The 264,895-nt window shown below is 37.8% G+C and overlaps 1 protein-coding gene, 1 non-coding gene and 2 pseudogenes across 5 annotated transcripts; 3 read left to right on the top strand and 1 right to left on the bottom strand.

The window, feature by feature from the left end:
- The first annotated feature begins 26,425 nt into the window (after window positions 1–26,425).
- On the top strand, window positions 26,426–28,043 carry LOC103224667 (transcription factor BTF3 pseudogene; annotated as a pseudogene).
- An 8,504-nt stretch (window positions 28,044–36,547) lies between these two features.
- Window positions 36,548–156,574, top strand: LEPR (leptin receptor). 4 transcript variants are annotated; one of them, XM_038001071.2, is made up of 23 exons: window positions 36,548–39,033; window positions 40,767–40,928; window positions 43,296–43,417; window positions 45,346–45,446; window positions 82,245–82,304; window positions 87,265–87,588; window positions 89,426–89,549; window positions 109,929–110,137; window positions 113,738–113,883; window positions 115,949–116,093; window positions 118,841–119,131; window positions 119,290–119,407; window positions 122,508–122,707; window positions 126,023–126,171; window positions 127,203–127,362; window positions 127,470–127,552; window positions 133,301–133,517; window positions 135,260–135,442; window positions 137,210–137,305; window positions 138,635–138,740; window positions 140,156–140,231; window positions 144,028–144,120; window positions 151,257–156,574. In XM_038001071.2, exons 5-23 carry the CDS (start codon window positions 82,265–82,267, stop codon window positions 152,079–152,081), a joined length of 3,585 nt encoding a protein of 1,194 aa, XP_037856999.1. In that variant the 5' UTR covers window positions 36,548–39,033; window positions 40,767–40,928; window positions 43,296–43,417; window positions 45,346–45,446; window positions 82,245–82,264; the 3' UTR covers window positions 152,082–156,574. The 4 variants fall into 4 exon arrangements, with proteins under 4 accessions (XP_037856999.1, XP_072863331.1, XP_007976622.2 ...); XM_073007230.1 differs by lacking the exon at window positions 151,257–156,574 and adding an exon at window positions 147,889–150,498 and having other exon boundaries at window positions 36,558–39,033; XM_007978431.3 differs by lacking the exons at window positions 144,028–144,120; window positions 151,257–156,574 and adding an exon at window positions 147,889–150,498 and having other exon boundaries at window positions 36,559–39,033.
- Window positions 88,643–88,746, top strand: LOC119626495 (small nucleolar RNA U13). Its single transcript, XR_005242665.1, has one exon. It is a non-coding gene; the product is annotated as a small nucleolar RNA U13 (small nucleolar RNA).
- Window positions 92,640–95,375, bottom strand: LOC103224668 (polypeptide N-acetylgalactosaminyltransferase 11-like; annotated as a pseudogene).
- Window positions 156,575–264,895: the final 108,321 nt, after the last annotated feature.

The raw sequence follows: 264,895 nt of genomic DNA, 5'->3' as shown, positions 1-264,895 counted from the left end.
TTCACATGCTCAGCATTCATTCTGCTCTCTTCTAGAGGCAGCACTATGATTCTTCTTCAGAAAATTACCCTTCCCAATTTGTATTCTGTTCCAAAGGAACCATCATGTAAGAAGCTCTCCCATGTCCTGGACAAGGCTGAGCTTATGGTCCAAGACAAGTCAGTCACCTCCTTGCAGGAATTTGAATGTTGAGCAGAGGAACACAAAGCAATTGGGCTGACTCATCCTTATGGTGGTACCCTGAATTCTTCCCTTCTACGTAGAACCCTGGAGCTGCATGGTCCCTGACCTTTTCAAGACTAATTGTCCAATTTTCTTTTCATTTGGAAGACTACTTTAAAACATTTTAATAAAATATGTTAGTCAAAGGTGGTTTTTGGTTGCTCATAACTTGTGTTCATTACACAGATTCATTAAAGGCTCAGTTTTGTTCTATATGCAGTGTTCAAAAGCCATAGATATTTGTAATAAAAATTAAAAAATAGGCCAGGCATGGTGGCTCACACCTGTAATCCCAACACTTTGGGAGGCAGAGGCAGGAGGATCACTTGAGCCCAGGAGTACGAAACCAGCCTAGGCAACACGGTGAAACCCCATCTATACAAAAATACAAACATTTAGCTGGGCATGGTGGCGCGTGCCTATAGTCCTGCTGCTCGGGAGGCTTGAGGTGGGAGGATTGCCTGAGCCCAGGAGGTTGAGTCTGCAGTGAGCCATGATCACTCCACTGCACTCCAGCCTGGGTGATGGAATGAGACCCTGTGTCAAAACAAACAAACAAACAAAACAACCCCCCCCCCATTAAAAATATTTCCATCCAACTTGGTTAAAATAGAATTGAAAACCTTTAGCATTAAATGGATATTTCCATTCTAAATAAGTTACTAATTTCCTAACCATACTAGATGAATGAGTTGTTATTGCATACAAATCCAAAAACTATTACATTTTATTTTTGTAGCTTGATTATATCTTGGTGAAATCATTTTCTTAGGGTGGCTCTGGTTAGCTCTTTATTAAAATGACAACTGATGTCACACAAGCTGCCTGAGGACACATCTAAAATAAACATGCTTTTAATGGTGGTTAAAATACTTTGAACAGTCAACAAATATTTACAACTCTTTTTGTGTAAAGTACTGTACTAAGTGCTGGGATAAAGCAGTGAATGGGGTGGACATAGCCTCAGAACTCCTGGAGCTTGTGGTCCAATAGCTCAGTAAATGTCTACTGAATGAAAGGGAGACTTGCCTTTGCTCATGATGAGCTCATTCCTCATGTTTTGCCAATGTGTTTCTCCTGCCTAGATAATCCACCATCTGACCTTTATCCACATCCTTTACCTGTTTCATTTTCAAGGTCCAGATCAAACAGCAAGTTCTCCACTAAGCCTCTCACAATAATAACATTGATGGCAACTAAACATTTATTGAGCATGATGCTAACCTCTTTACATGGATTACATCACTCATTTCTCACAATGCCCTATGAGGTATTTACATATAACTCTCTAGTAACCCAATTGAGGGGAATTTCAGGACAATTAAAAAATACGTATAACTTAAAATATTGAACTCAGCATGCCCAGAGCTCTAGAATCTTTTTGAGTGTAGAACTTAAAATGTAAGGCGCGAAGAAAACAATTTTATATTTTATTGTGCCTCAGAATTGCTTGGTGGGGTCTTTTAAGAAATAAAGATGCCAGAGTACATTGTCAAAATTTCCAACTAATTAAACACACACAAGCACACGTATGCAGAACACGGTCCACAGAAAATTACCGCAAATATCTTCTAAAGATAACCACAAATTGCACTTTATGTGTTTCCATTCAGTTTTTCTTCTTTTTTTGTAGCTATAATCTTTTAAGCATAATTTTAGGATAAATATCACCTTATCAATGAGATTTTTCCTTACCACCTTATTTAAAATTATAACCCACCTCCATTCCCCGTCCCCATTACTGCTTAAGTTTTATCCATAGAATTTCTCACGTTCTATTTATTAATTACCTTTTAATTTATTTTGCTTCCTCAGAGTAACTTATCTCCCCACCTCCCCATGGCCCCACTCCCGCATACACACTAGAATGTCAGCTCCATAAGGGCAGAGCTTTTTGTCTCCTTTGCTCACTTCCGTATCTACAGTCCTTAACAGAGTGCCTGGCATGGAGAGGTAGCTTAGTACCTCTTTGTCCAATGATGGATACTTGAATGAATACAACTGTCAAAGTGCCCTTCAGAAATGCTGTACTAGTTCCACTTCTACAAGAAGGGTAAGGCAGTGCCATGTGAGTGGTATTTTTTTTTTTTTTTTGAGACGGAGTCTAGCTCTGTCCCCTAGGCTGGAGTGCAGTGGTGCAATCTCGGCTCACTGCAAGCTCTGCCTCCCGGGTTCACGCCATTCTCCTGCCTCAGCCTCCCGAGTAGCTGGGACTACAGGCGCCTGCCATTGCGCCCGGCTAATTTTTTGTATTTTAGTAGAGACAGGGTTTCACCGTGGTCTAGAACTCCTGGCCTTGTGATCCGCTCGTCTCGGCCTCCTAAAGTGCTGGGATTACAGGCGTGAGCCACCGCGCCTGGTGAGAGGCATATTTTTAATGGGTGGAACCTCGAGTCATCACTTGAATGCTGCCTGGGATCTCTGTGGCAGACACTGGGAGTCAGATCCTTGCAACACGAAAGGAGTGTACACTGTGCCTTGGGCCAAGGGCAGGTGCCACACACAAGTGCAAGGCCATACTGAGGAGGCCACCTGCCCTCAAATGGGTTCAACAGGAATGCTTTTTAAAGCAATGCCCCAAAATTGGTTTTAGCACTTGATTGCATAACTTGACCACATTACAAGTTCTGGAATTTGTTCAGGGCTGTGTTCTGGTTCCTTTAGATCACATCTTTCTCTCACCCAGGTTGCCTAATTTTTGAACTTTTAAAGAGCAGAGTACTGCTTTCAGTGCCATTTAGTCATTTCCCACAGCTCTCCATCCCTTTAGAGTAGCTTTTAAAGTTACTTGGGTCATTTTGGGTAGTGGACATTGGATTACTATTTTTGTTCAACCAAATAAATGGAAGGCTTCTTGGTATTATTAATACTCAAAACAAGCAACCCACACTCCTATTATTCAATTGAATGTTGTTTTGAAGTCATCCTGTAATTACAAGATTTCATTCCAAATCAGACAATAGGTCTTAAAGTAGTAATTTTGACCTAAATATGTGCAAGAGCTTGAAGGGCTTCTTAGAAAAACTAAGAGGAAGACCAAGTTTAGTGGAAAAGCACCCCGGTTAGGATTTGGGAGACCTAGGTCCCACTGACATTGCTACCAATTATGGGCTCTCCAAGTCCCCCTTTGGTTGGGGAATGGGGCCGTCCATCCTAACTAACTCTATTGTGTGGAATATAAATATGAGAATCACAATAAAAACTGTAAAATTATATTAAATCTAAAAGGCTGCCATGTTTTCTTTAACACTGGGGAATTATGGTAGGTTGGTAGAAAGAGGTCTTTTGAAGGCTTTTAGAGCTCATTTTCCCAAATTGTTTTGTGTGGACCTTTGCTTCAGGGAGATGTATTTAGTTAGCTTTTGCTGCATGCCAACTTCAGTATCTAAGTGGCTCATATTCCATACACATTCCCATGCTTGCTCGTCTGCAGTTCAGTTAGAGTTGAGTCTTGAAGTTTAAGTTGGAAGGAAGAAACTTGATCTTAGTGGGTGCTTAATCTGTTCAGCTCACTAAAAACATAAACAAAAACAGCTCAGTTGTATGGAAGGAGCATGTTAACCACAAAAAGTAGGGGTAGACCAGAAAGAAGTAGACTAGAAGATGGGTTTTGGAATGAGGTCAGCGCCAGTGAATCTGCCCTTCAGTTCTAGATTTGAGAAAAGTAGTCAACCACCATACCAATGGACAACAAGGAGGACCAGTGGAAACTGTACTCACCCCACCTATTGAAAACCTGGAGTTTGAGTAGGTTTTGCCTTGTGTAAGAAGAAAAAAATCACACCCTACATTTGGTCAGGGCCAAACCGGGTTGAGGACAAATGGAACTTAAAGTGTTAAAGTACTTGTCCCAGGTCCAGTTTTGTTTTGCAGGATTCAGAAAGAGTTGTGTTTGTTTAATACAGTCTTATAAAGAATTTCCAATCCCAGAGGATTCATGAAGCAAAATGATGCTACAGCTTCCACGGCGTGTATGTCAGAACAGGCAGGATTTTGGAGATTATATATCCCAACACTATAATTTTACAAATGGAAAAAGGCACAGGGAGGAAAATAAAGCTTAGAATTATTCAGTTGGAGGAGACAGAAATGCACCTAAGTCTCATAGCTCTTAGTACAGGACTTTTTTTTTTTTTTTACAATAGCAGCAGCATCATTATTAAATAATGATAATGGAACATGTATGATATCCAGGCATAGTTCAAAGTATTCTATATGGATTATGCCTTTTATGCCTCATAATAGCCCATAGAGGTACATTTCCCCTTTGTACAGGTGAGGAAACCGAGAGAGGCAGAGAGGTTAATAAACTTGTCCCCAGAGTTATGTGTAAGAACTAAGAACTCTATAGAGATAGGACATATCATGAAGCAATTTCCAAAGTGTATCTGGCATATACCAGCTTTTACTTCCAGAGGCATCTACCTGACCAGAGGTAGAGCAGTAGTTTACACTTCTTCACTTGTTCAGACAAATAAAGAAAATGGGTTTTGAGGAAGCCCTCTATGCCTTTTGAAAGGTGTTTTCTAAGACAGAGTACATATTTCCTGATCTTCTGTATATCCATCATCAAACTCAACTGTCATCTTCTTAATGTCAGGTAGATACTAAACAACAAATCCCCCAAAACACCTGGGCAGAAAGTAGAAGACAATCAGCAGCATTCACTGCTTTCTAAGAAGGCAATTCCCAGCAATACAGTCCTGAAGGTTTAAGTTGAAAAAGAAACCTGATCTCAGTAGGTATTTAATCAGTTTAGCTCACTTAAAAAAAAAAAAAAAGCTCCATTAGGTGGAAGGAACATGTTAACCCATGAAAAATAGAAGCAGGCCAGAAGGAAGCCAGCTAGAATCTAGGGTTTAGAATGATAGCAGTGCCTTTCAATCTACCCTTCAGTTCTAGATTTGAGAAAAGTAGTCAACCACCATACCAATAGACAATGAGCAGGACCAACAGAAACTCCATCCACCCTACCTATTGAAAACCTGGAACTTTAATAGGTCTTGCCTTGTTCAAGAAATAGAGAAGAAAAATAAAATAGTTCCTATGGTAGAAAATAAAAGATACTGTGCAACAAAGAAAAGAAACCATATCGAGATGGCTTTCGAGGAAGAATACACATGTGAAAACCAGCTAGTCTGGGATCCAGAAAAATATTTAAGAAATACCTTGGCATCCTCAGAAAAGTACAAGAAGATATGGTGTCTATGAACCAGGAACTGCATGGAGACAGATGTATCCAGGAAGGACTAGAGTGAAGCTAAAATATATGGAAGGGAGACAAAACACTCCCTATCTCTGGAAACGGAATAAAATGGAATACGGGTGCCATTATTATCATTTACTGCAAATGATAATTTACCCTTGCGGTAAATGATAATTTAAAAGGAAATACAAAATATGTACAGGTGAATGATAACAAAAGCCTCTCATATCAAGATTTACTGGAAGTCGCTAAGGCAGAGGAAAGTTATAGATTTGAGTAGATTTTCTTTCTTCCTATTTATTTATTTATTTATTTGTTAAAGATATATACATGAGGATATTTATCCCCATTTTACAAAAGAGGAAAAAGAAGCTAAGAGAAGTTGAGTAGCTTGTCAAAGTTCACACTACTAATAACAGCAGAGCCAGGATCTGAACCAGGAGGTCTGGTTCACTCTTAACAAGACAGAAAAGTCTCCAGCAAGGCTAAGAAAAAAATAAACGATATGAATAAGCAAAATACAGGATAAAAAGAGAAAGAAAAATGTTTTGAACAACTAGCTTACACTCCAATAGATATGTATATATTAGTTTGCTAGAGTTATTATAACAAAATACCATAGACTGAGTAGCTTAAGCAACAGAAATTCATTTTCTCACAGCTTTGGAGGCTGGAAGTCTAAGAGCAAGGTGTTGGCAGGTTTGGTTTCCCCTGAGGCCTCTCTACTTAGCTTGCAGATGACTGACTGCCTTCTCACTGTATCCTCACGTGGTCTTTCTTCTGTGTGCAAGCATGCCTGCTGTCACATGTATCTCCTTATAACAACAATAGGCAGGTTAGATTTGGGCCCACCCTAACAGCCTCATTTTAACATAATCACCTCTCTGAAGGCCCTATCTCTAAATACACGCACAGTTGGAGGAATCGAGGATTAAGACTTTTTACGAATTTTCTAGGAACGTGATTCAGCCCGTAACAGTCTAGAAAAGTGGGTTTCGGGGAAAAAAACCCCCACAACCTCCCAGCAAAAATGTGAAATAGAAAATTAAATACATCAATAATATAATATGATTATCAATCCTTTCCTTTTACTACCACATTCCTTACTAGATAGAGACTCTGTTGGTTTTGCAGGTGAGTCCAAACACACTTTCCAAGGAACAGAAAATCCCTATATTACTTTAGTTGTATCTGAAAATAAAAGATAAGAAAAAGTTGCCCAACTCATTTCATTCTAAAAGTGAATTGAATAGGTATAATAAGTAAAAGTAAATTATAGACCAATGTTTAAGACATAGGTACAAAAATCCCATACTTTATATTATTTAAAAGTAATTCCAGCAATGTATAGGAATTAATACATCATTATCAAGTTCAGTTTATTTCAGATATGTAAATATACTTCAACTTTGGTACAAGTTTGGTACAACTTCAGGCACATTATCTTTCAGGTAATTTGCTAATGTTACTACAAAAAAAACCACCCCAGAAGAAAAGTTAAATAAAACCCTAAACAAAAACAAGAAAAAGAAGAGTGTAAGAATTAGAAGAAAAAAGAGAAAATTAGCATTATTAAAAATTTTATATGATGATTTAATATGGAATGCCTACAACAAGCTACGGATACATTACTAAAATTGATTAAAAAGTTTAGATAAGTTGTTGGATAAAAATCAATATACAAATACATTATATTTCTATACAACAGCAACAAAGCTCAAAAAGAGCTGAAATTAAAACTTACAATTTAATTTGCAATAGCAATTTTACACACACACACACACACACACAAGGGAATGATCTGAAAAAATAAAGACCTTAATGGAGACAATTATTAAATTTATTAAAAGATATTAAAAATACCAGAATAGAAAATATACCATATATATGAATTTGTAGACAAAATATCTTGAGATGCTGTATCTATTCAGATGTAACAATAAATTCAATGGGATTAAAATATGTATCTGAAGGCAATCTGTGTTGTACTTAGAAGCTTGAAATGACAAAGCTTTAGAGCTGGTTCTAAAATTTAGATAGATGACTTGAGGGTCCAAGAATGACCCAAATTGTCCTGAAAAAGATGAAGCAAATTTTATTATCAAGCTTATTAAATAAGAAGTGAGTGACTGGTATGAGAACTAAGGGACCAAGGGAGGAATGGAATATAACAAATTTGGTACGTGACAGAGATGGCATTGCTGAAAACCAGTGAAATGAGGGAATTGGTCAACATATGGGGTTGAAATAGTTGATTACTTACGTGGAAAAAGTGAAACTGGATGTTCACTTTACCATGAACACAGATATCAATTCCATGTCTATTAAAAATGTAAATGTGAGGCCAGGCACGATGGCTCAAGCCTGTAATCCCAGCACTTTGGGAGGCCAAGGTGGGTGGATCACAAGGTCAGGAGTGCGAGACCAGCTCGGCCAATATGGTGAAACCCTGTCTCTACTAAAGATACAAAAAAATTAGCCAGGTGTGGTGGTGCACACCTGTAATCCCAGCTACTTGGGAGGCTGAGGCATGAGCATTACTTGAACCTGGGAGGTAGAGGTTGCAGTGAGCCGAGATTTTGCCACTGCACTCCAGCCTGGGTGACAGAGTGAGACTCTCTCTCAAAAAAAAAAAAAAAAAAAAAAAAAAAGTAAATGTGGAAAGTAAAAGTCTACAAAAGGAGTATCTGTGACTTGGGGGAGGGAATGTTGCTTAAACAAAACACAAACAGCACAAACCATAAAGAAAAAGATTGGTAAATTTGAGTACATTAAGAACTTCTGTTCATCAGGAGACACTGTAAGGACAGCAGAAAGCAGACTTGGAGAATGTTGTGTGTGTGTGTGTGTGCACGTGTGTATCTAGCAAATAATTAGTATTCAGAATCTACAAATCAATATTGATTTTTCTACAAATCAATAAGAAAAAGACAAATAATACCATGGAAATCTTCTCAAACTCATTAGTAATGTTGGAAATGAAAATTAAAATCACAATGTACCACCATTTCCTACCTATCAGATTGGAAAAATACAACCTGATATTACAAAAAACTGGTGATGTTGTAGGACAATGAGAACCCTTATACAATGATAGATTCAACATGGAATTACCTAAAGGAATAAGGCCTGTCTCCTAAGTTTTTGAGGGAGTTATGATATCACAACAACCTTACGCTTGTGTGACATCAGCCTGTGAATATTAACTTCTATCAAGGCCGCTTGCTATAAAATCAAAGTCCTTAAAATGCCCTACCAGGACCTGGTATGTATGATCTGGGTCTCCCTTGCCTTTCTAACCTCACCTCTTACTAATTTCCCGTCACTCTTGCCATCCTCAGTCCTTTGAAGTATTTCTCAATTATTCCTTTATATTTGCCATTCCCTCTTACTGGAATATCCATTCTCCAGATATCCACATGGCTCTGTCTCTCCATTCATTCTAGTGCCTGCTTAACTGTCAACTTTTTAAGATGATTTCTCTGATAATTTTATCGGAAAAGTGACCACCCATCCTACCTGTCTATCTTCTTCCTTGTTTTATTTTTCTTTAGAACCTTCATCACGACTTTACATTTTACATTTTAAATTTTTTCCTCTCTCTCTCTCCTTTTTTTTTTTTTTTTTTTTTTTTTGAGGTAAAGTCTTGCTCTGTCATCTAGGCTGGAGTGCAGTGGCACAGTCGTAGATCACTACAGGGTAATTTTAAATTTTTTGTAGAGGTAGGGTCTTGTTACATTGCCCAGGCTGGTCTCAAACCCCTAGCTTAAAGAGATCCTCTTGCCTCGGCCTTCCAAAGTGCTGGGATTAAAGGCACCAGTCACTGCGCCTGGCCTTTAAACTTTTTTATTGTGTGTTTTGTATCCCTCCACTAGACTACTATTGTGATACCCCTCATTCCTAGATTACTTGGCCCGTAGTAGGAGCTTAATATTTGTGTAATCAAGGGACATGAAATTCCTTAATTCTTATTTGATATAATTGACAGAATATTTTACTTCTAGATTTTAAAATCTAATTTACTAACATCATTTGGGAATTTTGTTACATATACCTGCCTCCCACACTTTTTTTTTTTTTTAAAGAATTTGCTTATCACACACTTGTTTTTTAAACTAATGATTTGCTTTCAAGTCAGTGTTGTCACACGTCCAAGGTTTTCCTACATTCTGGTCAATATTTATTCTATTGTGGACTGTACAAAGAGAGCGTCATCAGTGGTTCTTTTAACACTGAGACTTGTCAGTATGAACTAGGAAAGAACGATGATAAAGAACACCAAAGGTACAGGAGGACTCTGGATGAGGCATAGTGCCATTAGATCAGAATCTTGAGTATTCCGTGCAACAGAAAAGCCTCTGGCTTCAATAATAACTCATGGGGAAGGAAGGTTGTTCCACACCCAAACAGATCATATTTTGTAACAAACCAACGAGATCAAGATTTGTTTATGTCAATTTCAGAGCAAACATTAGGTTATCAGACGCATCCTTCAATATGGTTTACTAGAATCTGAAAATTGCATGCTTCTTTTGAAGAAAAGGATGGTCAGGATACTGCTATGATTTTTGTTCTGAAATTCATCACAATATTGTATATGTTTATAAGGAAATCTGCTATCTGGTCAGTGAGAGGAACTGTCTTTCAGACAACTAAATTCGTGTTCGTTTCATGTGACCAGAAATGCAGACAGGAGTCAGGTAGTAAAGATGCGAGGCAGAGAATACACCCTGAAGTAGTTGGAAACTACTTGGGTTTAAATTATTGGTTGAAATCTACTTGGATTCAGATTCCATCCATGCCACTCACTGTTTGACATTGATCAATTTAGCTAACTCTTCTAAGTCTCAGTCTCTTTATCCATAAAGCATTTCTTCATCTGTAAAACAGGGAAGAGTAATGAGAAAATTCAGATAAAGCAGTCAGCACACGTTCATAATTATGTTAATTTACAACTAATGTATCTTGAATGCTCACCATGGGCCAGGCACTGACTGGGCTAAGTGCCTCATGTATATTTTTTTCTTTTTTAATCGTTATGTGTAGTGGGTGTTGTGATTATATCCTTTTTACAAATGAAATAAAAGGCAGAGATGAGGGAGCCAGGACTCAAACCCTCTGCCCTGTGGTGGGTCCAAAAGTCTGCATTTGAAATTCTTGGCTTTCTTGCATCTTTCTGTTGCCATAGAGAGCATCACCATCACATTTCATATAGGAGGTGGGGTTCAGATGATCTTCAAGGTTGCTTACATAAATCCTTCCTTGTTGTCACATGCAGACACCCTCTCTCTCTCTCTGTCTCTCTCTCTCTGAGAGGTCAGCCTATTTTCCTGTCTGCTACAAGTTGTGCCATTTTCAGTTTTGTTCTAAAAACAGATTAGTCACAATAGATCCTATAGTGCTTCCATTACCAATTTGTACAGTCAGTCTACAATATTGCTTATAAAAATGTTCTTTTGGAGCCATTGTGGGTCTCTTTGAACATTTCTGCAATGTTGTCTGTACAGACAGTACATCCAAGAAGAATGAGAATGAGGCTGGGGAATGACGTAATTAAGCCTGTTGGGAAGCCCTCTCTCTAAGGTGAACTGGAGTGTCAGATGAAGTTAACTATGCTTCTGAACACCATTCCCCGAAGCTCCATTTTGGAATCTTAGCTTTAAAAGGCACTTTAGCAAATACCGTAAACCTTTTCTCTCATGCTGAATTACTTTGATAATATTCTTCATAGTTATCTCCACTTGCTGTAGTTGGAGAGAGAAGCATAGTCTTCTGGGAATTTTAATTTTATTTCTGGAATCTACTAACAGTGAGATAGTTCATTCAGCTGTTTTCCTTTATGTAACTTTCATTCTCTGATGTGACTTTTGCCTTTGAAAGCAGGACAGAATAGATATGTATCTTATACATGAAAAACTTTAAAATTTGATGGTAACAGTCAAATTTCACTCATGAGGCAGGGGTTGGGTCTCATTTTGTGCTCCATTAGAACCACAGCACCTAGCACCATGTAGGAAATATAGTTGGTACTCATTAAATTTCTTTAATGAATGACTAAATGAGTTTTCTCTTTTCTCCACTAGAGTGACTGAAACAAAGTATTATATTTCTTTGACATGTGAAGCATAAAATGTGACCATTAACTCTTCTCAAATGTGAGTTCCATGTGGTGAAGGACCACATATTATATGTAAGGAGGTAAATTCATGATTGAGTGAATAAATCCTGAATGCTGCTCTAGTAGTGGTTGTAATGTTTTACCCTGCCACACTTGGCCATGGCTTGTTGGAGAAAAGGTAAATATCTGATTTAATCTGGGCCAATCAAATTCCTCTCCTGGGTATTTGGAATTAAGACCTATCTCTGGGGAGATGAGCTGAAAGTTCCAACACTGAGGCTGAAAGTGAGTTAAAGCCTCATGGAGACTAAAGTTTCTAGGAGAACCAAGAGTAACACAGATGAGAGACACATGACCCCAGGGAGAACATGAGGTGGGCCATATGGCTGTCCAGATACCTGATGGCTTCCCAGCCCATGGCTCCAGTTTCCATGAGAGTCAGCTGTTCTTAATTTCTTTGAGATCTCTGAATCCTTACAACAGTCACTGTCCCACCCTGACAGACAAACAGAAAAACACACACATCTGCCTTTATTGAAGGTTGCCTATGTTAGTTCTGTTCCTACCACTCTCTGAAACAGTTTATTCAATCTAATATAACACTAATTCTTGACTCATTGTGCACGCAGATAACTAAAACTTTTCACACAAACTGCAGTTTAACCAATTGTATAATAGAATTTTTGGAAAGTTTACTCATTCACCCATTCATTCAACAACAATATATTAAGCAACTACTGTATATGAATGGACTTTTTTATAGTTTTACTATTTGTCTGTCAGTTGTCACTTTTTGCTGCTGCCAAGGATGTTGTCTCTAATAATCTTTTCTTTCTATTTACTTATTAGCAGTGGAATTGAGTAACGATAAGTAAAATAAAAGCTTGTAAGCTCTGAATGTGGGCACCAGAGAGGATGATGCTGTGCTCTAAGTACATGATGTTTGTCATATCTATTTTGAGTGTGGAAAGAACATTTTGCCTACTGTCTGTTTCTCTCTTAGATTCTGGGTTGTTGTAGGTATAGTAAATAAATATTGGATACTTGAATTGTTATGTGTGGTTTCATATATACATATATATGCATATATCTTATATAAATTTAAATCTAAATATATAAACATAGCTAGGAGAAAACAAAGTAAGGTTTTACCAGAGTGAAGAAAAATTGACCATATTTAAATAAATAAATGAGATTACATTTACAGACCAGCAGATGTACTTGGGACTGTCACCTCTGTATATCTTGAATAAAACTGAAGGTTAAACTTGTCCCTTCACTGGGCTTTAAATAAAAAAAACCTTAAAATGATCTTAAGTACATAATAGGTATACATATTTATGGGCACTGGTGATGTTTTGATACAGGCTACGAAGTATAATCACATCAGGGTAATTGAGGTATCCATCACTTCAAGCATTTATTATTTCTTTGTGTCAAAAATATTCCAATTCCACTCTTGTAGTTTGTCTTCCTTCCTTTCTTCTTTCCTTCCTTCCTTCCTTTCTTTCTCTCTCTTTCTTTCTTTCTTTCTTTCTTTCTTTCTTTCTTTCTTTCTTTCTTTCTTTCTTTCTTTCTTTCTTTCTCTCTCTCTCTCTCTCTCTCTCTTTCTTTCTTTCTTTCTTTCTTTCTTTCTTTCTCCCTTTTTCTTTCTTTTTCTCTCTTTCTTCTTTCTTTCTCTTTCTTCTTTCTTTCTCCTTCCTTTCTTTTTCTTTCTTTCTTTCCTTCCTTTCTTTTCTTTTTTTCCTTTCCTTTCCCTTCCCTTCCCTTTTTTCCTTCCTTCCTTCCCTTCTTCCTTTTTCCTTCCTTCCTTCCTTCCTTCCTTCCTTCCTTCCTTCCTTCCTTCCTTCCTTCCTTCCTTCCTTCCTTCCTTCCTTCTTCTCTTCCTTTATCTTTTCTTTCTTCTTCTTTTTTTTTTTGTTTTGACAGGATCTCGCTCCATCACCCAGGCTGGAGTACAGTGGCATGATTATGGCTCACTACAGCATTGAATCAACCTCCTTGGCTGGAGCAATCCTCCCATCTCAGCCTCCCAAGTAGCTGGGACTACAGGTGCACACCACTATACCAGGGTAATTTTTGTATTTTTTGAGACAGGGTTTTCTTATGTTGCCCAGGTTGGTCTCAAACTCCTGAGCTCAAGCAATCTGCTTGCTTCAGCCTCCCAAAGTGCTAGGATTACAGGTGTGAGCCACCATGCCCAGCCTAGTTATTAAAAAATATACAATTAATCATTGTTGACTATAGTCACCCTGTTGTGCTACCAAATGCTAGATCTTATTCATTCTAAGTTTATTTTTGCACCTATTACTAATTTCCCCGCCCCCCACTACTCCCACCCTGCTACCCTTCCCAGCCTCTGCTAATTATCCTTCTACTGTCTATCTCAATGGGTTCAATTGCTTTAACTTTTAGCTCCCACATATGAGTGAGAACATGAGAATTTTGTCTTTCTGTGCCTGGCTTATTTCACTGAATATAATGTCTTCCAGTTCCAATTATGTTGTTGCAAATGACAGTATTTTGTTCCTTTTTATTGCTGAATACTTCATTGTGTGTATGTACCACATTTTCCTTATTCATTAATCTGTTGATGGACACTTAGGTTGATACCAAATCTTGGCTACTATGAATAGTGCTGCAGTAAGCATGTGAGTGCAGATATCTCCTCGATACACTGATTTCCTTTCTTTTGGATATTTACCTAGCAGTAGGAATGCTAGATCATGTGGTAGTTATATAGTTTTCCAAGGAACTTTCATATTGTTTGCCATAGTAGCTGAACTAATTTACATTCCCATCAACAGTGTATAGGGACTCCTCTTTCGCCACATCCTCACCAGCATTTGTTATTGTCCGTCTTTTGGATAAAAACCTTTTTAACTACAATGGAATGGTATCTAATTGTAGCTTTGATTTGCATTACTCTGATGATCAATGTTGTTGAATATTTTTTACATACCTGTTGACCATTTGTATGTCTTCATTTGGGAAATGTCTATTACAGATATTTTGCCCATTTTTAAATTGAATTATTTGATTTTTCTCCTATAGAGTTGTTTGAGTTCCTTATATATTCGGGTATTAATCCCTTGTCAGATGGATAGTTTGCAAATATTTTCTCCCATTCTGTGGGTTGTCACTTCACTTTGCTGTTTCCCTTGCTACACAGAATTTTTTAGCTTGATGTGATCTCAAGTTTCTGTTTTTGCTTTGGTTGCCTGATCTTTTGAGGTATCACCCAAGAAACAGTTGCCAAGACCAATGTAATGGAGAATTTCCCCATATTCATTGGGCTTTTAGTTAATCTCCTCCATCCCACTCTTTACTCCAACCTAATCAACCGACATTTAAACACTCATTTTCAAGCTGCTTTTCTGTAATTCCGATTTGTTGGGATTTCCCAGGCCCCATCACTTGTGAGTTCAGTTTTACAGGTGAGAGGGGACATGATGAAGAAGGCACATTTTTTTTCATACCCCAAATGCCAGGGCAATAAGCCACGTTTATACTTAATGCATCCTCCATTTTCATTAGCAATGGAAACAGTAAAGTGCTACTAAGGTCAGGGATTTGAACCCTGGCTCTGCTACCTTTCAGGTATGCAATCTTTTGGAAATTCTCTTAATTTCTTTGAGCCTCAGTTTCTTATTTCTAAAAAATAATTAATACTACCAGATTATAGTGATTACTGTGAGGGCTAAAAGACTTAATGACTATAAAATACTCAGCACAGTCCCTGGCACCTAGTAAATACCCAACAGGTCATCGCTTCCAGTGTTGTTTTTATTACTGGGGGATGCTGCTGTCCACGTACTCAAAGAGAACTGTAAAAAACAGCTTGCAAAGTAAGAGAATGAAGGGAAGCATTCTAATGTGTAACAGCACATTACATTTTCTGATAGTCCCAATGTTAGTTTAAAAAATCTTAAAAATTTGACAGTGGTAACACAGTTTATTTAGAGCCTTGTCTTGGGGATAATATGAATTTTCCTAGGAGAATTATACATACCAGGCTTCTTTTCCTGTGACAGCAAATTCCCTTGCACTTCTTAAATTTCTGTTTTCTTGGTATAGAGTCTGTTTTCCCTAATTCACTGTGGGTTTTCTGAACTTTTCCCCTTTCAATCCTAGTGGTTTCAATCTGGGCTGTTTTAAGAATGGCTTTTAGAGGAAAGGGATATTAGAAATGGCAGGTCTTCCAGATGAAAAAGATGCCTTAAGACTCCAAATAATTCTGTTATAATTTTTCATTTCTTCTTAAGCATTTTGCGGAAAATGGCTCATCTTGAGTATTTTTATCCTTGGGCCTAAAAACAAGTTCTTGTCAGCCAGCAGCTAGGCCTTTGAAGCTGCAGTGCTTGTATTTTGGTCTCCACCCTCTTGGATGACTTGCGGAAGTATCTTCCAAGCTCCTTCCTGATTGCGTTTCCCTGGATTTCAACTGAGAAAGGAGAAAGAACTGTGACTGTATAGATGATTTCAGAAGTGTAAACAGCTTACAATGTTTGTGGAACACTGGATAACTCTCACAGGGGATGCTGAGGAATCTGGATGTCCATGGATTTTTAATAATGGGAGAGAATGCTATTTGGAAATCAGAGGATTGAATGGATCTTGGATTGGATCTTGAACACAAGACTCCAACTCTAAAATAAAAACTGTGGGCTGAACAATATTCAATTATATATGTCGTTGTATAATGTGTTTCCATTTCCTTACTACACCCTCACGAAGTCTTTGTTGCTGGCAGGGAGATCAGCCTGGCCTTAAGAATCTGCTTCTGCTAGTTCAGATGGGAAGTGATTAATGTTTGCCATATACTTAAAATCTCTTTATGATAAATGGCACAGGCAGTTATTTTCCTACGTACACAGAATGTATCATGAAGATCACAAAAACTCTAACCAGAGGCCCCATTTCCAGCTAACAGGTCTGAGTCTATTTGGGTTTAGATTGTAAAACTTCAGGAAAATCTAATGCATTTATGTTACCCTGAACAAGAAATGAGATTTCCTAGTAATACCCACTATTGTTAAGTGACTATTAAGGTAGCCAAATATCATCCTTTACCTATGCTTTAGTTTAAAATTTCAAATAGAGGTGTGGTCAGATTTATCAACGTGTTCACTATCGAAGATTTTGTCTTTTAAGGGAGAATGCTTTTTCCTCTAATTTTCTGCCTAGGGGAACCTCAAGGTATCTATGGTGTAAAAGCCAAACATCTGTTTTAGCAAATAGCCAGATATTACAGTGGGGAGTATGTAGATCATCTTGATTATTTTACCAAACATCAGGGCAGAGATGGAAACATCGTGAGCTGGGAACATTGAGTTTCATTTTTACCAGTATCCTTGCCTTTTAGAAGGTATCTGTTAGGAGTACTTAAAGTAAAATGGATTGTTTCTAAAATTGTGAGATGAGCTATAGGGCAGCTTTTCTACTTAATTAGCTTTTTTCATTTTGTGCTTCTGTTGAGAAAAGCTGAGTGGGACCTAAGCTATCCGTTCACTGCAGCATCCAAGTTGCTTAGAATCCTTTTAGAAGGTAGCTAAGAATCCTGCTTCTACCCATTCCAAAAAGTATAGCTAGATAATTTGTAAATTCAATTTCATGTTAATTATAATCAATTTCTTGTGCTCCTTTCTGTACTGTGGGTATTTACCAAGTTCAACCATAGCTTATACCTCATATGAGAAAGATCAACAATAAAAAATCTTTTCTATGCACAAGTGGGGGTAAAAGACTCATTATCTTCCCTACTTTACCCCCAATGCACCCAGGCTGCAAACTCCAAAATCATATATTCTTTCTCCACTTCCAATCTAATATGAAATCATACTGATGTTTGTCTCAACAATATTTTTTCCGTCTGTTTTTTATTTTTCATTACCATTGTCATTATCTTAGCTTAGGCTCTCTTCTTTCATTAATTAAGCTTTTCCTTATTATGCATTAAGTTATTAATTCAACAAGCCTTTATTATTCACCTCCTAGGTACTAGGTATTAATAGGTGGGAATACCAGCAATAATCAAGATAAAACCTTATGTTGGGTACAATCTTCTTACCCAAGTCACTGGAAAGCCTCTAAATTGGCCCTTTTTGTATTTTCTCTCTCTACTCCAAAACATTAAAAACGTAATTGCAAAACTATTTTTATTTAATGCTTCATTATGGCCTGAGATATCCTAATAGTGTGGTCATAGTCTTCTTTCTAGGGTTACTTCGTATTATTTTCTTAATTTTCCTACATTTTAGATAGATGCATATGCTAGGTATACATTACCATATTCCTGGCCTTTCCTATAGCGTCAGTGGTTATGTTGTTCTTGTCATATGGAAATGCTTTTGTCTCCATCTCATATGTTAAAATTCATCCATCTTTTTTTTTCAAAAGAGTGAATATGTATTTATTTATTTTAAATTTAATTTTATTTTAAGTTCTGGGATACACGTGCAGGACGTGCAGTTTTGTTATATAGGTAAATGTGTGCCATGATGGATTGATGCACCTATCAACCCATCAGCTAACTATTAATCATCCATCTTTTAAAGCTCACTTTAACTGCTACTTTTCCATGAAGCTTTTCCTGATCTCCCTCCTCCTTCCATCCTGGCAGATCCTTGCAGTTTGTTCTGCAGCATCACACCTAGTGTCTAGCTATCCCTACTTTGTCCCTACACTTTTTGAATTGCTTACCAACAACTTAGAGAGGGAGCTAGAGATTGCTGCTGGCCATTGCTCCTTGCTTTTTCTCTTATTTCGGGTACGTTTTTGTATTTTGTCAATTCTTCCTGGACCCTGCCAGTTTTTTGCCCATCTCTATTCTATTTTCTCTGCTTCTTTGGTTTCCCTACTTGTTCTCTTAGCATTTGATAATTGATTCACCACAACAGATTTTGAAATAACTTCTCATCTTTTTTCTTTTTCTTTTCTTTTTTTCTTTTTTTTTCTTGAGAGGGAGTCTCGCTCTGCCGCCCAGGCTGGAGTGCAGTGGCTGCAATCTCCATTCACTGCAAGCTCCGCCTCCCAGGTTCACGCCATTCTCCTGCCTCAGCCTCCTGAGTAGCTGGGACTACAGGCGCCCGCCACCACACCCGGCTAATTTTTTGTATTTTTAGTAGAGACGGGGTTTCACTGTATTAGCCAGGATGGTCTTGATCTCCTGACCTCGTGATCCACCGGCCTCGGTCTCCCAAAGTACTGGGATTACAGGTGTGAGCCACCGCGCCCGGCCAGCATTTTTCTAAAGTAGGTATTATAGGGTAAGGTCTTGCTTTTGCTCCATACTCCAGAATCCAATCTTGCCTGGGGCCAAACCCATGCCAGCCTTTCCCTCTTTTTTCTCCCAAGGGGATGAGGTGGTCAGTCAATTATCTTTATTGATTTTTTTCATTAAAATTAAAAACTTCTTAATTGTGGCAAAAGACTCACAACATAAAGCTTACCATCTTAACCGTATAGTTCAATAGTGTTAAGTATATTCACATTGTTGTACAACCAATCTCCAGAAATTTTTTCATCTTGCAATCTTTCTTTACATTTTTAAGCAGTCATTTATTTACTTGTTTTCTCTTGTATATCGGACCAAAAGTTTCTTGAGGACAAGGCTGTGTTACTGACTTTTGTATCTTTTAATAAAACTACCTGGCATAATCAATTAATAATTGTATCATGAATTTGAATTGACCCTGGATTCCCTGATAGTTCTAATCTAATGTGCATGCCACAGGAACCCTATTCTGTCAACAGACCTGGATTCTGATATCAATGAAATAGTGCACATCTTGAAAACATCTCCACTTATGTAAACAAGAAAGATGAAAGTCAACAGAGTAAGAAATTGGCACAGGGAGTTGATTCCATCTGCTTTGGAGGTTTTGCTTTTTGGCTTAACTGTTACATGGTGCTATTGTTTTTGTTCTGGGAGGTGGGACAGTGCTGCTTTGTTTATTTTAAGAAGGCAGCAAGCCAGGAACACATAATTGAAAGGAAATTTCTGTACTGGCATATTATTTTTTCAACGAAGATGGCAATAAATAATTTGCAACTTCCTTTTGTTTGAAGTGGTCAGTATGAACTAGAGTTTAATCTTGTACACTCATAAAATTGCACATGGCAAATATTTTCACAATTGCTATTTAAAAGTAGGCCTATATACTTACACACTACTAGTAATGTGTCCCTTTACATCATAGCCTTACAGCATTAGGGGAAAGTCATTATTTCCCCTCCTCCTATATCTCCAAATGTTCTCTGAGGGCTTATGTCTCATAGTCACCTCTTGTTCTGACTTCTGGCTTCTCAAAGTTATTTTCCTCACCTGCATTTTGCTTCTTTTGGCTGTTCTCTGTCCTCCACTAGCATGTACCCCAAAGCATCAAATTTTCCTTGGTTTCTCAAATTATCACTTAAGGCAGTTGTCTGTATGAGATATTCAGTGGAGAAAAGGCTATCACAAAGGTTTACTTTATATCATAATGCTACAGAAAAAATTAAATTGGACTTAGGCATGAGTTCTTAAAGTTGCTTAGCCACTGGAAATATTTCAGACTTCTCTCTTCAATTTCTAGGGTCTCCTGCCATATCACTGATTTCTTTCCATTCCCTTACTGCTCATCTTTGGCTCCTAATCTCCTGCTAGGTGGTTCTGGAAATATCACAATCCTTCCAAACTTAATCTTTCTCTAGTCTCTATCTATCATGACCTGGGGCTATGATTCCATAATCCTCAAGGCATTTTTTTCACTAAAAAGATAATTATCTCAAAATGATTCGAAGACTTAAATGTAAGATCTGAAACTATGAAGCTATGAGAAGAAAACATAAGGGAAATGCTTTAGGATGTTGGTCTGGGCATAGATTTTATGAATAAGACCTTAAAAACACAAGTAATAAAAGCAAAAACATACAAATTGGAGGATTATATCAAGTGAAAAAGCTTCTGTACAGCAAAGGAAATGATCAACACAGTGAAGAGACAATCTACAGAATGGGAGAAAATGTTTGCAACCTATACATCTGATAAGGGGTCAATATCCAAAATATACAAGGAGCTGAAACAACTCAATAGCAAAAAAAGCCAATAACCCAAAAGACCTAAATAGACATTTCTCAAAAGAAGATGTACAGATGGCAAACAGATGGAAGAAAAATGCTAATATCTCTAATCATCAGGGAAATGCAAATCAAAACCACAATAACTTATTACCTCACTCCTGTTAGAATGACTATTGTCAAAAAGACAAAAGGCAACAAGGTTTGGTGACTATGTGAAGAAAAGGGAACCCTTAACACACTGTTGGCAGGAATTTAAATTAGTGCAGCCATTATAGAAAACAGTATGGAGGTGTCTTAAAATATTAAAAGTGGAACTACCATATGATCCAGCAATCTCACTACTGGGTATTTAGCCAAAGGAAAGGAAATTAGTATGTTGAAAATATATCTGCACTCCCATGTTTATGGCAGTGGTATTCACAATAGACAGATATGGAATCAACATAAGTGTCCATCAACAGATGAACTGATAAAGACAATGTGGTATATGTATATATGATGGACTATTATTCAACCATAAAAAAGAAATAAATCATGTCATTTGTGGCAACATGAATGAGCTTGGAGGATATATGTTAAGTGGAATAAGCCAAGCACAGAACGACACGCACTACAAGATCTCACTCATATGTGGTAGCTAAAAAAGTTGATCTCATAGAATTAGAGAGTAGAATAGTGGTTATCAGAGCCTGGGATGGGTAGGGGAGTGGAGGATAGGGAGACATTGGTTAACAAGTACAGAATTGTGGTTAATTAGGAAGAAAAGTTCAAGTGTTCTATAGCACAGTATGAAGACTAGTTAACAACAATTTATCGTGTATTTCAAAACAGCTAGAACAGAGAATTTTGAATGTTCCAAATATAAAGAAATGATAAATGAGATGATGGATATCATAATTACCCTGATATGATCATTACATATTGTATATACATGTATCAAAATATCAGATGTATCTCATAAATATATATAATCATTATGTGTCAATCAATTTTTTTAAAAAAGCCACAATAAATACTTTCCCCCAAAGATAATTATCTGCTTAAGAGAAAATTTGTTTCAATAAAAACTTTTATTTTAGGGCCAGGTGTGGTGGCACATGCTTATAATCCGGGGACTTCGGGAGGCCAAGGCAGTGGGATGGTTTGAACTGAGGAGTTCGAGACCAGCCTGGGCAAGTTGGTGAAACCCTGTTTTTACAAAAGAAAACCAGAAACAATAGCCAGGTGTGGTGGCACGTGCCTGTAGTCCCTGCTAGTTGGGAGGCTGAGGTGGGAGGATGTCTTGAGCTCGGGAGGTTGAGGCTGCAGTGAGCTGAGATCACACCACTGCATTCTAGCCTTGGCAACAGAGTGAGACCCTCTCTCAGAAAACAAAAACAAAAACAAAAACAAAAAACACGTTTACTTTAGAATTGTTTTAGATCTAAAGAAAAATTGCAAAGATTATAAGAAAGTTCATGTGTACTGTACACTCAGTTTTCTCTATTATTCACAATCTATACCCTTTCTATCACATTCCTGAGAAATAGTAACATCTGCTTAAATATTTCCAGTGACTGGCAACCCAGTATGTCTTAATAAGCCCCATTGCCAGATAACTCTAGAGTAGTGTGACTTGAGATGTAGTCCTAGGACCAGCAGCATCATCCATACAGCCTGGGAGCTGCTTAGAAGTGAAGAGTCTCAGACCTCATTCCAGACCTGAATCAGAATCTACATTCAGCAGGATCTCCAGGTGATTCATGTGCACATCCAAATTTGCAAAGCATTGCTCTAGAGTTTATATATATATGTATATACATATACATATACATATGTATATATATATAAAATTTTCTTTTTTTCCCAAAAGTTGGCATCCGAGGCCTTGCAATCACATTGCCCCATTCATTAATTCAGCTATGTATTCACAAAACATTTATTAAAAGCATATTATGTGATTTAACTTGATTTTTTTTAAGAAAAAATTATCCCTACCCTAAAAATTTTCACATACCAATCCTGTCATGCAAAAGGTAGTTGAATGAACAGCGTAATTTTTGTTCAGAAAAGAGAGGACTAAGTTTGAAGAGCCGACCCTGCAAGAAAAGCAAATTCAGAAAAATTCAGGAAAAAGCTTATTCTTTATAATATCCATTCTTTTGTCTCAACTTGTTTTGTTTTAACTTTGTGTCCATCTAGTCTGTTTCTTATTCCACATGACAGCTGTTCAGATAATCGAAGGCAGAATCCAAGTTTTTACTTGGCTGGATTCTTCCTAGATTGTTCAAGGCTAGACACCCTTCCTGTCCTGAGCTGTCCAATAGTAACTTTGTCCTGCAGGATTGCTTTTACATGAATGTCAGGGTCTGCAACTGAAGGATTTATGAAAGGGAAGGCAGGCTACCTCATCCCTTTGCCCTAATCGTAGGTGGAATGGGAATGAGAATGAGAGAGAAAGAACATTATGAGTGGGTTGTTTATACACTCAAGCCTCAGGACATATAAACAGGATGAAAACACTTATCTCACCCTTACTGACTGTTTTCTACAGACTGTGGCATTTTCCTGCATTTGCTCTTCTCTCAGGGACAGCTTATCAAACTTAGTCTTCTCTTTTCTGAACAAAACTAACCTATTTATTCAACTGCCTTTTGCCTGACAGGACTGAAATGTGAAATTTTTGAGAGTAGGGATAAAGTCTTATTTTAAAAAATTCAAGTTAAATCAGTGCTTAGCACATCATATGTTCTTAAGAAATGTTTTGTGGTGGGCCGGGCGTGGTGGCTCAAGCCTGTAATCCCAGCACTTTGGGAGGCCGAGATGGGAGGATCACGAAGTCAGAAGATCAAGACCATCCTGGCTAACACAGTGAAACTCCGTCTCTACTAAAAAATACAAAAACCTAGCCGGGCGAGGTGGTGGGCGCCTGTAGTCCCAGCTACTCGGGAGGCTGAGGCAGGAGAATGGCGTAAACCCGGGAGGCGGAGCTTGCAGTGAGCTGAGATCTGGCCACTGCACTCCAGCCTGGGTGGCAGAGCGAGACTCCGTCTCAAAAAAAAAAAAAAAAAAAAAAAAGAAATGTTTTGTGAATACGCAGATGAACTAATGAATGGGGCAATGTGATTGCAAGACCTTGCTTGCCATCTTTTGAAAACATGTTAGTGTGTTACTGTCCCTGATAAAATGTGGCATCATGAATTGAGCAAAATACTCCATATGGTGTATGCATATTGTAGGATAGTTGTATTATTAATTTCCCTAATTGAGAATTTGCTTTTTGATGAGTTAAGCCCAATAAAGATGAAGGAGAATATGACCCCCATCATTATGGCTGTCTGTGTTTAGAAGGCCAAAATAGACCCCTATAATGTTGACTTAGCTTATCAGTAAGGTAGAATTTGCTTTAAATGGTATTTTTAGGTTTTTCTTGAGGAGCTGAAGGGCTTTACAAGATTAGGAAGGTTCCCCGCTGGCTAAATAACTGCTGAGGGCTTTCCCCCTTTTCTTTCCATCATTCTTTGCTTTCTTCTTTCTCTAACTGCATTGGAAGCCACTTCCCTTACCTGAAATCACTTTTTTTTTTTCTGTAAATACTATTATGAAAAAAACTGTAAAGGAGAGTGGTAAATGCAGAGTAGATGGATAAACATAATGACCCAAGAATGACGATGGCAAAATATGACATTTTCTGGTGTTGGATATAATAATGGGTAGAGAAAGAGGAATGGAAAAAATAGACTAGCTCTTTTGCCATGGCAACAATAAGTGCATTTATTATATAAACAGAAGAAGGAAAGGCATTTATTTGGTCCTTGTTCCTTTTCCCTCCTAATTCTCAGTTTCTCCTGTTTTTAGTTTAGTTTAAATTCTCAAAAGCTGGAAGCCAGTTACCTTGCAATGACATTGATCATTTATTTAAATACCCAGGTATATGCTTGACTCCATCATATTTTACTGTTTAAAAATAAATAAATGAATGTTTTCTTTAAAAGCTGATTGAAGAATAGCTCGATTCCTCTTTTATCAAACACAGAAGAAAGTTCTCTTTAAAAGTTTGCATCTTTATCTTGAGTCAATAATCTTACAAGCAGGAATCAAGGCACAGTTTTCTTTCCAATTCAGTATCATCAGAACATTGTCTGGTTCATTCATGTATGTCTCAAGGGTAAACGGCCATCAGCGAGTCTCTGACAGAGAAATACTAAGTGATCCTAGTCTAAAAGGAAAACCAATGTACACTTGAGTAGCAGCACTCACTTTACAGAGAGTTCAAAGGGCACTTTTCTTTACTATGTCAAAATGCCCTTTATGTTCTCTGGTGCCAGTAGGAAAAGGAAAGCTATTAAATGCTTATAATAGTGAGACACTGTATTTTAGGAAATAGGAAAGATGGGGGGAAATAGATGGCAAACTAATTGTAAGTCAAGAATACAGCAAGTTTCCCAAAGAGAATTCCTGAGTTTTCAAAATATTCTTCCTTTTTAGGGGTGTGGGGGTGGGTGGCATAAAATGGAAAAATACGTAAAGCCTCATTTAATACATTTTCTGAATAATCCAAAATTTTCAACATGAGCTATAGGTTGGGTTGGGTTAGGGCAAATTGATGAGGCAGGAGCCTAAAATTATACCAAATTTCTGGATATAAATATCAGCCCCACCGTTATTAGATATGTGAAATCAGGTAAGATACTTAATATCTTTGAGTCCCAGCCTTCACAAATATACAATTAGGAGGATAAATCCCACCATGGAAAAATGTTGTCAGGTTTAGTATAATAACATATATAATGCAATCAGTAGTGGGCCTGGCATGTGTTAGGGCCTCAAAAATAGGAACCACATTTCCATTCCCACTGTCACGTGGGATCAAATCTGCAGACATCTTCTTCAGGCATTTAATACCTCCCAGTCTTCCTTGTCTACAGCTCATCAATGTTTGTTTACCCCCAGTATTTGTATAAAATTTTACACACAACTTTCCTAACTTACATTTAAGACTGTGCCATTTCTGATTTTCTAGAAAAGAGTTCAGATTCCTTATCATAGCATTTAAGGACATCCATGATCTGACCCTGACATAGTTTGGCTCTGTGTCCCCACTCAACTCTCACGTTAAATTGTAATCCCCACACTCGGGCAAGGGAGCTTGTGGGAGGGGATTGGATCATGGGGGTGGATTTCCTGCATGCTGTTCTCATAATAGTGAGTGAGTTCTCAAGAGATCTGATGGCTTAAAAGTATGTCACTTCCCCCATTGCTCTCCCTTTCCTGCTGCCATGTGAGACACGCCTTGCTTCCCCTTCACCTTCTGCCATGATTGTAAGTTTCCTGAGGCCTCCTCAGCCATGTGGAACTGTGAGTCAATTAAACCTCTTTTCTTTATACATAACCCAGTCTCAGGTAGTTCTTTATAGCAGTGTGAAAACAGACTAATACAGACCGCCCCAAATAACATCTCCTTTATACTGTCCATTTCCTCAATATGTTCTGAAGTATTTTTCCTTCACAATTTCATTCACTTTTCCCCTCTTACTATAATACAGTTGACCCTTAAACAACATGGGTTTGAACAGTGCAGTTTCACTTATACACAGATTTTCCTCTGCTTCTGTCATCTGGAGAGGATAAGATTAACCCTACCTTTTCCTCTTCCCCCTCAGTCTACTCAACATGAAGACAACAAGGATAAGACCTTTATGATGATCCATTTCCACTTAATGAATAGTAAGTATATTTTCTCTAATTTATGATTTTCTGAATAACATTTTCTTTTCTCTGGTTTAACTTATTGTAAGAATATAGTATATAATAAATATAGCATACAAAATATGTGTTAATTGACTACGTAATTGGTAAGGCTTTTGGTTAACAGTAGGTAATTAGTAATTAAGTGCTTGGGGAGTCAAAAGTTATATACAATTTTCTACTGCATGAGGTGTCACCCCTAACCCCCATGTTGTTCAACTATACCTTCCATTTCTGCACTTTGAAATGTTATTCTTTAAATTCCAGCATCAATGTCATGCCCTTTATGAAGTCTTCCTGAATTCTTCAGACAGAAGTTATTTCTCTTCTTCTGGAATTGCCTAATAATTCTTTATAATATTAATAATAAACTTCCATACATTTGTATAATGCTCAAATCAGTGGACACTTCCTGATTTAGATATTATTTAACCCGCATAGTATAGTTGACAATACAAGCGACTTTCCATCCATTTTCCTCCTCTGACTTCTGACACATTCTGGTTTTCTTACTACCTATATGGCTTCTCTTTCTCAGTCTTCTCGGTGAATGTATTCATTTCCTAGGGCTGCCTTTAAAACATACTACAAACTGGGTGACTTAAAACAACAAGAATTTATTACCTCAGAATTCTGGAGGCTAGAAGTTCAAAATCAAGGTGTTGGGAGGGCCATACTCCCTCTGAAGCCTTTAGGGGAGAATATCCCTTGCCTCTTTTAGCTTTTGGTAGCCTCAGGCATTCCTTGTTCTGTGGCAGCATAACTCTAATTTCTGCCTCCATTTTCACGTGACTGTCTTCCCTCTGTCACTGGTGTCCTTACAAGAAGAGAAACACAGCTGCCATCTTGCGTCCCCGCGTGTGTGCGCCTAATCTCAGCTGGTCCACCCGAGACCCCTTGAGCACCAACCCTAGTCCCCCTGCGCGGCCCCTTATTCGCTCCGACAAGATGAAAGAAACAATCATGAACCAGGAAAAACTCGCCAAACTGCAGGCACAAGCGTGCTTTGGTGGGAAAGGAACTGCTCGCAGAAAGAAGGTGGTTCATAGAACAGGCACAGCAGATGATAAAAAACTTCAGTTCTCCTTAAAGAAGTTAGGGGTAAACAATATCTCCGGTATTGAAGAGGTGAGTATGTTTACAAACCAAGGAACAGTGATCCACTTTAACAACCCTAAAGTTCAGGCATCTCTGGCAGCGAACACTTTCACCACTACAGGCCATGCTGAGACGAAGCAGCTGACAGAAATGCTACCCAGCATCTTAAACCAGCTTGGCACAGATAGTCTGACTAGTTTAAGGAGACTGGCCGAAGCTCTGCCCAAACAATCTGTGGATGGAAAAGCACCACTTGCTACTGGAGAAGATGATGATGATGAAGTTCCAGATCTTGTGGAGAATTTTGATGAGGCTTCCAAGAATGAGGTAAACTGAATTGAGTCAACTTCTGAAGATAAAACTTGAAGAAGTTACTGGGAGCTGCTATTTTATATTATGACTGCTTTTAAAGAAATTTTTGTTTATGGATCTGATAAAATCTAGATCTCTAATATTTTTAAGCCCAAGCCCCTTGGACACTGCAGCTCTTTTCAGTTTTTGCTTATACACAATTCATTCTTTGCAGCTAATTAAGCCAAAGAAGCCTGGGAATCAAGTTTGAAACAAAGGTTAATAAAGTTCTTTGCCTAGTAAAAAAAAAAAAAAAAAAAAAAAAAGAAAAACAGACACAAGGAGGAAAACCTTGTGTCTGTTTCTCTTCTTATAAGGACACCGGTCATATTGGATTAGGTCTCATCCTAATCAACAGTGATCTCTCATCCTAATTTGATTACATCTGCATAAAGCCTATTTTCAAATAAGGTCACATTCACAGGTACTAGGGGTTAGGATTTGAACACGTCTTTTAGGGGGATACAATCCAACCCAAAACAGTAGCGTTCCCATTTCTTGCCTCTCCCTTAAATATTAGGTTTCTTCAGGCTCCCTTCTCTCAGCAATTATTTAAATAATGAGGAAAACTAAAATTTGGCAGTGTCAAATATATGAATCATAAAACAGGTGTAATACAAGAGTCCAAGGAGGATATTCGAGATACGGTCTTCTGATGTATTCTCGAATGTGACTATTTTCCCTTAGCTTTTCCTTTAGAACTGCATTAGAGGTGGTGGAGCTTTCAAAAATATTTAACAAATGTTACTTTTGAAGAAGAGAGTAAGAGTATTTAATAAGGAAACATTAGCAATGTGAACGTTATATGAGATAATCAGTGGTCCTCATCTTTGTTTCCTTCTTACAGAAAACAAGAGGAAATGATTGCCCACTGGAAGGGTAATTTTTGTGGGCTGAATTGTACATTCCCAAAATTTCTGTGTTGAAACCCCAACCCCTAGTACATCAGAATGTAACTGTATTTGGAGGTAGGGCCTTGAAAGAGACAATTAAATTGAAATTTGGCTATTAAGGTGAACCCTAACGTAATATGTCTTATGATATCATCATAAGACAGGGAAATTTGGACATACCAAGAGACTCCAGGTATGTGTGCACCCAGAGAAAAGACCATTTGAGAAAATGACCATCTGTAAACCAAGGGGAGAGGTTTTAGGAGGAACCAAACCTGCTGGCACCTTGATCTTGGACTTTCAGCCTCCAGAACTGTGAAAAAATACATTTCTGCTGTCTAAGCCACTCAGACTGTGGCATTTTTTTTATGGTAGTTTAGAGAACAAATACAGCAATTTTTAGTTACTGATTTAGCGAGTAGTGTGGTCCAGATGCTATTCTGGGTGCTGAGGATATAGGTTCCCTGTGGAGCTGATGTTCTAGGGGATGGAGAAAGGGAATAACAATAAATAAGTAAAATATATGTCAGATCAAACTAAGTGCTACAGAGAAGAAAAGTCAGAGAAATCATATAGAAAGTTGCAATTTTATAGTTATAAAGGCTTCATTGTGAGGCTGAAATTTTAGCAAATATCTGAATAAGATGAGGAGAGGCAGAGGATCCCAGGTTAAGGAAGTAGCAAGTTTCAAAGATTCTGATTTGGGATTGTGCCTGACATGTTCAAGAGATAACATCAAAAAGCCAATGGGGCTGAAATGTATAGAGCCTGGGGGGAGAGTAACATGTCAGAGAGAATGGGGTGGAGGCGCTATGGAGCTACTGGGGACTAACTTGTAGAGAAAGCCAGTCCCCAGAGTGAAGTTAATACAAAAAGAAGGGTAAGCAGGCAAAATGGGGGAGGGTGTAGATGAAGGAGGGAGAGAGAAAAAGAGAGAGAGACAGAGAGAAAGAAGCCAGTCTGAAAAGGCTACACACTGTATGATTTCACTATTTATAGGACATTCTGGAAAGGCAAAACTATGGAGGCAACAAATAAATCAGACATTACTGGGGTTTGGGGAGAGAGGAAGGTTGAACAGGTGAAGCACAAAGGATATTCTTTGTAAGTGATAAAACCATTCTGCATGATACCATAATGGTGGGTACTCAACGCCATGCATTTATCAAAACCCATAGAACTTTACAGTACAGAGTGAACCTTAATGTATGAAAATTGTAAAAAAAAAATTATTTCTGAGGTCAGAGCGTCACAGGGTGAAATATAGAACATGACTAAACAATTAACAATGTTACAAATGTATGATAAAACCTCACTGAAGGGACTGGCAGAAAAAGTTGCTAGCCTGAATAACTTTGGAAATGAGCAGAGATTGTAAGACTAAAGGGAAAAAGAACTGTATGTAAGCACGGTAATCTAGTTGATAAAGTCTCCCATGGGGGAACAGGTTAACAATTCTGAAACCATCATACATCTAATCTGGAACTGAAGAATTAAGTAAATGGAATGTGGCTAGCAGGAGCCAGGTTTCTCACTGTTGAAGTGGGAGCTTACAGGAAAGCATGGGGAGAAGGCAAGAATTATTCATACGGTTATGGATTAGAGTTAGAGACATCAGTATGAACTCACGCTTACATTATTATAGGTACAGACATTTACATATAGAAATATTTATAGATATGTATATATACAGGAGTTAGCTACACACACACACACACACACACACACACACACACACATTTTGCTCTGTCTGCTGAAGAGGTCAAGATACAAGGATACACCTAACAAGTCAGATCTTTGTTTCTAATACTATTTGTTCCAATAAAAGGAACCAGGAATCCTTGGAGAGATGGCTGATTCTCAGGAAACATACAATATGAGTCTGGAGCATGTTGTAGTTTCTTAAAAGAAAGAAGTACTTAATACACACAATGATGGAGCACATCAAAGGGAGACTAGAGCCAATATAAGCAGTTCCTAATGGCCTAAGCTAGAACGATTTGAGCAATAAGATAAATAAGGTAGCAATGGATTATAATTCAGGTATATATACAATAAATATTCCTGTCTACACTGACATAAATAAACAGTTGAGTAAGTAAACAAATAGGGAAAAAGATACATCTCCTGTGCGGGAGAATTTCAACTAATTTGTGAAGCTCTTCCATCCTCAAGGAGGTGGAACATAACTCCTACTCCGTAAGCATGGACTGTGCATAGTGATTTCCTTCCAAAGAGTACCGTATGGAAAGCAGAAAAGAGAGTAACTTTAAAGGGTGAAACCTGATAAACACTACCTCAGCCAAGTGATCAAGGTCAATATTAAAGTAGCAAGTCATGTTGATAGTATGTAGTCTTGTATGATGTAATGGAAATTACACTCCTGTGGTCTTCCTCTTCATGTAACAAACATCCACACTGTAATCCTGAGAAAAGCATTAAGCAAATCACAATTGAGGGGCACTGTACAAAATACCAGTACTTCTTTTTTTTTTATTTTTATTTTTTGAGACGGAGTCTCGCTCTGTCGCCCAGGCTGGAGTGCAGTGGCACAATCTCGGCTCACTGCAAGCTCCACCTCCCGGGCCCACGCCATTCTCCTGCCTCAGCCTCCGGAGTAGCTGGGACCACAGGTGCCCGCCACCACACCCGGCGAATTTTTTGTATTTTTAGTAGAGACGGGGTTTCACTGTGTTAGCCAGGATGGTCTCGATCTCCTGACTTTGTGATCCACCCACCTCAGCCTCCCAAAGTGCTGGGATTACAGGCGTGAGCCACCGCGCCCGGTCCCCAGTACTTCTTAAAACTGTCAAGGCCATCAAAAACAAGAAAAGTCTGAGAAGTTGTCATAGCCAAGAGCAGTCTAAGGCAACATGCTGACTGCAAGTAACGCAGCATCCTGGTTGGGATACTGGAACAGAAAAACAGTGTGAGGTTAATAACTAATAAAATATGAATAAAGTATGGACATCAATTAAAAATTATGTACCAATATTGGTTCACTGATTATGACCAATGCACCTTACTTACATAGGGTGGAAATAATAGGGGAGATTGGGTGTGAAGTATATGGGAATTCTACTATCTTTATCACTTTTCTGAACATCTAAATCTTTCAAAATAAATAAAAAGTTTATTTAATAAAATCCCATTCCAAGTTTTACCCCATTCCAGTTAAATCAGAATTTTTAAGGTGTGAGAAGGGATCAGTATTTTTTAAACATCTCAAGTGCTGTCAATGTGCAGCACTGGAAACTTCTGCAGTAGAAGTCCCTGACCTGTGGTGGCTGTTATATTTTGGTACTCCTTAATTCATACAAAATGTCCTGAGCTAAATGAAAGTGTTGCGTGTTGCCTCCATTTTGTACCTATGTGAAGTCAAAATTTTAATTATGAGCATGATAAAAATAAAGTACTAGAACATGTTGCCCATTTGAGCACCACTTGATGTTACAATATTGGATATTGAGCTCCTAACTGACAAATGTATCAAGCATATGATTACAAGCACTATTACATCTTAAAATGTCTCTTGTAATTTTCCTCCAATTGAAATGAAAAAAAGAAAAAAAGGATATGACACGCACACCCTTTCCTCTGACTGACCCTATGCTGTCAGATCCCACATTAACATGCTTTGGTGGATTCCACCACGATTCAATTTTTCTGCCATTTTTGACCTGGTTTGTGCTCCAGGAGGCTGACTTTATGGACTATAATCCTCAGACCTCCTTGCTCTGATTTCCAGTTAGGTTTAGGCAAGATGGAGGAGACAGGTATCATAGTTTTAACCCAAGTCTTTCCCTTCTTCATCGTGGTTCCGGCAGTGGCTGAGTTTCTTGCAACTCCAGCTCCCATCCCTTCTGGCTCATACTTGGCTCTGGAAACACAGTTGCCTTTTCTCACCCCTTCAAACTAAGAGGGAGCAATGGTTTCTTGCTGTTGCTCATATCTCTGTAAATTGTCTTTACTGAAATATTTTAACTTTTTGAGGGTGTCATCTGTTTCCTGATAGACTTTCTGACTGATGCAATTAGTCTGTTACTATCAATTCTCTGGAAATGATGACCCTTTCTCCCCCACCCCTTTTTAAGCCAAGATAACATTTTGCCTACTTTTTTTGTCCTTAAAAAGTTCTTTGTTTTGTGAAACAATGTTGATAGTAGCGAACATTATTTTCCCTAAGTCCTTATTTGGCAAAAGTAAGAGCTGGCAAACATGCTGGTTCCCCACATATTTTTGAAATTTCATTTTCAAAATCTGGAGTCCGGGAACCATTGACCTAAGTGAGAATTCAACTTTGAAACATTAAGGGAATTCAGCTATAATTCACTTCACCACAAGAATCTTACAAATCTGATGAAAGTTGCCAATGGCTGTCACAGTAGACACTCAAGTTACCAGGGTTCAGTTGTTTGCATAACATATTGTCCCACTCCTGGTGAAGAGGGAAATAGTATCTGGGGAAAATAGGAGGATCGATAAAAATTAAAGTGGTTATTTTTGTATCCACTGACACAGAAGGAGATTTTACAGCACACTATGTTTTGAGTCTCAAAAACACACATGAGTATTGCATTTCACTGGAGATCTGGTGGGGGAAGGGATGGAGAGGAGGAAAAGAGTGCATCTGAAAGTTTTAGCAAGAAGTTGAAAGGACTCTTCAATGAAGTATGGATGTAGTGTGACTGTGACTTAGAACTTCCATGTTCTCAGATCCAGAACTGTTAACATTTATACTAGTCTAAGTCTTTTTTTCTTATAAATGATTACAAAAGCTCATTAAGCAACACAGACTGGGTACGTGTGTGTGTGTGTGTGTGTGTGTGTGTGTGTGTGTTTTGCCTCCAAATTCTAGTTTATTTTTAATTGACAAATAGGAATTGTATAAATTTATGGGGTACAATATGATGTTCTGACACATATATGCTCTATGGAATGATCAAATCAGGCTAATTAGCATTATCAATCTTTTCAAATATTTATCATTTCTTTGTGGTGAGAACACTTAAAATCCTCTCTTAGAGATTTTGAAATATACAATATATTATTATTACAGTCAGTATGCTGTCCAATAGAACACCAGAACTTATTCCTAACTGACACTTCGTATCAGTTGAACATCTCTCCTTTCCCTGTCCACACTCTCACCCACTGCCAGCCTTTGGTAACCACCTTTTTACTCTCTCTTTCTATGAGTTTAACTTTTTAAGATTCCACATAAAAGTAGGGTATTTGTCAAGCCATGCCTGGCTTATTTCTTTTTTTTCTTTTTTTTTTTTTGAGACTGAGTCTTGCTCTATCGCCCAGGCTGGAGTGCAGTGGCGCAATCTCGGCTCACTGCAACCTCTGCCTCCTGGGTTCAAGCAATGCTCCTGCTTCAGCCTCCCAAATAGCTGGGATTACAGGCGCCTGCCACCACGCCTGGTTAATTTTTGTATTTTTAGTAGAGATGGGATTTCACCAGCTTGGCCAGGCTAGTCTCGATCTCCTAACGTCAAGTGATCTGTCCGCCTCAGCCTCCCAAAATGCTGGGATTACAGGTGTGAGCCACCATGCCCGACCGCTTATTTCACTTAACGTAATGCCCTCTAGGTTCATTCATATTGTCCCAAATGACAGATTTTTTTTTAACGCTGAATAGTAGTCTATTGTGTGAGTGTACATATACAAATATATATATAACATATATATATACACACACACATACATATACACAACATTGAAAAAAATCCATTCATTTGTTGATGAAACGTAAGTTGTTTCCATATCTTGGCTACTGTGAATAATGCTGCAATGAGCATGGGAGTGCAGACATCTCTTTAACATATGATTTCAATTCTTTTGCATATACCCAGAAGTAAAATTGCTAGATCACATGGTAAATCTATTTTTATTTTTTTAAAACTTCATACTGTTTTTCAAAATAGCTGCACTTAATTGTAGTACCACCAACAGTGTATAAGAGTTCCTTCTCCACATACTTGATAATACTTATCTTTCATATTTTTGATAATAGCCGATCTAACAGTCGTGAGGTGATATCCCATTGTAGTTTTAATATGCATTTCTCTGATAATTAGGAATGTTGAGCATTTTAGTAAATGTATGTGTTGGCCATTGTATGTCTTCTCCTGAGAAATGTCTATTGAAATTCTTTGCCAGTTTTTTCACTGGGTTATTTGTTTTCTTGTTATTGAGTAGTTTGAGTTTCTTGTATATTTTAGATATTAGCCTCTTATCCAATGTATGATTTACAAATACTTTTCCCCAGTTTGTGGGTTGTTTCTTTACTCTGTTGAGATTTTCTTTTGTTGTGCAGAGCTTTTCAGTTTGATGCAATCCCATCTATCTATTTTTGCTTTTATTGCCTGTGTTTTTGGGATCATAGCCAAGAAATCATTCCCCAGATCAATGTTGTGAAACTTTCCCCTAGGTTTTCTTCTAGTAGTTTTAGAGTTTCAGGTCCTATGTTTAAGTGTTTAATCCATTTTGAGTTGATTCTTCTATAAGGGATAAGGTAATGGTCCATTTTGATTCTTCTTCATGTGGATGTCCAGTTTTCACAGTATGATTTATTGAAGAGATGTCCTTTCCCCATTGTGTGTGCTCGGTATCTTTGTCAAAAATCAACTGATTGTAGATGTATAGGTTTATTCCTGAGTTCTCTGTCCCATTCTGTTGGTCTATGTGTCTGTTTGTATTCCAGTACCATGTTGTTTTGATTACTGTAATTTTGTAATATATTTTGAAATCTGGTAGTGTGATGCCTCTGGCTTTGACTTTGTTCTTTCTGGTCAAGATTGTTTTGGCTATTTGGGGTCTTTGTGACTTCATACAAATTTTAGAATTTTTAAAAATTTCTGTGAAGAATGACATTAGAATTTTTGTAGGGATTGCAATGATTCTGTAGATTGCTTCGGGTAATATGAATGTTTACAAAATATAAATTATTCCACTCCATGAACACACAATATCTTTCCATTTATTTGTATAATTTTCAATTTATTTCATCAATGTTTTATAGTTTTTGGTATACAGATCTTCCACTTCCTTGGTTAAATTACTCCTAAGTATTTTATTTTATTTTATTTTTGATACTAATGTAAATGGGATTGTTTTCCTAGTTTCTTTTTCAGTTAGTTTATGGTTTGTCTATAGGAATGCTACTGATTTTTGTAGGTTAATTTTGTATCCTGCAACTTTACTGAGTTAGTTTATGAGTTTTATTAATTTTTTTGGTGAAGTCTTTAGGATTTTCCATCTATAAGATCATGTCATCAGCAAAAAGAGATAATTTTACTTCTTTCCAATTTGGATGCCTTTTACTTCTTTCTCTTGCCTAATTGCTCCGGCTAGGACTTCCCGTACTATGTTGCATAGGAGTGGTGAGAGTGGATATCCTTGCCCTGTTTCTGATCTTAGAGAAAAGCCTTCAACTTTCACAATTGATTGTGACATTAGCTATGGGTTTGCTGTGTATGGCCTTTATTGTGTTGAGGAACATTCTTTCTACTCTGAATTTGTTGAGCGTTTTCATTGTGAAAGGATGTTTAATTCTGTCAAGCCCTTTTCTGCATCTCTTATGATGATCATACCTTTTTTGTCCTTCATTCTGTGGGCATTTTTGTTTATTGATGTTTTCAATTGAATGTGTTTTATAATGTCAAGTACATCAAATTTAGAACTGAAAGAAAATTTTTACAGTATCTTATGCTTGGACAAGGTACAAGAAACAGGGCATATGTTATCACAGTTTAGTCTCCTTGACTTTAAAATTCTTCTGTGTTAGGAATATGAGATCCTTCTTTGTTATGTTATATTTAATATTGAGTGCAAAGGCATTAACGCATGATTGTTTTTAAAATTTTTATCTGTTTAAAAACTTGCTTTGTTTTTATTCTTATTACTTTCTGTTTTCTGAATTTAGCTTAAGAAAAACACAGAGCAATATTTTCAAATTTATTTTTTCCTTTGTATACATTCAAAAGGGAGTTTTAAAAGGGCTGGATAGCTTGGTCATAAAGAGGAGATTTTCTTTACCATTACAATCCAAACACAAGCTGTTGTCCACATGGCATGGAATAATTAGAGAACTCAATAATTTTCTTTCTCTTTACATTTCTACTACTTAAACAAAATAATAGAAACTGATTTATTTCTTCCTTTATCTGGTGATGGAAACTACTCTATGGAAAACCTGGGAATGTTCAGCACTATGTTTTCCACTACGTGGAAGTAACGGGAAATGAAACTGACTTATATGAAGAAGAAGAGACAAGAGATGGAGAAGATTACTGGTGATTTTAGGGTTTCCGAAGACCATCTACATGTGTCCTATTCCTGTTGCTTGACTGTTGAAATTTTTCTGATTCCAGGAAATAAAAATTCTCCTTTTTGGCAAAGCTATTATTTTGGGTGGGATTCTGTAAGGTGCAAGTGGCAAAAATGTAGCTACAATTAGCTTAAGTAAAAAGAGGGAATTAAGGAGAGATCCTTAGGTAACTCACAGAATTAAATGAATAGTTGATCAACTGAGCTTTAACAAGGCAGAAGCAGGCACTTTAGAAGGGACTCAGAACCTAGGGCCAAGACTTAGGTGCTGCTGCAGCACACTTCCTTCATGTGGCCTTTGCTACTTTTCTTTCTGGACACTGTGCCCTCTGAAGAGGAATACTTTGATTACCTTATGTGATTCCACCAGTACTTTCTTTTATTTATCCTGTAACCCTCATCTACTCACTGGCATTTTTATGTGCATTGCCACAGAAGGAGATGTTACAGCACACTGTGTTTTGAATCTCAAAAGCACAGACTAGGATTGAATTCAGGCTCTCAAGATTAAGAGAGCTATCCCACGTTAGCAGGAAAAGGAAGGCTAAAAGGGAAAAAAAGACAGCTGAGTTGGTACTGTGTCCGGAATTGGTGGATTCTTGGTCTCGCTGACTTCAAGAATGAAGCTGCAGACCCTCATGGTGAGTGTTACAGTTCTTAAAGGTGGTGTGTCCAGAGTTTGTTCTTTCAGATGTTCAGATGTGTCTGGAGTTGCTTCCTTCTGGTGGGTTTGTGGTCTCACTGACTTCAGGAGTGAAGCTGCAGACCTTCACGGTGAGTGTTACAGCTCTTAAAGGTGGCACGTCTGGAGTTGTTCGTTCCTTCTGGTGGGTTCATGGTCTCGCTGGCCTCAGGAGTGAAGCTGCAGACCTTCGCCGTGAGTGTTACAGTTCATAAAGGTGGCACATACGGGGTTATTCATTCCTCCCAGTGGGTTCGTGGTCTTGCTGGCTTCAGGAGTGAAGCTGCACACTTTTGCGGTGTTACAGCTCATAAAGGCAGCGCAGACCCAGAGAATGAGCAGCAGCAAGATTTACTGCAAAGAGCGAACCAACAATGCATGGAAGGGGACCCCAGCGGGTTGCTGCTGCCGGCTTGGGTGGCCTGCTTTTATTCCCTTATTTGGCCCCACCCATATCCTGCTGATTGGTGCATTTTGACAGAGTGCTGATTGGTGCATTTACAAATCTTTGGCTAGACACAGAGTACTGATTGGTGCGTTTACAATCCTTTAGCTAGACACAAAAGTTCTCCAAGTCCCCTACCTGATTAGCTAAACACAGAGTGTTGATTGGTGTGTTTACAAACCTTTAGCTAGACACAGAGCACTGATTGGTGCATTTACAATCCTTTAGCTAGACAGAAAAGTTCTCCAAGTCCCCATCCAACCCAGAAGCCCAGCCAGCTTCACCTCTCAGTACCACTGGGAAAGGGGCTCTGCACCTAGTAGATGATACTATCACTAGGCAACACAGCAGGCATTTGTGTTTATTGTTTTAAATTGAATTTGCTTTATAATGTCAAGTACAGCCAATCTATAATTGAAACAAAAACTTTGAAGTACTCTGTGAAATTCATATCCAAGAACTGAACCCTCTGGGGGAGGAGCAATAGACATTCCCACTGCACCCAACCCTGGGTAACAGAGTGAGACTCTGTCTCACAAAAAACAAAACAAAACAAGACACTTATTTTAGAATTGTTTTAGATCTGAAGAAAAATGGCAAAGATAGTATAGAAAGTCCCCGTGTACTGTACACCCAGTTTCCCCTATTATTAACAATCTTACATTCTTTCTGTCACATTTCTGACAAATAGTAACATCTGCTTAAATACTTCCAGTGACTGGCAACCCAGTATGTCCTAAAGAGTCCCATTGTCAGATGATTTTAGAGCAGTGTGACTTGAGATGTGGTTCTAGGACCAGCAGCATCTGCACAACCGGGAATCCAGTTAGAAATGAAGAATCTCAGACCCCAATCCAGACTTGAATCAGAATCTACATTCAACAGGATCTCCAGGTAATTTATGTGCACATCCAAATTTGAAAAGTATTGCTCTAGTGTTCATATATATGTATACACACACACACACACACGTATTTTTCCCAAAAAATGGCAACCAAGGTCTTGCAATCACATTGCCCCATTCATTAATTCATCTGTGTATTCACAAAACATTTCTTAAGAGCATATATGCTAAGCACTGATTTAACTTGAAACGTTTTTAAAAGTAAGATTTTATTCCTACCCTAAAAAATTTCACATTCCAATTCTGCCATGTAAGAGGTAGTTGAATGAACAGGATAATTTTTGTTCAGAAAAGACAGGACTAAGTTTGAAGAGCTGTCCCTGAGATACTAGCAAATGTGGGAAAATGCCACCATCTGTAGAAAACTATCACAACAGCTGAGACAATCACAGAGTAGAAAGAGCTACTCGTCTTTATTCCAGATAGAGCTAGGGGTGGAGAGAAAAGCCCTCTGCAACTCTGGTTAGTGTATTAGTCTGCTCTCTCATTGCCGTAAAGAAATACCTGAGACTAGGTAATTTATAGAGAAAAGAGGTTAAATTGGTTCATGGTTCTGCAGACTGTACAGGAAGCATAGTGACTTCTGCTTCTGGGGAGGCCTCGGGAAGTTTCTAATCATGGCAGAAGGCAAATGAGGAACAATCTGTTTCACATGGTGGGAGCAGGAACAAGAGAGAAAAGGGGGAGATGCTACACACTTTTAAACCAGTAGGTGTTGTGAAAACTCACTCATTACACCAAGGACAGCAAAGTGCCATGAGAGATTTGCCCCCATGACCCAAACACCTCCCACACACTACCACAAGAACAGCACCAAGGGGATGGTGCCAAACCATTCAATAGAAACTGCCCCCATGATCCAATCACCTCCCTCCAGGCCCAACCTCCAACATTGGGGATTACAACTGGACGTGAGATTTGGGCGGACATACCAATCTAAACCCTATCAGGTAGCATGGGGCAGTATGTAGGAATAGCCGTTGTGATGAAGGTCCTCAGATCTGAAGCAGCTTCCTAGAGTTCCAACTTACCTCAGCACGGTGTAGGAGCAGTAGACTAATTCCTGAGCCTAGCATAGTCATGTTGCTGGGCCTTCACCAAGGTGCCCAGAGCCCAGAGTGGTGCTGGAGAACACTTTTCAATGCACTTCAGCAGGGCACTGAGGGCCAGGAAGGAGAATCATTGATCCTGAAGTGACCTTTGGCATGGATCCATGTGCATCAACCCTTGAAAAACAGACAGGATAAGGAGGGAGATGCCAAATTCAACAAATGACCAAATATCAGAATCTTTGCTTATTCTGGCCCTGCCTTCCTTCTGTCCCATGTCCCTTGCTTAAAATTAGATGTGAACTGAAGGAAAAGAAGTAGGAGCCCGAATTCATTAAGGTTGAGTTTCTATCATCTTGTAAAACAGGATATCATTGAAGAAATTAAGTTCAATTGCATGAAAAAAATTAAGCCACACTTTCTGATCATTTGCTTATGCAACCTGAAATTTAAATTTTGTCTTCTACTTCAGACTGTGTTCTTATATGTGGCAGAGAACCTGGCTCCTAGCAGCTGCAGCTTGCAACTGCATATATTCACCATCTGGAAGGAAAAAGCTCTTCACCTCCTTGACTCTTACAGCATGCTGCCCTCATCCAAGCTCCTGTTTGAAAAGCTTCAGAGAACAATCTTGACTGGCCTTTCTCTAATCTCACCCTATTTACCAATTACAGAGTTAGGAATGCGGGATACTATGATGGGTCCAGCTTGGAGCACTTGCTGTGTGGCCTCTGAAGCCAGCATGCTGTAACTGGTAGCTCCGCCTAGATCCATGTGCTTGGTGTCAGGGAAGGAACAGTTTCTCCGCCAAAAGGGAATAAATACTTTGATCAGAGGTAGGGGAGGCGGGGAGTAGTCTGGTAAGAACACTGAATTGCATTATCTACCTTGTGTGCCTATACTTATTAAGGTTTCCTTTATGTCACATTGATATGATCAAAGCAAGAAACTAAAATTATGAACAAGATACTGACTATGTATTTTATGACTCATTAGTTCAGAATTAGAAACTGGGCTCTGGAAAGAAAATAACACAGCTAGCCGGGCGCGGTGGCTCAAGCCTGTAATCCTAGCACTTTGGGAGGCCGAGACGGGCGGATCACGAGGTCAGGAGATCGAGACCATCCTGGCTAACACGGTGAAAACCCGTCTCTACTAAAAATACAAGAAAATTAGCCGGGCGAGGTGGCGGGCGCCTGTAGTCCCAGTTACTCGGGAGGCTGAGGCAGGAGAATGGCGTGAACCCGGAGGGGCGGAGCTTACAGTGAGCCGAGATCGCGCCACTGCACTCCAGCCTGGGGCACAGAGCAAGACTCCGTCTCAAAAAAAAAAAAAGAAAAAAAAAAAAAAAAAAAAAGAAAAGAAAATAACACAGCCATTTCATTATAAATGTGTAAACTTTGCAGCAGTTTAACCACGAGAGTTGGCATATAGGTCAGGGAATAGGCCTGGTGGGTTTTGCTCTCAAATCCCATTATACTCCTGCAGAGAATGAAGTGCTCTGTGCTTTGTGAAAATTGGTTTGTAGTATGTGTGTACCAATTATCAGGATTGTCAGAAATGTTGGACACTTCCTTTAGGTTCATAGGGACTTAAATCTGAAATACTTCTCTACAAAAACTTTACTTAGCTGCATAATTCTGAAATAGTTTTATTCTGGCCAACTGCTTATTTATAACAGCCTTTTCAGGTAATATTCTAGGAGTTATTTCCCAAGATTTATTCTCTTTACTTTATTTCTCATGATATTCTTTCAGGTACAAGGAAATAATAATTGATTTGGCTTATGTATACAATTTGGAGAATTTTGTAGTTTTTCTTACACTGTGTTGCTCATTTATGAGAAATAAGCAAATAGATAAAAAAATACGGATACTGCATGAAGTACTGAAAAAATGTAAAAAATTTCCTTGGGGAAGTCATATTTTAGTCCATGTTCTGTTGTTAATTTTAATCTTGGGGTTAAGTAATTTTTGCTCTTGGTATAAAATTATTAACAATCCAATTGACTTGCCTTTCAACTCTAAACAGCTTCTTGATCACGGTGTAAATAGCTGGTATGAATTTCACTGCTGTTACGTAGCTTTTCAGACAGTCAAGGAAATATGATTCTGCCATATTCATGCCAGCAGATTTCAAAGGGCAAGGAAAGGTGTTTCAACAGATTAGGAGTCTAAACGAGTTACAGGTTGAGCAAATGGCCAGTGAAGAGCCACCAACAGTAACCGGGCAGCCCCAGGCCTGCAGGAGAATCTGTAAGGTTCTAGTTCCCAGGAAGAGCTTCCAAAGAACACATGGTCTTACATAGATATTTTCAAATAACTCTTTTCCTCCCAATTATTTTAGCAAACATATGATTGTTGTAGATAAATTAGAAAAGTAAATATAAACAGGAAAATAAATGTATCCATTATCCCATAATCTGAAGATAGCCTTTAATAACATTTTGGTGTATAGCTCATCATTTTTTCTTATGCATATATATTTTAAAATCCATTGAGATTATGCTGAACATATAATTCCTATAATATATGTTCTATGGTAATTTAGAATAAAAATCCCTTTGGTATGTGAATTTAAAACAATATTATAGGCATATAATCATTGTGAAGTATCTATTCTTCAAATCACTTTTTTGTTCTTTTTAGTTATACAAATAGAAAACAGTAAAATTTGCCTTTTACACTTGAGTCCAATATATATTATTTGAGCAATTTGTACATCTAAGATACTGTCATAAATACTTTAGGAAATAATGAAACAAACAACTTTAATAAGACATAACATTTGCCCTCAGGGCATTTATATAGGGATATGCATAAGCAGTCATTAGATGAATCAGATAGTGTTTCATGATAAAATGGAAACCAAATAAATTTATAAATGATCATAGACCATAGATAGCATAGTCCCAATTTGGGAGATTACAAGGAATATTTTGTTGGATCTTGACATATTGGCTAGGATCTCAGCCAGCAGATAATGGTGGTGGGTGATGGTTGAGGGAGGGATGTTGTGGAATGAAGGAATAACATTCAGGATGACATAGCTTGAACAAAATCAGAAAGTGAAAATAAATGCAAAGATGCTTTTAAGTAAATGTGAGTTCTTTCCTGAAGTGGAAGAAAACACTGGTAAATTAAGCTGACAATATACTGAGAAAGAATTTCAGTGCCAGACTGAGTTTAAACTTTATCCTGTAGGCGGTGCAGAGACACAGATGCTGTTGAGCAAGTCCGTAAAATGGTCAAGGCTTTACCTTAAGAATATTTTATGAAACCTTAAATTCCTAGAAGGAATGACAAAGCCATTTTTGTGTGTGTAGGTAAGTGTTCATATAATTGTTCTCTAAACATCTCATATTTATTTTTTAATATAAATTATAGATACAGTTTCATTTTTACTTTTGTACCCCAAGAATACCTTCTTAGAACTTCTTAGAAAAACATAAGGCTAGCCTGAAGTATTTTAATGTCTAAGCTTTCTTGTTATTAGCATTTGTTTTTCTCAGTTTATGGCTTGACAATAGAGTGTTTATTTGTTCTGTAGGTATTTGTTCCTCTTTTCTTTCTTTCATAAAATGCCCCTTTCATTCAAAAAGCATTTATGGAGCAACTATATTAGTAAAATATTGTATTGTATAATGAGCACTATAAAAACTGTGTCTTGAAGAATTTGGGTTAAATTATCTGGCTGGGCCTGGAGATAGCACTTTAGTAAGAGATATTTTGAATATCATGAAATTTAAAGAAAAAATTGCTAGCACTTAAGATAGTCAACTTGGTTAGTTGATATTAATTATCCTGTTAATTAAGGATTTTGAAACTCAGATTTTCCTTATTTGTTCTTCAATTTCCTTTCTAAAATTTTAAGTACTTTTATTGCTTATTAACTATTTGGTTTAACTTTAAATTGCTAAAACTTTTTGAAGAATGAAATGTATTCTGTGGTTACCATTTGCATTTAATGTGTAAAATTGATTTTAGGCTTTTGTTAAGTCAACTTTTATACTCGAGGTTTAAAACTTTCCATTTCTGGCTGGGTGCAGTGGCTCACACCAGTAATCCCAGCACTTTGGGAGGCTGAGGTGGGCGGATCACGAGGTCAGAAGATTGAGACCATCCTGGCTAACATGGTGAAACCCCATCTCTACTAAAAATACAAAAAAATTAGTGGGGCGTGGTGGCACACACCTGTAATCCCACCTACCTGGGAGGCTGAGGCAGGAGAATCACTTGAACCCAGGAGGTGGAGGTTGCAGTGAGCCGAGATCGCGCCACTGCACTCAAGCCTGGGCGAAAGAGTGAGACTCCGTCTCAAAAGAAAAAACAAAAAACCACTTTCCATTGCTAAATGTGTTTCCAGCTCAGGCAGAGATACTGGTTGCCATTTACTCAAATAAGCAGGCCTACTAATTATCTGCAAATGTCATGTCAAGTGACCCCCAAAATTAAACATCTTTATGTAAAAGGTTTTCTCTTCTAATGTTTACTTTGGTCTCAGAATCCATTATTTAATTAAACAGCTATATTGTTTATCCAGCTAATGCAACTCAGTACGTAAGAAGGCATTTACTTAAATCTAAGCATATACTTGAATTTTTATTACTATTAATTGTATTGGTGAATTCTTTTGTACCATACCATAACACCTTTCAAGTTTGCAAATACAGCTCTTTTGCTGTTAGCTGTAAGTGCCTCTGTACCCATTTCATAAAGACTCATCACCTGTTCTGAGACCTTGATTTTGCCACCCCATCACCCTTTTCCCTTCCAAAGGCAAGGGCAAATCAGAGCAATTGTAGCAACACAAAATCGCAAAAGAAAGACAAAGCTTCATGGTTCTTTTTAGACCATACTAACCAAGTAGTCTCAAATCTCTCTCATGAAATTTTAATGTTTTGAGTAATCTCCCACAGTTTTTAGATGGTAATAGTAAATGTCCTTTTACCTCTACCAGTTTGTTCCAGACTTCTTTGATATTACAAATGGGATACGGTGTATAAAGCTGGTCAAAGTCAAGAAAACTTTGGTAAATACTCCTGTAACTATAGATACTAGTGGTTCCTGCAGGGCACTGGTACTCCAGACCTGAAAGATTTATACACAATCAATCTGAAAGTCAGGGCAGAGCAAATGCACCATAAGCTGTGAAGCTACTTAGTGGTTCTTTGCTTAACTGAGCTGGTGAAAGTCAGGGCATGTGTGTATATGTTTAAGTGATAATCTGCATCAGCTAATTTTCCTGCTTCAGATTTGCCAGTTCACCCTGACCATCTTGAAAATCAGTTGTCTCTGATCTCTGTCTGTATGTTACTTCTCTCCCCTCACCAATGGAGAACACATGTGGGCAAAGTAAGTAAAGCAATCACCACCTTTGGAGGGAAAAATTGGTCATGTTCTATGGAGGGTGGATCAACTCTATTGCAGATAGTCAGTAACATTTTTACTCTCTAACTCATCATTTACACCCCAAATCTTTTTATATAAATGCTCTGAAGTCGTAGCTTCGAATAATAGTCTTTGATGTGTCTTAATCACTATCATTCCAGTCTAACTCGTCTCCCATCCAATCCCATCCTATGACATCCCTGATGAACATAATTTAGCCTGTATTTAAAAATATCCATTATGAAGAGTGTAAAGGTAAACTGAGGCTGGAGCCGAACCGGGAACGAAGACACAAGGCAAATGGCAGTGAGAATAGCTTTTATTAGGGCTTGCGGGCGAGGTTCCTCGGTCCAAAGGCGTGGGCCGAGGAAGTCGCACTGAGGAAGGAGGGTAGGGTCTTCTTACAGCCTGAGAGGTAGGGAAGCTGGTTGTGCAAACAGGGCCTGGGGAGTCTTGAAACTACTAGGGCAGGAGTTGAGTAAGGGTCACGAGGAAGGGGTCTTTGGAAACTGTTAACCGAAACTGCTGTTTACAAACTTGTGGAATGCAGGTGAGCTGCAGGTCATGGGGGAGTGTGGTTGCCCAGCCGGAACTCTGACGCATGTAAGTCTGCGGGTGTGTACAAGGGTGAAGGGAGTCTTTAACAAAAGGCCTGCTATGCCGGGTAACGCCGCCATGTTGGGTCTAGATTCCTGCCTAACAAAGAGTGCATTGTCTTACCAGAAAGCCCATTCCACTTCCAGTCGTTGTGAGAGTTAGAAAGTTATTCCTCAGATTTCGTTTAAACCTGGCTCCCTATTCATTCCACGCACTGACATTAGTTCAGTTTACAGGAGCTACATAGAATAGTCTACCACATTTTCCTCATGACCATCTTTCCAATATGTGAAGTGAACTATAATTCTTGCCTTCCTCCTAAATGTAGTTTTCTCCAATTTCATTTGGTGTGCCTATTAAAATACAGAATCCTGTTTCCTCACCTGCAGAGGTTTTTGTTGATTGGGTTTCTGGTAGGCCTAGGATTTCTGTCTGTTTTGCAGTGTGATCTGTTTACATCTGAGTAGTTTTATCAGCCTGTTTCTTGTCTGTGGAATTTTGGAGGTCCAATAGCTTTCTTTTGTCTTGTACTTTATCCTTTAAATTTCAAGGTGGCAGTATTTCCACTGGTAAAAAATTCTCCAGAATCTTGTAGTTTTCCTGTGTGTATTAGAGAAATTCACCACAGAAGAAAAGAAGCTTGTTTACAGATTTTTCCTCGATAATCTTGTCTCTATCTTGGGGGTCCAAGAAGGCCGAGGGGATCCATGGGTCACCTGTTTCATCTCTTTAAAGAGTCTTTTGTGCGACTGAATACTGATTTTCATCTTTCTGAGGTAATAGCAAAAGTGTTACCAGTCACACTTTTGGCTTTTTCTCTACAATGCACTTTTCTGGCAATGAATCCTTAGTTTCTGCTGAGAACATTTTAAGTCATCAAGTCCTGGCAACTTTTGGTTTCACTGTTCTTTCCCTAATTTTTATCTTTCCTTTTACATCTTACTATAAGCAGCGAGAAACCAAAATGTGCCTTCAACACTGCTTTCAGATCTCCTCAGCTATATGCCCAGTTTCATTGTTTACAAATTCTGCTTTCCACATAACTGCAGGACACAATTCTGCCAAGCTTTCTATCACTATATAACAAGTATCACCCTTCCGCCAGTTTCCAATAACACATTTCTCATTTCCATCTGAGTCCTCAGTAGCAGCCATCTCTCTCTCTCTCTTTCTTTCTCTCTCTCTTCCTTCCTTCCTTCTCTCTCTCTCCTTTCTTCCCTCCTCTCTCTCTCCCTTCCCTCCCTCCCCCCCTTCCTTCCTTCCTTCCTTCCTTCCTTCCTTCCTTCCTTCCTTCCTTCCTTCCTTCCTTCCTTCCTTCCAGGTCTCACTTTTTCACCCAGGCTGGAGTGCAGTGGTGTGATCAGTCTACTGCAACCTCCACCTCCCAGGTTCAAGCAATTCTCCCACCTCAGTCTCCCAAGTAGCTGGGACTACAGGTGCACACCACCACACCCTGCTAAGTTTTGTATTTTCAGTAGAGACAGGGTTTTGCCATGTTCCCAGGCTGGTCTCAAACTCCTAGGTTCAAGTGATCTGCCCGCCTAGGTTTCCTAAAGTGCTGGGATCACAGGTGTGAGCCACTGCGTCTGGTCTCCAGCAGCCACTTTCATGTCCGTATTTCTACCAATAGCCTGTTAATAATGACTTAGGTATTCTCTGGGGCAATATATATTTTCTCTACCTTGCTTCTCACTTCCTTCTGAAGAAGCAGAGTTGTTAACATCCATATTTCTACTAAAAGTCTGTTTAAGATAGCCTTCTATCTTTCGATCTAAGCAGACTTTTAGTAGAAATATGGATTCTAACAACTCTACTTCCTCAGAAGGAAGTGAGAAGGTCTTGATCTGTTGCCCAGGCTGGAGTACAGTGGTGTGATCACAGCTCACTACTGTTAACCGAAACTGTTAACCGAAACTGCTATTTACAAACTTGTGGAATGTAGGTGAGCTGCAGGTCATGTGGGAGTGTGGTTGCCCAGCCGCAACTCTGACGCATGTAAGTCTGCAGGTGTGTACAAGGGTGAAGGGAGTCTTTAACAAAAGGCCTGCTATGCCGGGTAACGGAATTAAAGACACACACACACTGCAGCCTTGACTTCTGAGTCTGAGCAATCCTCCCACCTCAGCCTCCCAAATAGCTAAGATTACAGGTCTGCCCCACCGAGCTTGGCTAATTTACAAATTTTTTTTTTTTTTTTTTTTGAGATGGAGTCTTACTCTGTTGCCCAGGCTGGAGTGCAGTGGCGTGATCTTGGCTCACTGCAACCTCCACCTCCTGGGTTCACACCATTCTCCTGCCTCAGCCTCCTGAGTAGCTGGGACTACAGGGGCCCGCCACTACACCCAGCTAATTTTGTTTTTGTATTTTTAGTAGAGACGGGGTTTCATCATGTTAGCCAGAATGGTCTCAATCTCTTGACCTCGTGATCTGCCTGCCTCGGCCTCCCAAAGTGCTGAGATTACAGGCATGAGCCACAGTGCCCAGGCAAAAAAATTTTTAAATATAGGGTCTTGCTATGATGTCCAGGCTGGTCTTGAACTCCTGGCCTTAAGTGATGCTCCTGCCTTGGACTCCCAAGGTGTTGGGATTACAGGAGTGAGCCACCATGCCTGGACTTAACCAGTTTGCCCAGAGAATACCCACCAGTAGTGCCTGTAGCTGTAGCATTTACCCCAAGATAACTTTGCCAAATAATATGCTTTTATTATTATTTTCGCATCCCTCCAGTATATTGACTTCAGAAACAAAAGACATCATTCTATTTATCACATTCTGTTTTTAGTAGTGGTATTTCCATTTACAAAATACAGTCATTCTCAATCCCTGAAAATGTCAAATCCTAGAAAATGTAGCAGTCCTATGGATGATGTTAACATTATTATTGAAGAGTTGTTTGCCAAGACCACCAGCTTGGTCGGGAAGACCCTAATCCAGCGGCGCTAGAGGAATTAAAGACACACACACAGAAATATCGCATGTGGAGTGGGAAAGTGGGGGTCTCACAGCCTTCAGAGCTGAGAGCCTCGAACAGAGATTTACCCACATATTTATTGACCGTAAGCCAGTGATAAGCACTGTTTCTATAGATTACAAATTAACTAAAAGTATTTCTTATGGGAAATAAACGGATGGGCTGAAGTAAAGGGATGGGTTGGGCTAGTTATCTGCAGCATGAATATGTCCTTAAGGTACAGATCACTCATGCTATTGTTTGTGGTTTAAGAACCACCTTTAAGCGGTTTTCGGTCCTGGGTGGGCCCAGTGTTCCTTGCCCTCATTCCGGTAAACCCACAACCTTCAGCGTGGGCGTCATGGCCATCACAAACATGTCACAGTGCTGCAGAGATTTTGCTTATGGCCAGTTTTGGGGCCATTTATGGCCAGATTTGGGGGCCTGTTCCCAATAGTTGTTGGCTGAAGATTCATTTGATTAACCTGATTTTTCCATAATAGATGATTCTGATGATTCAGATGATTCTGGTGTTAGCTCTGTTTAGAAATAACTCCAAGAACAGTTTTTATATTTTATTTTCACATTGAAAATCAGTCAGATTTGCTTCAGCCTCAAAGAATGTGTCTAATGTAAAATTAAATGAGTGCTGGCAGTGAGCTGCACTTTTTTGTCCTAAATGGAAAAAGGGTTAAGGCCTTTTGTCTGATTGTAAACCCTTAAAACAGCCATCTGACTGAAAGGCTTGACAGAACCAGGTCCACCATGATTATCTAGGATAATCTGTTTTATATATAGTCAACTGATGATGGACTTTAATGACATCTAGCAACTCCTGGATTAGTGTTTGATTATGTAATTGGGGACTGCAGCCTAGCTGTATTGATACATCAAAAACTGTCACAGTGTCTTCTATCACTTATTCCATTAACCAAAGCTGCCACTTCACATAACACAATAATTTATTTTTACTTGGTCATTTAGGTTTTAAAGGGTCTTATTCTCAGAGATATGTTAGGAACCAAAATAGAAATAGTTCTATATTATTGGCTCATTGAACACAATAGTTCTTGAATTAGCAGTTGCAACTTACGAGTTGTAAATTGCTTTTCCATGAGGAGTTAAAAGTTTCATGTACATTAAATATAAATTTATTTTGGCTGGAAATGGCATTGGTACTATTTAAATAGTCTATTGCTGGCTGGGCACGGTGGCTCACACCTGTAATCCCAGCACTTTGGGAGGCTGAGGCGGGCAGATCAATTGACATCAGGAGTTTGAGACCAGCCTGGTCAACATTGTGAAACCCCGTCTCTACTAAAAATACAAAAATTACGTGGGCGTGGTGGTGGGTGCCTGTAATTCCAGCTACTTGGGAGGCTTTTATATGCATTTTTGAATGCAAATTTTTAAGATTTGTGTGGTAATTAGACATATAATCATAGTTATAATTATTATTTTATTCTGAAAAACTTTCCAAAAGACATTTAGGATATCATGGCCTAGTTGAGTCACTGTTTTATTTAAAACTACAGTCAGTTCAACCACAAGCTTTTCTGAGTGTCTACTGTAGTGGATATATGTGCTTTTCTTTGTCAACTTCCCCATCAGTAAAAGCACCCTAATTTTATTTTGGGGTTCCACTTTCTCCCTGCATTCAGTAATTTGGTTAGGTTGAAACTCACCCTCCTCATATCCCCCATTTTCCCGGTCAGGTGACATACTTGGGCAGTCATCATATTCCAACTCACTGGCCACACGACTGGTGCAGGGATGGACCTGTAACCCACCTAAGTCAATGAATGAGACCCGGTTTGGTAGTTATTAAGGTATAGGTTAATTGCTTAACATTGTAAGAGTGGAAGAATAGGAAGGAAAGTCAAAGAGAAAAGAGTTAAGCCAGGAAGAAAAGGGAGTCATTCAAATCATTATTTGTAAAGAGTTTCAAGAAGTGGCGTATCAACATTCTCAACTTAATAGTTGAGCAATGTTTATGTTTTTGAAACTAACAACTAGAATACTTGGATAAAATATTTCTCCTGATTTAAGTAACTATAATTTCAGTCATGATTCATTGTTCCCAGCAGGATCTGTATCTGTGTAAATGAGCGTAGTATTGATTTTTTTTCAAAAGAGAGGATAGGTGATCTCATTAATTTCTTTTTCACATCAAAGCTTTCCTTTTAGGGGTTTTTTTTTTTGTTTGTTTGTTTGTTTGTTTTTTTCCCCCTTCTCTCAAGAGAATACTGAATGAGTCAGGGTGTTAATCTGCTTTGCTCTAGCAAATTCTATCTTCTTATTGTAGAGATGTTTTTCACTGTAGTAATAATTTGCTTAGCTGCTTGGTATTTACTCATGTATTCATTCACAGTTCTTTATCAGGCTTCAGGTATGTACCCAATATTGTGCCAGATGAAATGAGATTCAAAGGTGTCTCCTAGACTAGAATGTAAATTCTATAAGGACCCTGTCACTCGGAGCACAGTATTGGCACATTATCAAAAATCTATAGAGATGCATTTAGGATGCATTTCTGTAACAACGGTCACTTATGAGGTGCCATGCTTGGCCTTCAAGGATTGCCTGCAACTCAAACACAAGTTGAGGGTTTGAGCCTTTGTACTTGCTTCCTACAGGACAGTTATTCTTCAAAATGCCTAGGTTTAATGATATTTATTTTTATTTTTTATTATTTATTTACTTTTTTGAGACGGAGTCTCACTGTCACCAAGGCTGGAGTGCAGTGGTGCGATCTCGGTTCACTGCAACCTCTGCCTCCCGGATTCAACTTATTCCCCTGCCTCAACCCTCCAAGTAGTTGAGATTACAGGTGTGCACCACCACACCCAGCTAATTTTTGTATTTTTAATGGAGATGGGGTTTCACCGTGTTGGTCAGGGTGGTCGTGAACTCCTGGGCTCAAGTGGTCTGCCCGCTTCAGTCTCCCAAAGTGCTAGGATTACAGGCCTGAGCCACCATGCCCAGCGATACTTATTTTTAGTAGTTCACAATGAAACAATTAATTATATTTAGTGCCAATACAATTTCAAATAATGATGCTGGAATGACACCCAATACCACAGTAGAAAATGATTTTGATCTCTATTAGTTTACTAGTTATAGTGGGTTAAATGGTGACTTCCCACCAAAAATGTCCACATCCTAATTCCTGTAACCTGTGAACATGACCTTATTTGGAAAAAGGGTCTTTGCAGATGTAACTAAGTTAAGAATCTTGAGATGAGACCATCCTGAATTATCTGGTTGGTCCCTAAATCCAATGACAAATGTCTTTTACAAGAGAAAGAAGAGAAGAAGGCACAGACACAGAGAAGGCATGTGAAGATGAAGGCAGAGACTGGAGTTATGTGGTCACAAGCCGAGGAATTCCTGAAGCCACCAGAGGCAAGGAAGGATTTTCCCCTAGAGCCTTGAGAGCCAGTACAGACCTGCTGAAACCTTGATTTTGGAATTTTAGTCTCCAGAGCAATGAGAGAATACATCTCTGTCTGAGTGTCAAGTTTGTGGTAATTTGTTACAGCAGACCTAGGAAACTAATGTGTTAGTTAGTACTGATTATTTAATTAAAGACTCTTTTTGTATTGTTTTGTTTCCTAAATAATCTGGAGAAACCCACCTCAATTCTTGTCTGCATCCAATAGAGACACCTGTCTGTTTGTTGAGGTTTGGTGGAAATCCAAGGGTTAGTGTTTCTGGGTTATTTTTTGCCTACTACAGATAGCGGTGAAAGCCCATTTAGTACACAAATATGACATTTCTGAATAAAGTGACTTCAACAACTGGTCTGGAGATCCAAGTGCTATTCAAAAAAGTGACATTGATCCTGAGATGCGATTCCTATGAAGGAGAAGTTCCATTTGCGAAGTTACAGCAAGGTTCCTTCCATAACGCACAGCAGCTGGGCCAGGGAGCCGGGAGACCTTGCTTCTGGCCTACCCATCTGTGGGCTACTTCCCGTAACTCACTTTCCCTGTGTGCCTTGAATGCTTCCTCCTATGAGGCCATTAGTCAAATTAAGTAGAGGCCTTTAAAAATTAGCCATCCATCCAATCTAGAGAATGTCCACTACGTTTCATTCTTTCTCCCTTACCCTGTTGGTTTCTTTCATATCACCCAGTCCTGATGATAATTGTATGAATACATGCTTATGTGTCTGTCCTTCCACCCCTAACTCTAAGTTCAAGGAACACTATAACTGCACCTAGCATATTGTCTGGCACATAGTACCTCCTCAATAAAGATGTATTTAATACATAGACAAATAATGAATGAACATTTTGAGTGGAGGGCCGGAAAATGTTTATTTACTTTGGAGTTGGAATCAGACTGTCCAAGGATACTTTCAAAAATAAATTGCTACGTCAAACATTTAATTTCAGGATTGAAAGAGTGGTGGACATATAGCTCAATCCCTCCAAACACCCCCACCCACCAGATGCGCAAATGCCCTCTTCAGCCTTCCTCACAAGCATGACGAAGATGCTGGTGGAAGCATCCCTGGTATCAGGAAACTCATGACCTCACTTGTTTTGATCTTTTCCATTGAGCTTTCTTTTCCCACTCCTCCCACTTATTGCAACCTTAATTGTAGCATTTTACACACCTGCTGCTGCAGAGTTCTGGAAGTCTGGGGTTGGGAGGATCAGGGGAAACCCACTGCCTATCTCAAGCCTGCAGCCACCGACGCAGGGGTGACTGCCAGGGAACTCGCGGCGCCGCGTGCTTGCTAGGTTCGCCTGGGTTCTCGGCCTCTCTGCGGGCAGGGGGTCCTCCCTCCCCAGCGCTGGGTCTCTCCTCCCGCGGGCCCGCGGCCACCGGCAGCGGCATTCCCCGCCGTTGCCCCCGGCCACCTGCGCGGCCGCCCTGACAGCTCGAGTCGGCTCCTCCCGCTCAGGGGCGGCTGTGGAGGGCGCGGGGCTCGCGCGGGCGGCCACCCGACTCTTCCCTCCCTTCTCCCCACCCCAGCCCGCTCCTGCTCAGCCCCACCTCCCCACGCACTCGGCTGCCCTCCTCTCTCCTGAGACTTGTCCCGCACCTTGGGCGAGGAGTTCGGAGCGGCCCCATCGCAGAGCCCACGGCCGGCCAAGCGCGCGCGACGCAGGTGCCCGAGCCCCGGCGCCGCCGCCATCTCTGCCTTCGGTCGAGTTGGACCCCCGGATCCGGATCGAGGTGGGACCCGCTTCCCTCTCCGGCACCTTCTATTGCCACCTCTTCCCGCTCCGGGTAGCTCGAGAATGGGGCTTTGGGACGCGCGTGGCAGACGCGGAGCTCCGCGGGCCGCTTAGGGACCAGGAGTCCGGGGCAGCTTAGCGGGACCACCAGAGGGGTCAGCGTCCGGCGGGCGGCGGGGGTGGGGTGGGGTGGGATGGGTGCGGCGCCGGGCGACTCTCGGCTCCCGCGGGGCGAGGAAGATCTGGGCGCAAGGCTGAGAGCAGCCGGCCGCGCCTGGCGCGAACCTGCCCAGGACCACCGAGAGAGCATGCCACCCCGCCAACTTCTTTTCCAGGGTTCCTGCCTACTTTGGAAACTGAAGGGACTGCCACCTAAAACAGTAAGCCCTGGGGCCCTGAAGAGGATTTGCTGGTTCTAATGACAAGAGAAAAAATAATTGTGCTGTAGGGATGGTTTAGACCTAAGCTTTTGTTTCCCACCTCCCCCCATTCCCTGCAAGCAAATTAAACAGCAGCAGCAGCAGCAGCAGCAGCAGCAAAACCCCAAATCCAATCCCAACCAAACCACTTACTGAAAGGGATTTGTAGTGGTGAGAAAGAGACCCAACTAAGGAATCATTAGGAAACCCCAGGTGCGGTGCCATTTAAAAACTGGCTATTTCTGGTGTTATTTCTAGGACTTGTGTTTGCAGACAGATTAGAATTCTGGCCTCTTGTCAGCCTAATGGAGTTCTTTATACTGAAGGGTTGCCTTGGGTGTCCTCTGTTAATATTTATTTTTGTAAGTATTAAAGTATATTGAAACAAATACCCTTTCACGGCTCTGGACTTGGAATCCGAAAATCTGAGTTTTGGTATGATTTCCTGTTTATTATTTATGACACTGTGGTTAGTTTAACCTCAGTGGGCCTCAGTTTCCTCATTTTTTCAAGTTAGAGGGTTGGATTAAGATAATTTCTGAGGGCCTTTTGAGAATATCTAAGGTATGCCCTAGAATAAAAAAGTAAAATTCCTTAACTCTTTAATTTGTTACAAACATTGTTAGTTTCATAATTTCATGAAATAAAAACAATCTGTGTTAATCTTGGCATTAGTTTATATGCATTTATGATTTAGGCTTTTAGGATTTTCCAACCAAAAGGTGCAGAGAAAAACATTTATAAAGAGCTCAGAAACATATAGATTTATATGAATATTTACACCTCTCATATTACCTTAAATAATCTTTAAGCCAGTATTTGCAACACTGCAACAAAAGTACATGGCTTTAGCATAGCACGTTTTCTCTTTAAGTATTGTCCATCTGGAGGAAATAAAAATGTATTTGGAGGAAAACAAACATTGCCCCTTTCCTATCAATTATTGTTCTTGAACAGTGCTCGCTACTTTTTAGCATAAAGTTGTGGGCAGAATGTTAAAAAATTGGTTTCAGGTCACTTCTGAGCCTCTCTGAAATTAAGCACAATAGCAGAGATGCCAATTTTAGTAATGCAGTTAGTTGCCTTGGAATGAATCCCAGAAAATAGCAGAGATTAACTAAACAGATAAACCAGAAATTTGGAATGGACACACACACACACAAGTTGTACAGTGAGTATGTACTGTGAAGGGTTGGTGTACTTTGTACTTTTCTTTTTGATTAAAAGAAAATGTCAGGTTGTTTTAGCAGACAGAGAATGTTAGAGTAGCTTTTGTTGCTACTTCTAATGTTTTATCAGTAATGTTTTCAAGATTATTTGAAACTTAGTTATCACTAGTAAGGACAGGTTTAAGAATATTTCTGCCTCTTTTAGGTGGCTTGGATTCAAAATAACAAAACAATCTTTTCTCACCCACATGTGCTTTGTGTGCAATTTGGGAGAGTGAAATGGATTTGAAGTACTCTTTTATGAGCACATTTTGACTTATTTTCAGTGCCTTTTTGCCTTTGGGCTGGAAATGTCATAAGTTATTCAGGCATTTATCTTCCCTCATATTCTCTGGCGAAGTAGGGATAGTCATCTCCGTTGAAACAGATGCTCAGAGATTTAAGTAAATTGCTTGTTGAGTGAACAGGGAATCGTAGAACTCAAATATACCCTGGTTGCTAGTCATTTGGAAAACAACTGAAACTGGATGGATCCAACAGCTCACGGTCCACAGCCAACTCATTCATGGCTTGGGAGTGTCATCAGGGTTGGCAGAGGCTCTGTTCCTCCTTTGTAATGTGGGGACTTACTCTCTCACCAATTTACTGAGAAAAAAGTAATCTCTTCACGCTTAGATCACTACTATAGGACCAAATGGTGTGTATTTGTGAAGTGCGATATTTCCGGGAGGTCTTGGAAATAAATACTAAAAGTATCCAGGAAAAAAAAAAAAAAACAAAACTCTGTCGGCAGATATTGTACTGCATTTTTCATACTGAAAGCCAAACACACCCACTTAAAGAGTATGTCCTGTGGAGTTAAAAATGAATAAAAAGGCTTATAGTCTGCTCTAAATCTTAATACTTTATGTGATTTACAAATTCCAGTTTTAATTAAATTAGAAAGTTGCAAATGTTCACCTACTGACCAGACTCAGTACATACAACCTTTTGGAGTTGCTATTCATATACGATCTGCTTATAGCTTGGAACATTCCTTCTCAAACATGTTTTTTGTTTTTTGGTAGAGATGGGGTCTTGCTGTGTTGCCCAGGCTGATTTAATACTTTCTGTGACTTAATAGTGATATTACCTGTTATCTTCACACATAATCTTATTAATATTTAAAACATTTTAAACTACAAATCTTACATAACTATAAATAAAATCTTTAAAAAATGTGAACTGTAACGAATATAGGGAGAAGCATATAAAACAAATTTAATGGTTGACAGATAATATGATAAATCATTATAACAGGTAATTATTTTTTATTTTTATTTTTTATTTTTTGAGATGGAGTTTCACTCTTGTTGCCCAGGCTGGAGTGCCATGGCGCCATCTCAGCTCACCACAACTTCTGCCTCCTGGGTTCAAGCAATTCTCCTGCCTCAGTCTTCTGAGTAGCTGAGATTACAGGCATGCGCCACCATGCCCGGCTAATTTTATATTTTTAATAGAGACTCTGTTTCTCCATGTTGGTCAGGCTGGTCTCAAACTCCCAACCTCAGGTGATTCACCTGCCTCGGCCTCCCAAGGTGCTGAGATTATAGGCGTGAGCCACTGCGCCCGGCCATATAACAGGTAATTATAAGGCAAATTTCTCACTACTCACCACCCCCCAAAAAAGAACATTGCAAACATCCCAAAACTTCTTGTTTGTTCCTTCTTCATCACAAATCTAATTTACCCTTTTTTAAAGTTATTTATTTATTTATTTATTTATTTATTTAGAGATGGAGTCTCGCTCTGTTCACCCAGGTTGGAGTGCAGTGGCACGATCCCAGGTCACTGCAACCTCTGCCTCCCAGGTTCAAGCGATCTCCTGCCTCAGCCTCCCAAGTAGCTGGGATTACAGGTGTGTGCCACCACACCTGGCTATGTTTTTTTGTTTTGTTTTGTTTTTGTATTTTTAGTAGAGATGGGGTTTCTCCATGTTAGCCAGGATGGTCTCAATCTCCTGACCTCATGGTCCGCCTGCCTTGGCCTCTCAAAGTGCTGGGATTACAGGTGTAAGCCACCATGCCTGGCCCAAAAAAAGTTTTATATGATTATAGCAGGCATTCATTCATAGATTATTTTGCTTAACATGTTTGTGAGATTAAGGGATTTCTTCTCTGTTCTTTAAAACAACATTTTTTGAAAGAGTTGTCTCGGTCTGTCATGGTGGCTCATGCCTGTAATCCTAGCACTTTCAGAGGCTGAGTCGGGTGGATCACAAGGTCAGGAGTTCAAGACCAGCCTAGCCAAGATGGTGAAATCCCGTCTCTACTAAAAATACAAAAAAATTATACGGGCCTGGTAGCAGGCACCTGTAATATCAGCTACTCAGGAGGCTGAGGCAGAGAATTGATTGAACCTGGGAGATGGAGGTTGCAGTGAGCCAAGATCGCACCACTGCACTCCAGCCTGGGAGACAAGTGAGACTCTGTCTCAAAAAAAAAAAAAAAAAAAAAAAAAGTTATCTCTATTCCCTGTCTCCAATTATTCTCTTCACACTGTTTAAAAAACTCATTCCTATTAATCTTTTGTTTTCAATATTGTGCTAAAACTACATCAAGGTCTACTACTGTCAAGTTCACCAATGATATTACCTTTGCTCATCCAATAGTCAGTTGTCAGTGTTCATTTTACTTCACTACTGGTAGCATTGTCACGGTTATTACTCTGCTCTTTGAAACAGTCCCTTACTGACTTCCAGGACAACATGCATTGTTGATTTTCTTCCTTCTTCACTGGCTACTCCTTTCTGTCTCCTGTGCTAGCCTCTCCTCTTCTCTTAGAGGTTTTAACCTTGGAGTACCTGAAGGTGTAGCTTGTTTCTCTCCATGCTTTTTGATGAGTTCATGCAATCTGTCTCTGTGTGTGTGTTGATGATTCCGAAAGTGATAGCTCAAGCCTTGACTCCTCCCTCTGGACTTCAGATTTTTATATCCAGCTGTCTACTGAGCATTTCCATTTGGATGTCCAGTAGGCATCTCCAGTTCAAATTTTCCAAATGGAATCTTCATCTTTCCCAAACCTGCACTATTTGCAGTCTCCCTCATCTCCATCTTTCAAGTTAGTGAGGCCCCAAACCTTGGGGTCATCTTTGATTCCTCCTATTCTCTCATACCTCATTTGTAATGTGTTGGGGAATTCTCTGTGCTCTATTTTCGAAACAAATCCAGAATACAATGACTTCTCATTACTTCTATGGCTCTGTTACAGGAAAGGGGTCCCGATCCAGACCTCAGGAGAGGGTTCTTGGATCTCGTGCAAGAAAGAATTCAGGGAGATTAGGTAGAGTAAAGTGAAAATAAGTTTATTTGGAAAGTAAAGGAATAAAAGAATGGCTACTCCACAGACAGAGCAGCCCCAAGGTCTGCTGGTTGCCCATTTTTATGACGATTTCTTGATGATATACTGAACAAGGGGTGGATTATTCATGCCTCCTCTTTTCAGACCATATTGGGTAATTTCCTGACGTTGCCATGGCATCTGTAAACTGTCATGGCGCTGGTGGGAGTGTAGTAGTGGGGATGACTAGAAGTCACTCTCATTGTCATCTTTGATTTTGGCCATCTTCTTTACTGCAACCTGTTTTATCAGTAAGGTCTTTATGACCTGTATCTTGTCCTGACCTCCTGTCTCATCCTGTGACCTAGAACGCCTTAACTGTTTGGGAATGCAGCCCAGTAGGTCTCAGCCTCAATTTACCCAGCCCCTACTCAAGATGGAATTGCTCTGGTTCAAACGCCAGTGACAGCTCCCACCCTAGTACAAGATTCCATCAACTCTCATGTGGGTTATTGCAAGGACCTCCAAACTGTTCTCCCTGCTTTTACCTTTTGCCCTCTTCAATACATTCTCAAAATAGCAATCAGAGCTCTCCTCTTATAATGTGTGTCAGATCATGTCACTTTTCTGCTCCAAACTCTCCATAGATTTCTGGTTCACACAGAGTAAAAACCAAAGTTCTTAGGATAACTTCCAAGGCCCTACCTGATCATTCTGCCTGCCACTTTACCTATCTAGTCTCATTTCCTACTGTTCTTCCTTTCACTTTACTCAGTCCAGCCACACTGGGCTCCTTGCTATTTCTTGACTGTGTTAGAAAGCAACTTTTCATTTTAGCTTTCCCTGCCTTGAATGCTTATCCTCCCGATTTCCACATGGTTTGCCTTGTTACTGTCACTTCTTTTAAGTTTTTGTTCAGATGTCTCCTTTTCAATGAGGCCTACTCTGATTACAGTATTTAAAATTGCATATCTTCTTACCTTGTAATATATTATTTTTCCTTTCCTTTCCTTTCCTTTCATTTTTCTCTCCTCTCCTCTGTGTCTCCCTATAGCATATTTTTATCTTATAAAATACTATATGACTTCTTAATTATCTTTTTTTTTTTCTATCCCATTTCCACTAGAATGTAAACTCCACAAGGGCAGAATTTTGTCCTGTTTTGCTCACTATTATGTCCCTAGTGTGTGAAATAGGGCCTAACAGGTAAGAGGTGCTCAATACTTTTTTTGGTAATTGAATGCTATTGTTTGTTTATTTTTATTGCTGGATATATTCAATTGTATAAATGTAACACATTAATTTAAAAAATGAATTCTGATTATGCATATTTAGTTTCCTTCCTTTCTTTTTCCCTCACCCATTACTTCTTCCTTCCTGCCTTCCTCCCTTCCTTCCTTTTTGCCACTATAAATAAAGCAGCTATGATCCATCTACAAGTGTGCTGGTATACAGGAGTTTCTTTAGAGCATAAAACCAGTAGACAAATTACGGGCTAGCAGGACTTGTAGACTTCAACTTTATTAGATAATGCCACATATTTTTAGTGTGGATTCACCAATTTTCATTCCTGTTTTTATTGCTCTACACCAGATGGACAAACTTCGTATTGCCAGAACATTTAATTTTTTGCCGTCTGATGGGTATTATCTCATTAATATTTACTACTTTAATTACTGGAGAAAGTGAGCCTGGTGTCTGTGAGAATAGGTTAGGTTATGCTGCAGTAACAAATAATCTTCAAATCCCATGGGCTTAATGCAATTCTTCATTGATGCAAAGTCTCCTATGGACTAAGACAACTCTCTGGGACAATTTCTCCATGTAATAACTTGGAGGCCTAAGTTCAGGGAAACTCCATTATTTTGTAACTGTAACAATTTGGAACATGGAACTTTCCCATTTGGTGTGGTAGGGGAAAGGAGAGCATGGACACTCCTGAGCCATCTTTAAATGCTTCCATCTGAAAGTGACATGAATTATTTTCAAATGCTAAACATAAGTGTTTAATATAGTCACATGGTAATATGACTCAGTAATTTGATTCCTAGGTATATACTTAAGACAGATGAAAATATACATCCACACAAAAAATTGCACAGAAGTTTTAGTAGCAACATTCTTCATAATAACCAAAAACTAGAAACTACCCAAATGCTCCTACACTGATGAATGGATAAACAAACTGAGGTATATCCATACAATGGAATATTACTAGGCAATGAAAAGGAATGAAGTGCTGATAAATGCTACAACATGGATGATCCTTGAAAACGTTATGCTAAGAGAAGGAAGCCAGTTACTAAAGACCCCAAGATTTTATTTATGTGAACTGTTCAGAATAGGCAAGTCCATAAACACAGAAAGTAGATCAGTGGTTGCCAGGGATGGAGGAAGCTGGTGAAAGGGGAATGACTGCTAATGAGGAAGAGGTGCATTTTGGGGTGATGATAATATTTTGAAATTAGACAGTGGTGATGATTGCATCACTCTGTTAGCATACAGTCACTCTGTTAATTTACTAAACCTAGTGAATTGTATGCTATAAAAGTGTGAACTTTATTATATATGAATAGACCTATAAAACTGTTATTTTAAAAAATACTTTAAAAATTAAGCATATTTCTATATGCCATCAAGAAACAGAAAATGAAATTTTTAAAAAATGCATCATTTAAAATAATTTCAAAAACATGAAGTTCCTGTGAAAAACATCTAACAAGATGTTCAGGGACTTTTATGGAAAAAATCAGACAAGGTTTACATCTCATGTTAGAGTAGAACTCAGTATATAGAGACAGATAGTCATACATTTTAGGACTGAATAATTAGAGGATATCCATTTCCTTTTCATCGTTATAGACTCAAAACAGTCTCAATAGGATCTCTGTTAAATTCCTAACAATTTTTTTGGAACTTGACAAGCTGATTCTAAAATATATATGGAAAGTCAAAACCCAAAGAATGCTAAAGCACTCTTGAAAAAGATGCAAAATGGGAGAATTTGTGCTATCAGATAGCAAGACTCATTTTAAATCTGTAGTAATTAAGACAATGTTTCTTTATTATTTCTTTTTCCCTTCATTTTCTTTAATTTTTTCTGTTCTAACTGCTTAAGTGAATGTTCTATTAAATGTTTTATTCTAACTGATTATAAAGGAATGATAGCATATTAATTTTCAGCCTTTCTTCTTTTTGAAAAGTATTATTTATGGCTTTGAGCTGCCTTCTACATACTTCTTTATCTGTGTGAAATAAGTTTTGAGATACTATTTTCACTAAGATCAGTTTAAAATATGTTCTGATTTTTATATTTCTTTTTGCCCAGTTATTAACTTAAAAGTATTTTTCTGGTTAATTGAAACTTTAATCAATGTGGAGTAAGCTTCTTGATTTCTAATGTTTCTTTTTGCATTAAAGCAAAAAGTATGATGTATGATATTGATATAACTCCACCAGCTTTCTTTTGTTCGGTAAGTGCATGTTAAATCTTTTTTCCATCCTTTGCTTTCAGATTTCTACATACTTATTTTAAATGTGTCTCTGAGTCCTATATCATTTTTCTGTCATTCTGCATTCAACCTTTCTATATTCTTATGTTTTAGCTGTGTCTGTAGTAAACAGCATTTATTTCTTAAGGTATTTTAAATTCAATGTCTTTCCACTGGAGAATTTTGTCAGTTTACATTTAATACAATTACTAATATATTTAGACTTGTATTTACTCTTCTGCCTTCTGTATTTGATCATAATTCTGGTTATTTTCTTTTTTATTTCCACATTTTAGGTTGATTATTTTTAATCACTTCAAATTTTCTTTCACTACTTTAAAAGTTATACACTCTATTTCTATTGTTCAGTAACTACTGTTACCATATGAATCCTTAAGTTATCAAAGTTGAAAATGAATACACTTTGAGCAGTAATGAATACAGGAAAACACAGAGGCCTTAGCTTACTTTAACTTCATTTAATGCTCTCTTGCTGTATATTACAAGCATCTTGAATTCCATTTGTTTATTCAAATATTTACTGAGAGCTTACTCGGGGCTAAGCATTATTCTAGATAGTGAACAAAATAGATGAGCATCCCTGTGCTTGTAAGACATAACGGAGTGCAAACAATAAAGTTAATAGAGTAAATTATACCATATACTAGAAGGTAATAAGTATATGGAAAAAAAAATAGAGCAAGGCAAAAGAGATTAGGAGTGCTGAGAGAGGGAGAAAGAGAATGAATGAGAGTGAGTGCACATAAGTACAAGTGAAAGTTAGTGAGTGTGCCCTACCTTTGGAACAATACTGTCTATAAAGTTCGTGGGGACATGTAATTGTTTTATCTGTTTTCACTAGAATAACAGCTAAAAGGTTTGAGCCAAATAGAGAGTCTCAGGTGCTTCTATAATGGTATCATCATAGGCTTTAAAAACGTGAAAAACTCATGTTTAAGAACAGCTGTTACCAACTATCTGTTTTGTGAGGGTGGAGGACAACTTAGTTTTTTTCAGAATTAATTATATTTTCTCGTTGTAACTTTAGCAGCTTGTATTTGGGCGTCTAAACATATACGAATTAAGAAACTGTAAAGTGAGATAATCAAATAATTAGATTTCTGTGCACACCAACAGAATTTCTAAACCAAAGTGGTTTGTGTTTAGGAGATGAAAGAGAAGATAAATCATACACACACATAGATAAACACACATATTGTATCTATGTGTGTGCGTGTGTGTGTATAAACACAGAGAGAAAACATACTGGCACACACATAAGCACCCATTAATTGTAGTTGCTGTTATATTAGTAAGATGTTATCTCTTAGAATTATGGCATACTTATCATATTAGACCTATCCAGGAGGTAGCTGGGTATTTCTCTAGTGACCTGGTGTCTTGCAACAACACTGCTAGTCATGGGACTGATTTGGGGTAGAAAATATTTTTTTAAGACAGTGTCTCGCTCTGTCACCCATTCTGAAGTGCAGTGGCACGATCAAAGCTCACTGCAGCCTCAGTCTCTGGGTTCGAGCTGCCCTCCTGCCTCAGTGTTCCCATTGCATGCTACCACACCTGGCTAATTTTGTCAAATTTTTAGTAGAGACGAAGTCTTGCTATGTTATCCAGGGTAGTCTCAAACTCCTGAACTCAAGTGATCCTCCTGCTTTGGCCTCCCAAAGCGCAGGGATTACAGGTGTGAACCATCGTGCCATGCCAGGCCGGGAGAAAAGTTTTGTTGACAGAACAAACAGGATGCAAAGAAACAATCTAAAAAACAGTAATTTAGGCAAGTGACTTCTTGGTCTTTTGACTAACTGGATTCTAAACTTGTAAATCAATTCTGATTGGATTGATAAGAACAGGAGTTCTTGTTGGCATTTACCGATAACCTTTGGCTGATGTTTGTTTCTTTTTTTTTTTTTTTAATTTATTTATTATTATTAAACTTCAAGTTGTAGGGTACATGTGCACAACGTGCAGGTTTGCTACATATGTATACTTGTGCCATGTTGGTGTGCTGCACCCGGCTGATGTTTGTTACTACTGACCATAGGTTTGGTGGGAATCTCATTTACTAATACCTACAATGTGCTTCATATTCCTCTGCATTTTTGAGGGGCAATTAAATGTCCACTCTATGGAATCTTTTATAATTTCCCAATCATAAGTAATTACTTTGATTTCTCCTAATTATCCTTCTTACTAGGTAGTTGTAATTCTTCAAGTCTAAGACAACATGGATTTTTAAGCTACACCACTGATATAGTTTGGATAATTGTCCCCTCCAAATCTCATGTTGAAATTTGATTCCCAGTGTTAGAGGTGAACCCTGAAGAGGGTGGTGTTTAGGTCATGGAGCAGATCCCCAAAGAGTGGCTTGGTGACATCATCACATTAATGAGCATATTCTTACTCTACTAGTTCCTGTGAGCACTGATTTTTAAAAAGAGCTTGGCTCCTCCCTCCTCTCTCTTGCTTCCATGCTGTCACCATGTGATCTCTGCATGCTGGCATCCTTTCCCCTCTCCTTTGCCTGCATGATGAGTGGAAGCAACTCGAGGCCCTCACCAGATGCAATACAGGTGCCAGTGCCATGCTTCTTGTATCGCCTGTGGAACCATGAGCCAAGAAACCTTTTTTCTTCATAAATTACCCAGCCTCAGGTTTTCCTTTATTGCAACATGAATGAACATAGATAAGCATCATTTTTGTATCAGTAAAAAGAAAAAGCTCTGCCTATTTAACTGTTTTACAGTATTTTTTATCATTTAAATATTATACTTAGCTAACTCACTTAGAATTATATATATAAACATTTTTATCTAAATCATATAATTGTCATAAGGTGAGTATAAATCAAAGATTTTGGTTAAGGGATTCTTATTCATATTCAAAATCTGTTTTTTGTTTTTTTTTTCCAAGTTGCTTTTGATCTCAGAACCGTTGATGTAAATATTTTCCCAAACAGTCTCATACTCTGGGCTATAAAGAATATTTGTGATACAGCAATTCAAAAAAGAATGCCTCACTATTGTTTCTGGGATTTTCTTCCAAACTGGTTCATTTTGCTAATTTCGATGCTGGTTTTTAACTGATCTTGTAAGATGTCAATATAGGGTTTTTTGGAGTTTATATTCTTTCCTCAAATGGTCTTTAAATAGTTTGTTGACCAAAATATTGATGGGTTAAAATTGTCCGGGTGGTCATTAAGAAAGTGCCCCAGTTTGGATGTATGCAATCAATAACAGCTAGATCACAGCTGCTATCAGGCCATCGGGAATTGTAAGATGCTGTAAATTTTAACAATGATCCTGATGCCAGAGGTGTTAAAATATTGTGAATCTTAAAATAGAAGACGTAAAATACTACTCTCTTCCTTTGTATTTCTTGTAGTTCAACTAAAAATCTCACCTTTTGTTGGCCCCTAGGACTTTGTTAGTAGCTATTTTCTCTGAAATCCCATAGTACTTTATTTAATGAAAGGAACGAAATAATAATTTGGGGTGAAAATAATCCATGTACATGGTTAAAAAAAACTTATTTAAATATAAAGCAGTAGCTGTCTGTCCTGCTACCTCCACTAAGGGGTACAACCTGACCCTGGGAACAACTAGTTTGAACCATTTCTGGTTTTAGTCCTTCTTCTCCTAGGGCTAAATTGTATGTTTATACTGCCTGCCTTTTTTTTTTTTTTTTTTCATTTATCATTCAAGCAGATACCATAGTAGAAGATAATTTAGCCTACTCATTTCACCTCCTTTCTTTCTTGGCTCTTCTACATATAATTATATTAATTTTATGAGTTCCTTTATTAGTTACATTTGTCATTTCCACCATGATATTTGTTCCGTTAACTACAGACAGTTTCTCTTGACCCCCTCCTTCATGAGATTGGGATATTTCACCCTTTGTCCTCTCACCATCTCTCCTTGTATATTATACCACTTAAATCTGACAACTGTATGGTGAGAGTATTGATAATATTTTAGGTTTAGTATTTGTAATTAAATTTTGTATTTTTGTCTATTCGTTGACCCTAAAAGTTGAATTAATAAATAGCATTAAAGTTATTATGACCCTGTAAATGTTGTTTACTGCAGAATCAAGAAGTAAATGTACAGTTACATTTCATTCAGTATGGCTCCTGAGCCACCAAAAGAAGAATGTTCCTAGAGTCAAGGTTAAGAGGATTCTTTCTTTCAAATGGATTATTTAATTCTAGCATTTGTTAAAAATTTGCCATATTTTCTTTTCATTCATATTTACATTGTGAATTTCTGTAAAGCTTTTTCAAATTACCTTTATTTTTTCTTACTGAGAAAGCATATGTAGGCCTTCCTGGTTTCATCCTTAATAATTTTCAACTTTTTACTTTATTTTTTTGAACGCATTTTCTTCTCTTTTTGTTTTTTTGAAGTCCACTGACTCATATTCTAGTGGCTTCAATTTTGAATTATGACTTCCTTTTTCCTTGGTGTTTATTCTGTGTTTTTATTTTATTTTCAAGTTTTTTTCTGGCCTCAGGATTATACTGTGTGTCAGGTTGCCTGCCATCTCCACCTTCTTCCTTGCCATCTCCTTTTGGGGGCCATGTATACTACAACTGCTATCTGGACTAGTCATTTGAAAGTTTGCAGAGCCAGCAAACTTGTTTGTAACCACGATTTCCTGAATGTGCTTTTGTCCTTTTTGGTTTTCTCCTCACTTTGCTGGAATACTTTATAAGGTTACTTCTGGCAAAGAAATTTGTACTATATAAATTTTGTAAGCCATTACATTACTAAAAGTGTATTTGTTTCTCTCTGATACTTCTTTGACTGGACATAAAATTCTAAACTGAAAAGACTTTTCTGTAAGTCAGTTGCTGGATTATTTTCTAGTATTCGGTGTTTTGGGATGAAACATTTGTTTCCAGTCTGTTTCTTACTCCTTTAGTGATTTTTTTTTTCTTCTCTGGAATCTTTTCTTACATTCTTTTTTTTCTTTGTTGTTTGGTAATTTCTTAATTACATGTTTGGGAATAGAATCTGTTTCCATTCTTCCTTCTTGGAACCCGGTAGCCATATTTTACACTTTGAACACTTGTGCCTTTTGTCTCTGGGAAATATGCCTTTTATCTCTCGTGCCTTTTGTCTCTGGGAACACTTGTGCCTTTTATCTCTGGGAAATTTTCTTTCTTTTTTTTTGTGATTATTTTCTCCTTTCTATTCTTTTTTTCTGGAAGTACTGTCGGTTGGATTTGGGTCTCTTGGATTTATTTTTAAATGACTTCTTTTTCTTAAACATTTATTTCCTGTGTGGTTTTTTTTTTTTTTGACTTTGGGGGGAATTGTTAATTATGCATTTTTTTAAAACCACTGAAATTTTTTTTTTTTTTGCACTATGCATGGAATTTTCAAAAGCTCTTTCTTGCTCACATTATTCCTTTGTTATTTTATGGATCCAAAACTTTCTGAAATGTCTCTGCCGACACTCATTAAAGATTTGTTAAAGTTTTTTATTTTTATTTTTTTCTTTAATTTATCCCTGTGTCCCTTGTGGTTAGTTTCCTTTTTACTTTCTTTTTATAAAAGAAAAATTTAGCACAATGCTAAAGACTTTCTTCATGTCTTTATGTCTCCATTCAGCATGGCTGTTAAATGAAGAAACAGGAAGAATGTGACTTCTGTGCCTATGGACAGTGTTTATCAACTGATAGGCTTTATGTTAGGCAGTCAATCAAAGAGCTGCCATTTATGCTAAAGGCCTGTCGCCTAAATGTCAGGGCTTTACCATATCGGTGCCAGGCTTACATGAAAAGCTCAAGTTGTTCTCAAATAACTTGTACTTTTTCCTCCTTTAACGTATAAGAGTATATAGTATAGTTTTTTAATTGTCTTTGGCCATTTGACACCTTTGAATACTTTGCTCGTGTTTGAGGAATTCCCACTTAATAACCCCTGTTTTCCCAAGCTTCCTGGCAGTCTGCATGTAGAGTGTAAAGTAGGCTCCATCAATTAGAGGCATTTGTGCCAGATTTTAGATCAGAAGTGTGAGACATGAAAGAGCAAATGAGCTCCCAGGAACTCAGAGGTAGTAGGCACTGAGGTTTCAGTCATAACATGCAGTATCCTGGTATGGTGCAGTACTGTCTTCTCTAGAGCAATTCTACATGGGATTTTGGGTGTGGTCTTGGCTGTGTGCTTTTCTAGCGTGGTTCTCAGGCACTCACTGAGGTTCTGAGAGCTACCCAGTAAACTTTAATGAATTTCTTTCCTGCTTAGACTAGTCAAAGTTCATTTCAGTTGTTTGTTAGTCACTCTCCTGACAGTTACATACAGCTAGTTTAGTTGCTGTGCATTGTTTGTGAGGAGGTGAACTACATACGCAGATATTACACATGCAGACCAAAATGGCCTCTCCTTTTCGCCCCACCTCACCCTCTTGCCCTTGTCATTTAGAATATCTGCAGGTTTGTTTCCTCATGTTGACAGCCTATTCTCCAAATATCCTATGTAGTCACTTCCTTTGTTATACTTCATTAGTCTTTGCTAGTTGATGTGGTTTGGATATTTGTCCCCTCCAAATCTTATGTTGAAATGTAATCCCCAGTGTTGGCGGTGGGGCCTGGTGGGAGATATTTGGGTCATGGGGCACGTCCATCACGAATGGCTTGGTGCCCTCTCCGTGGTAATGAGTGAGTTCATGCTCTGAGTTCATGCAAGATCTGGTTGTTAAAGGAGCCTGGCATCTCCTCCCACCCTCTCTTGCTCCCCCTTGCCATGTGATGCACCTGCTCTCCGTTCATTTTCTACCATGACTGTAAGCTTCTTGAGGCTCTCACCAGAAGCAGATGCTGGCCTCATGCTTCCTTTATAGCCTACAGGACCATGAACCAAAATAAACCACTTTCTTTATAAATTACCCACTCTCAGGTATTCCTTTTTAACAATGCAAGAATGGACTAACACACTAATGTTTTGGAAATTTGTATAAATTTCTCTTTTGCTGCGGTCTCTCTCTCATTCTCTCTCTTAGTGGGTTGATATTATTTACTTTAGTATAATTTTCAAGGTATCTCAGGAGGGAAATATCCATTTGTTCAGTTTATCATCTTTTTTTTTTTTTTTTGAGACAGCCATTCACTCCGTCACCCAGGCTAGAGTACAGTGGTGCAATTTTGGCTCACTGCAACCTCTGCCCTTCAGGCTCAAGTGATTCTCATACCTCAGTCTCTTAAGTAGCTGGGACTACAAGCATACACCACCATGTCTGGCTATTTTTTTTTTTTGAACGGAGTCTTGCTCTGTTGCCCAGGCTGAAGTGCAGTGGCGTGATCTTGGTTCACTGCAAGCTCCGCCTCCTGGGTTCATGCCATTCTCCTGCCTCAGCCTCCGGAGTAGCTGGGACTACAGGCTCCTGCCACAATGCCCAGTTAATTTTTTATATTTTTAATAGAGACGGGGTTTCACCGTGTTATGCCTGGCTAATTTTTATATTTTTAGTAGAGCTGGAGTTTTTCCAGGCTGGTCTCAAACTTCTGGCCTCAAGTGATCCGCCTGCCTTGGCGTTCCAGAGTGCTGGGATTACAGACATGAGCCACCGTGCCTGGTCCCAGTTTACCATGTTGAACTTGAAGTCCCAGTGGTATTATAGTGCTTTGACATGTAAAAAAATCAATAGCATGTTATTTCTTAAAGTAAATAAATTTTAATTAATTTCTACATTTCTAGCATCGCATGTGGTAGCTTGCATTTATTGAATATCCAGTTAATATTTAAATGAGTAAATTTATGTATAGATTTTAATTTACACCTTAGATAAGACGCCTACTCTGACTCAACTTTGGTGACTTTATGGTACCTACATCTATGAATCGTAGCTTATCCCTATGCATTTTTTAGGAATTAATATGTGACAAGATCAGAGTAATATCAGCAATTAAAGTACTTGAAATTATGTTTTCAAAGTGACAAATGCTTATGCTAGGATGTTGGAAGATTTTTTTTAATTAAAAAATAATCCAAGTCTTTAACAGCTACTTGATGGGAATAACAAGACCAATTTATATTCCAAGCGAATAAATAAAAGTTAGCATACTTAAAATGACAAGGCTACCAGAAATAGATCAGGCTATATTTATTTTGTTAAATTTTTGATACTTGAAGAAATAGTGTTTTTCAGTTGCATTTAAATTAAATGCTTAAATGCTTATTTAAGTGAGAGATAGATGCTTCTCTAACAAAAAGTAAAAGCAAAACTTAGTGGCATTTGGAGCTCATTGAGTTAACTCATCAAAGCAACATTTTTGTCAGAATTGCTTTTCTTACTCATAAACTTTCCTACACACTCAGAGATTTTTTGAGATCAATGGAACAAGTTGTAAATAATTTTATTTCTGCTAAAACACTGATTGAGACCGTTCTGTTTTATATTTAAGTAGAATTTGATAGGTAAAAATAACACAAATAATCTTTTACAGTAGAAATTAAACAGTCTGATCTTCCTTTGAAAATCCAAATTATGATTATTTAGTAGAATATAGGTTTGGATTTTTTCTTCATAGTAATAACTGAAGAGTAAGCATGATTAATATGCTTACTGTGCTGGGCATATTATGCAAATTGAGTTACTGCTTGCACATCCATACATCATGGATGTATCATTTAGATCAGACTGTGGATTTGTCTTTGTATACTTTATACAGATTTCTTCAAATATTTGTATATTTCAACACAGGCTTTTTTTTTTTTCATTTCTTTCTAAATTCCTAAGGACTGTTTTTCTTTTTAAACACAAGGATAAGTATCTACATTAATTATGTATTATATACTTTAATTGATTAAACAACTATTTATGATTACTTACTGTGTTCCAGAGAATGTATTAAAATACTTGTTTTTCAAAAGTCTAATATGGATGAGAAATATTGTGCCTGTTCTGTTTTTTTTTTGAATTATACTTGAAGTTCTGTGATACATGTGCAGAACGTGCAGGTTAGTTACATAGGTATACACATGTCGTGGTAGTTTGCTGCACCCATCAACCCGTCACCTACATTAGGTATTTCTCCTAACGCTATCCCTCCCCTTGCCAGCCACCCCCTGACAGGCCCTGGTATGTGATGTTCCCCTCCCTGTGTCCATGTGTTCTCATTGTTCAACTCCCACTTATAAGTGAGAACATGCGGCGTTTGTTTTTTGGTTCCTGTGTTAGTTTGCTGAGAATGATGGTTTCCAGCTTCATTCATGTCCCTGCAAAGGACATGAACTGATCCTTTTTTATGGCTGCATAGTATTCCATGGTATATATGTGCCACATTTTCTTTATCCAGTCTATCATTGATGGACATTTGGGTTGGTTCTAAGTCTTTGCTGTTGTGAACAGGGCTGCAATAAACATACGTGAACATGTATCTTTATAGTAGAACGATTTATAATCCTTTGAGAATATACCCAGTAATGGGATTGCTGGGTCAAATGGTATTTCTGGTTCTAGATCCTTGAGGAATTGCCACACTGTCTTCCACAATGGTTGAACTAATTTACACTCCCACCAACAATGTAAAAGCGTTCCTATTTCTCCATATCCTCTCCAGCATCTGTTGTTTCCTGAATTTTTAATGATTGCTGTTCTGACATCAGATGGTATCTTCTTGTCGTTTTGATTTGCATTTCTCTAATGACCAGTGATGATGAGCTTTTTTTTCCCCTATGTTTGTTAGCCACATAAATGTCTTCTTTTGAGTAGTGTCTGTTCATATCCTTTGCCCACTTTTTGATGGTTTTTTTTTTCTTATAAATTTGTTTAAGTTCTTTATAGATTCTGAATATTAGCCCTTTGTCAGATGGTTAGATTGCAAAAATTTTCTCCCGTTCCATAGGTTGCCTGTTCACTCTGATGGTAGTTTCTTTTGCTCTGTAGAAACTGAGCTGTTTAGTTTAATTATATCCCATTTGTCAATTTTGGCTTTTGTTGCCATTGCTTTTGATGTTTTAGTCATGAAGTCTTTGCCCATGCCTATGTCCTGAATGGTATTGCCTCAGTTTTCTTCTAGGGTTTTTATGGGTTTAGGTCTTATGTTTAAGTCTTTAATCTATCTTAAGTTAATTTTTGTTAATCTATCTTAAGTTAATTTTTGTATAAGGTGTAAAGAAGGAGCCCAGTCTCAATTTTCTGCATATGGCTACCCAGCTTTCCCAACACTGTTTATTAAATAGGGAATCCTTTCCCCATTGCTTGTTTTTGTCAGGATTGCTAAAGATCATATGGTTTTAGATGTGTGGTGTTATTTCTGAGGCCTCTGTTTGGTTCCATTGGCCTATATATCTGTTTTGGTACCAGTACCATGCTGTCTTGGTTATTGTTGCCTTGTAGTATAGTTTGAAGTCAGGTAGTGTGATGCCTATAGCTTTGTTCTTTTTTCTTAGGATTGTCTTGGCTATGAAGGCTCTTTTTTGGTTCCATATGAACTTTAAAGTAGTTTTTTCTAATTCTTTAAAGAAAGTCAATGGTGGCTTGATGGGGATAGCATTGAATCTATAAATTACTTTTTGCAGTATGGCTGTTTTCTTCCTATCCATGAGCATGGAATGTTTTTCCATTTGTTTGTGTCCTGTCTTATTTCCTTGAGCAGTGGTTTGTAGTTCTCCTTGAAGAGGTCCTTAGGTATTTTATTCTCTTTGTGGCAATTGTGAATGGGAGTTCACTCATGATTTCCCTCTCTGTTTGTATGTTATTGGTGTATAGGAATGCTTGTGATTTTTGCACATTGATTTTGTATCCTGAGACTTTGCTGAAGTTGTTTATCAGCTTAAGGAGATTTTGGGCTGAGACGATGAGATTTTCTAAATATACAATCATGTCATCTGCCAACAGAGACAATTTGATTTCCTCTCTTCCTATTTTAATGCCCTTAATTTCTTTCTCTTTCCTGATTTCCCCGGCCAGAACTTCTAATACTATGTTGAATAGGAGTGGTGAGAGAGGACATTCTTGTCTTGTGCCGGTTTTTAAAGGGAGTGCTTCCAGCTTTTGCCCATTCAGTTTGATATTGGCTATAGGTCATAAATAGCTCTTACTATTTATAGATATGTTCCACCATTACCTCGTTTATTGAGAGTTTTTAGCATGAAGCGGGGTTGAATATTATCAAAGGCCTTTTCTGCATCTGAGATAATCATGTGGTTTTTGTCATTGGTTCTGTTTATGTGATGATTTGCGTATGTTGAAGCAGCTTGCATCCTAGAGATGAAGCTGACTTCATCATGGTGGATGAGCTTTCTGATGTGCTGCTGGATTCAGTTTGCCAGTATTTTATTGAGGATCTTTGCATCAATGTTCATCAGGGATATTGGCCTGAAATTTTATTTTTTTGTTGTGTCTATGCCAGGTTTTGGTATCAGGATGATGTGGGCCTCATAAATGAGTTACGGAGGAATCCCTCTTTTTCTATTGTTTAGAATAATTTCAGAAGGAATAGTACCAGCTCCTCTTTGTACCTCTGGTAGAATTCGGCTGTGAATCTGTCTGGTCCTGGGCCTTTTTTGGTTGGTAGGCTATTCATTACTGGCTCAATTTCAGACACTGTTTTTGGTCTATTCAGGGATTTGACTTCTTCTGGTTTAGTGTTGGAAGGGTGTATGGGTCTGGAATTTATCCATTTCTTCTAGATTTTCTAGTTTATTTGCATAGAAGTGTTTATCGTATTTTCTGGTGGTAGTTTGTATTTCTGTGGGATCAGTGGTGATATCCCCTTTATCATTTTTTATTGTGTCTATTTGATTCTTCTCTCTTTTCTTCTTTATTAGTCTGACTAGTGGTCTATTTTGTTGATCTTTTCAAAAATGCAGCTCCTGGATTCATTGAGTTTTTGAAGAGTTTTTTGTGTCTATCTCCTTCAGTTCTGCCCTGATCTTAGTTATTTCTTGTCTTCTGCTAACTTTTGAATTTGTATGCTCTTGCTTCTCTAGTTCTTTTAATTGTGATGATAGGATGTCAAGTTTAGATCTTTCCTGCTTTCTCTTGTGGGCATTTAGTGCTATAAATTTCCCTCTAAACACTGCTTTATATGTGTCCCAGAGATTCTGGTACGTTGTGTCTTTGTTCTTATTGGTTTCAAAGAACATCTTTATTTCTGCCTTAATTTCGTTACTTACCTGATAGTCATTCTGGAGTAGGTTGTTCAGTTTCCATGTAGTTGTGCAGTTTTTAGTGAGTTTCTTAATCCTGAGTTCTAATTTGATTGCACTGTTGTCTGAGAGACTGTTTGTTATGCATTTGCTGAGGAGTGTTTTACTTCCAATTATGTGGTCAATTTTAGAAAAACTGTGATGTGGTGCTGAGAAGAGTCTATATTCTGTTGATTTGGGGTGGAGAGTTCTGTAGATGCCTATTAGATCTGCTTGGTCCAGAGTTGAGTTCAAGTCCTGAATATCCTTGTTAATTTTCTTCCTTGTTGATCTGTCTAACATTGACAGTGGGGTGCTAAAGTCTCCCACTATTATTGTGTGGGAGTCTAAGTCTCTTTGTAGGTCTTTAAGAGCTTGCTTTATGAGTCTGGGTGCTTCTGTATTGGGTGCATATATATTTAGGATAGATAGCTCTTCTTGTTGCATTGATCTCTTTACCATTATGTAATGCCCTTCTTGGTCTTTTTTGGTCTTTGTTGGTTTAAAGTCTGTTTTATCAAGGACAAGGATTGCAACCCCTGCTTTTTTTTGTTTGTTTGTTTTCCTTTCCATTTGCTTGGTAAATATTCTTCCATCCCTTTATTTTGAGCCTATATGTCTTTGCATGTGAGATGAGTCTCCTGAATACAGCACACTGATGGGTCTTGACTCTTTATCTAATTTGCCAATCTGTGTCTTTTAATTGGGGCATTTAGACCATTTACATTTAAGGTTAATATTGTTATGTGTGAATTTGATCCTGTCATTATGATGCTAGCTGGTTTTTTTGCCCATTAGTTGATGCAGTTTCTTCATAGTGTTGATGGTCTTTACAATTTGGTATGTTTTTGCAGTGGCTGGTACTGTTTTTTCCTTTCCATGTTTAGTGCTTCCTTCAGGAGCTCTTGTAAGGCAGACCTGGTGGTGACAAAATCTCTCAGCATTTGCTTGTCTGTAAAGGATTTTATTTCTCTTTTGCTTATGAAGCTTAGTTTGGCTGGATATGAAATCCTGGGTTGAAAATTCTTTTCTTTAAGAACATTTAATATTGGCCCCCACTCTCTTCTGGCTTGTAGCGTTTCTGCAGACAGATCCACTGTTAGTCTGATGGGCCTCCCTTTGTGGGTAACTCGACCTTTCTCTCTGGCTTCCTTAACATTTTTTCCTTTATTTCAACCTTGGTGAATTTGATGATTATGTGTCTTGGGAGTATCTTTATGGTGTTCTCTGTATTTCTTGAATTTGAATGTTGACCTGTCTTGCTAGGTTGGGGAAGTTCTCCTGAATAATATCCTGAAGAGTGTTTTCCAACTTGGTTCTGTTCTCCCCGTCATTTTCAGGTACACCAATCAAATGTAGATTTGGTCTTTTCACATAGTCCCATATTTCTTGGAGTCTTTGTTCATTCTTTGCATTCTTTTTTCTCTAACCTTGTCTTCATGCTTTATTTCATTGAGTTGATCTTCAATCTCTGATATCCTTTCTTCCACTTGATCAATTTGGCTATTGATACTTGTATATGCTTTACAAAGTTCTCATGCTGTGTTTTTCAGCTCCATCAGGTCATTTATGTTCTTCTATAAACTGGTTATTCTAGTTTGCAATTCCTCTAACATTTTTTCAAGGTTCTTAGCTTCCTTGTATTGGGTTAGAACATGCTCCTTTAGCTCAGAGGAGTTTGTTATTACCCACCTTCTGAAGCCTACTTCTGTCAATTCATCAAACTCATTCTCTGTCCAGTTTCGTTCCCTTGCTGGCAAGGAGTCATGATGCTTTGCAGGAGAGGAGGCATTCTGGTTTTTGGAATTTTCAGCCTCTTTGTGCTGGTTTTTCCTCATCTTCTTGGATTTATCTACCTTTGGTATTTGATGTTGCTGACCTTTGAATGGAGTTTTTCTGTGGAGTCCTTTTTGTTGATGTTGATGCTATTCCTTTCTGTTTGTTTGTTTTCCTTCTATCAGTCAGGCCCTTCTGCTGCAGATCTGATGGAGTTTGCTTGAGGTCCACTCCAGACCCTGTTTGCCTCGGTATCACCAGTGGAGGCTGCAGAACAGCAAAGATTCCTGCCTGTTCCTTTCTCTGGAAGCTTCGTCCCAGAGGGGCACCTGCCAGATTCCAACTGGAGCTCTCCTGTATGAGGTGTCCATTGACCCCTGCTGGAAGGTGGCTCTCAGTCAAGAGGCACAGGGGTTAGGGACCCATTTGAGGAGGCAGTCTGTCCTTTAGTAAAGCCGGAGCGCTGTGCTGGGGGATCCACTGCTTTCTTCAGAGACAGCAGGCAGGAATGTTTAAGTCTGCTGAAGCTGCGCCCACAGCTGCCTTCTTCCCCCAGGGAGGATGCTGCGTCCCAGGGAGATGGGAGTTTTATCTATAAGCCCCTGAATGGGGCTGCTGCCTTTCTTTCAGAGATGCCCTGCCCAGAAAGGAGGAATCTAGAGAGGCAGTCTGGCTACAGAAGCTCTGCAGTGCTGCAGTGGGCTCCACCCAGTTCAAACTTCCCGGAGGCCTTGTTTACACAGTGAGGGGAAAACTGCCTACTCAAGCCTCGGTAATGACGGACACTCCTCCCCTCACCAAGCTGGAGTGTCCCAGGTCAACTTCTGCTGTGCTGGCAGCGAGAATTTCAAGCCAGTGGATCTTAATTTGCTGGGCTCCGTGGGCGTGGGATCTGCTGAGCAAGACCACTTGGCTCCTTGGCTTCAGCCCCATTTCCAGGGGAGTGAACAGTTCTGTCTTCTTGGCATTCCAGGCACCGCTGGAGTATGAAAAAAAGACTCCTGCAACTAGCTTGGTGTCTGCCCAAATGACCGCCCACTTTTGTGCTTGAAACCCAGGGCCCTGGTGGTGTAGGCACCCGAGGGAATCTCCTGGTCTGTGGGTTGGGAAGGCCATGACAAAAGCGTAGTGTCTGGGCCAGAGTGCACTGTCCCTCACGGCACAGTCCCTCGTGGCTTCCCTTGGCTAGGGGAGGAAGTTTCCTGATCCCTTGCACTTCCTGGGTGAGCCGACGCCCCACCCTGCTTCAGCTCACCCTCTGTGGGCTGCACCCACTGTCTAACCAGTAGGAATGTGATGAGCTGGGCACCTCGGTTGGAAATGCAGAAATCACCTGCCTTCAGCGTTGATCTCCCTGGGAGCTGCAGACCAGAGCTGTTTCTATTCGGCCATCTTGCCAGCCACCCCCGCCTGTTCTTTTTTGGTGTTCTTCTTGCTAAATTTATTTTATTGAACACAGCAATAGCATGTTCTCACATAGGAAGCTGACTAACAGAATGCACAGCATTTAAAAAATGTGCTATTTGTATAGAAATAATTTGCCAACTTCAGGAATCAGTTTGAGACCCACATATCACCTGGATGAATGGTTCTCCTGCAGGATCTGATTCAGAGGAAAGAGTCATGGGGTGCGGTGACTTGAAAGAGCTGTGGTGAATAATTGAATTCTAGGAATGGCCACAGTAGACTTCCGGTTAATATTTCTGAAAAGTGGGGTTATGAAGCATATATTATTAAACTGTTATTTTTAGTAGACATCTTATACTTGTATCTGGTCTGTAAGACCAGTCAGATAAGTGTACATTTTTCAATTAGTTTTCTTTGGAAGTGGGCACAGGGGCCTACACTGCTCAAATCTATAATTATATTTACCTTATGATAATTTATTATGGCTATGATGGGAATTTGCTTATTTTTCTTTGAAAAATGTTTTCAAGCTATACTTGTTTCTGCCATGATAGTTAGAGAACTTTTGCAACATTCCTTTTTTTTGTGTGAGCAGAGCCACAATTATTTTCTAATGAGAATTGATTAAGCTCTTTCCTTACCCTATCCCAGTTTTAAGTATTGTCAGTGGTGATTGGGGTAGAGGGTACTCTGTTTGGCATGTTTCCATGTCACGTGAGGATGTCAACCATACCATCTTTTTGAATGACTGCTAAGGCACATTACTCCTTTTAACTATCAACAGAGAATGACTACTGTGGTCTGAATGTTTGTGCCACTACAGAATTCATATGTTGAAACCTAATCATCAATGCAATAGCATTAAGAGGTGGGGCCTTTAGGAGGTTATTAGGTCATGAGGGTGGAGCCCTCATGAATGGGATTAGTATCCTTATAAAAGAGGCTGCAGGGGAGCTTGTTCACCCCTTCTGCTGTGTGAAGACACGGCAAAAAGGCACCATCTATGAGAAATAGTCCTTCATCAGAGATTGAATCTGCTGACATGTTGATCTTGGACTTTCCAGCCTCCAGAATTGTGAGCAATAAATTTCCATTGTTTATAAGCCACTGAGTTGGTGTATTTTGTTATAGCAGCCCAAATGAATGAAGAAAACTGCATTCCAGGGGAATGTTAGGCAGTATTATCTCAACTCTTTATAGTGTGGTGTCTGTTACTGGCTCAGTTCATGGAACTCTGCTTGTGGAATGTGCATTACATTTATTTATCTATATCAGGAATTCTTAATCCTTGGATAAGTTTCAAGGGATTGTTAACCTCTTGAAATTATAGCCCTAATTGGTTGTATGTGCTTCCTCGTGGCGTTGATACACTCCTTTCACCCAATTCTCAGTGAGGTCCATGTTCCAAAAAATGGTTAAGAATCACCATTTTGAAGTCCTTCTTGCTATTATGCCGGATTCTTAAAGAGCTGTATCTGCATGATAGGAGAATGCCTCTTTGAAGATTGCTTTTGTGCATGTTGGCATGGGGGAGGTGCTAAAATTTCAGATGGGATGGCCAGGGAAGGCTCCTTTAGAAGGTGAGTTGAGTGGTGGGGAGAGCAGTGGATGATGAGTGGGATCCGGGACCTTGTAGTCCTGCTCAGGACTTGGACTTTTACTCCAAGTGCCAGGGTAGGGCTGTAGTGCTTTGAGAAAGAGAGACATGATCTGGTCAATGTGTTAATAAGATCACTGTGACTACTGTGCTACAGAGACATGATCTGATCTGTGTTAAGAAGATCACTTTAACTGCTATGTTTATAACTGACTGAACTGGGGAGCAAGGACAGAAGTAGGGAGACCAGTTGGGAGGCTCTTCTGATAGTTTCGGGAAGAGATAATTGTGGCTTAGAACAAGGTATTGGTAGTGGAGAATGTGACAAATTATTAAATTTTGAAATTGCTTTGAAACTCTGGTATTATTAGGATGTTCATGAGGATGTTAGCTGTTATCTTATAAAATTAATCAATAAAAATTTCTTACTGTTCTTAGTGTTAGGATTATTTGTACTCTTCTCCTAAGCTGTTCATTTCATTTTAACTACTTAGAATTTATAATTGAACAATACGACCATAAGAAAAGTTAGAACAAATTAATGGTTCATCCTTAGGAAGTGTCTTAATATTAATGGTGTTTGGTGTATTAGACGTATTTTTGTCATCCTATCTTTAATTTTCCCTTTGCTTCAAATTTTTTCACAGTTTAAAAATTTTCTGTCACTTTTTCTGTATTTTTTTTAGACAGAGTCTCACTTTATCACCCAGGCTGGAGTGCAGTGGTGCGATCTCAGCTCACTGCAACCTTCACCTCCCAGGTTCAAGCGATTCCCTTGCCTCAGCCTCCCAAGTAGCTGGGATTATAGGCACGTGCCACAACACCCAGCTACTTTTGGTATTTTTAGTAGAGGCGGTGTTTCACTATGTTGGCCAGGCTGGTCTGAACTCCCGACCTCAAGTGATCCATCTGCGTTGGTCTCCCAAAGTGCTGGGATTGCAGGTGTGAGCCACTGCACCCCACCTCCTTTTCTATATTATTTGTGTTTTAAAAAATGTTCTTTATATTCCTTTTTGTACAGTTTAGGGTGCATATGTTTCTCTCATCAAATCTATGTCAGAAACCACCTTTCACTGTCTCTTCAAGGTTGAGTCTATGTCCTTTTTACACTTGTGATGTTTCTCTGTTATTTAAGAATGTAACCTGACTGCAAGAATCCAAACCATCAGAATAGTTTGTGTTTTGCATGGAACATTAAATAAAGAAGTGGTTGTTTTATGTAAGGAAAACTGCTGATCTATTTGATCACTTAACTGAGGAGACCAGGTGAATTAAAAGTGTGCCAAGTCAATTGTTGAACTGAATTACTAGTCACTAGTAAGTTTCATCAAAGCAATCCAGTGATGTGTTGTATCTGTGACACAGCTTGATTATAAAACTTGCCTTTGAGTTTATTTTATGAGAACATTTTATATCAAGAACAGGTAGCATAAAAACAGGGAGGAATTTGTACTCATTTAATATAAGTAAATCATGAGGGTTCCAAACACTGAACTGATTTCTAGAAATCCTAAAAACCATTGTGATATCAGTGTATAAAGAACAAAAATTCTGATGACAAACTTGTAGTCTGAAAAACAAATTTACTGCACTACCCACTGTTTATACTCATTTATTTTCTCCCTGATAGTAAGTTGTAAAATAAATAAACATGTTTTTCCATTTACTTATCATGTGGTGCCAATTCTCACTTATCATGTGGTGCCAATTCTCAGATATGAGTCATGAGGCATGTTTCTCACTTAATGTTTTGTACTATTTATTCTTTGTGGTAAAGTGTGGTTTCCATTTTAAATTACGTCTCTCAGAGTCATAGGCAGCTCTGAAAGGGGTTGTAGAGACTATCTGACTGTCTGATTTGTAGATGAGGAAACTGAGATCTAGAGTGTTGAAAACCCAAGTCCCAGAAGAGCTTAGACTGGCACCCAACACTCCTGACACCTAATTCAGGTAGATTTTCATCCAAAGTCCAAGCCCAATATATTAAAATTATACTACTATTTGGATTTGTGACATGGTAGTACAAATAATCATATTTGTGATATTTCAAATTGAGTAGAACTCGTGGGAAATCTTGTCTCTGAAGTCAGACTTCATTTGGGTATATTAAGCCATCAGACTTTTAATTATTCTAACTCTCCAATATTACCTCATCTGCAAATTAACAATAGGTTTCCAAAAGTCTACTGGTAAAATTTCTCCTCTTTATTGGAAATAAATAGGCAGTTGTTATCTATGCAATAATTATTTGGCCTTATAATATCATAGTAAAGATAAAGACTTTAGAAAACAGGGAAATTTTAAGACCTGAGCATGAAAAAAATTGAAGATGGTGATATTAATGATGTTAGATTAGTTGTTACATATTTAATCAATATCGTGGTCACTTGTGTTTAGTTAAAAATTTCAATCTTATCCTGTGATACCTGTCCTTGTTTGTTATGGCATAAAGGAATACTCAATTTACATTTTTTTGACTTGTATTTTTAGTGATATAGGATGCGTAAATAAATAAATCTATAACATAATTTAATGTGAGATATTTCTCAGATATTGATCTAGAGTATCACAGGTGATTAAAATTTAGAGACTTATCTATAATCCCTTTCTTTTTATGTTTTCCACAGACAACTTATATATGTGTGTTTTTGTTTGTGTGTGTCTTTTAATTTTAGATTTACTCTTTTCCAGGTGTACCTCTCTGAAGTAAGATGATTTGTCAAAAATTCTGTGTGGTTTTGTTACACTGGGGTAAGTTATTTGCTCATTTGCTATTTTAATGCCCTTAAACATGGTAGATATTTTGCCTTAGAGATGCTGTTTTATTTATTAACATAATTTCCTTTTTCTAGTTAGGAATTCTCATACATGCTTATGATTAAAAATGCAAACCATAGTGTAAGTGTATAAATGTGAAAATGAAAACCCTTCCCAACCTCCTAAAGACAACCTGATGGTGTATCCTTCCAGAATTATCAGACACACACAGACTCACACACACACACACACACAGACACACACACACATACACAGACACACTCATATCTATAGCTGCAAAAATAGCACTGGTCTATACATGTTGTTCTGGATGTTTATTTTTCCATTTAATAGGTTTCCAATTTATCATGATGGCTTTTTATCTTTATCAGTATTTGCTAGGGTACTTATTAGTTTAATGGTTACATGACAATGCACTGTATGAATATATATAAAGTTATTATACATTTATATTTATATATAACATGTATAGTCCATTTGACCAGTTCCTGATTGATAGACATTTCTTTTTCTGTAACAAATAATACTGCATTGAAAATTCATATATCTTTGTATATTTGGAAAAATATTTCTGTAGATTCTTTTTTTTTTTTTTTTTTTTTTTTTTTGAGACGCAGTCTTGCTCTGCCGCCAGACTGAAGTGCAGTGGCATGATCTTGGCTCACTGCAACCTCCGCCTCCTGGGTTCAAGCGATTCTCCTACCTCAGCCTCCTCAGTAGCTGGGACTACAGGCACGTGCCACTATGCCCAGATAATTTTTGTATTTTTAGTAGAGACAGGGTTTCACCATGTTGGCCAGATGGTCTCAATCTCTTGACCTCATGATCTGCCTGCCTCGGCCTCCCAAAGTGCTGGGATTACAGGCGTGAGCCACTGTGCCACATTGCCAATAACTTTTGAGCATACCGTTCTCACGTGTTTCTTACCACATTCTGGTGACATTCTGATTGTCTTAAACCAAATCATTTAAGTTAGATTATGTTCCAGGTTTTTGAAATTAAAGTTAGAGTATCTTTAACAAAACTTATGTGATTTGGCAATTGTTTATCTAGCTTTCTTTAACAAAACTTATGTTATGGCAACTTTATCTGGCAACTGTTACCTGTGTGTCAACTGGTTCTGAGCATCTCCTTGGCTACCCCAATCTAAACGGGCTTTTCTAAGCTGCCCTACAGGTCTTTCTTGTTGTACATACTTCTTTCTCATTGCAGCCACCTGTATACCTCCAGAAAATAACCTGGATAGCTCCACAGTTACAGATTTCCAAAACATTGTGCCACAAGGGATTATCAAAGAGAAATAGCTCGTTCTCTTTTTATATTCTCTAATTTTATTAGATATATTTAAGGGAACTATTCATTCTCTTTTATAATTCTCTATTAATTTTTGTTAGACTCTAGTGTTTTACATTGACTTTCTGGAAGGTTTGTGGTTTGATCAAGTTTGTGAATCAAAATAAATCCTGGGATATTGTTACCTCATAAGATATGCCTTCAGATGAAATTCTAGACCACCTTTAGAGTTTAGGATTCATTTTGAGGGAAAGAAATATCATTTGCAAAGTTGCATGTGGATAAAATAGACTCATCTTTTAATTTCACTGCATCAATAGTTGCTATGTTTTTGAAGTTCATCATTACATTTTACATTTAAATACTTTTGTGAGGATTTTAGGCTAATTTGTTTCAAGCAACTGAATCCTCTATGTAGACCTAGAATATATAGTGCTGTAAATTAGTAATATTACATATTCTTGGTTTTGTAAACCCCCTCCCTCAAAACACTATTCTGTTTTCTTTGAGGTGTTCCGATTTTAGAAACACATGTTAGAAGGAGTGAATGAAGTCCAAAGGAACATAATTGTAATATGGATTTACTTTTGGTAACGTTGTGATACCTCATTGTCATCAGTATGACCATAGTCACATTTGTCACATTAATCACTTTGGCTTCAATTTTTGCATCTATACATATTTATATTAATTTATATCTATAGAAATCGTTAGAAACCAAACTATTAACAGTCATTACCTATGTATCGTTTGAATGTTTTTCATTGATAATTGCTTTTGTAATGAAAAAATATATTTGTGAGTTGATTAAAAATTTTATTTTCTTACATTTTTAAATAGCCTTTAGTTTTTAGAGCAGTTTTATGTTCACAGCAAAATTGAGCGGAAGGTACAGAGATTTTTCCGTAGACTTCCTGCCCCACACATGTATAACTCCCCATGATCAGCGATTCCCCTCAGAGTGGTACACTTGTCACAATTGATGAACCCACATTGACATATCATTGTCACTCAAAGTCCATAGTTTACATTATGGTTCACTCTTGGTGTTGTATATTGTATGAATGTTGGCAGATGTATGTATGGTGACCTTTATCTGCCACTGTAGAATCATACAGAAGAATTTCACTGCCCTATCCATCCTTTGTGGCCTGCCTATTCCTCCTACCTTCTTACCTAACTCCTGGGAACCACCAATCTTTTGATTGTTTCCATAGTTGTGCCTTTTATAGAATGTCATAATGTCATATAGTTGGAATAACATAGTATGTAGTCTTTTTCATATTGGTTTCTTTCACTTAGTAATATGCATTTATGTTTCCTCCATGTCTTTTTTTTTCCTCTTTAAATTTTTATTTTTGTAGATTCAGAGGGTACAAGTATGATTTTGTTACATGGATATATTACGTAGTGTGTGCATCACCTGACTAGTGAACATTGTGCACAATAGGTAATTTTCACTGCTCACCCCTCTTCCATCCTCTCCCCATTGTGGAGTCCCCAGTATCTATTATTCTCTTTGGTATGTCCGTGTGTACCCATTGCTTATCTCCTACTTATAAGTGAGAACATGCGGCATTTGATTTTCTGTTTCTGAGTTATTTCATTTAGGATAATGGCCTTTAGCTCCATCCATGTTGTTGCAAAACACACGATTTTATTCTTTTTTATGGCTGCATAGTATTCCATGGGGTGTGTGTGTGTGTGTGTGTGTCTGCACATGTGTGTGAATATGCCACATTATTTTAATCCAGTCATTCGTTGAGGGACACTTAGGTTGATTCCATGACTTTGCTATTGTGAATAGTGCTGTTACAAACATATGAGCGCAGGTGTCTTTTTGTTATAATTATTTCTTTTCCTTTGAGTAGATACTTAGTAGTGGAATTGCTGGATTGAATGATAGTTCTACTTTTAGTTCTTTGTGAAATCTACACATTGTTTTCCTTAGAGATTGTACCAATTTACATTCCCACCAACAGTGAATAAGCATTTCCTTTTCTCTGCATCCTCACCAACATCTATTATTTTTTGACTTTTTAATAATGGCCATTCTTACTGGTATAAGATGGTATCTTATTGTAGTTTTAATTTGCATTTTTCTGATGATTAGTGACATTGGGCATTTTTTCATGTTCATTGGCTGCTTGTATGTCTTCTTTTGAGAAATATCTGTTCATTTCCTTTGCCTTCTTTTTAATGGGATTATTTGTTTTATTCTTGTGGAGTTGTTCCTTCTAAATTCTGGATATTAGTCCTTTGTTGGATCCATAGTTCTGGAAGAGTGCTGGAACCTCCATGCCTTTTCGTAACTTGATATCTCATTTCTTTTTAGCCCTGAATAATATTTACTTGTGTGGATGTATCAGAATTTACCCGTTCAGCTACTGATGAACATCATGGTTACTTCTATTTCCTTACATTATTACATTTGCCATAACTCTTCAAAATTCTCATTTCATACAAATCCATACAAGATTCTCAGAATTCCTATTCTGCATCAGTGTCTATATAAGCCAACACAATTGTTGCATCATTTGGGTAACTTATTGAAAAAGCAATTATGAAGAATTAATTTATTTTCAAACAAATATTTAAAAATAAGTTTGGCTGGTGCAGTGGCTCATGCCTATAATCCCAGCACTTTGGGAGGCCAAGGTGGGTGGATCACCTGAGGTCAGAAGTTCGAGACCAGCCTGGCCAACATGGCAAAACCCCGTCTCTACTAAAAGTACAAAAATTAACCGGGTATGGTGGTGGGTGCCTGTAATCCCAGCTACTCAGGAGGCTGAGGCAGGAGAATCACTTGAACCCAGGAGGCAGAGGTTGCAGTGAGCTGAGATCACGCCACTGCACTCTAGCCTGGGTGACAAGAGCGAGACTCCATCTTAAAAAAAAAAAAAAAAAGAAAAAGTTTAACTTTTGCAGATTTTTTGGTACTGGATTATATAATTGTTCTTAATTTTTATGTTTAAAAAGTGACAATTGAATCAGCAGTGGGCATTTCCCGTAAGAAGTCTATTCTTTTGCATCATTTTTTGTGTAAGGTGCTAAGGGCGTGTCTTATATGATGTTTTGTGTTTGGAGGATCATGGGAAAATTCAGGAGATCATCAAGCTATCATCATGTTGAAGACAAATTTTTTCTAAAAGTGCTCAGCGAAAGCAGTGTTAATATGTTGGTGTTACTCTCTTAAATACATATTAAAATAGCGCTTTGATGTTTGTTTATATAATTGAACATCCAGATATTTATTTATCATTTATACTGGATATTATATTTATCATTTATAATGGAAGCTAGAATATTATGCTTTAGAAAGGAAAAATAAAATATTTGTGTTTGTTTCCTTTTATTAAAACATAAATATAACATGTCAGATTAAAGAGAAAACATGAAGTGTCAATTTTCAAAAAGAAAAGAGATGTCAGAAAGTGGAGTTATTTCTACAAATGAATGCATCCTCTTGAATATAACACATTGTACAATGAAAGCACGAAGTTATTCATTAGGCACTCACTGAGGACTTAGAAAGTTAAATAATTATTGAGCACTACACGGTTTAATCTTGGATACTTTCTATTCATGTCTTAGTCAAAATGATCACTTTTTTCTATGTGTCTTTTTAATATCCTAACAGAGTTTATTTGTGTGATAACTGCATTTAACTTGTCATATCCAATTACTCCTTGGAGATTTAAGTTGTCTTGCATGCCACCAAATTCAACCTATGACTACTTCCTTTTGCCTGCTGGACTCTCAAAGAATACTTCAAATTTCAATGGACATTATGAGACAGCTGTTGAGTTTAATTCAAGTGATACTCACTTTTCTAACTTATCCAAAACAACTTTCCACTGTTGCTTTCGGAGTGAGCAAGATAGAAACTGCTCCTTGTGTGCAGACAACATTGAAGGAAAGACATTTGTTTCAACAGTAAATTCTTCAGTTTTTCAACAAATGGGTAAGCATTAGCTATTTTTTTTTTAATGTATTGAACAATGTGTTTTAAGTCTTTTTTTTTTTTCTTTTTTTTTTTTTGAGACGGAGTCTCGCTCTGTCGCCCAGGCTGGAGTGCAGTGGCCGGATTTCAGCTCACTGCAAGCTCCGCCTCCCGGGTTCCCGTCATTCTCCTGCCTCAGCCTCCCAAGTAGCTGGGACTACAGGCGCCCGCCACCTCGCCCGGCTAGTTTTTTGTATTTTTTAGTAGAGACGGGGTTTCACCGTGTTAGGCAGGATGGTCTCGATCTCCTGACCTCGTGATCCGCCCGCCTCGGCCTCCCAAAGTGCTGGGATTACAGGCTTGAGCCACCGCGCCCGGCCTTTAAGTCTTGTCTTATGGCTCTGATTTTTAACATACATAATCATTTTTATATTGATAATAAAATTAGGATTCATTATGTAAACAAACTAATAAATAATTCCCCAATTATCTTGTATCCCATAAAAATATAATGAGGGAAATATTTTACTTTTAAGTACATTTTAAGTACATTCCTTGTAGTCTTTTAAATTTGCTTTGAAATAGAAAACACACCTTATTTCTGTTAAATATATAAAATATCAAATGACTGAAAATATTGTTGAATTGGTTAAATTTTAAAATATTCATGAATAATAATATTTCTTCAGGCAAGGAATATCTCTGAAATAATCTACATTTTAAACATGGGTTTTTCAGAAAGAATAGCTAATGGATGCTGGGCTTAACACCTAGGTGATGTGGTGATCCGTGCAGCAAACTGCTATGGTACACGTTTACCTGTTTAACTAACTAACATGTCCTTCACATGTGCCCCTGAACTAAAAATAAAAGTTGGAAAAACAAAAAAGCAAAGAAAAAAATTCTTTTTTTTGGTTTAAGTATAATGCATACTCATTGTAGCTAGTGTAGTTAAAAATTCTGCATCTGGAAATATAAACAACAAAATTATCCCAAGTCTTTTGGAAAAGCTAGGAAGAATGGAATCAATTGACTCATTCATGTAAAGAGACCTCCAGTGTGAAAATACAGGCATATCTTTTCCTCCCTCAAAAGCGTGATGACTGGATTTTCACATGTATGTGTGAGATGTGCCTCCCTCAGACCTTGTTATGATGTTGGCATATTAACTGTCTAATATTAAAAAAAAAAAAAAAAGCTGGGCACAGTGGCTTTAGTGCCTGTAATCCTAGCATTTAGGAGACCTAGGCGGGCAGATCACTTGAGCTCAGGAGTTAGAGACCAGCCTGGGCAACATCATGAAACACCATCTCTACTAAAAATACAAAAAAAAAAAAAAAAAAAAAAAAAAAAAAAATTAGCTGGGCATGGTGGTGCGTGCCTCTAGTCCCATCTACTTAGGAGACTGAGGTGGGAAGATTGCTTGAGAGATCGAGGCTGCAGTAAGCCATGATCACATGATCATGCCATTGCACTCCAGCCTGGGTGACAGAGTGAGACCCCATCTCTAAAAAAAAAAAAGGAAAGAAAAGTGAGAAAAGTGAGAACTGAGCTAGATGAGCTAGATAAGTTTTGAGCTCTTTTGTCCTATTTAAGTGGTTTGAAATTAAAGAGAGTTTGAGAAGCAATAATTGAATTTAATTCTGTTACTTTAGAAAAAAGGAAACTGAGGGCCAAAGGGACTAAGTGATGGGCAAACGCATGCCCCTAGTTAAAGTTTGTTCTTTTTCTCTCAGAATAGGAAATGGAAATTGTATCAGAACACTGGTCAATTTGATTTAGTTCTTCTCTTTCACTGAGTTGTTCAGATGGTTTTTGAGATTTCATGCAGTTGTTTTTTTTTTTTTTTTAAATTCAGGTGCAAACTGGAACATACAGTGCTGGCTAAAAGGAGACTTGAAATTATTCATCTGTTATGTGGAGTCATTATTTAAGAATCCATTCAAGAATTACAAACATAAGGTCCATCTTTTATATGTTCTGTAAGTACTAAATAATTAATTTGGGCATTTCTACCACACAATTTTTTTTAAAAGAGGTTTCATATGCAGAAGTAGATTATAAACCTCTTGCATCCCTACATTTCCTTTTATATGTTTTATTTTTTAATATAGCATTCTGCTCTATTAGGTTTCCTCTTTTCTCCTGTTAATTGAGGTAGCAAGACAGTCAGGTGTAGGGTCACGATTGTCAGCTCCCCGAGTCTACCAACTGTTAGGTTCAAGTTCAGGTTCCAGCTCATGCTGAGGTCCGAAGGCAGTGGGTGAATGGGCAATAGCTGAAAGAACACTGGGGGGCCGTAAGCAGGTGAAATGTAGTGTTATTCAGCAGCTCCCTATCAGCAGCTTACTCAGACTAGGTCTCTCATTAGCAGCTCTCTTACCAGCAGCTTTCTCTCACTTTCTGCTCTGTTTCGACTGCTTGGGCCAGCTGCTCCTATGCACAACGGCACGATCGGCTCTCCCTTGCCTTCAGGGTCAGCAGCTTAACTCTTTCTCTCTCTGGGCGTGAAAGTGAGCCATGCTGTGCCATGTCAAGCCATGCCCTGGCTCCCCTTGTCAGAGCAAGACTGACAGCTCTGGTACTTTCTCTCTCTCTGGGTCCAAGAATGGCTGTACAAGAGCATCTGTACAGTGTCAGCAGGGCAATTATAACTTTTACAGACAATAGTGGCATATGGCCAAGGGATGGCCTTCCTATGTTATGGCTACGTGGCTGTGATAACAGCTAGAGTTATACGCCTGCACTGTACTCGCTGAGTCATGCAGGCCTGGACATCTGCCTTGGCCTAATTCTTGACCAAAGCACATCCATGCACCTTACAAAGATATTGCAGATATAGGTGGGCATAGAGTCTGAAAGAAGAGTGAACTCAATTCAGGAGTCCTAGGTATTTGAGTGGAAAAGGAAAAAAGATGTGTTTTATATTTCTTTTTCAGATGATTTTTCGTATTTGATCTCTTTATAAACTTAAAAATATGAGTGGCTAATATTTATTTGTGCTAGAAAGAGAACAAAGATATTGTTTTCAAACAGCCATTTACTTATAACTCAAGCAGCTAATATGTCCTTCAAGTTTTCTAATTACTCCAGTGATGATATACACCATTTCTATGTCAATTTTAACTCTTTAAAATTCTTTCTCATTAATTCTTCTATTTGATGCTTGAAGTCTCGCCTCCTTCAGTTCTGCAGTTATTGAGATAATACCGTTGAGGAACAATGTGCTAGAAACTGTCCCTGTACAAATGAATAGAGACAGAAAGTAGAATGGGGCTGAGAGGAGGGGAAACTGGGGGGTTACTGTTTAATGGATATAAAGTTTCAATTTGGGAAAATGAAAAGTTCTGGAGTTGGGGGGTGGTGATGGTTGTATAATAATGTGAATGTGTTTCATGTCATTGCACTGTACACTTAAAATGGTTGAAATGTTAAATTTTATATACATTTTATCACAGTACAAATTTAAAAAGAAACTTAAAGACATGTAAAAAAGGATGAATGGTTGCGATCGCTGTCCTTGAGGTGCTCAAAGGCTAGCAGTTGGGACCTATGCGTACAGAGTTTCAGTTTCAGTGGTTACGATATGTATTTGGTAGGCACATAATGTCATGGGAGCTCATGATTGTTGTGAGGTCATAGATGGGGGTTATCTAGTTCAGCTGGTGAGGGAAGAGAGGAGCCAAGGTTTCCGAAGGAAGGAGATAGCTGAGTTGAGTCATTAGAGATGAATAAGAGTTAATAAGAAAATATGTGGGTAGTGTAGTATTGGGAAGGAGATCAATATCACCTGGAACCTTGCTAGAAATTTAAATTTGCTAGCTCACCCTTGTAAATAAAAAATTAGGGGGGTGGGGCTCATTAATCTATATTTTACCAAGTCCTTTAGGTGATTCTGATGGAAATCAAGTTTGAAAATTCCTGGTGTAGAGGTTAATATGACAGATTTTAGAGTCAGACTATCTGGTTGTACCACTTACTAAATGCACACACAAAGCACTTACTATCTTTAACAGTTGTTCTACCTCTAGAAATTAATGCAATGGAAATATTTACACAATGCTTAAAAATTATTTGTTGAATGAATACATATTGCCAAAATGTTTTCTAAAAGATTTTCCGATTTACCCTCCAGAAATGTCTTAATGAGCCAAAAAATTATTAGTAAAGAAATAATATTGTCTGAAGGTGGGAGAAGTGAGTGGTCAATGGTCAGATAGAGCAGGAAGATATAATAAGTTCTGAATAATATGTATGGATTTGGCAGTGTGAAAATAATGGGTCTTTAGGCAAAGCTCATTCAGGGGAGTGGAAGAAGAGGTTGCCAGAACAAAGGAAAACTTGGAGAAAGGACCCTAAAGAGCTGATCTTTATGCTAGTTCCTCAGTCAGTTGATGGGGGGACCCTGCAGAGCTGGAATTCATATATCCAAGGTATACTATGGCTGGCGCTGAGAATATGGGAAAAAAACCTGGTTACTGGGACCAGCTGCTGCTGCCCAGGTGAGGAACCTCTGGCTGGAGTGATATTTCAAGAATGGAAGGCAAAACAGGAAGGATCAACTCCCTTGTCACTCCATTATTCTAATCTCTTTCTAGCTCCCCCACAGGTAGAATTTAACAAGAATTTAGGTAGCAGAGGAGAACTATGGTTTTCTGAGCTCCAGCCCCATCATGGCAAAACAGAGCTTAGGGTGCATTGAAGATGGCAGACAATAGCTTAACCACCAGCACAATTCATTTCATTGGCTCATTGGCTACTTGGAACATTCACACACACCTTTCTACGCATACCTACCTTTCCCTACAACTTCCCTATAACTTCATGCTTTCACCTAATTAGGTGCAACTATACTTTAAAAAAACCCAAAAGGATCCTTTATTTCACATGTATGTAGTATCATAATTCATCAAAATAATTTATAATAGTTAACTGCCTCTCAAATATTGTCTTATAAATGATGCCTTCTGAAGTTAAACATAATGTAGATTCTTTTTTTTTAAAAAAATTGTCTGTTTAGAACATACTAAACAAATGATAAGTAAAATAAAAAAAAACTGTCTCCTGTAAAGTCTTCTAAGAAGGGAAATCATGACAAACTCCTGATTAGATAAAAACCATTCCATCTTTAAAGGGGATTAAAAAGAGGCATAAATAAATTTGAATAGAAACATCCATTTGCTGAGTTTTGTCGTTGTGTACAAACAAAACTCTAGAGTTAAAATGGTATTCTGATTTTCCTCTATAAGCAAGAAATTCCTTAATAGAAGCTCAGAAATGACCTCAGTGTCTTGGTGAAACATACTTCTTCACTTGCGGACACTCAGTGCTCCCATCTCTATCAGATCCGCTGTGTTACCTCTGTTAACATTCCCAGGCATCTCCAGGAAGATGGGAAATGTCATCCTATCCAAGATGGCTCTACCAAACCAAGGCTTTCCTGGCACCAACAACATTCTTTCTAAAGCCCTACACTTCACAGAGGAGGCAAAGCCTGATGAAACACCATTTCTGCTACGGTGTCCACCTTAACCTTCCAACTGCCACTGTTGTGAGGAGGAGCCATCAAAGATTGCCATAGCAACAGAGTCTTCCTGACCCTGTGGAGCCACCACTCTCAGGCACTGTCCAACTGACATCTGGTGCAGCCGATTATTTTCCCCAAAGGTCCATGTCTGCCTGACCCATGGACTCTATGAGTCGTGGTGGGTCTGATGAGCTAGTTTCTGTCGTACCTAGACAAAGAAGATGGTGTAAAACCAATTCATGCTCTTCATTATAAATCCAGATCTGATTTGGGTTCCCATACTCACAGGCCTTAAGCACTAGTATGCCTTCTTTCCGACTTGGGCAGCCCTGAGCCAGCAGACATTTGTTGGTCTAGAAGTGATAGAGCCTTCCAAGTTGAAGGACTTGGTGGCATTTTGGCCCTCTACTGATAAAAGTGGGTTGCTGGAATTTAGCATGAGGCCCAGATATCTGCACCTCTGGCTAAATATTATCCAAATACCATTTAAATGATTTGCATCCCAACTTCTTTCTCAAGTCAACATGCTCACTGATAGTTCCATAGCTTTTCCTCTTCAGATTAAGTCTTAAGGAAAAATACTGCCCCTTTATTCATCCAGCCAGACATGTGCCAGCCTCAAAGAGTTGTGTTCATGGTGTCCCGGCCTTCAGGAGATCCATATGGTCACCTTTTTTGGAAAATGTCCTACTGTAGAGCAAGGCATAATGAAGAACTTACCTCCACACATCCAGATCTGAAATGATATTTCCAAATTTTCTCCTCTCCAGATACCCATGCCAGTATCATACTGTCCAAATTCATGGAAATACTGTCTGTTCCTGGCAGACAATCCTCCAGTCATTATCAGCAACTTTGTTGGTGCTGTGGCTTTTTCTGCTTATCTTAGCTCAGAAAGGGGAACAAGCTCCTATTTGAAGTGCAGCCCTCAGTTGAATCCTCCACGGACAACAGAGGATGAGCTGTAGGCTAGCGTATTGGCACTAATGATGTCAATCACTGAGAACATCATGGTGTGCCAGTCCACACAGATGACAGCCAGCAAGGACTGCAGTCACATCACATTCACTTCACGTGACTGTCTAGGAACACAAGGACTTCTGTTGCTTGGATTGCTACACTCATTCTTCCTTGAATAATCCCTCACACTTTATATTTCTTATACCTTAATTTTTCCAAGGAGGTAATCTTGGACATACTCATTTGGTTCTCCTTTCAAATCATCAAGGTCACTAACAACATCCATGAGGATGATTTCAGGAAGCAGGTTTGCTGGCATGCAATTTATGACAATGTGCAGCATCTGGAGACAGGCAGAAAAAGCTTCATTGTGGAAACAGATAACAATATTAGCAACTGGCAGGTCAGGCGGTAGGACTATACATGCTGCATTCCTTGTCCCTAGCACATCTCTGTGGTAGCCTGCAGTTACTGATAAGCATATTAAAACCACGTTTCTGATAGCCCAAGTCTCTCAACTCCTGAGCACGTTCATTAAAAATCATGCCTAGTTCAGAAGACAATTTCAAGTGGCCTTTTTCTGGATCTTCAATATGACTATCACATCATTAATTTTGTTTTCTTTGAACTGTGGCTCTAGTAATAGACTTGGACTTTGAATGAAACAAGAATAGAATTGTTTTGGAAATGGTCCATGGGGTCCAGATCCCTTGAGCACATTCTTTTTTTTAATATATAGTTTAAGTTCTGGGATACATGTGCAGAACGTGTAGGTTTGTTACATAGGTATACGTGTGCCATGGTGGTTTGCTGCACCCATCAACCTGTCATCTACATTAGGTATTTCTCCTAATGCTATCCCTCCTCTAGCCTCCCACCCCCTGACAGGCCCCAGTGTGTGATGCTCCCCTCCCTGTGTCTCTGTGTTCTCACTGTTCAACTCCCACTTATGAGTGAGAACATGCGGTGTTTGTTTTTTGGTTCCTGTGTTAGTCTGCTGAGAATGATGGTTTTCAGCTTCATCCATGTCCCTGCAAAGGACATGAACTCATCCTTTTTTATGGCTGCGTAGTATTCCATGGTGTATATGTGCCACATTTTCCTTATCCAGTCTATCACTGAGGGGAATTTGGGTTAGTTCCAAGTCTTTGCTATTGTGAATAGTGGATGAGCACATTCTTAAGTGGTTGAGTCACTTCACTGAAGCTGAAATGAACAAAAACCAAAACTGTGCAGGTCACATATGTAAAAATGCACCTGTAACAGAAATATTGAACTGTGACACTTCCCATTATAAACCTAGCATAACTAATGGGCCATTTTCATTTTCTACAACACTGGCAGTGGCTTCCAGGATTCAGGCTGTGGCATCTTTCCTCCTGCCACAGCCCCTGTCTGAGCCACAGGAGCTGCTCAGGGAGTGGAGAGTGGTGTGCTACACTTTGAACAAAAGGAGACAGTCTTATCCTCTCTCCCAAAGTGGATGATGCTGTGTCGCAGTTGTTATTATGTTTTCTGTGCAACATGTACAGTATTGCTCTCTGGGCAGTATTAATTGCTCCTCACATTCAATCATGATTCTACCTGAATGAATATTGTGGAAGCTAAATATAAAATTGTAAATTTAATAATAGCAGGAATCCTTATATAAAATAATAGGGGGAAGGAGAAGATTGAGAAGAATTTCGTTAATATATAGAAACACACACACACCACACACACACACACACACACACACACGCAAACATACTGTAAGGGAGGTAATATGCACAGCTGCCACTGGTCTCCTTTCTGTATTGATTACCAGGCTGTAGTTAATATTTATTACTAGTGTTAGACCACTGGACTAATTCTTTAAGTCAGCCAGAGGAGGAACCCAGATATAGTGCCACTGCTATCGTATCTGGACATTGAGTGTCCCTGTGGTCATCATTTCCACATGCAGGTCACCTGATGCCATGACTCTGATGAACCTACAAGCCCCTGCGTCTTTGTGCAATCATCATGAGGGCCAGTGTTTCAGAGTGGGTATCTAGTTGGTGAGAAGGTGCTCTAACTGCCAGTGTTTCAGCCTTGTATGATGGTAGATTCTTCAGTCAGATGTTGGCCAGCCAGAAAGTAGACAAATGTCCATAACAAAAGTGACTGAGTTATAAATCTCTAGAGCTTGAGAAGCCTGGTTGGGGTTGGAAAGTGGAGGTGGAAGACTAATGGATAATGAATGTCCCAGGGTGGATAATTAAAGGATGGGAAATCATGAGTTTGTTTCTAGTCTATAGAAAGTGACCCAGCAGGGAGAGAAAAGTTGGTAATAGAAGGGGACCCATTGAAGATATTTTGTAGAGAGTGAATAATGGAATAGGCAAATTCCATGAAAAGAGCACAGGGTTGGTCTTAAAGAAGGCTTACCTCAACTTCTGAATATTGAGAGAAGAAAGGAAACCCTATGGTAGATGAAGATATATTTGAAGTTCAGGGCAGTTTCCTGCTTTATTGAGCAAAATAGGTTTTAACTCAGAGAAAAGTATTCCTTTGCATAGTACTACTTTCTTGTGATGACCTAAATGCTTTGGATGTGATTAAAAATTCTCACTTGGGTTCCCGTTCTAGACAATTTCTGATCTTATCAGCAGGTTAGGGTAAAGTGCTCAGTTTTAAAGCCCTGTGAATATTTGTAAGGGCTTAAATTCTATTATGTATATATTATAATTATGGCTTGAGGTATTTTTCTGAAAAAGATAAGTATATATGTAATATATAGATACCTATAATTTCAGAGCATTATAAATTTGAGTAGTTACTTAGCTGTAGCTGAGAATTTTAGCTTCAGTTTAGTCAACTGAACAGTCATTGGTCTATTCTTCTAAACAATAGGACCCAGAAGAATAAGAAAATTAGGTAAATTAGGTAGATTTTCAAACTTTCTTACAAGATGATTTTAATTTGGTCTTTTACTTGGAACCTAGGTTTCTAAAAATATTAGCACAGTAAAACTTGTCATAATTCCAAGGAATTTGAGAAACAGTCTCCCATTTTTTTCCTGCCACATTATACCTCTATGATTTGGTTAATATATTCATTATACCAACTATCACATGCTGTTTCTGCCTTTAATTCTATTTTTGTTTGGCTCTTAAGGCAATATATCTCCAAATAATTAAGTAGGACTCTAATTCAATAGGAAGGGCTGGTCAATATAGGAAGAGCTGGTCAATAAAACCAGTGAGAACTCCATGGAAGAGAAAATCCATAATGGTGGTTACTGTAGAAAAACTTTGAATCAGACTCACCTATTTTGGACATTGGAGAATTCACAAGAGAAATTTTCAAATGCTTCCATGTGTAAAACTGTGTATTTTAAAAGGGATAAAATCTAATGTTTGTAAGGGATTTAAAGCCATATAAATATGTCCCTTAAGGGAAAGCTTTGTTTGGGCTCAGATATTAATGTTTGTCAGAGAGTCTGAAGGACAGATACTCTAGAAATGTAATATTTTGAAATTGCTCTAGAGATTTCCTCTTATATCTAGGAAGGAAATTCTCTTTCTTTATTAGGTGCCTCCTGTGTATTCCAAGCACTGAGCTGAGCATGGGGAACAAGGTTCCACAACACAGACTCAACCCTTGCCCTCCCGGAGTTAACATTCTATGGTAAAAACAGAAGACATAACAGCAAAGTTTGGAAATGCTGTGATGTAATAAATACAGTGCCTTGTGGAAACACTTACTAGGGATATCCAGCCCAGGTGAAGAGGGGGCAGAGGAGAATGAGCCAGAGAGTGAAGAGCATTTGCAAAGGCCCAGAGGCACACATACCACATGGGAGGACTTGAAAAGTTGAGTGTGGTGGGGCTGGGAAGCTGGGGAATGAAGAGAAATCAGGATGGAGGGATACGCAAGGGTCAGATTGTGAAGGGCCCTCCAGGTCATGATTGGAGTTTGGGCTTCTGTAACTACTAACACCTACTTTACTTTGTCTTCACAATTACTCCTGCTAGCATTCTGGATGATTTCAGCATCCATGTGATTAATCTTCAGTTTCTTGAATGCTTATTTTCAATATTCTTTTTTTTTTCACACCACCTTGTTCACCTCTTGTCATGGACATGCTCTAGACTTTGTCATCACCAATAAGCATGCTTTTTTCTATAATCTCCATGTCAAGAATCCTGCTCTTCGACCATCTCCCCTTGTACCCTTCATGTTAGTTTATTCCCTCTACTACCCAACTTCAGGAATAATTCTCCATGGTTCTTGGCTCCCCTTTCTGGGTACCAGGTTCTGGCCTGAGTAACCCTCTCTTCTTCATTAAAAACAGCCCATGTGCGCATCTAAGTTGTTTTCACAGCCTGCTTTCCTATCAGCACAATTTTGAATGGTCCAAAGTCTTTTTTTTTTTTTTTTCATTTTGTTCTGTCTCTGTCTCTTTCTGTCTCTATATTAGCAGTATTTCTGCTAATACACTTCTCTCACAAAACTACCTGGACCTCCAGTGGATCTCTCTGGTGTTCACTCCATTAGATATTATAAAAGCCTGCAAACCTCCTAGAGATCTTTTCTCTGTCTTCTCTTTGATCTTTGTTCAAAATTTCTTGATTTTAACAGTATTTGCTATCTGGAGGGGCTGGACACTTCAAGACTATGAAGTCCTCTTTTCTTTTGTTTAATGGTCCTTTCTTCAATGTATATCTCTCCTCTTACAGCAAGAAGAAACCAAGAGACATCCTCAACACTTGCTGGAAATCTCCTTAAATATATAATTCAGTTCAATAAGCACATTCTGTACTTTCCACATGACTACAGATGGTAATGTTAATAAGCTGTCTGCTACTACACAAGAAAGATCACTTTTCTCCATTTTCCAATAAATTATCTCTCACTTCCTTTTGTGACCTTACTGGCAAAATCTTTGAAGTCCACCAGATTTCTACTAACAGTCTGTTTGAGGCAATTTAGGTTTTCTTCACCATGCTTCTCCAAATCCTTCTAGCCTCTGTGCCCTGGTTGCCAAACCACTCATACATTTTTAGGTTTTCATTATGGCAGCACCCCACTTTCAAGTTCCAATATCTGCATTCGTGATCTAATGTCATATAATAAATTAACCCAAAACTTGGTGGCTTAAAACAATAAGTTTCTGTGGTTAAGGAATTCAGTTGCAGCTTAGTGTCGGGTGGAATGGGAAGGGAGTATCTGCTTCAGGATCTCTTAGAAATACTGCACTGAAGGTGTCAGCCACCAGGACTGCAGTCATTTCAAGGTTCACCTTCAGGAGGAGCTGCTTTGGAGATCAGTTCTTGGGGTTCCAAGTTCTTCATGGGATGTTGGACTGAGGGCCTCAGTTCCTCCCTGGCTGTCAGCTGGAGACCTCCTTCAGTTTCTTGTTATGTGGATCTCCCCATAGGACAGCCTGCACCATTGCAGCTGGCTTTCCTGAAAGTGAGCCAGAGAGACTCACTGATGATCTTGCTTTTTATTTTCACTGAGAAAACATAAGCAGGTGGAGTTTCTCTAATGATTGCTTTTCTCACCCAAATCTACCAGGCTGCCTATATCACTGCCCATGCAATTTTCCTCTCTCCTTTTATTGTGAATAAATTCTTTGAGTTCTGATCTAAGGTGAACACTTTGTCATGTGTTCTGAGTCCTATCTCTTATTGTCAACTCAAGGACTTTCTTGCCATTATCCTCTATTTTCTGCACCATCATGTTACTCTCTCAACTAATAGACACAATACAATAACTCCCATTTAAAAAATAAATTTTCTCTATTACACATTTCTGTCAAGTAACCACCCCATTTCACTACTTCTTTTAAAGAAAACAAAGTTTTGAACTGTATGAATACATTATGTCTTCAAAAGTTAATAAAAAAATCAACAAGTGACTCTGGCCATGAGAGAATAAAAGGATCTGGGATTACCCTCCTGTCATAAACAACTAGAAAACTGAAAAAAAAAAAAAGGAAATAATTATTTTCAGATATTGGACAAAGGCAGACAGAACTGTGATTCCTAAGAGAAGGAAACAAAATGAGTCCTACTAGTACTTAGGCTTTCTGAGAAAATTCCCAGAACACGGCAGAGGGCTGAGGAACTCAAGCTGAGCCCTACAAACTTGCAGAGATGAGAGTTCAGAGAGTGTAAGGGGCTCAAGTTCATGGGGCAGAGTACTTTGAAAGCAGGGGCATACACAAAAACTTAGAGTGGGGCCACTTTAACTCTTTGGCTGAATATCAATCTTGCCATAATGTTGGGTAAGAAAAACTTCTAGTAAGAGAACAGTTATCAGGGAGCTATAAGCTCAACAATTCACAGAAGTCATACAGGTCTGGGAATTGTTCAAGTTCCCATAAACGAGATTGGAGAGACCTTGAAGAGTATCAGGGACATTTCGTAGGAACCCCACAAGAGCTATACTTTAAAGGTGGGGCCAAATTAGCCTTAGAGTCAAGGCTACACTATACTCTTCCCCAAAATGCTTAAAGGGTGCCCTAAAAGATTCAAATTAGTGCTCAAATAACATAACTGACTTTCAGAACAAAATCCAGCACTCTTCAAGGCAAAACAAAACAATATAATATTCAAAAATGAAATATTCACAATGTCTGGCAGCCAGTAAACAAATTCTAGATATATGAAAAGATAAGAAAATGTGACCCATAACCAAGAGAAAAAGAAAAAATAATCAGTAGAAACAGACCCAGAAATGACAGAGATGATAGAATTGGTAGACAAAGACAGCTATCATTAATATGCTCTACATGCTCAAGAATGTGAAGGAAAATATGAATATAATGAGAAAAGAAATTGAAGATGTAAAAAAGAACCCAGCGACATTTTTCAGATGCAAAATGCAATTTTTTTTTGTAAACAAAAATGCTAAATATTAATTTGGGCATTTAGAATAATGTTATTCAATAAAAAAGTATTTAGTGTGTGCAGCCCATAGTACTAGGCTCTGTAAGTGATGCACTTTTCATTCTCCTTCCCTTCTTTCCTTTCTGTCAAGATGGACTCATGGATTCTTATTTTAGTTTGTAGGCTATAATGTTATGTCATTCATTTTATTACTGAAATTGTCCCCTATTTGGCCAGTGAGAGCCCATTCAAGCTGGCTCCTGTGTACTTTTGATATATCCCCCATCATTTTGTTTTTTGAGGACTTTCTTTCTAGCAGTATAAGATGTACCAGGTTGATCTTATACTTTTCCTGATATAACACTGGAATCAGCCATTTCTCCAAGGAGCCATGGTTCCTTTTGTTGAAGAATGGTATTACAAACCAGTGTCTGGAGGATAGTTGTTCATTGTTATTGTTTATAGCCCTCTCTGTGTGCAGAGCTAGTTAGTGCACACAATATATACACAATGTGTGTACATAATATACACAAATCTATATACCTGTATCTCTCTGTATGTACATATATTAAAGGGTATGCGTTCATACTAATATGTCCCATTCTAGGTCAAAAACGAAGGGTCCATTCTAAACTTCTTTTTTTTCTTTCTGTTTTGTAACTTTCTTCTCCAGCAGTGAGAAACCTGGCTTCCCTTTCCCACAATGTATTACTTATTTGCTCAGTGCTAGAATATACACAAAGCAGTTTTAGAATTGCTAACCCATACTGCTGTGAAAAACAAAAACAAGTGTACTAACTGGGGTACAATATTTTTTACACTCATTTTGCCTTTACTAAGGCTAATGGGTACATGGTCAAATATTATGTTCCAAAGTTAAATAGGATAGGTCTTCCCTCTCCCTTCAGGCAGTTATATTATTAACTTGATAGACATTAAGGTCCTGTTTGTTTCAGTTTGCATTCTTCTTTTTTTCCCCACTTTCTCTTATATTTGTTGATTTTCTGTTTATTTGGTGATATTTTACATCTGAAGAGTACTTTACATTTTACAAAATGCTTCTTAAACTTTCCTCCTTGATAAGATTTATCTAGGTCAGCACTTCTTACTTGGCGTTCAATAGGTCTGTGGTGGAACTAGATTGCTTGCATTTATTCAGAACATAGATTGCTTAGCTCTGGACCTTCTGAATTCCTCATGGGGTCTAGGAATGTATTTTTTCACAAGTTCTCCAGGTGATTTTTATGATGAATCTAGTCTGGGACAGTAACTTAGTCTCAAATTATTTGGGATTGGCAAGGGAAAATTTTGAGGTAATGTTTTTATAGATTACCAATCTGAAATTTAAAATAAGTGACTTTATTAAATGATTTACAAAGCTAATAGTAAACTTTCTGATTTCACTTCATTGGTTTGTTCACTGTTTTGCTGTCAGTTCACGTTACAATCAGGAAATTAGGTGGTACCAATTTGGTGTTATTCCTGTAATAATTTAGCATAGAATTTGCTTGGAGAAGTTTTAATATTTTTGCACTTTCTGGAAGAAAAATTGGACCAAAAGTCAGAGGACAGATTGTGCTTTCTTTCTAAACCACGTATGGCTACCAAAAATGAAATTTCAATACTAAAGAGTTATATCTTTACCTTTTGAGTAAAAATATTACCAAAAAGTCAAAAATGGTAAAGAGACAAAATGTTAAATTCATTTGACAACTGTTTTCATATTATTTTCACTTTCAAGTAAAGTTTATTTACATGTAGAGGTATTAAATAGTGACACTGAGTTTGTATATGCATATGTATGCTGGTAAGGCATAAAATGTTTTGTTGCATATAAAAATTTTCAAGAATTCCAGAAATTCTTCATGTTTGCTTGTTTTAAGCCAAGTATATCTCATTACTTTTAAAATTTGATGATCCTTTTATCCCCATACTTTAAAATTATCAAATTTGTTAGAGTTTCTTTTGATAGTAATAAAAACAGAGTTCTTAAATTCTTATACTGACTTTGGCATGTAACCAGGTTGGGGGATTCCGGATCTCACACAAACTTGGGAAACTCCCCTCACAAATCCAGGAAATATCTAATGTTTTTCCTTAAAGAATCATTTGAAGTAATTATATAATTCTCTAATATTTCCATTTATAAAAATATTAACATGACTCAGGTTATAATTATTTTTTAGTCATGGTTACTATGGTCTTTATTAATCTCTAAATAAAATGGCGATGGTAACAGCAAAATTTATCTTGTGATAATAAGGCATGTTGGGTGTAACGAAATGAACATTGAACTTGATGCACAAGACTGCAGTTGAGTTCCAGGTCTACATTCTCTCCAAATCTCAGTTTGTTTTACCTGTAAAGTAGATGATGTTAGTTCCCTCAAAGGGTGCTTTGAAAAATTGGATTAGATAATATTCCTAAAGGTGTTTTATGTAAATTGTAATAATGAAATTTGATGATATATTTAATGTGCTTTCTCTATTTTTGTGTCCTTTGCCCATCAAATACCCACCAGTAGAGAGTACAAAATACTTTTGGCTTATACCTGGGGAGGCAAAATTTTCTTCTTCTTAAAGGGCCAAGTAGTAAACATTTTGGGGTTTGTGGACCATACTGTCTCGGTCACAGCTATTCAATTCTGTGCTTGTACAAATGCAATCATAGTTAGTATGTAAATTGAATTAATGTTACTACACTTTTGGGCACTGAAATTTGAATTTCATATAATTTTCATGTATCATGAAACAGTCTTTTTGTTTTTAATTGAAAATATAAGTAACCATTCTTAGCTCCCAGGCTGTACAAAAACAGGCAGATGGCTGGATTTGGCCTGTGGACCAGAGTTTGCTGATCCCAAGCTTAGAACATTTTGAAATTAGTTTTAGATTGATTCTGATAGTGTCATGATGGGATTAGCTGTTGACGTGGTTACAGAAAGCTTTTTTAAAAACCAGAAAACAAACAATGAATTACTATAATACAGATTTTATAATGTAGATACTATATAGTCATTATTAAGGATATATAATCTATATGATGTTTTGCATGTATATTACAATTATTAACAAAATGAAAAAGAGATTGAATAAATAGAAACTACATCAGTGAAGTGATAAGAAAACCATAGAGTTAATCTGATTTTAAATTAGCCCTTTTTAAAAAATATTCAGTGTATTTAGAAAAGGATTTGGCATTGGCAAGACCATCTAAAGTAAGATGATGTGATTCCAACTTTTCTCTTTGTCTTAAAACATGACTAAAATTTTCTATCATTTAAAATGTTAGTGGAGAATATATGTGCTCAACTTAGGCAAATATTCTTACTTTAAAATTCTGAAGTTTTTCAGCCAAAGCATAATGCCTTGCAAGCATGTTTCTGACATAAAACACCACAATTTATTCAATTTGTTCACACCCTTTTTGTAAAAGCTTTTATTTTAATATGTGAAAAATGCATAAAAGGTCTGGCTTGATATTTTTAAAAATTACATTTTGCTTTGCTTAAAGATTTAGATAAAATTGAAAGTGCTACATCAGGCTATCTCTAATTCAAAACAATATTTTAGGGTGGATAGCATTTTACAGTTTTCGAACATACTTTTATGTAATTCTTGTCTTTGATATTCACATCCTTGTAAACACAGATGGTTCAGGGATTATCTTGGTTTTATTGATTAAGGAAACTGAGACTCACAAATATAAACTTACTTGTCCATGATCTCATGGCCAATAAGCAAACAGAAGTACTTGATTTTAGATCTCAATGTTAATTTATTGTGCTTTTGACACTAATATCCCTTATACAGTTCCCAGTAGATTTCTTGGCACATTAAAGTTCTGCAAATGTTGTTTCATGGTTGATTTTTTTTTTTTTTAGTACTGAAGTAATAATAAATTATATCGCAGGAAACTTGAAAATATATCATAATTCTAAACATTTAATATTAGTGGGGTATGCATAGAAAGATTAGCGTCTGTTTTTCATGTTTTTTATATCTGGATGCTCATGTATATGCTACTTTATTGTAGCTTCTAAATCAACACTTCTCCATACTGATTTTTAAGTTATTATATCAGTGTTTTCCCTCTACAAGGACTGCAAGATTTCTGAAGGCAGTGATCATGCACTATCTCCCTATCCCCAGGTTGTTTGAAAAACAGAGTGTGGTTTCGGTAGGAGGTAGCAGATATTAATGGATAGAATGGGGCAGCACGGGTGAGATGGGTAGTCAGAGGCACTGTTACTCCTCACTCTTCTCCCCACTGCTCTTATTCTATAGTTATTTCATTTACACCAAGACTTAGACTCCCTAAAGGATGAGGCAGATTTATAAAAAATCTATTAAGTAAGAAATAACAACTTTCTGTTCTTGGTTGCATACTATTATTTTTTAATTTTTAATTTTTTAATAATGTTTGGTAACCCTACCCAGCTAATTATAATTATATTTTTAAGATTAACTTGCTTATTTGAAGGTTTAAAATGATAGGCGAAGTATTGCTTACAAAAATTTTCCTAGATTTTCTTTCTTTTTGTAAATAGTTTTATTGAGGTATAATTGATATATAATAAGCTGTACATATTTAAATTATACATTTGGCAAATATTGATATGAGAAATCACTCATAAAACCATCAGTATAATAAGGAAAATGAATATATCATCAATTAGACAATTTCTTCCTGCTCCTTTGTAATCCCACCCTCACGCTCCTACCTGTGGTACTTCCTTCTCCCACCCCACCTCTGTCCCCAGGGAATGACTGATCTGATTTCTAGCACTATAACCTACTATTACTCTAGCATTTTTTAGAACTTTATATAAATGCAATCATACAGTACTTTGTTGTGCTTTCATATACATGATTATCTTGAGATTCATTAATGTTGTTTATATCAGTATTTCATTCATTTTGATTGCTGAATAGCATTCCACTAAATGGTTATATTGCAATTTGTTCACCCATTCACCTGTTGATAGGCATTTGAATTGTTTATAGTTTTTGACTATTACAAATGAAGTTGCCACAAGTGTTAGAATTGAAATATATTTTCATGTCTCTTGGATAAATGTCTGGGCATGGAATGGGCACATCGTATGGTAGGTGTATGTTTAACAACTTAAGAAAGTGCCAAACTATTTTCCAAAATTGTATCATTTTTCATTCCCACCAGCGGTGTAAGAGTTCCAGTTCCTTCACATCTTCAGCAATACTTGGTATAGTTAGTCTTTTCTTTTTAATATTTTAACCATTCTAGTATGTGGATAGTGATATCTCATTGTGTTTTTAGTTTGTGTTTCTTGAATGACTAATGATGATGAGCATCTTGTCATGTGCTTATCTGCCATAACTATGATTTATATGGTGAAGTGACTGTGTAACATTTTGCCTATCTTTTTAACTGGGTTGTTTGTATTATTATTATTTAGTTTTGAGTGTTGCATATACCTTATGGATACAAATCTTTTATCAGATAGATGATTGGCAAATATGTTCTCTGTGTATGCTTTGTCTTTTTGTTATCTTTCATAGTGCTTCTCAAAAAACAAGTTTTCAATTTTGATAAAGTCCAGTTTATCAATTTGTTCTTTTATGGATCGTGCTTTTTGTGTCATATGTAAGAAATTTTTAATTAAGCAAAGGTCACAAAATTTTTTACTCATGTTTTCTTCTAGAAGTTTCATAGCTTTAGGTTTTACGTTTAGATTTATGATCCATTTGGAATTAATTTATCTGATGCGAGGTATAGATTAAAGTTCTTTTATTTTATTGCATATAGATATTCCATTGTTCCAGCACAATTTGTCAGAAATATTATCCTTTTTCCACAGAATTGCTTTTGTGCCTTTGTAGAAAATCAGTTGTCCATGTACGTGTTAGTCTATTCTAGACTCTATTCTGGTCCATTCATTTACTTTTTTTGTTTTTACATGAATACTTCATTGGCCTGATTATTGCAACTTTATAATACATGTTGAAGTTATGTATTGTTATTCTTCAAAATATGTTCTTCAGTTTCAAAGTTATTTTTGCTATTCTAGATTCTCTGCATTTCCATATGAATTTTTAGATTCATCTTGTCAATTTGTATAAAATAGCCTGTTAAGATTGTGAGTAGCATTGCATTAAATCTATAGATAAATTTAAGGAGAGTTGGCATATTAGCAATATTGAGTCTTCTGACCCATAAGCACAGTACATCTCTCATTTTAATTAGGTCTTAATAATTTCTGTCAACAGCATTTGGTAGTTTTCAATGTACAAATCCTAAACATCTTTTGTCAAATACATTCCAAAGTTTTTCTATTTCTGATGTTATTGTAAATGATATTTTAAAATAATTTCTGTTTCATCAGTTATCCAATATAAATTTAATGTCATAAAATTATTCATATTTTCTTATTATCCTTTTAATAGCTGTAGACTGTGTAGCAATATCGTGCTTTCATTTTTTATATTGTTAATTTGTGACTTCTATGGTTTTTCCTGGTCAGTCTGTGATATGGTTTGGCTGTGTTCCCACCCAAATCTCATCTTGAATTGTAGTTCCCATAATCCCCATGTGTCATGGGAGGATCCCAGTAGGAGGTAATCATGGAAGTGGTTACCTTCACACTGTTCTTCACTATTATGGCGGTTACCTCCACGATAGTGAGTGAGTTCTCACGAGAGCTGGTGGTTTTATAAGGGGCTTTTACCCCCCTTCACTCTATACTTCTCCTTGCTGCCACCGTGTTTGCATGTCCTTCCACCATGATTGTAAGTTTCCTGAGGCCTCCTCAGCCCTGTGGAACTGTGAATCAATTAAACCTCTTCCGTTTTATAAATTACCCAGTCTTGGATATTTCTTCATAGCAGCATAAGAATGGACTAATACAGTCTGGCTAAAGCTTCTTTCGTGTTTTAAAATCTTTTAACCAGCTTTTGGCTTTCTTGATCTTTGTGTATTATTTTTCTATTTTATTTTATTTTATTTCATTATATTCTGATTTGATATTTATGATTTCTCATCTATTTTAAACTTTGGTTTAATTTGCTCTTTTTTTTTTCTCCTAGTTTGTTAAGATGGAAGCTGAAGTCATTGATTTGAGACCTTTCTTTTTTTTTCATATAGGCAGTGCCTATATTTAGTGTTAAACACATTTCCCTGGAATTATTGCTGTAAACAATATCTTACCTTAAAGAATATGTTGTATTTTAGTTTTCATGTACTTAAAAAGTCCTAATTTTTTTTGATATGGTTTTTGAGTGACCCAGGAATTATTTAGAAGTGTGTTCAGTTTCCAACTATTTAGGGCCTTTCTAAATATGTATCTGTTATTGATTTCTGTTATTAATGCTATTTTCGTGTGACTGGGATCCTTTAAAATTTATCGAGACTTTTTTTTTTATTATTATACTTTAAGTTCTAGGGTACATGTGCATAATCTGCAGGTTTGTTACATATGTATACTTGTGCCATGTTGGTGTGCTGCACCTATCAACTCGTCAGCACCCATCAACTCGTCTTTTACATCAGGTATAACTCGCAATGCAATCCCTCCCCCAACCACCTTCCCATAATAGGCCCCGGTGTGTGATGTTTATGGCCCAGAATATGGTCTTCCTTGGTAAATGCTTTTGAAAAGAATGTGCATTCTGCTATTGTTGCGTGGAGTGTTCTCGAAATGTCTATTAGGTCAAGTCAGTTGATGTGTTGTTCACGTTTTTATCTTTACTAATATCTGTCTACTTGTTATATCAATGGAGAATGTTGCATCAATGATGAGTTGAAATTAATCAATAATTGTGGATTAGTCTGTTTCTCCTTAAGGTTCTCTCAATCTTTTGCTTCATGTATTTTGAAACTCTGTTATTGGGTACATAAATGTTTTGGTTTGTTATGTCCTCTTGGTGGATTGATCCCTTTTTCATTATGAAATGATCATCTTTATCCCATGGAATATTCACTGCTTTAAAATATACTTTCTCTGACATTAATATAACCGTTACAACTTTCTTTTGACTAATCTTATAATGGTATATCTTTTCCCATTCATTTCATTTTATTTGTGTTTATAGTTAAAATTGATTTCTTGTAGGTTGTTTATAATTGGGTCTTTTAAATCCAGTCTGATAATCTTTGCCTTCTAAATGGGATGTTTAGGCTGTTCGCATTTAGTGTGATAATTGATATGTTTAGGATTAAATCTTTTTATTTCTTTTCTTATCTTATTTTATTATTTGTTCCCCTTTTCCTCTTTTTATGCTTTCTTTTTGATTTTTTAAATGATTCTACTTAATATCCTGTGTTGCTTATTAATCATATTTTCTTGTTTTATTATTTTAGTGGTTGCTTTAGCATTTATAATATTTGTCTCCAATTTATTATAGTCCAAGTGATAATATATCTCTAAGTGATATCATACCACTGCATGTAAGAACATCACAAATTTCTCCCCTACCAAGCTTGGTACTAATGCCATACATTTTACTTTTACATATGTTGTAAACCCCACACCAACAAAGCTATTATTTTTGCTTTAAACAATCAATAAATATTTGTCATTTTAGTTAAATTTCATTTCTTTGTGTGAAACCATATTTCTATCTGCTGTCATTTTTTTTTGTTTTTGCCTGATGGATTTCCTTTAGCATTTTTTATAGTGCAAGTCTGATGGTGATGAATTCTTTTTGCTTTGGTATATCTGAAAAAAAAAAAAGTCTTTATTTCATCATTATTTTGAAAGCTGTTTTCACTGGGCGTAGGATTTTAGGATTGCAGTTTTTCTTTTATTTTAGTACTTCACTTTTGCTTCGCTATCTTTTTGCTTATGTTCTTCCTGATGATTAACCTGCTGTAATCTTTATCTGTGTTTTCTAATGTAGGTATCTTTTTTTTCCAGATACCCTTTAAGCTGGGTGTCTCAAATAGTTTACTTCGATTTGTATTTAGTATCCTGCTTTAAGAGCCTATCCAGTATTTTCATATCTGTGTTAATATTTAGATTTTATTTTTCAATATAGGCCGGAAGTGTTAGAAGATTCACCTCTGGTTCCCCAAAAAGGCAGTTTTCAGATGGTTCATTGCAATTGCAGTGTTCATGAACGTTGTGAATGTCTTGTGCCTGTGCCAACAGCCAAACTCAACAACACTCTCCTTATGTGTTTGAAAATCACATCTGGTGGAGTAATTTTCCAGTCACCTCTAATGTCAGTTCAGCCCATAAATATGGGTAAGTTATGCACTAAAATGATGATAATAGGTCAAAACATCAGTCATATATAAAGGTTAAAAATTGCTTACAAAAATATTTGCTAGCATATCTCACTTTGCTTAACACTGTAATGATGGTAGATGTAGTACTGGGGGTATGAAGAGTGGCTTCTGGAATGATTTAACAATAGTATGTATATCTCGGCCATTGTCACTTAAATTCTGTTTTGAAAACTGTTTTCTTTAAATCCTGGATCTATGTAATGGGTGTGTATTGATTGGATATCACTTTTTCACAACTCAGATAACTATTTTTAAAAATAATTAGAAGCATGTTTCTTACCTGAATTTATTCCTTCAATAAATATTTCTTAGAGGCTTATGTTTGTCAGAGACTGTTCTAGGAGCTAGAAAAAGAGTGGGAAATTAGACATGGTTCCTACCTCAGAGAGCAGGGAAAAACAATAGTAGGCAGAGACAATGATAAAAGAGTAAATAAGTAATTTACTGTACAAACATGATTACAGAAAACTTCAAATAATAGACAACACTCTGTTTTCTTTGTGCAAAGATCCCCCCAAATCTCTTTTTATCAATTTAAATATGCAATTACAAATGTGAATAATACAGGCAAATGTTAGTGCTATGTATTTAATTTATTAATTTCATTTAATTATGTATAATTTAGCAATTTTTCTCCACTTATATTTCCTGAAACAATTGTATGCAAACTCTTTATGTCTGATTTTGCATCATTGGTTTTGACATCACTAGAGCCACTTTTCCAAGTATCTGATACAATTTTACATACAACTCAGGCTTTGCTTCTTTCTAAGTTACTGGAGATACAGCACTTTTTGAAACTGTGTATGACATCGTATTTTAACGTTAAGACTTTCAAATAATTTGTCCTCTAGGGATATCATTGTGCTCTCCACAACATAGTTACAATGACATACAAGCAATTCAATCGTGAAGTTATACCATAGAGAAAAAAATTACAAAATCTTTGTTCAATATCATTTTCTTTTCTTTGCAAAACTAATTCTACCTGATAATTTTTTAGTAGCATTTAGAGTCAACTTTGAGTTGCATTGTTTTTCAAAATGAAATAGTTAAGGGAAAGTGCTATGGAATTTTTAAGAACTTGAAAACTTTCTTAATTTTGTCTTTATGCAGAGATAATTTTGGGGAAAAAATCTTTCCTTGTATTTGAACACATATGATAATATCCCCAAATTATATGTTCCATGAAAACAATAAAACTGGTGTGATGGAGTGTCAGGGACTATTGTTTCTACTATGTAGATAAAAGAAGATCTCCTTTAGGACATAGCATTTGAGCTGAATAAAGAAGAGATATCCATGCAAAAATCCAGAGCAAAAGGTGCTCCAAGCAGGAAGAACAATATTCACAAAATCCCTAAGATAAAATGAACTTGGTAATTTGAGGAACAAAACAGAAGACCTTTGTGCTAGGAGTGAATGAGGTATGAGAGTATTAAGGGATGAGGTCAGAGTTACCTGGTCCAGAGCATATAGTAGGCCAGGGTGGAGAAGTAAAGAACTGTTTTGGTTTGGATCTGTTTGGGAGATGGTGCTTACTGGACTGTCTAGTGGTTGGAGTTGTAGAGTGTGAAGGACAGAGGGGAATCAAGGATAACTCTTAAATTTAGACCTGGGCATCTAGATGAACAGTGACACTAGATACTGAGATATGGAAACTCAGGGAAGATTAGGTGTGTGTACAGAAATCAAGAGCTCTGTTTTGGACACATTGTATTTGAGATGTCTGTTGGAAACCTAGGAGACGTTGAATAAGAAGTTGGACATACGAGTCTAAAGTTTAGGGGAGATATATACATTTGGGAGTTATTAACATATCAAGGTTTAGAGTATTGTATGAGATCACCTATTTAGAGTTCAGGAAGAGAACGACTGAGGGGTTATCAGTAAGAATGCAGGAGTAAAAGAGTATGTTGTTCTAGAAGCCAAGTGAAAAAAATATTTCAAGAAGGAGGGTATAAGCATCTGTGGAGTGCTGCTGAGAGGCAGAGTAAGATGAATGGGAAATTGACATTGGGTTTGTTTTTGTATTTCTAATAGTAATGCATATTAGTATTGTCAACCTAAAATGTATGACAGATACCAACTCTACAAAGCAAAAAGTTTATTTGGGAGTAGTAGGGGATTGCAGTTCTAGATATGCATGCTATGAAATGACTATGACATATCCACGGGGGGTTGGAGTAAAGGGGAAGCTTGAAAAGACATATAGGAGACCTCCATGTAAGCTCTTTTGAACAAAGATTTTTGGTTACAAGAGCTTGCTGCAGGGGTTGGCATTAGCTCATTGGTGGAGACAGCCATTGTTAGGCAAGTGTCTCTGTGCAGGCAGCTTTTATGGAATACTGTGGTTTTGAGGAATTATTTACATCGTTCCAACGTAGGCATACATGCATAAGAGGACTCCTTCATGGCCTCCCAGCTCCATTGTGTTAGGGTTCCACATTAGTAACTCCAGTTTGATACTGATAACTTTTACGATATGCAGATAGGAAATGTACAATAGCTTGTAATATTGTGATTTTACTTTTCTTTGGTATATGTTTGTTTTCTCTTTGGTCATGGGAACACAGTAAATTTCACCTGTAATTTCCAGACTTTTGTGTTTAGCTGTCTTTGCTTTAAAGTAACTGAAATTTTTAATATGTCACATAAAGTAAAACATCATTGATTTTGACTAAAAGAGGAAAATTGTGACCAAATTCTTGAAAATATAGAATGTGAAAATTATCTTATGCTCTTTATTTGTTGAAAATAAAATTCGAATCAGTAATTGTTTCAGTTTAATGATAATTTCTATATACATGAATAATTCCTGTTAATTGTAAAAACCTTGCTAATATAGAGATGAACAAACAAGAAAATGCACCCATTTTCTATCACTTTGGCAATCTTTCTATTTTAAATATATCAGGAATCCAAGTATAAATGTGTGTTAAACTTTCAAAATTTAAACATTAAACATTTTTAATATTCTGAGAAACTTCATCCCTACTTCTGATGACAAGCCAGGGACTGCTGCAGCTGCATTTATTGCATGGGAATATTCATGCTGTCAGTTATTTGAGTAGGTTTGTCTAGATTATAGACAATTATGATCCATAATTAATAGACAAGTTGAATTTTGGATAGTTTTATGTATTTCCAAATAGTGTTCTGCACAATGCTTTTTTCCTTTTTACCCACTAAAATAAGTGGAGTGGGTGAGGTTCAGGGGAGACTTCGAATAAGTTTGAGGATGCTGGGTTTAATAAAGTTAAGTGGGATTCTTATAAGGGGAAATAACATTTAGCAAGATAATCTCATTTGCTGATTCATAGTCTTTACCACTTAAGGGGAGGGAAATGGATATACATGGATTGCTATGATAAGGTACAAGAACTAGACCCAATATTCTAGCTTGTTTCGGTTCTGTAATTAGTCCTTGGATAAAGTCACCTTTTAAGTACTTGAAAGGCAAGATATGATGAAAATTTATTTTGACTTTATTTTATTCAACTATAATTGTCATGAAAATTACTTGACTTAAAAATATTCTCTTTTTTTTCTTAAGTGAAGCCTGATCCACCATTAGGTTTGCGTATGGAAATCACCGATGACGGTAATTTAAAGATTTCTTGGTCCAGCCCACCATTGGTATCATTTCCACTTCAATATGAAGTGAAATATTCAGAGAATTCTACAACAGTTATCAGAGAAGTAAGTATATTTTAGTAAGTAAAATGAAAAGTTGAGAAGTTAAGACCCTCTTAAGTCCCATAGCAATTAACCTCTGCATACTAAATATATACATTTCTTCTAAAGCAGAATGAATTATAGTTCAATATTTCATATTATATATATCATATATAGATAGATATACATACGTATATATATATGGCTATAGGAAATCTAGTTACAGAAACTTTAATTCATAATTACAATTATTTTCCACCAACAGACCACTGATTTCATCTTTTTTTTAAATTGCTCAATCTATTTGAATCTTTTTCTGAGTGTGGCAACAGAAAGATTTTTGCTTGGCTAATCATTAGTCGAGCTTCTGAATCTTCTGCTAGCCCCATCTGTGCATATTCCTGTAAAACTCAGTTTTAGCAAAGAACTCTGCTAGGTCATTTTAGAAGGAACCCCTCGACCCTGGATATCTGAGGAATATTTGGTCAGGTTTCTCATCCTCCATCATTCCCCAAATAATGTTTGATCACCATGGCCTGTCTTCAATAAGAATTCTGTTAGGTCAGTTTAGCCAGAATCCCTCTTATCATGATGTTTTTGCTTAGTAATTTTCTATCTATTCCCTGCTTCTTGGCTATAAATTCCCTGTTGCCTATGCTGTATTTGGACTTAGCCCACCCACCCCCACCCATCACAAGGTATATGCAGTGCTCCATATACCTATTGTGAAGATTCCAAATAAAGTCTTCCTTACTTCCTTTCTCTTTTTCTTTAACAGTTCATTCGGTAAGTATTTATTGAACACCTGCTACGTGCCTGGAACTGTTCTACTTGCATCAGGATACACTGAGATAGCAGGACAGGATAAGAGGAATCTGGGGGTGCCGGCAAGGAATGGAAGGTTGCAATAATAAATGGAGGTTGGGGAGAGTGACATTTGAGCAAAGATGTGAAGGAGATGGTGATGTGGATATCTGGGGAGTTGAGTTCTAAACAGAGAGAACAGCGATGCAAAGGATGGTGTGGCTGAGGGCAGTGAAGGTGACAGCAGTAGTGGTTGAAGTCAGAGGCCAGTGGGGGAGGAGAAGGTGGAGCTCAATGAATAGCCTCTTGGGCCATGTGAATACTTTGGCACTTTACTTTGTGAAGCTAAGTTTCATATAATTTAGAAGTGAAAAACAGTCTTTTAGAACTGGCAAAAAATGTAAAACATTTTATTTTCACAAAGAGAACGATGGAAATCCTCAGTGTCACGTATGGAGAAGACAGAATTAAGGCTTCTGTGGGTTTCAGCTTTCTTATCTGTAAACTGGAGATAATCTGTAAACTTGAGGATTTTAGATAGGAGTTATTAATATCTGATGTTGTTGTATGCATTCCTGATGCTTTTCATAATTTTTAGTCTGTGATATGCTCCCCCTGCCTCAAGAGCAGTCATTAGAGGCCAGAGAGTTTATTAACTTTGGAGTACATTTTTGGGAACTGAATTTTGATCTCCCAGGCTCAAGTGATTCTCCTGCCTCTTTTTTTTTTTTTTTTTTTAAAGAGATGTGGTATCACTATGTTGCCCAGGCTGGTCTTGAACTCCTGGGCTCAAGTGGTCTACTCACTTCGGTCTGCCAAAGTGTTGGGATTATAGGCATGAGCCACCATGCCTGGCCAGGCTCAGGTTCTTAAGACTTTTCATGCCCTTCTGCACAGGATACTTGTAGTTCTTTGTGTACCCCTGCACAGCATTTTCTACCAGGTGTGTCTTACAGGTGTCAGTAGTGGCTTGAAGCTTCCCACAGATTTTAGCTGCATTTCTTAAAATTCTAAAGGTCATATATTCATCATGATTCAGTTAACAGTATTTGCTAATTATCTTTATGATTTTTCTATTGGACCCATGGACTATTTAAAATTTTATTGACTAATGTGCAAACATTTCTTTTTGATTATTGATATTTGTTTTAATTCCGCTGTGGCCAGATAACTACTGTGTAAGATTTTAATTCTTTGAAATTTGATGAGATTAGCTTATGATCACTTTTCGTAAAGGTTCCCCATCAACTTGATGTTCTGAGGTTTTAATATAATATTTTAACAGGCTGACAAGATTGTCTCAGCTACATCCCTGCTGGTAGACGGTATACTTCCTGGGTCTTCATATGAGGTTCAGGTGAGGGGCAAGAGACTGGATGGCCCAGGAATCTGGAGTGACTGGAGTACTCCTCATGTCTTTACCACACAAGGTAGGTTATGTAATAGCCACTTCTACTGGGAGGGAAATTTATTTCCTGAACTTGCCTTTGTATATTATAAGCATCTTAAATTTTGTAGCCTTAAAATGAAAGAAGGAACACAATATCAACTTCCTTGTTTAAACTTTGAATGGGCCAATTCATAAATTAAAATTCTGTCAGAGTCTCTGGGCTTGTGTGTTTCTATTGCAGTACATTGTAGGATCACTTTTCTTATTAAAAAGAAAAAATTAATATAACAGTTCCAAATTGGAAAAAATTAATATAACAGTTCCAAATTAAACTCAGAAAGCCCCTTGTATTGATAATTCCTTAATTTACATTTTAAAACCAAGCATATTTATTTGACATAAAATTCAAATATTAATGTTTTACTTCATATTATATAATAAATGAATTTTTATTCTAGATGCTTGCTTTTGAGAGTTTTCAGTGCCAATTGTTCATATTGTAAAGGTTATTTTTAGCATTGGAACATCTACAGTTTATTCACAGCTTCTTCATGCAGCTGATGTGCAAAGTTTTGCATAGAGGCTCCAGAGGCTTGGAATAGTCCTAGACCTGCTACGTGCAAAGCTGTGACTATAGAAAGAAAATAGTCCTTTGACCGGTTGTCCAATCTGTCAAAAGGGCAAAATTTTTCTTGCTCAGACTTACTGAGATTGATTAGGGCCTGTATAGAGATAATATGTACCATGCAAATATTCAGTCCATTTAACAAGTTTACTTATTGATTGCTTACTATTTTAAAAGCACTGATTCATCAAAAGGCAAGTAGCAATAGTAGTTTAAGACATTGACTTTGGAGTCCAACAGAAGTTTATAGAAATTCTGGCCTCACTACTGATTTGGAGAATTTCTTAATCTTTCTATGCCTTAATTTCCTCATCTGTAAAATAGGGATGTTTTATATGGATATGAAATATCTATATAGAATAAAATAATGAAATGAAATAATTCACATTGGTCATGTGAAGAAAATCATTATTGTTTTATTATTCTGCAAATTAAAAATTGCATAGTGTGTCATATGCAGATAAAATGCATATCTATCTATATTAATATTTTACAAATTAAATATTCAATATTTATCTCATATCAATTTCAATAAATTTATCCAGTGTATATTTCACAAATTGTCAAGTTTTTATTAACTTGGTTTTCTTATTTTTAAGCTAATATTTTAGCATCTACTCATGTAAAAATACTATGATTTTCATCTTATTTCTCAATTAAGCCTTACTATATATATTTGATTTCAAAGTGAAATGCTTTGAATTCTCTTATCATCTTTAAAATGAAAAACTTCAGCTTAATTCATGAAAGTTCAATTATACTTTTTCTTTTTAAATAAGAATTATTCTGAGACTTTTGAGGCAGTTTAGTAAGGAGGTTGCGGCACATACTGAAGGTAGGTTAAAATAGGTTAATGTGTTAGGTACTTATCTACAGTAAGTAACATATAAGTGAAGCTTGAGTGCCACCTCAGCTAGGATTATACTCAGTCACGCTCATAAATCTAATGGTTTGGCTTCTGTCCAGTAATTTTATGCTACTAAGTTTTTCCTGTGTCTATTTGATTATGGACATACGAAACATAGATGTTTTGTATGGATTGTAAATATGTAGACATTGATGTTTAGTGTGCTATTACAGAATAAAGAAAACTTAATAAAAACCAATTATTTTTGTTTCTGTTTTTAAGGGTAATCCCAAGATATGTGTGAAAACAAATTTTCATAGTCTATCAGCAGAAAATGGTTTACCTTAACTTTACAGCTCTGAAATGTACTGATGTTTTTGCAGTGCACCGTGGTGGAAATAATTTCTTCCTATGCAAACCATCATTTACTTTTATCTTGTGTGTCTTTGAAAATGATAGGCAAATGAAGTTTACAACAATAGAGGACTTTAAAAATAGTATGGAATCATGTGTAGGCATTTAAAAAATCATGTTTTAGGAAAATATTGCTTCTCTTTGCCCTCATCCATAGGATATTGGCATTAAATAACTCAAAATGATAGTACAAACCAGCATTTATAATTTTCTCTGCTTTGTATATTGCTGCATTATGATTCATATGACATTCCTAGTTTTTAATTTATATCTCATATATTTACCTACTTACTTGAAATTTTTATGTATCCAAACAAGACCATAGCAGCAATCATTTTTACTTCAGGATTTTGCTTCATAGTGATTTTTTTTTAAGAACTTGTCCTAGGTTTCACTGATTCCCAAAGCAGGGTCTGGTGGAAAATATGTCATTGTGGAATTAAACTATGTTTTGTTTTAGTTACTTTCCAGCCTATCAGTTAGCAAGTGACAATTACTGACTAAAACACACACACATATATATATACACACACACATATACATACATACATACATATATATAGATATATATCTCGTAATCCACCCGCCTCAGCCTCCCAAAGTGCTGGGATTACAGGCGTGAGCCACCGCGCCCGGCCCTAAAACATATTTTATGATGAATAAGCCTCTGTGTTTCGAAGATAGTGAAGACATTCACGGAAGCTCAATTCACTTTCGAATGAGAGCACTCGGGACACTAGATAACTGTACACAAACAGGCAATTTCAGCATTATCCAGTTTTTTAGTACACTCATTTTATTTTTGGCAGTGTAACTCTGCAATGTGTTGTGAATCTTTTTCGATGTGGTATAAATTAGAGTGTTTTGTCTTCATCTGATATCCTTTCTTCCCTCATTACAGATGTCATATACTTCCCACCTAAAATTCTGACAAGTGTTGGATCTAATGTTTCTTTTCACTGCATCTATAAGAATGAAAACAAGATTGTTTCCTCGAAAAAGATTGTTTGGTGGATGAATTTAGCTGAGAAAATCCCTCAAAGCCAGTATGATGTTGTGAGTGATCACGTTAGCAAAGTTACTTTTTTCAATCTGAATGAAACCAAACCTCGAGGAAAGTTTACCTATGATGCAGTGTACTGCTGCAATGAACATGAATGCCATCATCGCTATGCTGAATTATATGTGATTGGTAAGAAAATGAAGGTTTTGTTCATTTTGTTCCACAACTTAAAGTTTCATTATGGAACCTCCTTATATTAGAGTCCTGTTAAGATGTAAGAAAAAAATTTTTCATTAAATTTTTTGGTGTTTTTGCTTTATATTAACATTTTAATGTGTTTCAAATAGATGTCAATATCAATATCTCATGTGAAACTGATGGGTACTTAACTAAAATGACTTGCAGATGGTCAACCAATACAATCCAGTCACTTGCGGGAAGCACTTTGCAATTGTGGTATCGTAGGTATGTATTATTTTTGCTGTTTCGTTTTTCTGTGGGTATGGTGAGATAAAAATTTTCTGTAGAAGTATTACAACAGTAGTCTTACAGATTATTTGCTTCCTGAAAGAGGAAAGTATGATATAATTAATCAGGAAATTTTTGAGGGATTATATACATTGGTGATTCTTGCAAAATATTCACACCGGAGGTTAAAAATTTGTAATTTGTTTTTACTTCAAATTATCTTTTCTGAAAATCAACCAATTCTGTATAATTTGTATTTTAACTTTTGAATGAAACACAAGAAAATGTAGTTTGTGTATATTTTAACTTGACTTAGAGAGTTGACTAGAGGAGAATGTGAAAGATTATAAAAGTTTCATATCATTTGGTTAAAGATTGTTTTGGAAAAAAAGAGGTAGAAGCAGATTATAGGAGATAATATGAATGGTTTTTAGAACTAACTGAGGTTATTTAGGAAATAAATACTTATGGTTAGTAAAGGGTAATGTGTTCTAATAAGAAGTAATTTGTACTTGTTTATTTTTACTCTTCTATGTTTTAAAAAGAATTCAAGGCATCATCTTATAGTGGTCCCTTTCTCTCTAAAATCATTTTATCTAAAATGATACCACCCTTGATCAGATGATAGATTTTTAAAATATCCCATAGTAGTATTCAAGTAAATATACTGCTGTTAAACACTGTGTCCCAATTTGTATTTTTATTTGTAGTGGAGACTTTCAGTTTGTATAACATGCTCATTTATTCTTAAAATATAAATTTTCAACTAGAAAAATAAATCCCTTCTCTCCAATACTGTGATCTGAAGTCTATTCCTAATGCTGCCAGTCTCTTCTTATGTAGTATTAGGAAAAAAATGTGACAATTCATACATTTCTCAAATAGCTGCCTTCATTCTACCTAATATGTATATTTTAAAATCAATAGAATGTTTGTGATATGAAATTTTACTTTTATAATCTGTCTTTACCTTGTTTTCATGGCATCTTCACATTAGAAAGGTATTTGTGAAAACCTATTATATTAAGCCCCATGCCTCGTTTCTCTTAACATTTACAGAATAACCAGGAAACTACATTTACTTGCGTGAGTTTCTTAACTTCCCTAAGTCTCAATTTCCTTGTGTGTAAAAACAGAGAGACTAATAGGACTTACAATGTTTCTGTGAGAGTTAACAACATATTTCACCTAATTATAATCACGTGATATAATTTCTCCTTGTAAATATTCAATATATTGTTTTTGCTGTCACGATGGTAATGATGCCAACTTTTCGATTCTAAGTGTGCTGGTACTGTGCTTTTCTACTTTGTTCTTATTTTCTACCCCCAGATGACCCCTCACTCCTCATTTTCATTTTTGTCCACGCACCATCATTTATTCACACACACACACACACACACACACACACACACACACACACACACACATATTCATGATTGTAATTTTGAGAAGACAAGAAAAAGAAGTGGTATAGAAAATAGAAAATGACAGAAGAATATCGATTTTTTTAGCTTCTTCTAACTTCCTCCCATCTCTTTGGAAAGACTAATTGCTACTTTAGCCATTTAAATATAGTATTCAGAACAAACATTGGCCCAAGAAGTTATTTCAAACCAGAGGAAAAAGAGTTTATGGCAAGTTTTTCCAGCCCATGGCCCGGGGCCCCATGTGGACCAGGATGGCTTTGAATGCGGCCCAACACAAATTTATAAACTTTCTGAAAACATTGTGAGATTTTTCTTGCAACTTTTTTTTTTTTGGTTCATCAGCTATCATTAGTGTATTTTATGTGTGGCCCAAGACAGTTCTTCTTCCAGTGCTGGCTAGGGAAGCCAAAAAATTGGACACCCTTGCTTTATGGGTTCTGAGGTGGAGGGTTGTCTAGGACTCACTTATACAATTTTTAAAAAATTTTTGTCTCTGAGAAGATGAGGAATATACGTGGTTATATAATTCACATACATATCTGAAGTTGGTATTATATTAATTTGTATTAATTTGAATTAGAAAATTATATTCATCACGGATTTGTGATGAAATTTAATTCTTTCTTTAAAGTGTGAGAAATTTGCCTTCCTTGCCACCTCGGGAATGTTCCATGACTACTTTCATCTATATTTTAAATATTGTCTCACTAATATATAGTGTTAGTTTAATTTGCAAATTGTTTTTAAGTTCTGTCTCTAACTGGATCATTTTCTCCTTTTTAGAGCATTTATTTCATTTGCATTCCTACTTAGTGTCTAATGAAATATTTAATAAGAGTTACTGTCAGTTTCTGTGGAAAGATATAGAACTGGGATATAGCTGGGAAAAATTAAAAGATGCCTTTCTAATAAGAATATTTATTGTTTTAGATGGAGTGCAACTGTCTGTATTTTATTTAATTATTTAATTTAATTTAATTTAATTTAATTTTTGAGACAGTCTCCCTGTGTCGCCCAGGCTGCAGTGCAGTGGTACCATCCCAGTTCACTGCAACCTCCGCCTCCCGGGTTCAAGTGATTCTACTGTCTCAGCTTCCCAAGTAGCCAGGACTACAGACGCGCATTTATAGAGACGGGGTTTCACCATGTTGCCCAGGCTGGTCTAGAACTTCTGGGCTCAAGTGATCGGCCTGCCTCAGCCTCCCAAAGTGCTGGAATTACAGGCATGAGCCACCGCACCGGGCCTCCTGCCTGCCTTTTAAACCTGGGATCCCCAGTCCCCGGGCCACGGAGCGGTACCTGTCTGTGGCCTCTTAGGAACCCGGCCACACAGCAGGAGGTGAGAGAGCAGCATTACTACCTGTGCTCCGCCTCCTGTCAGATCAGCAGTGGCATTAGATTCTTAGAGGAGCAGAACCCTATTGTGAACTGGGCATGCACTCCTTATGAGACTCTAATACCTGGTGATCGGAAGTGGAACAGTTTCGTCCTGAAATCCTGAACCATTTCCCATCCCCCATTTGTGGAAAAGTTGTTTCCCGTGAAACTGGTCCCTGGTGCCAAAAAGGTTGGCGACTGCTGTTTTAAACAACAAATCAGAATTCTCAGGTATCTTCTTGTTACTTTTATTAATGTATGCTAATTGACTATTTTTGTATCTTTTAAAGGAGCAGCCTTTACTGTTTTGATATTCCATCTGTTCATCGCATATCTAAGCCTAAAGATTGCTATTTGCAGAGCGATGGTTTTTATGAATGTGTTTTCCAGCCAATCTTTCTATTATCTGGCTATACAATGTGGATTAGGATCAATCACCCTCTAGGTTCACTTGACTCTACACCAACATGTGTCATTCCTGATTCTGTGGGTATGTCAAGCTATGTTGTGTCTTCATTTGTGTTAGCAGATTGATGCAGGTTTAATGTTATATTTTGCCATTTTCTGATCACATTAGATTTTGAAAAGAAAATTGTTCCTGTTTACAGTGGTATTGAGAAAATCAGCCTTAGGAAGTTTTACACTTTTGAATTCATTTCAAATTAATTTATAGTAGACTTTTTTAAGCAATAGGAATATTTTCTGCACACTATTAGATGAAATACATGGGTCTTTATGAATGAATTTTAGTAATGTTTTTCTAAATAAGGCATTATTTTATGTTTTTGTTCCAGTGTAGTTATGAAAACATGCAGTATTTTTACTCCAAAGGTGTGATTTGAATATTCTGAGGGTCTCAGTAATCTGAGTACTCATAACTCAAGCCTTTAATTTGTGAGGATATGTAGGGCACAGAAGCATTTAAAATAGCTAAATTGAAGTGGAGGAAATAGACAACGATGACATACATTATATTTTAAACATTCTTTTCAAAAAAAACTTTTGATTTCAAAGATATTAAGAGAGTCCTTGGAAAATGTGATATATTCTTTCAAGTTCATTGTGAAATATCTGAGAAATGATTGTGCAACAGGAATGAAAAAATATCTTTTGGTGCTGTTATGTATGTATAACTAAGGAGGCTTTTGTAAATATTTTCTAAATGTTTGTTTTCAATATAAGATATCTGAAAACAAAAACAAAACTGGAATTTTCAGTGAATTTTCCCCTCAAATAAAATATTCCTCAGTAGGAAACACGTTAGAATAATGTTCCATAAAAATATTAATATATGCTATTTAATTGGGGGATTATGCCAAAAATCAATATTTGAGTCATTGTTTTTCAATTAATTAATACACATTTGAATTAAAACCTATATCCAAAAAATACAGAATAAGATTGTTTTAATTATTAGATTTCTTTTTCTATATAAAGTCCCAATGAATTCTCTCCCCACTGTTTAATTCCATTGAAGTGATTTTTACTGCAGTGATACTTAATATCCTAGGATAGCAAGGAACCCTCCTACACTCCTCCAAACATGCACAGATAACAACACATTCACTTATAAGATATGACAAATGCAGCATGGATTCAGTAACATATGTTACCTGAATAACCTTTGGTGTTATCCTTTTCAAAACTAAAATAGCGAGTTTAGGTTGGGCTTATATTGCCTACTTAGTACTAGAAGGTAATGTGGAAACTCAATGTTGGGATCCAAATGCCAACTCCACCTATTACTAGCCTTTAAATCTGCACTAGCCACATAGGCACTCTGTGTCTGTTTTGCCATCCATAAAATGTAGACAGCTGCCCATACCTTCCCAGCATGGGTATTGAGGGAATCACGTAACTTCAAGCATATCCTTTCTGCAGACTGGATATTCATTGCCAGTCTACAGAAATGATACGCTTCATATGATTCAGTTAATTGCAAACACAGATTTAACCTCGTACAGTCTCTTGAGTATTGATACTTCCTTTCCTGACAAGAAATGATCAAGAGGTGAAATACAGTATATATCATCTTGCTGGGTTGGTGGAGAATGCCTTTTTGGTCTATGAAGAATTGAATCATCATGACAAACTTTACACAAAGGAAAAAGTTTAGGTATTTTTGTTTTCAACAGTAAAAACTACTATTGTTGATTGCTTAAAAATGATTTTAAAATACCGTATGAAAGGGAGACTATACCTTTACACAGTGTTGGTTTTTGGCAAGTGAGACTTGGAGCAAGAGAATAATAAACACCCATATTGTGCCAATCCAGGTGTTATGATTTCCCTGTGAATCATAACAGTAGTATGGTTTATAAGACATGGGGAAATAAATCAAGAAGGTAAACCCTGGAACTCTCTTAATTTTTCTTACACAGAGTGTCGACATTTGGCCTTAGTTATGGTTTGGGTTATTTAGGTTTCTTTTTGTTGGTGGTGGTTGTTTGGTTGGATGGTTTCATACATTAGCCCTTCGGCTTCCCTTTTTGCTGCTGCAGTTGTTTTCTGCATACTCCAACCAACGGCCATCTCTCACTTTGGATTGTCCATTGGAAGGGGTGACTGTCAAAATAATGACCAAGAGGAGGGCCATTCCAACTGCAATCCTGGAGGCCTCTGCTGTACCGGGCATCGACCTTTTAGGTTCTGGGTCATGGGCAGGTGTGGAGGGCATCCAGTCTGAGCAGTTCTGGAGGAGATGTTCCTCAGGAGAGCAGCTCTTTACCAGTTGGTATGGATGTACTTAATATTTTTAACAACTGTTTTGGCATACCAACTGAATATATGTCCTCTAAATGGAATCCTCCACTCTTAGTACAGATAATCAAGACATGACTATGTAAATGTAGTATGCATCATAAAATTGATGCTTGGAGTCATAACAGAGTTAGGGCTTCAGAGACACACTGTTATGCTTGGGCTTTCAGGCTTTTAGTTTAAAATATGCCACATTTCCATATTGTCATCAGAAAGAGTGGCCCTCAAAGTTAATAATTAAGAACTTGGGGAAAACTTACGTAGTGAATCTAAGCCTAAGCTAAAGTTTTTACTTTAGCTCTGAAAGCAGCATCATAAAAAGGTGATAGGAAAACAGGGAAGATAACCTTTTTCTTTGCATTTCTGTGATTTTTACATTATGCCTACATAACTTGCTTTTATATATATGTGTGTATGTATATATATATATTTAAAATAGATTCCTATATATATAATAGATTCATATGTATATATGAATCTATTTTAAAAATCACTTGCTATTCAGATCATCTTTGCCTCTATTACTGCCCGTTAAAAGCCTGTTTCCTTCAGATTATAGAAAACCAAGGCTTTGCTCTGAGATACTATCTCTGACCTTGATCTAGAAATATTTAATGATATACATCAGCATAAGAGTTTCACACTCACGTGGAAGTTGATGCAGTCCATGATTTTTTTTTTTTTTCCTTTAATTAAAGTTCAATGGAGAACCGTTTGTTATTGATATTTAGCATGGGTTCAGTATGGTGTCTTTTGCATGCAGAGCCAATGGTTCAATTTCTAATCAGGTACTACTGTTAGCTTGCTGAGTAACATGGATAATGTATTGACTTTTTTCAGTCAAGTCTTTATTTGCAAAATAGTGATAAATCCCTCTTTTAATATATCACATAAAGTAATAGAGAAATAAATGAGATAATGAGTGAGAAAGTTATGAAGAAGATATTGCTTGATGAATATAGAGGTATGAAAATATAACACAATGTTTTTAGGCATTATTACTATTTAAATTGCCATCACTTAAAACTGTTTTAAAAATTTCTAGTGAAGCCACTGCCTCCATCCAGTGTGAAAGCAGAAATTATTAAAAACATTGGATTATTGAAAATATCTTGGGAAAAGCCAGTCTTTCCAGAGAATAACCTTCAATTCCAGATTCGCTATGGTTTGAGTGGAAAAGAAATACAATGGAAGGTACCTTTTACTTAGAACTTCAGCTTTCCTCATTAAATGCTATTTTTATAATATTTAAGAGTTCAATTGCATTAGATTAATTTTATTGGCATAAAAGTACATTCTCTTGTATTCTGTAGCTATTTTCATTAAATAGATTTGCCTAAGTCTAACCTTTTTAAAGAACAAAGTTTCCTGAAATCCATCATTCCCTGAAGTGTGTTTTATAGAACACAGGTCTTATATTATGTTCCTTAGAAAAAGATTAAATGGTTAAATCAGTTTAGGAAACCCTGTATCACTGTATCTTCCTTGTGTAGTCACAGTATACATATTACATATTCAAGGTTTGGAGAGGTCCTTCATTAAAGAAAAATTTGTGACCTTATTTCATTTCATGTTCCCCAAACTAGTTTTTTCCAAGGAACTGTTGTTTCTCTAACATCTGTTAATGTCTTTTAGTACATACATGTTTGATGGAATACATTTTGGGAGAAGCTGCTTTTCAAACAAACAGAATCATTCCCATAGTGGCAAGGGTGCCTATGATGGCATTTCACATCAGCTTTGTGATGGCAGCCTGCAAAGACCTAGAAATATCAGAAACCCTTATTATATCATTAGATCACAATGATATCAACTAAAACAAATGTGACAGTTTAGCTGCTATTGAAGGATACTGAATATCAGCGATTTGCTACAGTCGGTCCTATCTAACCAATAGGTTTAAATTCTTAGAACGTCTTTGTGGGTAGAGGATTAGTGGACAGGGATTAGTAGTAGGATAAGAGAGTATTTGGGAAACAAGGTTGCAAGTAAACCAGTTCAAAATCTTGTCATTAGCAAGGGTGTGACAAGATAAATAAGAAAATCCTTGACTTGAAGGAGTTTACAATCCTAGCCTAATTGTGACTATTTCTGAAGTCAGAAAACACAGAATCAGTTCTCTTAATTTTGGAATAGTGTTAAAATTTAAAATAAATGTACTTCAGGGCCCTTTAGATACATATGTGTTGGTAATGAGCAATCTAATGCTTTGACTTATTTTATAGATGTATGACGTTTATGATGCAAAATCAAAATCTGTCAGTCTCCCAGTTCCAGACTTCTGTGCAGTTTATGCTGTTCAGGTGCGCTGTAAGAGGTCAGATGGATTGGGACTTTGGAGTAATTGGAGCAATCCAGCCTACACAGTTGTCATGGATATAAAAGGTCTGCAGAGATTTTGTAAATGTGTTTTGAAAGTACATAAGTGTATGCTTCAAATATGGCTGAAAAAGATTCCTTCAAAAACACACACACAATTTGTCATTTTGCAGTTCCTATGAGAGGACCTGAGTTTTGGAGAATAATTAATGGAGATACTATGAAAAAGGAGAGAAATGTGACTTTACTTTGGAAGGTATTCCCAATTTTAACGTTATTCTTAAATTGTATTTTTATACTCTTAAAAAATTTACTTCATGGTCCATAATCCTGTTATTAATCTTTGGAAAGCTCAGCAATCCTGTATTTTCATTTCATTTATGAGATATATTTGCAGAGAGCTAAGATGTACAGTGGCTGAAGCACTGGCATAGTGTTAGGAGACTTTCATTTTCTTCTCAGCTTCACGTACTGTAGTTATGTCAGTACTATTTTGGCAAGGTTACACTTAGACTCTTTGGGCCTCAGTTTTCTCATCTGTGTAAATGTAAGATTGAACTAGATGATACGTAATGTTTCTTGTAGTCTAAAAATTGTATTCATATTTAATTCTGAACAGTGTAAATGTCACCTTCCCCACAAACCCCAAGGGCATCTAACACATGACAGAGTATTCCATTTATGTGATGGCATATAAACAGTGGATATTCCCATATATGATAGCTGTGTAGCCTAGTAATTTTCAAAGTATCCTTTCCCAAATGAATTGATTTCTATTTCAAGTGAATGGTTTATTTGGTCAGTAAATGCCAAATTTAAGATTGATTTGGGAATGCAACACATGAAGTCAAATAGTATTTCTGTCACTCCAAATGTGAATTGTAAGTTTAATACCCAAGGTTGAATGAGCACACGTTTGAAAATGGTTTCCTGATGAAAGACCAAAGCCTATGTAAAAGTTGTTGTATATAAGAATTTATGTTCATTTGGTTTCTAAATCCAGTTACTCTATAATTTCATTTGGTTAATAATCAATGCAATTTCTAAACTTTTCCATTTCAATACTTCTTAAAATAATTTTTTATGATTTTATCTTATTTCATTTCTTTTATTATTGCTGTCTTTAAAAAATTTAGTTTCTTTTTTTATTGCTCTCTTTTCTTTTTCTAGCAAACAATTCCTTCAACACATTTTAATATTTCAGACTTAAAGTTAGCGTTAAGATCTGACAGACATTTATGAGACATTTATTGTATTCTGAACATTTCATACATATCTCCACCTCTCGGGGAATTCAGGGCCTGTACTCTGAGAGACTGAGTGGGCGGTTGAACCCACCGCAGAAGGGGGCACTGCTGAATAAGAAACAACAGCCTTGCCCGACAGATTATTTTTCTCATATTTTTGGTTTTATCTCCATGGGAGTGCTCTAGATATCTGCAAGTTTCTACAGTGAGGGACAGGCAGTGATGTTCCTATGTTTGTGGTAGGGCCAGCTTTGAGCAGAATTTAAGTAGCTTTTCTTTATCTTTGATTTATCCTTTCAGAGCTGTAGTCAACAGCCCTTTGGCCTAGGCTATAGATACCTTCTCCCATCGCAACATACTCTAGAACAAAACAGTTGTCTTTCTCCAGACAGTTCTTATATTTTCCTCATATCATGAATTCCACATTTCCTCAGCAGTGCTGCCAATAGAAGTTTCTGTAATGATGAAAATGGTTTATATCTGCATTGTCCAATATAGTAGCCACTAGCCACACATCGTTATTAAGCACTTGAAATGTGCCTAGTGTGACTCAGGAACTGAATTTTAAAGTTTATTTAATTTTAATTAATTTAAATTTAAATGGGTGCAAGTGGCCAGTGGCTGTCTTTTTGGACATCAAAGCTCTGTGGTTTCTTTAAGGATGATGTGTGGGAGGGAGACAGTACCCTTGCTAATCTACCATCTTTGCAGAAACTTGAGTGCCTTATATTAATCAAATTGCCTTTCATTAATTTTGTTTTGTGCTGTTTTGTTGTGGTTTCCTAAACTGAGATAATAGTTCAATGATTACGGTTCTCCAAGTCTATGCTTCTTAAACTGGGATAAGATTTGCTTAAGGAGTAAGCCACAAGGCCACAGGATAAGTATGGCACTTAAAAAAATCATTTCTCTGGCATTTCAGAAATATTAAACTTTATGTTAAGGCAGTTTTAGAGTTACAAAAAGGTGGCAAAGATAGTACAGAGAATTCCTATGTATTCCCACACCAAGTTTTCTCTAGTATTAACATCTTACACTAGTGTGATACATTTGTTACAATTAATTAAGCAAGATTGATATGTCATCATTAACTCATCTGTAATTTATTTCAAATCCAAATTTCCTTAGCTTATACCAAATGCTCTTTTTCTGGTTCAGGATTCCATCCAGGATAGCAGATTACATTTAGTAGTCATACCTCCTTATGCTTCTCCTGGTTGTAAAAGTTTCTTAGACCTTCTTTGTTTTTATAAACTTCACACAATTGAGAAGTACTGGTCAGGTATTTTGTAGAATCTCCATCAAATGGGTTTTGTCTAATGTTTTCTCATGATTAGATTAGGGTTATGGGTTTGGGGGAGGAAGATCGCAGATGTAAAATGCCAGTCCATCACATCATATTAAGGATACATTCTACCAATGTGACTCATCATGGTTGATGTTCACCTTGCTCGTCTGGCTGAGGTAGTGTTGTCTGGTTTCCCACTGGAAAGTTACTCTTTTTTCTCCTTTCTCCACTTTAGTTTTAAAAATGAAGTCCCCATGCTTAAGGAGTAGGAGCTATATTCCACCTACTTGAAGGTAGAGGACCTACACACATTATTTAGTGTTCTTCTGCATGGGAGATTGGTCTGTCCTCTCACATTAATTTATTTATTTATTCAATCATTTATTTATATTAGTATGGACAATGAACATTTATTTTAGACTTGGGTCAAAATCCAATACTACTTTATTTTGTTGCTCAAAATATTCCTGCTTCAGTCATTGGGAGCTCTTTTAATGGACTCATGTTCCTTTGACATGCCCCCATCATTGTGGGGTTTTTTATTTTAATTTTTGAGTACTGGTAAGTTTGACTTTATTAAAATTAAAAACTTCTATTCACAATAGCAAAGACTTGGAATCAACCCAATGCCCATCAGTGACAGACTGGATTAAGAAAATGTGGCACATATACACCATGGAATACTATGCAGCCATAAAAAAGGATGAGTTTGTGTCCTTTGTAGGGACATGGATGCAGCTGGAAACCATCATTCTCAGCAAACTATCGCAAGAACAGAAAACCAAACACCGCATGTTCTCACTCATAGGTGGGAACTGAACAATGAGATCACCTGGACTCGGGAAGGGGAACATCACACACCGGGGGCTATCATGGGGAGCAGGGAGGGGGGAGGGATTGCATTGGGAGTTATACCTGATGTAAATGACGAGTTGCTGGGTGCTGATGAGTTGATGGGTGCAGTACACCAACATGGCACAAGTATACATATGTAACAAACCTGCACGCTATGCACATGTACCCTAGAACTTAAAGTATAATAATAATAAAAAAATAAATAAATAAATTGATTTTCAAAAAAAATTAAAAACTTCTGATCTGGGAAAGACTGTTAAGAGGATGAAAAGGTAAGGCACAGACTGGGTGAAAATATTTGCAAAAACACACATCTGATAAAGGACTTATAACCAAATTACACAAAGAAATCTTTAAGATTCAACAGTAGGAGAACAAAGCAATTAAAATGAAAAAAAAAAAAAAGAAAAACCAAGTATCTGAAGAAAAACCTAACCAAAGTAGATATACAGATGACAAATATGAATATTAAAGGATGTTCAAAATCATTCATCACCAAAGAGTTGCAAATTAAAACAAGATACAACTCCACACCTATTAGAATGGCTAAAAAAAAAAAAAAAAAACCTGACAATACAAATTGCTGGTGAGCATGCAGGGCAGCAAGAACTCTTATTCATTGCTGGTGGAAATGCAAAATGGGACAGCCGCTTTGGAAGACAGTTTGGTAATTTCTTACAAATTTAAATGTAGCCTTACCAGCCATATGATGCAACATTGCAGCCTCGGTATTTACTCAGGTGATTTGAAAACTTAAGTCTACATAGAAACTTGCATATGAATGTTTAAGCAACTTTAGTTATAATCACCCCAAATTAGAGGCAACTAAGATATCCTTCAAAAATGAAACAATTCTGTGTACTTCTGAAATGGTGGGTGTATAGCACTATGCATCTGCCAAAACTCCTCGAACTTCATAGCACAAAGAGTGAATCTTAATGCATGTAGATTAAAAAAAAAATCATTTAGGAGGTTGAAGGATCCCAGGATTGACTGTAGACTGTGACAAAGGAATCTACTTGTATTATAAGCGTATGAAGCAACTTCACTGAAGGTGGTGGGAGAAAAGGCCACTTTGGAACTTTAGGGGAGTTGTTGGAAATGTGTGGATCTTAGGACTAAAGGCTAAAGAAACTGTACATAAGCACTGTAGTCTAGTTGATATAGTTCTCACAGGGCTATGGGCTAACAATTATGGTCCTGCTCTACATGTACACTGGAAGGGGACAAGCAAGTAAATGGATGGTGGACGGTGGGACCCAGATTTCTCACTGTTGGATTGGGAGGTTACACACAAACACAGGATGATACATGTGGCAATGAATTAGAGTTTGGGATATAAGTATGAACTTATATATAGCTTAATATAGATATAGATAGATTCTGGTTTAGGATGCATGTACCTTTTCATGATTTGTAAGCTAAGAGGGCCTAAAATCCAGTAGTAAGGCATGTGCCCAGACTTATTTCTAATACCATCGTTCAATAACAGAAACAAGGGCTATTTGGAGAAATGTCTAATTTTAGGGTTGGGGCAGAAAATACACGAGATTAGCCTGGAGGATCTTGTAGTACCAGAAAGTAAGGAAGTTTAACATTCTCTTACTTGATGGTTACCAAAAAAAGTATTCATTAAAACTGACATAGAATTTTCAAATAAAATGCAAAATTTACATAACTTTGAGACGTTTCTTTCTGGGGGTGGCTGCTAAAATTTTACTTCCAACCTATCCAGATGATTCTTGGCAGGGATACATGTATATGTGTTTATTTTTCTCTGCCTTAGAGGCATCTAACTGGCAAGAAATTGAGATGTACTGTTCTAGTCTATGATATACAGTCCAGCCTTCTCTGGCTTTATAAGGGATTGCCAGCATTTAATCTTACCTGCCACAGGTGAAGTTGATTGGGGAAATGGGGTACATTGTTAACCTCTGTGGAACATAAGAATAGAATTGAACTAGATACCTATTTTACATTGGTATCCTTAATGACCTGATATTATTATGTTTTAATTATATGACAGAAATGCTGGGGTGCCATAGACACTGTTTTGATATCCTCTGTTACTCGTTAACCTTTGCAGACATTCTTATGTTCTAGATAATCTTCCAAGCATATCAGAGGAAAGGAAAATGAATGACAAATCTTACTCTGATTAATACATGATGATGAACACCTTCACAGCTCCTCTTGCTGCTTTTCATTGTCTGAGGGTTATTCCTTGTTTGCTTTTTAGATTAGAAAACTCTCTACCCCTTATCAGTCTTTCATTTCTCTAAAATTAGAGTGAAACTTCTTGGTAGAAAAGTGTCTTGATCATATCCCTACTTTATTATCTTCAAATGATTTATTCTCTGGGCCTTAGGAAAAAACCTCAAAAAGGGGAAAATAAGTTTGCTATGCTCTATAACCATCCAGATACCTTCATGGAGACTGTGGCAGAGGCAGACTCTATCCCATCCATTTCCCCAGTCTCTCAGCCTTGTAATAGTACCTGCCCTGATCTGGCCCCTGCCTCCTAATGAGAAATGTAGAATGAGAGTTATGTGAGCTCAGTTAGTATAAAAAGCACTGCAGCCCTTAAACTAATCAATTTCTATATTTACTACAGCCCCTGATGAAAAATGACTCATTGTGCAGTGTTCAGAGATATGTGATAAACCATCATACTTCCTGCAATGGAACATGGTCAGAAGATGTGGGAAATCACACTAAATTCACTTTCCTGTGGACAGAGCAAGCACACACTGTTACGGTTCTGGCCATCAATTCAATTGGTGCTTCTGTTGCAAATTTTAATTTAACCTTTTCATGGCCTATGAGCAAAGGTAAGAAGAGGTACAGAGTAGTAGTCCATTGCCTCTTTTAATATTTAACTTTTGCAAACTCTCCTATTTTAAATTATCTTTCAAGCAACCTGCAATTCTCTGCATCTGAAAGTCTCTCTTTCACCTTTCATCTCTCCTTTGTCTGGAAAAATAACAAAGTACATTGTACAATGATCATGTAATACAGTCCTTGAGTTTTCATGTGGGAGAACATTGTTGTAATGGTATTATAATATATGAGAATGTTTTAGTGAATCTAATACTTAAATCTTTTGGACCAATGGAGATCTTTAGGTCAATAATTCTCTCTCCCTATATACATATACATGTATATATTTATATTCACACATACATGCATATAAATATGTAAAAATAAGTTTATGTCATATTAAACATATATTTAACACTATGTAAAATAGTAATAGCATGACATATGGATGCAGGTTAATTGCTGAGACTTAAAATTACTATGGACTTCATTTAATGTGAGTGACAAACCTCCTTGCATTAATTTTGATATATCTGATTAATCAGAGAATTGAGACCCACTTTCAATAGGCGTTTCTACTCTAGGTTACATATTCAAAATGTAAATTTTTAACGGAAAACACAAATTTTCTGTGTCTCTACCAATCTATAGAGGCCTTTCGAAGTGTTACCTCCTTCTTGAAATCTTTGCTTATTGCTTTAATTGAATATGCCCTCTCTCTTCTTTAAATCTCAGAGTCCATCCTGTCTTTCTTAAAGTATTTTATGTCCTGTTTTACATTATGATTACCTTTGTATGTATAGTGTAAGCATCTTATGAGTTCCATAGTACCCAGTTCAATGTTTTACGCTTAACATTTTCTAAGTATATATATTCTAGAAGTATCTGTAGAATGCCTCAGTTGGGTAGGTAGTGGGAATTGTAATGTGAGAGAAACTATAATGGTTGAAGCATCCAGAGCCAAAGAGGTAAGACAGGTATTAATGAAATAATCATATAAGTGAATGTCTATTTGCAAACTGAGATAAGGGCCTACAGGAAAGGAATATAATTTTATGAAAGGAAAGAAAGGAACCTGACCTGGCATTGAGATTCAGAGAAGCCACCTTGAGGAAGTGGTACTGAACTGAAATCTGAAATGTGAGTAGGAATTAAACTTCCCCAAAAGATGTAGGGGAGGGCAGGGAAAGCATTGGCTGCTAACACGATCAGCCAGATCAAAAGTCAAGGGCACATGATAGAAAATAAAGAAAGACAAAGGTGACTTTGGTGTGGAAAATCATGGAAGGCAGAGAGGTAGGTTGAGACTTGGCCCTCAGGGCCTCGTAAGCATGATAGGAATTTTACCCTCAAATGTAGAGATCTGCTGGAGGCTTTTAAGTGGGATGCTGTACAGATGGTGTTAAAATGAAAAGATTTGTGCTTTGAGAGTATCACTCCATCCGTGGGAGAGGATGGTTAATCGGCTTGTGCAGTATTCCATATGAGAATGCCTTTTCGAATACATCACAAAATTGCTTTTTTAAGGTTTTAGGTAGTACCATGTTTCTCTTCAATATCATATATTCCCATATCTCTGTTTAAATGACTCTCATGATACAAAAATAATTGTCATGTATTATATTTATTTGTGTAAATTGTCTGTCTTCTCTTCCTTATCCCCTTCTTTAGTAGGTTATAAGTTCCTCAAAAGTATTAGTATATTTTTTATTAATTTTTAATTTAAAAATTGATTTCCTTCTTTTCCCCTCAGTAAATATCGTGCAGTCACTCAGTGCTTATCCTTTAAACAGCAGTTGTGTGATTCTTTCCTGGATACTATCACCCAGTGATTACAAGCTAATGTATTTTATTGTTGAGTGGAAAAATCTTAATGAAGATGGAGAAATAAAATGGCTTAGAATCTCTTCATCTGTTAAGAAGTATTATATCCATGGTAAGTTTACTATACTTTAGTGAGTTGCTCTCATGGATTATATGACACTACAGATTATTAATTCAATTAATATAACCAGTTAATGAAAACTTCAAAAATATAGATGATAGTACCATCCTAATACATATAATCCTATAACCTTTATCAAAACATTTAATTCTCTTTCTCTTTTTTTCTTTTCTTCTTTCTTTCTTTCTTTTTTTTTTTTTTTTTTTTTTTTGACAGGGTCTCTCTGTGTTGCCCAGGCTGGAGTGCAGTGGAGCGAACATGACTCACTGCAGCCTCTACCTCCTAGGCTCAAGCTATCTTCCCATCTCAGCTTCCTAAATAGTTGGAACTATAGGCACATGCCATCACACCCAGTTAATTAATTTTTTTTTTTTTTTTTTTTTGGTAGAGACAAGGTCTCACTATGTTGCTCAGGCTGGTCTTGAACTCCTAAGATCAAGTAATTCTCCTGTCTCGGCCTCCGAAAGTGTTGGGATTCCAGGCATGAGCCACCAGACCCAGACTAATTATATTTCCTTTGACATTTTCTCATTTTAATATTTTATACAGGGGATATCATATCATGTCAATTTTCTCCTCAATTTTTTCTACCATTGTTTTTAGTGGTATAGCATTTTATTCCAAAGTCTACTTAAACTGTTTGAGATTATGTTGCTTCCAGCTTTATCTTTTCTTAAATCATTTTTTAATAGCTTCTGATATCTTCTGCCAAATTGTTTCCTCAAACTGTGTACCACCTTATAAGGCCACTAGCAATGAGTGGGAATGCTAGCCTGGTCAGAGGAGCTAGAACTGGGTGACCTAGACCAGGGTATTCTTCTAAAGGTAGACCAGTTATCCCAGGAGGTGAGTCAAGTACAAAGTATAAGTGCACAAGACAGCATTTCTAAGTCTGAGTAAGGATTGAGGGAAGTTAACTAGGGAGGCTAAGGATTGCTATGATCTTATTATACAATATCATACTAAGGACTCATACCATTATTTTATATCAGGGACCTAGAATTTAGCATCAGGGTACATTTATTTGCAAATTGTTGAACTGAATTTAGTTCATCACCACTGCTGCCCAGGTGGCTACTCTCTGTGCTTTTCTTTAAAACATGAGGACATAAAATTTAGGCTTCACAGAGATCTCTCTTCCTCTGGATATATTCTTCTAGAATATTCATATATTATTAGCATTTGTGAAAATCATGGATCGATCCATCTGGAGCTTTGCTATAGGGTTGGTCATTTTCCATGGATCAAAATCCCAGATATTGCAAAGGGTCTTGTGGTCTCTACCACCATTTTGTTTGCATAGGATTTCACAAGACTTTAGTCTCCCAGCTACCTTGAATGGAATGGGGAAACTAAGTAAGTTGAATTCCTATAAAAAAAAGGAATATTGCCCACTTTGGGGGTAAGGGAGAGGTAGTAGAACATATTGCTCTGGGAAAGGAAATGAAGGAAAGAAAAAGCTCATACACGCTGCCCTTGAACAAATTGGCTATCACTGGAACATGGCTTTGAAAAATTGCAATCTTCTGTCTCTGGGTAAGACTTTTTAGAAAAATATTTGGAAAACTATTGTCATTACTAGATGATTAGAAGTGCTTAAGTGTGTTTTGAAACTCCCTTGATAATTTAATCCATAAATAATAAGTAATTTCTATGTTTGGAAATATAGGATAGTCACTTTAATTCTTTTTTAAAATGTATGTTCAACTCTACTGTTAATTATGTATAAATGAGCCTTTTATGTATTTTTCTCCTCAGATCATTTTATCCCCATTGAGAAGTACCAGTTCAGTCTTTACCCAATATTTATGGAAGGAGTGGGAAAACCAAAGATAATTAATAGTTTCACTCAAGGTAAAAATCATAATTTTAGTTTCCTTTTATACCAATGTGTGTGCCTAATTTGTCAGTAGTAATATTGCCATCTGATTATTCTTTTTCTGATAGAATCATGGAAGAGTCCAGAGTCTTCTGTAGATTTTTCATGGTGAGGTTCCAAAGGAAATATTTTTTTCCTCTAAAAATAAAACTGGAGCTATAGAAATAAAGTCACTGGGCCTCTTATATTTCTGATTCACCTTACTGTACTTGGAATACCAACATTTTGATTTTGTTATTACTTTTTAAATTGTCTTCAAATCTAAGCAACCTAGCAATGATATTTCAAGAGATAAACATTTCATCTAGTGTTAGAATAAAAATCATTTAAAAAATTCATACATGTATTATTCAACAGATATTAACTGAATATTGTTCTAAGCACTGGGGATTGAATCATGAACATAAGTTTCTGCCCTTATGGATCTTAAATACTGGTGCTCTAATTGACAGTGATGGGCAATAAATAATTATATAATGTCAGATAGAAATAAGTGCCATGAAGGAATATAAAAGCAAGATAAAGGGATGACATTAAATGTGGCATTTTAGTTGATAGCCAGAAATGGTCTTTCTATGGAGGTAGATAATATTCAAGTAAAACCTTGCAAGTACAGTAAGACCCTACTTGATATTGTCAATAGATTCTTGGAAACTGCAACTTTATGCAACATGACGTACAGGAGGTCCTTGAATAACATCATTTTGTTCAAGGTAGTTTCATTATAATGTTGATGAGAAAAAAAAAAAAGGTTTGTTTTACATTGCCATTTCACTTAACATTGCAGTTTCCAAGAGCCTATCAATGATGTTCAGTGAAGACATAACTGTACAAATAGCAAAAGCATTCCAGGCAAAGGGACAGTGTGTGAAGAGCCCCTAAAGAGTGGGGATGCTTGGTGGTTCAAGAAATAGCAAGGAAATCAGTGTGTGTGGAGTGAGCAAGATAGAGATTGGCAGGTGTGGAAGGTTGGGTCCTCCAGGAGTAGATACTGAGACAGTCATCATAACAGTTTTAACACCTTGACCCCTTATAACGTAAACATGATCAGATAGAGAGGAATGACAAATGAATAAATTTGAAAAAATACTTTGCTAATTTACAGTAGATATGATGCTGAACAAAATAGTATTTTGTTAATGTGATCACAACATATTTTTATCTTCCTGTTCTTTATTTTTATAGTTTTGAAGGTAATAGAGATTTATGATGAAATCAGAAAATGTCTACTATAATTTTTGATACAGAAAGAAATTAATATTTCCTCAAGTTTCTGAGTTGTGTAAATTGTATTTCTTTTTCAGATAATACTGAAAAACACCAGAATGATGCAGGTTTATATGTGATTGTGCCAGTAATTATTTCCTCTTCCATCTTATTGCTTGGAACATTATTAATATCGCGCCAAAGGTATTGTACTTGAGGTTAAGAATCTTTAAGGCAAAAGTCCTTAAGCATATTCAAACCCTGATTTAAAACCTTCTAAATCAGGAATATTAAAGTCTTCTAAGTGCTTTTATATGTAGTCTGTATACAATTAAGATAGCATAAAAAGGAAAGGCCTGTTGTCAGGAAATGGCATCCCATTTTGCTAGGACTGTAAGAGTTAAAGAATGAGGAAAGAAACACAAAATGCAGCTTAACAGTTAAAGACAGGTTTTCTTTAGATAAAACCTGAGAGGGACTTCTGGCCAATTTTGGTCAGAAGCCCTTTCTCTTACAGACTAAGAGTATATATTGGTTTTAGGGTGAGGGGGCTTATCACAAGCTTGGAATGTTTATGTGTGAGGGAGAAGTTTATGGTGGAGTTGGAATGTCTCTGGGAGGAGGGGAGGTTATCTTAGGGCTGGAATGTCTCTGGTCAGGGAGGATGGAATGTTTCTGGTTGGAGATGTTATTTGTCATTTATGGTCATGCTGACCTTAGCCATTAGGCTGATGCCCTTTGGATTTAGGTGGTTTTTGATTAAGGTGAATTTTAAAATGAGGTGCTTGTCCATGATGGTGATGCTCTTGTTCTGTCAAGGACAACATAACTTCAAGGAAGAATTTAGTTTCTTTTTTTTTTTTTTTAATGTATGTACATTCAGAAAACAACAAGCTTATAATAGGAAATCCTAAGCAGTATGTTCTTGGAGGTGGCAAAAATGACTTTCAGAGTTCTGCAGTTTGGGTCAAGGACTTTTTGTGGTGAAGTAGGTGGTAAAAGTAGCCTTTTAGTGGTGACCTGGAGCTGTCAGTTCATTTATGATCAGCAGGCACTCTGCTTTTTAGAAATCAGAACTGTGTGGCTCCAGTCTGCTTGGTTTGTCAGGCAAATGACTGAGTTCCATGGATTGTGGCATGGGTGCCAAGGTAATCTCTGTGCTGAGAAGTCCAGTGTGGTTATTTTACACATGCCAAATCTCTGTAGAAACCATTGTCTTCAGGCAAAAAAGAGGGAGAGGAGATTTTAGAATCTGAATTTATCTTTTAGTTAAGTGAGTTGATGGGGCCACATCAAGTGGAATTTTTTCTGGTACCCACTTGGTGGCCATTTTTAATATTTCAGTTTCTTTGAGAGAAATCTATGCAGTGTTTAGCATGGTGCTTGGCACACGGCTTTCAATAAGTATTGGCTATTTCTATTATTGCTGTGATTTTCGACTTTGGTCTAGATAAAAATTTGGTAGAAATCTTCATGGGCTAGCATGTGAAAATGCATCTGACCCTACAGAGGCATAGTTGATCTGGTGGACTAATTTCTAGCTTGTCTATTCACTAACTGTTCACATTTTCAATATGAATGTTTTTCTCTATTTTTGACACCCTGTTTATCCTTTGCAGAATGAAAAAGCTGTTTTGGGAAGATGTTCCGAACCCCAAGAATTGTTCCTGGGCGCAAGGACTTAATTTTCAGAAGGTTGCTTTTTCAATTTTTTTTAACCCAGAATATATAAGATTGTATTCTAGATGCCATATGACTTATAGAGCATTAAGCTTTTTTGAGATTTAAAAGCTCATATTTTATTCAGTTCATCTTAATATGTATGTTTATTTTATATTTTCAAGAATAGCGGGATGCAGGGATTTGAAATCAGGAAGAAACAAATTTCAGTGCATAGTTTATCGTATGAGAGTTCACAATATACATATGTTGCTTCTGTGTCACAGCACATAATAAAATAAATATTATAAAGTTAAGGGTCAATCTGATGGACAACAGATACTTGGATACACTTTTTTTGGTATAAACTGTCTTTAGGCAAAAGGCTGGAATCAATATTTTTAATGGCAATAATTAGCTCCATAATCATTTAAATAAATTAGAAAATTATATGATCCTCAAATATTACAATCTGAAAAGTGCAATAATCATAATAAAACTTACATTTATGCAGAAGTTCCTTTCAAGTACAAGTATTTTATGAAAGTTAGTCAACTATAATAAAATAATTTGTATTTACTTCTATAGTAGGATTTTTCAGAAAGCTCTAAAGTTTATTGAATGATTTATTAATTCTCATAATGTCCCTTGAAGCAAGGTTAGCTTTCTACTCATATAACTGGAAAGATAGAATTCAGTCAAGTCAAAATACACAAATTTTTAAACAATACTTATTGGGAGGTTATTATCCAGGTTCGGTGATTGCATCTTTGTCATTAGTCACTTGTTAAAAGTCTTCAATGATTTCCTTTTGAATACAAGATACAAACTAAAGCCTCCTGAAGCTATTAATAGTACTCAACGACCTCTTTCTACAATCTGTTATCAACCTACCTATGCGACTTTTCCTGTCCGTGGGCCTTGATGATACCTTTACTGTTCCCATCCACCTACACAGAGCCTTCCTTGTATATGAAGATCTTGCTCTAGGCCCTTCTTTCCTCATGCCTTCCTTTAACCAGTTTAATTCAAAAGACTTTCTACCCCCTTTAAGTTCCTAGAGCATTGTATTGTTTTATTTATTGTGGATAGTGCTCTGATTTCAAAGACTGTATTTTATCCATCACAAATATTTGTGGTATTCCTCCTGCTGTTGTATATATGCAAAGCACTGAGATACATATTCTTACATTTATTAAGATGTTTACTGACATTCTCAATGTTTCAATTTCCTCTTCTGTGAAATAGGCTACTTACCTTATTAGGTTGTTTGGGATACTAAAAAAGATGGTACTTGTGACATAGTAAGGTCTCAACAAATATTAGTTATTATTTACATATTTATGTATTTTATATTACTATTATTATTCTTTCAGTTACCCTATGGGGCAAATGTTATTCTCTCCATTTTACAGAAGAGAAAGCTGAAGTTCGTAGTGGTTCGGTAACTTGTTTTAGAGGCAAGATTAGCTTACCAGTTTGTCTGGCATTGAAGCCTGTTCTAATAGCAGCTGTTCTCTATAGCAGTGGCTTCTTTTTCTTTCTTTCTTCTTCACCATGACCCACAGTGAAAAAACTTAGGTTGGTGCAAAAGTAATTGCAGTTTTGGCATTTTTAATGTATAAATACATTTTGCCTTTCAACCTAGTACACCATAGATAGAGATACGCAAGACCTAAATGGAAGATACACAAAAGAGTTTTACTACTTGCTTGAAATAGAATGTTTTAAAATTCTATTTTATTTGTTAAAAATGCTGGTTGCAAGACACTAAATTGATTTCACAACATTCGAGTGGCCTATGATTTGCAGTTAGAAAAACACTGTTCTACAGCTTATCAATGAATAAGTAAACCACTAATATTGTAGACATAATGAACAATGACAAAGATTGAATTGTAATTTCTCAGCAGGAGAAAGAATGTCCTGTCTTCAGAAGCAGCAGCAGTGTTGTTTTATATATGAACAATTCTTTTTATAGAAACTTCATTTTGCCTGGTCTAACCAGCCACACTCCTATACACTCCTCACCTGTGCTGTTGCTCACTAAGCCGCAGTCTCCTTTCATTTAAACAGCGTTGCTGAGTTTTTCAAGTAAATATTTTTCTCTCATTTATCTTTTATTATGAATTCATACAGTGACATGTTGTGTAGTTGTGATTAGAAAGTCAAATACTTCCTGAGATTTTTAAAATATCAGTCCTACAAATAAGAACATTCGCACCCACTGTATTTTAAAAATTCTTCACATTTCTTTAATTTACCAGAACTTGAAAAAATGTGGCAATATTTCAATCTACTTTTATATAAGGTCTGTCAGATGACCTGTGATAGCATTCATTTCATCCATATATTCAATATGATTGAATACTTATCCTATACCAGACACTATAGTAGGCCCTGGCATTATAAGGAAAAGAAAAATACTGTATGCTCCTGAGTATACAGTTTAGTGGGGAAGATAATCATTAATACATTTATCATGGAAATAACATTACTATTTTTTGTACAAATTTATGGGGCACATGAGAAATTTAGTTACATGTATATAACACATAATGATCCAATCACAACCTTACAGTTGTAAACTACATGTTGTGAAAGAAGGGGTCCCATTGTGCTGAACACTTATAATGTGGGAACCTGGCTTATCGGTGGGGGTGAATGAATAAAGTTAAGCAAATTACATTTGGGTCAAGATCTGGTAGATGAACAATCATTAAGTAGGTTTTGAGGCAGAGATGTGGTGTCCAGCTAAGCACCTGCAAACACTAAGTCCTGTGGAAGGCAGTACCCAGCATATTCACAAAATGGAAATAGGAAGACTACAAGACATTTTCTTAAATATGAGGGTTTTATGTCAAAAACCCTAAATACTTATCTAAATAAAATTGCTAAAGCTTCACTATGTAAGTATATATTAATTCAGGGAATGATCATCTTACTTTTTAATGCCACTTAAAAAGAGGCTGAAACACTCTCCCTTCAGCATTAAAGCTCTGAAATCTTACCTATGGACCACCATGAAGTGGCTTCTCAGTGTTCAGGAGGGCCATGAGATGTTCAGGCCCACATCAGCAAAATGCAGTTTAAACCTGCACCAAATTATTTTTCCCTTTGCCAGCAAATGCCTGGCACAAAGGAACTACTGGGTGGAGGTTGGTTGAATCAGGAAATGCTTGAGGACTACGTCCTACCCTGCTGCCACACCTGCTCTCCCTGAGGTGCGCACAATGCTGCCACAGGTCATCTGACAGACCTTATATACAAGTAGATTGAAATATTGCCACATTTTTTCAAGTTCTGGTAAATTAAAGAAATGTGAAGGATTTTTAAAATACCATGGGTGTGAATGTTCTTATTTGTAGGACTGATACTTTAAAAATCTCTGGAAATATTTGACTTTCTAATCTTGTAATTTATTTTTTAAGCACAGCTAACCCACAAGATGCTTAGTTTATTACTAGGGCTGACCAGGTGCATAAATAACACTGTTAGGAATAAATCAGGTTTTGGAATATAATAGAACATTTAAAGAGTGAAGGATAATATAACTTCAAAGATTTTATTAATGATAAAAATCTTGTAAAATTCATTAACTTTTTTCTATTTAGCCTGTTGTTTTAATCTCCTAAATAATTAAAATGTACCTTTTTCTTTTTGAGACAGGGTCTCACTCTGTCACCCAGGCTGGAGTGCAGCGTTGCGATCTCAGCTCACTGCAGCCTCGAGGACCCTGGGCTCAATTGATCCTCCCACCTCATCCCCGTTGGTAGCTGGGACCTACAGGCGCATGCCACCATGCCTGGCTAATTTTTGTATCTTTTTGTAGATACGGGGTTTTGTCATGTTGCCCAGGCTGGTCTTGAACTCCCAGGCTCAAGCGATCCACCCACCTCGGCCTCCCAAAGTGCTGGAATTACAGGTGTGAGCCACCACATCCGGCCTAAAATATGCTTTCTAAAGGAAAAATAATATAATGTAACTCACTTTATATTACTAAAGAGGAAAAGGGAAATTTACCATCTACCCTATGCGTCATATTCATGTTATTTTATTTAATTATTTCATAGGACTAATAACCTTATATTTTCTGATGATAAAACTGAGACCCAGAGTGGTTTAGTAGCTTGTCTTGATCACCCAGCCTGTCCATGTAACATCTGTGGTTCAAATCCAGATCTGTCTGATTCAAATTGATACCTGTGCTATCAGTTCCATATTAAAAATATGTTTCTTAATATGCTTAATGCCACTAAATTATACACTTAAAAATAGTTCAAATGGTAAATATTGTTATGTATATTTTAGCACCATAAAAATGGGCAAATGATGTGAATAGGCATTTCTCCAAAGAAGATATACAAATAGCCAAGAAGCACAAATGCAAATATGCTCAGTGTCATTAGACAATAGGGAAACACAAATAAAAACCACAAGATGCCCAGTAGGATGGCTATAATAAGAGACAGATAATAAGTGTTGGTGAGAATGCAGAGAAATTAGAATTATATACTGATAGTGGGAATGGAAAATAGTGCAACTCTTTGGTAAATAGTCTGACAGTTCTTCAAAAGGTTAAACATAGAATTATTATATGACCCAGCAATTCCATTTCTAGGTATATACTCCATAGAAATGAAATATCAAATCCACATGGGAGCTTTTATATGAATACTCATAGCAGTATTATTCATAATAGCCAGAATGTGAAAGTAAACCCAATGATGAATAAATAAGCAAACAAACAAAAAACCCACAGTATATTGCAAAGAAAGCAGACCAGAGGAGCCTATTGTTTTTAAAAATAATTCAAATACAAATATAGTATTTTTTAAAGGAAGTAATAATTTCTATATCAAGTATTTAATTTGTTCTCCAAATTCAGATATTTTGAATATTGATTTTTATGAAAGCACTCTTTCATAGATATCTGTAATTTCTAGATATCTAACATGATTTTCAAAATCTTTCCTAAAATTAAAAAAAATTCTCCTCATTTTTGTTGCTTTGAATTTTCAATGATGAATCTGGAATGGTTCTTTTTTTATTTAACGTGGTTATTTTTGAAGAGACTTTCAATTCCATGTCTCCTGTCAATTCTAAGAAATTATATTATTTCTTTGATAATTTCCTCTCCTCTTGTTTCTTTGTTTCTCTTTCTAGAATCTATATGTTGGATGATGGACCCTCTGCATAGATCTTCCACATTTCTTACCTTTTATCTCATATTTTCTGTTTCTTTGCTTTGTGTGTGTGTGTGTGTTACATTCTGAGACCTTGTCATACCCTCTTCTTCCAGTGTATCTGTTGGATTTTTATATACTATTATTTTTGTAAATTTCCAAATATTCTTTCTCAGAGTATTCTGTTCTGGTTTTATGCATATTTCCTTAAATGTTGCTAGAAATACAAATTCGAGGATTTTTGTTCTTTTATTTTAAAAATTCTTTTTTCTTCTATACCCTGAATTATCTGTGTTCCTTCTAGGTCATACGTTCCTGTTGTTTATCTTGGCCTCTCTTTTATTATCTCAGACTTTCCTCCCAATATCTGGTAATCCTTTGTTTTCCTTTCATGTTTAGGAGTGAAACAGTAGACAGGCTGACTGGGAGCGCAGTGTGTATAGGCAGGGATTGTTGCCCTGGGTGAGTAGGCAGGGCTGTCTGGCCAGATGAGGAAAGATGTGCTCTCAGCTAGCAATATTCCATGGCTGCTGTCTTCCTCCCGATTTTTGAGAACAAACCCTCAGTCTGGTTTTGAACGGTAGTTCTTACACGAAGGCTCTTCCCTGTTCAGCAGAGGAGTAGAAGAGCCCCATTCCATATATAGAACTTCCATTAGGCCCCAGTTTCCAGTCATAGTTCTCTTTTCTTCCTGTGTTTTTACGTGCGATTTCTTCACACACTGTCTCTGCTGTATATGGCAGGGCTAATTTTCTTTCTCCTCAGCTGCAGCTGGATATATTCTGGTCTTCAGCTTTCTTTGCTCACCTTCTTTGATCTATACTCTTCCAATTGTTTTCTATCTTTTAGCAGTGAATGAAAATCACTCATTTCTCATTAGCCCTCTCAGATCGCCTTCTTTGTGGTGGGTCTGTATTTGACTCATTTACATACTGCCATTCCAACAGAATCTCTAGAGAGACAAGAGAGAAACCGGTTCAGTTTGCCATCTTGAATCAGAATACCATTTCTGTTTATACCTTAAAAATCAGAACCTTAAACACAGATTGAATTTTTGTTGTAAGAAAATGTATTATGCTAACTCAATAGCCTTGCTTTTCTTCCAGTTCAAATTTTAGAGTGTAAAAGAACTATGACCTTTCTTACTTTGTTTTGCACCTTTTTACCTTAGCATTTCTGCCTAATTTGTCAAATTTCTTCTAAATCCAAATCACCTGGGTTTTCCCTTAAAGATATTTTAAGCCTCTTTAATTCATTTTCAATTCGTTCCACTCCTTTTTATTCTTTAATTATTTTACAATATTTTTCTCATTCTCTGTTTTTTGTTTGTTTTTATCCAGCCATGCTGCTATGTCTACATTTATGCCAGCTTTCACAAGAGTTTACTCCATTTAACAACTCCCTTTCGTGGGGCTAAAGCTAGAAAGAAATAGATTTTTCCTTGGGATCTAAAAACTATCTTAGATTCCCCAGCCAGCCCTAGGCCTCCAAATAAGCAGCTCAACAACCTGTGGCCTCCCAGAACACCATCCTCACAGATCTGAATCAGAAGCATCCCTAACATTGCTAGATGGCCTTCCAAATGTGTGGAAGAGCTGGTGCATTTTCGAGTTAAAAGTTCTGTTTAGAAGTAACCATCTCCCCTATGCCCGGAAATGCACATTACTGGGCCTAGAAGTGTATATTTCACTCCCCTAAAAACACAACTTCAGTTTTGTTTATTTTCTTGTTCCTTATGGCCCTCAGGTTATGAGGAACCAGGAGAGAGTATAAATTAATCTGCTGAATTTTGTCACAGCAAGTAGTAAAGGAAAACAAATAACATGTTCTTCTGCTTATTTGTGTTTGGGACAACCTTTCATCTTCCATTGTGTTATAGAAAGATTGTTGGACTAGAAAAAAAGAACTAAGTCAGGGTCCTCCCTATACTTTAATTATCCATGTAACCTTTAGCAAATGATCTTGGCAGCCTCAATTGCTTTGTCAGAAAAAAGGGAGACACTTGGACCATATGATTTCTCAGATCTTATTTCTAGATTTTAAAAACCCATGGTAATGAATGGCTCTGTGATTCTATTCTTTACCATTTTTAGCACTTCTTTCTCTTTATTTTTTTTAATTTTTCTTTTCACTGCTCTCCTCTTTTATTCTTTCTCGTTCCAAACTATCCTATATTGCTGTTGGTTCTCCCTCTTTTAACTTTCCCAGCTCGTTGTTGTTCTCTCCTTTTACCTATTCTGTTATTTCCCTGTAAGTTTTTCCCTTCCTGGGGTTATTAAAGCTGTCCTTAGAGTGTGATGTGAAGACATTCATTAAGAAAATGGGAGAAGCCACCTTAGTTTAAAATGTTGCCCTTTCCCAAAACGATGCATTATTGTAACCTAACACAAAAATTTATAGTCCAGAACCCATGCTTGACAGACAATGTTTTTTGAAATCTTTTATCTTTTTCTTTGTGAGTGATTTTTTATTTTGCTTTCTTATTTTGTTTTATTTTATCTAAACAGAGAACGGACATTCTTTGAAGTCTAATCATGATCACTACAGATGAACCCAATGTGCCAACTTCCCAACAGTCTATAGAGTATTAGAAGATTTTTACATTTTGAAGAAGGGGAGCAAATCTAAAAAAAATTCAGTTGAACTTCTGAGAGTTAACATATGGTGGATTATGTTGATTTAGAACTTAAAATAGATGTGTAAATTTGGGTTCAAAATATAGATTTGAGTCCAGTTCAGTTTGGATGTATGATTAATTTTCAAATTATCTAAAGTTTAAAAGTAATATTCATGATTTCTGGCTTTTGATTTGTCATATTCCTGGTCATAAAACATTAAGAAAATTATGGCTGTTGCTGTCATTACATATCTATTAAATGTCATCAAATATGTAGTAGACAATGCTGTAATTAGGTGAACTCTAAAACTGCAACATCTGACAAATAGCTTTAAAAATACAATGATTGTAAGTATAGAATCAGTGAAAATATTTAGTTTGTATTTTTATGTCCAAAGTTTTCCATTTTAGATTCCTTTATAGACACCTCAGCCTAAAAACCAGCCTATTCGGGTGTTCTTCTGAATATTTCCTGGCATTTTTTTTTTTTTTTTTTTTTTCTTTTTTGAGACGGAGTCTTGCTCTGTAGCCCGGGCTGGACTGCAGTGGCCAGATCTCAGCTCACTGCAAGCTCCGCCTCCCGGGTTCACGCCATTCTCCTGCCTCAGCCTCCGGAGTAGCTGGGACTACAGGCGCCCACCACCTCGCCCAGCTAGTTTTTTGTATTTTTAGTAGAGACGGGGTTTCACCGTGTTAGCCAGGATGGTCTCGATCTCCTGACCTCGTGATCCGCCCGTCTCGGCCTCCCAAAGTGCTGGGATTACAGGCTTGAGCCACCGCGCCCGGCCATTCCTGGCATTTTTATATCTAACTTTGTTCAGCCTGGGAATTTCAGTTTTCAATATCCTTGAAAATGGCTTAAGTGCTAACTTCTGTTTCAGTTAAAAGAAAGCCTGAAGTTGTGTTTCTGGTGGTCACAGGACAGTGGGAGTTACAGTTCATATAAGAATGACCCTAGGTATCCAGGTCAGACGGACCAGATCAGAAGGGAACATCAACTTCTAATCCAGCTTTCTTGTTTAATTATGGCCTAAATCTAATTGACTTCCACTAAAACATCCAAGACCTCTGGCAGGCAGGGAAATGGGCAGTGATGCAAGAAAGAGAGACTCTTTGGAGCTTTTACAAATAGTTCATGGTGAGGACAGGACTTTTCTACTTTCAAACAGACCGCTTGCTGGTTTTATGAATTCAGCACGCGAATTACGCTGTGTTGCTCACATTCAAACCAAACCAAAGACTGTGTTTAATGAACTCAGTATTCAAATTTATTATATATAAGTATATATATGTATATATGGATCCCTTATATTTAGATTTTACTCATAGTTTTATTTGAACATAGAAAAGAACTCTACAAAAACAGGAAGAATGTGTCTTTCTTCCGTTCTTGACTACTAATAGATGTCATTGAAATGTAAAATCTAAATGTGAAATTATGAAAGGATATTCTTTAATTACTGCCCACTGAACACATATTTAATATGTGCCCAGATTATTCTAAAATCTTTAAAAAAGATGCATATCATGAAATTTTTTAAAATGAATATACTTTTAATAAAGTTTTATAACTCACGGACAAAACATATTTCAATAGTATATGAGTATGAGATTTCTTATCAAGTATGAGTAAAATATTCTATCTGAATGCATTTGAAGGCATTTACAGTATTTGATTTCAACAGTTACTGATTATGATATTTTAGAGAGCATGAAATATATCAAACACATCATTTGAAGGACGTATGTGATCTTGACTGTGGTTATGGGTTTTTTTGTATGTATTCCTTGTTTCGTATTGATAGCATCTAATTCCTTTATTTGACAATCTTAATATGTAGGTTCATTTAAATTTTAAGACAGTTCAGTCCATATATAGGAGAAGCCTTAAGAAAAAAGAAAACGGGCAAGCAAATATTTGAAGAAAATTATAAAACTATAGATTTCTTTAGGAAAAAAACAGACATAGGAACAGTTTTCTCTTCATATATTATGATTGTGAATAATAGGAAAAATTGTATTCAGTATTTGTCTGAATTAATATGCAGTATTTTAATACCTACATAAGTCTATTTTATTATATTTTGTGCTTGGTATATTTATTCCTTTATGTTTTTAATCACTAGCATATTCTACTTAAGAGTATAAAACTCTGCTAAATAAATTGTATTGTATCTGGAATATACTTGCCATTATGAAGAACAGCTGGGTATACCATTATTTCAAGCAATGAGTCTGAATTCTATTAGTTTAAAAATTGTAAAATTCAAGTTAAATGACATGTATGATATATAAGCTTAACACATTTTCTATAGCCCTTAATTTAGTTGTGTTAATTTTTCAATGTGATGTATCAACAGCTTTTTTTATTTTGCATTTATTTTTTCAATGTGTTTACATTGTATGAATTGAGATTTTTGCCCGCAGATTCTTGATTTGTAGTTGCTTGGCAGGATTTTTCTTTGTGATATAATCATTTCTATAAAAAATATGATGTACATTTGTCTTGTGTGTTTGTCTTCATTTCACATGTCCATAGTAAATATTTTTACATGAAGTTATTTATAAAGAATAGTAATTTACCAGTTTGTGATCATCTCTTTCATCATCATTGTTCTCAACATATGATATTATTAGCTCTTATTTTCAGATAGTCTCAAGCAGATGCTCAGTATACAGCAGATAAGTTTTTAATAGTCAACACAATTACTTTACTTTCATACCATATCTCATTTCACAATACAGTTATTTTAACTGTTTTTAGACAAGTTATTTTGGTCATTTCATTTTATTATAATCCACTTTTTTCAATTTTGGGCTAAAATTTTGTGGGAATGTAATTTGCTGCAAAATATTAGGAAGAAAGTATCTTCAGAAGATAGCATTTTCCAATAACAGTAGCCAATCTTTCCTGAGAGCTAAGCACTTGCAGACAATAATTTATTTCTAGCCACAACACCATGAAGCACATTTTTTAGAGATGATGAAATTGAAAGGCAGAGAGGTTAATGTACTTGTTCATGGTTGTAGAATTGGAAGAACTCAAGTCTAAGTCGTCTTGTCCCACTTTCAAATGCTATCTTAAATGGGCTCTTCCTTATGCTTTTTGATATATGTATTTTAGTAAAAAACTAGTTAATTTGTGGTTGACTTACATCCTTTATTACTAACTTAACACACTTCCATTTCTGCGAGTATGACATAATGAAGCAAAATTTTTTAACATAACTGAGCCTTAAAATGTGTGTTTTCTTTTAGCCAGAAACGTTTGAGCATCTTTTTATCAAGCATACAGCATCAGTGACATGTGGTCCTCTTCTTTTGGAGCCTGAAACAATTTCAGAAGATATCAGTGTTGATACATCATGGAAAAATAAAGATGAGATGGTGCCAACAACTGTGGTCTCTCTACTTTCAACAACAGATCTTGAAAAGGGTTCTGTTTGTATTAGTGACCAGTTCAACAGTGTTAACTTCTCTGAGGCTGAGGGTACCGAGGTAACCTGTGAGGATGAAAGCCAGAGACAACCCTTTGTTAAATATGCCACGCTGATCAGCAACTCTAAACCAAGTGAAACTGATGAAGAACAAGGGCTTATAAATAGTTCAGTTACCAAGTGCTTCTCTAGCAAAAATTCTCCATTGAAGGATTCTTTCTCTAATAGCTCATGGGAGATAGAGGCCCAGGCATTTTTTATATTATCAGATCAGCGTCCCAACATAATTTTACCACACCTCACATTCTCAGAAGGATTGGATGAACTTTTGAGACTGGAGGGAAATTTCCCTGAAGAAAATAATGATGAAAAGTCTATTTATTATTTAGGGGTCACCTCAATCAAAAAGAGAGAGAGTGGTGTGCTTTTGACTGACAAGTCAAGGGTATTGTGCCCATTCCCAGCCCCCTGTTTATTCACGGACATCAGAGTTCTCCAGGACAGTTGCCCACACTTTGTAGAAAATAATTTCAACTTAGGAACTTCTAGTAAGAAGACTTTTGCATCTTACATGCCTCAATTCCAAACTTGTTCTACTCAGACTCATAAGATCATGGAAAACAAGATGTGTGACCTAACTGTGTAATTTCACTGAAGAAACCTTCAGATTTGTGTTATAATGGGTCATATAAAGTGTAATAGATTACTTTATAGTTGTGGGTGGGAGAGAGAAAAGAAACCAGAGTCAAATTTGAAAATAATTGTTCCAAATGAATGTTGTCTATCTGTCCTCTCTTAGTAGTATAGACAAAAAATTTGAGAAAGCCTTCATAAGCCTACCAATGTAGACACGCTCTTCTATTTTATTCCCAATCTGTAGTGGGAAGGTCCCTTGTTTCCAGCTAGAAATAAGCCCAATAGACACCATCTTTTGTGAAATGTAATTGTTTTTTCAGAGGGCATGTTGTTTTACTGCAAGTTTTTGTTTTGTACCAACACACACACACACACACACACACTCTTAGCACTTGTCCTTGTGTGTTTTGAGAGTATGTTACGTACTTATATTTTGTGCTATCAGACTGTAGGATTTGAAGTATGACTTCCCTAAATGTTTAAGATAAACAGAGAATTCAGCCCTGGACTAAGGGGTTATACTTGTGAAGACTAATAAGCAAATTGTTTTGTACCAAATTTAAGATGTACCATAGAATGAAATAACCTCCAAGAATGGTGATGCCCACAATCCGTATTTTGATGACAGCACAGGCACTTTTGAAAACATAATGCCAGTTTTAATTCTTCTCTCTGAAAGATGTTGAAGTGGTCATTTTCTGATGAAGGTAGATTGCCAAATGTCACCGTATATCTCTCCGGAATAATTGTCTTCCCCCATCCCCACCTGGACATATGCTATTTTTTTTCCCTCACTGAGCATTCTCTCTACATAAACCAACTACTGTGTAGTACTTTACATACCTTAATTCAGTTAATTATTGCAATAATTGTATGAGACATCTATTACTATGGTACTCCTTAAAGGTGAGGACAGTAAATAATTTGCCCAAGGTTACAGTCAGTGGGTGATGGAATCAGAATTCAGATTTAAATCCAGATTTTTTAATGTTAATGATTATGTTTTTAATCTATACCCTACATAGCCATCAATTTTTAAAAAATGACTTATAATCGAAATTTATTAAGTAGAGGCCAGGCACAGTGGTGCATGCCTGTAATTCCAGCACTTTGGGAGGCAGAGGCAGGTGGATCGCTTGAGCTCAGAAGTCTTAACACTAGCCTGGGCAAAATAGTGAGGCCTCGTCTATACAAAAAAACCACAAAAATTAGCTGAGTGTGGTAGAAAAAAATGAAGATTATAAAATGTATTAAGTAGCAATATAATGCTGGATGAGAAATTAAGTGAGAATTGCACAGATCTCTTGTTTGCCTTTAAAAACAAGATTGATACATAAGTTCATTGTTTATTCAACTTTTGGTATGGTAAAAAATTCAAAGACAGCATATTGGGCAACAAACTAAATTAAGAAACCTGCACATATAGATGTTCAATGGCAAGAAGACGTTCAAGACTATCAGTATCATAAAAATAAATACTTTAGTGCTCAAAAATATGCCTGTGGGTTTTTAAACATTATCAGAATTTCATATTTAGACTAAGACAAGAATCTCCTGATTTTGCAGTTACTCTAAATAAATCCCTACATTCCATCTCTATTCCAGTTGTGGCTATGAGTGAGCAGTTCTAAACAATGACAAAGATTCCAGACCCCACTTGATATATATTTTTCACACTTTGTCATCAATTTCCACTCGGGAATCAATAAAGCCATTCTATGTCATAAGTATTTTTAAGATGTCTCAGGATCTCACATACTCAACTGATGACCCCCTTATAAGAAATAGGTAGAGGGCTGATAGCAACGCGTTACTTGATGTGGTACGAAAGTCTTAGTTCTATGCAAAGATAAACGGAGAAGGATTTTTTTCATGGATAATTTTACATGGCTTTAGAGACACAGAAACAGATGAAATATTACATGTATAAAAATTTTGGTAAAATTGACATTTTAAATACATGCTTATAGATTATAGGTATTTAATTGAAGATACAGTAGAGAAGAGGTAGAAAATTAAATTTTGCCCCACTCTATCATTGAAGATTGACCTCTAAGCATGTCCACTGAGACATGGTATTCTGCTGTGATCTGGGACCCAGAATAACAGGAAAGAGAAACTGATAGATGTTTTCATCAGCCCAAGAATGTATGTATCTTACTTGAGTGAATTCAACAGTCCCAGGACCACTGTAGTGCTGTAGGTATGTGTTAAAGAAATTTAGTGACAGCACATTAACCTGAGATCATTGATATCATCTTGGTTCAGCCTCAGTTCCCCAGATAAATGAACAAACAAAAATGCACTTCAGAAATATTGAAATTCCGAGGCACTTTTTCATGGAAAGTGCTGAACAAGTATAGTTTGGCCTATTGGTATGTGTAGACTTAGATCATATTTATTGTCAATGGGCTTGAATTCTGATTTCCACTTTTGAAAGTTTATTTCACTATGTATCATTATGTTTTATCGGGACCTTGTGAAAACTACCTGCCATGAAATACTGGATTTTCACACAATTTGGAGAAAATTTAGGATGTTTTATGCTTCAGGATGGTTAGAAACTTCCCATTTCTTCCCATAGCTTCTGTAAAAAAATTTAAAGGAAGGAGAAGCTGAAATAGAGGCTATGGTCTTTTAAACTTATAAATCTGGAATTTTTAATATTTCATTTTAAGGCCTTAAACTGAAACACAAGCTACTAATAGTCTTTCTAAATCTGACCTTCATGGAAAGCAACTCAGAAATTAATCTGTGCTATGGCTTCAAGTTCAAATAGATTGAAGAGAAATCGTATGTCAGGGTTTGCAGGATTACAGGTTTTCTAACTTAAAACCCCAAAGAACAATGAAAAAGTTGAAGTACACGTCACTATGAATAGGCACCTTCTGTTGAATCCCTGTGTTCCATTTAGAGATGAGCTACAAGTTGACAAGAAGAATAGGAGCAGTTGTTTTTCCTTTTTAAGCCTAGTCATCAAATGGTAAAAGGATGTGGATGAAATTCCAATACCAGTGCGAGATTCTGGATTTAGAATAAGGTTTTATAACCTTAGGCATGACACTCTTCTACTTCTCATTTTTGCCTAATAAAACTTATTCTCTCTTCCATAATATCATATATATGGTCACATTACTTCAGAAATATTTATATTAACTCCTCCAAAGCTGAAAGAAAATCAACTTTAGGCTGTAAGAGTTGAGAATTATGCATACAGGGCTCACAGGTGGAGTTGGACAATATGCTGATAGATCTAAGACATACTGCAACCACAAAGTTCCATCTCACTTAGATGTGGATAAAAAAAGATCTCTTTCTATATTATTTTCTGTGACCTTAAAAGAAATTTCTTCCACTTTTCATCTTTCAAGGGTCACTTGATAGCTACCTTAACAAACCTTTCTATTCATTATTAAGAAAGCTCATTCTTAAATTTTAACTCACAAAATTATAATTGTCCACTCTATTACAACTGAAATAAGCAGCATTGAAGAAAAAATTTAAACACAGTTACTAAGAAATGTGAAGAAGTATTTATAAAAGGAAGCTAGGTAAGTCAGTAATTTTACTCTTTCTTAAACAACTAGTTTAAAACAGTAAAGCACACATGCATCTAATCACAATGTTAGGAGAGCAACTTAAAACATGATCAGCCTGTATTAGAACTGGGATATTGTTACATATATTTGTATAAGCATTAGGAGATGATTTCCATGTTTCTTGTTTGTTTGTTTGGTTGGTTTTTGACGGAGTCTTGCTCTGTTACCCAGCTGGAGTGCAGTGATGTGATCTCGGCTCACTGCAATCCCTGCTTCCCAGGTTCAAGCAATTCTCCTGCCTCAGCCTCCCCAGTAGCTTGGATTACAGGCACACCACCATGCCCAGTAATTTTTTTCTTTTTTTTGTATTTTTAGTAGAGATGGGGTTTTGCCATGTTGGCCAAGCTGGTCTTGACCTCCTGACCTCAAGTGATCTGCCCTCATTGGCCTTCCAAAGTTCTGGGATTATAGGTGTGAGCTGCCGCACCTGGCCCTTCATGAGGTTTTATAGTGAATGAATTATTTTTCTATAAAGTTTATCAATATTTATTTTGGAAAGCTGCTGAAAATGTCTATTTTTCAAATTAATTATGCTTAAGGTGTATGGCATTAAATTCAATTTTATGAAGCTTTCTGACATGTTTGCTAAAAAAACCTGAAGCTCAGAATGAATTTGGAAGATATTTAATTTTGTAGTGAGATATCTATATTGTAGATATTGTACTTTTAAAACCTGTCATTAAGTGTTTGACATGTGGTTAACACTTTCTCTTTAGTCACAATCGGTATGTTAAAAAGTGTTATAAACATAAGTGCCAAGATATGCATCACTAATTGTTCTATGAAATTTAATTGGTCTACTTCTCTTTTATGTTCCCAAAGTCACAGAGAAAGCAGTGTACATGATGACTGTATATTCATCTTTTTATTATTATGAATTATAAGCAGTGTTAATTTTGAGAAATAAAAGTCCAAAAAGAATTATGAGTTTAAGTTACTTTAGGATGATATCTGTTGTATGGTAAATAAAATAATGATACTATTCAGCTAACATTTGAAAATATAAAGAAGTAATCCTTGTAGTTTATACAAACAGTTAATACAAAATGTTTATCCATTGTTAGCCTGTCGTTGGGTCTTCAAAATTCCAAAAGACATATGCTTTGCATTTGTAAGGGGTTTGAAAATATTTTAGATCCCAGGACCTCCCTTTACTGTTACTCTCTCTGGTAATGTCTCAATAGATCATCCCACATCAGATTCTTGCTGGCATTATAGCCACTTGTGATGAAAGATTACTCATTTTAATCATCAAGAAAGACACTCATTTCAATTTTTAAGAGCTCTTTAGTTTGAGTCTTTAGTTCTTATAGTTTGAGTCTTTAGTTCTCTAAGAAATCTTGATTTATAGTGATTTATGAACATATGTTTTATTACTTAGGTTTTCTAGCAATTTGCATTTTGTCACTACTTGAGCTAGTATTCAGACATATATCTCTTTTTCTTGCTTTTTAATCTTAAAGTGTAATTAAAACAAATGCACACAGAAAAACTTTCAAATAGTATTGAGAAACATAAAATAAAAAGTGATGGTCTCTTTCCACTCCCAATCTTCAGCTCCTGTTCCCCAAAATAACCTGTTATTATTTTACCAATTTAAAAGCATGTATACAGTTAGGATATTATTCTGCTTAATATTATGAAGTTACCCTTTTCCTGTATCTTAGTGATATTTCTATATAAATTCAAACATATCTACTTCATTAATTTTAATGTTTGCACAGTATTCTATTTTGTCAAAATACAATAATTTAACAGTTCACAATTGGTGAATATTTAGAAACCCTCCAATCTTGTTTACTCTGATGAACAATACTGAAGTGATCATTGTCACACGTAATTACGTCTTGTCATGCTTTTGTAAAACTACTTGTCAGGAATCTTGGTTGCAAATGTGATAAACCAACTCAAATTGGCTTCAGTATCATTTTGGTTATTTTAATTTTAACTTGATGAGTGAAATGGAGCATGCTTTCATATGTTTATAAGCATCTGTTTTCCTCTACCTTTTATCTTCCATGTCTATTTCCTTTTGCCTATTTTTTATCAGAACTTATGATTTCTTATCATTCTTTTTGACATTTTTGTTCTTAAGTTTTTCTTGAGATATGTACTGTAAAATACACAAGACTTCAGTATATAATTTAATGAATTTTTACATATTTCCTCCTGAGTGTATACCTAGAAGTAATATTGCTGGGTCATAGGTTAGGATTTTGTTTTGCTTTAACAGATACATCCAAGTAATGGTTGAATGAATTTATGCTGCCATCAGCAATATAGGACAGTTCCAGTTGCTCCATATATCATATCATGATCAACGTTGATATTGTCAACCTTTAAAATTTTAGCCATTCTGATGGTTACATAATGCTTACTTGTGCTTTTAATTTGCATTTCTCTAATATGTAATGATTTTGAGTAACATTTAATTAATTCCTCTCCTGCTATTTTTGGCTACTTTTGTCTTATATATTATTTCTGTATATTTTATAAACATCAGAAGCATTATTTCATTGTAGCATTATATAATCAACAGTCTTTCAAATTTGACCTTTGTAGTGCTGTTTGTTTCTTCTAGCATCTTTGTTTTTCCTGCTTGGATAATATTTCTTCATCCTAAAGAACTTCTTTCAGTATTTCTTATACTGTAAATCAACAGTGACAAACTCAATCAGACTTTGGGATCATAATTTCACCTTCATTTTCTTACAGATGTATTTGCTGACTATAGAATTCAAAGTTAACAGTTATTTTTCTTCATTGTAAGTTGCCATTTTATTGCCTTCTGGCTTCTATTACTACTGTTGAAAAGTTAACCATTATTTTAATTATTTCCCTTAAGGTAATATGTCTTTTGTTGTGTATTTTTGTTGGCATTTAAGACTTTTCTCTTTATCTTTGCTTTTCAGCAGTTTGACTATTATATACCTAGTTGTGGTTTTCTTTTTACTTATCATGATTCATATTTATTGAGATTCTTCTATCTGTGGATTGAGAATTTTCATTCGATCTGGAAAATTCTCAACCATTATTTCTTCATCAATTTTGTCTCATTTTATTTATCCTCTCCTTCTGGAACTATCAGTTTCATATATGGTAGGTATTTTGGCCTAGGTCCACATGTCTCTTTTTCCTACTGTTTTTTGTCTCAATACTTCATTTGGATTATTTTTTTTCCTTTTCTTTTAACTTTTATTTTAAGTTCAGGGGTACATGTGCAGGATGTGCAGGTTTGTTACATAAGTAAATGTGTGTGATGGGGGTTTGCTATGCAAATTATTTCACCAGCCAGGTATTAGGCCTAGTGATATGGTTAGGCTTTGTGTCCCAAATCTCATCTTGGATTGTAATCTCCATAATCCCCACATGTCCAGAGAAAGATCTGGTGGGAGGTGATTGGATCATGGGGGCGGTTTCCCTCGTGCTGTTCCTGTGATAGTGAATGAGTTCTCCTGAGATCTGATAGTTTTATAAGGCATCTTTCCCCTTCGCTCCTCACTCTTTTCTCTCCTGCCACCACGTAAGAAGGTCCAAGCTTGCTTCCTCTTCACCTTCCATCATAAGTTTCCTGAGACCTGCCAACCTATGTGGAACTGTGAGTCAATTAAACCTCTTTTATAAATTTCCCAGTCTCAGGTATTTCTTTATACCTGCGTGAGAGTGGACTAATATACTTACTATCCATTAGTTATTTTTCCTGATCCTCCTCCTCCTCCCACCCTCTGCCCTCCGGTAGGCCCCAGTGTGTGTTGTTCCACTCTATGTGTCCATATGTTCTCATCATTTAGCTCCTACTTACAAGAGAGAACATGTGGTGTTTGATTTTCTGTCCCTGTGTTAGTTTGCTAAGGATAATGGCCTCCAGCTCTATCCATGTCTCTGCAAAGGACCGGACCTCATTCTTTTTTTTTTGTGGCTGCATAGTATTCCATGATGTATATGTACTACATTTTCTTTATACAGTGTATCATTGGTGGACTTTTATGTTGATTCCATGTCTTTGCTTTTGTGAGCAGTGTTACAATGAACATACATGTGCATCTGTCTTTAAAATAGAATGATTTATATTCCTGTGGGTATATACCCAATAATGGAATTGCTGAGTCTAATGGTATTTCTGATTCTAGGTCTTTGAGGCATTGCCACATTGTCTTCAAAAATGGTTGAACTAATTTACACTCCCTCCAGCAGAATTTGATTCTGGGAAGACAATCTTTTATTCTACTCACATAAAATGTCACATTTATCACTTACTAATTCACAATCACATTTGTGTTTATTTCTGGACTTTTTATTCTTTTTCATTGACTGTTTAATCTATTTTTTTTGCTAGTACTAAATTTGTAATTACCACAGCTACTCAATAAATTTAATACTTGGAGAGCCAGATTCTCCACCCTTCTTATTTTACTGAATTGATATTCTTTCCAGAGTAATTTTAGCTGAATTAAGTTTTTATAATAAAAAATTATGTTGACATTTTAATTGGAGTTAAAGGGTTGAAAATATCATCACTACAATATTTAGTAGCCCAAGATTATATATCAATTATAAAACAAATTTGTCATGAAAATATTACTTCTATCTTTTTAAATAATAAGACAAATAATTCACATAATATCTGTAATACTTAATTCTTCCCAGAATCATTCTTTCTTTGATATGAAACATTAGAAATTTGGTATGTGCTTGTCTTAGTCAGTTAAGGCTGCTGTAACAAAGTACCACAGACTGGGTGGGTTATAAATAATAGACATTTATTTCTCATGGCTCTGGATGCTCTGGTGAAGGCCCTCTTCCAGGTTGCAGACTGCCATTTTATCATTGTATCCTCACATGGCAGAAAGAGAGCTACGAAGTTCTCTGGGGTCTCTTTTATAAGGACACTAATCCCATTCATGAGGACTCTATCCTCATGATCTAATTACTTCCCAAAGACTCCACTTCCTGATATCATTACCTGGCGGTTAACATTTCAGCATATGAATTTTGGAGGGACACACACATTCAGTCCATTGCAGTGCTCTAAGCTTTATGATTTAAATGTGGGGCTATAAATAGGGTTATCAATCCCACTGTGTCTGACCAAGTCTTTATTTATGTATATATAATGACCCGTATCACTCTGGAGGGGAGGCAAAACACCACCATCTTCAGAGTCCCGGTTGGGCCTGATAATTAAATTGACATAAGATGGGTTAACAAGAGTAAGATAAAGCCCCAAAGAAATAGAATCAGTTACTTATGTACCAAATTAGACAAAGAATTGTAAGTTTGGAAACGTGATAAGGCAAAGGGGGTTGGGGCAGGGTAGTTAATTGGGTAGAGAAGTGACCAGAAAGACAATAGTTTAACAAAGTCTTCCTCCTGCTCTAGCCATGTAAGATGTGCCTGCTTCCCCTTCCCCTTCCACCATGATTTGCAAGTTTCCTGAGGCCTCCCCAGAAGTTGTCATGCTTCCCGTACAGCCTGTGAAACCATGAGACAATTAAACCTCTTTTCTTTATAAATTACCCAGTCTCAGGTGTGTGTTTTTAGCAGTGCAAGAATGTACTAATACACAGGGCTTATTGCTTAGTTCAGTCATTGCTCTGGACTGAGTTGAAAAAAATGGAAGGAAAAGAAGAACTGTCCGGAGAATTCCTACCCTCAGATTTGCGAACACTCGAATTTCTATCCTCAGATTTTCATGAGCATGAATTTTGGGCCAGAATTCATACTACCTGTGTGGTCTAGAATAACAACAAGCAAAATATTTAGTTTTAAGAGTCCTGTATTGCTTGAGCATCTAAGATACATCGTAGAAGCAAATGTAAATAGCTTCTGGCAAAATCCACATTCCACCAAGACCCTGGGAGACTTCAACGTTCCAAGAATATAAGGTCATTAACAACATTACTTACACAGGGACATGGTCCCTTGACTGAGAGTCAGCAGGAACAATGGATGACAGTATCAGAACCACAGAGACTGGAAAACCAGGTCAAATTGCTAAGGAAGGCAGAGGAGAAAAGGGGAAAAGGTTTGGTCCAAGAAGGCAGTACTGAACTTTAGCAGTCCTGTAACTTCCCATTCTGAAACTCCTAACAGAGGAGATCCTCCTTTTTTCCTGTGGTTTAAACCAGTTTTAGTGGATTTTATACTGATAACTGGCAATATCTCAACAGAGAGGGAGAAAAAGGAATTGAATTGAGGTGAGGGCTGGCAAGATGGCTGAATAGGAATAGCTCTGATCTTCAACTCCCACTGAGAACAACGCAGAAGGCGGGTGATTTCTGCGTTTCCAACTGAGGTACCTGGCTCATCTCACTGGGACTGGTTAGACAGTGGATGCAGCCCACAGAGGGTGAGCAGAAGCAGGGTGGGGAGTTGCCTTACCTGGAAAGCACAAGGGGTTGGGGAACTCCCTTCCCTAGCCAAGGGAAGCCATGATGGATGGTGCCATGAAGAATGGTGCACTCCAGTCCAGATACTATGCTTTTCCCATGGTCTTCACAACCCACATACCAGGAGATTCCCTCAGATGCCTAAACCACCAGGGCCCTGGGTTTGAAGCACAAAACTGGGCAGCTGTTTGGGCAGACACTGAGCTAGCTGCAGGAGGTTTTTTTCATACCCCAGTGGCACATGGATCAGCAGCGAGACAGTACTGTTCACTCCCCTGGAAAGGGGGGCTGAAACCAGGGAGCCAAGTGTTCTAGCTCAGCAGATCCCATTCCCATGGAGGCCATCAAGTTAAGATCCACTGGATTGAAATTCTCACTGCTATCACAGTAGTCTGAAGTTGACCTGGGACACTCGAGCTTGGTAGAGGGAGGGGTGTCTGCCATTACTGAGGCTTGAGTAGGTAGTTTTCCTCTCACAGTGTAAACAAAGCCATCAGGAAGTTCAAACTGGGGAGATCCCACTTCAGCAAAGCAAAGCTGCTATAGCCAGATTGGCTCTCTAGATTCCTCCACCCTTGGCAGGGCATCTCTGAAAGAAAGGCAGCAGCCTCAGTCAGGGGCTTATAGATAAAACTCCCATCTCCCTGTGACACAACACCTTGGGGAAGAGGCAGCTGTGGGCGCAGCTGCAGCAGACTTAAACCTTCCTGCCTGCTGACTCTGAAGAGAGCAGCAGATCTCCCAGCTCGAGCTCTACTAAGGCACAGACTGCCTCCTCAAGTGGGTCCCTGACCCCTGTGCCTCCTGACTGGAAGACCCTGCCCAGCAGGGATTGACAGATACCTCATACAAGAGAGCTCAGGCTGGCATCTGGTGTGTGCCCCTCTGGGACGAAGCTTCCAGAAGAAGGAACTGGCAGGAATCTTTGCTGTTCTGCAGCCTTCGCTGGTGATAGCCACACAAACAGGGTCTGGAGTAGACCTCCAGTAAACTCCAGCAGACCTGAAGCCGAGGGGCCTGACTGTTAGAAGGAAAACTAACAAACAGAAAGGAATACTATCAGCATCAACAAAAAGGATGTCCATACAGAAATCCCATTCAAAGGTCACCAACATCAAAGAACAAAGGTAGATAAATCCATGAAGATGAGGAAAAAACAGCACAAAGAGGCTGAAAATGCAAAAACCAGAACTCCTCTTCTCCTCCAAAGGATCACAACTCCTCACCAGCAAGGGAACAAAACTGGATGCAGAATTAGTTCTGAAGTAGGCTTCAGAAGGTGTGTAAAAACAAACTCCTCCGAGCTAAAGGAGCATGTTCTAACCCAATGCAAGGAAGCTAAGGGCCTTGGAAAAAGGTTAGAGGAATTGCTAACTAGAATAACCAGTTAAGAGAAGAACATAAATGACCTGATGGAGCTGAAAAACACAGCATGAGAACTTTGTGAAGCATACACAAGTATCAGTAGCCAAATCAATCAAGTGGAAGAAAGGATATCACAGACTGAAGATAATGCAATATAGCATGAATATAATATTAGAGAAAAAAGAATGAAAATGAATGAACAAAGACTCCAAGAAATATGGGACTATGTGAAAAGACCAAATCTACATTTGATTGGTGTACCTGAAAGTGATGGGGAGAATGGAATCAAGTTAGAAAACAGTCTTCAGGATATCATCCAGGAGAACTTCCCCAACCTAGTAAGGCAGGCCAACATTCAAATTCAGGAAATACAGAGAACACCACAAAGATACTCCTCGAGAAGAGCAACTCCAAGACACATAATTGTCAGATTCACCAAAGTTGAAATGAAGAAAAAAATGTTAAGGGCAGCCAGAGAGAAAGGTTGGGTTACCCACAAAGGGAAGCCCATCAGACTAACAGCAGTTCTCTCAGCAGAAACCCTCCAAGCCAGAAGAGAGTGGGGACCAATATTCAACATTCTTAAAGAAAAGAATTTTTCAACCCAGAATTTCATGTCCAGCCAAACTAAGTTTCATAAGTGAAGGAGAAATAAAATCCTTTACAGACAAGCAAATGCTTAGAGATTTTGTCACCACCAGGCCTGCCCTACAAGAGACCCTGAAGGAAGCACTGAACATGGAAAGGAACAACCGGTACCAGCCATCGCAAAAACATGCCAAAATGTAAAGACCATCGATGCTAGGAAAAAACTGCATCAAGTAACGAGCAAAGTAACCAGCTAATATCACAATGACAGGATCAAGTTCACACATAACAATATTCACTTTAAATGTAAATGGACTAAATGGTCCAATTAAAAGACACAGACTGGCAAATTGGATAAAGAGTCAAGACCCATCAGCTTGCTGTATTCAGGAGACCCATCTTACATGCAGAGATACACATAGGCTCAAATTAAAGGGATGGAGGAAGATCTACCAAGCAAATGGAGAACAAAAAAAGCAGGGGTTGCAATCCTAGTTTCTGATAAAACAGACTTTAAACCATCAAAGATCAAAAGAGACATAGAAGGTCATTACATAATGGTAAAGGGATCAATTCAACAGGAAGAGCTAACTATCCTAAATATATATGCACCCAATACAGGAGCACCCAGATTCATAAAACAAGTCCCTAGAGACTTACAAAGAGACTTAGACTCCCATACAATAATAATGGGAGACTTCAACACCCCACTGTCAACATTAGACAGATCAACGAGACATAAAGTTAACAAGGATATCCAGGAATTGAACTCAACTCTGCATCAAGCAGACCTAATAGACATCTACAGAACTTTCCACCCCAAATCAACAGAATATACATTCTTCTCAGCGCCACATCACACTTATTCCAAAATTGACCATGGAAGTAAAGCACTCCTCAGCAAATGTAAAAGAACAGAAATTATAACAAACTATCTCTCAGATCACAGTGCAATCAAACTAGAACTCAGGACTAAGAAACTCAATCAAAACCGCTCAAATCTACATTTAATTAATGTACCTGAAAGTGATGGGGAGAATGGAGCCAAGTTGGAAAACACTCTTCAGGATATTATCCAGAAGAACTTCCCCAACCTAGCAAGCTAGGCCAACATTCAAATTCAAGAAATACAGAGAACCCCACAAAGATACTCCTCAAGAAGAGCAACCCCAAAACACATAATCATCAAATTCACCAAGATGGAAATGAAGGAATAAAAGATAAGGTCAGCCAGAGAGAAAGGTCAGGCTACCCACAAAAGGGAAGCCCATCAGACTAACTGCGGATCTGTCTACAGAAACCCTACAAGCCAGAAGAGAGCAGGGGCCAATATTCAACATTCTTTTTTTTTTTTTTTTTTTAATTCTACTTTGAGTTCTAGGGTACATGTGCATAATGTGCAGGTTTGTTACATATGTATACTTGTGCCATGTTGGTGTGCTGCAGCCATCAACTCATCAGCACCCATCAACTCGTCATTTACATCAGGTATAGCTCCCAGTACAATCCCTCCTCCCTCCCCCCTCCCCATGATAGGCCCCAGTGTGTGATGTTGTTTGTGTCCTTTGTAGGGACATGGATGCAGCTGGAAACCATCATTCTCAACATTCTTATAGAAAAGACTTTCAATCCAGAATTTCATATGCAGCCAAAATAAGCTTCATAGATGAAGAAGAAATAAAATCCTTTAGAGACAAGCAAATGCTGAGAGATTTTATCACCACTAAGCCTGCCTTATAAGAGCTCTTGAAGGAAACACTAAACATGGAAAGGAAAAACCGGTCCCAGCCACTGCAAAAGCATACCAAATTGTGAAGACCATTGACACTATGAAGAAACTGCATCAACTAACGGGCAAAATAATCAGCTAACATTATAATGACAGGATCAAATTCACACATAACAATATTAACCTTAAATGTAAATATGCTAAATGCTCCAATTAACAGACCCAGACTGGCAAATTGGATAAAGAGTCAAGAGCCATCGGTGTGCTGTATTCAGGAGACCCATCTCACATGCAGAGGCACACACAGTCTAAAAATAAAGGGATGGAGGAATATTTACAAAGCAAATGGAAAGCAAAAACAAGCAGGGGTAGCAATCCTAGCCCTTGATAAAACAGACTTTAAACCAACAAAGATCAAAAGAGACAAAGAAGGACTTTACACAATGGTAAAGGGATCAATGCAACAAGAAGAGCTAACTATGCTAAATATATATGCACTTAATACAGGAGCAGGCAGATTCATAAGGCAAGTTCTTAGAGACCTACAAAGACACTTAGACTCCCACACAATAATAGTGGGAGACTTTAACACCCCACTGGCAATATTAGACAGATCAGTGAGACAGAAAATTAACAAGGATATTCAGGACTTGGACTTAGCTCTGGACCCAGTAGACCTAATAGACATCTACAGAACACTCCACCCCAAATCAACAGAATATACATTCTTCTCAGTACCACATAGCACTTATTCTAAAATTGACCACATAATTGGAAGTAAAACACTCCTCAGCAAAAGCAAAAGAATGGAAATCATAACAAACAGTCTCTTAGACCCCAATGCAATCAAATTAGAACTGAGGATTAAGAAACACACTTAAAACCGCACAAGTACATGGAAACCAAATAACCTGCTACTGAGTGACTACTAGATAAATAACAAAATTAAGGCAGAAATAAATAAGTTCTTTGAAATCAATGAGAACAAAGACACTATGTACCAGAATCACTGTGGCACAGCTAAAACAGTGCTTCGAGGAAAATTCATAGCACTAAATGCTCACAGGAAAAAGCAGGAAAGAACTAAAATCAACACCCTAACATCACAATTGAAAAAACTAGAGAAGCAAGAGCAAACAAATTCAAAAGCTAGCAGAAGACAAGAAATAACTAAGATCAGAGCAGAACTGAAGGAGATAGAGACACGAAAAACCTTTCCAAAAAATCAATGAATCTAAGAGTTGGTTTTTTGAAATTATTTATAAAATAGACCACTAGCCAGACAACTAAAGAATAAAAGAGAGAATAATCAAATAGACACAATAAAAATTGAAAAAGGTAGCCAGGGCGGTGGCTCACACCTGTAATCCCAGCACTTTGGGAGGCTGAGGCGGGTGGATCATGAGGTCAGGAGATTGAGACCATCCTGGCTAACATGGTGAAATCCCATCTCTACTAAAAATAACAAAAAATTAGCCGGGCGTGGTGGTGGGCGCCTGTAGTCCCAGCTACTCGGGAGGCTGAGGCAGGAGAATGGCATGAACCTGGGAGGCAGAGCTTGCAGTGAGCTGAGATAGTGCCACTGCACTCTAGCCTGGGCAACAGAATGAGACTCTGCATCAAAAAAAAAAAAAAAAAAAAAGTGATATCACCACTGATCCCACAGAAATACAAACTACCATCAGAGAATACCATAAATGCCTCTACACAAATACACTAGAATAGCTAGAAGAAATGCATAAATTCCTGGACACATATGCCCTCCCGAGACTACAGGAAGAAGTCAAATCCCTGAATAGACCAATAACAAGTTCTGAAATGGAGGCAGTAATTAATAGCCTACCAACCAAAAAAAAACCCAGGACAAAACAGATTCACAGCAGAATTCTACCAGAGGTACAAAGAGGAGCTCATACCATTCCTTCTAAAACTATTCCAAACAATAGAAAAAGAGGGAATCCTCGCTAACTCATTTTATGAGGCTAGTATCATTCTGATACCAAAACCTGGCAGAGATACACACAAAAAATAAAATTTCAGGCCAATATCTCTGATGAACATTGATGTGAAAATCCTCAGTACAATACTGGCAAACCAAATCCAGCAGCACATCAAAATCTTATTCACCGTGATTAAGTCAGTTTCATCCCTGGGATGCAAGGCTGGTTCAGCAAATGCAAATCAATAAATGTAATCCATTACATAAACAGAACCAATGATAAAAACAGCATGATTATCCCGATAGATGCAGAAAAGGCCTTCGATAAAATTCAACAGTGCTTCATGCTAAAAACGCTCAATAAACTAGATATTGATAGAATGTATCTCAAAATAATAAGAGCTATTTATGACAAACCCACAGCCAATATAATACTGAATGGGCAAAAACTGGAAACATTCCCTTTGAAAACTGGCACAAGACAGGGATGCCCTCGCTCACCACTCCTATTCAACATAGTGTTGGAAGTTCTGGCCAGGGCAATTAGGCAAGAGAAAGAAACTAAGGGTATTCAATTAAGAAAAGAGGAAGTCAAATTGTCCCTATTTGCAGATGACATGATTGTATATTTAGAAAACCCCATCGTCTCAGCCCCAAAACTCCTTAAGCTGATAAGCAACTTCAGCAGAGTCTCAGGATACAAAATCAATGTGCAAAAATCACAAGCATTCCTATACACTAATAATAGACAGAGATCCAAATCATGAGTGAACTCTCATTCACAATTGCCACAAAGAAAATAAAATACCAGGAATACATCTTACAAAGGACGTGAAGGATCTCTTCAAAGAAAACTACAAATCACTGCTCAAGGAAATAAGAGAGGACACAAACAAATGGAAGAACATTCCATGCTGATGGATAGGAAGAATCAGTACAGTGAAAATGGCCATACTACCCAAAGTAATTTATAGATTCAATGATATTCCCATCAAGCTACCATTGACTTTCTTCATAGAATTAGAAAAAACTACTTTAAACTTCATATGGAACCAAAAAAGAGCCCATATAGCCAAGACAATCCTAAGTAAAAAGAACAAAGCTGGAGGCATCATGCTACCTGACTTCAAACTATACTACAAGGCTACAGTAACCAAAACAGCATGGTACTGGTACCAAAACAGACACATAGACCAATGGAACAGAAAGGAGGCCTCAGAAATAACACATCTACAACCATCTGATCTTTGACAAAACCTGACAGAAACAACCAATGGGGAAAGTATTCCCTATTTAATAAATGGTGTGAAAACTGGCTAGCCATATGCAGAAAACTGAAACTGTACCCCTTTCTTACACCTTATACAAAAATTAATTCAAGATGGATGAAAGATTTCAACATAAGACCTAAAACCATAAAAACCCTAGAAGAAAACCTAGGCAGTACAATTCAGGACATAGGCATGGGCAAAGGCTTCACGAATAAAATACCAAAAGCAATGGCAACAAAAGGGAAAATTAACAAATGGGATATAATTAAACAAAAGAGCTTCTGCATAGCAAAAGAAACTATTGTCAGAGTGAACAGGCAACCTACAGAATGGGAGAAAATTTTACAATCTGTCCATCTGATGAAGGGCTAATATCCAGAATCTACAAAGAATTTAAACAAATTTACAAGAAAAAATCAAACAATCCCATCAAGAAAGTGGGCAAAGGATAGGAACAGGCACTTCTCAAAAGAATACATTTATGCAGCCAACAAACATATGAAAAAAAGCTCATTATCACTGGTCATTAGAGAAATGCAAATGAAAACTACAGTGAGATACCATCTCACACCAGTTAGAATGGTGATCATTAAAAAGTCATGAAACAACAGATACTGGTGAGGGTTGGAGAAATAGGAACACTTTTATATGGTTGGTAGGAGTGTAAATTAGTTCAACCATTGTGGAAGACATTGTGGCGATGCCTCAAGGATCCAGAACCAGAAATACCATTTGACCCAGCAATCCATTACTGGGTATATACCCAAAGGATTATAAATCATGCTGCTGTAAAGACACATGCACCCGTATGTTTATTGCAGCACTGTTCACAATAGCAAAGACTTGGAACCAACCCAAATGCCCATCAATGATAGACAGATAAAGAAAATGTGGCACATATACACTATGGGATACTATACAGTCATAAAAAGGATGAGTTCATGACCTTTGTGGGGACATGGATGAAGCTGGAAACAATCATCCTCAGCAAACTAACACAGGAATAGAAAACCAAATACTGAATGTTCTCACTCATAAGTGGGAGTTGAACAATGAGAACATATGGACACAGGGAGGGGAACATAACACACCAGGGCCTGTCACGGAGTAGGGGGCTAAGGGAGGGATAGCTTTAGGAGAAATATCTAATGTAGATGCAGCAAACCACCATGGCACATATATACCTATGTAACAAACCTGCACGTTCTGCACATGTATCCCAGAAGTTAAAGTATAATTTTTTTAAAAAGCAAAAATGAATAAGCAAAAAAAAAAAAAATTGAATTGAGAGTGGGGTGACTGTGATCACAAGATAGCAACGCAGTGTGATTGATTCCTAGAAGGAAGACTGATGGTTATTCTGCTTTTGGTATTGGAAAACCAGGCCTACTGAATGGAAATGGGAAGAGCTGGTGGGGGAAATGACTAATTCTCTTGAGGGAAACTCACAGTCTTAAAAATTAACAAAAATCAGCTGGGTGCAGTGACTCACCCCTGTAATTGTAGCACTTTGGGAGACTGAGGTAGGCAGATTGCTTGAGCTCTAGGAGTTCAAGATCAGCCTGAGCAACATGAAAAACCCCATCTCCATAAAAAAATACAAAAATTAGCTGGATATGGTGGTGTGCACTTCTAGTCCCAGCTACTGAGAGGATGAGGTGGAAGGATAACTTGAGCCCAGGAGGTCAAGGCTGCAGTGAGCTGAGATCATGCCAGCTTTGGCAACAGAGTGAGACCTTGTCCCAAAAGAAAAAAAAACAAAAAAAACAGAAATCCTGATCCCAGTAAACCTGAAAAATATTTCATGTTTTTTCATCTTTTAGAAATGAAAATAATTCACATAGTTAGAAATTTCTGACAGCACAACATGCATCCAGCAGTGAAGTGAAGACAATTGAGCAACTATTGACTCTGAGACAAAATACACATAATGAAAACAAAAAACAGAAGAGGTTCTAGACAGCCTGTTTGAATGCAGATTCTTCCAGAAAATTTCAGGATATTTGATACAGGAAGAATATTCCAATTTTTTCTCAAAAAAAGAACTCTGTACAAAAGGATATTTGCATTGAATCCTGTTGGACATTGTTATGCTGAAATGCCCAGTAAAACTTTCCTAAAGTCTTTATTTTGGTATAGTGACAAGGTGGTCTGTGTTAGATTTGCAATCTGCTTTTGTCCCTACCTCATTTTGTGCCATTCTTTGATCTTTTCCCTCAGTGGGCCCCAATTTCCTAAATTGTCAACTGAGAAGTATGCTTTACTGAATTTTTGAGGTGCCTTTCAATGCCAAATTTCTAAGATCATGTTTCTTTACCAATATTCCTCTTAACCAAGATTACCAGTCTCAACAGTAAGGACAAAATAAGTGCTGACCTAAGTGACATTTTTCACTCCTGGATGTACTTTTCTTTTTCACTTAGCACTCTGGGTTTTTTTTGATGTGCTGATTTTAATTTCAGGGTCTCTTCTGCAGCTGTCCTTCACAGGCTTTGAAGTAACACCATGTGAAACGAACGTGCTGCAGCCACAATAGTTAGTTAAATTTCCAAGAAAGGAGTTTCATGTGGATAAAACTGATAGGAAGTGTGAATAGCCTGATATGGGTGATGGTTGAACTATTACAAGCAATTTCACATAGTTTATATTGACAACACACTGAGATATGTGATGGACACAAATATATATATTTTAAAGCAAAACATATATCTATGTACAATAACCTATCTTTATGAAATTTCCTTTAGTACATATTTTGCCTACAGCTCCAAAGCCTGTGTTTCCAGGCTCTGTAATTCCATGGGAAGGCTGTCAGGGAAAATTTTTGACTCTGTAATGGATAAATGCTTTCTAGTAAAACTGCACTCGACTTCTTTTAGATCCTCAAGAAGGCACGATGCCCAGCTTTCGGCTGCAGGGCCTTTCAACTCTTTGCATTAAAGGTATTACACTTGGCCAGGGAATTAGACTCCACTTACTTATATCCCCAACTTCTATTACTTTTGTCTCCTGAGCATCTTCTAAACCTATCCACAATTTTCAATCCCCTTAATCACCATTCTAGTCCAGGTTTCTGTGATATCTCACTAGATGCTGGGAGTTGTCTGTTTCAGGCATTTGGGGGAGTGTGCAATGGTATGATATAGCATTGTTTGACATTTCTCTCATGAGGAATGAAATTGAGCCTCTTTTTATATACGATTTGTTCATTCACATATCCATTTTTAAAAAGTAACTGATTAAGTCTTTCTAAATGGTTTACTTCTTTTTTTTCTGTGTATTATTCTGTGATATGGCATATTACTTTAACCATTCACTTACTGTAGGACATTGTAGTTGTGACAAGTTTTTGGCTACTACAAATAAAACTGCCATGAACATTTGTGTGTAGGTTTTTATGTGAACATAATTTTAATTTCTCTGGATTGTTGAATGGAAATGGTAGGGTGTATAGGGAGTGTATTTTTTTTAAAGCAACTTTATTGAAGTGTAATTGACAAAAACAAATTATATATTTAAGGTCCATTACTTGATGTTTTGACATATGTATACATTGTGAAATGACCACCACAAACAAGCTAATTAACATATCTATCACCTCATGTCATTACACCATTTTTCTCTCTTTTTTTGGCGGGGGGGAGGGTGGGTGTGAACACTTAAATGTACCCTCTTAGCAAATTTCAAGTGTACAATAGAGTATTATTAACTATAATCACCAAGCTGTACGTTAGATTTCTAAAACTTATTCATCTTGCATAACTGAAACTTCGTACCTTTGTCTAACATTACCCTATTTCCCTTTCAACTTCATTCCCTAGCAATCCCCATTCTGCTTTCTGCTTCTGTGAATTTGACTTTTTGAGATTTCCCATTTAAGTGAGATCATGCAATTTTTGTCTTTCTGTGTCTGGTTTATTTCACTTAACATAATGTTCCCCAGGTTCATCCATGTTGTTGAAATGTATTAGTCTGTTCTCACACTGCTAATAAAGACATACCCAAGACTGGGTAATTTATAAAGGAAAGAGGTTTAATGGACTCACAGTTCCACATGGCTGGGGAGGCCTCACAATCATGGCAGAAGGCAAAGGAGAAGGAAAGGCACATCTTACATGGTGGCAGGCAAGGGAGCTTGTGCAGGAGAACCCCTTTACAGAACTATCAGATCTTGTGAGACTTATTCATTACCATGAGAACAATATGGGGGAAACTACTCCCATGATTCAATTCTCTCTGCCTGGCCCTACCCTTTTTTTTTTTTTTTTTTTTTTTTTTTTTTTAAATTTATTATTATTAAACTTCAAGTTGTAGGGTACATGTGCACAACGTGCAGGTTTGCTACATATGTATACTTGTGCCATGTTGGTGTGCTGCACCCATCAACTCGTCATTTACATCAGGTATAACTCCCAGTGCAATCCCTCCCCCCTCCCCCCTCCCCATGATAGGCCCCGGTGTGTGATGTTCCCCTTCCCGAGTCCAAGTGATCTCATTGTTCAGTTCACGCCTATGAGTGAGAACATGCGGTGTTTGGTTTTCTGTTCTTGTGATAGTTTGCTGAGAATGATGGTTTCCAGCTGCATCCATGTCCCTACAAAGGACACAAACTCATCCTTTTTTATGGCTGCATAGTATTCCATGGTGTATATGTGCCACATTTTCTTAATCCAATCTGTCACTGATGGACATTTGGGTTGATTCCAAGTCTTTGCTATTGTGAATAGTGCTGCAATAAACATACGTGTGCATGTGTCTTTATAGCAGCATAATTTATAATCCTTTGGGTATATACCCAGTAATGGGATGGCTGGGTCATATGGTACATCTAGTTCTAGATCCTTGAGGAATCGCCATACTGTTTTCCATAATGGTTGAACTAGTTTACACTCCCACCAACAGTGTAAAAGTGTTCCTATTTCTCCACATCCTCTCCAGCACCTGTTGTTTCCTGACTTTTTAATGATCGCCATTCTAACTGGTGTGAGATGGTATCTCATTGTGGTTTTGATTTGCATTTCTCTGATGGCCAGTGATGATGAGCATTTTTTCATGTGTCTGTTGGCTGTATGAATGTCTTCTTTTGAGAAATGTCTGTTCATATCCTTTGCCCACTTTTTGATGGGGTTGTTTGTTTTTTTCTTGTAAATTTGTTTGAGTTCTTTGTAGGTTCTGGATATTAGCCCTTTGTCAGATGAGTAGATTGCAAAAATTTTCTCCCATTCTGTAGGTTGCCTGTTCACTCTGATGGTAGTTTCTTTTGCTGTGCAGAAGCTCTTTAGTTTGATGAGATCCCATTTGTCAATTTTGGCTTTTGCTGCCGTTGCTTTTGGTGTTTTAGACATGAAGTCTTTGCCCATGCCTATGTCCTGAATGGTACTACCTAGGTTTTCCTCTAGGATTTTTATGGTATTAGGTCTAACATTTAAGTCTCTAATCCATCTTGAATTAATTTTCGTATAAGGAGTAAGGAAAGGATCCAGTTTCAGCTTTCTACTTATGGCTAGCCAATTTTCCCAGCATCATTTATTAAATAGGGAATCCTTTCCCCATTTCTTGTTTCTCTCAGGTTTGTCAAAGATCAGATGGCTGTAGATGTGTGGTATTATTTCTGAGGACTCTGTTCTGTTCCATTGGTCTATATCTCTGTTTTGGTACCAGTACCATGCTGTTTTGGTTACTGTAGCCTTGTAGTATAGTTTGAAGTCAGGTAGTGTGATGCCTCCAGCTTTGTTCTTTTGACTTAGGATTGTCTTGGAGATGCGGGCTCTTTTTTGGTTCCATATGAACTTTAAAGCAGTTTTTTCCAATTCTGTGAAGAAGCTCATTGGTAGCTTGATGGGGATGGCATTGAATCTATAAATTACCTTGGGCAGTATGGCCATTTTCACGATATTGATTCTTCCTATCCATGAGCATGGTATGTTCTTCCATTTGTTTGTGTCCTCTTTGATTTCACTGAGCAGTGGTTTGTAGTTCTCCTTGAAGAGGTCCTTTACATCCCTTGTAAGTTGGATTCCTAGGTATTTTATTCTCTTTGAAGCAATTGTGAATGGAAGTTCATTCCTGATTTGGCTCTCTGTTTGACTGTCACTGGTGTATAAGAATGCTTGTGATTTTTGCACATTAATTTTGTATCCTGAGACTTTGCTGAAGTTGCTTATCAGCTTAAGGAGATTTTGGGCTGAGACAATGGGGTTTTCTAAATATACAATCATGTCGTCTGCAAACAGGGACAATTTGACTTCTTCTTTTCCTAACTGAATCCCCTTGATTTCTTTCTCTTGCCTGATTGCCCTAGCCAGAACTTCCAACACTATGTTGAATAGGAGTGGTGAGAGAGGGCATCCCTGTCTTGTGCCAGTTTTCAAAGGGAATTTTTCCAGTTTTTGCCCATTCAGTATGATATTGGCTGTGGGTTTGTCATAAATAGCTCTTATGATTTTGAGGTACGTTCCATCAATACCGAATTTATTGAGCGTTTTTAGCATGAAGGGCTGTTGAATTTTGTCAAAAGCCTTTTCTGCATCTATTGAGATAATGATGTGGTTCTTGTCTTTGGTTCTGTTTATATGCTGGATTATGTTTATTGATTTGCGAATGTTGAACCAGCCTTGCATCCCAGGGATGAAGCCCACTTGATCATGGTGGATAAGCTTTTTGATGTGCTGCTGAATCCGGTTTGCCAGTATTTTATTGAGGATTTTTGCATCGATGTTCATGAGGGATATTGGTCTAAAATTCTCTTTTTTTGTTGTGTCTCTGCCAGGCTTTGGTATCAGGATGATGTTGGCCTCATAAAATGAGTTAGGGAGGATTCCCTCTTTTTCTATTGATTGGAATAGTTTCAGAAGGAATGGTACCAGCTCCTCCTTGTACCTCTGGTAGAATTCAGCTGTGAATCCATCTGGTCCTGGACTTTTTTTGGTTGGTAGGCTATTAATTATTGCCTCAATTTCAGAGCCTACTATTGGTCTATTCAGGGATTCAACTTCTTCCTGGTTTAGTCTTGGAAGAGTGTAAGTGTCCAGGAAATTATCCATTTCTTCTAGATTTTCCAGTTTATTTGCGTAGAGGTGTTTATAGTATTCTCTGATGGTAGTTTGTATTTCTGTGGGGTCGGTGGTGATCTCCCCTTTATCATTTTTAATTGCGTCGATTTGATTCTTCTCTCTTTTCTTCTTTATTAGTCTTGCTAGTGGTCTGTCAATTTTGTTGATCTTTTCAAAAAACCAACTCCTGGATTCATTGATTTTTTGGAGGGTTTTTTGTGTCTCTATCTCCTTCAGTTCTGCTCTGATCTTAGTTATTTCTTGCCTTCTGCTAGCTTTCGAATGTGTTTGCTCTTGCTTCTCTAGTTCTTTTAATTGCGATGTTAGAGTGTCAATTTTAGATCTTTCCTGCTTTCTCTTGTGGGCATTTAGTGCTATAAATTTCCCTCTACACACTGCTTTAAATGTGTCCCAGAGATTCTGGTATGTTGTATCTTTGTTCTCATTGGTTTCAAAGAACATCTTTATTTCTGCCTTCATTTCGTTATGTACCCAGTAGTCATTCAGGAGCAGGTTGTTCAGTTTCCATGTAGTTGAGCGGTTTTGATTGAGTTTCTTAGTACTGAGTTCTAATTTGATTGCACTGTGGTCTGAGAGACAGTTTGTTATAATTTCTGTTCTTGTACATTTGCTGAGGAGTGCTTTACTTCCAATTACATGGTCAATTTTGGAGTAAGTACGATGTGGTGCTGAGAAGAATGTATATTCTGTTGATTTGGGGTGGAGAGTTCTATAGATGTCTATTAGGTCTGCTTGCTGCAGAGATGAGTTCAATTCCTGGATATCCTTGTTAACTTTCTGTCTCGTTGATCTGTCTAATGTTGACAGTGGAGTGTTGAAGTCTCCCATTATTATTGTATGGGAGTCTAAGTCTCTTTGTAAGTCTCTAAGGACTTGCTTTATGAATCTGGGTGCTCCTGTATTGGGTGCATATATATTTAGGATAGTTAGCTCTTCCTGTTGAATTGATCCCTTTACCATTATGTAATGGCCTTCTTTGTCTCTTTTGATCTTTGATGGTTTAAAGTCTGTTTTATCAGAGACTAGTATTGCAACCCCCGCTTTTTTTTGTTCTCCATTTGCTTGGTAAATCTTCCTCCATCCCTTTATTTTGAGCCTATGTATGTCTCTGCGTGTGAGATGGGTCTCCTGAATACAGCAGACTGATGGGTCTTGACTCTTTATCCAGTTTGCCAGTCTGTGTCTTTTAATTGGAGCATTTAGTCCATTTACATTTAAGGTTAAGATTGTTATGTGTGGACTTGATCCTGCCATTATGATATTAACTGGTTATTTTGCTCGTTAGTTGATGCAGTTTCTTCCTAGCCTTGATGGTCTTTACATTTTGGCATGTTTTTGCGATGGCTGGTACCGGTTGTTCCTTTCCATGTTTAGTGCTTCCTTCAGGGTCTCTTGTAAGGCAGGCCTAGTGGTGACAAAATCTCTAAGCATTTGCTTATCTGTAAAGGATTTTATTTCTCCTTCACTTATGAAACTTAGTTTGGCTGGATATAAAATTCTGGGTTTAAAATTCTTTTCTTTAAGAATGTTGAATATTGGCCCCCACTCTCTTCTGGCTTGAAGAGTTTCTGCCGAGAGATCTGCTGTTAGTCTGATGGGCTTCCCTTTGTGGGTAACCCGACCTTTCTCTCTGGCTGCCCTTAAGATTTTTTCCTTCATTTCAACTTTGGTGAATCTGGCAATTATGTGTCTTGGAGTTGCTCTTCTCGAGGAGTATCTTTGTGGTGTTCTCTGTATTTCCTGGATTTGAATGTTGGCCTGCCCTACTAGGTTGGGGAAGTTCTCCTGGATGATATCCTGAAGAGTGTTTCCCAACTTGGTTCCATTTTCCCCCTCACTTTCAGGTACCCCAATCAGACGTAGATTTGGTCTTTTTACATAATCCCATACTTCTTGCAGGCTTTGTTCATTTCTTTTTCTTCTTTTTTCTTTTGGTTTCTCTTCTCGCTTCATTTCATTCATTTGATCCTCCATTGCTGACATTCTTTCTTCCAGTTGATCGAGTCGGTTACTGAAGCTTGTGCATTTGTCATGTATTTCTCGTGCCATGGTTTTCGTCTCTTTCATTTCATTTGTGAGCTTCTCTGCATTAATTACTCTAGCCATCAATTCTTCCACTTTTTTTTCAAGATTTTTAGTTTCTTTGCGCTGGGTACGTAATTCCTCCTTTAGCTCTGAGAAATTTGATGGACTGAAGCCTTCTTCTCTCATCTCGTCGAAGTCATTCTCCATCCAGCTTTGATCCGTTGCTGGCGATGAGCTGCGCTCCTTTGCCGGGGGAGATGCGCTCTTATTTTTTGAATTTCCAGCTTTTCTGCCCTGCTTTTTCCCCATCTTTGTGGTTTTATCTGCCTCTGGTCTTTGATGATGGTGATGTAGTGATGGGGTTTTGGTGTAGGTGTCCTTCCTGTTTGATAGCTTTCCTTCTAACAGTCAGGATCCTCAGCTGTAGGTTGTAGCTGTAGGAGATTGCTTGAGGTCCACTCCAGACCCTGTTTGCCTGGGTATCAGCAGCAGAGGCTGCAGAAGATAGTATATTTCTGAACAGCGAGTGTACCTGTCTGATTCTTGCTTTGGAAGCTTCCTCTCAGGGGTGTACTCCACCCTGTGAGGTGTGGGGTGTCAGACTGCCCCTAGTGGGGGATGTCTCCCAGTTAGGCTACTCAGGGGTCAGGGACCCACTTGAGCAGGGAGTCTGTCCCTTCTCAGATCTCAACCTCTGTGTTGGGAGATCCACTGCTCTCTTCAAAGCTGTCAGACAGAGTCCTTTGCGTCTCCAGAGCTGCTGGGTTTGTTATTGTTTACTGTGCCCTGTCCCCAGAGGTGGAGTCTACAGAGACAGGCAGGTTTCCTTGAGCTGCTGTGAGCTCCACCCAGTTCGAGCTTCCCAGCAGCTTTGTTTACCTACTTAAGCCTCAGCAATGGCGGGCGCCCCTCCCCCAGCCTCGCTGCTGCCTTGCCGGTAGATCACAGACTGCTGTGCTAGCAATGAGGGAGGCTCCGTGGGTGTGGGACCCTCCCGGCCAGGTGTGGGATATGATCTCCTGGTGTGCCGGTTTGCTTAAAGTGCAGTATTGGGGTGGGAGTTACCCAATTTTCCAGGTGTTGTGTGTCTCAGTTCCCCTGGGTAGGAAAAGGGATTCCCTTCCCCCTTGCGCTTTCCAGGTGAGGCAATGCCTCGCCCTGCTTCAGCTCTCGCTGGTCGGGCTGCAGCAGCTGACCAGAACCGATCGTCTGGCACTCCCCAGTGAGATGAACCAAGTACCTCAGCTGAAAATGCAGAAATCACAGGTCTTCTGTGTCGCTCGCGCTGGGAGTTGGAGACTGGAGCTGTTCCTATTCGGCCATCTTGCTCCGCCGCCCGGCCCTACCCTTGACACATGGGGATTACTACAGTCAAGGTGAGATTTGGGTGGTGACACAACCAAACCATATCACAGGGTTTCCTTCTTTTTTAAGGCTGAATAATAATCTATTGTATACATGCAACACATTTTTTAATCCATTCGTCCATTGACAAACACTTAGGTTGTTTCCATATCGTGACTATTGTAAATAAGGCTGCAATGAATATGGGATTGCAGATATCTCTTCAAGATTCTGATTTCAGTTCTTTTGGATATTCAACTTTTTGAAGAACCTCCCTACTGCTTTCCATAATGGCTGTACCAATTTACATTCCCACCAACAACATACAAGAGTTGTCTTTTCTCCACATCCTTGCCAACAGTAATTATCTTTGTCCCTTTGATAATTGCCATACTAACAGATGTGAGGTGATATCATATTGTGGTTTTGATTTGTATTTCCCTTATCATTAGTGACACTGAGAATCTTTTCATATACCTGTTGGCCATTTGTATGCTTTCTTTTGAGAAATGTCTATTCAGGTCTTTTGCTCATTTTTAAATTGCATTTTTGGTTTGTTTTTGCCTTATTTGTTTCTTGCCATTTAATTATATGAGTTCCCTCTATATTTTGAATATTAACTCCTTATTGAATATATGATTTGCGAGCATTTTCTCCCATTCTGTAGGCTGCCTTTTCACTCTGTGGATTGTTACCTTTGCGGTGCACAGGCTTTTTAATTTGAGATAATCCCACTAATCTATTTTTGCTTTCATTGCCTGTGATTTTGGTATCACATGCAAAAAAACCATTGCCCATATCAATGGCAAGAAGCTTTTCTCTATGTTTTCTTCTAGTATTTTTATAGTTTTAGGTCTTACCTTTAAGTATTTAACCTGTTTTGAGATGATTTTATTGTAAGTGGTGTGACATAGGGTCCAATTTCTTTCTTCTTTTTTTTTCATTTGGATATCCAGTTTTCCCAATACCTTTTATTGAAAAGAGTATCTTTTTCAATCTATATTCTTGGCACTTTTGTCCTAGATAAGTTGACTGTAACCGTGTGAATTTGTTTTAGTCTCTTTATTCTTTTCTATTGATGTATATGTCTGTTTTTATGCCAGTACCACACTGCTTCAGTTACTGTAGATGTGCAATATATTTTGAAATTAAAAAAATGTGATGCCTCCAGCTTTGTTCTTCTTTTTCAAAATTAATTTGGCTTTTCAGTGTCTTTTGTGATTCCATATAAATTTTATCATTCTTTATATTTCTATAAAGAATGCCATTGATATTTTCACAGGAATTGCATTGGATCCATAGATCCTTTGATTAGTATAGACATTTTAGTACACAAACATTGGATGTCTTTCCATTTATCTGGGTGGTCTTTAATTTCCTTCATCAATGTTTTATATTCTTCAATGTACAAGTCTTTTACCTCTTTGATTAGGGTATTCTTATGTATTTTATTCATTTTGTTGCTATTATAAATGGGATTTTTTCAAAATTTCCTTTGCAGATAGTTCATTGTTACTGTATACAAGCAATACCAATTGTCATATATTGATTATGTTATCCTGCAACTTTACTGAATTTATTAGTTATGACAAATTGTTTTTGAGTCTTTAGAGTTTTCTACTTATATGATCATTTCATCTGCAAGAAGAGATGTTTTTATCTCTTTCTTTCTGATTTGGATGTCTTTAATTTCTTTTCTTGTCTAATTGCCCTAGCTAGGACTTCTAGTACTATCTTGAATAGAAACGGTGAGAGAGGGCATCTTTATCTTGTACTGGATCTCAGGGGAAAATCTTTCAGTTTTTCCCCTATGTCTTGTATTGTGTTAAGTTTCTACTATACTGATGTTTTAGAGTTTTATGGATATCAAATTTTGTTAAATGCTTTTCCTGATCTATTAAGATAATCATGTGGTTTTTATCTTTTAGGGTCATATATCATTTATCGATTTGCATATATTGAACCATTCTTGCTTAGGTTACTAGGAATAAATCCTAGTTGATATGGTGTATGATCATTTTGATGTGCTATTGAGTTTGGTTTGCTAGAATTTTATTGAGGAGTTTTGCATCTATATTCATTAGGGATATTGGTCTACAGTTTTTTTGTGGTGTCTTTGTCTGATTTTGGTATCAAGGTAATTCTGGCCTCATGATATGAATTTGCAAGTATTCTCTTTGCTGCTTTTGGGAAGAGTTCAAGAATGATTAGTATTAGGTTTTCTTTGAACATTAGTTAGAATTCACTCATGAAGGCTGAGCTTCACAGGTCTTTAGCTTTACTTTGTTGAGAGGTTTTACATTTTGATTCAATCTCCTTACTTGGTTTTGGTCTGTTCAGGATTTCCATCTCTTCTTGATTCATTCTTAATAAGCTATAGTTTCTAGGAATTTATTTCTATGTTGTCCAATTTGTTGGCATATAATTGTTCACAATAGTTGCTTAAGATCCTTATTTCTGAGGCATCCATTGTAATGTCTCATCCATTGTAATGTTTCATGTCTGATTTTATTTATTTGAGTTTTCTCTCTTTTTTTCTTAGTTTAGCCAGGGGTTTGTCAAGTTTGTTTATCTTTTCAAAAAACCAACTCTTGGTTTCATTGATCATTTCTGTTGTTTTTCTATTCCCTATTTCATTTATTTCTGTTCTAATCTTTATTTTTTCCTTTATTCTGCTAACTTTGAGCATAGTTTGTTCTTCTTTTTCTAGTTCCTTGAGGTATAAAGTTAGGTTGTTTATTTAAATTCTTCCTTCTTTTTAAATTAAAGCATGTGTTACCATAAACTTATTTCTTAGTACTGCTTTTGCTGCATCCCCTAAGTTTGGTATGTTGTGTTTTGTTTCATTTGTTTTATATCTGTGTGTATATATATATGTGTATATATATTATATATATGTAATTTTTTTTTTTTGAGACAGAGTCTCACTTTGTCACTCAGGCTGGAGTGTAGTGGTATGATCATGGCTTACTACAATCCTGACCTCCCAGGCTGAAGTGATCCTTCTGCTTAAGCCTTCTGAGTAGCTGGGACCACAGGTGCATGCCACTATGCCCAGCTGATTTTTAAATTATTTTTGTAGAGATGAGGTCTCACTGTGTTTCCCAGGCTGGTCTCAAACTCCTGGGCTCAAGTGATCCTCCTACCTCAGCTTCCCACAATGCTGGGATCACAGGCATGTGCCACTGTGCCTGGCCTGTCTTATGATATTTTAAAAATTCCCTTTTGATTCCCTTTTCGACCCAATGGTTGTTCAAGTATGTATTGTTTCATTTCCATGCACTTGTGAATTTTCCCATTTTCTTATTCTTACTGATTTACTTTTATTCTGTTGTGATTAGAAAAGGTACTTGATATGATTATTTGTTAAGGCATTAAATTTATGGGCATTAAATTTGTTAAGATTGATTTTGTGACCTAATATGTGATCTGTCTTGAAGAATGCTCTGTGTGTGCTTGAGAATAATATGTATTCTTCTGCTATTGGGTAGAAAGTCTTGTATATGACTATTAGGTTCATTTGGTCTATAGTGTTGTTGAAGTCACCTGTTTCTTTACTGATTTTTATGCCTGGATGCTATATCTATTATTGAAAATGTGCTATTGAAGTCTCCTACTATTATTGTACTGTTTATCTACTTCTCCCTTCATACCTGTCAATGTTAGGTGGTCTGATGTTGGGTGCATTATGTATTTACAATTGATGAATTGATCCTTTCATCATTATGTGATGAATTTCTTTGTCTCTAGTGACACCTTTTGACTTAAAGTGTAATATGTATATATAAAACGTATATATTACACACATATATACATGTATATACATATACACACATATATACCTGTATATATGAAGAATACGTGTATATACACAAGAATTGTATACAAAATCTCTACATTTTTATCCCCTCCACCCCTACTTTGTGTTCTTGAAGTCAGAGTTTGCTTCTTTTTATGTTGTTTATTCATTAACAATTTTTTGTATTGTAGTCATAACTTGCTGAGTATATACGTGTATATACACATGTATATATGTGTGTATATGTATATACATGTGTGTATATACGTGTGTGTGTGTGTAGTCACCGCTTCTTTATTTTTGTTACCATTTGCGTAGAATATCTTTTCCATCCCTTCACTTTCAGCCCATGTGTGTTCTTAAATCTAAAATGAGTTTCTTATAGACCATATTTTGCCTCCAGCAGTTGTGTTCTGCATTGGTGAAGACTGTGTGTATCCTCAACAGCAAAGCCTGCAGAGGTCCACAGTGGAGGCAAGAGCAATTGTGGTCCTGGGTGCTTAAGGCTGCTTACATCCTCCTGATTTTCTTTTCTCCTATTCATCTTTGGATAGTTAATCATTGTTTGTGAGGCAGGAGGATGAGGTCTGGTACTTCTTAGTCTGCCATCTGGTTGCCATGATTATCTGATTGACTCTTTTTTTCCTACTTTATTGCTTGCTTTTCTTTTCAATTTATTTGTAAAAATTCTTCAGGCATTTTATATGTGAATCCTTTGTCAGCTATATGAATTAAAAACACATTTTACCACTCTTTGACTTACCTTTCAACTTTCCTAATGAAATATTTCAATGAGTAGAAACTCATAATCACAATATATTATGATTTATTATTATTTTTCTATGGTTAGCTTTACTTTGTCCTATTAAGAAATGTTAACCTATCCTAGGGTTGTAAATATATTCTTTTATTAACTTTTACAATCCATCTGGAGCTAGTTTTCTTTTCTTGGTATAGTATGAGCTAAGGGTCTCTATGTTAGTTTTATGTTGCTGTGTAACCAATCACCATAAATTTAATGGCTTGAAACAACACATATTTTATGACCTCAGAGTTTCCATGGGTCAGGAGTCTGGCCATGGCTTAGCTGTGTCCTCCACTCAGGGTCTCACAAAGTTGAACTCAAGCTGTTAACTAGACTGGGAGGTCTCATCTGAGGCTTGAGTTGTTTTCCATGCTTACATAGTTGTTAGCAGAATTCATTTTCTTTTGGCTGCAGAGTTCATGACAGCTTGTTTCTTCAAAGCTACCAAGGGAAAGAGAAATATTCTACTGTGTAAGGTTGTTCACTCTAGAAAATATTGTAAGAGACTGTTTTGATTAAGTGAGACCTGCCCAGGATAATTTGCCTTTTTATTAAAGGGAGATTCTATTGCTTTTCTTAAAATAAACTGATTAGAAACTTTAATTACATTGAAAAAAATCCCTTGCTTTCCCACATTCTATTGATTACAAGCAAGTTACAGGTCTTTCCAACACTCAGGGAGAGAGGAATTTGTAAAGGCATGGATTCCAGGGGCAGGAATCACTGGGGACCATCTTAGTATTCTGCCTACCATAATCCCTTTTTTCCTCCATGTATACAATTGACTCAGGCCTGTTTATTGAAGAGAAGAGAATATCATTTTCCCCACTGAACTGTAGAGCACTTTGTCATAACCATATATATGTGGGTCTGTATCTGCACAATAATCTGTTCTATTGGTCTCCTTTTCTGCCTTTGTGCCAATGCCCATATTGTTTAATGACTGTAGCTTTACCAAATATCTTGATATCTTATAATATAAGTCTCTAAGCTTTGTCCTTCCTCAGTATTACATTGACAATTCTTGGCTCTCTACATTTCCATACAAATCCTAGAATCAATTGGTTAATTTCCCAACCTACCAAGATTTTGGGAAGGGGAGAATTTTTTTTGCCTTTATTAATAAATATCCAAAAAATTTAAATTTTAACAATATCAAATTTTCCAATCTATAAACATGATATAGATTTTTAAATTATATTTTAAAATTTTGTTCAATAATGTTTTATAAATTTCAGTATGGAGGTTCTTATGCAATTTTCTTTTATTTATTCCTAGATATTTGATGGTTTTAAAAATGCTATAAGTATCATGATTAAAATTTTTTTGTTTATTGTTGATATTTAGAAGTAAAATTGGTTTTTTTATATATCTTACCTTCTTTCTAAATATATTAATTTTAATTGATAAAAGATCTGTAGAACTTTTTGGAAATACTACATATACAATGATATAATTTTAAATGACAGTTTTTATTTTTTGCTATCATACAATTCTTATTTATTTCTTTTTCTGGCTTTATTGTACTGACTAGGTCTTCCTTTCTAATGTTGAATAAAAATGGTAAGGGCAGCCATATTTATCTTATTACCAATCACGGGGAAAATTTTCAGTAATTCTCTATTAATTATAATATTTTATGTGGAATTTTTTCTTGTGTAGTTTCTCTTATCAGGATGAAACATGTAAGAACTATATTTGATGGCAGAAACCCCTTATAAACATAAAGACACAAATAAGTTAAAAGTAAAACAGTGGAAAATGTTATATTATGTGACCACTAATTAAAAGGAAGTTGAATTGTCTATAATAATATGAGACAAAGATTGTAGGCCAAAGAATATTACCAGGGATAAAGAGAGAAATACCATAATAATAAGGACATAAATTACTTAAGAGGATATAACAATTCTGAATGTGCATGTGCTTAAAAACAGCTTCAAAGTACTTGAAGAAAAATGGATAGAATTGCATGGAGAAATAGACAAATCCACAATTATATATGAAACACTAATAATCATTTCTAATAATTGATAAAACACATAAACAGAAAATCAGTAGGTATATAAAATATTTAACATCATCAAACAACTTTCCCTAATTACATTTATAAGACTGCACCCCAAACAGCAGAATATACATTTTAAAGAAGGCACATAAAACATTCACCAATACGGGTCGTATTCTGAGCCATAAAACAAATCTCAATACATTTAAAAGAATTCAAATCATACAAAGCAAGTTCTTTTTATTTAATAGGATTAAACTATATTCCAATCACCAAAAAATAGAAATTTCCCAAATACATAAAAACAACATAGTAGGGTTATAAATAACTCATGGACAAAGATGAAATCAACAGAAAAAATATAAAATATTGTAACTGAATTAAAGTGAAAACATAGCATATCAAAACTTGTGAGATGTAAAGTACTACTTAGCAGGAAATTGATGGCATTAAGTTTTTAAATTAGAAAAGGAAGAAACTGTCAAATAAATAATCTCATCCTCAATCTGAAAGAAACTAGAAGAGCACATGAAATATGAAGTATGCTGAAAACAAGAAATAATAAATATCTAACCTGAAACAATGACATAGAAAACCTAAGAACAAGAGAGAATATCAGTGAAACCTAAACCTACTTCTTTGAGAAGATCAATCAAATTGATAAAATCTAGCCAGACTGAGCAGGGAAAAAAAAAATGAAAGCACAGTTACTAAAATCAGGAACATGAGATGTGAAATCCCAATAGTTTCAACAGATATCAAAAGCAAAATAAGGGAATACTTCAATCTTATGTCAGTAAATTTTACATGTAGATGATATAGGCAAATTCCTTGAAAGATCTAAGCTACCAAATATTAGTGAAGTAGAAATAGCTAACCTAAACATTGCAATATCTATTTATAAAATTGAATTTGTAGTTAAAAATCTGCACAAAAAGAAAACTTCAGCACAGTTGGCTTCAATAGTGAATTCTACTAAACATTGAAGGAAATAATAATACCAATTCCACAGAAATTCTTCCATTAAAACTAAAGTGGAGGGACTATTTTCCAAGTCATTCCATGAGGCCAACCTTCCTCTGATGCCAAAATCAGAAAAACAAAAAACAAAAAACAAAACACAAGTAAAGAAAACTGCAGAAAAGTATCACCCCTGAACATAAACTCTAAAATTCCTAACAAAATTTTAGCAAACTAGTCCAACATATAAAAGGACTATATATCACAACTAAGCAGAGTTTATTCCAAATATGGAAGGTTAATTTAACATCCTCAAAATATTATACGTAACACCTCACACATGATCCAGCCAGAGATACGAAAGCACATCTGTACAAAGATTGGCACACCAATGTTCTTTTTCTCCAAAAGTAAAAAACTAGAAACAACCCAAAGATCATGAACAGGGGAATGGATAAAATTTGTATCTGCATCTAATAGAATGTTATTCAGTAACAATGAATTCCCTAAATTCCACTTCTAGCAACTGCAGCAATATGTGCCTAGCATTATCTGGAACAAGGCTATCTGGCGTGCATACTCTGGTCTAGAAGACTGGGCAGAAAAACTGCTTCCAACTGGGATTCGTAGTTGGATTCAACAGCTCAGCCAGATGGGTAAGCCAAGGTTGCTGGAGAGTAAGGGAGTCAATAGAGGTGTTATGGCTGTGGGGAGCAAAACATAGTAGAAAAAAGAGAAATTATCAGGGAAAACAAATCAAACCTGGAAGGAAAAGATTCCTGCTGAGTAGTACCTAGAGCTATAAGAGATGCAGGTCAGTCGCTAGAACTTAACTTCATCATAAATATACATACCTAAAGTCTAACACACTACGTATGAGGAAATTAGTTTTCTAAAACAAAAATTCCTTATCGACACATAATGCTAATCCTATTTTTAAAGCTAGCAGATTATGATCACTGTTTTAACATCTTACCCAGTTATGGAGATGCATCTTAACCATTGGGAAGCACATGCTGGAGAATCTACAAATCAAGTAACTATTGGCTTTGTTGTATTGGTGAAATGTTAGCTGGAGCTAAAAATTAGCTTTGAGTGGCTTGATTTGAATTTGGAAAGAAAAGATAATCCAGGCCAAGATGGTGGCAGTGGGTACTTCTGTTGTTTGTTTTATTGTAGCTCGGCCATCCATCAGCATTCTAGAGCAACTCACTGGTACCGCAGTGTGGCTTACTTAGGAGATGGCTAGATAGGTGGGTGCTCATGGATCGTTGCTGGGAAATGAAGAGAGGCAGACTTAGAGCCCAGACTCTCAGTCCTACGGTGACTATCAAATGTAATTTTTTGTATACCTAATGTTAATTTTTGAGGGCCTAAATGGAAAGTTCGACTATTCTTTTATTTAATAACATCAATTCTGCAAAGATTAGGGAACTTACATGCAGTTGGAACTAACTAAAATAGTAAGCAGAAAAGATTCCAAGAGCATATAAAAGTTTCTTGATTTTGGGAAATTTATATTAGAGCTGAAAAATGAAGGTTGATAAAGTGAATCCTGCAATTCCCAAATTTCCAGAACATTGAGAAATGCACCACAGAATATCTATGTAGGTTATCATATCTTTTTGTTTCAAGGACTTTTTGATGATTCAAATAATGAAGTAGCCATCCCTTTCTTTCAAAGTTTTACCATAATAAAGATATCCAGTAACAATAGAGTGTTCTCTTTGTTTAAAACTCTGTTGGGCGGGAAGGGGAAAACTATAAAACACACTTTTGAACATTTGCAAAGAGACTGGGCATTAGATGATATTTGGGAAGCACTGTCAACATTCTGCGTGATAATAGTATGGCTATATAGGAAAACGTGCTCATTCTTAGGTAATGTACAGTACTCCCTCTTTATCTCTTTGTCTACAGTTTTGCTTTCCACAGTTTGTTACAAATGGTCAACCACGGTCCAAAAATATTAAGTGGAAAATTCCAGAAATAATCAACTCCTAAGTTTTAAATTGCACACTGTTCTGAGTGGTGTGATGAAATCTCATGCTGTCCTGCTCTGTCCAGCTCAGGATATGAATCACCCCTTTGTCCAGCATATCCACCCTGTCTACACTCCCCATTTGTCAGTAGCTGTCTGGATTATCAGATCGACCATTGTGTGTCACCACGCTTGTGTTCAAATCGCCTTATTTTAGTTCATAATAGCCCCAAAGCACAAGAATAGTGATGCTGGCAATTCAGATAAGCCAAAGGGAAGCCATAAAGTGCTTCCTTTAAGTGAAAAGGTGAATGTGTGTGACTCAAGGAAAGAAAAAAATCACATTCTGAGGTTGCAAAGGTCTATGGGTGAGACTGAATCTTCTGCCTCTGAACTTGTGAGCAGTATATTGTTATATTTTATTATTATTTATTGTTGTTAATCCCTTGTTGTGCCTAATTTATAAATTAAACTTTATCTTAATATGTATGTATATGAAAAAAACCAATGTATATAGAGTTTGTTACTATCTGCAGTTTTGGGCATCCACCTGGGGGTCATGAATGTACTTACCATGGATAAGGAGGGATTACTGTATGCTGAAGTTTTAGATATGAAGTGTTGAAATGTCTCCAACTTACCTACAAGTGGCTCAACCTATGTATACTTATCCTTATGTGTATATATTATTTTAAATTATAGAAAAATGCTAACAATTATTAAACAAAAGTAGATTTGTAGGTGTTCACTGTATCATTATTTTAACTTTCTGGATATTTGAACATTTTTTATAATAAAATGTTGAGCTTGATGTGGTGGCTCATGCCTCTAATCCCAGCTACTTGAGAGGCTGAGGTGGGAGGATTGCTTGAGTCCAGTCCAGGAGTTTGAGACCAGCATGGGGCAACATAGTGAGACCCCCATCTCAAAACAATTAAACAAATAAAATATTGAAAAAAGAGAAATTTACAAAAGAAAATACTAGGAAAGATAAGCCTCATTAACCAGTACATTTGGAAATATTGCCTGATGGACTTTCTTTTCCGTCATTTTCTGACCTCCTTATTCCACAGTCATTTTCCTACTAGGACTAAGTCAAGGGCTGAAATTTATTGGTCTAGGGAATGGGGAAGATAAATACAGCTCAGACAAAGAGGTCACTATTCAATTTTGACTTTCAAAATAGAGTTTTGTTTTTTTTTTTTAATACTGATGCCAAAACAATACAATAGAAAACAAGGACTTTATTTGAAAGAGCCATGCTTTGTTGGTGGTGATATGGTGTTCAAAGGGCCATAGCTCAGAGGGTTTATGTGGGAGTTATATTCTACCTAATAGAAAAGGAGACTACCTTTTCCACATTATTGTGGGTTAAATAAGTTAAACGTTTTTCTATTAAAAAAACTAGAAATGCTCATTAAACTTAAATATACTTTTAAATGCTTAGGTGATCCTACAAAAGTTAAGGCATATACTCATGGGCTTAAAACAGGAAAGAATTAAAAACTAGGGCCATAAGCACCCGAATCTTATTTATTGCTGATTCTCTGCACTGTTTGCTGGTCTAAGTAACATCGGGCTCGTGTTTTAGTAGCATCTTATGAGAAAATGAGACCTTGGGCCACCAGGAGACATGGGGTTAGAACTAATATCAGGTTACTTGAAAGGCTCCATCTTGAGTAAAATATTTGATAAAATCTAGCTCTTAGCAAGGAAGTATGAGTAAGCGAATTTATTTTATCTTGAGATCTGAGTGGGGAAAGAAAACCTTCCCTGAGAATTCATAACCAGAGTCCTATCTTGACACAAGATTGGGAAATAAATTTCTATCATTTGCAAACTCTAGAACCAAGCCCAGATATTAACGTAAAAGTGGCCCTGTGATATAATATCCTTATTGCTTTTGCCAAAAGCAAATTCAAAATCCCTCTGGAGGGAGTGGCCTCGTGGGATTTGCACAAAATCAGACAAACATGACCTCACAGTCCAAATGTATAAAATGTCATATAATCTTTGATGAATAGGAGAGAGAAGGAAAACCTCCATATTTGACCCCCCAAGAATTTAAGAAAATGGAATTATTAGATAGACTCTAAAATGAACATGAGTAACATTATTTAGGAAACAAAGGAATGCAATATATGAGAAAAGAGATATAAGCAAAGATTAGACATATCTGCAAAAGACAAGTACAACTTCTAGAAATAAAATACATAGTCATTGGAATTAGAATGCGGTGACTGCTGTTGATAAATCTGAAGTGAATAGCAGGAGCAACTGTTAAACTTCTCTACAGGCTCATGCCCCCAGCTGAGCTACCCTTGGTTCTCACAGATAAATTTTGCTAAGGAGAAGATCAGAATAAAAATTATGAAACAAAAGAATAAACCATGCACTTCGAGAATGTCATTAGACCCAGTAAAAAACAAACCCACAGAAATTTTAAAATTAACATGTTGATAATCATTAGACATAAAATAAAAATTAGAACTGATAAAATCATTATTACTGATCAAATATAGCAAATCTTAAAAAGACAAAATATAACTTCTAAAAATTAAAAATGATCATTACAGTTTTTAAAATAATGGCAGGTTAAATAGCCAATAAGAGATTAGTGAACTGGAAGATAAAGCTCACAAATTTACTGAGAATGCTTCCCACAAAGATTAAAAAAAAGGTTACATTCGGAATGTATATAGAAAAAAAGGATAAAGGAAAGGAATGTATAAAAGACATGGAAGTGGGGAGAGAAGGTATACTATGTGTCTAACAGGAACTCTAAAGAGAGATAATGAAGAAGATGATGGAAAGATAGTAGGCAAAGAGTCTTCTGAGAGACAATGTTTCAGAATTGATGACAAATATTAACCTAAAGACCCAGCAATTATAAGCCCAGGTTGTGAATAAAACTAAATCCACACCTAGACAGATGATGAAACTTCCAAACTACATGCATAAAGAAATTTTTCAAAACCAGAAGAAAAAGACAACTTATGAAAGAAGAAAAAATAAACTCTAAGTAGGCTTCTCAAAAGCAAGAATAGAAATTAGAAGGCAGTAGAACAATATCTGTAAAATAGTGAGATAAACTAACAATGCACCTGAATCCACCACTGATAGAACCTTGTTGAAAGAACCAACAAATGATTTAGTCAAGGAAGAAATGGAGCCTAGAAGGACAGAGTGAGGTACAGGATATGTTCTTAAGCAAATAAATTAGTCAGCAGGGTAACCTGAGCATATTAAACAATAATAAAAATGTTGACAAACTTACAAGAAGACATTTCTCTATATATTAAAGTATAACTATCCGAGTCCATTTTGTGCTGCTATAACAGAATATCACAGACTGGGTAATTTATAATATCACAAACTGGCTCATGGTTCCAGAGGCTGAGAGTCCAAGATTAAGGGTCTGGCATCTGGTGAGGGCCTTCTTGCTGCATCATAAGATGGTGGAGGGCATCACATAGGAGAAAAAGAGAGAGCAAGAGAGGGCCAAACCCATCCTTTTATAAGGATCTCACTCCTGGGATAATGGTATGAATCTCTTAATGAGGGCAGAGTCCTCGTGGCCTGACACTTCTTAAAGATCTCACCTCTTAACACTGTACTATTGGGGGGTTGAGTTTCCAACACATGCTTTTTGGGAGACACATTCAAACCATACCAATAACCTTGCACTTTTTTTATTGAAATGGGCACTATAATATAAACCTTAAGCTTTAGCACAATTATACAACCTTTCCCTTGAACAAACACAGATGGTGGCTATCTCTAATAATCCTCAGATTGTTCCCACGTCCCAGCCCATGACTGGTCTCACTCTCCGACTTTCAACCAAGAAACATTCTTTCATCTTGTATAAGATCATATATGATTACATGATAGGGAAAACAAGATTGCCAGATTATTTAAACATAGGTATCTGTGGTTATGGCTAACTGATCACAGTCTCTAAAAATTAAGTAGATAGGTGTGGCTTGACATATATATAAAGAAATATTTTTAGTTTACTGAGTAGACAGGCATCTAATATGAGGACCCATGGAAGAAATACACAGCTTCTTTTTTTTTCTTTTTAAAAATGTGAATACTTTTGGGGGTACAGCTGGTTTTTGGTGACATGGATACATTATGTAAGGGTGAAGTCTGAGATTTTAGTGCACTCATCACCCAAATTGGTACATTGTACCCAATATGTACTTTTTTATCCCTCATCTTCCTCCCACCTTCCCCTATTCTGAGTCTCCAAAGTCCATTATACCATTCTGCATGCCTTTGTGCACCCATAGCTTAGCTCCCATTCATAAGTAAGAATATACAGTATTTGGTTTTCCATTCCTGAGTTACTTCATGTAGAATAATGGCCTCCAGCTCCATCCAAGTTGCTGCTAAAGACATTATTTTATTCTTTTTTAACGGTTGAGTAGTATTCCATGGTGTATTTATACCACATTTTCTTTATCCACTCATCAGTTGACCAGCACTTACCCTGTTTCTCTCTCTAGGGTATTGGGGATTGCGCTGTGATAAACATACATATGCAGGTGTGTTTCTGATAGGAATTGCACTGAATCTGTAGATTGCTTTCAGCAGTATGGTCATTTTCATGATATTGATTCTTCCAATCCATGAACATGGAATGTTTTTCTGTTTGTTTGTGTCATCCATTATTTCTTTTTTTTTTTTTTCTTGAGATGGAGTCTCGGTCTGTCGCCCAGGCTGGAGTGCAGTGGCGCGATCTGGGCTCACTGCAAGCTCCACTTCCCGGGTTCACGCCATTCTCCCATCTCAGCCTCCCGAGTAGCTGGGACTACAGGCGCCTGCCACCTCGCCTGACTAATTTTTTTGTATTTTTTAGGAGAGACGGGGTTTCACTGTGTTAGCCAGGATGGTCTCGATCTTCTGACCTTGTGATCCGCCTGTCTCGGTCTCCCAAAGTGCTGGGATTACAGGCTTCAGCCACCGCGCCCGCCCAGTCTATTATTTCTTTCAGCAGTATTTTGTAGTTCTCCTTGCAGAGATTTTTAACCTCTTTGGTTAAGTATATTTCTAGGTATTTTAATTTTTTTGCAGGTATTGTAAAAGAAATTGAGTTCTCGATTTGAGTCTCAGCTTGGACATTCTTAGTGTATAGCAGTGCTACTGATTTGTGTGCATTGATTTTATAATCTGATACTTTACTGAATTCATTGATTAAATCTAGGAGTCTTTTGGAGGAGTTTCCCAGGTGTAACTCAAATCATTGGCAAACCGAGATCCTTTGACTCCATCTTTTCCAATTTGGATGCCCCTTATTTCTTTCACTTGACTGATTGCTCTGCATAATCTCTTCCAGAGTAAAAGCAGAGAATATACCTTTCAATTCATTTTATTAGTATTGGATGTCTCAATACCAAGACCAGACAAAGATATTATAAGAAAGAAAACTATAGACATAAACACTTGAAGATAAAAATCTTCAAGAAAACGTTAACAAATCAAATCCAGCAAAACATAAAAAGGATAATATATCCCAACCAAGTGGGCTTTATTGCAGGAATATATGACTGGTTCAACATCTTAAATCAAGCAATGGGCTGGGTGTGGTGGCTCACAACTGTAATCCTAGCAAGTGGTGCTGGAACAATCGGGCATACACATGAAAACAAAAAAGAATCTTAGTCTGCACCTTACGCTGCATAAAAACATGAATCAAAAATGATTCATAGACTAAATGCAAAATCTAAAATCATAACACTTCTATAATAGAAAATTCCCTAAGAGAAAACTTGCACGATGTGGGTTAGGCAAATAATTTGTAGAGATGACACCAAAAGCTTATGTAAAAGAAAAAAAATCAATAAACTGGACTTTATATTAAAATGTAACATTTTGCTCTGAGAAAGACAGTGTTAAAGATTTGAAAAATAGAAGGCACAGACTGAGAGAAAATATTTGCTAATCACATTTCTGACTAAAGGCTGCATCCAGAATGTAAAGAATATTTAAAACTCAACAATAAGAAAACAACCTAATTTTACAAAATGGACAGAACGTCTGAACTTTCACCAAAGAAGGAATTTTGGATGGAAAATAAGCATATGAAAAGGGGCTCCAAATCACTAAAAATTAGGGGAAATAAAATAAGATACCAGTATGCATCTATCAGACTGTTTACAGTTTAAAAAAAAATCTGTGAATTTCATGTTCTGGAGAGGTTGTGGAACGACTGGAACTCTCCAACATTGCTGGTCACAACAAAAAAGGTTTTGGCTACTTCAGAAAACAGTTTGACAGTTTCTTATAAAGTTGAACACATATGGTGGACCACCAAATGGTCCAACAGTTTCACCCGTAGGTACCTATTTAAGTGAGATAAAAATTTATGGTCACATAAAAATATGTACACAATTCTTCATAGCCCCTTCATAATTGTAATTGTCATTGTCAAATTGTAATTGTAATTGTCAAGACATGGAAACAACCCAGATATCTTTCAGCTGGTGAATGAATAAACAAACTGTGATACATCTATATAATAGGAGATAACTCAGCAATATCAAGGGACAAGCTATTGATTCCCCAACTACATGGATGAATCTGAAAACCCAAAGACTATGTGTTGTTTGATTCCACAGGCAGACCTATAAGGAGAAAAACACATCAGCAGGAGCAGGGGTTGGGGGTGAGGGGAAGGGATTTTGTATAAAAGGAAGCATGGGGAGTTCAGGAGGAGGTGGATATGTGATGGAAATGTTCTCTATAGAACCGTGACACTATGCATGTGTCAAAACCCATAAAACTGTATGCCATAAAAGTGAATTTTACTGCATGTAAGTTAAAAATCTCAGCCAGAATATGGGAACAATATGGAAAGCCGGCTGTGACAAGTGGCTCAGAATGCACTATGAATGAATCACATAACCGATATGGAGGGAGGTGGGGAAGTCAGGGTTTAAACTGGATGGATGCTGTAAGACTCAAGACGAAAGAACTGTATATAAACACTGTACTTGAGAAATTTGTTTTTATATTTTTTAATTTTTCTGGTTAATAGTAGGTGTATATATTTATGGGGTATTTGGGATATTTTTCTACATGCATACAATGTGTAATAATCACATCAGGGTAAATGGGGTATCCATTACCTTAAACATTTATCCTTTTTGTTGTCAACAATTCACATATACTCCTTCATTTATTTTAAAATGTACACTAAGTTGTTGTTGCCTGTAGTCACCCTTTGTGCTATCAAATAGTAGGTCTTATTCACTCCTTCTTTTTTTTTTTTTTTTTCACTTTTGTAGCATTTACTATGTGCCAGGCACTGTTATAAGTTCTTATGAATGTTTTTAATCCGCATGACACAACCTCATGAGGAAGTTACTATAATTAGCTCCATTTTACAGGTAAAGAACTAGGCACAGAGATGAGCTTGCCTGAGGTCATATCGTACAGGTAGGAAGAGGTAGAGCTGGGAGTTTAGCCTAAGAATATGCTAGAGGTGATCCTTTAAACTCCTACACTCTTTGCCTCCTGAGAAAAGAGGCTGTGGGTCATACATTCAAATCCTGTTGCCCCAAATTGCCATAACTGCATGAGTTGGGCAAGCTGCTCCCTCCATGAGCCTCAGTGGCTGCATCTGTGAAATAGGGACAGTCATCACAACTGCCCCATGGTGCTGCTGTGATGATTCTTAAATAATCCACACAATGGGTTTAAAAAGCCCAGCTGGGAAAATAACATTTCCTGCTTTTCTATTTCACAAGGTTCCATGAGAAGCAAATAACATAATAGTATGTCTATAGCCGCATTTTAAAATTTGCATCTTGAAATATTGCAAGCACATAAAAGTATAGAGAATAAATATAATAAACTCTCATATATTCAATATCAAGCATAAAAAATTAAAACTTACAGATGCAGGCGTAACCTTCTACATAACTCTGTAATTGCCTATCTTCTCCTCCGTCTCCAAGGGTAACCACCACCCTGATTTTGAGGTTTATCATTCATATGCATATTTTTACATTCTTACCCTGGATGCATATATTTATCCTTAAAGAATATATATTATGTAATATAAGATATTGTTTCACACATTGAAAAACTTCTGTCCATATTCTTGTGGAAATTTTGCTTAACACTGTAATTCTGAGACTGATCTATCTTGACACATGCATTTCTGGTTGGTGATTTGATTTGATTTGATTTGATTTGATTATACTTTAAGTTCTAGGGTACGTGTGTACAATGTGCAGGTTTGTTACATATGTGTACATGTGCCATGTTGGTGTGCTGTACCCCTAATGTTGGTGTGCTGTACCCCTAACGTAAACTCATCATTTACATTAGGTATATCTCCTAATGCTATCCCTCCTCCTTCCCCCACCTCACAATAGGCCCTGGTGTGTGATGTTCCCCACCATGTGTCCAAGTGTTCTCATTGTTCAATTCCCACCTATGAGTGATAACATGCAGTGTTTGGTTTTCTGTCCTTGCAACAGTTTGCTTAGAATGATGGTTTCCAGCTTCATCCATGTCCCTACAAAGGACATGAACTCATCCTTTTTTATGGCTGCATAGTATTCCACGGTGTATATGTGCCACATTTACTTTATCCAGTCTATCAATGATGGACATTTGGGTGGTTCCAAGTCTTTGCTATTGTGAATAGTGCCACAATAAACATATGTGTGCATGTGTCTTTATAGCAGCATGATTTATAATCCTTTGGGTATATATCTGGTAGTGGGATTGCTGGGTCAAATGGTATTTCTAGTTCTAGATCCTTGAGGAATCACCACACTGTCTTCCACAATGGTTGAACTAGTTTGCAGTCCCACCAACAGTGTAAAAGTGTTCCTATTTCTCCACATCCTCTCCAGCACCTGTTGTTTCCTGACTTTTTAATGATCACCATTCTAACTGGTGTGAGATGGTATCTCATTGTAGTTTTTATTTGCATTTCTCTGATGGCCAGTGATAATGAGCATTTTTTCATGTGTCTGTTGGTTGCATAAATGTCTTCTTTTGAGAAATGTCTGTTCATATCCTTTGCCCACTTTTGATGGGATTGTTTGATTTTTTTCTTGTAAATTTGTTTAAGTTCTTTGTAGATTCTGGATATTAGCCTTTTGTCAGATGAGTAGATTGCAAAAATTTTCTCCCATTCTGTAGGTTGCCTGTTCACTCTGATGGTAGTTTCTTTTGCTGTGCAGAAGCTCTTTAGTTTAATTGGATCCCAGTTTTCAGTTTTGGCTTTTGTTGCCATTGCTTTTGGTGTTTTAGTCATAAACTCCTTGCCCATGCCTATGGCCTGAATGGTGTTGCCTAGGTTTTCTTCTAGGGTTTTTATGGTTTTAGGTCTAACGTTTTAAGTCTTTAATCCATCTTGAATTAATTTTTGTATACATTGTAAGGAAGGGATGCAGTTTCAGCTTTCTACATATGGCTAACCAGTTTTCCCAGTACCATTTATTAAATAGGGAATCCTTTCCCCATTTCTCATTTTTGTCAGGTTTGTCAAAGATCAGATGGTTGTAGATGTGTCGTATTATTTCTGGGGGCTCTATTATGTTCCATTGGTCTATATCTCTGTTTTGGTACCAGTACCATGCTGTTTTGGTTACTGCAGCCTTGTACTATAGTTTGAAGTCAGGTAGCGTGATGCCTCCAGCTTTGTTCTTTGGGTTGAGGATTGACTTGGCAATGTGGGTCTTTTTTGGTTCCATATGAACTTTAAAGCAGTTTTTCCAATTCTGTGGAGAAAGTCATTGGTAGCTTGATGGGGATGGCATTGAATCTATAAATTACCTTGGGCAGTATGGCCATTTTCACAATATGGATTCTTCCTATCCATGAGCATGGAATGTTCTTCCATTTGTTTGTGTCCTCTTTTATTTTGTTGAGCAGTGGTTTGTAGTTCTCCTTGAAGAGGTCCTTCACATCCCTTGTAAGTTGGATTCCTAGGTATTTTATTCTCTTTGAAGCAATTGTGAATGGGAGTTCACTCATGATTTGGCTCTCTGTTTGTCTGTTATTGGCGTATAGGAATGCTTGTGATTTTTGCACATTGATTTTGTATCCTGAGACTTTGCTGAAGTTGCTTATCAGCTTAAGGAGATTTTGGGCTGAGACAATAGGGTTTTCTAAATATACAGTCATGTTATCTACAAACAGGGACAATTTGACTTCCTCTTTTCTTAATTGAATACCCTTAGTTTCTTTCTCTTGCCTAATTGCCCTGGCCAGAACTTCCAACACTATGTTGAATAGGAGTGGTGAGAGAGGGCATCCCTGTCTTGTGCCAGTTTTCAAAGGGAATGCTTCCAGTTTTTGTTCATTCAGTATAATATTGGCTGTGGGTTTGTCATAAATAACTCTTATTATTTTGAGATATGTTCCATCAATACCTAGTTTATGGAGAGTTTTCAGCATGAAGGGCTGTTGAATTTTGTGGAAGGCCTTTTCCGCATCTATTGAGATAATCATGTGGTTTTTGTCTTTGGTTCTTTTTATATGATGGATTACATTTATTGATTTGCATATGTTGAACTGGCCTTGCATCCCAGGGATGAAGTCAACTTGATCGTGGTGGATAAGCTTTTTGATGTGCTGCTGGATTCAGTTTGCCAGTCTTTTATTGAGGATTTTTGCGTCAAAGTTCATCAGGGATATTGGTCTAAAATTCTCTTTTTTTGTTCTGTCTCTGCCATGCTTTGGTATTAGGATGATGTTGGCCTTATAAAATGAATTAGGGAGGATTCCTTCTTTTTTCTATTGATTGGAATAGTTTCAGAAAGAATGGTACCAACTCCACTTTGTACCTCTGGTAGAATTCAGCTGTGACTCCATCTTGTCCTGGACTTTTTTTGGTTGGTAGGCTATTAATCATTGCCTCAATTTCAGAACCTGTCATTGGTCTATTCAGGGATTCAACTTCTTCCTGGTTTAGTCTTGGGAGGGTGTATGTGTCCAGGAATTTATCCATTTCTTCTAGATTTTCTAGTTTGTTTGCATAGAAGTGTTTATAATATATTCTCTGATGGTAGTTTGTATTTCTGTGGGATTGGTGGTGATATCCCCTTTATCATTTTTTATTGAGTCTATTTGATTCTTCTCTCTTTTCTTCTTTATTAGTCTTGGTAGTGGTCTATCAATTTTGTTGATCTTTTCAAAAAAACAGCTCCTGGATTCATTGATTTTTTGAAGGGTTTTTTGTGTCTCTGTCTCCTTCAGTTCTGCCCTGATCTTAGTTATTTTTTGCCTTCTGCTAGTTTTTGAATGTGTTTACTCCTGTTTCTCTAGTTCTTTTAATTTTGATGTTAGGGTGCCAGTTTTAGATCTTTCCTGCTTTCCCTTGTGATCATTTAGTGCTATAAATTTCCCTCTACACACTGCTTCAAATGTGTCCCAGAGATTCTGGTATGTTGTGTCTTTGTTCTCACTGGTTTCAAAGAACATCTTTATTTCTGCCTTCATTTCATTATGTACCCAGTAGTCATTCAGGAGCAGGTTGTTCATTTTCCATGCAGTTGAGAGGTTTTGAGTGAGTTTCTTAATCCTGAGTTCTAGTTTGATTGCATTGTGGTCTGAGAGACAGTTTGTTATAATTTCTGTTCTTTTACAATTGCTTAGGAGTGCTTTACTTCTAACTATGTGGTCAGTTTTGGAATAAGTACGATGTGGTGCTGAGAAGAATGTATATTCTGTTGATTTGGGGTAGAGTGTTCTGTAGATGTCTATTAGGTCTGCTTGGTCCAGAGCTGAGTTCAATTCCTGGATATCCTTGTTAACTTTCTGTCTCGTTGATCTGCCTAATGTTGACAGTGGGGTGTTAAAATCTCCCATTATTATTGTGTGGGAGTCTAAGTCTCTTTGTAGATCTCTAAGGACTTGCTTTATGAATCTGGGTGCTCCTGTATTGGGTGCATATATATTTAGGACAGTTAGCTCTTCTTGTTGAACTGATCTCTTTACAATTATGTAATGACCTTCTTTGTCTCTTTTGTTCTTTGTTGGTTTAAAGTCTGTTTTATCAGAGACTAGGATTGCAACCCCTGCTTTGTTTTTTGCTTTCCATTTGCTTGGTAGATCTTCCTCCATCCCTTTTTTTTGAGCCTATGTGTGTCTCTGCACGTGAGATGGGTCTCCTGAATACAGCACACTGATGGGTCTTGACTCTTTATCCAATTTGCCAGTCTGTGTCTTTTAATTGGAGCACTTAACCCATTTACATTTAAAGTTAATATTGTTATGTGTGAATTTGATCCTGTCATTATGATGTTAGCTGGTTATTTTGCATGTTAGTTGATGCAGTTTCCTTCTAGCATTGATGGTCTTTACAATTTGGTATGTTTTTGCAATGGCTGGTACTGGTTGTTCCTTTCCATGTTTAGTGCTTCCTTCAGGAGCTTTTGTAAGGCAGGCCTGGTGGTGACAAAAATCTCTCAACATTTGCTTGTCTGCAAAGGATTTTCTTTCTCCTTCACTTATGAAGTTTAGTTTGACTGGATATGAAATTCTGGGTTGAAAATTCTTTTCTTTAAGAATGTTGAATATTGGCCCCCACTATTCTGGCTTGTAGCGTTTCTGCTGAGAGATCCACTGCTAGTCTGATGGACTTCCCTTTGTGGGTAACCCGACCTTTCTCTCTGGCTGCCCTTAACATTTTTTCCTTCATTTCAACTTTGGTGAATCTGACAATTATGTGTCTTGGAGTTGCTCTTCTCGAGGAGTATCTTTGTGGTGTTCTCTGTATATCCTGAATTTGAATGTTGATCTGCCTTTCTAGGTTGGGGAAGTTCTCCTGGATAATATCCTGAAGAGTGTTTTCCAACTTGGTTCCATTCTCCCCATCACTTTCAGGTACACCAATCAGACATAGATTTGGTCTTTTCATATAGTCCCATATTTCTTGGAGGCTTTGTTCATTTATTTTTACACTTTTTTCTCTAAACTTCTCTTCTTACTTCTAATTTCATTCATTTGATCTTCGATCACCGATACCCTTTCTTCCACTTGATCAAGTCGGCTACTGAAGCTTGTGCATGTGTCACATAGTTCTCATGCCATGGCTTTCAGCTCCATCATGTCATTTAAGGTCTTCTCTACACTGTTTATTCTAGTTAGTCATTTGTCTAATCTTTTTTCAAGGTTTTTGGCTTCTTTGTGATGGGTTCAAACATCCTCCTTTAGCTTGGAGAAGTTTGTTATTACCAATCGTCTGAAGCCTTCTTCTCTCAACTCGTCAAAGTCATTCTCCATCCAAATTTGTTCCGTTGCTGGTGGGGAGCTGCGTTTCTTTGGATGAGAAGAGGCACTCTGATTTTTAGAATTTTCAACTTTTCTGCTCTGGTTTCTCACCATCTTTGTGGTTTCATCTACCTTTGGTCTTTGATGATGGTGATGTACAGATGGGGTTTTGGTGTGGATGTCCTTTCTGTTTGTTAGTTTTCTTTCCAAAAGGCAGGACCCTCAGCTGCAGGTCTGTTGGAGTTTGCTGGAGGTCCGCTCCAGATCCTGTTTGCCTGGGTATCACCTGCAGAGGCTGCAGAACAGCAAATATTGCAGAATGGCAAATGTTGCTGTCTGGTCCTTCTTCTGGAAGCTTCGTCTCAGAGGGGCACCCGACTGTATGAGGTGTCAGTCGGCCCCTACAGGGAAGTGTCTCCCAGTTAGGTCACTCGGGGATCAGGGACCCACTTGTGGAGGCAGTCTCAGATCTCAAACTCCGTGCTGGGAGAACCACTACTCTCTTCAAAACTGTCAGACAGGGACGTTTAAGTCTGCAGAAGTTTCTGCTGCCTTTTGTTCAGCTATGCCCCACCCCCAGAGGTGGAATCTACAGAGGCAGGCAGGCCTCCTTGAGCTGTGGTGGGCTCCACCCAGTTCGAGTTTCTCAGCTGCTTTGTTTACCTACTCAAGCCTCAGCAATGGTGGACACCCCTTCCCCAGTCTTGCTGCCACCTTGCAGTTCGATCTCAGACTGCTGTGCTAGCAGCGAGCGAGGCTCTGTGGGTGTGGGACCCTCCAAGCCGGTGCGGGATATAATCTCCTGGTGTGCTGTTTGCTAAGACCATTGGAAAAGTGCAGTATTAGAGTGAGAGTGTCCCGATTGTCCAGGTACTGTCTTTCACAGCTTCCCTTTGCTAGGAAAGGGAATTCCCTGACCCCTTGTGTTTCCCAGGTGAGGTGATGCCCCGCCCTGCTCTGAGGGCTGCACCCACGGTCTGACAAGCCCCAGTGAGATGAACCTGATACCTCAGTTGGAAATGCAGAAATCACCTGTCTTCTGCACTCATGCTGGGAGCTGCAGACTGGAGCTATTCCTATTCGGCCATCTTGGAACCTCTTCTTATTCACTCTTTCGAAGCATTTTTTGTACCCATTAACTATCCCCACTTCCCTTCCCCCACTGCCTTCCCAGCCTCTGGTAATCATTATTCTACTCTTTATCTCCATGAGTTCAATTGTTTTAATTATTAGCACCCCCAAATAAGTGAGAACATGTGAGAACATCTTTCTGTGCCTGGTTTATTTCACTTAACATAATGACTTCCCTTTCCATCTATGTTATTGCAGATGACAGAGTTTTATTCTTTTTTATGGCTGGATAGTGTCTACTTGATAAATTTGTTTCTCATGGGAGTATGGGTTAGAAGTTTTGAAACTAATTAATTTGGATGTTAAGGTTGAACAAAATAAATGAATGAATGAATGAATAAATAAATAAATAAATAAATTGTAAATGATCAAAGCTAGGTTTCTCAGAGTGGGAGAATGAAGTTACGAAAATGAAAGTCAGGAGGGTTAGATGGAATCCCGTGATGCTTTTGCCTTGCTAGGGTTTTCTGTGTTTTGGCTCCTCCTTGGACTTTCAGCCGTCCCTGCAGGGCTGAGCCACACACAGTGACTCTCCACTCATTTGCTTCTCCTTCAGTGGTAGGCTGCTCTTGTTTGTGACTGGATTCTGGGTTCATGGTGGACATTCTCTATTGTCTTGAATAAGCCTCAGTCTTAGTCATTTAGACCCAGTGCCTGGGTCTTGAGAGTGGGGCTCTCTGGGCACGTTATATTTATTTTACTACTTCTGTTGCTTTCTTGCTGTACCTATACCTATACTGTCCATTTCCAGAGAGCTGCACCAACCAGTGTCTTACTTATATTTGGACCTCCAGTGTCTGTGATAATGCCTGGTACATAATAGAGCTTTGGTAAATTTCTATTGCATGTAATTGAACTAAGTCAATTTGAGCAAAATGTTTAGGAAAATGAAGGGTTGACATTGCTTGTATTTCACAAGATAATCAAAAATGAGTTAACAAGGAAAATTCTGGTTTGAGAATCATTTTCTCTACCTCTATATAACTATTTGAAATGACAGTATTCTCCATAATAGATTCTCTTTATTTGCCCCAGTTCTCTTCGTAGGGGTGAGATAACTGAAATGTGCTGAGGAATTTCCATGTGGCAAGTGTCATGCTGGTCATTTAAACCCACATCCTCATTTAAATCTTGATGACGCTTAAAATCTCCACTGAGAAAATGGGGGACTTAGTAACTTTTCAGATAACTCAGAACTAGTACATAAAAGAGCCAGACTAGGAGTCTAGGCCTGAAGACATGCAAATATCAAAACCACCTTGTCAAACAGCGTGTTTCTCATAAAAAGATTACTTCTTAACTTGGAAATGAGAACTTTTCATGCTGTGAAAACTGGCATGGACAGTGGGTGAGGACAGAAGACTTCTAGGCTACAAATCTCCAAGGGGTCAGGAAACAATCATGGGATGGCCAAACGGAGTAGGACCCATTACGTTTCTTGTGAAGTGAAGAAAACGTATCAATCAAATTTTGAAAAGTATACTGGTTTCAAGCGCTTGTCTTTCCAGAGCTCCCGACAACCGTCCTTCTGCTTTGCCTTGTGCTCTGCTGCCACCTACTGGTCATCCTAGAGAAGGCAAAAGGAAGCTTTGGGCACAGGGTCAGTGCTCTGGGATCTTTGCCAGCGTAGCCCTGAGGAGTGACTACAGTGCCATCTGCAATTGTCTTCAAGGTGCTTGTGTTGACATTCTTGGCTTATCTCTATTCTTTCATTGTCTGAACAGTTTTGAGTAAAAGACCTGTGCCCTAAGGTCTGAAGTTCCAGCCTTCAAACAGGATGTGGGCAGAGGCCTCCCCTTGCTTCTGTAATAAAGTAGATGGATGGCTCGTAGGGAGGGCCCAGCAGTCCCTGACCGGGAAATAGTAGGCATTTTCCAAATGAGAGCTCTTTCCTCTCCCCCACCCTTCACCAGAGGCCCCTCCGGAGATGCTTGGCTCCTGCAGTCCCTGAAGTTGGAGCACATTGAGAAGCTAAAATAGTACCAAGGATTGGGTCTTCTACTTGCAAGAGAGAGCCCCTAATCTGGGAGTAGGTATACAATGATAAAGTCTGCAGACACAGCAGGCGGGCGGCGGCTGACCTCATTATGCTGGCTTTAAATAAGTGTTGCTGAGGTCAGCAGAGCACCCAGACAACAAATTATGCAGTATGATTGGAAAGTATCCATTAATGACTTTAGAAGTCTACCATTATTTTTCACCATAAATCTTGGAAAAAACATGAGAAATAAGGTATGTGTGCATGTAGTCACACATATACAAAGAATGTAAAGAATATAAAATTTGTGATGAAAGACTAAATACCAACGGTAGTTTTCTGAAGGTGATGAGTGCTTTTCCTTATCTGCATTTTATAGATTTTTTTTAAACGGTGAATATTTATTACTTAGTATCTTTTAACTTAAAAAAAGAAAGAGTGTCTCTTAATCAGAGACTCTGGTTGTGTAAACCTGGGACTTTTGGTTGTAAGTAGCATGGACCAGGATTTCCAAGGCAGGAGATGGGAAACAGAAAAGAAAGGTTAGCTCTGTTTTCTTCTTGCAGCTCACTCACCCCAGCAGTTTGAAGATAGAGGACAGAGCTATTTGGCTTCTCTGATGTGGTCACTCGCTTGGCTGGGATGAGTTGGCTGGTGCTGGAGTCCAGAGATCTGGCACTGGCTTTTGTCCTTATTCATCCTCAATCCTGCTTCACCCTTCATCTCTGGCCACTACTTCTGTCCCAGTCCTCCCCTATCATGGTAATTGTCTTGTCCTCGTTCCAATCTCTCTTTCTGCCACCACACAAAAGTTTCACAAGTAAGTGGCTAGAAACCGACATTGTTTGTTCAGTATCAAGTCAAGGGAGAGAAGGAGGAGTAACAAAGAGGTGGGTTTTTTTTTCTTGTTTTTTTTTTTTGTTTTTTTTTTTTTTTTTTTTTTTTTGCCATGGAAAGATTTGTGCACATTGACATTTAAAACTTATTAACTGGCCGGGAGTGGTGGCTCACTCCTGTAATCCTAGCTCTTTGGGACGCTGAGGTGGGCAGATCACTTGAGGCCAGGAGTTCGAGGCCAGCCTGGCTATAATGGTGAAACCTCTTCTGTAGTAAAAATACAAAAATTAGCCAGGCATAGTGGCACACACCTATAATCCCAGCTACTTAGGAGGCTGAGACAGGAGAATTGCTTCAACCCAGGAGGCAAAGGTTGCAGTGAGCCAAGCTCACACGATCGCACTCCAGCCTGGGTGACAGAGCGAGACTCTATCTCAAAAAAAAAAAAAAAAAAAAAAAAAAAGAGAAAAAGACTTACTAACCAATAGCTTAACTTGGGCTGAGAGGGACTAAAACTCAGGTCTCCACCTGAGTGACATACCAGATGAGCAAAATCATGCTCAAGTTCTCACTCCCAATAAGCTTTTTCTTCCCCTCTTCCGCTTTTTGAAAGAGGGCCAATATCCTTCCAGAATCCTAAGCATAAAACGTGAGAGTTGCTGTGGAGTCTTCTCCCCATCTCAGCAATTGCCAAGTTCTGAAGCTTCTATCTCAGGCCCTCCCTTCTCCCCTCCTTCCCTCTCTGGGCTCCCTGTTTTACCCCCATTACCTCTTCTCTGCTCATAGCATGAGCCTCCTGAGGTTTCACACCCCTAGTCTGCCCTCATCCAGTCCATCTGACCTAGAGATGCTACATTCATTCATCTGAGGGCCAGTTTTGACTGCCTTTCTAAAAGCATTTGCAAGTTCCCCGGTATTGACCAAATAATACTCGAATTCTAAAAGTAGGTGTATAAACCCTTCTGCAGTCCAATCCCAGGTCATCATTGACTATTCCCTATGGGATAACATTGTCAACAGCCAAACTTGATGGTTCCAGGCACTGTAATTGACACTGAGGCTATAGACATGAGAATGGGATGCAGTGCTTGTGCTCCAGTGGCCGCACCTCCTGTTGGAGACAGAGTCAGCAGTGGTGTAAGTGCTCTAGAGGGATGACCAAGGCGCTCTAAGAGTCTAGGACAGAGAGTATCAGAGGCTTCTTTAGGCTAAGGCAGAGAAGGAATAGGAATTAACCAGATACCTTGAGGGTAGAAATGGAGGCTAAGAGACTGGTAGACATTTTAGGAAGCGGCAACCATGCAGATGCACGAAATTGCAAGAATACATGGCAGGTGCTACTTCACATAGTTTAGGCTGCATGTGAGGAAGCAGTGGAAGAAGATGCAGGGGGCATAAGAACAATAGCACAAACATTAATTTCTTCAGCACTTTTCATGGGTTTTCCTGTTTACTTCTCAGGAAACATTGTAATATGGGTATGGTTTGTTCTGCTACAATGTATGTTTCTGTAACAACAGTTAGCTCACACTTGATTGGAAAATAAGGGAATGATTTCAGTATAATGAAGTTGGGTTGGTTCAGATACAGTCTCCCTGCCCCATCCCCCAAGGCTAGGGGAATTAGAAAAGCAGGAGTAAAATCAGAACTTTCAGCAGGAAATAAGAAAGCCCTCAGCTCAACTGCGGCTTAGACTCGCGACCCTTACTGCTCTATTTTAAGAAAATTAAAAATGGGAGTATGCCATGGGGCTCCCTCTCTAGAGAACCTCACACAAGCTCCTGGCTCTCGGCAGGTCCACGTCCCCCTCTGTCTACATTCACTGCAGCCCCTCTGGTTCAGAGCTCCACTTCTGTCTGCATTTTCTTAGTGCCTACACGATACCATCTCCTCCCTATAACTGTGAACTTTTTTGATAGCCCCTGAAGCAGCCTTCAACTGTGTTGAGCAACCTTCAACTGAGCTGAGCAGCCTGCCTGGATCGGCCTAGTTCGCCCCAGAGATTCCAGCTATTGTTTTTTCTTTCTGGTTGCAAAGTTTCACAGCTTTTGAGAGATATGCCTGATTTCATTTTGTCCCTTTAGTCCTTTATTTTTAGTGTGATTTTGTAGAACGTGAGATCTTTCAGGATTGAGTATGTTGTGCAATAGAAGACATGTACTATTGAATTCTCGTTTTATAGGAGAGGAAACAGCAGCTTAGATGCATGGAACTTGCTCATGTTTTTATGTCTGGTGGATGGTAATGCTGAATTTCATGACTCAAGCTACTTTGTTTTATGGGGCAGATTGGATAGGGTCTTACATGCTGGCACTTAAAAATCTGTTATTTCTCAGCAACCGGGCCGGGGACTTTGCAAATTGCATTTCCCAAACTCCTTTGGCAGCTGCCTTCCTTAGGTTTTTCCAGTGGCAGGCACTAGAAAGTGACTGAGAAGTGAGAGAAGGGGGAAATGGACTTCTTGTTTTTCTATTCCTGTCCTTGTTTCTCTAGAGCCACAGACAGTTGGCTCCAGCCTCTCCATGTCCCTAAGTTGCCAGCAGCAGCTGGGTTGCCCTTCCTTGGCAGTCAGCAAACAGGCCATGCTAATGTCCTTCACCAGATGGGCCTTAAAATCCCTTCTAATTCAAGCCCTGGCTGGATTCTTCTCCCTCAGTGGTCTGAGTACCAGCTTTCCAGAGCTTCCTTCAAGAAGTTTGAGTTCCAGGCCCCCAGAACTTCTCCCCAGCTCTTCATTCTGGAAACACCATCTCTCCCCTTTGGATCCCCCACTCCTAGGAGTTTGCAGTTGCTTCCTGCAGTTCTTGTTCTCTAGGCCGTTGCAGTGGGCCCTCTTGTTCTTCCAGCCTTCCAGCCCTTGTGTGACCCATTCCTTGCACCAAATGCCTTCTCTTTAACAAACGTAACGTGTTCTGTCTCCCTGAGTGGACTCTGACCCTGATATCATGCTCATGAATATTGCTCAATAAAGAAATGTGAGTCTTTGAAGGCATATTTAAACCGAAAAGTGGCTCCTTGCTGCAGTTTTTATTTCTTCATTTGGCAGCACTTGACTCTGTTGACAACGTTTTCTTCCTTTAAATCTTATGTCATCTTGGTTTCTCTGAAGTAAGACTCTTGTGGTCTCCCTACCTCTCTGGCTATTTCTTTCTTAGCCTCCCATGGAGACTCATCTGCTTTTATTCTGGTGTTTCCTAGGGCCAGATACGTACCCTTTTATTTCTCCAATCTACGCAATTTCCTTGGAAGAGCTCCTCCATTTCCACAGCTTTAGGTATTATCTGTTTTCTGATGATGCACAGATTCATGTCTCAGCCAGATAGTTCTTCTCGGTCCCAGGCCCATTCATCCAGCTGCCCTCTGGACATCTCCCTGGGAGTGCTCCCTGTGTTGCATTAGAGGACCTGGACTGTGATGGAGGGAAACCCGGTTTCAGTCCACATCTGCATCAAACTCGAGGCGTCCCAGAAAGTTGCTAATCATCTGTTTTTCCCACCAACCTTTCCCTCCCTCTGTGTTCCTAGTGTAAGTGGCTAACTCTAGCATTCATCCTTGTCCAAGTTGAAAAACTGCGTGTCCGTTTTGACCCCTGCTTCTCCCTCATGTCTCATATACGAATAAGTCCACTAGGTTAAATCTGTTCACTTATTTCTATCATTCCTGTCACAGCTCTAGTTTGGTCCGCTATAACTTCCAACAGCTTCCTCACAGGCATCTTACCTTCCAGTGATGCTGTTCTCAACATCAACTCCACACAGCAGTTAGAGTATTTTCCCCCAAACAAAAATCTAATCAAAGTCTCTCCTCTACTTAAGACTGTTCAGTTCTGATTCTCCTCTTGGAATAAAATACAAGCTCTATAGCATGGCTTATCATACCTTTGTGATCTTGTAGTGGGATGCTTCTAGCTGAGGGCTCTTCATTTTATGCAAGAAAAGATGCCATTTAAAGGCTTCCAGTCCTAATATCTCCAGGAGGGTATAGATGGAAGGCACCGTTAGGAACAGATATTGCTCTGGGAGGGGTCACTTTTCTCTCTTAATTATGTAAATGTCAGTCAAGATTGTACCCATTGCCTTGAAGGAAGGCATAATAGGGTTTTTTTTAAACTCAGCCATGGCTGCCTCTTGGAAATCACATGACTTATCTCCAGAGAAGAAGTCAATAGAAGTCTTTGAGTTTCTTGGGTACAGAGGGAACATATTTTCCCTCTTCCTTTTTGAATTTTGAGGTCATTAGAATCTCTTCAATGAATTGACAGTCTTGGCTGATATATCCCCTGGCAGGAAAATTCCCCAGGAAAGAAAGGTGAGTTTGCATGTAGAGAGATTATACTGACACAAAGGTATAACTGGGTTCCCATCCGCAGTATGAATATCTACCTGAGGGACTCTCAACTAGCAGGCAGATGAAAAGACTCATCCTGTAGATGTAAAGTCAGCTTCAATCCTTAGCCTTGTCAGTGCTTGAGCAATGGGCCCATGAACATCTGGGCCATAGTAGGAATAGATATTCTTGAGGCCAACTGCATGGAATTTTTCTCTCCAGGGCTGACCTATTTCCAATTCTGAGGGAGACCAGCCACAGGACTGGCTATATAGTTTGAGAGGCCCTGTTCAAAATGAAAAGGGGTGTGTGTGTGTGTGTGTGAGTGTGTGTAACAACCCTTCCCACACCTTTTCATTGCTATATAGTTTGAGAGGCCCTGTGCAAAATGAAAAGGCATGTATGTGTGTGGTGGGTTTGATACACACACACACCCCCACACCTACCAACCCACCCACCCCTTTTCATTTTGCACAGGGTCTCTCAAACTATATAGCCAGTCCTTCAAATTCTGTTTACAAAATTTACCAACCTGGACCAGTTAGCTGACGGGTGGAGTGTTCATGTTGGGCACTTCTTAATGTGGAGTGATGAGTAATTTGTCTTCACAGGAGTTCATACCCACTGCAAGAATGGTGTGACTTTGCTGTGTGCAGTATCTGTGCCAACAACATATTCTGACAGCTTATAGAAGTCATAACCTGCTGTATGATATCTAATACAACATTTTTTTAGACTAAGATACCACACCGCTGAAAAGGAAGTGCAACAATGGGCACATGACCACAAGATTCATTGATTATACTATTTACTCTAGTACTCAGAAGTGGGTGCCCAAGTAGCACTAGAACGAGCTTGGGAAGGCTGGACTAAAGCAATAGCACTGGGATAGCACCATCCGGGGGTGTCCAGCATGTGGTAAATAGATCAGTGGCTAATATATGATGGTGTGCTCTCAATAGCTAGAATATATGGATCCAGGAAACAAGAGATGGAAGTAAGTGTCACCTCTTTACTTTCAGTGACTCAGCTGGGGAGTTTACACTTGCCATACTGGGATGCTTAAGGTGGTCCTCACAACTTTAAGTTCTTCTGGGTGGAGGTCCTCTGTCTCTTAGGAGTGAGAATGCCTCTTCCAGGACATGCCTGTACACAGTGTTATAAGTTGGAAGCCATGACTGCCACCTGGCCACTCGGGGCTCCTCATTTGCATGCCCCATCGAGCACATAAAGAAGTGGCTGAACTTGTTGATATATTGAACCCTAATTCCTATGAGGTGCTGTTATTGCTGCTACGCAATGGGGGGATGAAGGAATTTGTTTGGAACTCAGAGAAGCAATGGAGTTTATTTAAGCCTCTAGATCAAGCTGGCAAACTTGTTCTTGAAGGACCATATAGTAAATATTGTCAGCATTAGAGGCTGTATGGTTTCTGTCACAACTATTTGACTGCTGTAGAAGCCTGAAAGCAGCCATAGACAACACGTAAAGAAATGAGTGTGGCTGTGTTCCAAAGAAATGTTATGTGCAAAAACCAGGTAGCTGGCACCCTGGCTGCAGTTTGCTGACTTCTGCTCTGGATTTCACCTTAGGTACCAAGAATTACAAAACATAGAAGACGACGATCCATGCCACCACAATGATGCAACCAGCCAAATCCAGAATGTGAGAAATTCTACAAGACAAATGATTTGTTTTCTTCAGCAGATAAATGACATGAAAACAAAGAAACGGGGAGAACTCCTATATATTAAGAGAGACTTAAGAATCACATTGATAAAATTCAATATGTGGACCTTCGATTATAAAAAGATATCAGGGAAAATCAACCATAGGCTGGAAATTACATGATGTTAGGAAATTGAAAAAAATTTTTGTTGGGTATAGTAATGATGTTAGGTTATGATAAAGTCAAAGGCCCTGTCTGTCAGCTATACATAGTGGGGTACTTATAGTGAAATAATTATGTTTCTGAGATTTGCTTTAATATAGTCTAGTAAAATAAAAAACAATTTTTTGTGTGTATGTTGATGAGGGGAGGTAAGTACTGATGAAATAAAAATAATGGCAAAATGCTGACAGTTGAAACTGGTTGTTGTGCACCTGAGATTTCTTTATATTATTTTCTCTGTTTTTGTGTTTGACAAATTCCATAATACAGGGATTAAACAATAGCAAAAACAATTTTAATTAAATGAAAATGTTGAAGATATTGGCATGCCATTTTCTGCCACTTTGCTCACTTACGACTTAGGTACTCACCAAATGAAAAACATGTAGAATGCTTAATTCCATAATTACACAACTTTCTCAATTGTCCCTGCTGTAGTTCAGGGTCTGATCTAAACCTTTGAAAGTAAATAATTTGGTTAAGTTGATTTTGCATGAGAAATTCTTTAGTATTTTATTTATTTGTTTATTTATTTATTTTTACTATTTATTTATTTATTTAATTATTTTAAGATGAAGTCTTGCACTGTTGCTGGGCTGGAGTGCAATGGTGTAATCTCGGCTCACTGAAGCCTCTGCCTCCTGGATTCAAGCAATTCTCCTGCCTCGGCCTCCCAAGTAGCTGGGATTACAAGTACCTGCCACCATGCCCTGCTATTTTTTTGTATTTTTAGTAGAGATGTGGTTTCACTATGTTGGGCAGGCTGGTATTGAACTCCTGACCTCATGATCCACCTGCCTTGGCCTCCCAAAGTGCTGGGATTACAGGCGTGAGCCACTGTACCTGGCCTATTTTTTATTTTTTTGAGATAGGATCTTGCTCTGTCACTCAGGCTGGAGTGCAGTGGCACAATTGTGGCTCCCTGTAGCCTTGACTTCCTGGGCTCAGGTGATTCTCCCACCTTAGTCTCCTGAGTAGCTGGGACTACAGACATGGCTAATTTTTTGTATTTTTAGTAGAGACAGGGTTTCACCATGTTGCACAGGTTGGTCTGGAACTCCTGGCTCAAGCGATCTGCCACTTGGGCCTCTTGAATCTTTTCATTGAGCTAAAATATGTCTGTTGAATATGTATAAGAGTACATGAGAAGCCTACCCCTGTTTCCTCATTCTTTCAGTGAAAAATTTAGGGAAAGAAAATGTTCATTCATTTTTTTTCTTCCATTTGAACATGAGGCACATACATTCCCCATGACACATATACCCCATACTCAGTTGTAAAACAATGGTTTATAACTCTCAGAAACAGGTGTTTTACAATTTCCTACATTAACCTGAGGGCCTGGTACAAAGGCATTTGAGCTTACAACCTCTGTGACACTAGCATTGATATATAGAAAGTATCTGCCACTGCCCGCTTTGCATGCACTCTAAAGTTCTGTCTCCTGTTGCAATATTTTATTTTTAGATTAGAGAGAGTCTTCATCTGTAGTACCCTTCCACCATCAGTTTAGTAAATTTTATTGGCTCCTAAGCTTTCAACACCTGTGATGATGAATTACTTGCCTTTGATCCCCATATGGTGGTTTGTTAGAGCACAAAACATCAAAAGGTGGCTCACTCCTGTACACCCAGAACTTTGGGAGGCTGAGGTGGGTGGATGACCTGAGTTTGGGAGTTCGAGACCAGCCTGGCCAACATGGGTGAAACCCTGTCTCTTGGAAGTCTGTTTTGGACTTCCATTTCCTTCTTAAAGATGTAGCCTAAGTTCAGAGGGAAATTGAGGTCCTGGGAACAAGAAGGATAGTTTGTTTTAAGTTCAAAGCACAAGCAACACAGCCCTTCAGCCTGCGGAGGCAACCCAGAGAAGAATTCTCCCTACACTGTCAAGAGTAGCATCAGGAAGCAAGTGTCCTCCTCACACATCCTAATCTGAACGTTACTGTCTCCCTCCCCTAAATACCACCACACACACTCATAGACAGTCCATTCAGCTCTGGGTTTCAAATGCAAATGATTTGTCTTGGCCAAGATTGATCTGAAGTTCTACACAGGACTCTAGCCAGAAGCCTTGAAGCTAGGATCTGAAACCAGCCCCCAAATCATATTCTAATTTCATTTATCATCCCAATGAATGGCTGGCTGGTGGTATCATGAAGAAAGAAAAGAGTAAAGCAACAATCTGAAAACAACCTGTACCTTGCAATGTCTCATTTAACAAACAGATAGTAACTGAACACCTATTCTGTGCCCTGTTGCTTTTGTCACCTGGCCTTTCTCAAAGCACCAAACCTCTTCTCCCTTGGCCTTTGTTTTTTAAACCAAGTATTTGTTTTAATATGTCAATCTAGGCTTTTTGATTATCCCAAGAAACAATGGGAAAAATGAAAATCCCCTGAAATATCTCCTAGAATAAGCTTGTGCAGAGTTCTTTTTTTTTCTGTTTTGTTTTGTTTTTTGAGATGGAGTCTAGCTCTGTTACCCAGGCTGGAGTGCAGTGGTGTAATCTCGGCTCACTGCAACCTCTGTCTCCCAGATTTAAATGATTCTCATGCCTCGGCCTCCCAAATGGCTGGGACTACAGGCACACACCGCCATGCCTGGGTAATTTTTGTATTATTAGTAAAGATGGGATTTTGCCATGTTGGTCAGGCTGGTCTCGAACTCCTGGCCTCAAGTAATCCTGCGGTCTCCACCTCCCAAAGTGCTGGGATTACAGGCGTGAGCCACCGCGCCTGGCTGAGCTTGTGTGGAATTCTCATCTGGGGTGTTCCTGTTTTTTGGAGGCAGTGGAAACAGGCTGGGCTTTGGCAACCAGAAGAATGAGGTCAGAATGCCTGCTCTGCTAGTTATTTGCAGCATGATCACTAAATCACTTAATCTCTTTGAGTTTCAATTACACCTTTGGTAACATGGTGATAGTTATAATAATAATTACCTAGACAGCTATTGGGGGATTAAATGCTATATGTATGCAAATGGATAGTCCACAATAAAAGCCTAACACATATTAGAACCTCCTCATCCGACCAACCTCCAGTATGGTCTTCACTGAATATTCACCTTGTGCTGCAAAAGTGCTTTTTACTAAGAAAAAAAAAATTGATTTAGCTTTAAGACCTACCTAATAGCAAAAATGGAAATCCATTTTCATACACACTCCCAATGAAAGTGAAAAGTGAGCAGGAATAAGACAGGCAGTACTGTAGTCACTAATGGGAATGGACTGAGGGTGATGTAAATCAATTTACCAAATAGGAGGAATACTTTCTTATGAAATAAATGTATTACCAGAAATGCAACAAAACTGAGTGAGTATCTGAGAACAGAGCCACTTCGTTCTCCTTGCCTCCTGGCAGAGCGCCAAGCAAAAGCCCATGATAATCTTAATCTTCCAGAACTCATGCTTTTGTCTTATCTTTTCCTCTGGACATGAGACTAATTGCTGTGCCCCACAATTAATTAACTGCATGTTATATACGCACTCTGTTATGTATGCACTCAGTTCTCACCCATAAAATTTCTTTCTTTTTTTTTTTTTTTGAGATGAAGTCTCGCTCTGTTGCTAGGTTGGAGTGCAGTGGCACGATCTTGGCTCACTGCAAGCTCTGCCTCCTGGCTTCAAGCGATTCTCCTGCCTCAGCCTCCTGAGTAGCTGGGATTACAGGCACGCGCCACCATGCCCAGCTAATTTTTGTATTTTCAGTAGAGACGGGTTTTCACCATGTTCGCCAGGAAGGTCTCGATCTCTTGACCTTGTGATTTGCCTGCCTCGGCCTCCGAAAGTGCTAGGATTGCAGGTGTAAGCCATCACGCCTGGCCTAAAATTTCTCACTCTTGGAGAGATGCACATCCTTTAGCAAGTGCTTGCATTGCCAAATGGGACAATCAAAACATTCTCTATTTATACATGATCTTTCTGAAGGGTGTCTTGACAGTTCATATATATCAAAACCCTAAAATGGGCATACTCCTTAACCCAGCAATTCCAACTCTAAGATATTATTCAAAGAAAATATTTAATATGTACTAAAAATGTATGAAGTAGTATGCTATTTATAAATTGAAATACCCTTAAGTTTTAAAGATATTTTGGAATGCTTCATAGCTATTAAAATTGTGTTGTAGAAGAACAATGACATGGACAAATGTTCATAATTAATTTATAGCCAGAAAAACAAATAGGTTATAAGGCATTTTAAAAATGAACTCATTGCTCTAAAATCTAGGCTTTACAAAGAGTCTACAAGGAAACCATCAAATAATTCAGTTATTATCTCTAAATGAAGGAATTAAAGGAAAGTATTTGTTTTATACCTTTGTGCTTTTCATGTTTTAGCAGTTTTCCGGTTATTGTTCTTGTTCATATTAGCAGCCAGTGAATGACGTGTTCTTTCTCTTTAGGGTCTTTGGGATGCTGGTCCCGCTACCTGAAATATCATTTCCCCCTCTTTGTCTGTTGAAGATAATTATCTGGTCATTCTTCAAAACTCAGCTGATCACTGATTCCCAGAATTCTTTACTACTCCCAGGCTTTTTTGCGTTTAAAACTTCTTACATTTAAAACACACAAACACACACTTATTGAACAGTTATCACAGGCTAAGTACTGCTCTCGGCTTTTTTGTGTGTTTTTACTCATTTACTTTTCACAATAGACAGATGGCGCAGAGAATAATGTCATCTCCATTTTATAGATAATGTAACTGAGGCTCACAGATCAAGAAACCTTCCCAAGATCATACAGCTAGTAAATGGCTGGGTGAGAATATTATTAACCCAGGCAGCCTGACTCTAGAACCTATGCTGTAAACTTCTCTGGTAACCCGCATGCTACTAACCATTTTTGTTTGTTTATTTGTTTGTTTTTTGAGAAGGAATCTTGCTCTGTCACCAGGCTGGAGTGCAGTGGTGTGATCTCAGTTCACTGCAGCCTCTGCCTCCTGGGTTCAAGCGATTCTCCTTCCTCAGCCTCCCGAGTAGCTGGGACAATAAGTGCATGCCACCACGCCCAGCTAATTTTTGTATTTTTAGTGGAGACAGGGTCTAACCATGTTGGCCAGGAAGGTCTCGATCTCTCGACCTTGTGATCTACCTACCTTGGCCTCCCAAAGTGCTGGTATTACAGGCGTGAGTCACTGAACCCTGCCTCTACTAACCTATTTTAATATCTGCTTTGCTTCTGTGCACATTAACATCTTTTGTACCTGGATCTTCTTGAATACAACAGGGCTAAATTTCCAGCAGCAAACATCTTGAGACAGCAATATTTGTGGAATACAAAAAAAAATCATCAACAAGGCTTACCACTGCTATTAAATACTGAATAAGTGTTTTATTGTCATAGAGAAGTGGTAGGAAAAGGAGGAGAAGACAGGGAAAGAAAAAATCTAAGGGATGAAAGAAAGACAAAGAAGAAGAATAACAAGAACAGAGAATGGTTATAGAGGAAAAAAATATCCAAGGCTTTGGGGACATTCAACTGATAGCCTCCTTACCTGTATTTTTCAGAAATCCTAATTCTATAATTTTTCATTTTTTTGAAGGCAATTGGTTGGGTGTAGTTGCTCACATCTGTATGCCCAGCACTTTGGGAGGCCAAGGTGAGAGGATTGGTTGAGCTTAGGAGTCCGAGATGAGCCTTGGCACAAAGCAAAACTCGCCTCTCTACAAAATAATATAAAACAAATAAATTAGCTTGGTATGGCAGCATGCACCTGTAGTCCCAGCCACTCAAGAGGCTAAGGTGAGATGATCACTTGAACCCAGGAGCTCAAGGCTGCAGTGAGCTGTGATCATACCACTGCACTCCAGCCTGGGCAACAGAGTGAGATCCTGTCTCAAGAAATGAAAAATAAAAAATAAAAAAAAGCAGCAAACTTTTTCCAAGTGAAATTTAGTGCTGAAGACCAGCAAATAAAACAGATGACACTGTTTTGGGACCAGAGTTTGCTGTACTCACTTGGGGAATTCCTAGCCTGCCCCAGCCCCATGGCAGCCCTGAGACATCTCTGAAGAGCTATTAGGATTCTGAGAACAGCTTGAAAACCACTGCCTTAAAATTTTCTCTGGGTAAAGGTCACAAATGTGCCTTTGTGAGTAGAACCCTTATCTCCTATAAGATCAAGGTTAAAATCTATGATCTGTTTCTGAGACTTCACTGAAAACATGCTAAATCCAAAGTTAATCACTAAAATAAAGTGAAAGAAAATGAAACTATAAATTATGAAATGCTTATATAATTTCCTTATATATAAATGTTCCTTTTGGTAGATTTTTTTTTTCTACATGGATTTTATTGGTTAAAGTGTTTATTTAACTTTGGACGTCAGATGGCTTCTTTTCCTGATAAACATTTCTACACCAAGTATAGGCAGTACCATTATTCCAATGATTTTCAAACTGCTTCCAAAATTAGTTTTATTTATTCTGAAATGTTCTGTGGTTACTTTGATATACATGAATTCCTCTAAAAGCTTTTGAATGGAGTAAAAGTTGATGGAGGGAGTTTTCTAAGGTAACTTTATTCTCTTCAATGATTCCTTGCTCAAAACAGAGAGGAGGTCTGACTTCACCCAGCCAGTCAACAATGTCACTCTACTCATCAATGCATCAGCATCCAAGACAGAATTGCTCAAAGTTGTTAGCAGTTATATATAAAATGGTGTTCATTGCTACAATGTTTTATTTATGAGAAAGATAACAACAGCAAAGTTTTGCAGGTCAAACCAGTATGCTAGTACAGGTTTTAGTCTATGTATTAGTCTATCGCTACCTTTGAGTGATGGAAGTAATAATTTTGTTTGCAGCCATTACAGACATGAGTAGATGTTGTGACTAATGTTTACAGAGGATATGGAAGGAGATATTTATATAATACAGGTTGTGTTGCAGGTGTCTTCTCTACCAGTTTACACACAAGGGACAGAGAATGTGTGAAGTATAGCACAACTTCTAGGATAGGTGGCTGGCTTACAGGGACTTTGTGTTACCCAACTAGAATGGGCTCTCCAAGTATCCATTTTATATCCATGTATCCTTCCAATAAGTCATTACATTTGCAAATACACCAATGCTTATGTATCTGTGATTCTTTAACTGTTTAACAACCCAGAAAAATAGCTACCTTTCCTGTATTAAAAATGGTCTATACTGGGTGTGGTGGTACACGCATGGAGTCTCAGCTGCTCTGGAGGCTGAGGTGGGAGGATCACTTCAGCATAGGATTTTGAGACCAGCCTGAGCAACATAGAGAGATCCTATCTCCAAAAAAATTTCCAGATGTTCTAAATGCAATCATCTTGTCATTAATTTGGTGTACATTACCTCATTTTATCCTCATGACAACCCTATGAGGTAGGTACCATTTATTTCCATTTATAAAAGTGGCTCAGGGTCTTTGACCTGCCCACCAATACGCAGCTGGTTAAAAGCAGGATCAGAATTGAAGCCAGTATTTATCTGACTCCAAAACCATGTCCTTGACTGCTCAGTTAAGTGGACCCTTGCAGCGTCTTCCAATTAGAACTGTATCTTTATTCATTTTAATTATTCTTTCACAGTCTAGCTCATAGCAGGCATTTCAGAAATGATTTTTTAAATGAATGAATGAGTAAAAAATGGTTATTGGAGTTGTGAATACCAAAATAATATACCAATTACTTCTTAAAGTCATCTAAGCTCTGTTTACCTCTCTCCATCTCTACTGTCAGCACTAGCCAGAGCCACCATCCATTTTGCCTGGAATCCTTCAGAAACCACCTAATGATTCTCTGAATCCTTGGCTGCCTGTAGTCTATTTTCACTAAAGCAACCAGAGAGAGCTTGCTAGAATGCAAAACATTTCCCCTTTCCCCTCAAAAAACAATCTTCTATTGTTTTCCACTGCTTCTAGGATTGAGTCGCAGGTCCTTAACATAGGACACAAAACCCTTTAACCTCATCTCATACCATGTCCACACAGCTCTTAGTGGTCCAGCCACTCCGTCCTGCCTACAGTTCTCATGGAGCTGCTTCCCACCACAGCACATTTGCCTGTGCTGCGTTCTCTGTTGGAAATGCACGCTCCTCTTCCCTCCACCCTCCACCTCTAGTAACTCCTCTTCATCCTGTACATCTCCCCTCAGTCCAGATAAAATTATTCTAAAATTTTCCTTTATGGCACTTTGAACTTCTCCTTGTTAGCACTAAACATTGTTGCAATATGCACTCATTTGACCTATGTTCTGTCTCTCCCATGCAAGCTCCTTGGGGCATGAGCTATCGCTATTTTCCTCTCTTTTGTGAAGGCCATCCATGTTTGTCCTGTAGTGGTCACTCAATAGATATTTAATACACAAATATTTGTTTGAATGTGTGAGCAGGATTTGGATATTGTGAGCTTGGATTTTCTCATGTTTCTGTTCTCTATCTTTATGATTTTTGGGGGTAACTATTTTGCTCAGGGCACTGTGATATTTAGAATGGATTTAAAAACTTTTAGCACATCTGTTGCCAGGGCCCAACTCCAGGGAAGGAAGTTCATAGAGTTAGAATTAGAAAAGCAAAGTATGTGTATGTTGGGCGGACAATCAAGGGAAGTGATAGTTCCAGGATGGCTGGGTCACTGGCCACCTGCAGTTGTCTTCTTTCTCTTCTCATTACCACCTTCCATTTTCCCTCAAGCAGGAGAGAAAGTGAGTACAGAATGCAGACCACCTGCTGAGGTGGGTGCTGCAGAGAGCGACTGATTAAAGGTGGAGATGGAACTCCTTTTCTCAGTCTCATCTTCTTGAACCTAATACCAGCTGTGTTTGAAACTGAGCTACTACACACCTGCTGGGAGGCCATTTGCTGCATGACACTATGAAAATGCCAGCGTTTGCTCCTTCAACTGAGAGATAATCAGCTTATTAAGAGGCTAAAGGAAGAGAAATTTTTTTTCAGGTAGGTATGTACCTTTTACTCTCTATTTCAAAGGTTAAGAACAAAGGCACAAAGTGCGTGTGTATGTGTGTGTGTGCTCGCGTGTGTGTGTGTGTTCGTGTGTGTGTGTGTGTGTTGAGCAGTGCTGACCTGGGGTCCTGTATTTCTAAAGCATCTATCACTGTGGGAAAATTCAATTTCATGAAATTGAACTGGTGGGTGCTGTGCTGGCTCTTGCAGATATCTCTGGCCTGAAGCTCTGAATCCTGCATCTGCTTTGTCTCTGACCTCTCTGGCTCCTTTATGAAACTAGAACCTACAGAGGCAGAGTACACACTCCCTCCTAGGCCACATTATTAAAAAAACGTACTTTCTCACCAAAAAAGGAGCGAGAAGCCAAAGAGATGAACAAAGCTTTTCTCCACAGAGGCACTACATGTTTATTTTCTAAGACCTTTTAGTTCTCACCTTAGAGAAATTAAAAAAAAAAAAAATCAGTATGTCATTATCTTTCTGAGGGAAGAAATGAAATGTGCTAAGATGGATATTTTTCTTTCTGCTTTACTCATCACATCTGCCCTGCATTACTAGCACTCTCAAGGAGGAGGAGCTTTTTTAAAGCTTTTTTCCCCCCAGCTCTTTGATTGAAATTGATAAGTATTAGAAGGTTAGGTACTACTTTGGGTTCAGAACTTTGGAGTCAGAGTGTGAAACTGACAATCTAAATATTTCTCACCTTGATATCTAGGATACTAGAAAACAAATTTGTAGAAACTAGAAGCTCCCTAAGAAAGTAAAGTTATTTACCTTTGTAGGCTGTCAATACAAGCTTTTAAAGATGATAAATCTAGAATATGGCACGCAATTCATTTTGGATCATTGTTAGCCTTATTCTTTTCTGAATAGCACAGTGCCTAGGTCATAACAAGCCCTCTAGAAAATGTTTTAATGGGATGAATAACTAAATGATTCTTTCAATATCATCAACACTGTCCTCTTGAGTATCTAAATTTGTAGGGAGCTTTAGGGAGGTCCTTGTCTCTCCAGCTCTTCTTTGCTATAGACATCAATGACTATCAGCTTAAAGATCAGCACCCCACCCAGTCCCTGAGTTTGCATTAGAAGACCTTGCCACATGCCTCACCCTCACCAGTCGGGGGATTCTGGAGTAAATCTTGTTGCTATAATCCCAGCATCTGCTGAACCTGGATGAAACCTTTTGAGTAAGATGCCTTTGTTCCTAGATCTAGCCAGCCTCCTTCCTATGGCTAAGACTGTGTCCCTATTTGACTGACCTGCAGGGGTTTTGCTTCACAATGGTCAGACACTGAACATCTCTGGATGATCTGACTACAGGTCTCACCTCTGTCTGGTGGGCTACTTGCACAGTTTGGACCCTGTAGTTTAGAGAAATTAACAATAACCAATATTTACTGAGCATTTATGTGTTTGGCATAATTTGAAGTGCTTAGTCTATTCTAGCTTACTTAATTTTCGTGACAGCCCTATAACAACCCTATAAAGTACTATTTTGATACACTTTTTAAAGATAAGGGGATTGAGTACAGAGAGGCAACGAAAATTGCCCTAAGGTTAAATAGCAGCATGATTCAAGTCGGGTCATCTAATTATAAAGCTAGTATTCCTAAGTAGTATGCCATAACTAGTACCACATTAGGCAGGGAGAATATTCAGTCATCACACAATGATACATTTTAGCAACTGGTGCCCATTCGGATTGGTTGGGAGTTCCTTCTGGTTGTTAAATATTTTGAATTTCAGTTGTTCTCTTAGGGCATTGTGAGGGAGGTTTTTGGCCGTCTCTTGGAATCTTTTCTGTAGCTAAGTTCATGACGCCACTCTACTTGGTTCTAGATTCCATGTCTTCTCAACTAGTTTCACAACTGAAGCACATGGCTATAGCAGATATGAAGAAGAACAAGACAAGGTCCTTCCCCTCAATCTAGTTAAGACAGGCCTTGATTATTAAACAGTGGATTATGTCTGATTTAGGACACCAGCCAAGAGTTCGAACTCTAAAAGTCTACGTAGGTGTTGATTAAAAATGGAAGTGAAGTTCTGCTCCTGAGATCCAGAACACTAACAACTTTCTATTGTACATAAAACCAAGAACAAGAGAAGTTTTTATTAAGTTCTGCTAGCATCTCTGACTCATAAATGTACAAAGAGAAGATGACCAGAATAGTCTTTGCAACATTCAAGATACCAAAATAGAAGTCCTAAATAGGAGACCTAGGAGTAAAGCTGTATGTTCTTTTGGGGGAAGTGTGGTTGGGGTGACTCCATTAGATCAGGAAGAGAGAGTGTATAGAAAAGCACACAAGTCCAAGGGACTAGATTTCAAATTCAGCCTTCATCTTTTACTAGGACCCTTAGATATGAACATATCTTGAACATCCAGAACTCCAGTTTACTTCATCTGTGAGGAAGTACACGTGAACACACGGGCTTTGCTACAGAATTCCTGGGTTCAGGAACTTTTTTTGGGGGAAGGGGGCAGAGTATCACTCTGTCACCCAGGCTGGAGTGCAGTGGCATAACTTGGCTCACTGCAACCTCTGCCTCCTGGGTTCAAGCGATTCTTGTGCCTCAGCCTGCCAAGTAGCTAAGATTACAGGCGCTTGCCACCACACCTGCTAATTTTTGTATTTTTAGTAGAATTGGAGTTTTGCCATAATGGCCAGGCTGGCCTTGAACTTCTGGCCTTAAGTGATCCACCCACCTTGGCCTCCCAAACTGGTAAGATTACAGGAGTGAGTCACCACGCCCGGCTGAGCCACCCCACCGGGCGACTTCCTGGTTTCAAATCCCACGTTGCCATGTCCTAAATGGCAAAATATTGGGGAAGTTTTTAACCTGTGAATGCTCGAGTTTCCCCATCTGTAAAATGAGATAAATAACAATTCATAACATTATTGCAGGGATCAATGAATCATTTAAAAATTAAAATAGTGCCTGGCACAGGGGAAGTGCTCAACTAATGTTAGTTATTGTTAAAATAGGCCAAACGGAGATATTGGCAATTACCTCAATTATCTTTCTCGTGAGAATTCTATAAGGTAACAACCTACAATGAAATCATCTGGTACATAAAATATGCTTGGTAATTGTCGGTTTTCCCTCTACCCCAGTAAATATTAGATCCTAGGTAGCAATAGAAAATATGGAAAATGCAAGGCATATTTCACCAGCTTTAGATCAAGCCTATGTTCACAATTCATTCAAAACCTATCTTGAATCAAGCTTAAATCACTAGCAGAAAAATAATTGTCTTTTTCCACGAAATCTCCTTAAATTCACATGTCATCACCACAGATGATGATTATGGTCCTACATATGCAACGTTTATGTAAAAAGGATGAAATTGTCTCTCTTTAATTGCAAGAAGTTTACAACTTAATTTTGGAAACATGATCTTTGCTCCCTAGGTTAGTGATCACTGGAAGGTAAGGACCCCCAGGCAATTAATGAGATTGCTTATACTATGTGCCAAGGAATGAGGACAGAGAGTTCATGATTTCTAATGCCCCCAAGCACTTTTTCCTCTAAAATGGCCATGAGGAGTTTCAGTTATTTCACCATATAATTTTCAATGAATGCATCCTACTTTGGAGCGTGATGTATTCTGGAATCTAAATATCTAATCCTAACTTGGGTATTTACTTGCTCTGTGACCTTTGTTAAATTAGTTAAACTCTTTTTACCTCGACATCCTCTTGGGTCCTCAAAAGGGGGATAAAAATAACATCTCTCTCCCAGGAGTGTGGTGAGGATTAACAGAGTTAGTACTGATAAAGCATTTAGAAGACTACTTGGCACTTAGGAAGCTGGCTGTCAGTAAGTCTGCCATTGTTCCCTGGAATATTTTTTTTTTTTCCAGGGAGAAAATATTTTCCTTTCCCTGGATAAAACTGTGTTGCCAGGACTCAATAGACAGGTCTGTTTCTTTAAGTTTCAAAATCAGTCTGGATTCACATGTTAAAGATGTCCAGTACAAGATATCAATTTTCCCTTATATATTAGGTTGGTGCAAAAGCAATTGCAGTTTTTGCCATTAAAATTGCTTTTGCACCAACCTAATACGTATTAATATGTAGTTGGTGAACCTGCATCCTCCAGTGAAGGACATGCATTTCTGCTCTGTTCATTCTCCTTCCCGACAAGCTAGCTGCCATTTCTGACCTTTACTAGATAGCATCATGATCTGGGTGTTTCAAGAGGACTTGCTTTTATGGCTACTTTTGTGGCCTTTCAATGCAGCTTCCTTGATGTTGGGAATGAACTCACCACACTGCCTTTGACTCACAACCGGGTCCCGCCCCACCTCACTACCCCCAGCCCCTGGCTTTCCAGTTACCTCTACAGCCAATTGTTCACCCTCTCAAATACTTCTCTTGATAGGACTTAACATAAGTCCAATCTGCCCTTCTCTTTTGTGTGGCTCATAGCAAGACCACAGGGAATAGGCACTCGTCCCTTGCCCTGACAAACTCTGGGAGTGCTGGACCATTGCAATGTGGCAGCTTTTATTCTCCACCCGAAGGCTGCTTTATCTTTCTTGCCTGAGGGTCAGGGCAAGTGTCTTCCAGCTTTAGAGCATAATGTAAAGCTCTCATCAAGGCCAGTGAATACCCTATCGGTAAGCTTAAGGTGACCACGATAAACTTTCCCCTCATTTTGGACAGGATAGGATGGAGTCTCACAGCAAAGTCATGCTTTCGCCAAAGAAATCTCTTTCCAAATCCTCTCTCTCTATATCCACTCTCTCAACCCCATTTTAGGCTTTACCTGTAGTTTGATATCTGCTATGTACCACATTCCTCAAAACTGAGATAGAAAAGTTCTCTTTTTAACATTCTGTTATTATTACTTTTTTAAACCACAACTGGGACCAGGAAAGTCCACAGAATTTTCTCTCTTTCTCTCTCTTTTTTCTTACGTTATCAAGGAGCTGAGGATTTGGCTGAAGAAAATTTTCTGGCAATCTCTCTTTTGAAGAATACTAGAGAAGGATCACCTGTATAGAAGTAATTAGAAGTCAAAAAATTGCTGGGTCAAATCTCAGTCAGAAGATGATAGAAATCCCAAGTCTTAAACTGGAAGCTCAATTTAAGCCTATTTACTTTGTTGCTTATTTTATTTAACAACTGAGAAAGGATGTCAATATTCTGCCTTAGGGACTTAGCTAAAAGCTTTTTAGATTGGTAGCTGCAGGATCTTGAAATGAATAACATTTTGAGGTTTAATAGTCGCTTTGCTGAAAACAAGCAATTCTTAATACATTTAATTTAATGACAAGAATAATTAGAAATATGGATTTATATTAACAGGAGCTAGAGATTTGATGTGGGGCTCCATGATGTAAATGGGGAGCAACCAATAATCCTTAAGGGAGTTACTGAATAATACTGGTCTTTCTTCTTCTTCTTCTTTTTTTAAATTATACTTTAAGTTCTGGGATACATGTGCAGAACATGAAGGTTTGTTACCTGCATGTGCCATGGTGGTTTGCTGCACCCATCAACCCATCATCTAGGTTTTAAAAAGCCCTGCAGGCATTAGGTATTTGTCCTAATGCTCTCCCTCCCATGCCCCCCAATCCCTCATCACTTTCAGGTATACCAATCAATCATAGGTTTGGTCTTTTCACATAGTCCCATATTTCTTGGAGGCTTTTTTTGTTCTTTTCCATTCTTTTTTCTCTAATCTTATCTTCACACTTTATTTCATTAAGTTGATCTTCAATCTCTGATATCCTTTCTTCCACTTGATCGATTCAGCTATTGTACTTGTGTATGCTTCACAAAGTTCTCGTGCTGTGTTTTTCAGCTCCATCAGGCCATTTATGTTCTTTAAACTGGTTATTCTAGTTAGCAGTTCCTGTAACCTTTTAACAAGGTTCTTAGCTTCCTTGCATTGGGTTAGAACATGCTCCTTTAGCTCAGAGGAGTTTGTTATTACCCACATTCTGAAGCCTACTTCTGTCAATTCATCAGACTCATTCTCTGTCCAGTTTTGTGCCCTTGCTGGAGAAGAGTTGCGATCATTTGGAGGAGAAGAGGCATTCTGGTCTTTGGAATTTTCAGCATTTTTGTGCTGGTTTTTTCCTCATCTTCATGGATTTATCTACCTTTGATCTTTGGTTCTGATGGCCTTTGGATGGGGTTTTTCTGTGGGTGTCCTTTTTGTTGATGTTGATGTTGATGTTATTGCTTTCTGGTTGTAAGTTTTCCTGCTAACAGTCAGGCCTCTCTTCTGCAGGTCTGCTGGAGTTTGCTGAGGTCCACTCCAGACCCTGTTTGTGTAGGTATTACCAGCAGAGGTTGCAGAACAGCAAAGATTGCTGCTTGCTCCTTACTCTGGAAGCTTCCTCCCAGAGGGGCACCTGCCAGATACCAGCTGGAACTCTCCTGTATGAGGTGTCTGTCAACCCCTGCTGGGAGGTGTTCCCCAGTCAGGAGGCACGGGGGTTAGGGACCCACTTGAGGAGGCAGTCTGTCCCTCAGCAGAGCTGGAGCACTGTGCTGGGAGATCTGCTGCTGTCTTCAGAGCCGGCAGGCAGGAACATTTATGTCTGCTGAAGCTGTGCCCACAGCTGCCCTATCCCCCAGGTGCCCTGTCCCAGGGAGATGGGAGATTTATCTATAAGCCCCTGAATGGGGCTGCTGCCTTTCTTTCAGAGATGTCTGTCCTGGGGAAGAGGAATCTAGAGAGGCAGTCTGGCCCCAGGTGCTTTGCCATACTGCAGTGAGTTCTGCAGAGTCTGAACTTCCCAATAGCTTCCTTAATACTGTGAGGGGAAAACAAGCCTCAGTAACGGTGAACACCCCTCCCCCACCAAATGCGATTGTCCCAGATTGACTTCAGACTGATATGCTGGTAGTGAGAATTTCAGGCCAGTGGTCCTTAGCTTGCTGGGCTCCGTGGGAGTGCGATCCACTGAGCAAGACCACTTGGCTCCCTAGCTTCAGGCCCCTTTTCAGGAGAGTGAATGGTTCTGTCTTGCTGGGGTTCCAGGCACCACTGGGGTATGAAAAAAACTCCTGCAGCTAGCTGGGTGTCTGCCTGAACAGTTGCCCAGTTTTGTGCTTGAAACCCAGGGCCCTGGTGGTGTAGGCACAAGAGGGAATCTCCTGGTGTGTGGGTTGCAAAAACCATGAGAAAAGTGTAATATCTGGGCTGGATAGCACAGTCCCTCAGGGCGTCCCTTAGCTAGGGGAGGAAGTTCTCCAGCCCCTTGCACTTCCCTGGTGAGGCAACGCCACACCCTGCTTCTGCTTGCCCTCCATGGGCTGCACCCACTGTCTAACCAGTACCAATGAGATGAACTGGGTACCTCAGTTGGAAATACAGAAATCACCCGCCTTCTGTCTTGGTCTCACTGGGAGCTGCAGACTGGAGCTGTTCTTATATGGCCCTCTTGCCAGCTCTCCTCCGCCTTTTTTTTTTTTTTTTTTTTTTAAAGGGACAGTGTCTTGCTCTGTCACCCAGGCTGGAATACAATGGCATGATCATAGCTCACTGAACACCCAGGTACCTGTGATCCTCCCATCTCAGGCTCCCAAGTAGCTGAGACCACAGGTGTGTGCCATCACACCCGACTGATTTAAAAAACAATTGTAGAGATGGGATCTATCTCTCTGTTGCTCAGGTTGGTCTCCAACTCCTGGTTCAAATGATCCTCTCTCCTGGGCCCCCAAAGTGTTTGGATTACAGGTGTGAGCCACTGTGCCCAGCCCCTTTGTCCTTTTTAAACCCATATCAACCACTTAATAATAAAAAGATGCTACTTAAAAGGAAATTAGCATAAGTGTGTAAATACTGGGCATCATTGTGGTGTGGGAAAGCAGGTGCTTTTACACAATCCAGGTGGAAATGTAATTGTTGCAGCCATTTGGAAGAATAATTTGACAAAATGCATCAACAGCCTTAAAAATTACATACTTTCAATTCAGTAGTTATCTTTTAGAAATCTATCCTAAGGAATGAAAAAGAATGCAAAGATATTTTTTCAAAGATATTTTTGTCAATGAGGCAATCTAAAAGTTCAACAAAAAAGGTTTTACTGGATTATCGTTTATACATCTGTTGGAATTTTATGGAATCCTTTAAAATTAGGATATAAGTCTATATTTATCAATAAAAAAATTATTTAAAGAAAAACAAGCTGAGTGTGGTGGCTCATGCCAGTAATCCCAGCCACTTGGGAGGCTGAGGCAGGAAGATCCCTTGAGCCCAGAAGTTCGAGGCTGCCGTGAGCTATGACTGTGACACTGCACTCCAGCCTGGGTGACAGAGTGAGACCAGAACTACAGGAGAATAAGTGGAATCATATTCCATGTTTTAAAATTATATATTTACATATAAAGTATATATATATCAGGAAGAACCAACATTTTAACAGTGGTTATCACTGAGAAGTGAAATTTTGAATGATTTACTCCCTTTTCCTACCTGCGTTTTCTAATTTTTCAGTAACAGATATGAACAATGAGCATTTAAAATGAAGAAAGTTATTAGAAGAGGTTTCATGTGATCCAGGAGCAAAAAATATATCAAAAAGAAGGAAAGATGGATGCATCTAACATTAAATACAGATGGATATAAGCAAAAATACAGCTTAGTGCAAATGGAAAAGAAAACCAAAACTGTAATCCTTTTTTCAACAAATGTTATTGCTTAAGTGTTAATTGTCAGTTGTGTGACTCTGTGCAGCAGAATTCTCTAAGATACATAAGGCTCAGAGTTAGGTAAAAGTAGCTTTTTTATAAGGACACAATAAAAAATATACACTGAGCAGCGTTTAACTACATTTCCTAGATTCTGAATAAATAATTCAAGAATCGATCTACTAATATCAATAGATTTTGCCTTATATGTTATTGCTTTTCTCACTGAATTGGGTGAAAATTTTTTTTATTTTTGCTTATTTCCTTTCTACAATAGAAAATATCAGTTATATATAATTAACACGTGGCACATGGTAGTTTCGATTCATTTGCATTTAGCTAAACCCTTCAGCATGACCCTTATGCCAGACTCTTTCATCTGCAATACAAGTATATTATTCTGCAGTGCAAATGTTTCTAAGGAAATTTTATGGAAATGGAAAAGCTCCAAACATACCATCGTATATCCAAAGGAGAAATTGACATGTGCATAAATAACGAATGTGATTTTTTCAAGTCCAATGAAACCAGCATTTGTTGTCTGTGTTCAGGATGGAGGCCAGTAATAAAAAGAGATGCCCTAACTCTGCTATGCATGTCAAAGAGAGAAATGTGCTCACATTATCTCTTAGCTATAAAGCATGAAAAGGAGAAAATGTTTGTGGGAATAAATGGAGAATCATTAGTGGGCTTCTGTTAAGAGGGCAAGGGAGACAGCTAATGCATTAAGGCCAAACTGGCTTCTCAGAATGTGGTTATCAAACTTATCACCCTCCTCCCTCAACCGTCTCACTCTCTTCAGTTTCTAATTCCAATTGACACGAAGCCTTGGCCTGTGAGAGAGTGCAGTAATGAATACCTAAATTCTGTATGTAAAAGAGCTCGACCATACAATCAGCTACCCACACACCTATAAAGCAGGAAGAGAAAAGAAATTTCTCCTTAGAATGGACTCTATACAAAGTAGTGTGTTCTGAGAGCTGACTACAGAAAAGAGAGCATGGTCCCTGATATATGTGCTGCATAAGCAAGTAATAGAAAATTTTATTATAACACAGCCACATGCATTTGTCTACATATTGTCTATAGCACCTTTGGTTCTACAGTGGCAGATTTGTGGGATCTAAAAATCAAAACAATTGAACTCATCTGCATAGTGCATCTAACAATGGTGGCCAGAGTCTGCAAAGGGTAGTAGGGGATTGTGGGGGACGTGGGGATGGTTAATGTTTACATTAAAAGTAGTTAGAAAGAATGAATAAGACCTAGTATTTGCTAGCACAACAGGGTGACTGTAGTCAGTAATAACTTAATTATATATTACTAAAAGAGTGTAATTGAATAGTTTGTAATACAAAGGATAAACGCTTGAGGGGATGAATACCCCATTCTCCATGATATGATTATTACACATTGTATGCCTGTATCAAAACATCTCATGTACCCTATAAATATATACACCTATGTACCCACTGGGTAAACTAACTGCTAGATCATATGGTAGCTCAATATTAGTTTTTTAACGAACTTCCAAACTGTTCTCCATAGTGTTTGTACTAATTTACATTATCACTAACAGTGTACAAAGGTTCTCTTTTTCTACACTCTTGTTAGCATTTGTTATTGCCTGTCTTTTGGATATAAGCCATTGTAACTGGGGTGAGATGATATCCCATTGTAGTTCTGATTTGCATTTCTCAGATGATCAATAATGTTGAGCACCTTTTCTTATGTCTGTTGGCCATTTGTATGCTTTTTGAGAAATTTTTATTAAAATCTTTTGCCTATTGTTTAATCAGATTATTAGATTTTTTTTCCTCTAAGGCTGTTTAAGCTCCTTATATATTATGGTTATTAATTTCTTGTCAGATGGGTAGTTTTCAAATATTTTCTCATGTTCTGTGGGTTGTCTCTTCACTTTGTTGATTGTTTCCTTTGAGGTGCAGAAGCTTTTTAACTTGTTGTGATCCCACTTGTCCATTTTTGCTTTGGTTGCTTGTGCTTGCCTGGGTATTACTCAAGAAATTTTTGCCCAGACCATTGTCCTGGAGAGTTTCCTTGATGTTTTCTTGTAGTAGTTTCATGATTTGAGGTCTTAGAGTTAAGTCTTTAGTCCACTTTGATTTGATTCTTGTACATGGAAAAAAGGATAAACGTCTAGTTTCATTCTTCTGCATATTGGTATCCAGTTTTCGCAGCATCATTTATTGAAGAGACTTTCTTCTACCCAGTGTATATTATTGGCACTTTTGTCAAAAATGAGTTCACTGTGGGTGTGTGGATTTGTTTCTGGGTTCTCTATTCTGTTCAATTTGTTTATGTGTCTGTTTTTATGCCAGTACCATACTGCTTTGGTGACTATAGCTCTGTACTATAATTTTAAGGCAGGCAATGTGATTCCTCCAGTTTTATTGTTTTGTATAGGATAGTTTTGGCTATTCTGGGTCTTTTCTGGTTCCACATACATTTTAGAGTTTTTTTTTCTTTCTATTTCTGTGAAGAATGTCATTGGTATTTTGATAGGGATTGCATTGAATCTGTAGATTGCTTTCAGTAGTATGGACATTTTAACAATATTGATTTTTCCAATCCATACAAATGAAATATCTTTTCATTTTTTGGTGTCATCTTCAATTTCTTTCATCAATGTTTTATCTTTTCATTGTAGAGATCTTTCACTTCTTTGGTTAAGTTCTTTCCTAGGTATTTAATTTTGTTTGTGGCTATTGTAAATAGGATTACTTTTTGATTTCTTTTTGAGATTCTTCACTGTTGGTATATAAAAATGGTACCGATTTTTGTATGTTGATTTTGTATCCTGTAACTTTGCTGAATTTGTCTATTAGTTCTAATAGTTTTTTTGTTGGAGTCTTTAGGTTTTTCCAAATATAAGATCATATAATCTGAAAACAAGGATAATTTGACTTCTTACTTTCCAATTTGGATGCCCTTTATTTCTTTCTCTCATCTGATTTCTCTAATTAGGACTTCTAGTATTTGTTGAATAAAGCTATGAAAGTGGGCATCGTTATCATTTTCCAGATCTTAGAAGAACGGCTTTCAGTTTCCCATTCAGCATGATGTGGGTCTGTGACTCTATTGTATATGGCTTTTATTATGTTAAGGCATGTTCCTTCTATCCTCAGTTTTTTAAGGGTTTTTATCATGAAGGGATGTTGAATTTTATGAAACGCTTTTTCATCATCATTTGAAATGATCAGATGTTATTTATCTTTCATTCTGTTGATATGATGTATCACATCAATTGATTTGCATATGTTGGACCATCCTTGCCTCTCAGGGATAAATCCCACTTGGTCATGATGAAAGATCTTTTTAATGTATTGTTGAATTTGGTTTTGCTAGTATTTTGTTGAGGCTTTTCGCATCAATATTCATCAGAGATATTGGCCTGTAGTTTTCTTTTTTTGATGTATCTTTGTCTAATTTTGATATCAAGGGAATACTGGCCTTGTAGAGTGAGTTCAGAAGTATTCCTTTCTCCCCTATTTTTCAGGATAGTTTGAGTACATTGGTATTAGTTTTTCTTTAAATCTTTGGTAGAATTCAGCAGTGAAGCCATGGAGTCCATGACTTTTCTTTACTGGGGAGATTTTTATTATGGCTTCAGTCTCATTACTTGTCATTTATCTGTTCACATTTTGGATTTCTTCATGGTTCAATCTTGGTAGGGTGTATGTGTCTAGGAATTGTCCATTTCTTCTAGCGTTTCCAATTTATTGCCATATAGTTGCTCATAGTAGCCACTAATGATCCTTTGAATGGCTATCATGTCAGTTGTAATGTCTTATTTTTCACCTCTAATTTTACTCATTTAGATCTCCTCTTTTTTTTTTTTTTTTTTTTTTTTTTTTAATGGAATCTCGCTCTGTTACCCAGACTGGAGTGCAGTGGCTCAATCTTGGCTCACTGCAAACTCTGCTGGGTTCAAGCAATTATCCTGCCTCAGCCTTCTGAGTTGCTGGGACTACAGGCGCTTGCCACCATGCCCTGCTTATTTTTGTATTTTTAGTAGAGAGGAGGTTTTACCGTGTCTGCCAGGATGGCCTCAATCTCTTGACCTTGTGATTCACCTACCTCCGCCTCCCAAAGTGCTGGGATTACTAGTGTGAGCCACTGCGCCCGGCCTCTTCTCTTTTTTTCTTAGTTGGGCTAAAGGTTTGTCAGTTTTGTTTAACTTTTCAAAAAACCAACTTTTTGTTTCATTGATCTTTTGTATTGTTTTCTTCATTTCAATGCCATTTATTCCTCTGATCTTCATTGTTTCTTTTCTTCTACTAACTTTGGGTTTAGTTTACTCTTGCTTTTCTAGTTCTTTAAAATGCATAGATTGTTTACTTAAAGTTTTTCTTTTTTTCATTTAGGCATTTATAGCTATATACTTCTCTCTTAGTACAGCTTTTGCTGTATCCCATAGATTTTGATATGTTGTGTTTCCATTATCACTTGTTTCAATAAGTTTTTCAATTTCATTCTTAATGTCCCTCATTGACCCACTGTTCATTCAGGAGCATATTGTTTAATTTCCATGTATTTGTATGGTTTCTAAAATTCCTCCTATTGCTGATTTCTAGTTTTATTCCATTGTAGTCAGAGAATATGCTTGATGTTATTTCATATCAAGTATATTTGGATATTTTGAATATTTTAAGACATATTTTGTGACCTAACATATGGTCTTTCTTTGAGAATTATCCATGTGCTAAGGGAAAAATAAGTGTATTCTGCAGCTTTTAAATGAAATTTTCTGTAAATATGTATTAGGCCTATTTGGTATATAGTGCAGATTAAGTCTGAAGTTTCTTTGTTGATTTTTCTGCCTGGGAGTTCTGTCCAATGCTAAAAGTAGGGTGTTGAAGTCTCCAGCTCTTATTGTAGTGGGGCCTATCTCTCTCTTATCTCTAATAATATTTGCTTTATATGTCTAGGTGAGCCAGTGTTTGCTGTATTTAATTTTCAGTCTATGTGTGTCATTATAGATGAAGTATGTTTCTTGTAGGCAGATCATTGGGTCTTCTATTGTCATCCATTCAGCCACTCTCCTGTCTTTTGATTGGAGAATTTAGTCCATTTACATTCAGTGTTATCATTGGTATGCAAAGACTGCAACTTTGTTGTTTGTTTTTTGGTTGTTTTGTGGTCTCCACTTCCTTCTTTCTTTTTTTCCTTCTTCCTTTTAGTGAAAGTGATTTTCTCTGGTGGTATGATTTAATTTCTTGCTTTTTATTTTTTGTGTATCAATTGTATGTTTTTTAAATTTGAGATTACCATGAGGCTTGCAAATACTATGTTAAAACCCATTATTTTAAGCTGATAACAACTTAACACTGTTTGCATAAACAAACTGACAAACAAGCAAAAAGAAAACTAATAAAAAACTCTATGCCTTAACTTTGTACCCCTTCTTTTTAACTTTTTGTTGCTTCTATTTATATCTTATTGTACTATCTATGTCTTGAAAAGTTTTGGCAGTTATTATTCTGGTCAGTCTATCATTTAGTCTTTCTACTTAAAATAAGAGTAGTTTGTACACCACAGTTACAGTGTTATACTATTCTGTTTTTTTTTTTCTGTGTAATTACTATTACCAATGAGTTTGGTAGCTTCTGATGATCTCATATTGCTCATTAACATCTCTTTCTTTCTGATTAAAGTACTTCCTTTAGCATTTCTTTTAAGACAGGTCTAGTGTTGATTAAATCCCTCAGCTTTTGTTTGTCTGGGAAAGTCTTTATTTCTCCTTCACGTTTCAAGGATATTTTTGCTGGATATACTATTCTAGGGTAAAAGATTTTTTTCCTTCAGCACTTCAAATATGTCATGCCACTCTCCTGTCCTGTAAGGTTCCCACTGAAACATCTGCTGCCAGATGTATTGAAGTGCCATTGTATATTATTTATTTCTTTTTGTCTTGTTGCTTTTAGAATTTTTTATTTATCTTTGGCCTGTGGGAGTTTGATTATTAAATAGCTTGAGGTAGTACTTTTTGGGTTAAATCTGCTTGGTGTTCTATAACCTTCTTGTACTCAGATATTGATATCTTTCTCGAGGTTTCGGAAGTTATCATTATTATCCCTTTGAATAAAGTTTCTACCTCTATCTCTTTCTCTGCCTCCTCTTTAAGGCCAATAACTCTTAGATTTTCCCTTTTGAGGTATTTTTTAGATCCTGTATGGATGTCTCATAGTTTTTCAGTATTTTTTTCTCTTGTCTACTCTGGCTGTTTATTTTCAAATAGCCTGCCTTCAAACTCACCAATTCTGTCTTCTGCTTGATCAGTTCTGATATTAAAAGACTCTTATGCATTCTTCAGTATGCCAATTGCATTTTTCAGCTTCAGAATTTCTGCTTAATTCTTTTTAGTTATTTCAATCTCTTTGTTAAATTTACCTGATAAAATTCTGAATTCCTTCTCTGTATTATCTTGAATTTCTTTGAGTTTCTCAACTCAGCTATTTTGAATTCTCTGTCTCAAAGGTCACATCTCTCTCTTTCTCCAGGTTTGGTCCTTGGTGCCTTATTTAGTTCATTTGGTGAGGTAATGTTTTCCTGGATGGTGTTGATGTTTATAGATGTTCTTTGGTGTCTAGGCATTGAAAAATTAGGTATTTATTATAGTCTTCTCAGTCTGGGCTTGTTTTAGCTGTCCTTATTGGGCAGGCATTCCAGATATTTGAAAGAATTTGCATGTTGTGATCTAAGCTGTATCTACTCTAGGGGGCATCCCAAGCCCAGTAATGCTGGGGTTCTTGCAGACTCATAGAGGTACCACCTTGATGGTCTAGGGCAAGATCCAGAATAATTCTCTGGATTACCAGGCAGAGACTCTTGTTCTCCTCCAGTACTCTCTCCCGAGTGAACGGAATCTCTTTCTCTGTTCTGAGCCACTTGGAGCTGTGGGTGGTGTGACACAAGCACCCCTGTGGCCATGATGACTAGGACTGTACTAGGTCACACTTGAAGCCAGCACAGCACTGGGTCTCATCTGAGGCCTGCTGTAACATCCTGGCTACAGTCTATAATTAATTGGTAAACGCCATGGGGCTCTAAAGTCAGCAGGTGGCAAAGCCAGCAAGGCTTGTGTCCTTCCCTTCAGGCTGGTGAATTCCGCCTGGCCCTGGGCAGGACCAGAAGTGCTATCTGGAAGCCAGCAACTAGGGTCAAAAACCTTAGAAGTCTGCCTTGTGTTTTCTTATACTGCAGCTAAGCTGGAACTCAAACCACAAGACACAGTCCTTCCTACTCTTCCCTCCCCTTTCCAAAGATGGAGGAGCCTCACCCCATGGTCACCACCATGACTAGCCCACAGGGAGTACTGCCAGACTACTAATGTTCCCTTAAGGCCCAAGCGCTCTTTAGTCAGCTTGTGGTGAATGCTACCTGGCCTTGGACTCGCCCTTCAGGGCAGTGGGCTCCCATCTGACTCAGGGCAGATCCAGAAATACCATCCAAGAGTCAAGTCCTGGAATCTGGGCCCCCAAGAGCCTGCTTGATGTTCTACACCCCTGTGGCAGTGTTGGTACCTAAGGTGGAAGATAAAGGATATTTGAATAAACAGAAAAAGCAATATCTGTTACTTTTTCTTCTGCTTTTCTCAAGTGGAAGGAGTTTTGCCCCATAGCCACCACAGCTGGTAATATGCTGAGTCTCACCTGAAACCAGCAAGTCTTATAGGCTTACCCATGGCCTTTAACATAGTACCTGGGTATCACTGCTGGTTATTCAGGGCTCAAGGGCTCTTCAGTTAGCAGGGGATGAATACTGCCAGAACTGGGTTCTTCCCTTCAAGGCAGCAGGTTTTCTTCTGGCCCAGGGTATGTCTAGGGATGTCATCCAGGAGCTAGAATCTCAAATGGGAGCCTCATGACCCTGACCTATGCTCTATCCTGCTGTGGTTGAGCTGGTATCTAAGATGCAAGAAAAAGTCCTCACTCTTACCTCTCCTCTCCTCAAGCAGAAGGAAGGGGTCTTTTTTGGAGCTGAGCAGCCTGGGGTTAGGGGAGGGGTGATACTCACACTCCCTTAGCTGCACCTGGCTGGCGTCTCAGTAGGTTGCATGCCCCATCAGTCCACTGTCTCTGGGCCCAGTTCAGCACTAGGACTTGCCTGGAAGTTCCAGTTCTTGTGGCCTAGACTGCCTTTCAAGTTTATGTGGGGCCCCAAAGCATGTTAGCCTGTGATGGCTAGGCTTATGGGAACTGAAGTTTGCACCACTGGGATAGGTGATTCCCCTCTCGCTATGGCTGATTTCATTGCTCTTTCCATGGGTGGGCATCCGCTGACTTTGGTTTTGTTTTGTTTTCTGTTTTAATAGGGCAGCACCGAGTTCAGTGCCTCACAGATGCTGCAATAAATATCCCTCTCCCCAGAACGAAGAAACACTCTCTGCACCAGGCTGCTGCTGCCAGGGGATAGGGCAAGGGCAGTGATGGTGATTCAAGATGGTTTTTCCCACCTCTTCAGTGACTCTTTCAGTGATATGAAGTTAAAACCAGGTACTAAGAGTGTTCACCTGATTTTTGGTTCTTATGAAGGTGCTTCTTGTGTGTAACTAGGTGTCCTTGTAGCAGGGGGTTGGGGGGTTGTTTGGTGGAGTCTTCTATCCTATCATCTTGCTCATCAAGGCACCATTAGTCAAAAAGAACTGGGTGAACATCCTGACTTTATTATCTGTATGAATGTATATCTTCTAATCTCAAGATATTAAAATACATACCTTACAGAACCATGGAAGATAAAGGATCATTTATAAATCAGTGAGCATGAGACAAAATATGCTCTTAACAAATAGCTTCTATTATAAGTAATATATAAAAATATGTAAAGTACATATTTCCAAAGCGTTGTTAAGTATGGTCACACGCTGAATCCCCCACCTTCTCTAAAGCATTTATCCAATAATAAGTATCTATTAAGTAAGGGGATTTTTGAAATATGAATTAAGAAAGTAAATATTACATGGAATGAGCTCTGCTTATGGCCAAATATAGTGCCAGACAATATTCATATGTCACCTCAACAAACTAGTGCCCTGATTATGCATTAAATAAGGCTCCCTTTAACACAATACTTTCACATATTCCTTTATTTGGTTCCCCTGAGTTTTTACATTCTTGTCCAGTACATCGTGGTAAGATTCTGGATGTATTAGGGACATATGCCTAAATTTTTTTCTTTTTGAAATAAGAGTATGTCTACTGTGAAAAGGGAAGTGGGAAAGAAGAACCTACATGATGCTGGGAAAGGACACATATAGAAGTAGGAGCTGGAAATTGATTCATTTGCAATAATTATTATCGTATACCATTTGGAATGTTCAAATACTCTCAAGGAGATATACATTCTAGTTTGAAGAATGGCTTTGCCCAATATTAAATCCTGTAGAGGAGCAAAAAATGTGGCACATATACACCATGGAATACTATGCAGCCATAAAAAAGGATGAGTTTGTGTCCTTTGTAGGGACATGGATGCAGCTGGAAACCATCATTCTTAGCAAACTATCACAAGAACAGAAAACCAAACACCGCATGTTCTCACTCGTAGGTGGGAACTGAACAATGAGATCACTTGGACTTGGGAAGGGGAACATCACACACCGGGGCCTATCATGGGGAGGGGGGAGGGGGGAGGGATTGCATTGGGAGTTATACCTGATATAAATGACGAGTTGATGGGTGCAGCACACCAACATGGCACAAGTATACATATGTAGCAAACCTGCACGTTGTGCACATGTACCCTACAACTTGAAGTTTAATAATAATAAATAAATTAAAAAAAAAAAAAAAGTAAGTTAGTATTAAAAATATACAAAAGAAATAAAGTGATTTACTCATGTAATAATTAGAACAAGTAACATTTGGCTATGTTTACAAAGTGCATTATTATAATTAAACTTGTTGGGTATTTATAACATCACAATGAAGAAGTTTGGAATTAGCATTTTTTTTTTTTTTAAAAAGGAAGTTAGGATTAAGAGAGTTTAAGTGGTTTTCTTAAGGTCCCAAAATGAAGTGGCAGAACCAGGACATAAACTCAGTCTTCTGGTTCTAAAGATGTGTACCAGATAACAGTTATTACCTACATCAGTAAAACCTGGGACCATTGTAAATAAACATTTAAAATCTTTCTTAAAGATTGATTTTTGAAAACTTTCTAAAATTAGAATTTTCAAGTGTTTCAGTAAGGGAATATGTAAAGTGTATAGATTTTTTTCTTACTGCTCATGTTTTCTATGAATCATCAAGCTAAAAATTCTATTGCTATTTAGTTTTTAAATCAGTATTTCTAGAGCATGACAGAATACACATAATGACTTGCAATCAGAGCACCACAACAATTTCAATGGCCATGGCATTTTTTTAAATTTAAGATATTCTGTATTTCATTTTGGGATGTGAAACATTAAGGAAGTAATGTGGTGTTTTTAAACTTAACTGAGTACTAATCCTTTTAGTAAATTAGAAATTAAAGCTGACATACTTCTTTCCAAAATATTCTTCCTTAAGCTACTCTAACTTTACGGTTTTTCTCTCATTGCTAGAATGGGATTATTTACCTACTGCTAATATTGGATTTAAGCTATTGTTTTTGGAGGAGATAATTTTGAGACTAAATTTTGAGTCTAAAAATCTGTGTGGCAAAAAGGTAGTTTACCAAATACCATTTTATGGAATAATACAATTTTATAAATATAATTTTATAATACTACTCTTATAAATACCATATTATAAAACAAGTTTTAGGAAATGCTTTCTGGTACTTAATGACTAATAGATTGCATCTTCTGCCCAGGAGAGCCTCCAAGTTTTCTGTCCTACATCCCATAGGAGGCCCCTACAGGGGCACGGAAAACCCGTTGCATCTCATCACTGCTAATTGACAAATTAATTAAAGCTTTTTTCCTGTCCATGAAAGCCAGTGGTCTTGCCATAAAAGGTGAGCTAGAAGATAATCATTTTTCCATCCTATAGCATATACATTTAAAGAAAGTATGTGATTTAAAGAAAGTAATGTATAAGAAATTACAGTCCATTCCCCAAAAGAGGGTCACTAAAATTAGAAAAATCCATCCAAAAATCTAGGCGTACGGAGATCCTCCACTTTAAAAGTCATTTTCTTAACCCAAGAATGTAAGTAGGAGGCTATCCTTTGATAACTATACTGAAATAACAAATTTAAAGAAAATATGCAGATGTTTCAAAGTTTAGAAGTGGAAAACCACCACAGGAAATTATTAAATAGAAGCATAACTCTGGCCCAAGGACAAGTGTCATTAACTGGTGTAAGGTGAAATAGGAAAGAAAAGGGATGGTGCAGTGACTTTTTAATAATGCTATTTTTAAAAACAAGTAAATTCCAAGATGATGTCTTTCTTACCTTTTTGTTTTACTGGTATTTAGAATACTTTTTTTTAGTGAGATGATAATGATAGGAAATGGTGGTAATTGTTTATTTTCCAATTCTCCTCCTCTGCAGAAAAAAAAGGCTGGTCTTGTTATGTGGGCCTTCCTCTGCCTCATCCTAACTCTAAATGCATGTTTAACACCATAGCATCCCAAAGCCTGGGAACCATGTGGGATCTGAGGATGGAGAAGACATGCATAAGTGAACAGGGTCTTTCCAATCTTTCAACACACTTATGAAAAAATCCAATTTCTTACCTTGCCCCAGGAGGCCCCATATGGCTTTCCACCTGCCCACACTTTTTAGCCTCATCTCTTTCCACTCTCTCATCTGCTCACTGAGCTCTGGCCACACTGGCCTCCTTCCTGTCTCTCCAAGAGTCACACATCCTTGCTTTGTCTTGTGGCCTTTGTATCCACAAATCTGCTTCTTCTCTCCTCCTCATGGCTCTTCGGATGACTGGCTTCTTCTCACCCTTCAGTACCCTGTGTCCTTGGCCATCCCATCTTAAGTGGACCCCTTTCTCCTCCACTCACTTTCTAACATACCAGCTTATTTCCCCTCATTTCACTAAGAACTAATTTTTATTATTTGTTTATTTCTAGCTTATTTGTTGTCTATCTCCTCCTGCTAAAATATAAGCTCCCAAACTGTAGAATGTTTATCTTTTTTGTTCTCTGTTGTGTCCACTTTTCCAAGAACAGTGTTTGGCAATTGACAGTTATTGGGTACAATTAATTGAAAAGAAAAAGTGCAGGAAGGGAGAAGAGAAGGGAAGGAAGGAAGAAAAGGAGAAAAGGAGGAAGTAAGGAAGTGGGGAGGGAAGGAGACTGTAGCAAGTTTTTTTTTTTGGTGAAAGGAAAGTCAATTGATTTTGGCAATAGCATGAGTTTAAGAATATTTTGATTATATCTTTATTTGATAAATATCTGCAACCTTCTTTGGAATGAAAATTTTGTAAGTACAAAAACCTTGTTGCTTTTCCACCATTGTATTTCCAATGTCTAAAATAGGGCCTGACACAAGGCACTAAATAAATATTTGTTGAAGTAATTGATGAACGATGAGCTCCACTTAGGAAATAATGAGAAATACTATTAAGAAGCAAGAATATTTTGAGTGACAAGAAGTAATCTTTCAAGCATTTGAATTTGAAAATGCACGAAAAAGAAAACTATACATAATGCTAGATAAGGCCCAGCAAAAGCTTACACAGCAACGTTTACAATAACCACAAATTGGCCGGGCGTGCTGGCTCACGCCTGCAATCCTAGCACTTTGGGAGGCTGAGGTGGGTAGATCACCCGAGGTCAGGAGCTCGAGACTAGCCTGGCTAACATGGTGAAATCCCACCTCTACTAAAAATACAAAAAATTAGCCGGGCATGGTGGCGGGCGCCTGTAATCCCAGCTACTTGGGAGGCTAAGGCAAGAGAATTGCTTGTGCCTGGGAGGAGGAGGTTGCAGTGAGCTGAGATTGCATCACTGCACTCCAGCCTGGGCAACAAGAGCGAAACTCTGTCTCAAAAAACAAAAAAAAAACCAAAGAAACAAAATCAAGCAAAAAGCCCCCCACAAATTATTTCATAAAATTTGCTCAGATTACCTACTTGCTGCACACTGAACTAATAAAGAAAAGAATGCTCATTAGGACCTAGTATGACCCAGGTAATGTGCTTACCATTTTCACCTGTCACCTGTTTTACCTTACTGGATCTTCATAACAACCAAATCACGTCTGTTTTATAGATGTAATAGGGTGTCTTTGTTAGGCGAACACTCCTATAAAATACAATTGGGAATAGTCCTATCATATCCAGAACATAGAAGCTCCTTGCACATAGAACTAGCTAGTATCTCTCCCTACTGTGTCCATTTACACCCACTGATCCACACAGGGGCTGAGAAGCCTTCTGGGTGGAGGGCTTACACCTTCAAGTCACTGGATTTCAAGTACATATGAATGTGTTTGACAGACTCACGTGACCCTGACAGATGGTAACTTGTAGGGAACAACACTGAGCCTCTGAGAGTGACATTGCTATGGCGAAGGAAGAATCTGGCATGATAAGCTACATCTAACCATATGGCTTGTTTTTAGAGGGGCGTGCTGGGTTCTTCTGGGGATCAGTCTGGTGCTGATAATGGAATCTTCTCTTACTCATCTACTCTGTTGGTATGTTTTTACCCTGTGGAGAAACTGGCTGTATATCAGTCAGGGTTTCAGTTCTAGATCACAGAAACTACTTTAAGCAGAAAGTGATTTAACACAGATGTTTACAAAGGTGTTGGAAGGACTGGGGAACCTGGAATTAGCCTGAGCTTCTGGGAACAGTATTGAGCAGTCCCTGAACAATATGGTAGATCTGGCCAGTTAAGGGTGTAATTCTCACACCATCACCACAACGTGGCAGAATCAGTAAGCTGCTAGAAGCAGAATACCCCACCTCACCCACCACAAGCCGAGGAGCCAGAAGATGCTACCACCACAGATGGCTCCAGCTCCACTCCATCTCAGCCATGATCCATGCTAGCAGAATGAATGCCCCATGCCCTGCCTCTTGACACCACAAAGCCAGGGACCCCTGTCGTCACCACTGTGGAAAATTCTTATGCTTCCATGATCATGATTGCCAGCAAAAATGACAAAAGCAGGACAGCAGCTGCCCTCACATCACTCTTGTCTTCTACATCTTGGGTGGGTGTCTCTTCTTGGAGAAGCTAGGTCACATACAGAACGTGAACTGTGAAAGGGATCCAAGAAATGTTATTTTTTCATGTTTTGCCCTCCAGAGTGCGGGGAACCAGTGTTCATTATCTGCTATAGCTTACATGTGTGAATTGAAAGTTATATCTCTGCGTGCTGAAGCCCCTTAGAGCACAAGCAATTTTGCTGTGGGATGACTACAATAAACAGAAGGGACTCAGATAATCTTGTGGGAACTTCCTCAGTGAAACACCCAAAGGGCAGTCTCTTCCATATTTTGCAAGAATGACAACAGAGATCCCAGGCATAGAGTGGCAGGGATAGCATTTCAGGTCCACTACAGTCCAGGTATGTAGGTCTCTAACTCCACTAACATCTGAGCAGCAGAAAAAGGAGGACAAAGGTCCCACTGGGGACAGAAACCACAAGGAATTGTCAGTCCTGAAGCTTTGGGCTCTAAATTAAGGTTGATTCATGAATACATGTAAGCTCCCCTAGGGTTGTGTAGAGAACTGGGGACCTGGAATTGTCGTTGTAACATCAAAAAGGAGGGGTTAAAGTTCTCAAGATTACCGTATTAATATACCTTCATTTGAATTCATGTGGGTCTTTTGGTTATATTGATGAAGATGATGAAGCTTAGAGAAAGTCATCACTTTGCCTAGACAGGAGTGGATCTATAATTTGACTCTCTCCAAAGTGGATGGTTTTTATATTGGCATTCTTTTGACTGAAAGTGACAGAATCTCTTGCCTCATATTGTCTTACACAACAAAGACATTTATTATTCCCCATAATGGGAAGTCTGGAGATGCCATGAGCAGGGCGGCAGGGCTCCAGCTCTCCTCTGACTCCTTTAGCTCTTCCTCACTCTGATACTTCAGGTTGGAGACAAGATGGCTGCCCTGGGTCCAGGCCTCAGGCCAAGCATGATGACGGCATTTTGAAGAAAGGGGTCACATTCACCTCCGGTTTTCCTAAGATGATGGAAATTATTTTTCTGTAAGTCCCCCAGCAGACTTTCTCTCATGTCTCGTTCACTAGAACCAATCCCTTTCTCTAAGCCTATCCTTGGGAAAAGAAATAAGATGACTATGGTTGGCTACACTAATTAGGATGCACCACTGCAGCTGGAGTGGACTTGACTTCCCCTGGAGCACAAGGCTATGTGAAGAAGTGTGGTCACCTAAACAAAATCAGATATGCTAGAAAGGAGGACGATGAGGGTAATGGAGGTTGGGTAGGCAAGGAGTGATGCCACGTTCGACCTCTCCATTAAATACTTAACTATTTTCCTGGGGGAAAAATTACAAGAAAGTTATTTTTGTTAAGGTTTGTTGATACACTGAGGAATGAGGGAACACTCAAATGCCAGGGCAGAAGAGGCAAATTTAGAAAAGAGTGAGAGAGAAGATGGACTGTTTCAAAAGGTGGAGCACAGAAGGGAATCTGTTGTACATTGGACACAACAAAGTTGCTTGTACCAAAGGTATGTACCCTGGTAAAGGTTTTTATGAGAAGGTCCTCTGAAGAAGAGGCAGGACACAAAGAATTCCACAGTGAAAGAGATCCAGGAGACCAACTGGAGGAGTGTCCGACAAGAGAGCAGGAGTAAAGTGACAGATGAGAAAAAGAAAGGCAAGAAAAGGATGAGGAGACCTGCTGGCCTGTAGTTAGTGCAATGTGCTGTTGCTGGGACACCTGTTCAGGTGCTGCTGGGAATTACAGTCTCTGGCAGCTGGGTTCTCAAGAGAATAAGTGGCTCTTAAGTAGCCGATATCCTTTGTGTCTCTGGTTATTAAAAATACAATTTAACGATGAGGGAATTCAGCAGAGCAGCAATTCTGAGGCTATCACCTTGCACTTACCACCTAGTAAGATAAGTTTACCAAGAAAAAAAAGAAAAAAAGAAAAAAGAAAAAAAGGAGAAGTTTACCACTTCTCTGTTTTCTCCTGGCTGACTTCGAAGCTGCAGAATCTGAGTGTGGTCTGTAAAAGGGGCAGGGGCTCTAAATTAAAATGAACAGCACTGTAGCTTCCCCCACACCTTGCCCAGAATGTCTTAGTTACTGAACCACAAACTACTCACTGCTGTGGTCCTCTGGAATGCTTTCTAGGAATATCCCTGTACAGATGCTCTTCAGGAACCCTTTCAAACCTCGAATCTTTGTCTCCCCTGATTCCTGTTATGTTGCATATAATGCTTAAGTTTTGTAGTGCCTGACACCATTATGAATGAATGTATGGTGATCTATGAATGAATGGATATTTGAGCTTTACAGCTATTTTATGATTTAGGTGCTATTTTATAAAATGTGGACACCCAGTGTTGGCATTTAAATGAAGCTGACTTATGTAAGCATAATAGTATAAAAAGGAGGGAAAAACTAGCCTTTAACAGCCCTCTTTTGGTGCTTACTTATCCAATCAAATTTTGACTCTTTGATTCTCATATATATGTCCCAACAGTCGTGGCCTGTTTGAGGTTGTATTATTTGTAAAGTCTTTTGGCTCTGTATGTGGACTTGACATCTTGGTCCCATTCTTCACTCAAAATATTCTTTCCAATTCCAGCTCCCATGGATTGCTATAAAGGAAATTTTCTGCAGCATCCCTGGACATGCTGGTGTTAGCTCCAAATCTCCTCAGAGAAGGATCAGGTAACTAGCATAAATCCAATGAGGAACATCTCTTTTCTCTTCAAGAGCTAAGCACTGAATGCAGCCTTCTGATGTGTTATGCTGATTGTATTTTGATTAAGACTGAGCCACATGTTCCACTCATGAGCCTTAGCAGAAATCAAGGGATAGGCTGATTTCTCTTTAGAAAATCAAGATTCCTTACCAGAAGAAAGTATAGATACTGGGCATCAAGACTGATAGATGTCTACTATAATCATCCACATGGAAGTTTCAGGAATTTAATGGGTTATCAGCCCAAAGTATTTACGTTTCAACCCTGTGTAGTGATTTTCTAAAAGGTTATGTTGCCTCAGCATCCACTTTAATAGGTTTAATTTTCTCATACCAGAAGTGAGCTTGGTTATCCTTGACATAATTTTCAGTTCTCTGCCTTTTCCCAGTTCCTTAATGTGGTCAATCCAGATCTCTGTCTTGCACAGTCCCCTCCTGGCGACCACCTCCCCATAGCACGGCTAGATGCAACCTACTGGACTTATCCCATTGACCCCCACAGCCCACATGGACTGCACACACATGCTGCAGCAACCATCTCTCCCTCAAAACATGACCCCATGGAATTTGTGCTGGCTTGCTCAAAATCCAACAGTTAGAACTCCCCATGGAAAACCTGCATGGGTAACGCCCTGAACCACAAAAAAGACTTCAGTCCACAGGTCCCTCTTTCTCTCTCTTGCTCCCCACCCACTGGTTGAGTGTCTGTGTCCTGGACAGTTCCCCACGCTCCCTTTGCCCTGTGAGGCATGCTGCCTTCTTCTCTCTGATCTGCAAGTAATAAGCTGCTTCTGTTATTATATGCGTTTTGTTGATTGGAAGAATTATTTTATGCCTCCTCTGGGTCTCAACTGGCCAACACATTTAAACTTAACATTTTTCCCCATCAGGGCTCTCCTAAAGAGTGGCTATCTGGTAGGAATAACCTGGACACAAATCAGACAAGAGTCACAGGGTGTCATCAGTATAAACAGGTTTTCTGTGAGAGGCACACTGGTCATGGGTCAGATGCTTAGGCATTGGGCTGGTCTGCCATGAGAAAGAAGAATCCTGTGAAAGGCTCATTGTAAGCATTCGTGACCAAATTCCTGGAGCCCCATCAGGCAGGGCTACAGTTTATGGCCACTTTTGCAAAAGAGACCTCAAGACCAAAAATACAGCACCTTGAAATTAGATTTTTGAATATCAAAGTAAAATTTCAGATCATGGAGTCTAGATTTTTTAGACAATACATCTTGAGAACCTCATCTTTCTTCTTGGTTATTTTAATTATGTATCCAATAAAGGCAGTAAAAATGACTTAAAATAAAAAATTATTTTATGTTGTTTGGAATAGATCATTATTAACTCATTCCTAAATTATAGCATCTAGGAGAGTCTCTGCTGCACCTCATTACAAGATGCAAAAATACAGCAATTTCACACTTGCTTAGTTGGAATTATTCCATAAAATGTAAAACACCATCAAAAGTATCAAAAAAGGAGACTAAAGATGTGAAGTTTAACATATAAAACAATCTTCTGAAGAGGAATGTGAAGCTCTTTGCAACATGTGATTAGGTATCAGCATATAACAGTATAAAAGGTAATACTTAACTGCAAAGAAATACTTTACTAATAATGGGGTATTGTTATGCAGAGATTGTATTTCTGATTAGAGAACAAATACCATATGTTCACCTGCTCCATGGGCATTCCAGTTTTGCATACCGGGCACGTACTCTGCTACATGCATGGCAGCACTCAATTTGGAAAGTGCTATGTTGCTTGACAACATCCCCAGGTTTGCTGAATAGGAATTGAAGAGATTGCCAATCCCACATAGTCTTGACAATCATCCTCTTTGCACATGCAGGAGACAACACTAATGGTCCTGTCATCCTTCCCCCCTCAAGTACTCAGGACAGACAATGCAGTAGGGGATAATGAGGTCCATGATCTCAACTATTCCTGGTTCCTGCACCTGTATGTTTGCAGAGGCTCAAGGAGTTCCTCTGAAAGCTGACGATGTGGAGGATAAAAATGATTCACAGATACATGCTTAGTGAATGAAGTAGAACCTTTTTGTTTATCTTGTTTTTTTTGAATCCACACCTGGATATGAATCTGTGTCTCCAAGGCCTATACCACTTACTTTAATTGTTATTTGTGATTTTAGTTCTGTAGTTCTTTGAATACTAACAGCCTTCCTTCCTGGTATAGAGATCTTTCTGCTTTTTTCAAATCTTATGGAGGAGATAAGAGAGAGGACCCGTTGTGGTTGCTTATGCAGACAAGGTTAGGGGTGGGTATAATTAATTAAGATGCTTGGAAAGTTGGTGAGTTGTCAAAGTGATGAAATCTAAAGTACTGGTGACACACTTTGGAGAACATGGAGAAACAGATCATGGAATTTTTGCATAATGGACATATTTTTCTCCTCTAGTCTACAAGAGTTTACATGTGTAATTCTTGGCACAAAGTAGGTGTTTAATAAATATATATTGCATGATGAATTAATAAAATATAAAAACATAATAAGGGCAGGATAATTTGATTTTTTAATTATGTCTGTGTAAAAATGATGGAGTGATGAGAAAGCACATAATTTCTCTCTAGTCTTTAATTGAATGAGAAAAGAAGTGTTCATTCAATAAAACAGATAAACAAATGCTAGCAAAAAATAATGACCAAGAACCTAACAGGAAAAAGGGAGCAATGATTTACGGTATAAAATTTAAAAATATGTGTGTAGCTCTGGAAAGAAAGGAAACTTCAGCCTTGCTTCGTTAGCTCCTAACCTGGCTCCAACTTCACAAAATTAGTTCTAGGGAAAGAAAATATGTCAACCAAATTCTGATAATTCTCTTTTTACCCTTCATTTGGAAAGAAAAGGACTTAGGAAGTGGTTTTCTAATTTACTCTGTTTAGTCCTGGATGGAGTAGAAATAGTTTTGTGAAGAGAGGGGCAAATGGACAGCCTTATCAACCAGCATTGACTGAGTCTGATGAAGCCTAAGTGCCAAAGCTTCATGTGAAATAGCGGTAACAATACAAGGCCAAAGAGAACCGCACTGAAGAGGACATACCTCCTCCAGGCCAAGTATAACGCTAAGAGTGTCAAACTAAAATAATTGAATATTAAAGCAATGCCAAGTGTGAGCTTCTATTGCAATGCAAAGGGGCATATTTTTCTACCTACTTTATAGTGTTTTGTGTTCTAATAAAATTCTCTGGGCTGAGTGCTAGTAAGAAACGTAATAAACCTGCATGTTCTGCACATGTATCCCAGAATTTAAAGAAAAGTTAAAAAAAAAAAAATAAAAAGAAAGAAATAACAATGAAAGATGACCCTCATCCCTTACCACTTAAAACTGGAAAATAATTTTACTTCTGCTAGGCTCATTTCTATAGGCTCCACCTACCCCTTAAACCCCTGCTTTTAACCATGTAACAGAGGATGCATTTTTATTTGTCCCTCTCCTCCTTTATGTTTATATAGAGTGGTTTTCATTTAAAATACTTGATGATTGCAGAGAGCAGCAAAAATATACTCAAAAGCATGGCGGTAATGATGATTCTTTCTGTTCATTTTTTCTCCCACAAGTGATGCTCCATATAGTAGCTGGTTCATCCAGCAGGAAGAATGGCAGATGGAGTTTACTAGTATATCAGTACATGAAATGGAAAAAACAAAACAAAACAAAACAAAACAAAAAACAAATAAGCCACCAGGAAGAGGGCTTCCAGAAGACACATTATGATAGGACATTTATTCAATAAATATGAGCTCAAATATATCTCATCCCTGGAAATCAAGTTAAAACACACAGCCTTGATATGCTTGCTATTTCTGAACCAGGTCCTGTCTAGCTTTCCTGAAGCTATCCAGACAGGACCAGATTAGCATCTTTCCAGTACTGCAAAAAGCAAAACCAAACGTCAACAACAACAAAACCCTGTTTTCTGTGTACTATTTAAAAATTGTTGGTGGGGCGCGGTGGCTCACGCCTGTAATCCCAGCCCTTTGAGAGGCCGAGGCAGGCGGATCACAAGGTCAGGAGATCCAGACCATCCTGGCTAACACAGTGAAACCCGTCTCTACTAAAAATACAAGAACAAAAATTAGCCGGGCGTGGTGGCGGGCGCCTGTAGTCCCAGCTACTGGGGAGGCTGAGGCAGGAGAATGGCGTGAACCTAGGAGGCGGAGCTTGCAATGATCGGAGATCGCGCCACTGCACTCCAGCCTGGGCGACAGAGCAAGACACCGTCTCACAAAAACAAAACAAAACAATTGTTGAGGCTTGATTCATTTGTTCAACAAATATTTAATAAGCTCTTACTATGTGTCAGGTACTAAGTTAAACAAGAAAATCTTTTTAATACAATCAACAAGGCACTCTGCATTCTGAATGCTCAAATATGTAAGACTGATTGGTCAGCGTTTTCCTGACTCCCTTAGCAACAGAAGGCCAGGCTAGCCTGAACTCAGGGGGTTGCATGCGGGAACTTGACTGGTATTCTCTCTCCTTTCTGTTCCCTGTTCTCCCTTTTGCTCCTCCTTTCTGTCTTTCCATCTTAATATCTCCTCTCTGTTTCTCTCTGCATATTAACTTTGTTCTCTCAAGCTACTTATTCTTACAAACATACAACTATAGTCACAGAGAGCTCTGGACTTGTATCCCTACAGATTTGTTTCTGGAAAAGAAAGCAAGCTTCCCCCATCCAGCTTCAGTCAATTGCAAGGATTCTACTTGGCCTGAGGATAAGCCCAACTTTGGATCAGGTGGTGGGTTACAATTATTAGGCCAGGAAGGTGGGGTCTGTTATAATTATATGAGCTAGCGAGAGGAGATAAGGAGTATAATATTATGTAAAGAATAGCTATTGCAAAGACAGCATGTCATTAGTGTGCTATTACAAAACATGCTATGAGAAAAACCATCTAAAATTATCCATTGTCTATTTTAAAGAAGATACAATTTCTTCCTCTTACTCCTCAAGGTGTGATCTCCTGGCTCATCACCAATGTCTCCAGTACTGCTCTTGAATTAATTCTTAGTGATTTCAGTATCTGCATACATGATCCTTCCAAAACCCTGGCCTCTCAATTGCTAAGCCTCTTTTCTCCAATGGTTTTCACCACCATCCTTTGAGATATCTACTCCCATGGTTTTCCTCTAGACTCTGTCACGCTGTTCACTACCGTAATCATAGTTTTCAGAATTCCGATTCTCTAAGCAACACCCTCTGTCTTTAAAGTTCATTCCTTCTACGATATCCTTATAAAGACTGTTAAAGTACCCTAATTCTAACAATTCTTTCAGTCCACCAGGACTATGTTAGTCCACTTTGCATTGCAATAAAGGAATACCTGAGGCTGGGTAACTTACAAAGAGAAGAGGTTTTTTTGGTTCATGTTTCTGCCGTCTGTACAAGAAGCATCGTACCAGCATCTGTTTCTGGTGAAGCCTCAGGAAGCTTCCAATCATGGCAGAAGGTGGAGCAGGAGCAGGAATGTCACGTGGTGAAAGAGGGAGCAAGAGAGGGGAAGAGGTGACAGGTTCTGTTAGACAACTAGCTCTCATGTAAACTAACAGCGTGAGGAAAACTGCCCCCATGATCCAATCACCTCCCGCCAGGTCCCTCCCTCGACACATGGGGATTACTATTCAAGATGACTTTTGGGTGGGGACATAGAGCTAAACCATATCAACAAATAATAGCATGTTGGTTGTTCTTTGTTTACTTAAATGTTCTTTTATATCTCTCAGAGAATTTAAACATTTTCTTCATAGAGGTTCTACACATTCCTCACAAGGTTTGTTTCTAGATATTCTTTCTTTTGGTTCATACCTATTCTTTCATGTTATTTTATATTGATCATCTTTTGTACATTGAGAAGCTATTTATTTTTGCTAATTGTTCAACTCATCATCTTACCGAATTTTTTTTGCTTCTACTGGGTTTTTAGATGGTTTGCTTAGGTTTTCTAGTTTTGTATAATTATGTCATTTGCAAATAATGAAACAATGATAATTTTGCTTTATATTTTGTTTTTGCTACTTTAATTATCTTTTCTAATTGAGCTGACTAATTCATTCATGGAAATACTAAATAGGAGACACTATTTATTATTATTTTGTCTTATTTCTTTCCAGTCTTTCATTCTTATGTTTTTGCAAGGTAAATAATAGAAAACACATAATTTATATTATTTCCCAAATTATGCACATACGCAAATTGTAGCTATGCATGTATTTACAGTCTTATTTTCCTTCATTTTGCAGTTAGTTCAAGGATTTTCTTTTCTTTCTTTTTTTTTTTTTTTTTTGAGACAGAGTCTCGCTCTGTCAGGACTCACTCATTATTATAGGGAGGGCACCAAGCCATTCATGAGGGATCTGTCTCCATGACCAAAACACCTCCCACTAGGCAACCCTACTCTAACAGTGGGGATCACATTTCAACATGAGATTTGGAGGGGACAAACATCCAAACTATATCAAGGACTTACAATCCACCCTGTCCTTCTCATTGTGCTAATTTTCTTCCTCACACCATTAGATTCTATGTGACTTCATTATAGTCATTCTCCTGTCCCTTTCTATCCTCATTGCACTCACATGGCCCAAATAAAATTCTGGTTAAAGCAAGTTCTCCATTTATGTCTGCATCTAAGCTGCTGAATTGGCTGGTGGAAAATAAAAATCATGGTGACTGCTCTGTTTAAATTAATGATCTGCAACTGTAAGAGAAACCCTTATTATTTCCTGGCGACCCTGCTATTTTACATTAGACTCTTTCCTTTCTCATCAGCTCTCTGAATCTCTAACATATTCCCTTTCCTCTTCTCTCACATCTGATGCTCTTGATTTCTACTTCACAGAGGAAAATACAAGCAGTTGGAATGTACTTTCTACAATCTCTCCCCAGGCATGTTTAACAGCCTACAGACACCTGTGCCTCCTCTGCTCATTTAAAGCAAGCTTGTACACTATATCTCATCGTTTTCTGCTTACTCAAGGACATTGTTCCAGCAAATCTCCTCTCTCTCTCTCATGCATCATCAATTCTTTTGTTTTATACTGGATCATTCCCATCCATATGGGACATGGAGCTATTTTTTTTATCTTGAGAAAACAAAAACCAAAACTGTCTCCACTTCTGCCATCAGCTACCAATCTCCTTTTTCTGCTACCCTTTAGAAGAGATTCCTCAGAAGAGTTGTTTATACTTGATTCTGTTTTGCTTTGCATATTTTCTCTTGATTTCCTTCTAAGTAGGTATTCATTTCTACCACTCCACAGAAACTGCTTTTGTCAAAATCATCAGTGATCTTTTTGTTTCCAGATCTAATGATCAATTATTAGTTCTCAGCCTACTTGAATTATCAGCAGCATTTGACATAGTTAACCACTCCTTCCTGTATCACTTTCTTCACTTGGCTTTGGGAATCTCAATCACTCCGTGTCTCATGGTTTTCTTCCTACCTACTGATCATGCATGTTTAGTCTTTTTTGCTCGTTACTCATGTCTCTGACTTAAACATTGGAATGCCCTGGGACTCCACCCGTAGATCTTTTCTCCTTTCTATCTGTACTGCTTCCCTAGGTGATTTTGTCTATTTATGTAGACTTAAATATCATGCAAATGCTGATGACTTCTGAATTGTTTCTTCATGTCAGACCACTCCTCTGAACTCTAGGCTCATATATCCAATTCCTACTTGATCTCTAAGATGTTTACTTTGTATGTCAAACTTAATAGATCACATCCTGATAATCTGATCTCTCCATCCTATAATGCTCCTTATCTCATTAACTGACAACTTCAGTCTTTCAGCAGTCATGGTTTAAATCTTAAAATTATCACTAACTCTTCACTTTCGCTCTTATTATCTATTAACAAATTCTGTTGACACTATCTTCAACGTCCAGAGTCTGACTGCTTCTCACTACTTTCCCTACTGTCTCTCTAGTTCAAGATATTTTCATCTCCCTAGGTTGCAGCAAGGCATCCAGACTGGTTTCCCTGCTACCATCCTTATTTCATTTTAACCCTCTCAATACAGCATCAGAGTGATCCTTGGAAAATGTAAGTCTGATAATTTCACTTCTCTGCATAAAACTCTCCAGCATTCCTGTCTCCCTCAGACTGAAAATAAAAATTGTTCACCAATGCCTACAATAATCTGGCAATCCATTAACTCTATGACCACATCTACCATTCACACACTTGCCCGGTCCACTCCACTTCCTTGTTGTTCTTTGAACACTTAAGCAAAATTCTACCTTGGGACATTTGCACTGACACCACTTGGAATGCTTTTCTTCCAGATATGCATATAGATCACACCTTAACGTTTTAGTTATCTGCTAAAATAGCACATCAAAATGAGACTTTATATTACCATTCTATTTAAATTATAACTTCCTTTCCTGGCAATTCTCATTTCTATTCTCTGTCTTCTATCCTTCATTAGTCTTATATAACATATTTGCTTGTTGATTATGTGTCTTATTAGAATGTAAGCTTGAGGGCAGAAATTTTGTCTCTATCACCTAAAATACTGCCTATTGTATATTGGCACTCATATAGTGTTTTCAAATATATAAATGAAATGCTTATCTATAAGATGAAAAATTAGGGACATTCTTAAATATCCAATAATATAATAATGTCTAAATAAGTCACAGAAAATGAATTGTTTCTATATGATGAAACAAACACATCCACCAAAATTATCATTAAAAGAATATTTGATGAAAATAAAATCCTTGAAGTAACTGCAAAATGAAGGAAAATAAGATTGTAAATACATGCATACTTAAAATTTGCATATGTGCATAATTTGGGAAATAATATAAGTTATGTGTTTTCTATTATTTACCTTGCAAAAACATAAGAATGAAAGACTGGAAAGAAATAAGACAAAATAATAATAGTGTCTCCTATTTAGTATTTCCATGAATGAATTAGTCAGCTCAATTAGAAAAGATAATTAAAGTAGCAAAAACAAAATATAAAGCAAAAGTATCATTATTTGCAAATGACATAATTATACAAAACTAGAAAACCTAAGCAAACCATCTAAAAACCCAGTAGAAGCAAAAAAATTCGGTAAGATGATGTGTTGAACAATTAGCAAAAATAAATAACTTCTCAATGTACAAAAGATGATCAATATAAAATAATATGAAAGAATAGGTATGAACCAAAAGAAAGAATATCTAGAAACAAACCTTGTGAGGAATGTGTAGAACCTCTATGAAGAAAATGTTTAAATTCTCTGAGAGAGATGAAAGAACATTTAAGTAAACAAAGAACAACCAATGCTATTATTTGTTGATATGGTTTAGCTCTATGTCCCCACCCAAAAGTCATCTTGAATAGTAATCCCCATGTGTCAAGGGAGGGACCTAGCGGGAGGTGATTGGATCGTGGGGGCAGTTTTCCTCACGCTGTTCTCGTGATAATGAGTGACTTCTCATGAGATCTGATGGTTTAAAATTGGCACTTCCCTCTTCTCTCTCTCTCTGTCTCTACTGCCAGAAGGTCCCTGCTTCCCTTTCATCTTCTGCCATGATTGTAAGTTTCCTGAGGCCTCCTCAGTCATGCAGAACTGTGAATCAGTTAAACCTCTTTCCTTTATAAATTATCCAGCCTCAGGGAAGTTCTTTATAGCAGCATGAAAATGAACGAATACAGGATATTGGTACCAGCAGAGTGGGGTACTGCTGTAAAGATACATAAAAATGTGGAAGCAACTCTGGAACGTGGTAATGAGTAGAGGCTGGAACAGTTTGGAGGGCTCAGAAGAAGACAGGCAGATGACAGAGTCTAAAACTTCCTAGAGACTTGTTGAATGGTTGTGATCAAAATGCTGATAGTGATACGGACAATGAAGTCCAGGCTGAGACAGTCTCAGAGGGAGATTAGGAACTTATTGGGAACTGGAGCAAAGGTCACTCTTGCTATGCTTTAGCAAAGAGACTGGTGGCATTTTGTCCGTGCCCTAGAGACCTGTAGAACTTTGAACTTGAGAGAGATGATTTACAGTATCTGGTAGAAGAAATTTCTAAGCAAAAAAGCATTGAAGATGTGACCTGGTGGTTTCTAAAAGTGTGTAGTCATATGCATTCACAAAGAAATTATCTGAATTTGGAACTTGCATCTGTTTATTATTATTTTAAATTTTTTATTATACTTTAAGTTTGGGGATACATGTACAGAACATGCAGGTTTGTTACATAGGTAAACATGTGCCATAGTGGTTTGTTGCACTTACTGACCTGTCATCTACATTAGGTATTTCTCCTAATGCTATCCCTCCAGTTACCCCTCCACGCCATGACAGTCCCCAGTGTGTGATGTTCATCTTCTTGTGTCCATGTGTTCTTATGGTTAAGCTTCCACTTATGAGTGAGAAAATGCAGTGTTTGGTTTTCAGTTCCTGTGTTAGTTTGCTGAGAATGATGGTTTCCAGCTTCATCTATGTCCCTGCAAAGGACATGAACTCATTCTTTTTTATGACTGCAGAGTATTCCATGGTGTATATGTGCCACATTTTCTTTATCCAGTCTATCATTGATGGGCATCCAAGTCTTTGCTATTGTGAATAGTCCTGCAATAAACATATGTGTGCATGTGTCTTTATAGTAGAATAATTTATAATCCTTTGGGTATATACCCAGTAATGGGATTGCTAGGTCAAATACCATTTCTGGTTCCAGATCCTTGAGGAATTTCCACACTGTCTTCCATAATGGTTGGACTAATTTGCATTCCCACCAACTGTGTAAAAGTGTTCCTATTTCTCCACATCCTCTCCAGCATCTGTTGTTTCCTGACTTTTTAATGATTGCTATTCTAACTGGCATGAGATGCTATCTCATTGTAGTTTTGATTTGAATTTCTCTAATGACCAGTGATGCTGCACCTTTTTTCATATGTTTGTTGGCTGCATAAATGTCTTCTCTTGAGAAGTGTCTGTTCCTATCCTTTGTCCACTTTTTGATGGGGTTGTTTTTTTTTCTTGTACATTTGTTTAAGTCCCTTGTAGATTCTGGATATTAGCCCTTTGTCAGATGGGTAGATTGCAAAGACTTTCTCCCATTCTGTAGGTTGCCTGTTCACTCTGATGATGGTTTCTTTTGCTGCGCAGAAGCTCTTTAGCTTAATTAGATCTCATTTGTCAATTGTGGCTTTTGTTGCCATTGCTTTTGGTGTTTTAGTCATGAAGTCACTGTCCATGCTTATGTCCTGAATGGTATTGCCTAGGTTTTCTTCTAGGGTTTTCATGCTTTTAGGTCTTACATTTAAGTCTATAATCCATTTTGAGTTAATTTTTATATAAGGTGTAAAGAAGGGGTCTAGTTTCAGTTTTCTGCATACGGCTAGCCAGTATTCCCAACACCATTTATTAAACAGAAAATTCTTTCCCCATTGCTTGTTTTTGTCAGGTTTGTCAAAGAATAGGTGGTTGTAGATGTGTAGTGTTAATTTTGAGGTCTGTGTTCTGTTCCATTGGTCTATATATCTGTTTTGGTACCAGTACCATGCCATTTTGGTTACTGTAGCCTTTGGTATAGTTTGAAGTCAGGTAGTGTGATGCATCCAACTTTGTTCTTTTTGTTTAGCATTGTCTTTGCTATAAGGGCTCTTTTTTGGTTCCATATGAACTTTAAAGTAGTTTTTTCTAATACTATGAAGAAAGTCAATGGTAACTTGATGGGAATATCATTGAATCTATAAATTACTTTGGGTAGTATGACTTTTTCATGATATTGATTCTTCCTATCCATGGGCATGGAATGTTTTTCCATTTGTTTGTGTTCTCTCTGATTTCCTTGAGCAGTGGTTTGTAGTTCTCCTTGAAGAGGTCCTTCACATCCCTTGTAAGTTGGATTCCTAGGTATTTTATTCTCTTTGTAGCAATTGTGAATGGGAGTTCACTCATGGTTTGGCTCTCTGTCTACTATTGGTGTATAAAAATGCTTGTGATTTTTGCACATTGATTTTGTATTCTGAGACTTTGCTGAAGTGGCTTATCAGCTTAAGGAGTTTTTGGGCTAAGATGATTGGGTTTTCTAAATATACAATCATGTCACCTGCAATCAGAGACCATTTGACTTCCTCTCTTCCTATTCGAATACTCTTTCTTTCTTTTTTTTTCTTTTTTGAGACAGAGTCTCGCTCTGTCACCCAGGCTGGAGTGCAGTGGTGCTATCTCGGCTCACTGCAGGCTCTGCCTCCCGGGTTCACACCATTCTCCTCCTCAGCCTCCCAAGTGACTGGGACTACAGGTGCCCACTACCTCGCCCAGGTAACTTTTTTGTATTTTCGTAGTAGACATGGGATTTCACCATGTTAGCCAGGATGGTCGATCTCCTGACTTCGTGATCTGCCCCCCTCAGCCTCCCAAAGTGCTGGGATTACAGGCCTGAGCCACCGCGCTCACTCGAATAGTTTCTTTCTTTCTTTTGGTTGGTCGCCCTGGCCAGAACTTCCAATACTATGTTGAATAAGAGTGGTGAGAGACGTCATCCTTGTTTTGCGCTGGTTTTCAAAGGGAATGTTTCCAGCTTTTGCCCATTCAGTATGATATTGGATATGGGTTTGTCATAAATAGCTCTTATTATTTTGAGATATGTCCCATCAATACCTAGTTTATTGAGAGTTTTTCGAATGAAGTGGTGTTGAATTTTACTGAAGGCCTTTTCTGCATCTATTGAGATAATAATGTGGTTTTTATCATTGGTTTTGTTTATGTGATGGATTATGTTTATTGATTTGCATATGTTGAAGAAGCCTTGTATCCCAGGGATGAAGTGGACTTGATCATGGTGGATAAGTTTTTTGATGTGCTGCTGGATTCCGTTTGCCAGTATTTTATTGAGGATTTTCTCATCGATGTTTATCAGGGATATTGGCCTGAAATTTTCTTTTTTTGTTGTGTCTCTGCCAGGTTTTGGTATCAGGATGATGCTGTCCTCATAAAATGAGTTAGGGAGGAGTCCTTCCTTTTCTATTTTTTGGAATAGTTTCAGGAGGAATTGTACCAGTTCCTCTTTGTACCTCCAGTAGAATTCGGCTGTAAATCTGTCTGGTCCTGGGCATTTTTTGGTCGGTAGGCCATTAATTACTCCTGCCATTTCAGAACTTGTTATTGGTCTATTCAGGGATTCGACTTCTTCCTCGTTTAGTCTTGGATGGGTGTACGTGTCCAGGAATTCATCCATTTCTTCCAGATTTTCTAGTTTATTTGTGTAGAGGTGTTTATTGTATTCTCTGATGGTTGTTTTGTATTTCTGTGGGATCAGTGATGATCTCCCCTTTAGTATTTTTTTATTGTGTCTATTTGAGTTTTCTAACTTTTTTTCAGTATTAGTCTGGCTAGCATTCTATTTTGTTAATCTTTTCAAAAAACCAGCTCCTGGATTCATTGATTTTTTTGAAGGATTTTTCGTGTCTCAATCTCCTTCAGTTCTGCTCTGATCTTAGTTATTTCTTGTCTTCTGCTGCCTTTTGACTTTATTTGCTCTTGCTTCTCTAGTACTTTTAATTGTGATGTTAGGGTATTGATTTTAGATGTTTTCCTCTTTCTGATGTGGGCATTTAGTTCTATAAATTTCCCTCTAAACACTGTTTTAGCTGTGTCCCAGAGATTCTGGTATGTAGTGTCTTTGTTCTCATTCATTTCAAAGAACTTATTTACTTCTGTCTTAATTCTGTTATTTACCCAGTAGTCATTCAGGAGCAGGTTATTCAGTTTCCATGTAGTTGTGCAGTTTTGAGTGAGTTTCTTAATCCTCAGTTCTAATTTGATTGCACTGTGGTCTGATACACTGTTTGTTAAGATTTCCATTCTTTTGTGTTTGCTGAGGAGTGTTTTACTTCCAATTATGTGGTCGATTTTTGAATAAGTGTTATGTGGTGCTGAGAAGAATGTATATTTTGTTGATTAGAGATGGAGAGTTCTATAGATGTCTATTAGGTCTGCTTGGTCCAGAGCTGAGTTCAAGTCCTGAATATCCTTGTTAATTTTCTGACTCGTTGATCTGCCTAATATTGACAGAGGGGCGTTAAAGTCTCCCACTGTTATTTTGTAGGAGACTAAGTCTCTTTATAGGTGTCTAAGAACTTGCTTTATGAATCTGGGTGCTCCTGTATTGGGTGCATATATATTTAGGATAGTTAGCTCTTCTTGTTGCATTGATCCCTTTACCATTATGTAATGCCCTTCTTTGTCTATTTTGATCTTTGTTGGTTTAAGTCTGTTTTATCAGAGACTAGGATAGCAACCCCTGCTTTTTTTTGCTTTCCATTTACTTGATGAATATTCCTCCATTCCTTTATTTTGAGCCCATGTTTGTCGTTGTATGTGAGATGGGTCTCCTGAATATAGCACACTGATGGCTCTTGACTCTTTATTCTATTTGGCAGTCTGTGTCCTTTAATTGGTGCATTTAGCCCATTTACATTTAAGGTTAATATTGTTATGTGTGAATTTGATCATGTCATCATGATGCTAGCTGGTTATTTTGCCCATTAGTTGATGCAGTTTTTTCATAGTATCAATGGTCTTTATAATTTGGCACGTTTTTGCAGTTGCTTGTACATGTTTTTCCTTTCCACGTTTATTGCTTCCCTCAGGAGCTCTTTTAAGGCTGGCCTGGTGGTGACAAAATCTCTCAGCATTTGCTTGTCTGTAAAGGATTTTATTTCTCCTTCGTTTATGAAGCTTCCTTTGTCTGGATATGAAATTCTGGGTTGAAAATTCTTTAAGAATGTTGAATATTGGCCCCCATTTTCTCTGCTTGTAGGATTTCTGCAGAGTTCCACTGTTACTCTGATGGGCTTCCCTTTGTGAGTAACCTGACCTTTCTCTCTGGCTGCCCTTAACATTTTTTCCTTCATTTCAGCCTTGGTAAATCTGATGATTATGTGCCTCGGGTTTGGTTTTTTCGAGGAGTATCTTTATGGTGTTCTCTGTATTTCCTGAATTTGAATGTTGGCCTGTCTTGCTAGGTTGGGGAAGTTCTCCTGGATAATATCCTGAAGTGTGTTTTCTAACTTGATTCCATTCTCCTCATCACTTTCAGGTACACCAATCAAATATAGATTTGGTCTTTTCACATAGTCCCATATTTCTTGGAGGCGTTGTTCTTTCATTTTCATTCTTTTTTCTCTAATCTTGTCTTCACGCTTTATTTCTCTAAGTTGATCTTCAATCTCTAATATCCTCTCTTCCGTTTGATCGATTTGGCTCTTGATACTTGTGTATGTTTCATAAAGTTATCATGCAGTGTTTTTCACCTCTATCAGGTCATTTACACCCTTGTCTAAACTCATTAATCTAGTTAGCTGTTCCTGTGATCTTTTATTAAGGTTCTTGGCTTACTTGCATTGGGTTAGAACATGCTCCTTTAGCTTGGAGGAGTTTGCTCTTAACTACCTTCTGAAGCCGACTTCTGTAAATTTGTCAAACTCATTCTCCATTCAGTTTTCTTCCCTTGTTGGTGAGGCATTGTGATCCTTTTGAGGAGAAGCAGCATTCTGGTTTTTGGACTTTTCAGCCTTTTTGAGTGTTTTTTTCCTTCATCTTTTTGTATTTATCTACCTTTGGTCTTTGATGTTGGTGACCTTTGGATGGGGTTTTGTGTGGATGTCCTTTTTGATGATGTTGATGTGATTGCTTCTGTTAGTTTTCCTCTAAGAGTCAGGCCCCTCTTCTGCAGGTCTACTGGAGTTTGCTGGAGGTCCACTCCAGACTCTGTTTGCCTAGATATCACCAGTGTAGGCTGCAGAGCAGCAAAGACTGATGCCTGTTCCTTCCTCTGGAAGTTTTGTGCCAGAAAGGTAACTGCCAGATGCCAGCCCAAGCTCTTCTGTATGAGGTGTCTGTTGACCCCTGCTGGGAGGTATCGCCCAGTCAGGAGGCATGGGGTTCAGGAACCTACCCTAGAAGGCAGTCTGTCCCTTGACATAACTCGATTGCTGTGCTGGGAGATCTGCTGCTCTCTTCAGAGCCAGCAGGCAGGAATATTTAAGTGTGCTGAAGCTGCACCCACAGCCACCTCTTCCCCAAACTGTTCTGTCTCAGGGAGATGGGAGTTTTATCTATAAGTTTCTGACTGGGCCTGCTGCCTTTCTTTCAGAGTTGCCCTGTGCAAAGAAGAGGAATCTAGAGAGGCAGTCTGGCTACAGCAGCTTTGCCATGCTGTGGTGGGTTTCACACCCAGTTCAAACTTACTGGCAGCTTTGTTTACACTGTGACGGGAGAACCGTCTACTCAAGCCTCAGCAATGGCAGACTCCCCTCCCTCAACCAAGCTCAAGTGTCCCAGGTCAACTTCACACTGCTGTGCTGGCAGCGAGAATTTCAAGCCAGTGACTCTTAGCTTGCTGTGCTCTGTGGGGGTTGGATCTGCTGAGCAAGATCACTTGGCTCCCTGGCTTCAGCCCCCTTTCCAAGGGAGTGAATGGTTCTGTCTCACTGGCATTTCAGGCACTGTTTGGGTACATACAAACAAACAAACAAACAACAACAACAAAACACTCCTGCAGCTAACTTGGTGTCTGCCCAAGCAGCCGCCCAGTTTTGTGCTTGAAACCCAGGGCCCTGGTGGTGTAGGCACCTGAGATAACTCCTGGTCTTTGGGTTGCAAAGACTGTGGGAAAATCGTAGTATCTGGGCCGAATAGCACCATACCTCATGGCACAGTCCCTCATGGCTTCCCTTTGCTAGGATAGGGAGTTCCCTGACCCCTTGCACTTTCTGGGTGAGTCAATGCCCCACCCTGCTTCTTCTTGCCCTCTGTGGGCTGCACCCTTTGTCTAATCAGTCTCAGTGAGATGAACCTGATACCTTAGTTGGAAATGCAGCAATCACCGGCCTTCTGCCTTGGTCTCACTGGGAGCTGCAGACTGGACCTGTTCCTATTCAGCCATCTTGCCCTAATCCCTAATCATATGTAGAATATATCTACAGGCAAAGGTTGTTCCCTATGAAAACCAATCCACAAAATTAGAAGCCACTGTCACATCAGATATCAACATAAGGGCATGAGAAACATGACAGGTTTCTTGAAACAAATAAAAATAAAAACATAACACACCAAAACCTGTGAGATGTTGCAATACCAGTGCCAAGAGGGAACTTATATTTAAAAGGGAAGCAGAGCATAAAAATTTGGAAAATTTTCAGCCTGACCATGTAGTAGAAAATAAAAACCCATTTTCTGAGGAGAAATTTAATGTGGCTGCAGAAATTTGCATAAGGAATGAGGAGCCAAATGTTAATAGCCAAGACAATGGGAAAGGTGTCTTCAGGGCATTTCAGAGATCTTCATGACAGCCTCTACCATCAAAGGCCTGAGGCCTAGGAGGAAAAAATGGTTTCATGGGCTGGACCCAGGACCTGGCTGCTCTGTGCAGCCTCAGGACTTGGTGCCCTGTGTCCCAGCAGCTCCAGCTTCAGCAGTGGCTAAATGGGGTTAAGGTACAGCTTGGGCCATTGTTTCAGAGGGTGCAAGCCCCAAACCTTGGTGGCTTGCACATGGTGTTGGGCTCTCAGGTGTGCCAAAGTAAAAAGGATTGAGCTTTGAGAGCCTCTGCCTAGATTTTAGAGGATGTATGGAAGTGCCTGGATGTTCAGGCAGAAGTCTGCTGCAATGGTGGAGCCCTCATGGAGACCAGCTACTAGGGCAATGCAAAGGGGAACTGTGGGCTTGGAGCTCCCACATAGAGTCCCCACTGGGGCACTGCCTAGTGGAGCTGTGAGAAAAAGGCCACCATCCTCCATACCCCAGAATGATGTATCCACTGACAGCTTGCACTATGCACTCGGAAAAGCCTCAGGTGCTCAATGCCAGCTTGTGAAGGTAGCTGTGGGGGCTGCACCCTGTAGAGCCACAGGGACAGAACTGATTAAGACCTTGCAAGCCCAGTTTTCCCTACATGCCCTCTCTCTCTTCTGCCCTCATGTAAGACGTGCCTTGCTCTGCCTTCATCTTCAACAGTAATTATAAGTTTCTGAGGCCTTCCCAGTCATCTGGAACTGTGAATCAATGAAACTCCTTTTATTTATAAATTACACAGTCTTAGGAAATTTTTTATAGCAGTGTGAAAATGGAT

This window comes from Chlorocebus sabaeus, chromosome 20 (assembly GCF_047675955.1).
Source record: "Chlorocebus sabaeus isolate Y175 chromosome 20, mChlSab1.0.hap1, whole genome shotgun sequence".
NCBI lineage: Eukaryota > Metazoa > Chordata > Mammalia > Primates > Cercopithecidae > Chlorocebus > Chlorocebus sabaeus.
Note: the sequence above shows the minus strand (reverse complement) of the source record. Positions and strands in the feature narration are given on the sequence as shown.

Coding starts and splice junctions, on each gene's coding strand:
- LEPR (XM_038001071.2), top strand. CDS start 82,265: ATGATTTGTCAAAAATTCTGTGTGGTTTTGTTACACTGGG. Junction 119,132..119,289: donor TGCTGAATTATATGTGATTG/GTAAGAAAATGA, acceptor TGTTTCAAATAG/ATGTCAATATCAATATCTCA. Junction 122,708..126,022: donor TGTCATTCCTGATTCTGTGG/GTATGTCAAGCT, acceptor AAAAATTTCTAG/TGAAGCCACTGCCTCCATCC.